Raw genomic sequence first — 288,358 nt, 5'->3', positions numbered from 1 at the left:
AATGTTAGCACTTGTACCAATTTTCGCTAATTTTCGTAAAATTAAAATTTATAAATGTGGGGGGCTGTTTTATTCCACCTTTAGAAATTTCTATTCGTCAACTTTCTCATTCATAACGTATCGTTTCATATAATCATACTCATTGTATATATCATTTTCAGAGATTTGATTCAGTCATAATTTTATTATCAAGTAATTGCAAAGAATCAGTTTAAACCTATACTTTTCGAAAACCCTGGACAATCCGGAACAAGAGCTCTAAATTTGGTATTCCTTCCCTTGCCTCACGTCGATTTATCTGTACAATTATGTTCTTATTTAAACTTTGCAATAATTCTATAGACTGTCCTCTTATTCTTAATCAACTATCTTTTAATGTTCCAAGGCTATCTACACGTTCACAATTATTTTTCAATTATCCTACTCCTAAATCTAATTCTATCTTAAATGCGCCTATTTTACTTATGTCATCTAACTTTAACTTAATTAATAATGAAATAGATATTCACAACACTTCACCTAATCAAATAATCTCCATCTGCACAAGTTAACCTTTTTATTTTTTTTTTCAAATATCTCATTATTTTATCTTATTCTGTTTTTAAATAATATTGTTACATTCTGCATTATATGTTATTTCATCTTAAGCATTTTATGTTACTAACTGTATATTGTAATTTTGTATATATTATAATTGTTATTCATTATGTAAAATAACTGTATTTTTGAGTCCTCCTGGAGAAATCTGTGGGCTATATATTCAAATAAATAAATAAAATAAATAAATAAATAAAACCGGGACAAATATTGCTTTTAGAAAAACCCGGGACACTCGGTGGAAATCCGGGACTGTCTCGACCAAACCGGAACGTATGGTCACCTTAACCCTCCGTCGGTCGGAGTGGTATGGCCAGACTGTTTTCGACTTTATTTAAAAAAAAAAAAACTTTTAGTAATCCTATCGACTTGAAATTTCTGGTTTTTTCCTAAAATTTCATTAGCTGTCGATCAATGAAAAAATCGGGTAAATAAATATCCGACCTACGGAGGGTTAAAGATGATGCAATCTTATGTTATTTAGGCATACGTGTCTGCATACACATACAAACACTAGCACATACACATGAAACGCTAACAGGTTCTAATTAGTATTCTTCTGAACAAAGTAAATAAATGTATTTTGCCAAGAATTTACAATATGTACAAATGATTATTTATTTATTTATTTATTATACAAATATTAATGATTAATTATAACGATTAATGATTATAAACATTAATGATATGTACAAGTAATTTTCGATAGTAGTAATTAAATTTATACCTAATGAAACCTTTTTTATTCTAGGCAACCGTATATCGAAGTGGATACAATAGATTTACTCCATATTGAATATAGTCTTTATATCTAATTGATAACCATGACATATGTAGTATGAGACGTAATGTAAAGTACAGAGACTTTTTGTCTTCAGTCATAAGATTAGGATTGAATAAAAATTTCCTAGTTTAAGATTAATTATGGTAAAGTCAAGAGTGAAATATATACATGATTTTTGCAAACTATATATATATATATATATATATATATATACATATATATATATATATATATATATATATGTATATATATATATATGTATATATATACATATGTATATGTATATATATATATATACATATACATATGTATATATATACATATATATATATATAATATACATATATATATATATATATATATATATATATGTATATATCTATGTACAGATATGTATATATATACATATACATATGTATATTTATACATATATATATATATATATATATATATATATATATATATGTATATATCTATGTATATATATGTATATATATACATATATATATATATATATATACACACACATATATATATATATATATATATATATATATATATATATACATATATATATATATATATATATATATACACATACACACACACACACACATATATATATATATATATATATATATATATATATATATTATATTATGGCAATCAAGATCTTCGATTCATTTACAAATATCTACATACAAATTTTCATGAAAGATTTCGAACTCAGCTGAAGAAAAACTATTGAATGTTAATACTACAACAAAGTTTAAATCTCCTATTAAAAATTAGTGATAGTATTTACACTTTATTTGATTTCAAATTAAATAGATTAATAGTACACATTAGGAAATTGACAAATAATGGAAAAACTGATGGTATTACGTAGGCTAAAAAGATATTTGTACAATTTTGTTGATGGAAAAATATTCAGACACTTTTCTTGTAAAACATTAGAATAGGTTATTATATATATATATATATATATATATATATATATATATGTATGTGTGTGTGTGTGTGTATGCTTCTTCTAGTATGTTTGTGGAATTGTATGCATGTACGTATTTATATGATTGTATATGCATATTTATGCATTTTTGTAGGCATATGTACAGATATCTGTTTCCGAGGAAGAACTAATGTGGTTGGCTGACAGAGAAAATTTTGACAAAATATAAATATAAATCAAATGAAAATAGAAATTGCTTGATTGTGATATAAAATTTTATACCAATCTTGAGAAAACACAAAAATATTGTAAATACAAAAATGATAAAAATCAAGTAATGCAACACGCGCTGAGCACAATGCAGTTTTGATTTTATCAAATTCTTAAAATTGCAACTAGTATTTGATTTCTTATATATTTTTTTCATGTAATTGGAAGTGATTTATATAAATGATATCTGTACATAATAATACATAAATGAAATACTCAAATATCAAAGCAATTTTCATGACAACTTTAGTTTTTTATGTTTATTCATGGAATTCTGCGACCAAACACTGTGGTAGAACGAAAAAGATTAGTAAATAGTAGTTGTGCTTTATGAGAAAATATAAGTAAATCATATCAAAGTAATAGGCCAAAACGTCTGTCTGGTATTTCAATCAACAAGAGTATGTATATTTTGCGAATTATGTGATACAGCACAAAATAAGTTATTCAGAAAAATATGGTGCTACGTCTAATTATTTTATAGTTAAATAGTACATATGAGCACAAAAATATATTACTCGAATTTACTTATAAACAAATGAGCATTGCGCTATAATTATTGTTTTTATTCACAAAATCCTGAAAAAAGTTGTGAGCTCGCGATGTATTTGAATTAAGACATAAATAATTTTCAATATGTAGTTATTTCATTATTTTTCTATGTGAATTATGAATATTATGAAATTTCTTAGTTTTAACAATTATAATTAAAATTGAATTATAATTGTTAAGTTTTAATTTTTCAAATGCTAAATATAGTTCATATCGGTAGTCATTGAAGAAGCCTTCTACGATTGTTTTTAATACTCATTTCAATTTGTTATTAAGCACAAAGTTACACATGATGTATCAAAATATATTAAATTGTAAGGAATATAAATACAAATGGTTGTCAATGGTTTGCTATGTGCGCACACTCACACACGCACACACACACACACACATATATATATATATATATATATATATATATATATGAAATATTGTAAATTAAATTTTTCTTGATGAATTCTGGCATACATTTAGTGGACAGTCAAATTGTAATGTAAAAATGTTAAAATTGATAATGTATCCAATTATTTTAAAATCAATAAACTGAAGATTTTTTATATAAAGAAGAATTTCTTGTTTGTATGTGTTAAATTACCAGAATGCATCAAGAAAGCATTTAATATTTTGTTTGCTTCGCAATTCTAAAAATCATTTGTATAATGTATGCATGCAAATATCCATTAGTTTTGTTATAACAGTTATTAAAGAGATTGTGATTCTTTTACAAATAACAGTTTAGTTGTCTAAGTTTTTATTTTAATTATTTTTTAATTTCAATTTTATTTGATTCATAGAATGGCAGCTTATTGTATTTCATCTTTTTTTATGTGAAATCATTATAATTATGAGTGTATATTTACTTATAAGTAGAATGGGAACAAATCTACTATATATTATAAGTTACTTACAAATTCTTTATTACAATGTTTTATTTCAATTCATTTAAAAATAAGGTAGTTATATAAAAATACTTGAATAAGCCAAAATTTACTTGTAGAAAATAAATATTCATGAATGTTGGTGTGCCCGAGCTAAATGTCATATTGTAAATGTTATATTGTATTTGAATGATGTTGCATCTAGATGTAATAATAGTATCACTTTGCTTATCTACATGTATTTGCATATGTCAGTGTGTATGAAGAGTAGTAGCACTTACATACACAAAATTAAATAATGCAATGTACATAGTACAATAGGGTTGTCCTTACTTGTATTCGTTACGAATGTTTTATTTATTATTATATATAATTTGAGTTTTTATATTGTAGTCGCATGAATCATTTAAACAAGTAAAGCGTCTTCCTGTTTCATATATTTCGATATCCATTAAAATTAGCGTACTTGAACTGAGTAGATTTTGTGTATTGTTAAAATTTTATTTAAAGTTGATGTGTGTTTTATCAAAATGTCAGAAGTCAACATTTGTTTCTATTGAAAGGACTATCCTGTTGGAGATGTGCGTATTTGAGGTTATATTTTATGGATTAATAATTTCTTCACCAATATTGATAATGGAATAAATTATGATTTTAGGCTAAACTATTATTTGGAACTGTGTTATTATGCCATAAGGGCATAAAACTTATACCAATGCATAAATTGCACACAAGAGAAAAACACAATCACCCATTATAAATTAGTATAATTAAGTAATAAAAGCTTTTGTACAACTTTATGTTATATAAGAATTGTTTAATCTGCTAAATAGCAGATAAAGTATGATGACATAGTCATTAATTAAGTTTTATAAATCAACATTTTCATTGCCAATATGCATATTTATTAAATTAAATAGAAAGTCATAAATTTGAATCTCAATTGTTAGTTCAAAATTGACAGTAAATGGTAATTTAATTATTATAATCTCAAAACAAAATATAATACTCAATCATAGTCAATATTGATGGATCATTCCAATTTTAACAATAAAAAATGAACAACCTTTTTGTTAAAATTAAAAATGATCTTTTGCATTTATGCAATTATTTGGTAATGCATATATTATGAATAAACATATTTCTAATAGTTTTACTTTTATTAATGCTTTTAGGTAAGCAATTATCTATATATATATATATATATATATATATATATATATATATATATATTGAATTGTATTTGGTTGGTGTGTGGACGACTTGATTAACCTAGGATACTTCGAGTTTTTATATTGGATATTGACAACACACTTCTTATTTATTAATATTTCTTTACTTTAACTCTTTGGGGACGGAGTACTGTTAGGCTACCTGTGAGACACAAGCTATTTTATATACAATGACTCAGTTTGCATCAAATCGAATAGATTACATATAGCAGTGATAAACAGTGTTGTATTTTGAAAATAATTATTAGTTATTTTAGAAGTATTTTTAGCCTTTTTATTTGCTATATAGTCTTTTTTGGAAAACAGAGGTGATTTTCAAAAATCTCAAACATTTCCATCTACATCGATCTCAGACAATACACTGACTAATCAGTGGCACGTTCTAAATGCGAGAGAAAGAAAAAGGGATTGTTTTGTCTGTTCTGACAGAAAAGCACCAGGAGGAAGGCGACGAACAACATTTTATTGTGAAACATGTCAAAATCAACCCACTATGCATGTTGGAAATTGTTTTAAATGTTATCACTCTTTATAAAATGATCAAAAATAATTTGATATTATGAAAGTATGTCCTTCAATGACCACAAATTCTTATCAAACAAATTGCATAGCATACACAATGAAATCAAGTTTACAGGCGTTACAGTAGATTGTTTTGGAATCTGTGCGGTCCCGTAAGGGTTAATAATAGTTTACAAGTTGTTTTCGGTATTCACAACCCAGAACTCCAGTCGACGACTGCACTAATAATAATAATGCTTTGTCGATGCGCATTACAGGGGTTTTATAATCGTGTACCCGTCAGGGTTACACAACGTGCTGCAATGCGCCAGGGGTATGTAACCGTTATTTTAATAATACAATATTATTATATTTTTATAAAATAAATGACAAGTTCATTACATAACACGCCCCTCCTAAAGCATCTGTCAGTCCCTTGACAGAAATAATAAAAAAAATATAGTAAATATGGGTGGTTGAGATTCTCCTCCTCCTTGAAAAAATATTATTGTCCTCAACAATTAAAAAAATATTGTGAACCTTATTCTTTCGATAATATTATGATACTAATTATAATTATGCACATTCTAATGTTACATGAAAAATTATAACGACATTTATTGATTTATGTAATTATATTAGTTATACTATAACATTTAATTTTAAAAATAGTATTGGCTATGCTGTATGAAAATTTGTTGTTTTACATATTTCAAAAAATAATATTGCAATAACAACGTTTGTTGTTTTACATATTTATAAGTAACAAAGCCTAAATCTTTGCAACATGCGCATTTGCATGTAAATTTCTAGGGCTTTCCTTTGAAATTAGCGAAACCATCCGTGTGCGAAATTGAAAAAAAAATCGGAGTATATTATGTGACTAAAATATGTAATAAATCAGGTTACAAAAAAAAAATTGCTTGTGAGAAATTGTGATATATACACAAAAACAAAGCCATTCTGTATTAATATTCTGTTGTGAATTTTTTTCAGATTATTATAAATAAGTACATATCATTTTACTCTTCTTTTCTATATTATTTCGTGTGGGCAGTTGATTACGTTTAATGCATTATTGATATTTGTAATTTCAAGCTGAAATATTTCCACATAATACTTAAAAAAAAAATAATTTTATTTAATATTCAATCAAAAGTTAAAACAATTATTCTTATGTAAAATTTCAAAATTATTTCTATGTAATATTTTATTACAAGTAAAAATTTATTCTCATGCAGTATTTATTAATATCGACATAATCAGCGAGCGTGTCTAGGCTCGAAAAAATAAAATACTAAAATATAAAAATCAGTTTTGCGAAGCAGTGCACATCGTTCAGTTATACCTGCGAATAATCCGGTTTTATACCTGTAGTGTTTACGTACCCTGTACGGGTACGTGAATTCAATAATCACACTATTGATAAGCCATTGTTATCAATAGAAGTTTTTTTTTTATTTTGGATATAATTTACATCTGTCCAATGGACATTAGGTAAATTTTATGGATAACAAAATAATAAAGAAGCTGTCTGCAAAATAAACTATTGAATGCTTGAGAGAGTGCACAGTTGCAATCTCTCCTAATTTAAGAAAAGATTATAATCTAGATTGACTTGGGATGCCAGTTAGGTCCAAGGGCGTTTTCCTTTTTAATCTTTTGGTGTAGTTTGCTGAGATGAGTGCTTTGGCGAGCCCGTTGGGATGGTTCTCCAGTCGGTGACTGTGTTTGATGGCGTATCTTGCAATTTCTTCTTCTACAGTATGCAGGCCCGCATCCTGGTGGAGCAGCCATACCGGTACATATTTTGGGGCGTTCAGGATGATCCTTAGTATCTTGTTTTGAAACTTTTGAATAATTTTTGTATTGCTCTTGAATGCTGTTCCCCGAAGTGCAATTCCGTAAGTCCATATGGGTTTTAGGATAACTTTGTAGATCAATAGTTTATTGTATGTCGATAGTTGAGATTTTCTTCCTAGTAGCCAATAAAGGCTCTTGAATTTTTCTTCTAGTTGTTTTCTTTTCTTCTGAATGAGTATTTTCCAATTAAGTTACCTATCCAGATGTATACCCAGGTATTTAACGGCAACTGCTTGTGGTATCTGTTCTCCATTAATAAATATCGGTGGGCAAGTATCTTTCCTCAGTGTGAAAGTGATGTGGACTGATTTTTGGTTGTTGATTCTTAATCTCCAGATTTTGTGCCAAGTTTCAATCATTTGAATGTGACGCTGCAGCAGTTTGGATGCTATTTTAGGGTCTTCATGCTTGGATAGGATGCATATGTCATCTGCAAACGTAGCAATTTCAGTGTCTGGGGAAGTTGGCATGTCGTAGGTAAATAGGAGGAATAAAACAGGACCTAGCACGCTACCTTGGGGAACGCCAGAGTTAATGTTTCTGAGGGATGAGGTTTGATTTGCCAGACTAATGTAGAATTTCCTCTCAGTAAGATAGGATTTTAATATTGAGAATAGTTGTGCAGGTAGGATATTCTTTAATTTATGAAGTAGTCCGGCGTGCCAGACTTTGTCAAAGGCTTGGGATATATCAAGGAAGCAGGCTGAGTAGTACCTCTTTTCATGTATTGTAGCATTTATCTGTTCCACAATTCTGTGGGTTTGTTCTGTGGTGGAATGTAGCTTTCTAAAACCAAATTGATAGTCCGGAATTATAGATTTGTCATGGAGTATTGTAAGGACTTTTTTGAGTAGAAGTTTTTCAAATATTTTAGAGAGAGTTGAAAGTAAACTTATTGGTCGGTATGACTTGAGAAGACAAGGATCCTTGTCTGTTTTGGGAATTAGAATTACTTTGGCTTTTTTCCACGCCTTAGGAAACACTTTTAGTCTTAGGAGAGAGTTGAACAGAATTGTTATGTACCTCAGAGTTTTTGGTGGGAGCTGTTTTAGGATTTGGATTGATATAAGATCATGGCCAGGAGATTTACCTGATCTTGAGACTGAAATTTCATGTTTGACTTCTGATGCCAGGAAGCGAATTTGAGTGCACTCTTGGTTCGAAAAGTTTTCAAACTGTATTTCTTCAGTGGTTTGCTCCTTCTGGAAGTAGTTTTGCGGAAATGGTTGAAATACGTTTTCGAAGAAATCTGCAAATAAATCGACCTTTTCTTGATGACTTTTTGCCCAGGAGTTATCATTTTTTCTAATAGGGATTACCGGGAGTATAGGTTGTTTGAAATGTTTAGTAGCTTTCCATATGGAGTAATTCGTGTCCTTAGTAGCCGTCAGGTCTTTGATTCTTTCTTCAAGTACGTTGTTGTTGTATCAATAGAAGTTATTCAATAGTGCAAGTGAAAACGTGAAAACCATCAAAACGATATCAACGAGTTGGAATCAATGTTGAAGACACTAGTAGATCGGATGAGCGTTATGCTCAATCTCCTAACAGCCGCTGCACAAAACCGATTTAATTAATGGATTCTCTACGCATAGGAATATGGAACGCAAACGGTCTTGTGCAGCATCGCCAAGAACTTCAATATTTTCTAAAGGAACAAAATATAGATGTAATGCTCATTTCAGAAACACACTTCACCTGTAGAAGTTTTCTGAAAATTTCAGGATATATTATTTATAATTCTAATCATCCAGATGGTTCAGCTCATGGGGGTAGCGCAATTCTAATTAAATCTTTAATAAAACACTATCCATCAACATTTATCTCTAAAGACTACATCCAAGCCACAAACATCGTAGTAGAAGAGTTTTGTAGTAAGATGACTATATCTGCAGTCTACTTGCCACCGCGGCACAAAATCACCTTTGATAATTTCAAAACATTCCTAAATGAATTAGGTGCCAAATTCATCTGTGGAGGCGATTTCAATGCCAAAAATGTTCAATGGGGTAACAGACTTAATAATCCAAGAGGCAATGAATTACTTAAGGCAATTCAGTCCAACAATTGCTCATGCATTTCGACTGGTGAGCCGACCTACTGCCCTAGCGATCTGAACAAGATTCCAGATGTATTAGATTTCTGTATTTTTAACCCTCCTTCGGGCGGATGGTCTGCTACACTTACTTGATGCGGATGGTGCCTGGCCAGACCCGCATAAACATACGTGTATTTGTATGGGTATATATGGTATTTTTCAACATATATATAATCCATTGGGATACATATTTTATAATTGTGATTTTTGTATTCGGTTATGGCATTCCATAAGCAACCTAAACAATGAAAACATAAAAAACAACAATCCAATCTAAAAAAAACTCATGTATATTATTTTACTTTATTTTGACCGTAAATGTTGCATTTAAAAGTATTTACAATGAGTTGTTTAAACAATTTATTGCTTTGGTAGTTGTGGAACACAATTGAAACATAGATAATTAATTTTTGAATGTTGTTGACATACCGAAAGAAAGCATTTTGAACAAAAAAATCTAGTTTTGCGGCGTAATTTCCCATAGGGTAAGTTATAGTAATCGCAAAAAAAAAATCGAAAATGAAATTTTTTATATATCTTTACGTTTTAGAAGTTTCTGAACATTTTTGCATACCTTAGAAAAAATGTATGTATGTGTGTGTATGTGCGAATACAAATTTTCATCGATGATTTCGGGAACACGGATCAACCGATTTGAATAATTTAAAAAACATTCGATTTGTATTGATAAGGAGACGTGCTGATTAGTTTTTGGCAAAGGCGGGTTCAGCCGTTTCAAAGATAGGGGACCAAAAGAGCCAAAATTTGTAATTCAGTTTTTGAGAGAACGGTGCGTCCGATTTGAATAATTCAAAAAACATTTTATTTGTATTGACCAAACAAAGAACTGTTTAAATTTTTGGAAAGGCAGGTCGTGCGGCTATAGACTCTAATTAAAATAAATTTAAAAAATGCCATTTGGCGGTCAAAAATATTCATTAGACATATGCACATCTAATTATCAAATATTTTATAGATATATGAATACATTTTTCGTCAGTTTTTTTGGATTCCGTACCAAGATTTTTAATTTTGAAGTTCACTTATATGAATGAAACAAATGTCCATGGTATATTCAATAGTATAGAATAACCGATTTGAATAATTGAAGAAACATTCAGTTTGCACTGACCGCGAGACGTTTTTGCGAAAAGCAGGTCTAGCGGGAGGTATCGAGCGCAAAGGGTGTAACGACGTACATGCAGTTTCTGAGAGAAATGATCACCTTTCCGATTTGAATAATTCAAAAAACATTTTGCTTGTGTAGGCGGTGTGAAAAAATGCTTTTACAAAAAAAATTGTAATTTTCAAAATTTTCAAAAAAAAAAAAAAAAAATATTCTTGCTTGTGCATGTATTTATAGCGCTAAGCTTCTGCATGTATTTATGGCGGCAAGCAATAAATAAGCCGAGTGATTCGATGAAATCATGCTATATTTCATGTATTTCCATACAAAATACACAGGGGTCTGGTCAGGCACCATCCGCATAAAGTAAGGTGTAATACTTTACTATTCTTTTTTCGTCCCGTTCAAGGACATTTATCAAAATGAAAATAGTACTATCCAATAGCCAATGAAATGGACTGGAAGTCATCAACTTTTTAAATTTTTTTTTTAATTTTTTTTTTAATTTTTTTCTTCAAAAAAAAGTAATTTTTTGTCCAATTTATAGTTTCTCAAAAATATTATTTTTTCAAAAATGTTAAACGTTTTTAAAAAAATAATAATTTTTGGTACGGGAAGTTCTAGCAATTTGCCTTAAGGCACGATGTCTTAATTGCCTTAAGACAGAATTCCACTTACAGCTAGTTTAATATTGCCTTAGCCTATAAGTGAATAGAAATGTTTGGCAAATGACAGTTTTTATTTGTTTTTAACGTCAAACAATGCCCCAAATATTTTCAATGTCAATCAATGATAAACGGTTTTTTGTAATTTTTTCCATTTATTTTTACAATCTAACTATATTTCTATGAATCAAAAAATCCTAGAAAAATCCCTTGATAAACTTCACGATGATTTATGAAAATCCGAATAATAGTTTAGGAGGAATAACTATTTATACCCCATTACAGTAGAATTTTATATATAAGATATATATATATATATATATATATATATATATATATATACTAGCTGACCCGACTGACTTCGTCCTGTCAAAAAAATCTACCAAATCGGTTCTGATTGCTCTGTTGATCTTTTAAGGTTCTGTCTAAACCATCAAAAGATTTTTTATGTGCCATCGTGCATTCATCCCAAACGATCAATTGATATATGTGTATCCTGGTACTGGTTTTCCTTGTTTCCGTCGTATAAATCTTCTTGATTCCAAGTAGAATATTTTAGTATTTCAGAATATAGCAGTGTTTGTGCAAAATTATCGTTTTGACATGTTTCAAAAAACTTGTTAATGTAGTAGATGGTGGCTGAACAGCTCTTTGACCTGCGTTCACTGCTGTAAAGTACACCCTTTGCCCATTTCCTAAATGCACAGCTAAGTGAATAACAGAATGGTGTCTCTCATGAATTGGGAAAGAAAATATTCGCCAAATTGCTTCATTACTACTAACATAGCGGCCCATTTGGTATTGAGTAACTTTTATGTTCATTTTGGTCGTTATGTTCTTATGCAGTACGATTAGATCGGTAATTAGCTTGGTTCGTAGCATTTCGTGTTTTTCTACTTAAATTGCCTCGTCTTATAGGAGGCAATATTAAAATATTGTGCCACATGCAATAACTTTTTATTCATAGGTAGATAACAAAACACTACGAACAAAATAATAATAAAAAAAACAAGTTAGTGTATATATAATAGTGCAAAATTATGTGCCTTGCGCTAGCTACTGATGTAAGACCATTTTTATATCCACTGATGATGACATAAAATACTATGTCGAAACGTTTGGAAAAATTAAAGATTAACTTCTAAATCTTTGCCTTTTATTTGATGTATGCCCTTGAAGAATTTACTCATATTTCTCAACATCAAAACTAACTTCTCTAACATATATATATATATATATATATATATATATATACTATTTTATGATAATTGTTCTTGGGCTGTTCTTAATATAACAAGTAATATGACAATTTTTTTTTAATAAATATTGTGTGTATGCTTAATAACTTATATATATATATATATATATATATATACATATATATATATATATATATATATATATATATATAATTATAAAATAACAAAAAGATTATTCAAGGATGCAATAAATAAATAAGGACGACTCTATTTGTTTTAAATCAGAATTACGAGCTTTTAGTGAGAATTTTGCTATTCGATCATGTTTTATATACTTACTCTTTTTTTACTTATGATTTTTCGATCCGTATGTTTTTTTTTTGCTTTTGAGCCTTGCATAAAATTCTGTTCAATTCTCTTTATAATTAACTTGAAAATGTTAGCACTTGTACCAATTTTCGCTAATTTTCGTAAAATTAAAATTTATAAATGTGAGGGGCTGTTTTATTCCACCTTTAGAAATTTCTATTCGTCAACTTTCTCATTCATAACGTATTGTTTCATATAATCATACTCATTGTATATATCATTTTCAGAGATTTGATTCAGTCATAATTTTATTATCAAGTAATTGCAAAGATTCAATTTAAACCTATACTTTTCGAAAACCCTGGACAATCCGGAACAAGAGCTCTAAATTTGGTATTCCTTCCCTTGCCTCACGTCGATTTATCTGTACAATTATGTTCTTATTTAAACTTTGCAATAATTCTATAGACTGTCCTCTTATTCTCAATCAACTATCTTTTAATGTTCCAAGGCTATCTACACGTTCACAATTATTTTTCAATTATCCTACTCCTAAATCTAATTCTCTCTTAAATGCGCCTATTTTACTTATGTCATCTAACTTTAACTTAATTAATAATGAAATAGATATTCACAACACTTCACCTAATCAAATAATCTCCATCTGCACAAGTTAACCTTTTTATTATTTTTTTCAAATATCTCATTATTTTATCTTATTCTGTTTTTAAATAATATTGTTACATTCTGCATTATATGTAATTTCATCTTAAGCATTTTATGTTACTAACTGTATATTGTAATTTTGTATATATTATAATTGTTATTCATTATGTAAAATAACTGTATTTTTAAGTCCTCCTGGAGAAATCTGTGGGCTATATATTCAAATAAATAAATAAATAAAACCGGGACAAATATTGCTTTTAGAAAAACCCGGGACACTCGGTGGAAATCCGGGACTGTCTCGACCAAACCGGAACGTATGGTCACCTTAACCCTCCGTCGGTCGGAGTGGTATGGCCAGACTGTTTTCGACTTTATTTAAAAAAAAAAAAACTTTTAGTAATCCTATCGACTTGAAATTTCTCTATTTTTCCTAAAATTTCATTAGCTGTCGATCAATGAAAAAATCGGGTAAATAAATATCCGACCTACGGAGGGTTAAAGATGATGCAATCTTACGTTATTTAGGCATACGTGTCTGCATACACATACAAACACTAGCACATACACATGAAACGCTAACAGGTTCTAATTAGTATTCTTCTGAACAAAGTAAATAAATGTATTTTGCCAAGAATTTACAATATGTACAAATGATTATTTATTTATTTATTTATTATACAAATATTAATGATTAATTATAACGATTAATGATTATAAACATTAATGATATGTACAAGTAATTTTCGATAGTAGTAATTAAATTTATACCTAATGAAACCTTTTTTATTCTAGGCAACCGTATATCGAAGTGGATACAATAGATTTACTCCATATTGAATATAGTCTTTATATCTAATTGATAACCATGACATATGTAGTATGAGACGTAATGTAAAGTACAGAGACTTTTTGTCTTCAGTCATAAGATTAGGATTGAATAAAGATTTCCTAGTTTAAGATTAATTATGGTAAAGTCAAGAGTGAAATATATACATGATTTTTGCAAACTATATATATATATATATGTATGTATATATATATATATATGTATATATATGTATATATATACATATACATATGTATATATATACATATATATATATATATACATATATATATATATATATATATATATATATATATATATGTATATATCTATGTACATATATGTATATATATACATATACATATGTATATTTATACATATATATATACATATATATATATATATGTATATATCTATGTATATATATGTATATATACATATATATATATACACACACACACACATATATATATATATATATACATATATATATATATATGTATACATACATATATATATACGCATACACACACACACATATATATATATATATATATATATTATATTATGGAAATCAAGATCTTCGATTCATTTACAAATATCTACATACAAATTTTCATGAAAGATTTCGAACTCAGCTGAAGAAAAACTATTGAATGTTAATACTACAACAAAGTTTAAATCTCCTATTAAAAATTAGTGATAGTATTTACACTTTATTTGATTTCAAATTAAATAGATTAATAGTACACATTAGGAAATTGACAAATAATGGAAAAACTGATGGTATTACGTAGGTTAAAAAGATATTTGTACAATTTTGTTGATGGAAAAATATTCAGACACTTTTCTTGTAAAACATTAGAATAGGTTATTATATATATATATATATATATATATATATATATATATATGTCTGTGTGTGTGTGTGTATGCTTCTTCTAGTATGTTTGTGGAATTGTATGCATGTACGTATTTATATGATTGTATATGCATATTTATGCATTTTTGTAGGCATATGTACAGATATCTGTTTCCGAGGAAGAACTAATGTGGTTGGCTGACAGAGAAAATTTTGACAAAATATAAATATAAATCAAATGAAAATACAAATTGCTTGATTGTGATATAAAATTTTATACCAATCTTGAGAAAACACAAAAATATTGTAAATACAAAAATGATAAAAATCAAGTAATGCAACACGCGCTGAGCACAATGCAGTTTTGATTTTATCAAATTCTTAAAATTGCAACTAGTATTTGATTTCTTATATATTTTTTTCATGTGATGGAAGTGATTTATATAAATGATATCTGTACATAATAATACATAAATGAAATACTCAAATATCAAAGCAATTTTCATGACAACTTTAGTTTTTTATATTTATTCATGGAATTCTGCGACCAAACACTGTGGTAGAACGAAAAAGATTAGTAAATAGTAGTTGTGCTTTATGAGAAAATATAAGTAAATCATATCAAAGTAATAGGCCAAAACGTCTGTCTGGTATTTCAATCAACAAGAGTATGTATATTTTGCGAATTATGTGATACAGCACAAAATAAGTTATTCAGAAAAATATGGTGCTACGTCTAATTATTTTATAGTTAAATAGTACATATGAGCACAAAAATATATTACTCGAATTTACTTGTAAACAAATGAGCATTGCGCTATAATTATTGTTATTATTCACAAAATCCTGAAAAAAGTTGTGAGCTCGCGATGTATTTGAATTAAGACATAAATAATTTTCAATATGTAGTTATTTCATTATTTTTCTATGTGAATTATGAATATTATGAAATTTCTTAGTTTTAACAATTATAATTAAAATTGAATTATAATTGTTAAGTTTTAATTTTTCAAATGCTAAATATAGTTTATATCGGTAGTCATTGAAGAAGCCTTCTACGATTGTTTTTAATACTCATTTCAATTTGTTATTAAGCACAAAGTTACACATGATGTATCAAAATATATAAATTGTAAGGAATATAAATACAAATGGTTGTCAATGGTTTGCTATGTGCGCACACTCACACACGCACACACACACACACACACACACATATATATATATATATATATATATATATGAAATATTGTAAATTAAATTTTTCTTGATGAATTCTGGCATACATTTAGTGGACAGTCAAATTGTAATGTAAAAATGTTAAAATTGATAATGTATCCAATTATTTTAAAATCAATAAACTGAAGATTTTTTATATAAATAAGAATTTCTTGTTTGTATGTGTTAAATTACCAGAATCCATCAAGAAAGAATTCAATATTTTGTTTGCTTCGCAATTCTAAAAATCATTTGTATAATGTATGCATGCAAATATCCATTAGTTTTGTTATAACAGTTATTAAAGAGATTGTGATTCTTTTACAAATAACAGTTTAGTTGTCTAAGTTTTTATTTTAATTATTTTTTAATTTCAATTTTATTTGATTCATAGAATGGCAGCTTATTGTATTTCATCTTTTTTTATGTGAAATCATTATAATTATGAGTGTATATTTACTTATAAGTAGAATGGGAACAAATCTACTATATATTATAAGTTACTTACAAATTCTTTATTACAATGTTTTATTTCAATTCATTTAAAAATAAGGTAGTTATATAAAAATACTTAAATAAGCCAAAATTTACTTGTAGAAAATAAATATTCATGAATGTTGGTGTGCCCGAGCTAAATGTCATATTGTAAATGTTATATTGTATTTGAATGATGTTGCATCTAGATGTAATAATAGTATCACTTTGCTTATCTACATGTATTTGCATATGTCAGTGTGTATGAAGAGTAGTAGCACTTACATACACAAAATTAAATAATGCAATGTACATAGTACAATAGGGTTGTCCTTACTTGTATTCGTTACGAATGTTTTATTTATTATTATATATAATTTAAGTTTTTATATTGTAGTCGCATGAATCATTCAAACAAGTAAACCGTCTTCCTGTTTCATATATTTCGATATCCATTAAAATTAGCGTACTTGAACTGAGTAGATTTTGTGTATTGTTAAAATTTTATTTAAAGTTGATGTGTGTTTTATCAAAATGTCAGAAGTCAACATTTGTTTCTATTGAAAGGACTATCCTGTTGGAGATGTGCGTATTTGAGGTTATATTTTATGGATTAATAATTTCTTCACCAATATTGATAATGAAATAAATTATGATTTAAGGCTAAACTATTATTTGGAACTGTGTTATTATGCCATAAGGGCATAAAACTTATACCAATGCATAAATTGCACACAAGAGAAAAACACAATCACCCATTATAAATTAGTATAATTAAGTAATAAAAGCTTTTGTACAATTTTATGTTATATAAGAATTGTTTAATCTGCTAAATAGCAGTTAGAGTATGATGACATAGTCATAAATTAAGTTTTATAAATCAACATTTTCATTGCCAATATGCATATTTATTAAATTAAATAGAAAGTCATAAATTTGAATCTCAATTGTTAGTTCAAAATTGACAGTAAATGGTAATTTAATTATTATAATCTCAAAACAAAATATAATACTCAATCATAGTCAATATTGATGGATCATTCCAATTTTAACAATAAAAAATGAACAACCTTTTTGTTAAAATTAAAAATGATCTTTTGCATTTATGCAATTATTTGGTAATGCATATATTATGAATAAACATATTTCTAATAGTTTTACTTTTATTAATGCTTTTAGGTAAGCAATTATCTATATATATATATATATATATATATATATATATATATATATATATCTGTTCTGAGGTCTGTTCAAAAAGTTTCCGGAATTTTCGTTTTTTCAAAAAAATATTTATTTATTCGTCTACATTAATGTGGTCCCCTTCAAAGTAGTCCCCCCCAGATATAATACACTTATGCCAGCGTTTTTTCCAATTTTCGAAGCACCCTTGATATTCACTTTTTGATATGTCCTTGAGCACTCTCAGCGATTTTCTTCAATCGAGGAAAACCGCCGTCCTTTCATGGGTCTCTTCAACTTTGGGAATAGGAAAAAGTCACACGGAGCCATATCTGGTGAATTTTTGCACTTTGCAACACTTTATTTCATTTTTTACGCAAAATTTAATACAAATTCTTTGACTTTTCAATTCTTCCATTGTAAAAATCGCCGAGCTCAGAAAAACACGTCGAACCTTAGCGACTACCACAGACAAAGTAAACAGTGAATATAGCTGAAAATTTCATCATACTTTAGGGGCATGTATACCAACACAATAAAAAAAAAATTTTGACAATCAGACACTCCAGACCCGCGAAATTTAATTATTAGTAATTCCGGGTATTTTTTGAACAGACCTCGTATATATATATATATTGAATTGTATTTGGTTGGTGTGTGGACAACTTGATTAACCTAGGATACTTCGAGTTTTTATATTGGATATTGACAACACACTTCTTGTTTATTAATATTTCTTTACTTTAACTCTTTGGGGACGGAGTACTGTTAGGCTACCTGTGAGACACAAGCTATTTTATATACAATGACTCAGTTTGCATCAAATCGAATAGATTACATATAGCAGTGATAAACAGTGTTGTATTTTGAAAATAATTATTAGTTATTTTAGAAGTATTTTTAGCTTTTTTATTTGCTATATAGTCTTTTTTGGAAAACAGAGGTGATTTTCAAAAATCTCAAACATTTCCATCTACATCGATCTCAGACAATACACTGACTAATCAGTGGCACGTTCTAAATGCGAGAGAAAGAAAAAGGGATTGTTTTGTCTGTTCTGACAGAAAAGCACCAGGAGGAAGGCGACGAACAACATTTTATTGTGAAACATGTCAAAATCAACCCGCTATGCATGTTGGAAATTGTTTTAAATGTTATCACTCTTTATAAAATGATCAAAAATAATTTGATATTATGAAAGTATGTCCTTCAATGACCACAAATTCTTATCAAACAAATTGCATAGCATACACAATGAAATCAAGTTTACAGGCGTTACAGTAGATTGTTTTGGAATCTGTGCGGTCCCGTAAGGGTTAATAATAGTTTACAAGTTGTTTTCGGTATTCACAACCCAGAACTCCAGTCGACGACTGCACTAATAATAATAATGCTTTGTCGATGCGCATTACAGGGGTTTTATAATCGTGTACCCGTCAGGGTTACACAACGTGCTGCAATGCGCCAGGGGTATGTAACCGTTATTTTAATAATACAATATTATTATATTTTTATAAAATAAATGACAAGTTCATTACATAACACGCCCCTCCTAAAGCATCTGTCAGTCCCTTGACAGAAATAATAAAAAAAATATAGTAAATATGGGTGGTTGAGATTCTCCTCCTCCTTGAAAAAATATTATTGTCCTCAACAATTAAAAAAATATTGTGAACCTTATTCTTTCAATAATATTATGATACTAATTATAATTATGCACATTCTAATGTTACATGCAAAATTATAACGACATTTATTGATTTATGTAATTATATTAGTTATACTATAACATTTAATTTTTACAAATTTTAAAAATAGTATTGGCTATGCTGTATGAAAATTTGTTGTTTTACATATTTCAAAAAATAATATTGCAATAACAACGTTTGTTGTTTTACATATTTATAAGTAACAAAGCCTAAATCTTTGCAACATGCGCATTTGCATGTAAATTTCTAGGGCTTTCCTTTGAAATTAGCGAAACCATCCGTGTGCGAAATTGAAAAAAAAATCGGAGTATATTATGTGACTAAAATATGTAATAAATCAGGTTACAAAAAAAAAATTGCTTGTGAGAAATTGTGATATATACACAAAAACAAAGCCATTCTGTATTAATATTCTGTTGTGAATTTTTTTCAGATTATTATAAATAAGTACATATCATTTTACTCTTCTTTTCTATATTATTTCGTGTGGGCAGTTGATTACGTTTAATGCATTATTGATATTTGTAATTTCAAGCTGAAATATTTCCACATAATACTTAAAAAATAAATTTATTTAATATTCAATCAAAAGTTAAAACAATTATTCTTATGTAAAATTTCAAAATTATTTCTATGTAATATTTTATTACAAGTAAAAATTTATTCTCATGCAGTATTTATTAATATCGACATAATCAGCGAGCGTGTCTAGACTCGAAAAAATAAAATACTAAAATATAAAAATCAGTTTTGCTTCAGCTGCGAAGCAGTGCACATCGTTCAGTTGTACCTGCGAATAATCCGGTTTTATACCTGTAGTGTTTACGTATCCTGTACGGGTACGTGAATTCAATAATCACACTATTGATAAGCCATTGTTTTCAATAGAAGTTTTTTTTTTATTTTGGATATAATTTACATCTGTCCAATGGACATTAGGTAAATTTTATGGATAACAAAATAATAAAGAAGCTGTCTGCAAAATAAACTATTGAATGCTTGAGAGAGTGCACAGTTGCAATCTCTCCTAATTTAAGAAAAGATTATAATCTAGATTGACTTGGGATGCCAGTTAGGTCCAAGGGCGTTTTTCTTTTTAATCTTTTGGTGTAGTTTGCTGAGATGAGTGCTTTGGCGAGCCCGTTGGGATGGTTCTCCAGTCGGTGACTGTGTTTGATGGCGTATCTTGCAATTTCTTCTTCTACAGTATGCAGGCCCGCGTCCTGGTGGAGCAGCCATACCGGTACATATTTTGGGGCGTTCAGGATGATCCTTAGTATCTTGTTTTGAAACTTTTGAATAATTTTTGTATTGCTCTTAAATGCTGTTCCCCGAAGTGCAATTCCGTAAGTCCATATGGGTTTTAGGATAACTTTGTAGATCAATAGTTTATTGTATGTCGATAGTTGAGATTTTCTTCCTAGTAACCAATAAAGGCTCTTGAATTTTTCTTCTAGTTGTTTTCTTTTCTTCTGAATGAGTATTTTCCAATTAAGTTTCCTATCCAGATGTATACCCAGGTATTTAACGGCAACTGCTTGTGGTATCTGTTCTCCATTAATAAATATCGGTGGGCAAGTATCTTTCCTCAGTGTGAAAGTGATGTGGACTGATTTTTGGTTGTTGATTCTTAATCTCCAGATTTTGTGCCAAGTTTCAATCATTTGAATGTGACGCTGCAGCAGTTTGGATGCTATTTTAGGGTTTTCATGCTTGGATAGGATGCATATGTCATCTGCAAACGTAGCAATTTCAGTGTCTGGAGAAGTTGGCATGTCGTAGGTAAATAGGAGGAATAAAACAGGACCTAGCACGCTACCTTGGGAAACGCCAGAGTTAATGTTTCTGAGGGATGAGGTTTGATTTGCCAGACTAATGTAGAATTTCCTCTCAGTAAGATAGGATTTTAATATTGAGAATAGTTGTGCAGGTAGGATATTCTTTAATTTATGAAGTAGTCCGGCGTGCCAGACTTTGTCAAAGGCTTGGGATATATCAAGGAAGCAGGCTGAGCAGTACCTCTTTTCATGTATTGTAGCATTTATCTGTTCCACAATTCTGTGGGTTTGTTCTGTGGTGGAATGTAGCTTTCTAAAACCAAATTGATAGTCCGGAATTATAGATTTGTCATGGAGTATTGTAAGGACTTTTTTGAGTAGAAGTTTTTCAAATATTTTAGAGAGAGTTGAAAGTAAACTTATTGGTCGGTATGACTTGAGAAGACAAGGATCCTTGTCTGTTTTGGGAATTAGAATTACTTTGGCTTTTTTCCACGCCTTAGGAAACACTTTTAGTCTTAGGAGAGAGTTGAACAGAATTGTTATGTACCTCAGAGTTTTTGGTGGGAGCTGTTTTAGGATTTGGATTGATATAAGATCATGGGCCAGGAGATTTACCTGATCTTGAGACTGAAATTTCATGTTTGACTTCTGATGCCAGGAAGCGAATTTTAGTGCACTCTTGGTTCGAAAAGTTTTCAAACTGTATTTCTTCAGTGGTTTGCTCCTCCTGGAAGTAGTTTTGCGGAAATGGTTGAAATACGTTTTCGAAGAAATCTGCAAATAAATCGACCTTTTCTTGATGACTTTTTGCCCAGGAGTTATCATTTTTTCTAATAGGGATTACCGGGAGTATAGGTTGTTTGAAATGTTTAGTAGCTTTCCATATGGAGTAATTCGTGTCCTTAGTAGCCGTCAGGTCTTTGATTCTTTCTTCAAGTACGTTGTTGTTGTATCAATAGAAGTTATTCAATAGTGCAAGTGAAAACAACAGTGTTTGAAGCATGACCCCGGCTGGGGTCAGCAATCATGAGTGCTCAAAAGTCGTTTACAAAGCGCTTGAAACCCTAAATAATGATAACGAAAGTAATTTTGACAGTATGGAGGAAAGCGACGAGTTTGTTGACGATCCTATTAATGATCCTATTAACTATCAACCAAGTACATCCAATGCCAATGTTGATTGGCAAGTTGTTAATCACAAGAAACGAGCAGCAACACCCACGGAGTCTTCTAGAAAACAAGCCAAGGTAAATGATACACCTCGTTACTGGTTAAGCAGTCCCGCAAAAACAAGCAATTTTTTCGATGTTTTACAAAATATACCTGAGCCTGCAAATGAGGTCAAAACAATTATTCATAAGCCACCACCTATTTTCGTACATAAGGTTGATGACATTAAACCTTACACGTTTACTTGATACGCACGCACCTAAACAATACACTTTTAAAATAATAAACAATAACTCGGTAAAAATACAAGTTGCTGATTCGCAAACGTACAACAAAGTTCTCAAACATTTGAAACTTAGAAATACGGAAATGCACTCGTTCCAGGACAGAAACGCAAGAACCTTCAAGGTAGTTATCAGAAATCTTCACCACAGTGTTGATATTAATGACCTCTAAGAACAGAGATTGAAACACATGGCCACACTGTAGCGCGTATTGAAAATATGATGCACAAAACCAAAAAAGTTCCACTTAATCTGTTTTTGGTTGAATTAGAACGAAAAAACAATAACAGCGAAATATACAAAATTGAATTCTTAAACCGAGCAAAAATCATCATCGAAGCTAAACACCGAAAAAAAGAAATACCGCAATGCAAAAGATGTCAAAGATATGGTCACACAAAATTTTATTGCTATAGACAGCCAAGGTGCGTAAAATGCGCAGGTGATAACATTTTGAAAGAATGCGAATGGAGAAATAAAATCAATGAAGGAGTAAAATGCGTACTTTGTAAAACTGGAAATCACCCAGCCAACTATAACGGGTGCAAAATATACCGAGAGGCCATAGCACGAAAGTTTCCACGCCTTCGAAAAAGAACAAATGAAAACAGAATAAATTATTCTACAGTCAAACCAGGTACATCCTGGTTTATGCTCAAGTGATTAATTCACAAGCCCGTAACACCGGTAACAACAACAACAATGAAAATATCGCAAACACATCAAACTCACCAAACAACCATCAAAACGATATCAACGAGTTGGAATCAATGTTGAAGACACTAGTAGATCGGATGAGCGTTATGCTCAATCTCCTAACAGCCGCTGCACAAAACCGATTTAATTAATGGATTCTCTACGCATAGGAATATGGAACGCAAACGGTCTTGTGCAGCATCGCCAAGAACTTCAATATTTTCTAAAGGAACAAAATATAGATGTAATGCTCATTTCAGAAACACACTTCACCTGTAGAAATTTTCTGAAAATTTCAGGATATATTATTTATAATTCTAATCATCCGGATGGTTCAGCTCATGGGGGTAGCGCAATTCTAATTAAATCTTTAATAAAACACTATCCATCAACATTTATCTCTAAAGACTACATCCAAGCCACAAACATCGTAGTAGAAGAGTTTTGTAGAAAGATGATTATATCTGCAGTCTACTTGCCACCGCGGCACAAAATCACCTTTGATAATTTCAAAACATTCCTAAATGAATTAGGTGCCAAATTCATCTGTGGAGGCGATTTCAATGCCAAAAATGTTCAATGGGGTAACAGACTTAATAATCCAAGAGGCAATGAATTACTTAAGGCAATTCAGTCCAACAATTGCTCATGCATTTCGACTGGTGAGCCGATCTACTGCCCTAGCGATCTGAACAAGATTCCAGATGTATTAGATTTCTGTATTTTTAAAGGCACTGGAAGTCATCAACTCAAAGCGGAATCTAGTCTAGATCTCATTTCGGACCATTCTCCAATTATTATTACTTATAATGGGCGACCAATGGAGTACAAACAACTTCAATGTTCATATAAATTTTTAAACTGGGATGAGTTTCAAAAGGGTGTCGATGAAGCCCTCATTTGTAATGTGCCACTTAAGAATGAAGCTGACTTGAATGAAGCCATTAATTATTTTACGATAACCATTAAAAACGTAGCTGATCAAATTTATACAGTACCTTTAATGAAAAATAGTGAGCAGTACCCGCGCAGTATTAGATTTCTTATAAACCAAAAAAGGAAAATAAGGAAAAAATGGCAGCTTAGCCGAGCTCCTTGCGATAAAACAGAACTTAACAGAGTTACAAAATATCTCAAGATAAAGCTATCGGAGTATAGAAATCGTTCTTTTCATGAATACATCACCAACCTATCAGTAACAGATCATTCGTTATGAAAAGCGACCCGAAGTATTAAGAGACCCATTGTCCATGTTCCACCACTAAGAAAAAGTGACAATTCATGGGCTAGAAGCAACATGGAAAAAGCTATCACCTTCTCCGAGTACTTTGAACAGGTCTTTATACCTAATTCACCAACAGTAACTCCATTAGAAGACGATAGAATCATTAATTTTCTGAATCAAAAGTTATCAAATGAAACTTGTTTTAAAAGGTTTAGAAAATCGGAGATCGAGATAGAAATACGGAAGTGTATTTCTGGAAAATCCCCTGGCTTCGACAATAATCCAAACATACTGCTAAAACATCTACCGGATAAGGGTTTCAGATTCCTAACAATAATTTATAACTCTATTATCAGAATACAAGTTTTTCCAACCGTTTGGAAAACAGCGAAAGTAATTCTGATACCAAAACCCGATAAAGACCTAAATCAAACTTCTAGTTATCGATCGATCAGCCTCCTGTCAACGATATCAAAAATTTTTGAAAAGCTACTATTGAAGAGAATGCGACCATACTTGCAAGACCTCAGAATCATCCCAAATCATCAATTTGGATTTCAGGAGAAACACTCAACGTTAGAACAAGTTCACCGAGTGACAGAGAAGATTATGGACTCATTCCAGACAAAGCTTTACTGTTCAGTGGTATTTCTCGACATAAGCCAAGCCTTTGACAAAGTTTGGCACCATGGCTTGCTATATAAATTAAAAAAAATATTTCCATCTGTTTTGTTTCAAATTTTAAAATCTTACTCAATGAACAGACACTTTGTAATAAGTATTAAGGATGTAACATCAGCAAAACGCCCTGTAAATTCGGGTGTCCCGCAAGGCAGCGTTTTAGGTCCATATCTATATTTAATTTATACAGCAGATATTCCTGTATCAGATAACACTACAATTGCAACTTACGCAGATGACACAGCCATACTATCACAGCACCATGATCCATTACAAGCATCCGCACAACTACAGACTCATCTATCGAAAGTTGAACATTGGCTCAAACTTTGGAGATTTCAAGTAAACAATTCGAAGTCTATACATGTCACATTTACCCTCAGGAAAAAATCATGTCCAACCGTTCAGCTCTTTAATCAAATGCTTCCGCAGGCAAATGTCGTTAAGTACCTGGGGCTGCACTTGGATTCTAAATTAACCTGGAAACACCATATACTGAAAAAGCGCCAACAACTCGAAACAACAAGAAGAAAATTTCATTGGTTACTGAATAGAAAATCGCGCTTAAGTACGTGGAATAAACTGCTGATATACAAAGTAGTTTTTAAACCCATATGGACTTATGGACTTCAACTCTGGGGAACAGCGCGTAAATCTAATATTGCAATTATACAAAGATTCCAAAACAAATTTTTGAAACAAATACTAAACGCCCCCAAATATACACCAAACTGGTTAGTCCATCAAGACCTAAACATAAACACTATTGATGAAGAAATTAAATTAATTAGTCAAAAATATAAGAGCAGAGTACAAAACCATCCTAATATTCTGGCCAAGAATTTATTGAAGTCGCGCGGCATTGAACGGCTAAAAAGAAAACGCCCCCTCGACGGATCCGACATATTGACCTCCACATAATATATAATATATTCATTCTAATTAGCAGTACTACTTATTTAGTTGTTTATTTATATGTTTATTTATTTTTATTATGTTTAGTTTATTAGTTATGTCTTTTTTTATTTGTTGTTATAATTCACAATTTATACTTATTTACCTCATAGATCATTTTATTTTTAAGTTCACTCTATATAATCACAATATTTAAATTCAATATAACAAAATTGAAAAGGTTTACTACTGGGTAACCTTTTAGATCTAAGGTTTAATATTTCATATATCATCGAAATTACTGAATGTCTTCCTTTTTGTAAAGACAGATTGTAATTCAATAAAGAGAAATATATATATATATATATATATATATATATATATATATATATATAAATTTTAAAAGGTTTTATTGACTCGTTAGTCATCAAAAATATGTTTGTTAGTTTTATTATTAAAATTTAATATTATGAGTGATTTTAATTCCCCTACAATTATTCTTTTGGGTTTTTCAACCCCAATGTTTGTGTTTTATTAATTTAAAATGTAAAATAAAACTATTTAAAATATAAAAAATTTGAAATAAGAGAACCTTTACGTCGCCTTTATTAAATTTGGCAGATTTCCTCCTAGACAATATTTGAATATGATGTAATCATATTGGACTGGATTTTCCAATGAGTTTACCGGTACTATTTGAAATGTGGAAGTCTGTAATAGGAGAACCATTAGGCACATTGATCATAGAAACGGCCAAATTTGAAGTTGTATTATCCTGAACTGCGATATCGTCTGTGTTGGCGTTAGACCGCTTGAAAGCCGGGTTACCAAATTTATCAATATACATAAAATGATTTGCCATCTTCATCGAGTCAATGTTAGTTGAATATGATTCCTTTACCCTTCGAATTTTTTCTAATGAAATTTTGCATCCATAAAATTTCTAATTATTTTCTCGCTCTTGATTGACAAATCTGCTTAAATATTTATCTATGCTGCCCGTTATTTTAGAATTATTAATCCAAGCTACCATTCTAATCAACTTAATAGACATGAAAAAATAATTGCACTTACAGGATTTTCATCTACAGAATTTCTATCTTATACAAAAAAAATCAAATCTTAGGTGAACTGGTTGTCATTCCTGGATGTGCTAATTTCTTGTCCAAAGAATAGAATGGTTTACTTTGGGGTGAGTTGCTGTCATAGATAAACCAGTATATAGTTGATGTCATCTTCTCGTAGTGTGATGACCGAAAAAGAAAATAAAGGGTATGGGCGTGTTTCCATACAGAATTAGGCCCCACCCTGGTATTTAAATTTCAAATATTGTTTTAATTAATGATGATGCACAATTGTTTAGTAGTTCAACAATTAATATGAATATTTATAGGAAGAGATATTTTATTCAATATATCTTTATGTGCTATTTAATTTAAAAATAACTTCAAGGCATTATTTAATATATTTATGACTAACTTAGTATACTTGCCATTCTATACATTGCTGTATCTTGCGATTAATCTATCTATATCTATTATCTATTATTGTCATGCGATTAATCCCACATACTATCATTATGTATATTTTTATCAACTATTTTTTATTAAATTAAAGTGGTGTGTGTGTTGTGCCAGAAGAGAAGAACCGTTCCTGCAAAGGTCAGATTGTATTGTTTAGTAGATATTCCGTCCGTTACTCAGTTAGTCCGTTAGTACGTAACTCCGAACACTCCGGTAATCCGTTAGTCCGGTTAATTAGTTTATAGATTGTGCATTAGAGTTTAGGCAGAGGCCATGACTGTACGCAGGTATAGGCATGCCCTCACGCTTGTAATCATTATTAAGTGAATCAAATAAGATGGTAATATAAGTACATACTGTTTCATTCGTATAGTCAGTTATATTAGTCTCCACAGGTATTTACAGGGTATTCATAGAAGTCGGGTTGAAGAGTTGGACTAACCCTTTCGTCGTAATGATGGGGGTGCAATGCTAAAATATAATATTTGGCAGTCGTTGCAACTGCCCCAGAAAGGGCTTTCAAGCTTCACTCGTCACAATGGTGAAAGCGCATTCGATCCCCTATAAACTCCCCTCACAAATTTTCAATATTTTAATAATTAATTATTTTTATTGAAAGCTAAGCGAGTGGCTCCCACTAGTTACGTATATAAGTTATGTGAATATTCAAGAAAGTTTTTTATTATTAAACCAAGTTTTTCGGTCAATTTATAAATCTAAAATTTGAATATCGCGTAAATGATAATGTGATAACATGATAATGTCGTAATTGTAATTGTATTTTTAATGTGTATTTGCGTTTATCTGTGACTTGTTTTCGGTAAAGCGGTATTTCTAAGTTAAGTAGTATTTTAATTTGTCGAAAATATAAGGATTTTTTTAAATAAGATTTGGATATGAAATTTTAATGTGATAATTAACTTCTCGAAGGAGAAGTTTGTTCTCATAAAAAAATCCGATTCGCTCATTTTATGTTTTCTCGACGTTTTAAGCCATTCTGAATCGAATTTGGAAAAAGTATGTGTGTGTGTGTGAACAGATTTTTTGCCGTAAATCGACGTTTTCTCAAAAACGGCTGGACCGATTTCAAAATTTTAAAAGCCATTCGCGATGAAGACTATCGTTTATCGCGATGAGCACTAGCGTTTATCAATTTTGCGCGACGATCAGCCAAGCCGTTTTTTGTAAATAGCAGAAAAGCGAAAAATTTTTCGTCCACGTTTTAGCCCGCAGCCGTTCCTTTGAAATTTGAAAAAAAGTGTTGAACTTTTCGTCCACATTTAAGCTCATACTACCGAGTCGATTTTAAAATATCAACAACTGTTCGAAAGATATTAGTTGGGAATAATACTGATTAGTTTTAGGTAAAAATCTACAAAGCCGTTTTCTTGTAATTCGTCGTTGAAAAAAAATTAAGCTGATTTTTATGAAACTTTTTTTGATGATCTTATACAACTTATTGAAATATTACGGCCTTACGACAAGTAGTTTAATTTTAAAAAAAACATCAAAGTTTGAGAAAATTAGTAGTTTTTTTGACGTTTGTTAAAATTAAAATTAGACAATTTACTTGGTATAATGATAGAGTACTTGGTCTTAATGAATATACTAAACCATTAAAGCTCTACAAGAACTGGTTCAATTATAAGGTTGGGAGTACCACAGGGTAGTGTACTAAGACTAGTTTTATACACAATATATACGCACAACCAGGGCCCGTCCTGGGTTCCACAGCGCTCGCATGCAAGATTTGTTCTAGCGCCCCCCGCCCAATAATTTTAACTGTTTTAACATTTATCATTAAAATTATATGAATATTTACGTAAATTCACACAAAGAATTAGAAATAATCTAAAAGCGTATAAAATACATTGATTTTAATTTTATTTAGAAAATCGAAGTGATTTGCGGGTTGATATATATTCAAGTATTATAAATTATATTATATAATTCAAGTATTATATTTTCAAGTATTTCAAACATATATGTAATATTAATATTTGGGTTTTGAAACATTTCACTTATTTCATTGAACTCATTTTTATTTTTAAATATAACATTCATTTTTCATGTTAGATTTTTTAAATTTCATTTTAATTTTGTTTCATTATTATTTATAATATACAAAATTGCATCAGTAACTTATTGATATCGTAAAGCCAAATTGTATTCATGTTTACTTTCTCATCTGATTCAGAATATCAGATTGTTGTTTTAAAGTTAAATTAAAAAATTTGAAAAGAAATTACATATTTTCTGAACTATATAATATATCGAAAACAAAACACAATTTTATTTGTATCTGTACTATTTCTGCTTAGTTTATAATTAAATTTAGTATGAACACCACTAGGTATAAAAAAAGCTTACGAGTTTTGTTTCTAAGTACATTTTGCTTCCATTTTTCATATTTGTCCGTTTCTATAAACCTAACCAAGCATGTCTTCAAAGTTCAAAGTTAATCAGATGCAAAACAAATACAAAAGTTACAATTAAGTTTCTCGGTCTTATAGTCATTTTCTAAGCACTGACTTCCCATTGTCCGTTTTTCTCTATTATAATTTGTATCTTTCTCTATTATAAACTAAATCACCTCGCAATTTTTCATCAATAATGCCCAGTAATTTAAACTTTCGTAGGTTTGCGCTCACGGTATTGAACACTAGATAATTTATTTTTCGATTCCACATTAACTACGATCGAAGAAAAATTTAATAAGTTCATTAAATAATAAGCAGAACAATAATTTACTAATTTGCATAAGTAATTAATTGTTTCTACAGATATTACATTGCAAAATGAATATGCTTTCTGTTTTTACGTATCCATAGTTAAGTTAGATTGTTTATTATAATCTATTAAGTATTCTAGATTTCATATTTAAAAAAAATACGAATAATCTATAATATAAAAATGAATCGCAAAATGTGTTGGTAAGCGCATAACTCAACAACGCCTGGACCAATTTGTCCAATTCTTTTTTTAAAATGTTCGTTGAAGTCCAATTATGGTTCTTACGGCGAGAAAAAATCGAATAATTGCCGGGAAATTGCCTTTTTCTTTTTCTCATACAAACGTTTTCTAACTAAAACGAAGAATCAATGTGAGCTTCAATTTTAATTTTTATAATGCGTAAATAAATAAGGTGAATTTGAGAATTTACAAAGGTAAACTGGTAGACAGGGAAATTGGAGGATATGTAAAATGGTAGAGAGGAGTACTGGTAGATAGACGAATATGTAGGCAATTAAACAGGTTGACAGGTTGGTAGACATGAATAACGGGATGACAAGTAAATTTATAGGCCGGTACAATGGTAGATCGATAAACAAGTTGATAGGTAAATTAGTAGACACATTGTTAAATAGGTAAATTGTTCAACATGTAAATTATTGAAAAGGTTAATTGGTAGATATTTAGAACGGGATGACAGGTAAATTGGAAAGCAGGTAAATTGATTGACAGGTAAAATGGTGTGTTGATAAACAGGTCAATAGGTAAATAGGTTGACAGGTAAATTGGTAAGCCGGTGAAAGATTGATTAAAAAGTTGATAGGTAAAGTAGGCAGATTGTTGAATAGATAATAGTAACGTTAAACTAAATGTAACAAATACACATGTTTGTCCAACTTTTAATTTAAACTAAATCACGGCAAAGCGTGAACGGGTACAGCTAGTATATTATAAAATTCATTTCCGAATCTTGTTTTGGCGCCCCTTAACGCGTGCGCCCGCATTTTTTGCATGCATTGCATGCATTGCATGCAAGGCAGGACCGGCCCTGCGCACAACTTACCAACACATAACAACACAATCACGGGTCATGATCATTATATCATTCGCGGATGATATAATGATCATGGCAATACATCAAGATCCAGTAATCGCATCTCTAAACTTACAAGAACATCTATTCGCACTTGAAAAATGGCTCAAAGAATGAAAAATAAGTATAAATGAAGACAAATTAAAACATATCACGTTTACAACGAGAACTTAAAACTGCGAGGCCGTTTTTACAAATAACATCGAAATTCCTTCTAGTATCAGCATTAATTATTTTGGACTATATCTAGACCGTAGACCCACATGGCGTCTCCATATCAAACAAAAGAGCAAACAAACGATGAAAAAATTTAAACAATTGTACTGGCTTATTGGCAGAAATCGAAAATGTCATACACAAACAAGACATTAATACACAAAACCGTACTAGCACTAATATGGAGCTACGAAATAGAATTATGGGGATGTGCTAGTACATCAAACATAAAAATTATACAGCGTACCCAGGATAAAATATTAAGGGCAATGGTAGATGTGCCTTGGTTCAAACAAGAAGACTCAAGAAGAAATGGCCAAAGGACCTGCAATATTAAATTATATACAGACTATATGTAGATTAATTCTAGCAGAGGATCTCTTCAATGGAGGAGACCTCTAAACGCCATATATAACATTATTACAAAGGCTTATAGAAACAATGTATTCTGATTGTCTATTGAATAATAATAAAAAAAAATTATAAAGTTATTGATTTTTGAAAATTTGCTTTTAGAAAATACTCCGAGTTCACGTATTCGTTCGTTTTCAATAATGTGTAATAAATCCACTGGGAAGACTTTTAATCACTCATAAATTAATTTATTTTTTATTGATTAAGTCGATTAATTACAAATATCGGGAAGTTCATGTATGTTTGTCTCAAGGCAAAATACCAATACCAACTAGTTTAGTTTAATTTCCAAATCTGTTGGTTTGGTAGCTGTTTGTGTTGATACGTCAGTTTTAATTATTACCTTATATTTGCTAAGATTAGTATATCTTAAAGTAAAAGTATATAAAATTATCGAATTTAATGTTATTTAACTTATTTAAAATTATTAAACTTATATTTATTTAACCTATTTAAGTTTATAATATTACAAAAAATGTTAGATGTATTAGTTTTATTTTAAAATCAAATTTAATTTAATTGTTGTGTCCGTTTCATTTTTTTTCTCTGGATATAAAAAAGCGGTCAAAAATTCATACCAGTTTCAATTTTGTAAAGTCATATATATATTGTCAAACAGTTTTGAGTGGTTTCAAGTATTTTGTTTTTTATATTCTAGTTCGTAAGATTTTAAATGCATTGCCCAGCAAAATATATCGCGTTTCTTTCGTAAAACTCAAATTTCGTACATTGACCCAATGCCACACACACATCGTTTTTTTCTGTTTTCGAAAACAGATATTAATAGCCAAATATTTTGTTTCACTAATCTCTAGTATTTTGGTCTATGGCATATTTATTCAAAGACTCTAAATATATTGCTTTGTGTCTTTTTTTTTCTGATAACACTCAAAAAGTTAGACCTGTGAAGAAATTAGGGTCGAAAAGTTACAGACACAACCCAAGCCACGAGGCGCCGGTCGCCAGTGAGGTGAAACAGCCCTCTAAATGTTTTTTTTTACACAACATCTGGCGGCATCGGATACTGGTTATATTTCATACGCAAAATCTTTTTGTATATATTTTTTTATAATAGATCATATGTTTATAACTAATAAGAGTGCAGATAACCGTAAATAGTTTTGATTTTTGTTTTATTTTTGATTTGTTTATCTTTTCTTTGATCTCGTTTGCGAAGTTTGATGAACCCTGTAATTACATAATTTTTTAAGATAATTTGCAAATGAGACAGAATTACTTAGATTAAAACATGATAGGTGTAGGATAGTTAGAATAATACATAAGTTATTCTGCCAGTAAAATTGATATTTTTTATTGTTGGTTTTGTTTGTATTTTCTTAATAAGCTAGAAAGATTTTAATATTTTTAGTTAAGATTTTATTAGGTATAGGATCAGGGGCGTAGCGTGCCATAGCAAGGCCCCGTATCATAGTTGGTTTGGGGGCCCCCTTAATTTTTTTTTTACAAAATATGAAAAATACATTAAATTAAAAGGATATTTATTTATCGTTCTAATTATTTATCTATCTATTTTTTTAAATTTCTAAATTTTTCACAAATGTTTCCAGATATGTATCTCTCTTTCTTTGCTTTTTTTGTAAAAACTTAACTATCAAGTGATCTTTAGATTTTCTAAAGTTCTGTCTTTAGGAACAATAGTCTGGTATGGTATTCGTTTCTGTCCCGAAGTTTTTACGTAATTTTTAATTAGTTTTAATTTTGAAAACAAAAATTTGGCAGTTGTGATAAAATATATACTGTTATTGCATGCATACTGTTATTACGTCGTGAAAACTGGAGGCCAAATATATCCATCATTGTGCATGAATATAAATTTCTGTATTTAAAACTATTTTAGAACCATCAATTGGTCACGATCACATAAGATATCTTTACAGTATTCAGTCGACAGTTTCCCAGAAACTATATTAATTCTCGATTTCAAAAAGACAAAAAAATCATTATTGTTCGTTTTGTGAAATTAATATATCCAAATTGCAATAGTATACATTAGAAAAAGATTTCGGGTCAAAAATTTTCTCATCTTGTAATAACGCTTCATTACCTTTTGCCTTTTGTTCTTTAAAATAATTATTATATTGCAAACCATGTTTTTGCTAAATATTTGGACTTATTTAGCAAACTAATTCAATAAATTTTCATATCTTAATTCGCACAGTCTACTCAAAAGATTACATAATGAAATACTTATTTTTGTAAGTCACTATTGGCTTGTTGTAAAGTATCAGAAATGGAACTAATAATTTGAAACCGTGAAGACAGAAATCTGACCAATACAACAGTCTAACGTTGTTAAATTTACTAAATTGTGCGACTTCGAATTTCACGAAGATTATATTTGAAATAAAATTTTTGTTATATTTTTATGTTCTTTTATATTTACTATTACTTCACTTGCTATGCGGGTTCAGACTAGACTACAATTTTAATGATACTAAATTAGAATTGTTAATTAATTAGTAAATTATATGATTAAATTTTTCGCAATACTTTGCTTGCATGGCTTAACTCCTGTTATACATAAAATTTCGTAACAGTTTGCATTTGTTTATTAAAAATATTTCATATTAAGTAAAGTTTTAAATTTTTATAAAAATATTTTGCAGCAGTAATAAATTATTTTAAAGCGTTTAATGTCTTGAAAAATTATTGTTTTGTTTTAGAGTTTTTATCAATTTCTGCTTGCGCTCGTTGGGGGCCCCCTCGGCTCGCAGGCCCCGTATTTTTGATACGGCTGATACGGTTACGCCCCTGGATAGGATTGTTATGATTAGTTTGTTTTATGTAATTTAAAAATTAGTTTTATAAACATTGGCATAAGTTTTTTTCATCATTGAAAGTCAAATTAAAGCCCGGTGCACACGACGCCAGATTTTATGCCGGACAGTTTGTTACCCTAGCAACGATATAATAAATCATAATTTACGATTTTGCCCGACATAATTTGCGATCTTGCCTGCCAGATTTCACGTTTCAGATCTCTATTCACAACGGCGGTATCCTCATCATAATTGCTGTGTAAAACCGTTGCCTTAGTAACGTCGGAATTTGATTTCATAACAACTTCTATCCATATACTCTTCTTTTATCTATGCTTCTATCCTCGGCGATAGATGAACTATCTTGTGGCCGATACCTTCAGTGTCCAATAGGAACGCTGTATTTTGTCACGTAAATATCAATGCATACTTGATTCGTGTACTTCGATTTTGGAAGCGTTTAGTTTTTATTTTGTAAATAGCTATTGTGTATATATAGCGGCGTGAATAAATGATTAGTTTAGGAAACGCAGTCAAGTAATTTTAAAATATTGAAATTTCCGAAAAAATTTAAATATGCATTTTTTTCAAATTTTCGTAATTTTATCTGAAATATCAAATAATTTCAAAATTTTCAAAAAATTAAAAAATCTAGTGGGGTGTATGGCATGGTGCCAAGGCAAATTGCTGGAACTTCCCGCACCGTAACGAAATGTTCGAGAAATATTGAATGTTTTCAAATAGATTATTATAAATATTGTAACATTGTCTAATATTTATAAGAATTATATTAACTGAATTGCAAAGTTGAAATTATTTGTTCGAAGTATATTAGAACTTTAGTCAGTCAAAAATAAAATCTGAATTATTTTCTATATACAAAAAAAAATTTTTTTTGAAATAAAAAATTGAAAAAAAAAGTTGAAACAAATTTTTTTTCCAAAATCAATTTTTTTGTTAAGACAAACAGAAAGTTTTTTGAATTATTTAAATCGGACGCTTAGTTCCCTCAAAAGCTGCCATTTTTTGCACATTTAGCTCCATATCTTCGAAATGGCTGGGCCTGCCTTTGCCCAAAACTAATCAGCACATCTCCCTATCAATATGAATCGAAAGTTTTTGAACCATTTAAATCGGTTGATACGTACGCCCGAAAACGTGAACAAAAAATGGGGAAACACAAAACACACACAGACACAAACATACACACACATACATTTTTTCTGAGATATGCCAAAATGTTCAGGAACCTTCAAAACGTCGTGAAATGCAAGAATTTTCAATTTCGAACTTTAGACGATTACAATAACTTACCCTACGGGAAGTTAAAAATCAAATCGTTTCATTTCAAAAATTTCGAAATTTGCAAAAATATTCAAAATTAAAAAAAGCGAACTTTTTTAATATTTTTATATCAGTATTAATTATCCGATAAAAATACTGATTTTCAAAATCAATATTTGTTATATTAAACTGAAGCATTTTATTATCTTTTAATTATTATTATTTCACTTAATGCTAATAAAATGCGATACATATATGTTTTTGTTTACAATTCTTACAATTCTCTGTTTGTACACTTATAAGCATTAGTGTATTTTAGACCTATAAAATATGAATTGTGAAATTCACAGTATATATTTATAATAATCTATTTGAATATGCACGAAATTACTATTAATCATAAAATAAGTGAAAATCTGGCGCAAAATTCTTGCTCGCCAGAAATCCTGTAACGACAGAAACCATGTTACAAGGAATACTGGCGTCGTGTGCACCGGGCTTAAATTTAGTATAGCTGAAAATTGACTAATTGTAAGCAAATATTTTTTAAAATAAAGTATGTTCTTTTGCATCTTTTTTTTACCTTCCCGTAGGGTAGTTATAGTAATAGGCCAAAAATCGAAAATGAAAATTTTTGCTTTTCTCGACGTTTTGAAGGTTTCTGAACATTTTGGCATACCTCAGAAAAAATGGATGTGTGTGTGTTTTGTGTGTCCGCATTTTTCCGTTCACGTTTTTGGGCGCATGGATCAACCGATTTGAATGGTTCAAAAAACATTCGATTCCTATTGATAGGGAGATGTGCTGATTAGTTTTTGGCAAAGGCAGGCCCAGCCATTTCAAAGATACAGAGCTAAATGTGCAAAAATGGCAGTTTTTGAGAGAACTAAGCGTCCGATTTAAATGATTCAAAGAACTTTCTGCTTGCTTAACAAAATAATTAATGTTAGAAAAAAAAATTATTTAAATTTTTTTTTCAATTTTTTTTTCAAGAAAACATTTTAATTTTAATTCTGACTAAAATTCTAATATACGAGGGTCATGTAAAAAGTAAGGTTCCCACATTTTTTTCAGGGTTGAGGCATTTTTTATTGCAATAAATGTGTATATCATCGGAAAGCTTGTATTTCAAACTACTTTTCTACATAGTCGCCAGATCTTTCAACGCATTTTTTCTGAGGAGTTTTCCACTTCTGAAAACCCGCTTCGAAGAACTCCGCCGCCACGCCCTTGCTCGGTCTTCTTCTCCGGCGAATTTGAATGGCTTTTTTGAGTTTTGTTAGTGTCTCGCAGTACTTGTCCGAATTTATAGTGGACCCTTCAAGCATTAACTCGGTAAGCAAGACACATTTTCGGTCCAAACACTCGATGGCCTCCCGCTCCTTTGCTCGTTGTGAACGTCGGTGCGTCCTGCGGAGAACTCTCAGCACGATTTGAGGACGTGCTGGACGTTGATGCAAGTTTTGCCATGAACTTCTTGCAACTGTCTATGAATTTCAGTAGGTGTAAGCTTCTTCACGTTTAAAACTCGATTGGCTGAAGGGATTTTACACCTGGCGGTGACGGCGATTGCGCGCTCCATCGCGGATGGCTGTTAGATTGGCACTAAGCTTTGCAGTGATCTTTCAGGTAGTTGGAATGGAGTGGCAAGGATCAACATTGAAAATGGTGTTGCCGGATTTCCCCTAGCATCTCGCGCGGCGAGTGTACAGCGTTGGGAACCTTATTTTTTACAAGCCCCTCGTACTTTAAACAAATAATTTCAACTTTGCAATTCAGTTTATATAATTCTTATAAATATTAGACAATGTTAAAATATTTATAATAATATATTTATAAACATTCAATGTTTATCGAACATTTCGTTACGGTACGGCAATTTGCCTTAAGGCACGATGCCATACACCCCACTAGTTGAGAGTAGTTATTTGTTTCTTACGGAGGGAATAGTATTTGGCATGTCTATTGTCTATGATTCGAAAATAAAGTGAATTTTTAAGGAAACGCGCGGTACCAAGAGGCAAAGGCCGCGTACGTAAAAATTGCGTAGAGAAAGCAATTAGAGTTTAAAAGTAGACTTTGAAAAAATTGTATATGCTAGGGCACATCGATGTGGATAGAATGCCGTTATTTGTTTGTCAATATCTTTCACAGTTGCGACAAAAAACGACTTTGAAGAAAGGGGCTACTTTCACACATTTTCAATGATATCTCGGCCAAATGATGAGCTACGGATTTGAAATTAGGTATATCGGATTTTTTCGAAAATACCTATAAATGGTATCATAATCATTAAATACCAGGGTGGGGCCAACTCTGTATGGAAACACGCCCGTACCCTTTTTAGTATGTTTGCAATATAATAATTAGTTAACAATTGTGATAAAATTGGTAAAAAAAACTTATTATGTAACCTTTTATTAATCTAATATTGTTGCAACATTTTGCTGCATATTGTGATCTTCAATAGTTCATTAAAATTATTTTGATTTAGTTTCAATAATTTGTTTAATTTCAAATGATGGATTTTGATAATACAGCAAAATATTACAAACAATAATTAGTTACATTATTAGGTCATTTTTATTTCATACAGTATGCAATTTAATACCATATAAATTCGCTCAAATTGCATAATTTGTGTGTCTGCTTTGTCAATATACGCAGCATTAAAATGATTAGGTAGGCAAAAAGCAAAGTTTTGACCTACTTGATTTATATTGTTTGTTTACACATCAATAAAACTTTTAAAAATTTATGTGATACAAATAATTATTTGATCCATTATCGCTATCATTAATTTTTTGTCATATATAAGGAAGTTCCTACTAGGATAGTAAAATGATAAAAACAACTTTTCTATTTGCATAAGAATATTCGCAAGGTGCAAGATCACATTTTTTACAAATTTATTATTATCAAGAGTTGTTTAGTTTTGTCTGATAACTTATTTATTTGATTCGAAATTTAATTAATGATTAAAATACTCCGCGTCAGATTCAGTTTAATGTTTTCAATATGATGTTCTAAAAGCGCGCGATTATTCCTAACTGAACCTGTATGAGAATCCGGTATCAATATTCAAAATTCTAAAAAAATTGCTTGCACACTTGTTGCTTTCTGATGCATTACATCTAGATAGAAATATATGAAAGATAGTGATAATTCGTCTTGTAATCTAATAATTGTGTGTTGTCACATACTTCTACATTAATAGATTCCTGGGCCCTCTTGATTTTATAACTTTTATTTTCAAATTCTATTTTAAACATTCGATTTGTATTATAAAAATATACAACATAAAAGGATCAATTTGAAATTATTTATACTGATTATAAATGAATGATGATTAATAAAATATGAGTGGCCATTGAACTTCGGAATCATTGATAAAAATTATTATTTGTTTAAAAATTTTGTTTCCACGTGAATTATTGATACTATGCATCAAAATTACCATAGATATATTTTTACTCTTCTTGTTATTGGTCTTATTGTTATATCGGCTTTGAACGCTTGAAATTCATAGTTAGTTATTATCAATAAAAAATGAAAAATACAACTATGAAAACATTAATATTTCAAATAAAACAAAAACAAAAATTATGGAAAATAATTTAAAATCAAAATTAAAATTTCAAATAAATGAAATGATTATTGAATTGAATAAAAATATGATAAAAATTATTATCTTTTTAAATGTTTAAAATAATAATCAAAATAAAGTTTTTGTAATAAACTTTAACATTCATAAAATTTACGAAGTTCATAAATCATAAGCAAATTTGAATTCCATGCTTTGTTAAAAGATCAAAATTTCAAACCAAATGTTTTTTTACATTAGTTATTGGCCTTATAAGCTTGTACATTAGCCATTTACGTAGATAAAATAACATAAGTCTATTTCCTTATGTATTTAATATACAAACATACATATGCCACACGCATACATTTTTATTTATATGCAATCCCATTGTATAAACTTTATATATTTAATTTGTTTGTTCTTATGAATGTAAAAAGTGCTCTGTACGTCCTAATATCCGTCAGCAATAACTTTAAATTTGTTGGTGGTGGTATTTTTAATTTTATTATTTCTTTCCAGAGAATTGTCCTGCCTCTATCCCATTTATTGCATTCCATAATTATATGGTTTGTGTCCTCCCTGGATACTTCTCCTAGACAATGGCAATTTGGATTGATATTAAAGCCAATTTTATTTAAATAGTAGGGTGAATATGAGTGATTGTATCTTAATCATCTACTCATAGTGGAATAAAATAGTCGATTATCTGTAAAGTTGTCAAACCACGGTTTGATGTGTACCGGTTCTTGAATTGATCCATAGCAGCGTCCTTTGTCCAGTTTCGATTCCTGATAATTTACTTGCCATTTCTTCCGTATCTTTGCTCTACAAAGGTTTTTAATATCTTTGTAGGAAATACCATTTTCCACGACGAAAAGTTATTGCCTCTTTGACGCCAACATCCGCTGCTTTGTTTCCAGTAATCTCTACATAGCTTTTGACCCATAATATGTAAATAACACCTTGTTTTGAGATTATATTATGAATTTGATTGCGTACTTTTAAAGTTAAAACAGCCGGGTTTACAACAACCCTATTAACGCTGACTTGCTATCACTAATAATGACAGATTTTTCTATGTTAAATACGTCAATATGATTTATGCATTCGATGATGGTATAACTCCGTCGTATATGCTGAGGCGTATTTGTCTAACTTATATTTGGTATAGGAATTTAAATTTTGGTAATAAATGCAAGCACCTACCCCATCTCGTACTTAGAGCCATCTGTGTAGAAAATCTCAAAATCTTTATAAGCTTCTTGAATCCTGTTTTGGATATCCTGCCTAAATTTACTAGTGTCAGCAGTAGAATGGGTATTGCTGAAATAAGTCAGAATAACTTCTTCAAGATTTGATGACGTGACTTCATAATTAAAGTTGAACTTAGTGGACGCTTCACGGTTATGTAGAGGTTTACATTTGGGTTCTACTTCCTGAAAAGCAGTTACCAGTATAGGTTTCTTTCTCGATCGCCAGTATCGACTGTTTATCTCGTTATTTTTTTATTTTTTTTTATTTTATTTTATTTTATTTGGCCTCTTATTTACAAACTAGCCATATACAGAGTTTCTTACATTTAAATTCTAATTTTACATTTAACCACAAAACTATATATAATTTTATAATATTCAATATATGACACTAAATTAAATAAATTAAATGTTTTGACTACACTTTTTATTCTATATAATTAATATAATAAATAATCCCTATTTTTTGAAATCTGCTACATGTTCAAATTATAAGTTGTAAGGATCCCACATCCTACTACTACACAAATTTGAAATTTATTTATATCTATATCTTCGATATCGATATTAACAATCTGGAAGTTTATATTTTTTTTTAATCATAATAGCCGCTCCACCTTTTCCGTCGACTCTGTCGGCTCTGATTAAATCATATTTTTTTATAAAATATCGACTGTTCCATTTAAACCAGGTTTCAGATAATAATATAATATCAATTTTATGTTGCTATATAAAAATTTGCAAACTTTCTTTAATTGCATTAAAAGATCCAATAATCCATTGTCAAAATTCATTTTAGAGATTTATTAAAGAGATTTATTATTTCATTTTTAAACTTTATTCGACTATTTAGATTTTTATTTTTTTTATTTTTATACTGATGTATTATTGCCAACTCCAACTGTATTTTTATGGGCAATGTTTTTACTAGATTCTTCAAAGTTTAACTTTTTGCAAAATAAATCAACACCATTTTTAGCTTCTACCAAAAGTTCATCTATATCATCACCTTCTTTAATCTTGAATCTTTCCCTCAATTTCTTCAATAATTCATCATAATGTATTTGTATTTTTTTAATTTCTTCCAATTCTGAATTTTTACCGAATTTCTCGTCACTATGTGTATTTTTCACTCCCAATGTTAGATTTAAATTCTTATTATGCATTTGATTATTAGATCTGACATTTACTGTTTGCCTTCTTTCAATTATTCGCCTAGGTTTATTCATTGCCATTAACCTATTTGGTTCTATATTTATTTCTTGCTCTTGAAGATGGCTTAGCAATTCGTACTTATTTTTATGTCTAAAATTATTTTCAAATTTAGCCGTTTCATTAACTCTAGTAAATGTATTTTTAAATTCCGGATTATAATGATTTATTTTAGCTGATTCTGCATATTTTTGATTGCAAAGGATAAATTTGGCCTCAGAATATGATATATTCTGAAAGGCCATTAATTCTTTAATTCTTTTATGATATTGAAACACTTTGTAAATTTTATCATTTGCTTCATGTTGTTTATGACACACCGCGCATTCAAAATCTTTTTCAATGAGGCATATATCCGTGCCATGTTCCCTAGCGCACTTGCGACATCTAGTTTTGCTTTTACATTGTACTCTGATATGACCATACCGCCAGCATTTGTGGCATTGAATAACATTTTGGATATATGGACTCACCTGCAATTTCACAGAATATATCGAAACTTTATCTGGCAAATAGTTTCCTTTAAACATAATTTTAACCATTTGCGATTTGTTAAAACTATGACTTGTATTTCTTTTTTTTATACACTTTACATCAATTATTACAATTTCTGATTTAATGACTTGTTTAATTTCTTCCTCATCCTTCTCGGAGTCAACATTAAATATTATACCTGTTCTACATAATTTATGTTTAGGAATATATACTTTTATTTTGTTTTTGTTCAAAAAATTTTCATTAATTATTTTATTTGCAAACTCAAAATTTTCTGAATGTTATTTTAATTTTGTTTTTGCCAATTTTTGTGAAATTTTCTATATTATTACTTAATGCTGGGGAATTTTTATAAATCATTCTTCCCAACGCAACGCTATGGTAGTTACCTAGATTTTGATTTTCTGATTCTGCATAAACTTCATAAGGCCCTTTATCTAATGCACTATAGAAATTCATTACGCTAGTTAACGTATTGAAATTCTTATTAAAATTTTCTTTAACTGCAATATTATTATGATTTTCCTCGAATTCTTTCACAGCTGTCAATTCTTTTTGATCTATATCGACTTCTTCTTCAACAACCATATCATTACTAATCTCATGAGATTTATTTACACTAACTGCCCCAAGAGTTTCTTCTTCAATTACCATATCAATCCAGTTTTTAACCGCTTCTTTAAAATTTTCACTTGCTTTGTCTTTATTAATATTTATCATTTCTTTTATTTGCTCTTCATTCAATTCCATTAAAATTTTTTTAATTACATCTTTATTTAACGTATTCCTTTCCGATTTCATTTTATTTATTTTTTCCATTTTTTTACCATCTTTTCTTATTTCTGACTTATTACTACTAACTACACCACTTTTTTTAATACTTTTACTATCACTATTTTTAACATTTAGATCCGATTTAACGCTATTTACTTTATTCGAATTAACTAATTTTCCAACATGATTATCACTTAGAATTTCATTTTTACTATGAACAATACCTTCGGAAATATCATATTCCGTATAATCCTTATTATTAATTAATTGCACTGCATTACTTATTTTAATGCCAGTTTCAACTTCTGTGCTCACTACACTATTGTTTCTGGATACCGGCAACCGCAAATCAGCAGGCCCGAGCCTGTGATTCATACCACGTTTATTATTTGTATCAGTTTCATCTCGATCTTTACCTGTCGAACGCTCGACCTAAACTGTAAGTTATAGTAAATATCTCGTTATTTATGTGTTGAATTTTATTAATCACCTTAATATTGTTATAGTCTAAGAGCCAGTGAACTATTTGACTAACCTGTTTTCTCAGAGCTAGAATTTTTTTTAATGATATTTTATTATCGATACATTAAAAAAGTGCCGCTCTGGCAAGCATCTCGCGATTGCGTCATCATCCCTCGAGTTTTTGAAAATGTAAAAAAAAATTTTTTTAACTTGCTTTCATAAGGCTCAAATTTTGAGGGTGTATTCTTTTAACTGTTCAGAAAGCATATGTAAATTGACAGACCATTTTGACGATTGCAAGGGTCTGCCAGACGAGTACATATTAGTCACGACGCGCAAGGGTGTGGGCGCATTGCCATACATAATCGAATAATACCCTTGTATTTGAATAATTTATACGCCATTTTGAAGGTCATTTTGAAAACATCCGATAAACCTAACTTCAACTTTGTATCTCACCTTATGGCCGAGATATCATTGAAAATATGCCAAAGTGGCCTCTTTTTCAAACTCAATTTTTGGCGTAACCATAAAAGATATCGAAGAAAAAAATTACGTGATTCTACTCATATTGGCTTAAACCACATAATGTATAGTAATATATGCTAAATAGTCCTTTATTATTAGCTAAAAAGGATAAAATAATTATTCAATTAATGTTTTCGGATAGTGCGTTTTGTTTAATTACTTTCTTATTAGCGTTATTCGAAAGTCTATTGTTTTCTTTTCTTTAGTACTGCAAAAATTGTTCAAATTAAATTTGTGGAACACATTGAAAAATTGAACAAACCAGAATCAGTACACCCGCGCGTAACGCTAATAGTAGCCCGTATAGAATTCGTTCGGTCGGAAAGCAGCGCGCGATGCGTTACGCGCGGGTATACACACTCTGGTTTCTTCAAGTTCAAATTAGTGATTCGTAAATATCTTTAAAGGAAAGCCATTGACTAGTGTCACCGTTAAACCTAGGTAGAGAAATTACTGGCAATTTTACATCTAACGTTGCTTCACTCTTTAGCTCTTTTTCAACTTTTACACAAACTTAATTATATGTTGTTTCACCGAAGCTATTAGTGATAAGCTAAAATATAAAATTTGTTATATCTATTTGTGAATTTTCCTGGACCTTCGAATGTCCTTCCAATACAACATATAATGTATCACGTTTTTCCATGCATTCATTTAACTTTGTTCTCCTTACACTAAATTCTGAAACATCAATTACATTACTTGCAACAGTCATAAATTTTGTTCTTATACTTTTCTTTACTCTTTTAATTCGATCATTGTTGCATTTTGATTTAGTAACTGCCTTTTCTACCCTATCTGGAATCGAATAACTAATTGGAACATAATTAAGACCATTACTTTTTTTTCCTGTTCATTCTTATATATAAGTTCTTCTTTAGATTTTTACCCTTTATATCTTTATTTTAAGAATCTAAGTCTCTATTCATATCCGTGTTGTTATCAGTAATAGTTGTCTTGTTGCAGGGCCCAAATTCTGATAGTTCAACTTTCAATGCACGGACGGAATTAGATTTGCGATTTTCATTTATTACTCCTATCCTTTAGGATTTTCTGAAATAGCGCTAGGAGAATTGCGTTTTTGTTCCATCAATTCTCTTGTAGTCTGGTCCGATGTCCTGCCGTTTTCTCCAATATTTTGATCTCTATTATTAATTTGCTGGTTAGCTTTTCTAGTCCAACTACGTTTATGCTTGAAATTTGATAGCGCAGTGCGTTTGTCATCACACAACGCAGCTGCTTGATCTTGGCCGTCAACCTTGCTGAGTATTGTTTTTGTAGAATCAGCATTTTGCGTCGCTTGATTTTTATTTGTGCAAAAATAAACAAAACTAGTGGTGTGTATGGCATCGTGCCTTAAGGCAAATTGCTGGAACTTACCGTACCGTAACGAAATGTTCAAAGAATATTATTTTTTTTCAAATAGATGATTATAAATAAATACTGTAACATTGTCTAATATTTATAAAAATTATATAAACTGAATTGCAAAGTTTAAATTATTTATTTAAAGTATTTATGTGAGCTTTAAAACTTTAGCAAGAATTAAAATTAAAATTTGAATTATTTTCTATATAGAAAAAAAAAATTTTGAAAATTTTTTTTTCCCAAAAGCAATTGTTTCGTCAACACAAGCAGAAAGCCCAGAAACTGCCATTTTTCGTACATTTAGCTCGGTATTTCCGAAACGGCTTTACTTGCCTTTGCCAAAAACTAATCAACACGTCTCCTTATCAATACGAATCAAAAGTTTTTTTAAATTATTCAAATCGAAAAGTCGAAGACATTTATTTGAACCATATACATGAAATTTAAAATAAAAAATCTAGGTACGGAACCAAAAAAAAATACATATAATGTGTACACATTATTAAAATCTCTATAAGATATCTGATAATTTGATGCACATATGTCCAATGAACATTTTTGACCGCCACATGTGTAATTTTTTTGGATTCCGTACCAAAATTTATAATTTTGAAGTTTATTTATATGGTTGAAACAAGTGTCCTCAACATTTTCGACAGTATGGAGTAACCGATTTATAAAATTGAAAATTTTTCAAAAGGCAATTTTGCCGTTTTGGAGGTTTGGAGCGCAAAGTGTGTAAAAACGGTTATGCAGTTTTTGAAAGAACGGATCATCCGATTAGATTAATTCAAAAAACAAAGGAGAACCCGCGCATTGCTCGTCTCGGATTTTGATGAAATTTGGCACAATGGTAGATTTTATGCCCAAACTGACCTTGGTAAAATATTAGAGTATTTTACTATAGAATATTTAGCGAAAAATATAAACTGATGTACAGCGCAGGCTGCTAAAATGCAAACTTTAATTAATTTTTATAATTAAACCGCTTCTCATAGGCCTCTAATATTTTACCACGGTCAGTTTGGGCATAAAATCTACCATTGTGCCAAATTTCATCAAAATCCGAGACGAGCAATGCGCGGGTTCTCCTTTTGAGAATATTTCAAAAATTTCCAAAAATAATCGAATATTTTCAAAATTTTCCAAATTCTCAAAATATTTGGAAGAAACGTTTTTTTGAATTCCAAAAAATTTCAAAATTTAAAAAAGTTTCAAAATTTTGAATTTTTTTTTAAATTATCAAAAAAATCAAATTTTAAAAAATGGACTCTTGTAAACGTACTCATAATTTGTTCATAAAATACGCTTGTTGCCCAATTTAAAAAGTACTTACATGTATAGAGTATGTATTTAGAATAATTAATCTATTTGAAATTATTCAAAACAATTATTGATTATTTTCATTCCTTGAATGTCTAATTACGGTAGAGGATGTTCCAGCAATTTGCCTTAAGGCACGATGCCATGCGCCCCACTAGTTTGTTTTTCATTCAGCAAACAAGAGAGTTTATTAATTTCCTGTAGGGTAAGTTAAAGTAATCGGAAAAAAAACGAAAATATTTTTTTTATATGTTTTTACGTTTGAAAGATTTCTGAACATTTTAGCATACCTCAGAAAAAATGGTTGTTTGTGTGTATGTGCGGATACCAATTTTCGTCGACGATTTCGGGAATGCGAATCAACCGATTTGAATAACTTAAATAACATTCGATTTGTATTGACAAGGAGACGTTCTGATTAGTTTTTGGCATAGCCGTTTTGAAGATACAGGGCAAAAAAAAACAAAAATGCAAATTCAGTTTTTGAAAGAACGAAGCGACCGATTTGAATAATTCAAAAAATATTTTACTTATATTGACTAAACGAAGAACTGTTAAAATTTTCAGTTTCAATTTTCAAAGGTAGGTTCAGCGGTTGTGGATTCTCAGTAAAAATAAGTTGAAAAAAATGCTATTTGGCGGCCAGAAATGTTCATTGGACATATGCACATCAAATTATAAGATATTTTATAGAGATATTAATAATGTGTAAAAATTTTGTGTCAATTTTTTGGGTTCCGTACCAAGATTTGTAATTTTAAAATTTACGTAGATGGCTCGAACAAATGGTCTCGACATTTGCGACGGTATGAAAGAACCGATTTGTATGATTGAAAAATCATCCGGTTCGTACTCGATCGCGAGGCGTTTTTGCCGTTTCGGAGGTATAGAGCGCAAAGAATGCTAGATGCCTGAGCGAATGACGAAGTTCGTTGTGAAAACGGCGTTTTTTTGAATATTATACTTTAAACGCATAGCTCAATCAATTCTTTGGGCGCTAGACGAACGTCTAGTGTTTCAAAATAGATTGTAGTAAACGCTTGCGTTAGTATTCAATATACTATGCACATTTTACTCAAATTGTGCGAATTTAAACATTCGCTTCATTGCGTTGTTTTAAGAAAATGAAAAATCAGCGAAAGCAGATTTTTCAATCTCACACACAATGAAATATTCATATTTCAATTTTGAAACGAGATATATAATAAATATAAAAAAAAATAAAAAAATAAAAAATAAAAAATCAAAAGAAATGCAAAAAAGAAAAAAAAGGGTGTAAAACGGTTGTGCAGAACGAATCATCCGATTAAATTATTTCACAAACCATTTTGCTTAAGGAGACAATGTGCAAAAAATGCTTTTACAGATAATTTTGCAATATTGAAAATTTTCAAAAAAAAATTTAAAATTTCCAAAAAAAATTTAAAAATTCTCAAAAAAATTTAAAATTTCAAACAATTCAAATTTCTGAAATTTTTCATCATTTTCAAAAGTATAAAATTTAAAGAAAACGATTTCTTTCAAAAATTTGAGAACAATTCAAAATTTCCAAAAAATCGAATATTTTCAAAAATTTCCAAATGCTCAAAAAGTTAAAAAATTTTTTTTTAGAAACTCCAAAAAAATTCAAACTTGGAAAACAATTTCAAAATTTGAAAAAAATTCTAAATTTTCAAAAATGATCAAATTTAAAAAAAGAACAAAGTTCTTATAAACGTACACAAAGTCACCAAATTTAAAAAGCTCGCTTTTCAAAATTTTGAAATTTTTGGAATTTAAAAAAAACGTTTTTTCTAAATATTATGAGAATTTGAAAATTTTTAAAAATATTCGATTTTTTTTTTAATTTTTGAAATATTCTCAGATTTTTGTAAGAAATCTTTTTTTAAAAATTTTCCAAAATTTAGTTTTCTTTGAAAATTATGAAAAATTTCCAAAATTTCATATCCAAAACTTTGAATTTTTGTTTTTTTTTTTAAATTTTTCAAAATTACTAAATTTTCTGTAAATGCATTTTTTGCACACCGTCTACTTAAGCAAAATGTTTTTTGAATTAATCTAATCGGATGATCCGTATTTTCAAAAACAGCATAACCGTTTTTACACCCTTTGCGCTCCAAACCTCCAAAACGGCAAAATTGCCTTTTGCAAAAACGCCTCGCGATTGAGTACGAAATTCTCTCTAAATGTATTTTTTGCACACCGTCTACTCAAGCAAAATGTTTTTTGAATTAATCTAATCGGATGATCCGTTCTCTCAGAAACTGCATAACCGTTTTTACACCCTTTGCGCTCCATACCTTCAAAACCTCAAAATTGCCTTTTGCAAAAACGCCTCGCGATCGAGTACGAACCGAAAGATTTTCAATTTTATAAATCGGTTATTCCATACTGTCGAAAATGTCAAGGACATTTGTTTGAACCGTTTTTGAATTGAATTTTTCAAATTCCAGAAATCCAAATTCCAAATTTGAATTCCAGAAAATTTCAAATCTTTAAAAAAATTTCTGAATTATCAAAAAAATAAAATTAAAAAAAGGACTCTTGTGAACGTACATATAAGTTGTTTGTAAAATACGCTCGTTGCCCAGTTTTAAAAGCATTAATAAGTTTACAGTATGTAATAAATAATCTATTTGAAATTATTAAAAACAATTATTGATTATTTTATTATTATAATAAAATAAATTTTATTAATTATAATTTCTCGAATGTTTAATTACGGTACGTAAAGTTTCAGAAATTTGCCTTAAGGCACGATGCCATGCGCCCCACTAGTTGGAGCGTTATTTATTAATTGATTTTATATTTAGTATATAATCAGCTGTAGAAACAGCCAGCTACAAAAGTGTTTAATAGTACTGAAATATATGTTAATTTATAAATTATTATAAAAAAGTGTGCGCGTAAGGTTCACACGCGATTGAAGTAAAACTTCTTTGCTACAGTTCAGATGGCATTTAAGCAAAAAATAAATACATCTTATAACAATTTTGAATAATGTTTATTAGTAATATGGAAACACTCGTGATGCACACTTTTATTAGTGTCAACCATCATACACATTTATATAATGATAAATTATAAATTATATATTTATAATGACATTAAAAATATGTATAATATTTAAAAACAATAATGTAATTAAAGTCATACTTCAAATATGACATGATCGGTTTGTCATTGTAATTAGCATTTAGAAATGAACCTTTATTAGAAAAATGAAGTAATTGCTGATTAATAAATTCTATAATATGCGTTCACACAGTGAATTATGTTAAACAACGCCTAAACAAATATTGTTTTCGCAACTTCACTCATCATGTAATTATGTTTGAAGAACTCCATGTAAATAAAATTAACATACATTCATTGACTGCTTGTATTTTTTTACGGTGGCGATATAATCTCATTCTTTGAACAGCTGTAATATCTGTCTTGCCTAAAAAATACTTTCCATTTTAATAACTCCAAAGATTCATAGGAACTACGAATAATATAGAAATAATTTCTAATCAATGAACTTACGTTTAGTACACGGCCCGAATGTTTAATTTGTTTTATTATTTTCAAGGAACAGGGTAAAATATTCTTCTGATTCAGATATTTTTCATTAAATCAAGATTTGTACTACGATGTAATTTTAAAATGTTTATTTATCTATGCCGATTTCCTTGTTGATATCGTTACGTATACAACGGTGATGCCGGTACGCATACAACATTGATGCCGGTACCCATACGACTGTGATGCCAATACGCATACAACGACTCTCTATTCACATACAAGACGACTAATCACAATCGATCCGTATAGAAATGATCTCATCAAGAGCGAATGACGACCAGTTCGGGCGCAACCGACTTCCGTTGCATTTGTACGGATTTACATCCTAGTCGCGCCTAAAGAAGTTTTACTTCATTAATGATTATTTATTTTCAGTCGTCTACAATTTATTTAGGTCGTCTTCATTAATTTATTTAGGTCGTCTTCAATGCAAATTCTGTTCATGTATTGTGATAATTCATTTATCACATAATCACTAAGAGACCACTCAAAAATCACATAATCTCAATTCAGTAATACATGGATATTATACATAGATGTGAGAAGTAAGATATATGTATGGTATTATACATTTTCATTCTTTTTAGTTCCATTAGTATCAGAACTATTCAGCAAAGAACAAATTGAAATAAGTTGGTTTTTAATTGTAGAAAGAATGACAGAGTGCCGTAAAAATGGATTTCAAACTAGGAAAATTTGTTCCAATCAAGAAGATAAATACAAAGTTAGATAAAATACTAGAACATATTAATTCTTTGTCACCAAATAAAAGAGCAAGGCTTGAAAACATGAAAGAAGAAAAACATAACTTTACACATTATATCGATTAAGTGTTGAAGAGAAAATGAATTGTTGAGTATTTCCTAAATGATTTCTTGCATAATTGGTATATTAATGTTCTACATAAAGAAAATTTTAACTAATTTGATTTAGTACTAATATTGTAATACTTTTAGTCATGTAATACTTTTAGGAAATTTATATCTTGAAAATTAAAAGAATGAAATTGTTGAAATACAAAATTATATCGAGTACGGACCTGATGAGGTTATCTAGCTAGGAGAGGGGGTATTCTAGCTTGGTATAAAAGAAAGAATCTTTTATACAATCATCTTATTTCGCTTCCTGCCCGAAGGAATAATCTACTCTATATTACTGTATAAATAGAATACTGTTATGTAAACATTATCAGAGAAATAAATATAATTTTACCGACAATATTGGTTATGGGCCTAGGTAGAAGCCCAGATAGAAGCCCAGCGTACTGAGTGAGTCCGAGAATCCAGCGACTGATAACGAGTAACTATTCGGGGGTGCAACGAGGCGAACAACTCTCATGAAAAAATGTGTAACATTAAAGATACACGAAGGCGACGATTTGGCAAAACATGTGACAGATTTTTGTGAAACTGCTGCTAAACTGTATGATATTGGCATTGAAGTCCCAGACGAAATACTGGTAACGTTACTTATGCACAGTCTTCCTGAATCATTCGCCATGTTTAATGGATCTATAGAAGCGCAGGAGAAGTTGCCAACACTGGAGGTTCTAAAGGTTAGATTATTTGACAGAATCCAAGGCAACAAATTAGATGAGAAAAATACACATTCACAGGGGATACTTTATTCGGAAAGTATAAATAAGGAGCCGCCAGATCATAAATCGAATGCTGCATATCGACGAAGTATATGCCATAAATGCAAGAAAGTCGGACATTTTGCGCGTGATTCCATAACCAAAGTTGAATCACGTCGGCAAATAAGGTGTCATAGATGCGAAGAAGAAGGACATTTTGCTCGAAACCGCCGATCGAGGTATCCAGTCGGTAAGCAGTCCACAACATATAGTAGTAAACAAAGCGTATTTGGCAAACAATCAACATTACCAGGTAATATTTGGTGCTTAGATAGCGGGTGTACAATCCATATGTGTCATCAAAAGGATAACTTTGAATACCTTAATCAATTAAATGCGGAATTGAAACTGGCTGATAACGATTGCATTGTTATTAAAGAAATTGGAAACATTTAGGCCACGTTTGAACAAAATGAAAATTAACACGTGAGATTATAAAATGTGGTATATGTTCCGGACTTGCGAATCAACTTGTTATCAGTATCTAAAGCCACTGATGATGGTGATTTTCACACGAAAGAGTGCATTGCTAACTAAAGAAGGCAAGATTGTATTGAAAGCACGTCGTCGAGGTGATTTATATTATATTAATCTAAAAGTGAATTCTGCAAAAAAGTGAGTGAAAATACGAAGAGTATTGATGTGTGGCACTAATAGTTAGAATGAACATGACTTGAATAAACATGACTTCAAAGCAACGATTAATAATAAAAGAGTGCACGGTTTAAATGTGAATATTAATAAAAAAATAACAAACTGTGAAATCTGTGTTAGTGAAAAACAAACGGGACTACCCTTTCCAAGATCGAGGGAGATTCGTACGAAGAATTTATTGGAAATTATACACAGTGATGTATGTGGGCCAATGAGAGCTCCGTCATACTCTGGTATGAATATTTTGTCACGTTTATTGATGATGCATTGCGTTGGTGTGAAATATATTTCATAAAGTATAAATCCGAGGTACTGAGTGCATTTAAGCAATATAAAATGTATGTAAAAAACAAAACTAGACACAAGATAAAAGCTTTGAAGACAGATAATGGCAGAGAATATTGTAATAATGAATTCAATATTTTTTTAAATGATAACGGTATAAAAAGACAGCTTACTTCACCGTATACACCGCAACAAAATGATGTAGCCGAAAGGAAGAACAGAACATTGATAGAAATGGCACGTTGCATGTCAAAGCAAGCGTGGGGCACCACAATGGGTTGGGGATGAGGCTGTTTGCAATGCCAATTACACAAGAAACAGATGTCCAACAATTGCACTAGATGGAGGTATACCATATACGGTATGGACTGGAAAAATTCCAAACTTTAAATTATTTACAAATATTTGGATCAAAAGCATATGCTTTGATTAAAAATGGAAATATCAAAGAACAAGTTGATTCAAGATCTAAACCTGGAATTTTTATTGCTTATTCGAATAATAAAGCTTATCGAATATATATATATATATATATATCTATATATATATATATATATATATATATATATACCGGAAAGCAATCAGATAATTGAGAGCAGAGACGTTAGATTCTTGAACTATTCTGGATTTAATAATGAATACAGTGAGATATTTAGTGAAAATGGTGATGATATATATTTAAAATTGGGAAATGTCGAGCAAAATACAAACCAGGAAAGACCAGCACAGAAGCAATCAAAACGTGGAAAAGGGCGTCCCAGGATTATTCGGACACGACATGCGGGAAGGCCGCGAAAAGAATATCAAATAAATAAAGAAATGATCGAAGATGCATTAGAAGAATCCTCTGGAGAAGGGGAGGTTGGTCAAGAAATTTCTAATGAAGAGATTCAAAACTCTAACGAAAATAATGTGATTAGTGAAGAATGTGAATTAATATTACGACTAGGGAACAAGCAGTCAGTTGATGCTGACGAATGGAGGAAAGCATTAGAAGACGAGTACCTTGTGCAATTCAAAAACATGTCGTGAGACACAGTTGAGCGACCCACACAAAAGAAAGTTATTGGAAACAGATTTGTTCTTACAACAAAATTAGATGGATAATCTAATAGTAAAAAAGTGCGGAACAAATGCCAGCTCACTAAAGTTTTTACTAGAAGTAAACACGAAGAGTGTCTGAGAAGAATTGGAATGGATGGAATGGACTGCCAAAAGAAGAATGAATATAATTTTGAGGGACAATCATCCTGCCCGAAAGGAATAATTTACTTTATAATAATGTATAAATATAATACTGTTATGTGAACATTATCAGAGAAATAAATATAATTTTACCGACTATTTTCATAAATTAGAAAAGGTATCAATGGATGATACTCTAAAAACATTATACCTAGGTTAAGTCTCAGATTAATTACTAAATATCTTTTAATTATAAGACAGCTTGTAATTTAAAAATGAATAAAAATTTTTTTTACCGACAATAGAAATTAATGCAAGAAAATTATCGAGTGTGTGTTCATCGAATAATTAGCTGTCATATGTTCTTGATATGATCGAAAGGACTATATAGTCATTAACTTCAAAATAATGAGTATGTTGAGAGGTAATGTTCATAAATAACTATTTTTTTTTATTAATGTTTACAATGTTTTCAATTCAAAATTTGTTTACCATGTTTGGTTTTATTTTAGATACAGTAACAGATGCAAGTAAGGATATGGTTTCAGATTGGCAAAAGAATATCTTCTAGAGAGTTAAACTTAATACATATTATGAATAACTAAATAATTATTTTTATAGTTAAAATTTTATGGTTTATCAAATTTTAATTTTCTAATGTTGTAATTACATAATATATAAATTTTGTCCATAGTAAACGGAATTATTTAATAAAACTATTAAATATCCGAAATAGATTCTATATTTGCAGAAATTAAATATTATGTTACACAAAAGACACCTTCACGCTTTTTATTCAACTAAGTTCCGTGGCAAAAATGCAATCTTATCGTATTAGCGTGCAACGTAACAGCCGTTACGTTCATGCCCGCAAATAGATACGTCTGTGTGCCTCTCAAGATACGTACCAGATCGTGCGAATCTGGCGTCGCTACGTAACTTCCATAGCTTTATTACGTTTTGTGGGCGATAATAGTTTCCAAAACTTGTCTGCCGCTAAAAGTATATCTATATTTCGCGTATTATTATATTCTGGATTAGCTAAAGAAATATTTGTCGGGTTATTAAAATTATTAACTATAGGGACTACTGGAACGGGTTCTGTTATTTATATTTTAAGCAATTTATATTTTATTTGAATGACGTATTTTTAGATTTAAAATTTTTATTTGTTAAAAATTGAATATTGGCTGCTATCTGCCTGACGCATATACATAGACATAAGTGTATAATTTGTTTTGTTTAATATAATATAATATAATGAAATTGCTTTGTGCCAAGCAATCTAAAAGACATCGACAATCAATAAAATTTCTGCTTGAGTTTTGAACTTTTATAATAGCTGATGCCAAAATAACTTGTAACAGTAATTTAGAATTAGTAGATTTTATTGAATAATTTGCTATCGTTAAATTTGCATTTGATGTGCTGCGATTTGCATCAATTTTATCATAATGAACCAATGTATTGTGTTTCACTTTACATATTTTGCATGGAAATGCTAAACAAGCCTCTACTTCATGCCCTATCTTTAAACAATTAATACATAAATGTAATCAACTTGCCGTAGGGCAGTTATAGTAATAGGCCAAAAATCAAAAATAAAATATTTTGCATTCAAAACGTGAAGGTTTGGTTTCTGAACATTTTGGCATACCTCGGAAAAAATTGATGTGTGTGTGTTTTGTACGTCCGCATTTTTTCGTCCACGTTTTCGGGCATACGGATCAACCGATTTGAATGTTTCAAAAAGCATTCGATTCTTATTGATAGGGAGATGTGCTGATTAGTTTCTGGCAAAGGCATGTCCAACTGTTTCGGAGATACGGAGCAAAGAGTGCAGAAAATACAAATCGAGTGTTTGAGAGAACGGAGTATCCGATTTGAATGCTCTAAACAACATTCAATTTGTAATGATTGGGAGAAAAGGTGGTTAGTTTTTGGCAAAGGCAGGTTTAGCCGTTTTGAAGATACGGAGCTAAATGTACAATAAATGGCTGGTATTAAGAAAACTAAGCATCGGATTTGAATGATTCAAAAATGTTTTTGCTTGTGTGGATGAAGCAATTGCTCTTGGAAAAAAAATTAACTTTTTTTCAGTTTTTTTGTATATCGAAAATAATTCAGATTTCAAATTTAATTCTTGCTAAAGTTCTAAAACTCACTTATATACTTTAAATAAATAATTTTAACTTGTCAATTCAGTTTATATAATTCTTATAAGTATTGGACAATGTTACAGCATTTATTTATAATAATCTATTTGAAAACATTTAATATTCCTCGAACATTTCGTCACAGTAAAGGATGTTCCAGCAATTTGCCTTAATGCACGATGCCATACACTACCAGTTCTTTTATTTTACTTATCCTATCCTTAATAGACAACGATTTGAATTGCTTGCAGTAATATAAAGCATGATTCTCTTCACAGAAATAACAAGTTTTTCCGCCACGTTGGCAAATAATTGCTTGATTAATTTTGATTATTATTTGTGCTTTTGACAATTTCAACGTCACTTAACATCATTAGAAAAATGGTACAAACTGTGGAGACTAGAGATCAATGGCCAGAAATCATCCCCATCACTTTTACACTCAAACAGGAGACATGTCCACCTGTAACTGTGAATGAAATAGAAGTCCCTCAGGTCGAACACGTAAAGTATCTGGGCATGCATCTTGACCGAAAACTGAATTGGAAAATTCACATGGAAAAGAAAAGGCAACAGCTTGAGGTTACATGAACTATATTGGTTAATGGGTAGGAGATCCCATCTTTCTGTACACAACAAACCACTGGTATACAAAGTTGTACTTAAGCTGATTTAGACATATGGCATAGCTCTTTGGGGCACTACATCTAAAAGCAATGCTAACATCATTCAAAGGTTTCAGAACAAAGTCCTTAGGATCCATGATGACACACATATGCGCACTGTAGCCGAGGAAGTTTAAAGATTTGCTGTTAACCACAAAGACAGATTGGAAGAACACTCAAATAAGTTGGCCAACGATTGCTATCCATAAACACAACACGAAGACTCAAAAGAAAAATATTTAGTGATTTAATTAGCTTGTGACTACTCGTGTCACATTATATCACTTCTTATAAAAGAAAAATCCAACTGTGTATTTTTCACTATTTATATATCGATGTCATTTTTTACATATAATTGCCAAAAGATTTACTTAATATCCATGTAAGACAGTTGTACATATATTGTGGAATAAAAAAAAATTGTGCTTTTGTATTATAATTATTGAGCCAAAGATTTATTATTATTATTCGAAAAAGGTTTACTATGTATATTAATTGATAACTTTTCTAGTATATCGCACTTTTGTTTCATAAAATTATTTAATGATATAAAAATTATTTAATAATATATCTGTCAACGTCGTTTTTTTACGACGGGTAAAGAATTCCCAATCCCTTAAATTGCGCGTATCGAATTTGTTCGTGAATATAAAATTATTTATTGTATTCCATTTATCTGTGGGTTCTCCTAATGTTTCTAGTGAGTGTAAATGCCTAGAAATTGTTTTAAATAAAGTTCTTAATTCTGAATGATATTCTCGACTACAAATAGGACTATCATAAACTGCCTTTATGTGACTATGTATAGTATGATTAACAGTTTATCTTCAAACCTATATTTTGAAATTTGCCATGCTATATTATAATTAGAATTGGATGCCTATATAGCTGCAATGCTATTTTTGGCATCTTTTTCTAATGATGATATTAAATAATAAACTTTTTGAATTTTGCTTAAATTCTTGTCGCTATGCACCAAAGCGTTAAATGAATCATAAAATTCTAACCATTTATTATAAGTTCCAACGAACGTGAGAAGTTTAATTGTTGGCAATTTAATATTTTTAATTATTGTGTACGAATCAATGATAGACGGCACTACTGTTTGCTAATCGTCTTTACATTTATCCGTGTCATTGAAATTTTGAATTATAAATTTTAATTTAACTATTGTTCTAAAATAATCATTTTCAAAAGGTTTTCTATCGCTTTCTTCACCCTCAATTAATTCCATCATATTGGACCGTTTCAAATTTATCTATAATTGGTAATATCTTCTCAAGTCTAGCATTTAATTCAATAATTATATTTTCATTTAGTATTGTCAAATCTAATAAATTTACAAAATTTTGCACTCACGTCAATTTAGATTTAATGAATCCTTGCTTCGCTTTAAGTTGAGTTAATTCTGCCATTTTTATACTATATTAAACACAACCGAGCAATATATGAAATCATTAGGATAATATAGAAGGATTGAAAACAGACTTTCTTGTGATATACGTGGTTATATGTTATACTTGTCCTCAGCCTTCGTTGTCCCTGCTTGTTTGCTGTAGTTTGCCCGCCATGTGGCTACAGAATTTTGCCGCTTTTGATAGTTTCTTTCTTCTTCACGAAACTTAATCAATATTGTGCTTTAAATAATAACTGCTTGTAATTCATGATGCGGTTTGATTGACCATAATGTCTGTGCGTCACGTAGATATGGAATTTTTTAAAACTCTCCTTCGATAACTCAGGTTGTTGGGTTATAATTTAACCCTTGTAGCTGTAGACTGTATTAAACACTTATTGGTTTTGTATTTGTATCTTTTTGTAGTTAGTCATCTATAATTACTCTATTGATTTGCCTCTAAGTTCTAATTAAACAAGATATATTTATTTATTATTTATTACACATGTTGTTACGCGGACTTTAGTTTTTGAAGTATTAGTCGCGTTAATTTTGAAGTGAACAATTAGTCGCATTAATTTCTTTGATACCCCCTCCACCAGGAGTAACAGTCATCTCGTATAAAAGCTCAATGCCATGAAGATTGCTGCTTCATGGCCAATATAATAAAATAAAAATACGTCCGAACAGACATGTTACTTTATTGTTTCGATCTTCAGTTTTTCAATAGTTTATTATAAATACTGTAGCTATCATTATTTGTGTGTTATAGACAAAGTATAACAGCTTATAAATTTGACAACATTTGATATTTGTTTACGTGAAAAGTAAATAAACAGAACTTAGTAAAGCCGAGTAAGAATAAAATACCTTATTTCACATCTTTAAGATTTATATAAAATGAATTGCAAAATTAAAGTTATTCATTTAAAGTATATAACTATAAGTGAGCTTTAGCACTTTAGTTAAAATTAAGATTAAAATCCAAATTATTTTCGATAACTCAAAAAAAATATTTTTTGGAAATTAAAAAATAATATTGAATTTTTTTTTTTCTTTCCCAAAAACAATCGTTTTATTAACACAAGCATGATCATTCAAATCGGATGCTTCGTTCTCTCAAAAACCGTCATTTATTGCACATTAGTTCCGTATCTTTAAAACAACTGGACATACCTTTGCCAAAAACTAATCATTTAAATCAGATGCTCCGTTCTCTCTAAAAACTCGATTTGTATTTTCTGCGGTCTTTGCTCCGTATCTTCGAAAAGGCTAGATCTGCCTTTGCCAAAATCTAATCAGAACATCTCCCTATCAATAGAAATGGAATGTTTTATTGAACCATTAAAATCTGTTGATCTTTGCGCCCGAAAATGTGGACCGAAAACGTGAAAATTATATCCATATATACGCGCGCACACACACATACATACATCCATCTTTTTCAAGGTATTCCAAAATGTCTAGGAACCTCTAAAATGCGAAAATATGCAAAAATTTTTGTTCTTACCCTACGGAAAGTTAATAATAGTAAACATACAAATTGTTTTTGAATTCAATTATTTATTTCAAAAAGTGAGTTACTATAAAAATTTCAAAGAAAAGCTATGTAAAACTTTTTAACCGATTACTGCTAAAACAAAAATTATTCTGGTCGAGTTTTTTATATATACAAACAAAATATAATTTTTCTAGTGATAGGAATGTATTGTTCTTTCTCTAGAAAAAAAACGTATCTTTGCAAAAAAATAAAAACTGAAGAAATTTTTTTACTAAAAAAATAAAAACAAAATTATTTTAAAACATAACATTTTTAGTTATTTCTTTTATTCATATGGCACTATGTTTCTAGGTAAAACACTAATTCTTACGCGAAATTGATACATCAATAAAAAAATCATCATAATTATCTAATTATAAGCTATAATAACAAAATTCATTACATAGATATAGGACAACTAGTTTGAAGCGTACTCAATAACTTCCAAGAGACGTTTTTAAGATCCTATTTATCTTTGATAATTATTAGTGATTTGCACGGTCAGAATACCTTGTGATATAATATTTAACCAATTAAATTTAAAGATATATAATAATATGCAAAAACTGTTGGAAAGGAAAACCTTGAAAATGAATATACTTGTCAGCCTTTCGTTAACGCTGTTCAAATAATATATACCAAAAATGCAAAATATATTTTTTATTTATAAACTCTTCTATTCGATTTTTTGAAGTGAACTGTTAGGCGATCTAACCTCCTTCGGTAACAGACCGAGTTAAATATTGTTACGGATCCTTTTGTTTATAACCAATTTGTTAGGAATCATTTTATTGCTGGTTGCGGCTTACTTCAATTCATTCAATTTTATTATTATTTATTACTTAAATTACTGTTACCTTTTATCTCGTACTGCTGAAAGAATTAATATTAGAACTACTACGAATGAGAGGCTTTTGTTCGTTACTTAACTAAACAATATTTTATATTCACATATTTACATGCTTATTCTAATATTAATCTGAACTATACAACTTAAATCTAAACCATCATTATCTATTGTGTCCATACTTCGGGATCCCGATTCACATCACACACTAGTCACATTTTAATTAATAGTTTACTTTCGGTTTGGGGACAGCTTCCGATGCGCTGTTCCCCATAACATTCCTTTAGCTTACATTTTCACAACATCAATTTTATGAAACACTTCGTGCACTACCTCGCGCTCATTCCTTCGATTTATATCCGACTCATGCTCTTGGGGTATTAGTACCACTACGAAAACAACTGTTCGAGGCCAACGCTTAATAAAAGAGTCTTCGAACTGTTACTCCTGAGGGCCTATATCTGACTCATTCCACTTGCGGACTCTCCCATACTCTTCATCAGGGATGGTTTACACATATATGGAAAGGGGTGGCTCTATGTAATTTACATATGTGTGTGGGTTTTTACCCACATATTCCTAACAAATCTCATAATTGCTAAAACTTAATCTCAACCCACCCGCCAAGGTGAAAAATAATAAATAAAAAATAATTTGAATTAGGATATGTAATATCCTATGTTATATGATTTAAAATAATTTTTTGTTTATTAAATTCGATAAAATACTAGCATGCACTTAATATGGTAACAGTTGCAAAATAGCTATTGTTCATTATATGAATTACTAAAAGTGTCATGTTTTCAAATAAATTTGTTTTCATTTTTACTAGAAAGTTATATAACTAGAAAAATTATATTTTGTTTAGATATATAAAAAACTCGACAAGAATAATTTTTGTTTGAACAGTAATCGGTTAAAATAAAAATATATATTAAGATTTATTGAAAAGTTTTACACAGATTTTCTTTGAATATTTTATAGTAACTCACGTTTTATAATAAATAATTGAATTCGAAAACAATTTGTATATTTATTAACTATTATAACTATTATAACTATTGTTAACTTCCCGTAGAGTAAGAACGGAAATTTTTGCATATCTTCGCGTTTTAGAGGTTTCTGTACGTTTTGGAATACCTTAAAAATCATGGATGTATGTGTGTGTGCGTATGTATGGATACAATTTTTTGTCCCCGCTTTCAGCGGATCACCCGATTTGAAAAATTCAAAAAACATTCGTTTCCTATTGATAGGGTGACGTACTAATTAGATTTTGGCAAAGACACGTCCAGCCGTTTCGGAGATACGGAGCATAGACTGCAGAAAATAGAAATTGAATTTTTGAGAGAAAGGAGCATCCGATTTGAATAGTAGAAGTAGTGATTAGTATTTGGTAAAGGTATGTCCAGCTGTTTTAAAGATACGGAGCTAAATGTGCAAAAAATGGTGGTTTTTGAGAGAACGAAGCATCCAATTTGAATGATCATGCTTCTATTGATAAAACGATTGTTTTTGGGAAAGAAAAAAAAATCAAATTTATTTTTAACTTCCCGAAGGAGAAGTTTATGTTTTCATAAAAAAATCCGAATCGCTAATTTTATGTTTTCTCGACGTTTCAAGCTATTCTGAATCGAATGAGATTTGGTAAAAGTATGTGTGTGTGCGTGTGTGCGTGTGCGTGTGTGCGTGTGCGTGTGTGCATGTGCGTGATCAGATTTTTTTGCTGTAAATTGACGTTTTCTCAAAAACAGCTGCACCGATTTCAAAAATTTAAAAGCCATTTGATGTATCTCGATGAGGACTAGCGTTTGTCAATTTTGTGCGACGATCGGCCTAACCGTTTCTTCTTAAATAGCAAAAAATGAAAAAAAAAATAGTTCACGTTTTTGCCCGCAATTCTAAATCAATTTTGAAATCCTGATTAGTTTTTGGTAAGGATCGGCCGGGCCGTTTTTTTTTGTAATAAAGTGTTAATTTTTTTTTGTGTGATAGACAGTGGCGGCGCTAGACCATGCGTGGGCGTCGGCGAAATTTGTTTGCGAGGTGGTGCATGGCATCGTGCCTTAAGGCAAATTGCTGAAAATTTCCGTGCCGTAATTTAAATTTTTTAAAAGCTTTGGAAAAATGTGAAAACTGAAAGAAATTTACTTTTTTTTTAATTTGAAATAATTTGTTGAAGATTTCGAACTTTTTTTCAAAGCGATCACGTTGCGTTAGCAGCTTAGAGACGAAATATCAAAGCGCGCAAACGTCGCGTTGCTGTCTAACGGTTATACTTTGGTATGGAACAAAGCATAGTAATGTAAACAAAATTTGTACTTATTAAATTCTTTATAAAATATCTGATAATTTGATGTGCATATGTCTAATGATCATTTTTATGCGCTTTTGGCTTTTTGGCTTTTTTCTACTTTTTTTTATTGGATCTCCAAAACCGCTAGCTGTGCCTTCCTAAAAATGTAATCAGTTAGGCACTTTTAACTCTGTATCTTTGAAACGGCTCGTCCTGTCTAAAAACTGATCAGCACATTTTCTTACCTTCAATACAAATCGAATGTTTTCTGAATTTTTCAATTTTTTCCTTCAAATGGTAAGGTACGCCAAAATGTTCAGAAATCTTTCAAACGTTGATATATAAAAAAATCATTTTCGATTTTTTGCGATTACTATAAAGGTAAATGAGATTTATTTTTAATCAGATAAATACACCAACTGAAATAGACAAAAATGATACAAGTTAAAATAAACAAACTCTTCGGCAAAAATGGTTTATTCTCCAACTATTATAAAAACACCAGAATTAATTAATTGTCCCGAAGAAGTTACTTTTTTCCCAAATCATTCGATTAGCAAATTTTATGTTTTTTCGACCGATCAAGTCATTCTGAATCAAAATGGTTGGAAACCACCGACTTCATCAATAGCTAATTAGACAAAATTTCGCAATCTGTTAGTGATTAATTAGATTAAAAAATCTATAATCACAATAATTTGAGTGCACAAATCCGCATATAGCAGATACACATGGCATGATCTAAAAGCTCGACCCATTATTCTAATATTTAATGAATTTTTATAATTAATCACTTACCGTAGTTCCATAAAATTTAGATGAGACTATAATTTTTATCTATATACAAAATTTTTTTTTGAAAAAAAATTTTTTTTACAATTAATTACAAAGAAACGGTGCGGCCGATCTTTACGAAAAACTATTCAGCACGATGGCCAACTGAAAACATTCGGACAGTTTTTGAATTTTCAAAATTGGATCAGAAATGTCAAAATATCGGATTTTTTAAGAATATATAATTTTTGTCGACGATATCAGAGCGGATCAATCGATTTAAATTATTTAAAAAACATTCGATTCGTGTTGATGAATTGTTGAAGGCAGGTTCAGCGGTTTTGGAGATTTTAAAAAAAGTATAAAACGATATTAATTTGGTGATGCAGTTTTTGAAAGAACTGATTATTCTAATAGAATGATTCACAAAATATATTGCTTCTGTTGACGGTGTGAAACAATGATTAGTTTCAAATTAATAATTTTTGTTATTATCTCATTGTTGTTTCTCAATGATCAATTTTTATTAATCATCGATTAATTTTATTCCTCGAATATTTAATTACTGTTTGGATACATTAAGATTACAACTCGTATGTATTCCCAAAAAGAACAATGATTTACATTGTGCTCACATAAGAAATACACAAATATAAACAACCAGAGAATCAGCTCGCGCGAAGTTGTTTAGATTTAATAATCTATACTGATAGAATAGAATAGATAGACTAGAAAGTATCGATACTTTTTTCGTGTCGCTATGTGTGTGTTGTATGTTGCATGTAGCGACACGAAAAAGGTATCGATACTTTGTCTTCGAAACCGTGTCCCTAACTAGATGTACTTGCAGTTTGTAATGCGCTGGTGCTCGGAATTGGGCTACTTGGAATACTAATTGTTTCATTTTCTTCGTATCACTTGAAAGAAGGTAAAGCCTTTAGAACTGCAATAAGAAACCTACACTTTACCGCAGACATCGACACTATCAAATCGGAATTAGCAAAGCAAGTTCACACAGTTAGGAACGTAACAAACATCAGGCATAGAATATCAAAACAACCTTTAAATATGTTCTTCGTCGACCTCGAGCCAGCAAACAACAACAAAAAAATCTATGACATTTATAAAATATAAAACAACATAATCCGAATTGAGCCTCCGAAAAAAAAATATCATACATTGCACACGCTGCAAATTATATAATCATACCCAGCGATATTGCAACAGACCATGTGCCTGTCTAGAGTGCGGAGATGACCACAATACTAAAATCTGCACCAAAGATCCCAAAACCCCAGCTAGCTGCTGTCTCTGCGGAGGGGCCCACACTGCTAATTATCACGGTTGCGCCTACTACAAAGAAATAAATGACCAAAGAAATAATTTCCTCAATAGTCAGTCAACCGAAAATACGAGATACAAAACAACACTTTATAACATAAACAAACAAGACAAATCTCATACATTTCCTCCAACAATCAAATCAAGAAATACGCAAACATAACAAGAAATTCTTTTACAAATTTCAATAATCTTATTACGGACTCAGAACTTTTATCTCTCCAACAATCCTATCAAAAAATTTTACCTCCAACAATCAAATCAAGAAATACGCAAACATAATAAGAAATTCTTTTACAAATTTCAATAATCTTATTACGGACTCAGAACTTTTATCTCTTTCCTCATTCCTTTAAGAATTCAAATCCTCATTTAACCAACTTATGCAGCAAAACAGTATGGTCCTCAATATGTTAGCTTCACTCATTAATAACTTGAACAATGGCAAAGGTAATTAAAATAGCACAATGGAATGCCAACGGCTTAATACCACATAAAAACGAATTAGAATGTTTTCTAAAATTAAACCATGTAGATATTATTTTAATTTCTGAATCACGGTTTACAGATAAAACATTTTTCAAAATTCACGAATATACAACTTATATTGCTAATCACCCAAGTGGAAGAACTCGAGGTGGCTCGGCGATTCTAGTAAAAAATAACTTAAACCACTATGCTCTTCCAAATATTGAATAAGAATTTATTCAAGCAACGCAAATTGCGATTGTAACCAATCTTCATGATCTTCATGTATCTGCAATGTACTGTCCATCAAAATTCAAAATTTCGTCTTCAGAGTATACATCATTTTTTCTCAATTCGGATCTAAATTTATTATTGGAGGAGATTTCAATTGTAAACATTCTGCATGGGGTTTACGTTTAACTACTGCTAAAGGCAAAGAACTTTATATAGCATTAGAACAAAACTACTTATCTTACATATCAACAGACAGTCCCTCATATTGGTCCTCAGATCCAAGTAAGTCCCCAGACCTCTTAGATTTTTTTATCTTTAAAAGCATTTCCAAATTTCAAATGAATATTGAACCAAGCTATGTCTTATCGTCAGACCATTCCTCAATCCTATTAACATTTAGTACGCTTCCTATTCCTGTCCATTCCATTCAATTTTTACATAATAAATTCTCTGACTGGGTCCATTACAAAAAAATTTTGAACTCTAGAACACTTCCAAACATAAGACCAAAGAACACCACCGATATAGAAACTCAACTACAATTTTTTACAAAAATCTTATGCATAACAACAGAACAAATTACTCCGACCCCAAAGGCAACTAAAGAAAAAATAACAATTCCTATTGAGATCAAAAATTTATTAATAGCAAAAAGAAAAGCGAGACACACTTGGCAACAGTCGCATAAGCCTTCAGATAAGACTTCTTTCAACCACCTCAATAATATCTTGAGGAAATAAATAAAGGAATGGAAAAATCTCTCATTCAAATCTTATCTGATGAAATTTAATAGATTCGACAACTTAATTGGCAACTTATTAAACGAAAGGGTAAACCACCTCAAATGAATTATCCTTTAAAAATACCACATCAAAACAGGGCGAAGAGTACAAAAGAAGAAGCGGAAGCATTTGCTGATCACCTGAGAATTACTTTCAGCGCTCATAAAATTTAGAAATAGAACAACTACTAAAATCAAATATCCAATCATCTTCAATAAGACACTTTTCACCCAATGATGTTTTTGAAGAAATTAAGAATTTAAAAAATAAGTCTGCTCCAGGATTAGATAAAATAACGCCATGAATGCTAAAAGAGTTGCCCATGAAATCAGTTTTATTATTAACTAATATCTATAATTCTATATTACAATTTAATTATTGGTCTACTGATTGGAAGACAGCCGAAATTATTATGATATCAAAATCAAACAAGGACCCTCACTTCACTTCTTCATATCGACCAATCAGCCTTCTGCCAATTCTTTTCAAACTAATGGAAAAACTTCTACATCGCAGATTGCTCGAAGATTATCCTCATACAAACTGGCTACCAAACCATCAGTTCGGCTTCAGAAAACATTCCACTACACAACAGTGCAACAGGATCGTGTCTTACAGCCTGGAAGCCTTAATTAAAAAGGATTTAAATTGTGGGACACTGTGTGTCTGTATTTTTAGATGTTAGCCAGGCGTTCGACAAGGTGTGACTTTTATACAAAATCTTTTTAACATTTCCTTCTTACTTCAAAATCCTAAAATCATTCCTACATAACAGAAAATTTCACGTAAAAATAAAAGGATAGACCTCTGCCACCAGAAATATAGAATGCGGTGTACCATAGGGCAGTGTGCTAAGCCCATTATTATACCTTCTGTATACGCATGATATGCCTACTGATGAGATAGTAACTATCACCACATTTGCTGATGACATAGCTTAAAGATATTTTATTAGCCAATTTACAAATCCAAAAATACTTACTAACACTTCAAGAATGGTTCGCAAAATGGAATATTACAATCAATACCGATAAATCCCAACATCTCATTATTTCCTTAAAACATCATAACAATCCAACTCTTTATTTAAATAACAAAATAATTTAATACGTCCGAACAGGCTGACTTTTGACGTCAAATAGATCGAATGCCAAGTTTCGACCGTTTGACGGTTTATATAAATAAAAAGTTTTTAAATAGTTTATTATAAATACTGTAGCTATCATTATTTGTGTGTTATAGACAAAGTATAACAGCTTATAAATTTGACGACATTTGATATTTGTTCACGTGAAACGTAAATAAACAGAACTTGGTAAAGCGGAGTAAGAATGAAATACCTTATCTCACATCTTCAAGATTTATATAAAATGAATTGCAAAATTCAAATTTTTCATTTAGAGTATATAAGTGAGCATTAGCACTTTAGCTAGAATTAAAATTAATATCCAAATTAATCAAAAACCGTCATTTTTTGCACATTCAGCTCCGTATCTTTAAAACAACTGGCCAAAAACTAATCACTTGTTCTACCTATTATTACAAATTGAATGTTTTTAAGATCATTCAAATCGGATGTTCCGTTCTCTCTAAAAACTCGATTTCGATTTTCCGCGGTATTTGCTCCGTATCTCCGAAAAGGCTGGATCTGCTTTTGCCAAAACCTAATCAGAACATCTCCCTATCAATACGAATGGAATGTTTTATTGAACCATTAAAATCTGTTGATCCTTGCGCCCAAAAACGTGGACAAAAAATTGTATCTATACATACACGCGCACACACACACATACATCCATCTTCCAGGAAACTCTAAAACGCGAAGATATGCAAATTTTTTTGTTATTACCCTACGGAAAGTTAATAATAGTAAACATACAAATTGTTTTTGAATACAATTATTTATTTCAAAAAGCGAGTTACTATAAAAATTTCAAAGAAAAGCTATGTAAATCTTTTCAATAAATCTTAATATATATTTTTATTTTAACCGATTACTGTTAAAACAAAAATTATTCTGGTCGAGTTTTTTATATATACAAACAAAATATAATTTTTCTAGTTATAGGAATGTATTGTTCTTTCTCTAGAAAAAAATGTATCTTTGCAAAAAAATAAAAACTGAAGAAATTTTTTTACTAAAAAAATAAAAACAAAATTATTAACTTCCCGAAGGAGAAGTTTATGTTTTCATAAAAAAATCCGATTTGCTGATTTTATGTTTTCTCGACGTTTCAAGCCATCCTGAATCGAATGAGACCAAATTTGGAAAAAGTATGTGTGTGTGTGTGCGTGTGCACCAACAGATTTTTTGCCGTAAATCGCCGTTTTCTCAAAAACGGCTGGACCGATTTCAAAAATTTAAAAGCCATTCGATGTATCGGCCAAGCCGTTTCTTTGTAAATAGCAGAGAAGTGAAAAGTTTTTCGTCCACGTTTTATCCCGCAATTCTGAATCGATTTTGAAAATTCAAAAATCGTTCGAAAGATATTGGTTGGGAATCGACCTGATTAGTTTTTGGTAGAGATCGGCCGGGCCGTTTCCTTGTAATAAAATTTAAAAAAAAAAAAAATATTACGGCCCTACGACAACTGGTTCAGATTTAAAAATTCGTCAAAGTTTGCAAAAATTGGTATCGTTTTTTTGGCATTTGTCAAAATTAGACCTTTGATCGACGTTTTTTTCAAAAACGCCTGAACCGATTTTAGAAATTTAAAAGCCATTTGATGTATTTCGGTGAGGACTATCGTTTGTCAGTTTTGTGTGACGATCTGTCAAGCCGTTTCTTTGTAATTTGAAAAAAAGTGTTAAACTTTTCGTCCACATTTAAACTCATCCTACCGAACCGATTTTAAAAAATCAAAAACTGTTCGAAAGATATTGGTTGGGAATGGTACTGATTAGGTTTAGGTGAAAATCTACCGAGCCGTTTTCTTGTAATTAAATGTTGAAAAAAAAATTAAACCGATTTTTATGGATTTTTTTTAGCGATATATACCATGATCTTATAAAACTTACTGAAATATTACGGCCTTACGACAAATAGTTTGATTTTAAAAATTCATCAAAATTTGAGAAAATGTGTAGTATTTTTGACATTTGTTAAAATTAAAATTAGACTATTTACTTGGTTTAATGAGAGAGTACTTGGTCTTGAACATAATAAACCATTGAAATCTTGGAAACTGGTTCAATTATAAAAGTTATTGATTTTTGAAAATTTGCTTTTAGAAAATACTCCGAGTAAAAGTGCTCGTTCGTTTTCAATTATGTGTAATAAATCCACTCGGAATACTTTTAATCACTCATAAATTAATTTATTTTTTATTGACTAAGTCGATTATTTAAACATATCGGGAAGTTCATGTAACTTGCCTCAAGGCTAAACCAACTAGTTTTAAAACATAACATTTTTAGTTATTTCTTCTATTCATATGGCACTAGGTTTCTAAGTAAAACACTGATTCTTACCCAAAATTGCTACATCAATAAAAAAAAAATTGTCTAATTATAAGCTATAATAACAAAATTCATTACATAGATATAGGACAACTAGTTTGGTAAAATTATCATAACAGTTTGAAGCGTACTCATTGATTTCCAAGAGACGTTTTTTAGATCCTATTTATCTTTGATAATTATTAGTGATCAAAAAACAAGAGTTCTGCTTCAGCTGCGAAGCAGTGCACATCGTTCAGTTATACCTGCGAATAATCCGGTTTTATACCTGTAGTGTTTACGTACCCTGTACGGGTACGTGAATTCAATAATAAGCCATATATTGATAAGCCATTGTTATCAATAGAAGTTATTCAATAGTGCAAGTGAGAACAACAGTGTTTGAAGCATGATCCCGGCTGGGGTCAGCAATCATGAGTGCTCAAAAGTCGTTTACAAAGCGCTTGAAACCCTAAATAATGATAACAAAAGTGATTTTGACAGTATGAAGGAAAGCGACGAGTTTGTTGACGATGCTATTAATGATCCTATTAATGATCCTATTAACTATCAACCAAGTACATGCAATGCCAATGTTGATTGGCAAGTTGTTAATCACAAGAAACGAGCAGCAACACCCACAGAGTCTTCTAGAAAACAAGCCAAGGTAAATGATACACCACATTACTGGTTAAGCAGTTCCGCAAAAACAAGCAATTTTTTCGATGTTTTACAAAATATACCTGAGCCTGCAAATGAGGTCAAAACAATTATTCATAAGCCACCACCTATTTTCGTACATAAGGTTGATGACATTAAACCTTTAACACGATTACTTGATACGCACGCACCTAAACAATACACTTTTAAAATAATAAACAATAACTCGGTAAAAATACAAGTTGCTGATTCGCAAACGTACAACAAAGTTCTCAAACATTTGAAACTTAGAAATACGGAAATGCACTCGTTCCAGGACAGAAACGCAAGAACCTTCAAGGTAGTTATCAGAAATCTTCACCACAGTGTTGATATTAATGACCTAAGAACAGAGATTGAAACACATGGCCACACTGTAGCGCGTATTGAAAATATGATGCACAAAACCAAAAAAGTTCCACTTAATTTGTTTTTGGTTGAATTAGAACGAAAAAACAATAACAGCGAAATATACAAAATTGAATTCCTAAACCGAACAAAAATCATCATCGAAGCTAAACACCGAAAAAAAGAAATACCGCAATGCAAAAGATGTCAAAGATATGGTCACACAAAATTTTATTGCTATAGACAGCCAAGGTGCGTAACATGCGCAGGTGATAACATTTTGAAAGAATGCGAATGGAGAAATAAAATCAATGAAGGAGTAAAATGCGTACTTTGTAAAACTGGAAATCACCCAGCCAACTATAAAGGGTGCAAAATATACCGAGAGGCCATAGCACGAAAGTTTCCACGCCTTCGAAAAAGAATAAATGAAAACAGAATAATTTATTCTACAGTCAAACCAGGTACATCCTGGTTTATGCCCAAGTGATTAATTCACAAGCCCGTAATACCGGTAACAACAACAACAATGAAAATATCGCAAACACATCAAACTCACCAAACAACCATCAAAACGATATCAACGAGTTGGAATCAATGTTGAAGACACTAGTAGATCGGATGAGCGTTATGCTCAATCTCCTAACAGCCGCTGCACAAAACCGATTTAATTAATGGATTCTCTACGCATAGGAATATGGAACGCAAACGGTCTTGTGCAGCATCGCCAAGAACTTCAATATTTTCTAAAGGAACAAAATATAGATGTAATGCTCATTTCAGAAACACACTTCACCTGTAGAAGTTTTCTGAAAATTTCAGGATATATTAATTATAATTCTAATCATCCAGATGGTTCAGCTCATGGGGGTAGCGCAATTTTAATTAAATCTTCAATAAAACACTATCCATCAACATTTATCTCAAAAAACTACATCCAAGCCACAAACATCGTAGTAGAAGAGTTTTGTAGTAAGATGACTATATCTGCAGTCTCCTTGTCACCGCGGCACAAAATTACCTTTGATAATTTCAAAACATTCCTAAATGAATTAGGTGCCAAATTCATCTGTGGAGGCGATTTCAATGCCAAAAATGTTCAATGGGGTAGCAGACTTAATAATCCAAGAGGCAATGAATTACAAGGCAATTCAGTCCAACAATTGCTCATGCATTTCGACTGGTGAGCCACCCTACTGGCCTAGCGATCTGAACAAGATTCCAGATGTATTAGATTTCTGTATTTTTAAAGGCACTGGAAGTCATCAACTCAAAGCGGAATCTAGTCTAGATCTCAGTTCGGACCATTCTCCAATTATTATTACTTATAATGGGCGACCAATGGAGTACAAACAACTTCAATGTTCATATAAATTTTTAAACTGGGATGAGTTTCAAAAAGGTGTCGATGAAGCCCTCAATTGTAATGTGCCACTTAAGAATGAAGCTGACTTGAATGAAGCCATTAATTATTTTACGACAACCATTAAAAACGTAGCTGATCAAATTTATACCGTACCTTTAATGAAAAATAGTGAGCAGTACCCGCGCAGTATTAGATTTCTTATAAACCAAAAAAGGAAAATAAGAAAAAAAATGGCAGCTTAGCCGAGCTCCTTGCGATAAAACAAGATAAAGCTAGCGGAGTATAGAAATCGTTCTTTTCATGACTACATCACCAACCTATCAGTAACAGATCATTCGTTATGGAAAGCGGCCCGAGGTATCAAGAGACCCATTGTCTATGTTCCACCCCTAAGAAAAAGTGACAATTCATGGGCTAGAAGCAACATGGAAAAAGCTATCACCTTCTCCGAGTACTTTGAACAAGTCTTTACACCTAATTCACCAACAGTAAATCCATTAGAAGACGATAGAATCATTAATTTTCTGAATCAAAAGTTATCAAATGAAACTTGTTTCAAAAGGTTTAGAAAATCGGAGATCGAGATAGAAATACGGAAGTGTATTTCTGGAAAATCCCCTGGCTTCGACAATATTCCAAACATACTGCTAAAACATCTACCGGATAAGGGTTTCAAATTCCTAACAATAATTTATAACTCTATTATCAGAATACAAGTTTTTCCAACCGTTTGGAAAACAGCGAAAGTAATTCTGATACCAAAACCCGATAAAGACCTAAATCAAACTTCTAGTTATCGACCGATCAGCCTCCTGTCAACCATATCAAAATTTTTTTGAAAAGCTACTATTGAAGAGAATGCAACCATACTTGCAAGACCTCAGAATCTTCCCAAATCATCAATTTGGATTTCAGGAGAAACACTCAACCTTAGAACAAGTTCACCGAGTGACAGAGAAGATTATGGACTCATTCCAGTAAAAACTTTACTGTTCAGCGGTATTTCTCGACATAAGCCAAGCCTTTGACAAAGTTTGGCACCATGGCTTGCTATATAAATTAAAAAAAATATTTCCATCAATTTTGTTTCAAATTTTAAAATCTTACTTAATGAACAGACACTTTGTAATAAGTATTAAGGATGTAACATCAGCAAAACGCCCTGTAAATTCGGGTGTCCCGCAAGGCAGCGTTTTAGGTCCATATCTATATTTAATTTATACAGCAGATATTCCTGTATCAGTTAACACTACAATTGCAACTTACGCAGATGACACAGCCATACTATCACAGCACCAAGATCCATTACAAGCATCCGCACAACTGCAGACTCACCTTTCGGAAGTTGAACATTGGCTCAAACTTTGGAGATTTCAAGTAAACAATTTGAAGTCTATACATGTCACATTTACCCTCAGGAAAAAATCATGTCCAACCGTTCAGCTCTTTAATCAAATGCTTCCGCAGGCAAATGTCGTTAAGTACCTGGGGCTGCACTTGGATTCTAAATTAACGTGGAAACACCATATACTGAAAAAGCGCCAACAACTCGAAACAACAAGAAAAAAATTTTATTGGTTACTGAATAGAAAATCGCGCTTAAGTACGTAGAATAAACTGCTGATATACAAAGTAATTTTTAAACCCATATGGACTTATGGACTTCAACTCTGCGGAACAGCGCGTAAATCTGATATTACAATTATACAAAGATTCCAAATCAAATTTTTGAAACAAATACTAAACGCCCCCAAATACACACCAAACTGGTTAGTCCATCAAGACCTAAACATAAACACTATTGATGAAGAAATTAAATTAATTAGTCAAAAATATAAGAGCAGAGTACAAAACCATCCTAATATTCTGGCCAAGAATTTATTGAAGTCGCACGGCATTGAACGGCTAAAAAGAAAACGCTCCCTCGACGGATCCGACATATTGACCTCCACATAATATATAATATATTCATTCTAATTAGCAGTACTACTTATTTAGTTGTTTATTTATTTTTATTATGTTTAGTTTATTAGTTATGTTTTTTTTATTTGTTGTTATAATTCACAATTTATACTCATTTACCTCATAGATCATTTTATTTTTAAGTTCACTCTATATAATTACAATATTTAAATTCAATATATCAAAATTGAAAAGGTTTACTACTGGGTAACCTCTTAGATCTAAGGTTTAATATTTCATATATCATCGAAATTACTGAATGTCTTCCTTTTTGTAAAGACAGATTGTAATTCAATAAAGAGAAATAAAAAAAAAAAATTAGTGATTTGCACAGAATACCTTGTGATATAATATTTAACCAATTAAATTTAAAGATATATAATAATATGCAAAAACTGTTGGAAAGGAAAACCTTTAAAATGAATATACTTGTCAGCCTTTCGTTAACGCTGTTCAAATAATATATACCAAAAATGCAAAATATATTTTTTATTTATAAACTCTTGTATTCGATTTCTTGATGTGAACTCTTAGGCGATCTAACCTCCTTCGGTAACAGACCGAGGTAAATATTGTTACGGATTCTTTTGTTTATGACCAATTTATTAGGAATCATTTTATTGCTGGTTGCGGGTTACTTCAATTCATTCAATTATTTTATTATTAACTTCCCGTAGGGTAAGTTATAGTAATCGCAAAAAATCGAAAATGAAAGTTTTTGCATTTCTCGACGTTTCAAAGGTGTCTGAATATTTTGGCATACCTTAGAAAAAATGGATGTATGTGTGTGTGTGTGCGTGTGTGTGTGTTCGGATACAAATTTTCGTTGACGATTTCGAGAACACCGATCAACCGATTTAAATAATTTAAAGAACATTCGATTTGTACTAATAAGGAGACGTGCTGATTAGTTTTTGGTGGAGGCAGGTCTAGCTGTTCCGACGTTACGGGGCAAAAAGTGCCAAAAACGGTAACACGGTTTTTAAGAAAATGGAGCGTCCGATTTTAAAAATTTGAAAAACATTTTACTTGTATTGGCAAGATGAAGAATTGATCAAATTTTTATGAAGGCAAGTCTAGCGGTTTCAGAGATCTAATAAAAAAAGTAAAACAAAAAGCCATTTGGCGGTCAGAAATGATCATTAGACATATGCACATCAAATTATCAGATATTTTATAGAGATTTTTACAATAAGTATGAATTTTGTTTACATTCCTATCAGTTCCGTGCCAATGTTTATCCGTTAGACGGCGACGCGGCGTACGCGCTTTGACATTTCGTTTCTATGCTCTAAAACTTTTTTTTTCAAACAATTTTTTTTGTTTCTCAAAAATCTAATTTTTTTGAAGTAAATTTTTTTCAAAAATGTTAATCGCTTTTAAAAAAAATAATTTCTGGTACGGGAAAATCCAGCAATTTGGCACGATGCCTTAATTGCCTTAAGACAGAATTCCACTTACAGCTAGTTTATTACTTAAATTACTGTTATCTTTTATCCCGTACTGCTGAAAGACTTAATATTAGAACTACTACGAATGATAGGCTTTTGTTCGTGACTTAACTAAACAATATTTTATATTCACATATTTACATGCTTGTTCTAATATTAATTTGAACTATACAATTTAAATCTAAACCTATCTGTAACCATCATTATCTATTGTGTACTTCGGGATCCCGATTCACATCACACACTAGTCACATTTTAATTAATAGTTTACTTTCGGTTTGGGTACAGCTTCCGATGCGCTGTTCCCCATAACATTCTTTTAGCTTACATTTTCACAACATCAATTCTATGAAACACTTCGTGCACTACTTCGCGCTCATCCCTTCGACTCATATCCGACTCATGCTTTTGGGCTATTAGTTCCACTACGAAAACAACTGTTCGAGGCCAAGGCTTAAGAAAAGAGTCTTCTGACTGTTACTCCTGAGGGCCTATATCTGACTCATTCCACTTGCGGACTCTCCCAAACTCTTCATCAGGTATGGTTTACACATATATGGAAAGGAGTGGCTCTATGTAATTTACATATGTGTGTAGGTTTTTACCCACACATTTCTAACAAATCTCATAATTGTTAAAGCTTAATCTCAACCCACCCGCTAAGGTGAAAAATAATAAATAAAAACTAATTTCAATTAGGATTTTATATGATTTAAAATAATTTTTAGTTTAATAAATTCGATAAAACATTAACCTGCACTTAATATGGTAACAGTTTCGAAATAGCTATTGTTTATTATATGAATGGAAGAAACCTAAAAGTGTCATGTTTCCAAATAAATTTGTTTTTATTTTTACTAGAAAGTTATATAACTAGAAAAATTATATTTTGTTTAGATATATAAAAAACTCGACCAGAATAATTTTTGTTTGGACAGTAATCGGTTAAAATATGAAGATATATTAAGATTTATTGAAACGTTTTACAAAGCTTTTCTTTGAATATTTTATAGTAATTCACGTTTTATAATAAATAATTGAATTCGAAAACAATTTGTATGTTTACTAACTATTATAACTATTATAACTATTGTTAACTTCCCGTAGAGTAATAACGGAAATTTTTGCATATCTTCGCGTTTTAGAGGTTTCTGAACGTTTTGGAATACCATAAAAATTATGGATGTTTGTGTGTGTGTGTGGGTATGTACGGATACAATTTTTTGTCCACGCTTTCGGTGCACGGATCAACCGATTTGAGAAATTCAAAAAACATTCGTTTCCTATTGATAGGGAGACGTGCTAATTAGTTTTTGGCAAAGACACGTCCAGCCGTTTCGGAGATACGGAGTAAAGACTGCAGAAAATAGAAATCGAATTTTTGATAGAAAGGAGTTCAATTAGTCATAATTGGTAGAAGTAGTGATTCGTATTTGGCAAAGGTATGTCCAGCTGTTTCTAAGATACGGAACTAAATGTGCAAAAAATTGCGGTTTTTGAGAGAACGAAGCATCCAATTTGAATGATCGTGCTTCTGTTGATAAAGCGATTGTTTTTGGGAAAGAAAAAAAAATGTTTCAAATTTATTTTTAACTCCCCGAAGGAGAAGTTTATGTTTTCATCAAAAAATCCGAATCGCTAATTTTATGTTTTCTCGACGTTTCAAGCCATTCTGAATCGAATGAGAACAAATTTGGAAAAAGTATGAGTGTGTGTGCGTGTGCGTGATCAGATTTTTTGCTGTAAATTGACGTTTTCTCAAAAACGGCTGCACCGATTTAAAAAATTTAAAAGCCATTTGATGTGTCTCGATGAGGACTTAGCGTACATAAATCTAATTTTGTGCGACGATCGGCCTAACCGTTTCTTCGTAAATAGCAAAAAAGTGAAAAAAATTTCGTTCACGTTTTAGCCCGCAATTCTAAATCGATTTTCGAAGTCGATTGGGAATCGACCTGATTAGTATTTGGTAAGTATCGACAGGCCGTTTTCTTGTAATAAAGTGTTAAAAATTTTTTTTCGACGATTTTCATGATTTTTTTTGGTGATAGATATCATTGTCTAGCTCAAGGGCGAGCAACCTTTTTAACCCAAGGGCCAATTTGGTTTTCAAAATTTTATGGCGGGCCGCACGTAATTTATATATATATATATATATATATATATATATATATATACTAGCTGAAATGACAAACTTTTAGCCATAGGAAATATTGTTAGAAAATCATTAGTATTAGAAATGACTAACTAATTTTGAATGTATAAATATGTGATATATAAATAAAAGGAGCACAAATTACATTGATAATTTACCCACTACAACGCTAAAATACTAACATACATATTTGAATTAGGTTATGCTATGCATAGCGAAACGAGTGAGATTGATTTCAATAACTCTGAAAAAAATTCAGTATAATATAATTTACAATTTACAATTATAATATTAAATTTCTAATTTTTTTGGTAGAATTGCTCTTTCTGCAAGACATTCAAAAACTATGTACTTCTAATATGCACATCGGGAAATATATGTAGGGTAGGTTTAGCCTGCAAATCAGCCTCCAATATCTAAGAATTGTTTTTAAAATATTGCAGGGAATGAAACGGACAAATTTAAGCTTTTTTATAAGCTCAGAAAAATCTTGATAATTAAAAACGTTCACAAAAAAGGCGATAATAGTTAATTGATGGATTACCGAGCTAAATAAAAAATGATTGGACTACTAAAATGATTATTATAAAATAATGAAAATTTGGAGTTGTATGTAGTTTTCCATTCCGCATTAAGAAAATTAAAATAAAGAACAAAGTTTAAAAAAAATGTTACGTTCGTACAACCCATGATAAAAATAAATTGTTTTTTCTTTTAAAATAAAACGTCTGAACTAAAATTAAGTCAAAAGATTTATTGACTGAGCGCGGAAATAATGTAAATGCAACAAAATTAAAAATTGACACAAGAATCACACCTACAAACTGGCATTTTTTAGCATTTTTTCTGAATGAATGAATTATTATCCAGCGACTTTTCTTTTGTGGGCCTGTGTAATTGTTTGCACACATACGTACTTCCAAAAATATAATTTATCATAAGTTTTTTTTGTTTTTTTTTTTCAAAAGCAAAAATTTCTTAGGGCTGACATGAGATTCATAAAAAAATTGTATTATTTTGCATGGTAAATGGCAAAGAAAACATTTACATGAGAACAGCTGTTTTGTTAGCTTCGAACATTTGGAATCACAATTAAAATTTGTTCACATTTTCGTTTTCTGAAAATGAAATATGAAACACAAGATACTGCAAAAGATATTCTTTATTACCATTCAGTCTTCGGACACGATACTGAATACCGATAGCATCGGAGCAAAGCCAAACATTTGATTATTAAAGTGAATTCAATCAATATTTATCTAAAATAATTTTGTGACAAAGTGTAAATAAAACCTTTTATAACGTATAAGTTTCAGTGGAATGTCCCCCGTCGGTGGGGACCGAGAGACCAACGGCCTAATAGTGCAAACATTTAGTGTTCTCAACAACATGGATACGTTAGAAGAAAATGAAACAATAAATACTCCAAGTAGCCCAATTCCGAGCATCAGCGCATTACAAACTGAAAGTACATCTAGTATTAATTATTCTCAACATAACAATGCAGCAAAAATGAACACAAGCGGCGTTTCTTGGCAGGTAATTAGCAACAAAAAACGTAAAATAACATCGAAACCAAATTCAATTACCATAACTCAAAACCGATTCACGGCTTTAACATCTATCAATATGGACAATGACGGTCCAGTTCAACCGATTGTAAGTAAACCTCTACCTATTTTTGTTAATGGCGTCGATAAAATAAACGACATGAAAGAAGTAATCAACAAGATCATTCCCGCGAACAATATTTTCTAAGAAGTCTGGCAAACAATAACTTCAAAATTTTTTGCAGAACAATTAATAAATTCCGAAACTTGTCTAATTATTTAAAAATTGCAAACGTTGTGTTTCATACGTATCTTTTGGAAGAAGAAAAAGCATATAGAATTGCAATAAGAAACCTACACTTTACCACAGACATCAACACTATCAAATCGGAATTAGCAAAGCAAGGTCACACAGTTAGGAACGTAACAAATATCAGGCATAGAATATCAAAACTACCTTTAAATATGTTCTTCATCGACCTCGAGCCAGCAAACAACAACAAAAAAATCTATGACATTTATAACATATCATTCATTGTTTGGACGTTGAAGTGAACGCATCGTCAGCAGTAGAATTGAAGTGTAAGTGTTACATAATCTCATAATATTATCTTGATAAAACGGAGTGCATTCAAATTATATGTGCCTAGATAAATAAGCAAAAATAGATCGCTATCTCGGGCGATTTGACGTTACACTCATTTTAATTTACGAATAGATCACAACATGGCAGCACATGTACATACAGTATGTAAATTAACCCCTGGCATTACTTCTACATTTGTACATATAATCAATATAGCCAAAAAATCTGAAAAAAATTAATATTTGAAATAAGAACAAAACATACGAAATACAAATTATATTTTCAAATTTATCACAGACATATTTTTGAAGAATTATAAACTAAACAGAAATAACTGACTACTATTAATTAAAGTATATTACAGACATATTTTTAAAGTACTACAAATTAAAGAGAAATAACTTATTCATATTAATTATTTAATGACTAATAATATATTAAAAACTTTAAAACTAAGAAGTGAAAAGCGCAGGAGTATTGACGATGGAATAAAAAATTTAGAAGGAATGACAAGTAATGCAATAATTTAAAAGGATAAAAAGAACAGCACATTTTTAAAAGAGAACGAGTACTTCCGAAACAAAATAATCCTAAAAACAAAAAATATATATATTGATATCCAAATTGAGATAAAACTAAATTCTTAGGATTAAAATTTATTTACGAGACATTCTTCTTTATTATCTCTCCATTTAATAGTTATTTTGCTATCTAATCAATCATTAATAAACTTACATTTGACGAAATCTTTGAATAGTTTCTGTATAAGTGTTTTTTTAAACGTAAGTAACCAAAACCTTGAACTACTTTTAATTTATACCAATTGTAGCTCAAACCTATCTATCGTTTTAATCCAGTTTTTATTGCAAGGAGGTTTAGTTAAAACTATAACTAAACCCTTGCTTTTTATAAACTGCATGGTCTTTGAGTATACTCTCTTAATTGAGACAATAACAAAATTCTTGCCCTTACATTTTACGTTTCCGGAATATTTGAAAACTTCTCAGAACATTGTATACTCTGTTGGAATTTATCCTTTAAATTATTTCATTGTTTGTTAATCCTTTTTAATCCCGGAACAAAATTTGATGTATCATACATCTTCTGGGTGTTAAGGCACTCCTACGCCTTATCATTGCATTCTGCGGCAATTTGCAGCTACCATCAAGGACTTCTATTGAATATATTGTTATATCATATTAATTGAAGATATTGAAATTATCATATTAAATATTTTTGCTGCAATTAGTATGAAAAAATACCTTTTCGGAAAACTGATGTCAGAATAGGTGACTTTTAACCTGCACTTGACAATCTTAGGGCTGCTGCAAAAATCTTTTTCAAGGTGTTTAAGCTTCCATCTTCTAAGAACATAAGATTCATTTATTAATATTTTTTGCAAATGTTATTGAAGTATTTAGAGTTATAATTACTTGGCTTTGTTCTTGGAGTTGCAGTTTGTTCTTCTGGTTCTGTATCAGAGCATTCTCCAGTGACTTAAAAACTATTCTGTTATTGCCGTAAAGGAGACACTTCTATTTGGTTTCGATTTCAAATGATCGTTGATTTGTGCCACAAACCGAAGATCCATTAAAAGATTATTCGCCGTCTGCATCCAAATTGAAAGCATCTTTTTACACACAAATATATATAATATATATTTACACAAATATATGTATATATATATATATATATATATACATATATATATATATAACATTTTAATAGCATTTTCATGATACATATTCATTATATGCATAATACATCATTATATACATACCTGATAATTAGATGCCGGAAAGACATGCATTTTTTATTATATTTGGAGTTATAACAATTTGGCACATTACACTTTATCATTTTAACTTAATAATAAATGAAAAAAGTATTCACCAAAACATAATTATACATAAACAATCACAGAAAAACAAATATAACACATCTCAACTGCAATACGCGATGACAACTTGACAACTTATAGAAAATGGCCGATCAAATCAATGTAAATCAAGCTTATATTTAGAGTTATAACAATTTGGCACATTACACTTTATCATTTCAACTTAATAATAAATGAAAAAAGTATTCACCAAAACATAATTATACATAAACAATCACAGAAAAACAAATATAACACATCTCAACTGCAATACGCGATGACAACTTGACAACTTATAGAAAATGGCCGATCAAATCAATGTAGATCAAGCTAGCTGGTAGATCAATGGATCCTTCGAACTACTCAAATACCAATCCATTTCAAAACACGGTAATCTACATTTGTTTGGAGATTACCGGCCATTATATGTGTATTGTTGACATTCTAAATGTGCACATTCCCCTTGCGGGATATGCTCGGATTATAAATAAACTACGTCTATCAAAAGTGTTAAATTCATATTATATATATTGAATATAATAATATTCATATAGTGCAAAATATTAATCAGTGTTTAAGTGTATGTGTTCTTCATCAAATATGAATACGAACGACCCTTCAGAGTGTCCATCAACATCATCGTTGCCAATAATGGAAGTCAACAAGGTTTTGCAAGACAATACCCGTAATAATACCGAATTAGTTATTCAGCAAATGAGAGAATTCCATGAATTTTTGCAACGAACAAAAAAAAACAAACAACGACAGCAATGCAATTGTAAATACATCTGAAATGGACACCAGCGATATCATTCGACAAGACACCAGTACCGATCAAGTCAGGGATGTACAACTTGCGTCATCCAATTAAGAACAGGGCTGGACAACAGTTATGCATAAAAAAGACATCAATTTGATAATATCAATGATACCAATATAGCTAAATTAGTTGAAAAATCAAGCAGGAATGTACAAATGAATGAAAACGATACAAATAATTCTACAAGTTCCGTCTATTGGCTCAACCCAACGTAGGGGTCAACTACTTGATACTGAAGCCAAAAATCTACATAAAATTAAAATAATAAATGCGACACAAGTGGAATTAACTTTAGAAAATGCAGAAACTTATAACAAGATCTTAAAACTACTAAAAATCAGAAATACCCAAATGCATTCTTTCCAAAACCGAACTAAAAGGCCACTGAAAGTCGTTGTTAAAAACTTGCACCATAGCACAGATACGGAAATGTTAAAAACTGAAATTGAGAAACTAGGACATACGGTAATAAATATCTCAAATATAAAAAGTAGGTACACAAAATACCCGCTTAATATGTTATCAGTAGATTTAGAGCAGAAGCCAAACAATACAGACTTTTATAAAATTAATTTCCTCTACAATACCAGTGTTGAGATTGAGCCAAGACACTTAGCCCGAGAAACACTACAATGTTCAAACTGTCAACGTCTAGGACATTCCAAAAACTATTGTTTTAGATTGTCTAGATGTGTAATGTGTGCAGGAAATCATTTAACCAAAGATTGCTCCTGGGAAGATAAAATAAATAAAAATGTTAAATGTGTTTTATGCACAGACGGAAATCATCCAGCCAATTATAAAGGATGCAGAGTCTACCAAGAACAACTTGAAAGAAAATTTTCAATTCTTTGTCACAAAATTTCACGAAGGCAAGAAAATAATTTTAATTTAGTGCAACCAGGAAAGAGTTTTGCTTACGCAACTCGCCAAGATACGAATACAAATCAAACTTCAACGGATAACGCCAATGTAACGAACAACAATACCAACAACAACAACAATAACAACGACATTTCAGAACTGAAACAAATGATCAAATCATTAACAGAACACATAAGTACGATCCTCAATCTATTAACAACCATCCTTTCAAAAAATAAGTAATGGCTACATCACTGAAAATTTGTTTATGGTACGCCAATGGCTTGTATCAACACATACAAGAACTTAAATATTTTCAATCACACAATTCAATCGACGTGCTACTAATATCAAAAACTCATTTAAAAGAAAAATGTCATTTAAGAATACCTAACTTTACTATCTATAGCTCTGAACACCCAGCACACGGTGGATCGGCAATAATAATAAGATCTAATATTCGTCATTATGAGCTAGAACCAATCTGTGAGAATTATTTGCAAGCAACATGTGTTAGCATTGACTTAATATTGTGCGCAGTCACTGTTTCAGCTCTCTACTGTCCTCCGAAGCATATTATTTCAAAAATCAATTTTCAGACTTTTTCAGTAAATTGGGTAATAAATTTATAGCAGGAGGTGATTACAATGCCAAACACACTTCTTGGGGCTCGAGGTTAATTACGCCACGTAGTCGTGAACTTTTAAAATCAATCGACTCAAATAACTATAATTCTGTTTCAACTGGGGAACCGACATATTGGCCAAGTGATTTGAGTAAATTACCAGACCTTTTAGACTTTTTTGTAGTTAAAAATATTAATGAAGATTTACTGAGGATTGAATCATGTCTGGATTTAACTTCTGATTACTCCCCAGTAATATTGAATTATTCAACAGTTTTAAAGTCTGGCTTGAGTGATCACCATCTAACAAATTATTTGACAAACTGGAATGCTTTTAGAAATGTAATTGAAAGCAAAGTGAACTGTAACATTACCCTCAAACATAAACATGATATCAACAATGCAATAAACAATCTAACCAATATATTTCAAGATGCGGCTAAAAGTTCTACTCCCAAGTTCGCAGGCAATCGAAAATCATTGTGTCCTATAAATATTAAACAAAATATTGCAATTAAAAGAAAATTGCGTAAAGGTTGGCAATTAACCCGCTCATCGCAAGATAAAAAAAGGTATAATAATGCTTGCAGAGACCTAAAGGCACTAATTTTTCAACACAAAAATGAATCATTCGATAATTACTTAAACAATCATACTCCAAATCAGGATACCAATTACTCATTATGGAAGGCGACTAGAAGAATCAAAAATCCAATAAGACAAATTCCACCCATAAGGATCAATCCTGGGCTAGAAACCCAATAAATAAATCCCAAATATTTGCGAATCATCTATTTAATTCTTTTCATCCAGCTCCTCAAAGTTGTACAGACGATGCTGAATATTTTATCCACCAGTATCTACAGAATGAACCTTGAAACAAAGATTCAATTATAAAAATTTCATTATCAGAAGTTAAACGTCAAATCAACAAAGCCAAAACTGGTAAATCTCCTGGCCATGACAAAGTATTGATAAAAATGCTAAAAGAATCGCCCGTCATTAATTCAGATTCATTACCATCGTCTTTAATGCAATCCTGAGTATTTGCGAATTTCCTACAGCATGGAAAATTGCAAAAATCATACTAACACTGAAGCCTGGAAAAGACCAACACCTAACACTATCATATCGACCTATCTGTTTATTGCCGATTATATCAAAAATTTTTGAAAAATTACTTTTGAGTCGAATAAATGATTATATAATTTTCAATGATATAATTCCAAATTATCAATTTGGTTTTTGGGCAAAGCATTCGACCTTACAGCAAGTTCATCGAGTTGTTAACATCATCAATGCTGCCTTACACTGTAAGGAGTACTGTTCTGCAGTATTTCTTGGCGTGTCTCAGGCGTTTGATAAAGTCTGGCACAAAGGTCTTTTGTATAAAATTAAAATAAATCTACCTTATTCAACTTACTCACTACTACAATCATATCTTTGCGAAAGAAAGTTTTATGTTGATATAAGTGGCACGCAGTCAGAATTAAGAGAAGTGAACGCGGGAGTCCCACGAGGAAGTGTCCTAGGCCCTATGTTGTTTTTACTATACACTGCTGATTTTTCTCAATTCACCAATACTAATCTGGCTTTATTCGCAGATGACACATTCATTATAACCCGGAATCAAAATCCTCTTACGGTTTCAAAGCAGCTGCAGTCACACCTTGATATAATTGAAAAATGGTTTACTTTATGGAGATTCACAATTAATAATTCAAAATATGTTCCCATTACGTTTACTCTTAGGAAAGATACATGCCCACCTGTCGCAATTTATAAAGAACAAATTCCAAGCCGAGATCACGTAAGGTATTTCGGTATGTATCTGGACAAGAAATTGAACTGAAAAATCCATATTCAAAAAAAGCGTGAACATCTAGAACACCTTCGAAGGTCGATGTATTGGCTCCTCAGTAGCAGATCAAAACTGTCGATGTACAATAAAATTTTATTATACAAAGTTATTCTCAAACTAGTTTGGATGTATGGCATCCATCTGTGGGGTGCTGCTAAAGTCAGTAACTTACAAATAATGCAACAATTTCAAAATAAAATACTCAAGCAATATCCGCGCCAAGGTATGTACCGATATGGCTAATTCACCAAGGCACGGATACACTGACAATCAGTGAAGAAATTAAAAAGAGTGCCCATAATCTCAAGACTAAAATTGACCACCATCCAAACGAACTGATTGCAAGTCTTTACAACACCACACACAATATAAGATTAAAAAGAATACAATTAATAGATCTAACATATTGATCAGTAATAAGCTGTTCTACAATATTATTTAAAATAGGTGTGTGTATGTATGTGTATATGTAGTCTGTGTAATGTACTTTGCTTATAATTGTATGTATATTTGAGTTTCTTTTTTTTTCTTTATTATACCAAAATTATAATATGATTTAGTACACTAATAAAAGGTGAACCACTGGGTTTTCCTTTTAAAATTTAATATGTTATTTATCAAACTAGTTACTCAATGTCTTTTTATTTAGACAGATTGTAATTTATAAGAAAAAAAAAATTATAACATATCAAACAACATAATCCGAATTGAGCTTCCGAAAAATAATAATATCATACAGTGCGCACGCTGCAAATTATATAATCATACCCAGCGATATTGCAACAGACCATATGTCTGTCTAAAGTGCGGAGATGGCCACAATACTAAAATCTGCACCAAAGATTCCATAACCCCAGCGAGCTGCTGTCTCTGCGGAGGGGCCCACACTGCTAATTATCGCGGTAGCGACTACTACAAAGAAATAAATGACTAAAGAAATAATTTCCTCAATAGTAAGTCAACCGAAAATACAAGATACAAAACAACATTTCATAACATAAACAAACAAGACAAACCTCGTACATTTCCTCCAACAATCAAATCAAGAAACCCCGACTTATCATACGCAAACATAACAAGAAATTCTTTTACAAATTTCAATAATCCTATTACGGACTCAGAACCTTTATCTCTTTCCTCATTCCTTCAAGAATTCAAATCTTTATTCAATCAACTTATGCAACAAAACAGTATGGTCCTCAATATGTTAGCTTCACTCAATAATAACTTGAACAATGGCAAAGGTAACTAAAATAGCACAATGGAATGCCAACGGCTTAATACTACATAAAAACGAATTAGAATGTTTTCTAAAATTAAACCATGTACATATTATTTTAATAAATCACACTTTACAGATAAAACATTTTTCAAAATTCACGAATATACAACTTATAATGGTAATCACCCAAGTGGAAGAGCTCGAGGTGACTCGGCGATTCTAGTAAAAAATAACTTAAACCACTATGCTCTTCCAAATATTGAAGAAGAATTTATTCAAGCAACGCAAACTGCGATTGTAACCAATATTTATCATCTTCATGTAACTGCAATATACTGTCCACCAAAATTCAAAATTTCGTCTTTGGAGTATACCAGGTTTGTTCAAAAAGTATCGCGAAAACAACTTAAAGTGCGCGGACGCATTCAGAATGTTGACTATTGCATACGGCGAAGCTACTTTGGACAAAAGCAACGTTTATCGGTGGTACAAAATGTTCTCAGAGGGCCGAGAAGATGTGAGCGACGAAGAGCGTTCTAAACGCCCGAGCACGTCAACAACAGACGAAAACATTGATGAAGTAAAGAAACTAGTATTGGTCAATCGTCAAATCACCGTCAGAGAAGTTGCTGAGGACCTAAATATATCGATTGGGTCGTGCCATTCGATTATTACCTATAATTTGGGCATGTGTGGATTCGCCGTGGCGAAGATCGTTAACGCGTTGACTTTGTATGGACAGGGTGGCGCGTTCGAATCCCCGCTATGGCAATCTGACATCGGGCAGCGCGATGTCCATTTTAAATTGAAAATATAGATAAAAATATGTGTTCAATTGAAAATAAGCTCATCTCGGGCACTGCGGTGTGAAATGGCAATGGGAAACCTCTCACACTATTCTTCCCTAAATCGAGTTGGTTAACTCAGCTCACGGAACTGCCTTAGGGCAGCACTGCCCATTAATTTGGGCATGAGACGGGTCGCCGCGAAATTCGTACCAAAATTGCTCAATTTCGGCCAAAAACAGCATCGCATTAACATTGCTCAAGAGCTGTTGGATTCCGTCCGTGACGACCCAAATCCCCAGACCTGGCTCCCTGTGACTTTTTTTTGTTCCCGAAACTGAAGAGGCCCATGAAAGGACGACGCTACGCAACGATTGAGGAGATAAAGACGGCATCGAAGGAGGAGTTGAACAAGATCACATTTTTTTTTTTTTTTTTTTTTTTTTTTTTTTTAATTTCAATAATTATTACAAGTGCTAAATTATTAACATCAAGTAATATTGACAAATAATAATATAAATTTAAATAAATAAAAGTGCAAAGGATAAAATTAACATGAAAATAATATCCGTAATATGATTTGATATAAAATATAAGCAAATAATAATAAAAATAAAATTAATAAATAATATAAATAAAATTTCTGAATGATAAAATAATACTAGAAAAATAATAAAATATAACAAAATAACAATAATAGAAATAGTGAGATAATAATAATAATAATAATAATAATAGTAATAATAATAGTAATAATAATAATAATAATAATAATAATAATAATAATAATAATAATAATAATTTAGAAATTTATGAGATCGTTTGGAATTTTTCTTTTTAGCCTTGTTGGGCGCGCTTCTGAGTATACTTTGTGTGCCAAGTAGTTTGGGTGTTCGTCTATTCTTTTTTTGTAGTTGCTTGTTTTTTGTTGAATTTCTTCATTTACTGTCATTATGTTGCTGTCCTGGTGAAACAACCAGTTGGGAACGTACCTAGATGCGTTCAGTGCCTACCTTATGATCTTGTTCTGCACTCGCTGGATAATCTGTAGATCACAAAAAATGATTTTTCAAAATGCTTCGAGGATTGGAAAAAACGTTATCACAAGTGTATATGTCTGATGGGGATTACTTTAAAGAGGACAAAATAAATATTCATGAATAAATAAATAATTCTTAAAAAAAACATGAAATTCGCGATACTTTTTGAACAAACCTCTTACATCATTTTTTTCTCATTTCGGATCTAAATGTATTATTGGAGGGTATTTCAATTGTAAACATTCTGCATGGGGTTCACGTTAAACTACTGCTAAAGGCAAAGAACTTTATACAGAATTAGAACTAAACTACTTATCTTACATATCAACAGACAGTCCCACATATTGGCCCTCAGATCCAAGTAAATTCTCAGATCTCTTAGATTTTTTTTATCTTTAAAGGCATTTCCAAATTTCAAATGAATATTGAACCAAGCTATGACTTATTGTCAGACCATTCTCCAATCCAATTAACATTTAGTACGCTACCGATTCCTGTCCATTCCATTCAATTTTTACATAATAAATTCTCTGACTGGGTCCATTACAAAAAAATTCTGAACTCTAAAACACTTTCAAATATAAGGCCAAAGAACACGACCGATATAAAAACTCAACCACAATTTTTTGCACAACAACAGAACAAATTACTCCGACCCCAAAGGCAACAAAAGAAAAAATAACAATTCCCATTGAGATCAAAAATTTATTAATAGCAAAAAGAAAATCGAGACACACTTTAAAACGAGATTGCATAAGCCTTCAGTTAAGACCTCTTTCAACCACCTCAATAATATCTTGAGGAAAAAAATAAAGGAATGAAAAAATCTCTCATTCAAATCCTATCTGATGGAACTTAATAGATTAGACAACTCAATTTGGCAACCTATTAAACGAAAGGGTAAACCACCTCAAATAAATTATCCTTCAAAAATACCACACCAAAACAGCTTTAAATGGGCGAAGAGTATAAAAGAAAAAGCGGAAGCATTTGCTGATCACCTGAGAATTACTTTTAGCGCCCAAAACATAACTCCAACTTTAGAAATAGAACAACTACTATAATCAAATATCGAATCATCCTCAATAAGACACTTTTCACCCAAAGATGTTTTTGAAGAAATTAAGAATTTATTAGATAAAATAACGCCAAGAATGCTAAAAGAGTTGCCCATGAAATCAGTTTTATTTTTAACTAATATCTATAATTCTATATTACAATTTAACTATTGGCCTATCTATAATTCTATATTACAATTTAATTATTGGCCTACTGCTTGGAAGACAGCCGAATATATTATGATAGCAAAATCAAACAAGGACCCTCACTTCACTTCTTCATATCGACCAATCAGTCTTTTGCCAATTCTTTCTAAACTAATGGAAAAACTTCTACATCGCAGATTGCTCGAAGATTATCCTCATACAAACTGGCTACCAAACCATCAGTTCGGCTTTAGAAAAGAACATTCCACTATACAATAGTGCAACAGGATTGTGTCTTACAGCCTGGAAGCCTTAAATAAAAAGGAACACTGTGTGGCTATATTTTTAGATGTTAGCAAGGCGTTTGACAAGGTGTGGCATTCCGGACTTTTATACAAAATCTTTATAACATTTCCTTTTTACTTCAAAATCCTAAAATCATTCTTTTATAATAATCATAACAAAAAATTTCATGTAAAAATAAAAGGAGAGACCTCTGCCATCAGAAATATAGAATGCGGTGTACTATAGGGCAGTGTACTAAGCCCATTATTATACCTTCTGTATACGCATGATATGTCTACTGATGAGTTAGTAACTATCAGGACATTTGCTGATGACATAGCTTTAATATCAAAACATAAAGATATTTTATTAGCCAATTTACATATTCAACAATGGAATATTACAATCAATACCGATAAATCCCAACATCTCATTATTTCCTTAAAACATCAGAACAATCCAACTCTTCATTTAATTAACAAAATAATTCCTTCCTCCAATAGTGTGAAATACCTCGGACTACAAATTGACTCAAAACTAAATTGGAAAACCCACATTGAATATAAGAAAAAAACTAATTCAAATAAAAATCAAGGAGTATTGGCTTATAGGAAGAAAATCTGATCTTTCTCTCGAGAACAATGCGCTCGTTTACAAAACCATAATTATTCCAATTTGGACTTACGGTATAGAACTGCGGGTTTGCGCATGCATTTCGAACATCAAAATTATACAAACATGCCCAAATAAAAGTTTGAGAATTCTCACTGATGCACCGTGATATATATATAACTACTGCCTCCACAAAGACCTGAATATTCCAACCGTGGTCCTTGGTCTAGATCAGTGATTCCCAAACTTATTTCAACTACCGCCCCCTTTCCAAAAAAATATTACTCAGCGGCCTGCAATCTTTTTTTCATTTCAATAGCAATTAATAAGATATATAAAAATTATCGTATCTGTAAAAGATAAATTGACGAATAATAAACCAATTTTGATAAAGTACGCTGTTTTAATAAATCATAAAACATTCGGAAAAAATTGCACCATCAGTGAATTTCAAATTTTCTAGGCCCTCAGGCCACTGTATTGAATTTTTCAGATATATTACGGATATATTTGTAATGAAATGCAATTGCAATTGGTACATCACTGCTGACGGAAAGATTTTGCAAAACATTTGATGATTTATTTATTAAAATAATGGACGTTGTCAAAATTAATCTTTTAATTTTTCAAAATAAGGTTGTAAAATAACATCAAAGTTTGAAATTATAAAACTATATTCAGAATAAAGATATAATCATTATAATTTTAATGTGAGCGATGAATCTGGTGTGTTGCTACCAATTTAGCAATTTTCGGTTCTATCTTCGTCAAAATCTTAAATCACCACAATCGACTATAAGTAATCAGTTTATTTATTTTTATTAAAGTTACAGCGCTAAATCCACATTCCACAAATGATATATGTAAGATGACGAAAATGCAATCAGAAATTTTTCAATGACCGACTAAATTTGTGGGTAAGCCATCGAGATCTCATTTTGCAGCCAGAAAGCAAGCAATAATCATGTATCCGTCACAGAATCTGTTAACGCCTCATTCCCAACCCTGGTCTAATCATTATATTCTATTACATTCATACAGGATAGCGATAATAAACCCTCATCCCTTATTATATAATTTAAAACGATAAAATAATCCCTTTCATTTTCACGAAGCCTGTCCCAAAATCTGTCATCATATCAGTAATCCATTCTTCTGAGAATATTAATCACCTGTCCCTAACTATATCATCCTGCAATCAATATATTTCTAAGAAACTTGCATTACCTGTACCTAGTTTTAATTCTACGTATCATGCAATCACCGACCAATACCTGATTGGTTGATGAACGCAATAGCCACTGGTTGGTTCCAAAATTGTAATGGGGTGTCGTTAATTCCACAAAAAATATATAAAATTGTAAAATCTAAAATGAACATTCAAACCAATAACATCTAACATCTATAAGTCTTAATATTTCAAATACACAATAATTAAACATTTATTCATCATCTTTTATTAATATTATCTTTATTCGGTCCGATATAGCCATCATCTAAGTATATCTGGTCCTTCGACAAAGTGCAAGTGGTTTAATTGAGTTCGGCAGCATCTCGGTAGTTCACGAACTTCTATACACTTTTAATCTATCTTAGCTATATACTTTTTGATCCATTCGAACCAAATGGTCAATTTAGTAAACAGAATCTCTTACAGAATTTGGTAAAGTTACACGCGTTAAAAATTTACACAAATTGTCGACTCACAGAGGAAGTATGAACCATCGAAAAAATTCTGATAAAATATTAAAATATTTTAAATCAACTTTCTGTAATTATGGTACGCACCATTTCCTGCACATACACGTTTAAACATTTAACTTTTGACAATGATCATAACTTTTGTTTGGCGGCAGATACATTGCGCAATTGGACTATGCCAATTTTTTAAATTTGAAGTAGTAAATACTAAAAAAAATTAAAAAGTTTCAGTTTTAATAATAATTGCAAACATATAGAGTTATTGCAAATTACGTAATGTATTTTTATGATTGCAACATTGTTCGCGAAACGAGATAAACGGATAGAAGTCGAAGTCGCAATATTAAAATCGGTTTTACAAGCTTTTATGCAACAAACAGATCACTCGCGTTATTTATGAAGATGCTTCAGATCCTTTTAACCTACCACGTAGCCGATTTTTAATTATACGACGCGTTAACTGATTTATGAGTAATCTTTAACTGGCTTGCTAATTGTGTTATCACTAAGAATAATGATAGATTTTCAATTTTGATTTAAGTCAGCATTAAATTATGATTCAGGACCGACAGTGACAAAGTCGGCATCTAAAGAAATTAAAAATTTTTTTTTTACTAAAATGGGATTTGTAGTTTTGTTAACTAATGTATTATAAAATTGTTTATATCATATATGTTTCGATAATTTTGACCAAAATATATCTTTATATATTTCAGTGTCATTGTTAATCATTTATTCATATATATGATCAATAAATAATAAATAATAAATCAATAAATGATAAATAATAAATAAATACAACTAAGCATCGCCCCCTAAATGCTCCAAAGCCCATCACTGCTCCTCTGGATCGCCGCAGCGCCCACTTTGGGAACCACTGGTCTAGATCATACTAAAATAATAAAGCCCTACGACAAGTCGTTTAATTTTGAAAATTCGTCAAAGTTTGCAAAAATTAGTATCGTTCTTTTGGCATTTGTCAAAATTAGACCTTTTATCGACGATTGCTCAAAAACGCCTGAACCGATTTCAGAAATTTAAAAGCCATTTCATGTATCTCGATGAGGATTACCGCTTGTCAGTTTCGTGCGACGATCTGCCGAGCCGTTTCTTTGTAATTTGGAAAAAAATGTTAAACTTTTCGTCAACATTTAAACTCATACTACCGAATCGATTTTAAAAAATCAAAAACTGTTCGAAAAATATTATTTGGGAATGATACTGATTAGTTTTAGGTGAAAATCTACCGAGCTGTTTTCTTGTAATTAACTGTTGAAAAAAAAATTTAAGCCGATTTTTATGGAACTTTTTTGGCTATATATATCATGGTCTTATAGAACTTACTGAAATATTAATGCCTTACGAAAAGTAGTTTAATTTTAAAAATTCATCAAAGTTTAAGAAAATGAGTAGTTTTTTTGACGTTTGTTAAAATTGAAATTAGACTATTTACTTGGTATAATGATGAGTACTTGGTCTTAATGAACATACTAAACCATTGAAGTCCTACGGAAACTGGTTCAATTATAAAAAGTATTGATTTGTGAAAATTTGCTTTTAGAAAATACTCCGATTTAACGTGTTCGTTCGTTTTCAATTATGTGCAATTAATCCACTCGAAATACTTTTAATCACTCATAAACTAATTTTTTTTTTTGATTAAGTCGATTATTTGCACATATCGGGGAGTTCATGTAACTTGCCTCAAGGCAAAATACCGTGAATACTAGTTTATTTTAATTTCCAATAATTTTTTTTTTTTTGAGTATTGAAAATAACTCAGCTTTTAATGTCAATTTCAGCTAAAGTGCTAAAGCTCTCTTATATACTTCAAATGATTAATTTTAACTTTGCAATTCAATTTATATAAATCTTTAAAATGTGAGATAAAATCCTTCATTCTTACTCCGCGTTAGTAAGTTCTGTTTAGTTACTTTTCATGTAAACATATATCAAATGTCGTGAAATTTAAAATCTGTTATATTTGTCTATGGACTAGCGGTGGCTATATGGGTTAGAACGTGATCTAGAACCAGCTGGTCCCGGGTTTGCTGGTTCGATTCCCGCTACCGGAAAGCATGACATAAGGCAACTTTGGTGTCAAATTTCCGCTTGAGGTTATAGATCTCAAATATAGCCTCAAGTGAAAATCGCGTATATAATAAAAATGTCAGCAAATACTTCGAGTAGAGATGAATAGTTGTAACTGGACTGGACAACAGCTGGCTTACCGTCCATTCAAGATTCATATAATAAGAAAAGTCAAAACAATTACTGAATGTCCTATGTGTGATAGATTGTAATTAACCCCTTAACGCACAGTTTTTTTTAAAAAAACCCGGCCAAAAAAAAACATTTTTTTAATGTAAAAAACAAACATTAGAACATTGTTTTGGCAAAAAAATAAAAAAAAAAAAATAATCAAAATTTTTAGTTCAATTTTGGCCTTTGATCAATATTGCAGAAAAGAGTCGAATATTGTCGAATGTTGCACGTCTATCGATTTTTTTATTTTTTGTTTCGAATTACTGTTTCGTCAAAAACATCTTTATCAGTTAAAATATTTATTTAAACTTTCACAACAAAAATAATACTAATATTTATTTCCAGCATCAAATATGTACAGCACCGCTCGAATTATCTCGAGTGTGCAAAGTTTGGCCGGTTTAACGCGCTCGAATTAACTCGAGCGTGCAAGTTAAGGGGTTAAAATAAAAAAAAAAACAAAAAAAAATATTTTGTCTATAACACACTAATAATGAAAGCTACTGTATTTATAATTATCTATTTAAAAACATTTAATATTTGTCGTATATTCTAACACGGTACGGGAAGTTCCACCAATTTGCCATAAGGCACGATGCCATGCACAACTAGTTAAAATTTTTGTTCAACTGAAAGTTATTAATGATAATAATGTTAATAATATTTTTGATTGTATTGACAATAACTATTTTTAATAATGATAATAGATATTATAATGTTAATAATGCTACTAATAATGATTATAATAAAAACAATGATAATAAAAATAATGATAAAAATAATAAGATGATAATAATAATAAAAATAATAATAATAATAATAATAATGGTAATCATAGCAGTATTGATAATAATAATAATGATAATTGTGATAATAATGATGATAATGGTATAAATGATAGTATTGATATTAATTTTAATACTAATGGAAGTAATAATAATAATGACAACATTAATAGTAACGATAATGATGATAACCACGGTACTAAACTTACTTTTTTTTTCTTACTTTTATTGAATTACAACAAATCCATAATTCTTATTCTAACGTAGGCGGCATTGAATCATTTATGTAGGCGGCATTGAAGTGGCATCGCAGTCATGCGCGCGCATCTGTTACGTTCGAAGCAGATTTGATTCAAACTGGAATATATTTTACAATTAGTATTAGTTTCAATTCAGTTTCCAAACAAGACTCGTTCTGAGTTCGAGCGAACCGCTGCGTGTTCAAAGTTATTCAATCTGTTTCAGTGTTTGTGGACAAGTTTACACATCGACAAATAACGAACATGGCTCTCGGTAAGTAATTATTGCTCTAATAACTAACTGTGCTTGATGTTTTGTCGTTTTATAATTATTGCTATAATAATTAACTGTGTTTGATCTTTTGTCGTTTCATAATTTTCTTTGAAAGTGTCGTTCGGCGTTTTATTGAGTTATGTATATATGCTATTTATAAAATGTTGATGTTTTGTATTAGTGTTCGTAAGGCGTGGCAACGATTGAGGGATACATGCCGATAGTTACGCAATTTTTTTTTCGATTTTATTTTCAACTTAATACGTATTTCTGATCTATTTTTTTAAGTGAAACCATATATCACTACTGCATGACGCCAAGTTGTTTTAAACGCTTATATGGTCTTTGCGAAGCTACACACGCGCGCACACACACACACACACACACACATATATATATATATATATATATATATATATATATATCAAGAAATAAAATCTAAATTATTTTAAATTAAAATGCTAATGTCACATTTGTTCTATGCTAGTTTAAATAACACAGTTCTTATGAGTCATCGCTATATTCGTCATGTATTTGTCATGAACTTTTTTGTCAGGAGTGATCTAAACAAATTGCGTAATCCGATGACGGCTGCGGTGTTAGAAAACCGTTGAATATTCCGTTTTATTGCTTTCTTTTGAAAGGATTAAATAAAGGAATTGCTTTCTTGTTTGAGCATAGTGTAAAAATTAAATACTTAATACATTAAAATAAGTGCTTTGAACATATTGTTTGCGCATGCTGATTGTTGAAAAACCTAATTGATCATAATTATTGCTAATTCATAACACGCGAAGAATCTCATATGTAGAACATTATACGTAACTTTCAAAACGCCGAAATTTATGTAAATTTAACGCAAATTCTAAGAGACGTTTTTCAGATCCTATTTATCTTTTATAATTATTAGTGATTTGCACGGTCCGAATACCTTGTGATATAGTATTTAACTAATTAAATTTATTGATATATAATAATATGCAAAAACTGTTGGAAAGGAAAACCTTTAAAATAATGTAATTATGGAAACCGTGCTATGAAAAACTCAGAATTAGTATACATTTTAACTTTTTTTCGTGTTATGTGAAGACCAGGAATACAATTAGGAGTAAGAAAAATACGAACGAAATGACATGAAATGAATTTTCTTAATTCTTGAAGGAATGAGGAAAGAGATATAGGTTCTGAGCCCGTAATAAGATTATTGAAATTTGTAAAAGAATTCTTTGTTATGTTTGCGTATGATAAGTCTGGGTTTCTTGTTTTGATTGTTGTAAGAAATGTATGGGGTTTGTCTTGTTTGTTTATGTTATGAAGTGTTGTTTTGAATCTCGTATATTCGGTTGATTTACTATTGATGAAATTATTTCTTGGGTCATTTATTGCTTTGTAGTAGTCGCAACCGCGATAATTAGCGGTGTGGATCCTCCGCAGAGACAGCAGCACGCTGGGGTATTGGGATCTTTGGTGCAAATTTTTGTATTGTGGTCATCTCCGCACTTTAACCCTCCGTCGGCCAAATATTTATTTACCTTCGAACGGTCGGAGTGGTCTAGCTGGACCGCCATTCATTTTACATGCATTTATTTTTTCTTTTTCTTACCGTCTTTTGCATGTGTTGAGCTTGCCTCTAATAAAAATATTTCAAATCATAAAATATAAAAAAAAATCGTTGCTTGTTTTAAATTGTTCTGTTTTATATCAATGAAAAACAATATTTATTCTTTTTCGGCGCTTTTGAAATGAACGTGAAATTGAAATGAAAACGAAATGAAGTGCGTCGCCTTTTTCATGAGCTATAAAACTCAAAGTTAAAATATAATTTCAATTGATTTGCATACTTACGGCTACAGGTTTGCCACAAAATGGTTCGAACGCAGTACGGGTAGAAAAATTGTTGATAATGTGCGCATTATTTATCCGATTTTCAATGTTTGCGATAACCAATAAGTTTGATAGGTTTTCAAGGCATTTTTATAGGTGTGCGTGTAAAATTCATATTACAACACATAGCAAAGAATATATAAAAAGCAGTTTGAATAGAAAATATCTGAAAAAAAGACAAAAGACTGATCAAAACGCGTCATATTTCATGCAAAATATATGAGTGACCACTCCGACCGTTCGAAGTATAAAAAAGTTAATTTTTTCATTGATCGACAACTAATGAAATTTTAAGAAGTCAAGAAATTTCAAGTCGATAGGATTACTAGGATTATTTTATTACTTCGACCGACGGAGGGTTGAACAGGCATGTGGTCTGTTGTAATATCTTTGAGTATGATTATATAATAGCGCATGCACTGTATGATATTTTTTTTCGGAAGCTCAATTCGGATTATGTTGTTTGATACTTTATAAATGTCATAGATGTTTTGTTGTTGTTTACTGGCTCGAAGTTTACGAAGAACATATTCAAAGGTTGTTTTGATATTCTATGCCTGATGTTTATTACAGTCCTAACTGTGTGAACTTGATTTGCTAATTCCGATTTGATAGTTTCGATGTCTGTGGTAAAGTGTAGGATTATTATTACAATTCTATAGGCTTTGCCTTCTTTTAATTGATACGTATAGAAGACAACGTTTGCAATTTTTAAATAATTAGATAAGTTTCGAAATTGATCAATTGTGTCGCAAAAAATTTGAAGTTATTATTTGCCAAACTTTTTAGAAAATATCTTTCGCGTGGAATGATCTTGTTGATTGCTTCTGTCATGTCGTTTATTTTATCGACGCCATAGACGAAAATCAGTGGAGGTTTACTTCACTTTAAGCCGTCAATCGGTTTTGAGTTATGGTATTTGAATTTAATGGTTTCGGTGTTATTTGACGTCTTTTGTTGCTGCCAACAAACGCCACTTGTGTTCGTTTCTGCTGCATTGTTTTGATGAATATAATTAACGCTAGATGTACTTGCAGTTTGTAATGCGGTGGTGCTCAGAATTGGGCTACTTGGAGTATTAAGTGTTACATTTTCTTTAGACGTATCCATGTTATTAACCCTCCGTCGGTCGGATATTTTTTCACCTTCGAACGGTCGGAAAGGTCTGGCTGAACCACCATTCATTTTACATGCGTTATATGGGATAAATGAGTTTTTGATGTCTTATGCATTAACGATTATATAAAAAAATCAAGAAATATAAAAAAAATCGTTGCTTTTTTGTTAATTTTTCTTTTTTAAATCAATGAAACAATATTTATTTTTTTTCGGCGCCTTTGAAATGAATGTGTGCATTACTCATCCGATTTTCAGTGTTTGCGATTACCAATAAGTTTGGTTGGTTTTCAAGGAACTCTCGTCATGAAAATACTAACATTCTTGTTAGAACACATAGCAAAGAATATAAACAACGCAGTTTGAATAGAAAATACTAGGAAAAAAGACAAAATACTGGTTTACATAAATCAAAAAGCGTATATTTCATACAAAACGACAGACCTTTTCGACCGTTCGAAGTATAAAAAAGTTAATATCCTTATAATTATCCTTCTGTACATTTTTTCGTCCTGATTTTCTCATTGATCGACAGCTAATGAAATTTTAGGAAAAGTCAAGAAATTTCAAGTCGATAGAATTACTAGAAGTATTTTTTTTTAATTGAAGTCGAAAAAAGTCTGGCCAGACCACGCCGACCGACGGAGGGTTAAGAACATCAAATGATTGCACTATTAGACCGTTGGTCTCTCGGTTCCCACCGACAGGGGACATTTCACTGAAACTTATACCTGATGGAAGGTTTTATTTACACTTTCACACAAAATTATTTCAGATGAAAATTGATATAATTAACTTCCCGTAAGGTGAGTTATAGTAATCGCAAAAAAATCAAAAATGAAAATTTTTATATATCTTTACGTTTCAAAGGTTTCTGAATATTTTGGCATACCTTAGAAAAAATGGATATGTATGTGTGTGTGTGCGGATAAACATTGGTACGAAACCTATAGGAATGTAAACAAAATTCGATAATTTGATGTGCATATGTCTAATGTTCATTTTTGACCGCCAAATGGCTCATTTTTTTTACTTTTTCCTCCATATCTCCGAAGTCGTTGTACCTACCTTTCCAATAATCATTTTGTGCGACGCACCTCATTTTGTTTTCATTTGAATTTCACATTCATTTCAAAGGCGCCGAAAAAGAATAAATATTATTTTTCATTGATTTAAAACAGAAAAATTAACAAAAAAAGTAACGATTTTTTTTATATTTCTTGATTTTTTTATATAATCGTTAATATATAAGACACCAAAAACTCATTTATCCCATATAAATGCATGTAAAATGAATGGTGGTCCAGTCAGACCTTTCCGACCGTTCGAAGGTGAAAAAAATATCCGACCGACGGAGGGTTAATAGAAAATTTATCTAATTTCTTAGCAAATATGTCGATTCAAAATATTCCCAAATTTGATAATGCATTAAAGGTTAAAGAAATAAAGAATAGGTACTACGATAATGCATACAAAATGAAATTATTAGAAGCGCAGTTCTTTCAAAACTTTATGATAGAGCAAAAATGGTAATTGGAATTGCCAACGCGAGAGAAATTGATAACATTATTGGTGTATTAATTTCTAAATTTTCGGACCGAATATACGATATATCTTTAATTTTCGACCTCCACAGCTTGCGACAAAATCCAATTGAAATGGTTTATCAATTCTATACTCAATATTTGTGCAAAAATTTTCAAAAAAGTACTCTAGTAGTTTTCATCGCGCACGTAAAACAACTATTGTTTGCTTCTAAGAGTAGAGGAGTTTCATCATTAGATGAGGGCCATAGATATAACTGAAAAAGATGACAATATTATAAGAAACGATACAGATAACTTTATGCAGAATAATAAAAAAAAAATCAGTTCTTCAGAAAAATAAAAACAACTTTGTATTTCCAAGAAATTTAAATTCAATAAATTCAAATTATGAGATAGCATCATTTCCAACCTAATTTTAACAATCCACAAATATCCCAACCCGTACTTCCAATCCAATAACTTCCAACCAAATAGTTTCCAGACTAATCAAAGTTACGGACAAAATTTATAATATCAAAATCAGACAAACCAAGTAACAAAAAGACAAGCTTGGACACCAATAAGTGTTGTATCGACTATAAATAACGGGAACAGCAAACACACTAACAGACCACAAAACAGACTTAATAATCTAACTAGTGGGGCGCATGGCATCGTGCCTTAAGGCAAATTGCTCGAACTTCTCGTACCAAAAATTATTTTTTAAAAACAATTAACATTTTTGAAAAAAATTTACTTCGAAAAATTTTGATTTTTGAGAAACTATAAACTTGACAAAAAATTACTTTTTTTTGAAAAAAAATTTTTTTTTGAAAAAAAAAAAATGTTTTCTTTATTCTGACATATATTGGAAATTCTGAACTTTCTTTCAAAGCAATCGTACTGCTTTAACTGCATAGAGACGAAAGCTCAAAGCGCGTAAGCGCCGCGTCGTTGTCTAACGGATAAACATTGTTACGGAACCCATAGGAACACACACACACACATACATCCATTTTTTCTAAGGCATGCCAAAATGTTCAGGAGGTTTTGAAACGTAAAAATACATAAAAAATTTCATTTTTGATTTTTTTGCGATTATTATAACTTGCCCTACGGGAAGTTAAAAATAATGAAGCCATAGTTGAAATTCACAACTTGACAGAAAATGAAATTAACTTGATATTAACAAAACCTTTAGAAGCAGAACTTACTATCGAAATAAAGTTTTATAATTTTTGTACAGACAAATCTGATTCAAATGTAGATTTTTTAGATATAGAAAATTTAATACGGACATGAATTTTGAAAAAAAAACATGCTATTTTAAAACTGTGTAAATTATATAAAGATACTTTTCACAAACCAACTTACAAACTGACCTTTACGAACCAAATCAAACATAATATACGCACAACTGACGAAATTCCTGTCTCACCAAATCCTATAGATATCCAATAATCCATAGAAAAGAAGTTCAACGTCAAATTGATGAAATGTTTGACCACCAGATAATCAGGCACAGCAATTCACTTTGGTCCTCTTCCATTTGGGTTGTTCTAAAAAAAAACTTGACTGACGCATGGCAAAAACGTAAATGGAGAATAGTTGTCGATTACCGCAAGGTTAATGACAAGACAATAGATGATAAATACCCTCTTCTAAGTTTTATTTCTATTCTATTTAATTTTAAAGTAATAAAAGGAGCTATTAAAAGTACATATATGGTTAAGAAAAATCCTTCGTTGCGGAGCAACAAGTTGATTGGGATGAATTTCTAACTTGTGATAGTGATTTGTTGATCTTGTTTTTAATAGGTCTTTAATGAATAGAACATTGACATCTTTGTGGAGTGTTTTATTGCTCAGCAAACAAATTTCGTCAGCAAACGTAGCAGTAATCGTAATCAGAGTCGTTGGGAAATCCGAGGTATATTAATTGTATAAAAATGGTCCCAGTACACTACCTTGTGGCACTCCTGAGTTAATTGGTCATAAATTTACTATTATTATGTATGATCATAAATTACTTGAGTCATAAATTTCCTATTATTATGTATATCAGAATTTGATGATAATCTGATGAAAAAAGCATGGAAATTTTTGCAGTAAGGCCTTTGCGCCACACTTTGTCAAAGGCTTGTTTGACGTATAGGAAAACAGCACAGTAATATTGCCTTGATTCGAAAGCTTTATTGATTTGGTTGACAATTCTGTGGCATTGTTGAGTGGTCGAATGCTGTTTTCTAAGGTCAATTTGACTTGGAAATAAGTCAAATGCAAAGAAAATATCATGAAGCGGAAGGATTTTTGATAATATAGGAGGTAGACTTTACAATTCTTTGGTATCATCTTTATAATGGGCATTTTGTTTCGGCAGTATTTTGTTCTTAAAATAGCAATAAAGATATAGGTGATAAGAATTAATCCTTTTTTGGCAGTTTCTTAGGCATCTTGGGAGTAATTAAATCGCATCCTGGAGACTTTCTGTTTTTAATTTTCTTGATCTCATTTGATATATTTTTGAGAGTAAAAAACTTGTTTCTGCATTCTGAGTAGTCGATGTTCAAATTGAAAACAGAATCTTCAGTGTTGTGATCAGGTTCGTTTGATTGAAGTACAGAGATCAAGTGAAGTCCAAAAAGATCACATTTTTTATCAAGCCGGTAAGGAGGGTTTTTAATACAAGACTTAAGTTTATTCTTAATCGGCTTCCATATTGAGTTGTCATATCGATTAAGATAAGACACATAATCTTTATAGTTGTTGTCATTTGATTCTCATAACTTGGCCTTTAATTTATTTATTAAATTTTTAAAAATATTTTTATCAGATGGTAAATGAGTGCGTTGCCACCAAGCTTTTATTTTTGCTGAAATCAATTTTTTAATTTCTGTAGTTACGGGTTGACTGAATGGCCTCATAATGGTGGAAGTAACGGATTTAGCAGCGTCCTGTAATACTGTATTATCGAGTTAATTGCTGACTCGATTTCTTCTGGCTGCTTCAAGTTGACTTTAAGATTTATTCTGTCTTCGATGTGGTTTCGATAGGTGGAACCAATTTGTCTTGCAGTTATGTAGACTTGTAGGCTGTGGATTAAGTACAAAACTTGAACAATAACCTGCAATTATAGGTGAATGGTCTGAGGAAAGGCCATAGTTAGGCCATTTATAATGATCCTGCAAGTCGGGTTGTTTTGTACAATCGCTTCGCGTATATATGGAGTGCCAGTGGAGATTACATCATAATTCTTGCGTCGAAGACAGTCGTATAGTTGCCTGCCCTTCGGATTTATCAAACGGGAACCCTAGCTTGAGTGTTTACTATTGAAGTCTCCTCCAACAACAAACTTTGCGTCCAATGATTTAAAAAATTCTTCGAATTGATGAGTGGCAATATTGTGCCGAGGAGGACAATACACTTCAACGAAGTTCAACAATTACTGTTGTTGCCTGAAGAAAATCAGTTTCATATTTGACTGACTCATAGTGACGAATACTGTTTTTAATTATGATTGCAGTGCCCCCCTGTGGTCTTTCACTATGATGTGCAGTAAAATAAAATTTGTAATCAGGAAAATAAATGTTAGAATACATAGTGCGGTGACTCACTCACTAGTAAGATGTCAAGATTATTGAATTTTCAAAATACGTCGAAAGAATACGTTCAAAATTTTTACAATATTAGCCATTACTTACTTAATTTTATTAACTAACGTTGAAAGCTTGTTTATTATCATTGGTTGCATCAATTAAGCGAACATATTTTTGAATTCAGTTAGAAAATTATTAAGAAGATTATTGTTTACTTGACCGGAAATTGAATTGTTTACTGGTTGCGTTTTGATAGCTTGGGCGTACGACGATGTGTTGAGAATTAACTTATCTATTTGTCTGATATTTAGTTTTTTTTTTCTTTTTTATTTATAACTAGCTGACCCGGCAAACGTTGTTTTGCTAAGTAAGGTATATTCAAAACAATTTCTGTAGAATCAGAAAAATTAATACTTTTAGTGTATAAGGATGTGTTTGAATTCTATATGCAATGAGGTATTATAAAAGCAATAAACTTCATTAGTTTGTCTATAATTTGTCAGTACAATGAAACTGGGAGTTTTATACACTTTCTATAGAAAATATGGTACAATCCAAACCAAGTCTTTTTTGGTCTTTCGACTTATTGATTACGTTTCAAGTTTTTCAGATTCTTTTTGGATTCTGGATTTTGTGTATAATTGTAAATAATACTACTGAGCTTATAAAAATTTCAAATTTCTGCGATAAGAGATAAAAAATGAATTAAGTATTTCTTCTTTGATCTGCTTTTTGAAAAATTTCAAGTAACAGTCGATGAATGTTATTGATTAACATAAACAATAAACTATATTGTGAAAACCATAACAATTATATCACAACAAATGACACATTTCAAACGAACAATTATATTACTACGTTCAGTAAAACTGCCAGCTACTTCATCATTGTAGAAATGTGCTTTTTTGATGTCCTTCAAAAATTTGTTATCTACATCTTTTTACCCTATAGGCAGGGTAACTTGGAACGGCCAACAGGTTTAATGTCATTTTCATTTTAAATGTTATTTTTCAAAATAATAACATTTTTAACAAATGCTAAAAAACTACCAACGGAAGAAAATGCTTTTATTATGGATTTTGAATAGTTTCTACGTTATTTAGAAATAATATCTCATCTTTCCGACAACCTACTGATTAGCACGAATTTTTCAAGACTAAGACTGACCAAATCGATTTAACCGTTTTCGAGTTTTAGCGGATCATTTGATCGAGAGCTCCATTTTTCATACATATCCAATAAGGCAGTGATTCCCAAAGTGGTCCACATAGACCCCCAGGGGTCCATGGCAACTTTCAAGGGGTCCACGGTGGCAAAAACAAAATTTGGGGGTCCACGAAATGAAAATGGGGGTCCACGGCAGTGGATTACAATACATTATGGTAAAATCTATTTATTTACGTTAAACGATAATATAATATATAGATTTACAATAAATCTTTTAATATAGTTGGCAATATTCAGAAATGATTCAAAAAGTAAAGAAAAACATTACATAATTATATAAAGTGTGTAAGTAGGCATTCGAGTTGTGGTTAAACTATACGCTGGCTGTTGAAATGCTTAATTTTGGTAAGATTTTTGCCCTTAGAATTTATAAATGCCAAATATAGAGGTTTTATAGAGGTTTAAATGCCAATTTAACGAAGTGTAATATAGATACCACTTATTTGGATTCAATAAACAAAATTTTATTTGAATTTTAGTCCCTTTAGCAGCGAATTTGGACTCAAATGATTTGAACTAAACATTTAGACATTTAAATTACACAGGTAAATTTGTGCTTTGGTGGACAGTAAATTACAGATATAGTTTGTCTGGGTTGGTTATTGAAGAAAGTTGCTTATATGAAATGTTTACTGACAAATGTTATAGGTTTTTGATAGTGCTTAATGATGTTTCTGATTATTATAGCAGTTCTATCGTCAGTTGTTCCACGTGTATTAATGTTGTAACTGGTTGCATGGCAGCATCGTGCCTTAAGGCAAATTGCTGGAACTTCCCGTACCGTGAATTAAATTTTTTAAAAAACCTTTAAATATTTTTGAAAACGTTAAAAAAAATTTTTTGAGAATATTAAAATTTCTGAAAAAATTTGACCTTTTTGAAAAATTTGATTTTTAAATTTTTTGATATGTACTTTTAATTTCTCTGAAAATTTTGAACTTTTTTTGAAAGCAATCGTGCTGCGTGGCTGTTTTAGAGAAAAATATCGAAGCGCGCTCGGATCAACATTGATACGGAACCCGGAGAAAGGCCAACAAAATTCATACTTATTATTGAAATCTCTATAAAATATCTGATAATTTTATATGCATTTGTCTAATGATCATTTTTGACCGCCAAGTGGCATTTTTGTACTTTTTTCTCTCGATCTCTGAAACCGCTAGACCTGCCTTCGCAAAAATTATGATACTATATATAAAAATGTTCATTTTCGATTTTTTGCGATTACCATAATTTACCCTACGGGGAGTTAAAAATCAAATTTGCCTAATTTAATAAAGTCTAAGTTAGTAAAGCGTATTTTCGAAAATAACATGATCAATTTGATGATGTATTAAAAATAATTATAAAGCCGCTATTTATTACTTAAGTTTTGAAACTAAACTCATCAATATATTTATCTCAGCGAAGTCCATTTTAAATTCATTTTGTTGCTCGATATATTAAGTTGAGCATAGGACGATCTGTTAATAGTATCACAAATAACAAATATATGTTACGTAGTAAAAAGATACCATTTAAAAATACAATAAAAAACAGTTTGTTCAAAAATATTTTTTTCAAATTACAATTGCGGACTTTTAGTAAGATTTTTAACTCGATTATATGTTACAATCATCTTTTACCATGCTTTTATATTATATCTTATATTTTTTATCTTTTGTATATGTTTTTTCGCATTTGAGACTTCTATAAAACTCTGTTCAATTTTCTTCATAATTAACTTGAAAAAATTACTATCGGCTTGTTTGTTCTTTTTTTTAGTTTTATGAAATTAAATTCGCCTTTGGAATTTTGTATTCATCAGTTTTCTCATTCATAACGTTTTACAAGAGATAAAAAACACATTGATTCACATAATTATTTTGATAAGTAGTTGTAATTTAATTTTAATTTAAAAAAAAAAGAATTTTTTTTATGAAGAAAATTTTAATTAAGATTTAAACCTATACTTTTCAAAAATCCGAGACAGATATTGATTTTGAAAAAACCCGGATCAAAAGATGGAAACCCGGAACTGTCCCGGATAAACCGACCATAGGGGGTCCATGACAGAACGAAAAATATCGCAAGGGGTTCACGGCACAAACAAGTTTGGGAATGTGTGACGTATACACAAAATAACTAGCTGTAAGTGGAATTCTGTCTTAAGGCAATTACGGCATCGTCCCTTAAGGCAAATTGCTGGAACTTTCCGTACCAAAAATTATTATTTTTTTAAAAACGATTAACATTTTTGAAAAAAAAATACTTCGAAAAAATAAGATTTTTGAGAAACTATAAATTTGACAAAAAATTACTTTTTTTTGAAAAAAAAAATTGAAAAAAAAATTTAAAAAAAAATTTAAAAAAAAATTGTTTTTTTAAATCTTTTTTTTTTGAAAAAAAAATGTTTTCTTTATTTTGACGTATGTTGGAAGATCTGAACTTTTTTTCAAAGCAATATTGCTTTAATTGCATAGAAACAAAATATAAAGCGCGTAAGCGCCGCGTCGCTGTCTAACGGGTAAACATTGGTACGGAACCCATAGGAATGTAAACAAAATTTATACTTATTGTTAAAATCTCTATAAAATATCTGATAATTTGATGTGCATATGTCTAATGATTATTTTTGACCGCCAAATGGAATTTTTTTTACTTTTTTCATTAGATCTCCAAATCCGCTAGACCTGCTCTTATGAAAATTTGATCAAAATTTCATCTTGTTAATACAAGTAAAATGCTCTTTGAATTATTAAAATCGGACGCTCCGTTCTCTTAAAAACTGAGGTACCGTTTTTGGCACTTTTTGCCCCATATCTTCGGAACGTTTAGATCTTCCTCCCATAGATTAACAAGTATAAATAAATCGCTATGTCTGGCGGTTTGACGTTACCTCGATTGAAGTACAAATTTTTAAAAATAGATGGCAGCACATGTGCAGTTTCGCGACTGGATCTAGACTATGTCAATATGCCTGCAGGTACCTAGAGGGCGACTTTTATTGCCGATCTTGGGTCGCAAATGTCCATGCATCGTTGGAAGATGCAATTCTTTCACTGCTAAAATTAATGCGACGTTGTCACGTCTATTTTGGCGTAAACATACTCCCGCCCTCGAAATAATATAGTGTATATGATTTCAAAATTAAAATTATAGTTTAGCACTCAAAGTTATTTATAGTCTGTTGTTTGGATTATATTGTCTATGACTTTTGTAATACACCAATTTGATTAAATGCACGTTTAACTACACCAATTTCAGTCTTGTTACCACGTGCATAAGTTGATCATCTCCTGGGTGTGTTTAACAAAATTTCATCTTGTTAATACAAGTAAAATGCTCTTTGAATTATTAAAATCGGACGCTCCGTTCTCTTAAAAACTGAGGTACCGTTTTTGGCACTTTTTGCCCCATATCTTCGGAACGTTTAGACCTTCCTCCCATAGATTAACAAGTATAAATAAATCGCTATGTCTGGCGGTTTGACGTTACCTCGATTGAAGTACAAATTTTTAAAAATAGATGGCAGCACATGTGCAGTATTTAAATTAACCCCTGGTATTACTTCTACATTTGTACGTATCGTATACAGCCCAAAAAACCTGAATAATTTTTAATATTGGATATAAGAACAAATCATACGGAATACAAAATATATATTTTCAAATATATTACATATGTTTAAAGAACAATTACTATTATGTTTATATTAACAATTATAATTACAGTTATAAAATGTTTGAAAATATAATAATTATTATACATAATTATAAGTATTATAATTCCATAATTATGCATAAATAATATCTCAAAAACTAAAGATCTAAGTGGAGAAAACCACAGAATTATTTAACTAAACTAAGCAGAAATAACTGACTAATATTAATTACTTAATGACTAATATTATTATATTAGAAACTTAAAAACTAAGAAGAAACTAAAAGCACAGGAGCATAAGATGAAATGTCAAATTTAGAAGGAATGACAAGTAATACAAAAATTTAAAAGGTTAAAAAGAACAGATAATTTGTTAAAAAGTTCACAAACAAAAAAGTCCTAAAAATATAAAATTATCAAAATTGAGAGAAATCCAAATTCCTAGGATTAAAACTCATTTACGAGACATAGTCCATTATTATTTCTGCATGTAATAGTTATTTTGCTATCTAATGAATTAATAGTAAAGTAGCAGTTAACGAAACCTTTGAATAGTTTCTGTAGGAGTGTTTTATAACATTACATTTAACCATGTTTCATCATGAATTATCATTCAAATTGCCATAAAAGATCAACAAAGTGTTTACAATGAACAGAATAATGTTTTATGCACATACAATTCTTTATGAATTGAAAGATAAAAGCAATATTTTTGACTCCCAAGGTCGGCAACAAATATATCTTGAATTTAAACATTATGTTGGGATGTTGCTCAACTTTTATTTGAAAAATATTATAACACAAAATATTATGTATGGTATAGACTCGCTTTATAAGTGTTTACATTTGCTAATGTAATAGATAATCTTATTAAATATAACAATGAACTTACGTTCATGAACCAATTTAAACCAATACTAAATAACTGTTTTGCAAGATCAACAATATGAGATTCAATCCAATCATCTAACAATTCTGAAGATAATAATATTTCATCAAATTAACATCAAACACAGTATCTGCTACTAATACTTTTTAAGAGAAATAGCTGAACCTAATGTTTTAAATAGACACTCATTAATACCGCTATACAATTGTATCTCTGAATGCAACTTCCTCGATGTTGGAGGACATGGCTAAGTAAATATTTGTCTTCAAAAGTAGTAGCCTTTTGGAGACTATATGTACGACTTATTCCTTAAATTATTGCATTGTTGATGAATCCTTCTTGTCATTACATTTTGCATTCCTTCGTTGTCAAACTCCTGCGCTTTGTTCGTACATTTTGCAGCAATTTGCAGGTACCCCCAAGACACCTATTCAATACAATAACATGTACAATTATCATATTTGACTATATATAATTATTGCTGCAATTATTATAAAAAAAAAAAACTTTTGCGGGAACTGGTATTGGAATAGCTGAATTTTTAACCCGCACTTAACACTTTTTTCGGTACTATAAAAACATTGCCATATTAAATTTCAATGATCAAAATGAAAGAATTTGATTGGCTACTGCGTAAAAAGTCGAAGCTCTCTGTCGAAAATCAGTTGCTGCTATATAAATCGATTATTAAACCAATCTGGACCTACGGAATTGAGCTCTGGGGATGTGCTTACAAATCTAATGTAGCTATAATGCAGAGAACTCAATCAAAAATTTTACGTACAATTTTTAATTCTCCGTGGTACGTGACAAATGAAACCATTCACAGCGACCTCAACATGAAAACGGTGCAATTAACGTTTAAAGAAGTTAAGGAAAAATATAAGCGCAAACTGGACTCACATTTGAACCCTTCTATAGTTGACATTACTCAACCTTTTGGCATTAGGAGGTTGAAACGACAATGGCCCTTAGACTTAGTCTTAGATTAGGTTTAATATATCAGATTAATTGTAAAACTGAGAAGTTCTCATTGGAGTTCTTCTTAGGCATCACTCATAAATATTGTCATTTTAGCTCATAGGAATCTTTATGTATTTCTGATTGCTAAATAAAACTGAGCTAAAAAAAAAAAAAAAAAAAAAAAAAAAAAAAAAATTATTTAAATGTTCACTTAAACACAATTAATTAACGAGAAACAACACGAGTTCACAAACCTAGGTTATTCGAACAGCGATCAAATACTTGACAGCCACTTGCACGAACCAGAAACAATTTAATGGCACACATGAGCCATCTGTTTTTAAAAATTGGCACTACTCAAGAACAAAACAGTGCAACGCGCGTTTGTTTGGAGATAACACCCCATGCTACCTCCGCCAAAAACTAATCAGCACGTCTCCTTATCAATACGGATCGAATGTTATTTAAATTATTCAAATTGCTTCATCCATGTTCCCGAAATCGTCGACGAAAATTTGTATCCGCACACACATACATACACGCACACACACACACACATACATCCATTTTTTCTAAGGTATGCCAAAATATTCAGAAACCTCTGAAACGTAAAGACATATAAAAATTTTCATTTTCGATTTTTTTGCGATTACTATAACTTACCCTACGGGAAGTTAAAAATTAAAGTAATTAAAATAAACAAATTGTTTTTTGTTGAAGTTGTAAGCTCAAGGACCAGATAAAATTAGTGGCTCTATCGACCGTTTAAAATGTAAATATTGATTGATAACAAGTAGATTTACACTTATTTATTTGTAGAATATAATTTACACTGTTTGTATGATATAGTTTTTGTATTGATATAATATTGGAATATTTGAATGTGGATAGCTTGGCGACCGGGTTAAGACTATGTTAATAGTTTCGCGACTGGATCTAGACTATGTCAATATGCCTGCAGGTACCTAGAGGGCGACTTTTATTGCCGATCTTGGGTCGCAAATGTCCATGCATCGTTGGAAGATGCAATTCTTTCACTGCTAAAATTAATGCGACGTTGTCACGTCTATTTTGGCGTAAACATACTCCCGCCCTTGAAATAATATAGTGTATATGATTTCAAAATTAAAATTATAGTTTAGCACTCAAAGTTATTTATAGTCTGTTGTTTGAATTATATTGTCTATGACTTTTGTAATACACCAATTTGATTAAATGCACGTTTAACTACACCAATTTCAGTCTTGTTACCACGTGCATAAGTTGATCATCTCCTGGGTGTGTGTCTAGAAATCGCTCCAATCGCCAATGTAGTGAAGGTAAATTGTCCTTTCTGACCACTACCAAATTCCCTATTTCAGCTGTTTACGATGGTTGTACTTGCCATTTTGTCGTAGTCTGCAACCCTGGCGCATTTCTTGTACTCTTGTTGCACAAGGTTTCTTTGAAGTTCCTGGTGTTGAGCAATGGTATTTCCAAGAATATCAAACATTGATGGATAGGGAGCTGAGATTGAGGATTTTAAATATGGAAGTAATTAGGAATTAATAGATCATAATCTTGCGGATTGGAGCTTAAGAGATTGGTTTCGAGTTCAATATTGTTCTCATATGTGTTTGAACCATATAGAATTACCGTAAAGTATTAGAATTAGGAAAGAATTTCGAAAATTTACAAAATTTCTTTAGATGAGCTTATATGAAAATTTGATGGTATATGATATAAATTTGACGATATAGTCCATTTGACTATATTATTTATAATCTTATTTTAGTTTATTTATTTTGTAAACTTTATAAGGTTTATACGACTAGTTTCCTTATATAAATATAATTTACAAGATTTATGCGTTGCGTCAAAATTGTGTTAAAATTGCTATCAAACCATTTACCGTTAAACCAGATTAGTTCGATTACAAATGTATTTTGTATTTTTGCAAAGTTCGATTAGAAATGTATTTTGTATTTAATAGATATGCGAAAATATAAGTCATAAAGAAGCCTTCATTTTTTATACACTCTTGTTTATTGATATTCTTTTGTAACTAAGAATTCGCATGTAAAGAAAGATTAATGCGGGATAGTACAAATGTAGCTAAATTGCCCATTAATGATGAATATATGTGTGTTGCATTTGGAAACATGTACATATTTAAGTAAGCCTTTAGTTCCTATAGGCTAATAGATATTTGTGCAAAGTGGTGTTATGATTTTTAAATGTTCATGTTTAGGTATGGAAATTGATAGACGAGTGGAATTTTGGACAGCGCTATGGGGTGACATTTGTTTAGATTAAATTCAAGTATTTGGTTTGAACCCCAACGTGCGAATTTCCATTTTCATCTAATAATAGTATACATGTATTTAGTTTTGGTTATTTGTATGATGCGTACGCAAGTTTTTGCTCGTAAGTATGTCTTGCTTGACTATCATCTTTTGTGATAATTGATCTCGTGAATTATTAATAGAGCATGCAATGTCCTATTCTTTGTTGATTTAATATTATTTTTTACACGTTCAAGTTTAATTGAAATTTAAGTGTATTATTTTTTACACTTTTAGGTTTGATGAAAGAAAACCTCATGGAAAAGTTCATTATTATCAATCTCTGTACAAGCCAAACTTGTAATTTAATTACTATGTCAGTCGCAGAAATTGTAACAATTTTAATCGCGCGTTGCAGCTATATGTAAATATGGACCTTGCCACTAAAGATGATTTTAATAGATTTTGTATAGCACTTGCGTGAAATGGAGTTCGCTGGTCTGTCTTATGATTCGACATGCAACCAATAGTTTGCGTATGTTTTATTGTAGTTAATGTACACAATTATTCCTATTCACATACTGCACATTCTAGTCTTATTTTTAAGGAAGTGATATTATAAATAAGAAATATTATTGCATTTCATATTTGATCTCTGAGCTTAGCACAATTTTACACTAATTTTAAACTTTACTACTGTGCTGTTATATACAAATGAGTATATGAAGAATAAAAAGTATTAACAAGTTATTAATTGTTTCGGTTTGAATAAAGAATTTTATTGGGAAAAAGAGTTTTGTATTTGTAAAATAGAGATTTTATTCCCATAAGGATGATACTAAAACCGCTCCAATATTATTTTTTATCAAACGCAATATTTAATGCATATTTCATTTTTTGTGCAAGAGCTGCTAGTAATTGTGCCATATTTAGCTTGACGTATATAAGTGCGATATTTTTTAATAGAGTTATTCTAGATCTTGCTACCATTAAGTTTATTTTATAGCTAGAATTTGACTTGATATAAAACACATTTATACGCGGAATATATGTGTAGCCATTTGATTTCATGCTTAGGCGATTATCGAAAAATATAAGTAATATATTTATTTTATTGTTTAAGTGTTTATTAGTTTTGATTTCATTACATTTCAATGTGTTTTCTAGCACATTTGTGGAAAACTGTTTTAATGCATTTTGAGATTCTGAGGGAATTTCCTCGTGACGTGGTAAGTTCGACCGCCATAGAATTTGCATTATTAGTTTAATTACGTTGTTGATTGGATATAAAAAATCACTTGTATTATATGTTTGAACAGTAGCTGATAAATTAGATCTTTTATTCGCTATTTGATTTATTGATTTAATCTTATAGTTAAATTTAAAACAATATAAAAATAAATTCGACGATGTATGTCGAGATTTTGTAATATGTTCGCCGATATTTATAGTATGAATTAAAAGTTTTGAATAGTTAGAATTCAATTGATAAGGATTTAATTGAGTTTGTTTTAAAAGGTTAGTAAGATTGTTGTTAATGAATAATAATTTCATTATTGTATCACCTCTAGTTAATAAACTATCAACGTAAGGATAATTTTTTAGGATTTCAAATATTTCAAGCTGTTTAGTAATGTTTTGTTTAGATGATTGTATTGACAAAAACGTATTTATTTGATTAATATTTATTTTGTCATTAGAAGTTTTGTTCCAAACTGTTTGGTGCATATTTCTGTCGTTAGTCTGAACTGAAACTTGTTTTATCATTTTCTTTATATCGACCGTAAGTACTAACGTATTAATTTTAAATTTTGGTTAATGGAAAAGATTTTATTTTGGATAGTCGGTAAAACAAGTTGTAGCTCAGTTAACGACAGATTTGTATTGAATTTAAAAGATTCTTCGAAAAATACGCAAAAATTCATTATTAAATTGTTCGACTTTAACACGCTGTGATGGGGTATATAGAAACATATTTTAGGTGTACATGCGTTTATGAATTCAGTGAATAGATTTTTGTATTCAAATGAAATATAACGTTTTAATGTTATTTGTTTACTGCGTTTTATGTTTTTGATATTTTTTGTAAAATTGATTTTAGTCCCAAAACTTCCGTTAACTGCCATAATTTTAGGCGTAGCCTTAGCATTAGAAACAAAATATTTTTTGCAATGTTCAGTGACGTGTTGTATATCGTTGTATGGTTTGTGTATTTCCGTATATGTGTGTATTTGAGCTTCTAAGTTTGATTTATGATTAGATAGCGTTAATGATTTAGAAACATTTAGTTGAGATAAATAAAATTGAGGCTGTTTTATGTTACCTGCATTGTTTGTCGTGGTATAATTTAATTTACTTTCCGAACTAGTATCTGATGTATTCAATGAAACTTGACTAAGTTTTAATAATGTTGCCAAGCATTTGTTGTATTTGTCATAAAACTCATCTAATTCGTTTTCAATTAAATTATCAATTTGCTCTTCGTCATCTAGTAATGTTGCTATTTCGATAATCGTATCTTCATATGTTTTTAAAAAAGGTTATACATATTCGATAAAGCGGTTTATATCTAAAATATTTAATTCACAAACAGGTATGCTTGACCATTGCTTGCAAATCTTTTCGATAGATGCTAATCGCGATTTAATTACGAGTTGCTTGATTTTTAGTGACTTTAATGTTTTTGATGATTCCATTTTGACACATATTATATTGAACTCTAATTAATAAATATGGAGAGACAGATAGGAAGGGAATGTTTGACTAACCTGATTCACTCGCTGTTTGCTTCGCTCGTTCGTTGGTGTAGCGCCAAAGTTAGAACTTCCTGTCTTGTTTAAAACTTCCACTTTATTTAATTTTTGATTTTAGTTCGAATGTTTTAGTTATTTCCTTTGCACTGGTAATCAAATTCGGATCGTTTGGACCATAGGTTCCCAAACTTGTTTGTGCCGTGGACCCCTTGCGATATTTTTCGTTTTGTCGTGGACCCCCAATATTATGGTTTATCCGGGACAGTTCCGGGTTTCATCTTTTGATCCGGGTTTTTTCAAAATCAATATTTGTCCCGGATTTTTGAAAAGTATAGGTTTAAATATTAATTAAAATTTTCTTAATTAAATTTTTTTTCTTAATTAAAATTGAATTACAACTACTTATCAAATTATAATTATAATTATGTGAATCAATGTGTTTTTTATCTCTCGTAAAACGTTATGAATGAGAAAATTGCTGAATACAAAATTCCAAAGGCGAATTTAATTTCATAAAATTAAAAAAAAAAGAAAACAAACAAGCCAATAGTAATTTTTTCAAGTTAATTATGAAGAAAATTTAACAAACTTTCATAGAAGTCTCAAATGCGAAAAAACATATAGAATAAAAAATATAAGATATAACATAAAAGCTAGAAACAGAGCTTTCTAGCTTGTAAAAGATGAGTGTAACAAATAATCGAGTAATCAATTTTTTACTAAAAGTCCTCAATTGTAATTTGAAAAAAATATTTATTAACAAAACTGTTTATTATTGTATTTTTAAATAGTATCTTTTTACTACGTAACATATATTTGTTATCTGTGATACTATTAACAGATCGTCCTATGCTTATCCTAATATATCGAGCAACAAAATGAATTTAAAATGGACTTCGCTGAGATAAATATATTAATGAGTTTAGTTTTAAAACTTAAGGATATAAATAGCGGCTTTATAATTATTTTTAATACATCATCAAATTGATCATATGCTATTTTCGAAAATACGCTTTACTAACTTAGACTTTTTTAAATTAAGCAAATTTGATTTTTAACTTCCCGTAGGGTAAATTATAGTAATCGTAAAAAAATCGAAAATGAACATTTAAAGGTTTTTTAAAAAAAATTAATTCACGGTATGGGAAATTCTAGCAATTTGCCTTAAGGCACGGTGCCATGCAAACAGTTACAACATTAATCCACGTGAAACAACTAACGGTAGAACTGCTATAATAATCAGAAACATCATGAAGCACTACCAAACCTATAACATTTGTCAGTAATCATTTCATATAAGCAACTTTCTTTAATAACCAACTCAGAAGTAAACTATATCTATAATTTACTGTCCACCAAAGCACAAAAATAGTAATTTAAATGTCTAAAAGTTTAGTCCAAATCACTTGAGTCCAAATTCGTTGCTGAGGAGACTAAAATTCAAAGAAAATTTTGTTTATCGAATCCAAATAAGTGGTATCTATATCACACTTCGTTAAATTGGCATTTAAACCTCAATATTTGGTATTTATAAATTCTAAGGGCAAAAATCTTACCAAAATTAAGCTTTTCAACGGCCAGCGTATAGTTTAACCACAACTCGAATGCCTACATGCTACAACTCACACACTTTATATAAATCTGTAATGTTTTTCTTTACTTTGTGAATCATTTCTAAATATTGCCAATTATATTAAAAGATTCATTGTAAATCTATATATTATATTATCGTTTAACGTAAATAAATAGATTTTAACATGATGTATTGTAATCCACTGCCGTGGACCCCCTTTTTTATTTCGTGGACCCCCAAATTTTGTTTTTGCCGCCGTGGACCCCTTGAATATTGCCATGGACCCCTGGGGGTCCATGTGGACCACTTTGGGAATCACTGGTTTGGACCAATGTTTTTTGTTGAAGTTGTAAGCTCAAGGACCAGATAGAATTAGTGGCTCTATCGACCGTTTAAAATGTAAATATTGATTGATAACAAGTAGATTTACACTTATTTATTTGTAGAATATAATTTACACTGTTTGTATGATATAGTTTTTGTATTTATATAATATTGGAATATTTGAATGTGGATAGCTTGGCGACCGGATTAAGACTATGTTAATAGTTTCGCGACTGGATCTAGACTATGTCAATATGCCTGCAGGTACCTAGAGGGCAACTTTTATTGCCGATCTTGGGTCGCAAATGTCCATGCATCGTTGGAAGATGCAATTCTTTCACTGCTAAAATTAATGCGACGTTGTCACGTCTATTTTGGCGTAAACACAAATAATAAAGATACAAAATCAAAGATTATTAATAAAAACAAATAATATAATTATAAGCAAATTAGGAAAAATAAGTATGTTAGGATGCCTCCATTAAGTTATTCCTAAATGAAGGAAGTCGGGCAGAAATTACATGGTCAGGTCAGCAGGCCATTTTCTTTTGAGTATTTGGCTTATATTTCCATTCACAAGTGGTTTTAGTAGTTTATTAGTATGTGTTGCGATTTTGTTAAGATGCGTGCAGACCTTTTCCTTGGTGACGTCTTTTATATATGGTATTTTTAGGTCCTGATGCATCATATGATTACTCACAAACCATGGAGCGTCGACTAAAGTTCTGAGAATTTTATTCTGCAGATTCTGCATCTTGGCTATATGTGATTTGCAAGCGCATTCTCACAGCTCTATGCCGTAGGCCCACACCGGTTTCAGCACTGCATTATAGATTAAAACTTTGTTATATAGTGGAAGTTTTGATTTTAATTGTTGCATTTTTAGTTTTATTTACTGTATTTTATTGTTTATATGGAATCTCCAGGTGAGCTTGAAATCTAAGTGCAGGCCTAGGTACTTAATAACGTTGTTTTCGGGAATTTCGTCGCCGCCAAGCGTTACTTTTGGACAGCTTTGTTTCCCGAGCTTGAATGTTATGTGTTGTGATTTTGTTTGATTCACTTTTATTTTCTAGTTTTTGGACCATTACTTTATTTTATCAAGATGATTTTGGAGTTTAAAAGATGCATCGGTTGGATCTTGCGCAACTGCTAGAACAGCAATATCGTTTGCAAACGTGCAGCAGGTGGTGTTTGTGGGAAAGTCATTAGTATAAATAAACTAAAGGAATGGCTCCAAAACACTGCCAGGATTCCTGCTTTCATTACTTCCGGTTCAGTTGTAGTATAGCCAACCTCGTCTTAGAATTTTCTCCGAGTAAGATAGGACTCGAAAAACATCTTGTATGCTGGCAATAAATTTCCGATTTTGTAGAAAAGGCCTTCATGCCAAACTTTATCAAATGCTTGGCTCACGTCTAAGAAAGCAGCATATCAGTATTTGCTGCCTTCAAAAACTTTATTAATAGTGTTCACTATTCGATGGCACTGTTGCGTAGTTGTGTGTCCGCTGCGAAAGCCAAATTGGTGGTCAGGAATTAAGTTAGTAGTCCTTGCGATGTTTGCTAGCAGAAGTCTTTCGAATATTTTAGATATTATTGGTCTGTATGAATTGACTTTGTTCGGATCTTTCCCTACCTTTGAGATCATTTTGACCGTAGATGTTTTGAATAATATCGGCCAATAATTGAGTTTAAGAATTGCGTTAAAGATGCAGGTGAGTAAAATAAATCCTGGGGAGTTCATTGAGCATTATGCTTGAAATTGAATCTATACCTACAGCTTTTTTGTTTTTAAGACGTTTAAATTCATTATAATCTAGTTTTGTTATGGTATCAGGCTGTGTTTTCAGAATTAGAAATATTGATATTTGACTTGAAATCGTTAACCGAAAAGACAGATGATAGATAACTGGCAAACAGATTTGCTTTTTCTGAGTCACTTCTTGCCCAAGAATCAGAATCGTATTTTGTTGCAGGTCTTCTTCTGTTTAATAGTGGCTTCCATAAGGTATTATCAAATCTATTCAATCTGGACACATAGTTAGTAAAATTAGTATTGTTCCTTTCACTAATTTTAGTTCTCAATAAGATATTCATTCTATTTAGTAGAGTCTTATCCTGTGGCGAGTGAGTGGTATGCCACATTTTCCTAATCCTACGTTTTTCAGCTGTTAGTTTCCTAATCTCTAGTGTTATGTAGGGTCCCTCACTGGTGACAAAGTTTTGCAGAGTACACTGCAAACGTATGTCGCGTACAATAACACGAAAAGGGGTGATATTTGTATGTAGTCACTTTTGATCTACTTTTTGGTGTGTTTTTGACTAACACACCGGTCGGGTGTGATACTATGAAACCGCCCCGACGGGTGTGTTATCATGAGAACGCGACGTCGTGGGGTGTTAACCATATGCTTATTTGAAGAATGTTTAATATTAATAATTACAATCTACGCTTTGTAGTACCACAAAGACTATATTTTATTGAAATAAAAAGACATTATAAAATAATAAGGTTATATGTATTAATATATTCCAATTCAAAATCACAATTTTACGAAAATTACAATATCGTTACTATTTATGTTACAATAATTTTGATAAATTATTTTTGAAATTGAAAAAGGTGATAATATTAATTATAGGTAATTGATAATTGAACCATTTTAACATGAAATGTAATTAATAACAAAAATCACAGAAAAGAATTAGCTAAATGTCTTTAAAATGGTTAATCTGCCTTTTTTTGTACGGCGTGCACAAATTTCATCAATGTTAAAATTTTATTATTTGTTACTGTTCCCAATATTTCAAATTCAATATAATGATAATTAATAGTAGTTTGGCCGAAAACAGGTCCATCGTATGAGAGCACAACAAATCAATGATTTCCTTTTGCTCCTCTGTTTATTATTTTCATTACAGTTTTATCAACACTAATCATTTTTTATTCACTTTTATGAATTTTTCTTTAAAAATTTCTTCAATTTCATTTGAAAAAGCATGGAGATAAGATCTGTGCCATACAAAGTAGCATCCAAAATCTATTATCCGATTATCAATTACCATCTTAATTTTGTCATCCGTTACAATGATAGCTCGAGATATAATATCATGTGTAGTGTAAACCATCACCATCCAAAAAAAATGCATTACTCAAAATTGCATATGCATTACTCTTTTAATAATTAACTTTCTTATTGTCAAATTTGGAGTTGTTTTCTTCAATGAAATGAAATAAGAGCTATTTTCGTATTCTTACTCTCTATAGAGAATACATTCGTGAGGTTTTTAATCATGTCATATTGTATTTATCAAAAGATTTCCATCTAAACTTTTTGAATATAAAACCTCTAAAACACCTAAAATGAAATAAAATAAAATATAGCACAACACTAGAAAAACTATTGTCATTTCACTATATTCGAGTGAAGGAAATTTATTTATTATACAAATTATTCGTTGAACCTCATTTTTCATCTAGGGCCTTCGATCACTCAGTAAATTCTGAATAAATTTTTTACTTGTGATACATTCCTGCCTTTAATGTATTTAATGAATTTATGTAAATCTTTCATTTTAATTTGATTGTTTCATCTGTTTTCTTCATATCTGAAAATATGATGATAAATTAATTAAGACATATCGTACAAATTGAGAATTACATTTTCAACCTCAAACTAACCTCAAAACTAAAAACCTTTGCATCTGAAGAGAAATTAAATTTTCAAGTTACAGTTCTCAGAAGCAATTTCAATGGAATCATTTCATCCATCTGTAATTAATTTTACAATAAAAATATTGAATAATTGAGGTCATTAATAAATTCTAAAACTGATACTTACCATTTCATTTTTTCATTTTGTACAGCATTCTATAAATTTCTTCGAAAATTCCACACTCATGTATTCATTAAAAGCCGAACCAAATTGTTTATTACAAATAAATTATTTGGTTATATTATTTAATGCGCTCTATTTTAATTGATAATAACATTCACAAATTCCGCACTTAAACATCTGTCATCAACAAATTTAAAAGTAGGGTTAGTTCATATGGAACTGCGTAAGTGCGTACATTCATTGCATATGATTCGACTTGGCGCATTTGTTTACACGCCGTATGGATATATCTCTACACGCCTGGACCGATAATTTAAACGATCGCCGTATTAAAAAACATCCTTTATGTAATACCACTCCCTTATGTGTATAATGACGCGATTTTTTATGGTTTTTAATATGTTTTTGTGTTTTGATTCACACAACAACATTTGCAGTGTACAAACTATGCTGCATTCTGCAAAATTTGTTGAAAGTCGTTCAATGCGCTGTCTATATCGCTTGGGCATTTTAGAGGCGTTTCTAAGTATATTTGGTTCTTAATAATATTTTCGTATAACACCCAGTCCGTTTTGTGATTATGAAGTTGGCAACTTGGTAGTGTTTGATTTAAATTTGAACTCACAGATGCAATGACTGGAAAGTGGTCCGAGCTTAGGTCGTAATTTGACTGAACTTCGATGCATTTATTATCAATGCCGCCCAAAATGGAAAAATCGAGTAAGTTAGGTATTCTCGCCGGATCATTAGGCCAATAGGAAGGAGTCCCTGTGGATATTGTAACAAAGTTCTATGTAGAGTTACAAAATTAAGTTAGTTTCCTTGTGGGTTAGAAATACGAGATCCTCAATTTGGGTGTTCACTATTAATGTCGCCTCTAGCTAAAAAAAATTTTGACCCCAATGAGTTAAAGAATTCTTGAAACTGCTCCCTCTTGACATTATATCTTGGAGGACAACATACAGCGGAGATATTTTACCTCATATGGCAATGATTGATAATCCCGTAGGGCAAGTTATAGTAATAGCAAAAAAATCGAAAATGACAATTTTTATATATTTTTCGTTTCAAAGGTTTCTGAATATTTTGGCATAACTTAGAAAAAATGAATGATGTGTATGTGTTTTTTTATATAGAGGTGCAAAAAAAATCTTAATAAGACGCCGCCATTGTTGATACTCCGCTGTCCATCCTACAGCAGAAAACGATGGACGGTAGTGTGGAGAATTTTACCCACTAAAAAAACACTCCTCTCCCCTCTACCCGCAGATGGTACGGACAGGACTATATTGGAACCGCGTTAGCATTACATCAATCCGGTCCGAGCTGCACCTTGCGACGCCTGCTTCCGACTACTGGTCCTTTTCTATGGTTTTATCCTTCAAAAGGTACTGTGCATGAGCTGCTACAGCTAACCAGTTTTCTTCTTGTTTCATCATGTAGGTCACAAGACTTGAGGGGGTGAGCCTGGTGCCTATAATGTCCTCGGCGTTGCTACCATAGTCCTTCCACCTTGCACATTCAAAGAACGTGTGCTCAGCGTCGTTGATTTTATCTGGACAGTATTTGCACATTGGCGTGCTATATAAGCCCATCTTAAAAATATAAGTATTAAACTGTCCATGTCCTGTTAGTAGCTGGGTCGGAAAGAAATCTGTGTTCCCGTATTGTCCAGAGAGCCAGACGCTAATGACCGGAATCAGGCGCGCCGTCTGCTCTTCTCTCTTGATGCCCACCGATTTTGCCACGCTTCTAACGTTTTCTTTTTTATTATCGACCTTGTGTCTTTGAAGTTGTCGCCACCTATTTCAGCAGAGTTTTACTCTCTCGAATGCTAGTAAGTCTATTGGTGTAGCTCCTGCTATTACCAATACAGCTGCTTCTGAGACCGTGCGATAGGCCCAGGTAACTCTAACAGCTCCGCGCCGTATAGCAGTACAGAATGAAATACCTTAAGCAGGACTCGTCGTTTTCAGGTTCGTGGTCCCGTGCAGTTAGCCATAATCCTTGACAAGTTGGATATCGAGTTGCTAGATTTTATGCATGCACTATCGAGGTGTTCCCGGAAAGATAGCTTCTTATCTATCATTACTTTCTGGTACCGCAAGATCCTTGTTGACGTCAAAGTTGTCTCTCCTATGTCACCAGTGAATGGTTTTGGAAACCATTTTTGTCGGGTCAAGACAACCATCTCCGTTTTCTGTTTGGCGAGTTTTAGGTGGTATTTCTCATGCCAGGTCTCTATGGTATCGGTGGTCTCTCGAACGAGTAGTTCAGCCTCCTCAGTGCTGTCCACTACGACGTCGTCCGCAAAGCTCGTGAGTTTCACTTGCTTCGGAAAAGGGATATCCAAGGGCTCCTAAGATTGAGCTTTGAGGTACGCCATGTGTAACCTCATGTTCTTGATGACCTTCCGTCGTTTCCACTATCAACTTTCTCTCATCGAGGTAGTCATCTATTAGTCCTAGATTCTCTGGCTTCACGTCAAATTTATGCTCTAGGGCGTTTAAAATATTCTCCCAATTCGCACTGTTAAAGGCGTTTTTAACGTCGAATGTAAGGAGGAAACACACTTTACGAGCTTTGAGACTACCACGCCATGCTTCTCTTGATCATACTTTTTGAAATCCGTGTTCGTTATTGGCAAAGCTTCCAGCGCATTCATTGTCGTCGCGCAATTTGCATTGAATGAGTTTCTCAAGCAATTTTCCGGCAATGTCAAACATGCAGAGTGGTCTAACCGACGATGGTGTTACAGTCACACTTACCTTTGTCTATTAGGACTAATCTTTGCCGATTTCAGACCGTAGGAAAGGTGCCAGTTGCCAGGCAGGCATTGTAGGCGTTCAGAGAAATATCTGGAAATTCCAGGGCTACAGTTTTGATCACTGAGGCTGGGATTCCATCAGGGTCTAGTCCTTTTTCTGCCTTTATAGTTTTTGCCGCATCTTGTGGTTCCTTGAAAATGAAGGGTGTAGTTTCATTGTTTTCCGCGTATTGTCTCTTTTTCCGTGGCGGGTGTTTAGGGAATAGTTCCGCTACGGTGCAATTCATTAGATTAGGAGATTTCTGTGCTTCTAGTAAAGCTCTACCAAGTCGTTTTGTAACAATTTGACAAACTTTGCCCAGAGATTTTTATCAAGATCATTGCAAATCGCCTTCTACAATCCGGCTTCAGCTCATTTTATGGCTTTATTTAGGGTTTTTTAGCCAGTTTGTACTCGTTTGTATACAAATCTTGGTAGGAGGAACGTTAACGCGGCGAAATGCTACATGTTGATGATAACTGCCACTATAGTCTTCAGATACAGTCCAGTCTCCAATCATGTTTGCTGTCCTTGGAGTGACCCACGTAATCACGGAATGTCCAGGATAGATTCCTGATATCCTGGTCTTTTAAAAGTTGTAATACTCCCAGTATTTAGCACAGTAATGTCCAATCTTGCAGCAAAGTCTGCCACGTCATTTCCTCTGGTGTCCGAGTATTCGGCGCTCCATTCAGCCGATTTCGCCTTGAAATCACCAGCTACAATGACTTCTCCGTCGAACTTGCCGTGAGTGTCTTCTATGCTTGCCATTTTCTGGCGAAATAAGCTAATCCCTTCATTTGGTGAAAGGTAGACGCACACACAGTAGTTCGTGGGAGTCTTGATCCAGGCGAAACCCTCTCCGCTTCTGTTGTCAATGACGGTGATCTCCTTTGAGTTTATGATCCATATTGGTGCCGTCCCAGATTCATCGGCGAAAAATGATTTATCCTGAATGTTCATATATTGCACGCAGATGAGGCAGATATCGATCTTATCTTCAAAGATACGTTGGCGCAGTAAATTCTGCGCCCAGGCACATTTATTCAGATTATCTTGTAAAAATTGCGTCATTTCTGCTTTTTCGTGGCTACGGCGAGTGCCACACGGAATGCCTTACAGGTCTCGGATCCTGCGACATGGCTCCTGCTGTTCCGGTCTTCATTGTCTACTGTGCATAGGAAGCATTTTGGCTTTTCCGTGCAGTCTACAAACTTGTGATTTTCCCCGCCGCATTTGTGCGTTTGGTGTCCAAAACCGAGGCATCTAAAACAGCGGGCCACTTTAACAACTGGGCGAATGCAACAGTTAACCCACCCAATTCTTATGCGGGCCCTATTTAGAGCTTTGATTGCATTGGCCTCATCTATCTCACAAAAGGCCGCTCGTTGTCCTCTTGATGTGACTTTGGTCAAGTTCACTCGTCGAATTTGTTTCTGTGTAGTTTGTACTGTCATTGCGACAGCTTTTGGGGCTGTTGTATGTTCTTTCAATGTCATGCTATATGCTGTATCAACCGACCTGATTAACTCCTTTATTCTGCTGTGGACATTGTTCTTATCTTTGACATACTCCACTAGCTCGTCAAATTTTAAGCCTCCATCGGCGTTTGACGACATCTAGTCGATGGTGCAGAGTTTACTTTGTCTCGGTGAAGATTACCGGAAACCTTCTTGCCTCCTTTTACTATAGCGGCTTTGGCCGCATCCTGCTCGACGTCCATAAATACGTCACCTCTCTTGTTTTTTGGGGTTTTCATAGTTATCCATGCTATTTAAATAGTCCTCCAGAGCAAAAGGTCGTCTTCGAACGCGGTGCCTCGGTAAGTGGAGGGGTGATCACCCTTACAGCTACCACCATTGCTTGTGACCATTGGAGCGCAAAAAAAACACCCGCTCCGGCCGTGCACCTTTATTGGCATCCTCTTGCTCCCGTGGGTGCGGCACGTTGATGCCGGGAGTTTCCACGCACGGTGCGCTATATGGATCATCCCATAGATAAACAAGTATAAATAGATAGCAAACAGGACCGCTTTTCGATTATTTTAATTTTAATTTTCCGCTCCTGCTATTGAGGCGCGACGAGTGTAGCGTGAAAATTTACCCCTTGGTTCAATTCTAGATAAATCCCAATCCATAGATTTAAGTCTAAGATAAATTTATATATATTTTTACAATAAATCTGAAATTTTAATATGACCAATAATAACAAAACATACTCATAAAACTATATTTTCATATACATTAAAAACATTTTCAAAAATGAAATAAAATTAATATTTAAGCAATAATTAAATATAAATAATAAAACATATCAATAAAACATATTTAAAGAATTTAAATAAAATACAATTATTAATAAATAGACAAGATTTTCTAAATTTCGCAGAAAAATATACGTGTTTTTTCTGCCTCAGTCGAGTTTTATTGGCCTTGAGACTTTTCTTGTATTTTTCGAGAGCTACTTTTTATGGGGTCCTGTTCATTTTCATTCTTATATTTTCCTGAGAGACATCGTTTCACAGTATTGCACCAGTTATTAACAACAAACAATATAAATAATTTAGAAAATTGAACATCTCCGATCCTTATTATTCCAAAAAAATGTGCAATAGATTTTGATCAAAATTTCTGGTGTAATCACTTTTTTTTGTTTCAAATATGTCTCAAATCCTCTATAGCTTTTCAGCCCAGTTTCTTAACGCATGCGGCTTTTGTAAGAATTTTTTATCTTTATGAACTGTATTTAATTCAATACTTTTTTGACACTGTGGTACGTGACACTTCGCCATATTGAAAATTATTATTAATTCTTTTGTTTTTCTGAAGTATTCGTCCGTAATCGGTCGTCATCGAGTGGTACCGTACAATAGGCCTGCGGGTTTGATAATACGATATGACAAAAAGGTCATTTGTTCTATGTTTGCTTTCTATCATCTACACATCTCTTTCAAGCAGTGTCCCCTCATCCGCTTCCGTACGTGACCCTAGGTCAGATGGTGTGACCAACCTTTCTAGCCAAAAGGGAAGTTTTTGATTTTTTCCGCGATGCACGGACGGTGGCTGTTACTCCTCAGCTCCGATGCCAAATTTGGTACGCGAGTGCTATTTTATTTCGCCCCAATCCGCCGATCTTACGATCGGTTAGGAACTCCCTATCCGCCACCTGGGGACGCGCCCGGTAGGAGTTTGGCTTTTCCCGACGGGGTGTGTATGTGTGTGTGTGTGTGCGTTTGTGTGTGCGAATACAAATTTTCGTCAATGATTTTGGGAACCCCGATCAACCGATTTGAATAATTCAAAAAACATTCCATACGTATTTATAAGGAGACGTGCTTATTAGTTTTTGGCGAAGGCAGGTCTATCCGTTCCAAAGATACGAGACAAAAAGTGCCAAACATGGTAACTCAGTTTTTAAGAGAGCGGAGCGTCCGATTTTAATAATTCAAAAAACATTTTACTTGTATTGACGAAATGAACAATTGGTAAAATTTTGGGGAAAGCAGGTCTAGCGGTTATGAACTCTCGATAGAAATAAGTTAAAAAAGTGTCATTTGGCGGTCAAAAATGTTTATTGGACATATGGGTCATTCTTTTACAAACCGGACACTAATTAACCTTGACATTTTAGAATTGTCTGAAAATTTGTTTACAGATACTATTGATAAAATCATTTGACACGTATTTCAGATTTTGCTGAAAAAAATTTTTTTACGTAAATATTTACGATTGAAATATGGATTTTTTGCTCAATTTCTATGAACATCATCTGCGGTAAATTAATTATCTCCAGATGTGCTGATCCGATCAGTATTATTTTTTTTTATTACACTCATATTGAAGTGAACTTTGTAATGACTAAAAAATTTTTTTTTTGTTTTTGCAATTTTCTTAACAATAATAACCCTTAAATATTTACAAAGGTTTTACTCGGCCTTTACCCGAATTGAATCGATCCAAAAAAAACATATATTTTCTTTTTTTCTCTGCAACAAAATTCTTTTTACAATTTGTTGGAGGTTTTGTTACATCGAAAGATATTAAATATTTTCAAGCGCGAGCCGCGCTTTTCTCGTCGTGGACCTCAAAGACTTGTACTCATTTGTCACTTTGACAATGAATGACAATTTTATTGTTTTTCGGTTGAAAAATATTTTATAATTTCGCTTCTGGCGAAAAATGAACATATAGTCGAAAAAAAACATTAGGGGAGAGCGGAGCTTAAAAGTTTTTAACAACAATATTTGAATGTAGACGGATTGTTCAGTTAGATTTTTCTAATAATATAAAAATGTTTTTCAGCCACTTTTTTTAAATTCGTCATTTTCCGTCTTTACTCCATAGCCTGGATAAAAAGGGATCGACTTATTTTTAATTTTAATAGAATTTTTCGTAATAATAGCTAAATTATATAGCCAATGTAAAATAAAAATTTCATTCGTATATTTTTATAAAAAAAATACCAGATATACCTTTGATCTGATGCTTTGTCAGAAATATTTATCAGCAGAGTTAATTTACTATTAATTTATATATATACGATATATATATATATATATATATATATATTGTAAAATAGCTTTTTTCTAACTTAATTTAATTTTTTATTTACTATTTCCTTATTATTTACACCTAGGCCAGTATGAAGGTGTGGTTGACTCTGTTTACCCCACCCACATGTAAGCTTTAGTAGAGATTATATCAGAAAGGGTTGAAGCCAACTTAAATATTCCTCTACATTCAATTCTACAATTCAAATAAATGTTGTTAAAAATTTCTAACTTCACTTGTTTTTGAGATATTGGCAGTGGATCTTTTTACCCACGAACTTTTAAGCTCCGCTCTCCCCTAATGTTTTTTTCGACTATATGTTCATTTTTCGCCAGAAGCGAAATTATAAAATATTTTTCAACCAAAAAACAATAAAATTGTCATTCGAAAGTGGCAAATGAGTACAAGTCTTTGAGGTCCCCGACGTGAAAAGCGCGGCTCGCGCTTGAAAATATTTAATATCTTTCGATGTAACAAAACCTCCAACAAATTGTAAAAAGAATTTTGTTGAAGAGAAAAAAAGAAAATATATGTTATTTTTAGGAACTCCCTATCCGCCACCTGGGGACGCGCCCGGTAGGAGTTTGGCTTTACCCGACGGGGTGTGTATGTGTGTGTGTGTGCGTTTGTGTGTGCGAATACAAATTTTCGTCAATGATTTTGGGAACACCGATCAACCGATTTGAATAATTCAAAAAACATTCCATACGTATTTATAAGGAGACGTGCTTATTAGTTTTTGGCGAAGGCAGGTCTATCCGTTCCAAAGATACGAGACAAAAAGTGCCAAACATGGTAACTCAGTTTTTAAGAGAGCGGAGCGTCCGATTTTAATAATTCAAAAAACATTTTACTTGTATTGACGAAATGAACAATTGGTAAAATTTTGGGGAAAGCAGGTCTAGCGGTTATGAACTCTCGATAGAAATAAGTTAAAAAAGTGTCATTTGGCGGTCAAAAATGTTTATTGGACATATGGGTCATTCTTTTACAAACCGGACACTAATTAACCTTGACATTTTAGAATTGTCTGAAAATTTGTTTACAGATACTATTGATAAAATCATTTGACACGTATTTCAGATTTTGCTGAAAAAAATTTTTTTACGTAAATATTTACGATTGAAATATGGATTTTTTGCTCAATTTCTATGAACATCATCTGCGGTAAATTAATTATCTCCGGATGTGCTGATCCGATCAGTATTATTTTTTTTATTACACTCATATTGAAGTGAACTTTGTAATGACTAAAAAATTTTTTTTTTTGTTTTTGCAATTTTCTTAACAATAACAACCCTTAAATATTTACAAAGGTTTTACTCGGCCTTTACCCGAATTGAATCGATCAAAAAAAAAACATATATTTTCTTTTTTTCTCTGCAACAAAATTCTTTTTACAATTTGTTGGAGGTTTTGTTACATCGAAAGATATTAAATATTTTCAAGCGCGAGCCGCGCTTTTCTCGTCGTGGACCTCAAAGACTTGTACTCATTTGTCACTTTGACAATGAATGACAATTTTATTGTTTTTCGGTTGAAAAATATTTTATAATTTCGCTTCTGGCGAAAAATGAACATATAGTCGAAAAAAAACATTAGGGGAGAGCGGAGCTTAAAAGTTTTTAACAACAATATTTGAATGTAGACGGATTGTTCAGTTAGATTTTTCTAATAATATAAAAATGTTTTTCAGCCGCTTTTTTTAAATTCGTCATTTTCCGTCTTTACTCCATAGCCTGGATAAAAAGGGATCGACTTATTTTTAATTTTAATAGAATTTTTCGTAATAATAGCTAAATTATATAGCCAATGTAAAATAAAAATTTCATTCGTATATTTTTATAAAAAAAATACCAGATATACCTTTGATCTGATGCTTTGTCAGAAATATTTATCAGCAGAGTTAATTTACTATTAATTTATATATATATATATATATATATATATATATATATTGTAAAATAGCTTTTTTCTAACTTAATTTAATTTTTTATTTACTATTTCCTTATTATTTACACCTAAGCCAGTATGAAGGTGTGGTTGACTCTGTTTACCCCACCCACATGTAAGCTTTAGTAGAGATTATATCAGAAAGGGTTGAAGCCAACTTAAATATTCCTCTACATTCAATTCTACAATTCAAATAAATGTTGTTAAAAATTTCTAACTTCACTTGTTTTTGAGATATTGGCAGTGGATCTTTTTACCCACGAACTTTTAAGCTCCGCTCTCCCCTAATGTTTTTTTCGACTATATGTTCATTTTTCGCCAGAAGCGAAATTATAAAATATTTTTCAACCGAAAAACAATAAAATTGTCATTCGAAAGTGGCAAATGAGTACAAGTCTTTGAGGTCCCCGACGTGAAAAGCGCGGTTCGCGCTTGAAAATATTTAATATCTTTCGATGTAACAAAACCTCCAACAAATTGTAAAAAGAATTTTGTTGCAGAGAAAAAAAGAAAATATGTTTTTTTTTTGGATCGATTCAATTCGGGTAAAGGCCGAGTAAAACCTTTGTAAACATTTAAGGGTACACATATATGTACATCAAATTATCAGATATTTTATAGAGATTTTAATATTGTGATTATTTTTTTAAATTTTGGAAATATTCTCAAATTTTTGTAAGAAACCAATTTTTCTTAATTTTTCAAAATTTAGTTTTTTTTTTGAAAATGATGATAAATTTCGCAAACTTGATTTTTTTGAAAATTGGATTTTTTTTTAGAAAATTTTGATTTTTTTTTTGAAATTTTTTAAAATTACTAAATTTTCTGTAAATGCATTTTTTGCACACCATCTACTCAAGCAAAATGTTTTTTGAATTAATCTTATCGAATAATCCGTTATTTCAAAAACTGCTTAACCGTTTTCACAACCTTTGCTTTCCATACCTCCGAAACGGCAAAATTGCCTTTTGCTAAAACGCCTCGCTATAGAGTACGAACCGAATGATTTTTCAATCATATAAATCGATTATTCCGTACTGTCGAAAATGTCTAGGACATTTGTTTGAGCCATATACGTGAATTTTAAAATTAAAAATCTTGGTACAGAACCCAAAAAAATTGACACAAAATGTGTACACATTATTAAAATCTCTATAAAAAAATATCTGATAATTTGATGTCCCTATGTCTAGTGGACATTTTTATCGCGAAATTACATTTAAAAAATTATTAAGAGTCCATAACCGTTGGATCTGCCTTTCCAATAATTTACACCCACCATTTTTCCGAAAGGGTAAAATTGTCTTTGGCAAAACCGCTTCGCGATCGAGTACGAATCGAATGTTTTATTAACTTCCAGTAGGGCAAGTTATAGTAATCGCAAAAAAATCGAAAATGAAAATTTTTATATATATTTACGTTTCAAAGATTTCTGAAAATTTTGGCATGCCTTAGAAAAAATGGATGTATATGTGTGTGTGTGTGTGTGTATGTACGTGTGTATGTATGTGCGGATACAAATTTTCGTCGACGATTTTGGGAACACGGATCAACCGATTTTAATAATTTAAAAAACATTCGATTCGTATTGATAAGGAGACGTGCTGATTAGTTTTTGGCGCAGGGAGGTCTAGCCGTTCCGAAGATACGGGGCAAAAAGTGCCGAAAACGGTAACTCAGTTTGTAAGAGAACGGAGCGTCCGATTTTAATAATTCAAAAAACATTTTACTTATATTGACAAGGTGAAGAACCGATCAAATTTTCATAAAGGCAGGTCTAGCGGTTTCGGAGATCTAATGAAAAAAGTAAAAAAAATGCCATTTGGCGGTCAAAAATGATCATTAGACTTATGCACATCAAATTATCAGATATTTTATAGAGATTTTAACAATAAGTATGAATTTGGTTTACAGTCCTATGGGTTCCGTACCAATGTTTACGCGTTAGACGGCGACGCGGCGCTTACACGCTTTGATATTTTCTCTTTATGCAGTTAAAGCAGTACGATTGCTTTGAAAAAAAGTTTAGATCTTCCAAAATATGTCAAAATAAAGAAAACATTTTTTTTTCAAAAAAAAAAAAATAAATTTTTTTTTTTAATTTTTTTTTTCAAAAAAAAAGTAATTTTTGGTCCAATTTATAGTTTCTCAAAAATCTTATTTTAATCGTTTAAAAAAAAAAATAATAATTTTGGTACGGGAAGTTCCAGCAATTTGCCTTAAGGCACGATGCCTTAATTACCTTAAGACAGAATTCCACTTACAGCTAGTCAATTATTTGAATCGGTTATTCCACACTGTCGAAAATGTCGAGGACATTTGTTTGAGCCATATACGTGAATTTTAAAATTAAAAATCTTGGTACAGAACCCAAAAAAATGACACAAAATGTGTACAAATTATTAAAATCTCTATAAAATATCTGATAATTTGATGTCTAGTGGACATTTTTACCGCCAAATTACATTTAAAAAAATATTGAGAGTCCATAACCGTTGTATCTGCCTTTCCAATAATTTCAACTGTTCTTCGTTAATCAATACAAATAAAATGCTTTTTGGATTATTCAAATTGGACTCTCTCGCTCTCTCAAAAACTGAATTATAATTTTTGTTTTTTTTTTGCCCCGTATCTTCGAAACGGCTTGACCTGTCTATGCCAAAAACTAATCAACACGTCTCCTTAACAATACGAATCAAAAGTTTTTTAAATTATTTAAATCGGTTATTCCATACTGTCGAAAATGTCAAGGACATTTATTAGAACAATATACGTGAAATTTAAAATTAAAAATCTAGGTACGAAACTCAAAAAAAAAAATACACAAAATGTGTACATATTATTAAAATCTCTATAAAATATCTGATAATTTAATGTACATAAGTCCAATGAACATTTTTGACCGCCAAGTGGCATTTTTAACTTCCCGAAGGAGAAGTTTATGTTTTCATAAAAAAATCCGATTCGCTAATTTTATGTTTTCTCGACGTTTCAAGCCATTCTGAATCGAATGAGACCAAATTTGGAAAAAGTAAGTGTGTGTGTATGTGTGTGTGTGTGTGTGTGTGTGCGTGTATGTGAACAGATTTTTTGCCATAAATAGACAGTTTTCTCAAAAACTGTTGGACCGATTTCAAAAATTTAAAAGCCATTCAATGTATTTCGATGAGGACTAGCGTTTCTGAGTTTTGTGTGACGATCGGCCGAGCCGTTTCGTTGTAAATTGCAGAAAAGTGAAAAATTTTTCGTCCACGTTTTAGCCCGCAATTCTTAATCGATTTTGAAAATTCAAAAACCGTTCGAAAGATATTGGTTGGGAATCGTGCTGATTAGTTTTTGGTAAAGATCGGCCGGGCCGTTTTCTTGTAACAAAGTTTTTTAAAAAAAATTTCGACGATTTTCATTATTATTTTTTTGATGGTAAATACCATAGTATTGTAGATCATACTAAAATATTACAGCCCTACGACAACTCGTTCAGCTTTAAAAATTCATCAAAGTTTGCAAAAATTAGTATCGTTCTTTTGGCATTTGTCAAAATTAGACTTTTGATCGACGTTTTCTCAAAAACGCCTGAACCGATTTCAGAAATTTAAAAGTCATTTGATGTATCTCAATGAGGACTATCGTTTATCAGTTATGTGAGACGATCTGCCGAACCCTTTCTTTGTAATTTGAAAAAAAGTGTTAAACTCTTCGTCCACATTCAAGCTCAAACTACCGAATCGATTTTAAAAAATCAAAAACTGTTCGAAAGATATTAGTTGGCAATGATACTGATTAGTTCTAGGTGAAAATCTGCCGAGCCGTTTTCTTGTAATTAACTGTTCGAAAAAATTTAAGCCGATTTTTATGGAACTTTTTTTGGCGATATATATCACGATCTTATACAACTTATTGAAATATTACGCCCTTACGACAAGTAGTTTAATTTTAAAAATTCACCAAATTTTAAGAACATGAGTAGTTTTTTGACGTTTGTTAAAATTGAAATTAGACGAATTACTCGGTATAACGATAGAGTACTTGGTCTTAATGAACACAATAAACCATTAAAGTCCTAAGGAAACTGGTTTAATTATAAAAATTACTAATCTTTGAAAATTTGCTTTTAGAAAATACTCCGAGTTAACGTGTTGGTTCGTTTTCAATTATGTGTAATAAATCCCCTCGGAATACTTTTAATGGATTATAAGTTAATTTATTTTTTATTGATTAAGTCGATTATTTAATCATATCGGGAAGTTCATGTAACTTGCCTCAAGGCAAAATACCAAACCATTTTTTAACATATTTTTATTGAGAGTCCATAACCGCTAGACCTGCCTTACAAAAATTTAAACAGTACTTCATCTTGTCAATACAAGTAAAATGTTTTTTGAATTATTAAAATCGGATGCTCCGTTCTCTTAAAAACTGTTACCGTTTTTGCGGCTAGACTTGTCTCCGCCAAAAACTAATCAGCACGTCTCTTTATCAATACGAATCGAATGTTTTTTAAATTATTTAAATCGGTTGATCGGTGTTACCGAAATCGTCGACGAAAATTTGTATCCGCACACGCGCACACACACACGCATAAATTTGGAACGTAAAAATATATCAAAAATTTCATTTTCGATTTTTTTGCGATTACTATAACTTACCCTACGGGAAGTTAATAATAATAACATTAATAATAATAATAATAAATATAACAATTATTAATAAACAATAGTTACAGAAATATTAACAAATATAACTATATAATAGAAAACTGTTCAATATTTTCATCATATTAAGCAGTTTTCGAACACTTATAGAATGATTGTATAAATACTTACATTTACAAATTATACTCGTAATTACTATTCTGCAGCCCCTATAATAATTCTCTGTACGTATTTATAATCAATCTAGAAATAACTACAGAAGATGCACTGGAATACCAATACAACCCTGTAACTGGTGGCTCCATAAACTTTAAAGTACGTGCATCAAATGATGCACACATTGCCCTTACAACTGGGAGTGCCGAATCTGAGCCTATGTATGAGGTAAGTTGTATCAACTTCTAACATTAAACTATTGCTAATACATATTAATATTCTGATTTAATTTCGTTTCGCTAATTAGACGTATTTAATTAAAAATCAACGCTCTAATTCAATGATTATTTTATTAGACATCGGTATTTTTGAACAACCTTTTATTTTATGTATATAAAATCATGACACACTTAATCTAAATTGTAGTTAATTTGCTCCATACTGCGGCAACGTTAACTTAAATTCCTCGAAGAATAAACTATTTACTTATTGAATAGCAACAAAAACAATTCACATAATTGGTATAGTATATAAACTATTGGGCCCCGCCCCACCTTGAAGTTTCTAAAAACAATTTTTATTTTGCCTGAAAAAATGTGAATTATAATTTTCAAGATAAAATCATTAATACATTGTTATCAAACATCATAAAATTTCGGAATAAGACAAAAAAAACGGAAATTTTCAATTAATTTTATGATTGTTTTTTCGAAATTGATTTAATGCAATACTTAAGCTTGGTGCATGCTGCACAAAGATTTTATATTAGGTTCTAACTTACTGAGCTTTAAACTCAAGTCTCCATGTTATGTTATTTCAAGTCTATTTTTTTATCAATAAATTATAGCAAATTTTTGTGTATATGGTTACATATGGGCATTTGGTTTCAGTTTCTTCATAAAGCCATTTTTTAACGAGTCTACTTAGCTGGTAGACATTTTCTTAACTCAGAAAGAAATTATATCTAATTTTTATATATCTTTTTTTGTTAAATCTTTTTTTTATTTTAAAATAGGAACGGAGATTTGTAGTTATTATGTTAGCAACTGAGTAAGTGCGCATTTTTGTTCGAAATTTGTAGTTATCAGGTTGACATCTAAATAAGTGTACATTATTGTTAGAAAATCAAAACTAATTTTTGCGTGGAATTAAATAACCTTGTGCTGTCATGTATTGACCATTTTGATCGGTGATCTTTTGTTATCTTCCAAGAAGCATCATCGTCCCACGATAATAAAAACTTTCAGTTTTTATTAGAAAACTGAATTAGGCACAATTTGACATCATAATTTTTTTAATTCAAGGGTTTTAATCAAATGGTTCATGGTCGCGACTATTTGTTGAATGTGGAGAAACATTCCAACCAAGCCCCAATAATTTTTAAACATAGCCGAGTTGATTCTATTAGCCGAATCGATTATTGCTTTAATTAAGTTGTCCACAACTTTAACTGGACAATCAGAGCAACATTGAGTGAAATATCACCAGGATGAAATTTTCCAAACCAACTTTGACATATTTTAAGGCTTCGACACCATAAACAGCATCTGACTTTAGGAAAATGCAAAATATGACAAAAATGTTTGTTTTGATTTTCTATCTTTCAACGAACACTAAACGAAAACTACGAAACCGATCAAAAAAGTATTTTCTACTAATTGACAATTGAATTTCTTACTATACAATAAAAAAATGTTTTACATGTAGACTACCTCAGCAAACATAAGGATTTATTTGAAGCAATTTAAGAGTAACTAGTTGGTTTGGTATTTAGCCTTAGGGCAAGTTACATGAACTTCCCGATATGTTTAAATAATCGACTTAATCAATAAAAAATAAATTAATTTATGAGTGATTAAAAGTATTCCGAGTGGATTTATTACACATAATTAAAAACGAACGAACACTTTGACTCGGAGTATTTTCTAAAAGCAAATTTAAAAAAATCAATAATTTTTATAATTTAACCAGTTTCCAGGACTATAATGGTTTATTATGTTCAAGACCAAGTACTGTATCATTATGCCAAGTAAATAGTCTAATTTTAATTTTAACAAATGTCAAAAGAACTACTCATTTACTCATTTTTGATGAATTTTTAGAATCAAACTCTTTGTCGTAAGGCCGTAATTTCTGTAAGTTTTATAAGACCATGGTATATATCGCTAAAAAGAAATCCATAAAAATCGGCTTAAATTTTTTTTTCAACAGTTAGTTACAAGAAAACGGCTCGGTAGATTTTCACCTAAAATTAATCAGTACCATTCCCAACTAATATCTTTCGAATAGTTTTTGATTTTTTAAAATCGGTTCGGTAGGATGACCTTAAATGTGCACGAAAAAATTAACATTTTTTTTAACAGTTAATTACAAGAAAACGGCTCCGTAGATTTTCACCTAAATTTAATCAGTACCATTCCCAACTAATATCTTTCGAACAGTTTTTGTTTTTTTTTAAATCGGTTCGGTAGGATGAGCTTAAATGTGGACGAAAAGTTTAACACTTTTTTTAACAGTTAATTACAAGAAAACGGCCTTCCCAACTAATATCTTTCGAACAGTTTTTGATTTTTTAAAATCGGTTCGGTAGGATGAGCTTAAATGTGGACGAAAAGTTTAAAACTTTTTGTCAAATTGCAAAGAAACGGCTTGGCAGATCGTCACACAAAACTGACAAACGATAGTCCTCGCCGAAATACATCAAATGGCTTTTAAATTTCTAAAATCGGTTCATGCGTTTTTGAGAAAACGTCGATCAAAGGTCTAATTTTGACAAATGCCAAAAAAACGATACCAATTTTTACAAACTTTGACGAATTTTTAAAGTTGAACCAGTTATCGTAGGGCCGTAATATTTTAGTATGATCTAGAAGACTATGGTATGTATCTTCAAAAAATCATAAAAATCGTCGAAATATTTTTTTAATTTTATTACAAGAAAACGGCCCGGCCGATCTTTACCAAAAACTAATCAGCGCGATTCCCAATCAATATCTATCGAATGGTTTTTGAATTTTGAAAATCGATTCAGAATTGCAGGCTAAAACGTGGACGAAATTTTTTTCACTTTTCTGCAATTTACAAAGAAACGGCCCGGCCGATGGTCGCACGGAACTCAGAAACGCTAGTCCTCATCGAATTACATCGAATGGCTTTTAAATTTTTGAAATCAGTCCATCCGTTTTGGAGAAAACGTCGATTTATGTCAAAAAATCTGTTCACACACACACACACATACTTTTTCAAAATTTGGTCTCATTTGATTCAGAATGGCTTGAAAGCCAATGGCTTCGGGAAGTTAAAAATGAAATAAAATACACATTTATTAGCTGCTGGTAAATCTGCTTTGAGACTAGATCGATTCTATGTTGACTCAATAGTTTCCAAACAAGTAATAGCATGGTAACACTATGCCGGTAGCGTTCTCGGATCACATGGCAGTCATATTGAAAATCAAAACATCAATACAGGTAATCCTGTACACCTGTAATCGGTAAAGGATTTTGGAAAATGAACTGCCAAATTCTCCAGAACCAAGAATTTGATAATAAATTCCAAGTGAAATGGAAAAAAATTAAAGGATCGTTCAAAAATATGAATATAATAGAATGGTGTCAAAAACATGCCATGAAAAAAATTAAATACTTAGCAAGAGATTAACCAATACAAGAAATATTTGAATTTAAAAATACAATTTTAACAATTTTATATGATATAAAAAATGATGAAATTAAAATAAGATCAAAAACTCAAACTATAACAGAAGAAGAGCGATTAACAACGTATTGAATACCAAAGAAAAAAAGAAACGGAGAAAACAAATTTATTAAAAACTAGCCGACCCGACAGACTTTGTCCTGTCAAAAAAATTTGTAATGTGGCGGTGTTTTGTTCCTACCTTTTTACTATTCTTTGCAAAAAATTATTCCGAACACAACCGTCACCCTGGTAATAATTCGGTGTGAATTAAAAATAATTAAATAAAACACTATAAGCATTTAAAAGTAAGTAATTTTAATCATGCAAATCATAATTCAAAATTCAGTTCAATTTTCATTGTAGTGCTTTGTGATAAACAATGTTTTTTGTTTGATTACCTGGCGCATAGACAAACAAATCTGATGGTTTTCCAATACGGGAACAGACAACATACATTTTTCCATGTGAGAAACATGGATTTTCCAAATTAATACCACAAATACTTAACGATACCATAAACGCACTGGAAACTGTAGTCGTTTAATCTCAAATAGTATATCAGTCGGAAACATTGGAATGCAAGGTGCGAGAACATCTACTGCTTTATACTATTCTTTCAATATAGTAGCTTCCATCACGTTGTTTGGTAGTTTTTTTATCGCTAACCTTCGAATTTGCAACGGTTGCAAATGCGCGGTTGGTCGATATTTTGCAACATTATAATTGCCGATCCAACCTTTAATTGAAGATTGTGAGGTGACAATCCTAGCAAATCCAGCGAGTTTAAAAACTCCGGTGGATCGTCTTGGTTAGTTGCCAAATCAACCGATTCGCCTCAAATTTGTTCTTGAAATATAGCTCGTTAATTAATAGAAAGATATTTACATGTTTATATAAATATAATAAAAATTAGATTATCAAAAACTACACAAAATGTCATAACATAGATCATTGTTTTTTCTACAAATTTCGTTGCCTACTCGATTAAAAAGGAAAAGGGCTGTTTTTAGGGTTTTCCCGGCAATTATTCGATTTTTTCTCGCCGTAAGAACCATCCTTGGACATGAACGAACATTTTAAAAGAATAATTGGGCAAATTGGTCCAGGCGTTGTTGAGCTATGCGCTTACCAACACATTTTGCGATCCATTTTTATATATAAGATATCCTGAATTCTTTACACATTAATTAATAAAACTACTGAAATAATCAATGAAATAGAAAATTCATACTCAAATATATTTAATAAAAACAGGAAGTTAATGTAAATGTAATAAATAACGGTCTCGAAAATTATAAAAACATAAATCTCATTTTTAATGAAAAACTAAGACAGGATAGGATAAACAGAAGAAGAAGTCATACAAGTCATAAAAAATTCTAGCAAACATAGGACCCCAGGAATCGACGTATACCTGAATTTGAATTTGAAACATGAATTTTATAAAAAAAATATTGTGAGGAGATAGCACCGATTTTGGTGAAAAATTTCAACGATTTTTTAAAAAAAACAGAAAAAATTAATCGAGAATTTATGGAACGAGTTACAATACTCATACCAAAAGTCAAAAATGCTAAGAAAACAGAAGATTTTAGACCGATACCACTATTGACACGAAGTTATTGTGCAAAATAATTGCAAATAGATAAAAAGATAGTGTACAAGATATTTTAAACGAAGAACAGGCATATGCTGTTGTTGATGAAAGAAACATAACGGACAATTTTGTAACTGTAAGAAACTTAATTATGTACTATAATAATAAAAAACAAATGAAAGTGCGGCTTTGATGAATATAGACTTTCAGAAAGCCTTTGACATGTTATCTCATGAATATCTATTTATAGTAATAAAAAATATCTGTTTCGGAAAAATTACTAAATTTATTAAACATTTATGTAAAAATGCATATTCAAAAGTTTTAATTAATGGTTTCTTATCAAATGGAATATAAATTAATAGATCAGCACAACAAGGGTGTCCACTATCGATGATATTGTTTATAGCCTTGGATTTATTGCTTGTGAATTTATCTAAAGAACTGCAAGGAATACAAATAATCAGGGAAAAGAATAAAGTATTAGCATACGCAGACGATGTGACTGCAATAATTAAAAATAATGAAGAAGAAATAAAAGCAGTTAAGTTTGTAGAAAATTTCTGTGCAATTTCGGGCTCCACAATTAACAAAAAAATCAACATATCATACAGTTGATACATAGTGTTCAATAATGTAATAGTAAAGGTGAAATTAATTAAGTATTTAGTCATGATAGTAACAAATAATTTAATAAAATGATCAAAAAAAAACTATGACTTATTAATAAATAAAATAAGAATTACTTTAAACTTGAAGTTATCCAGAAGATTAAATTTAATTCAGAGGATTTAGCATGTGAATCAGTTTGCACTCTCAAAACTGTGGTATATAGCGCGAGTACTGCCTATGAGAACAATTGATTCACGAAAGTAGAATACAAAAAGTAGAATCATTAATATGACACTACATATGAAACGGACATAAAATAAGAATAAATAGAAAGCAGTTGAGACTAAATGAATCAAAAGGAGGACAAAATTTAATAGCAGTTAAAGGAAAAATAGAAGCGTTACTCCTAAGACAGATAACAAAATAATTTAAAAAATAATAATATTAATAGTGAGTTTTTTTAAATTATGGTTTAACAAATAATTCACCATATGTGATTAAAAAAAGACTGGAAGTAATAGGGAATAACCTTGAATGGCTCGAATGAGAAATTACCACAAAAAAAAATTTATACAAAATTAATTGCAGAATACATACCAAAAATAATCAAATAAAATTGGGTAAATATTTTGAAAAATGTTAGAAATAAAAATATTTCAACGGACTGGCAAAGTTCAAATTATAAAATTGTCAATGAATGTTTTTATAAAAAAAACAAACTATATAAAATCAAAATGTCTGACTCAACAATGTGTATGAAATGTTTTAAAGAGGATAATATTAAACACAACATAACTGAATGTGGGAAAAAAGTGGCATTGGCTAAGAAACAAATTGGCAAAGATCAGCAATGGACAATTAGAAAATGACAAGGGCTCGCCCGTAGGTAAGCGGTTAAGAGCGACGGCACATGTTTCAGAGGTCCCGGGTTGATACCCACTTCGAACAGCCTGTTGTCAGGCAACATTGACAACGATTTTCACTTGGAAATATAATTAGCAATATGTTTCCAAGTGAAAATAAACCTCACCCTGCATTGTTGCACCATACTTGCCCTATTACAGAGATTGTAATAAAAATTTATCATACAGAGATCTGACAACTGATTGGGTTGCCATTTGTGAAACAGACTAGTATTATGTCAAAATCAGCACAACAGCTTATAGGACTATTAGGTTCTGATTGCTGTTCAGAAAATTAAAAAAAAAAGAAAATGACAATAAATTATTAGATAAAATAGTAATCAATGTACATTTGAATCAATAAAATAAGTTGAAAAAAAATCACGTACGCACCACGTTTTTTTAGTTATATAAACCACTTTGGGAATCACTTTGTAAACCCTTTGAATTTTTTACTTTGGTACTCTGATTCCATCGTATGGTCCTGTGTAGTCAAATCCTATTTTTCGAATAGCTTTTTTACTGGATTAAGGGTTTTTTTTACATATGAAAAAATGAAATATTATAATTTTTTTTTATTCAAAAGATACATATTTAATGAACATTTTATAAAATATCCAAAAAAAGATCAGAATGGCGGTTATTACGACGCCATTTCCGGCAGTCCCTCGGAAAACGGTGCCTGCGCGTTGTCAGCAGAACTTCTTCAGGATCAGGCGAAAGAAAAACTAGTGGGGCACATGGCATCGTGCCTCAAGGCAAATTGCTGGAACTTTCCATACCGTAATTAAACATTCGAGTAATGAAAATAATTAATAATTGTTTAGAATAATTTAAAATTGATTATTACATACTGTAAACTTATAAGTGCTTTTTAAATTGGGCGACGAGCGTATTTTATGAACAACTTATGTGTACGTTTACAAGAGTCCATTTTTTTTTAATTTGATTTTTTTTGATAATTTCAAATTTTTTTCAAAATTTTGACATTTTTTGCATATAAAACAACGTTTTTTCTAAATATTGAGAATTTGGAAATTTTTGAAAATATTCGATTTTTTCGAATATTTTCAAAATTATCAAAAATATCAAGTTCCAAGTTATCGAAATATTCTCAAATTTTTGTAAGAAACCATTTATTTTTAAGTTTTTCAAAATTTAGTTGTTTTCTTTAAAAATGATGAAAAATTTCAAAAATTGGAATTTCTTAATCTTATTAAAATTTTTCAAATTTTTAAATTTTCTGTAAATGCATTTTTCGCACACCGTCTACTCAAGCAAAATGTTTTTTGTAATTAAACTAATTGGATGATCCGTTCTCTCAAAAACTGCACAACCGTTTTTACACACTTTGCGCTCCACATCTCGAAACGGCAAAATTGCGTTTTGCAAAAACGCCTCGCGATCGAGTACGAACCGAATGATTTTTAAATTTTCTAAATCGGTTATTCCATACTGTCGTAAATGTCGAGGACATTTGTTTGAACCATATAAATAAGCTTCAATATTAAAAATCATGGTACGGAACATAAAAAAATTACACAAAATGTGTACACAATATTGAAATCTCTATAAAATATCTGATAATTTGATGTATTTGTCTGTATAAACATTTTTGACCACCAAATGACACTTTTTTAACTTATTTTTATTGAGAGTCCATAACTGCTGGACAGGCTTTCCCAAAAATTTCCCAGTTGTTCATTTCGTCAATACAAGTAAAATGTTTTTTGAATTATTAAAATCGGATGCTCCGTTCTCTTAAAAACTGAGTTACCGTTTTTGGCACTTTTTGCCCAATATCTTCAGAACGGCTAGACCTGCCTCCGCCAAAATCTATTCAGCACGTCTCCTTATCAATACGAATCGAATGTTTTCTAAATTATTTAAATTGATTATTCCAGACTGTCGCAAATGTCGAAATTAGTTTGAACCATATACGTGAATTTTAAAATTAAAAATCTTGGTACGGAGCCCAAAAAAGGTTTACACAAAATGGGTACACATTATTAAAATCTCTATAAAGTATCTTGGTGCAGTAAACGGAGAGGAAAAAAGGGTATAACCTCTGATTTTTTTTTACTGTGCTCCGAATTGCATGAAATTTTGGAATTAGGTTCATCTTAACCTCAAGTTCAAAAGTGAAAACATTTCGGGTTCCGCCACCACCCCCCGGGGTGGTTGCGACCCGTGAATAAATACGTGGACATTGAGCTGTTTTATCGATAGAAAACCTTTACCTTGCAATAAAATCATTTTCAACCCCGTGGAAACCCTAAAACCCTTCAAACAATCTCTAAATTGAAACAAAAAACTCTTAAAAATAAATTTCGGTATGATATAATAAGAATTACATATAAAGTAAATAATATTTTATGTTTTCTATCTTGATTATCAAATTTTTAACCCTTTTTAGACCCTTAAAAACAACCCCTTGATGACAAATTGTTTGAAAAATTATTTTGAAATTGAAAGAAAATTAAGAAATTCAAAGTGATATAAGTGTTATTTCAATTCTCGGAAATAGTCATATCTATAATTTGTTCAGTTCTTAAAACTACCCTTGAATAAAAACAGTTAATATAGCACTAGTACCCAGTATAATTTTGTCTAAACTTGTATATTTGTGGTTCTTGTTACTGCAATTATAAAACTTTCATTTGACTATAGTGATACTATATAAATTTATTTAACACGTGGACCTTTCATCCATAAGATATTTTACTATAAGAATAAATCGCCTGCCAAAGTTCTGTATCATGAAGATAGATACATTTCATGATCAACATAATAAAATTTTGTGGTTGGCCTCCCGAGATATACGCTAAACCAATTAATTCATATATATTTCTAAATATACGTTTTTGTTATAAATACACATAAGCATAAATATATATATATATATATATATATATATATATATATATGTCAATAGTTTTGAGCACCAAATACTGCTCACTTATACATTGCTCGAAATATGGACACAATTGAAACGGCGAACGGTTAAAGGGCTCGAGAGAGACTCTGATTGCGCGGCCGCGCACTCTTTAAACATTAATAACTCTGTCAATTTTTGTGTGAAAGAAAAATAATAGGCCAGAAAGAGATCTTTGATTTTTATCTATATGCTTTTATACGTATCTTTTATTCTTTTTGAGATATAATGAAAATAAGTTCGATTTTTAAAAAATGGAAAAAAAAGTTTTTATAAAATCGTGAGTTTTCTGAAAATAGTTTGTACTAAAGTAGTGAATCTGCTAGAATCCATCAAGATGTCTATAATGAAGTGAATTCTCGATGGTATGTGAATTACTTTAATTCTGGTGGAAATGGCGCTCATTAAACCATATGATATAAAAGAAAAAAAAACATTGTATATGCTTCTTATTTGCATGATAGCTCGCCCATTTTACACGCAAAAAGCATGTAACAGCTCTCATTTTAAAGCTTATGTTGAGCACTATAAAACCCAATTTTACCGAAATGCATAAAATGTAAAACCTCGACACTAGATGGCTTTAAATACAACAATTAACCCTTTCGATTCGGATGCCGCCGCTCCGGCGGCATGGTCATTTTACCGTTGCGCTCGGATGCCGCCGCTCCGGCGGCAAATCGTGCCGTCGCAAACTAAACATGTGATTTTTTGTCCTATTTCTGAAATTTCTGAAATCACTGTTAAGTTCATTTCAAAATCCGATACAAAAAAAATTCCGAGTTGAGAGATGTGTATAGCACTATAATATACCGAGCGCAGCGCACCGTCGAGCAGTCGGACTCCCGAGTGGAAAGTGTTAAATCTTGAACGAAATAAAAAACGACTTTGCTTTTTCAAATTGCTTGCTTGCTTAATATTATTCCTAAAACACTTTCTAGAACACCGATTTATTAACATTTTTATTGACATTATTTTGTTAATTACATGATTTTCGTTAATAATAATAATTATTAATAATTTCGATAATTTTTAATTTTAAAATTCATGCATATGGTTCAAACAAATGTCCTCGACATTTTCGACAGTATGTCATAAGCGATTCGAATAATTTAAAACACATTTTATTCGTATTGATAAGGAGACGTGCTGATTAGTTTTTGGCGACGGCAGGTCTAGCACTTCCAAAGATACGGGGCAAAAAGTGCTAGAAACGGTAACTCAGTTTTTAAGAGAACGGAGCGTCCGATTTTAATAATTCAAAAAAACATTTTACTTGTATTGACGAAATGAATAACCGATTAAATTTTTGGGAAGACAGGTCTAGCGGTTATGGACTTTCAATGAAAATAAGTTTAAAAAAATGCCATTTGGCGGTCAAAAATGTTTATTGGACATACGTACATCAAATTATCAGATATTTTATAGAGATTTTAATGTTGTGTACACATTTTGTGTAAATTTTTTTGAGTTCCGTACCAAGATTTTTAATTTTGAAGTTTTTTTATATAATTCAAACAAATGTTGTCGACATTTTCGACAGTATAGAATAACCGGTTTATATGATTAAAAAATCACTCGGTCTGTACTCGATCGCGAAGCGTTTTTGCAAAAGGCAATTTTGTCATTTCGGAGGTATGGAGCATAAAGGGTGTAAAAAGGGTTATGTAGTTTTTGAGGGAACGGATCACCCGATTAGATCATCCGAATTCAAAAAAATATTTTGCTTGAGTAGACAGTATGCAGAAAATGTAATAATTTTGAAAATTCTCAAAAAAAAATCAAAATTTTCAAAAAAAATGAAAGTTTCAAAAAATTCAAATTTTCGAAATTTTTCATCTTCAAAAAAAAAAAAAATTTTTTTTTTGAAAAATTAAAAAAAAATTGATTTCTTACAGACATTTGAGAATATTTCGGAAATTAATAAAAAAATGAATATTTTCAAAAATTTCCAAATTTTCAAAATACTTAAAAAAACGTTTTTTTTAAAATTCCAAAAAATTTTAAACTTCTAAAAAAATTTCAAAATTTTGAAAAAATTTCTAAATTATCAAAAGAATCATATTTAAAAAAAAAGGACTTTTATAAACGTATGCATAAGTTGTTCATAAATAGCTCGTCGGTCAATTTAAAAAGCACTGATCAGTTTACAGTATGTAATAATCTGTATGAAATTATTCAAAACAATTATTGATTATTTTCATTCCTCGAATGTTTAATTCCGGTACGGGAAGTTCCAGCAATTTGCCATAAGGCACGGTGCCATGCTCCCCACTAGTTTTTTTTTTAACTGAACGGGAAATATTAGTTTAGGATATTACAAAAACGTAGATGTGTGTACACGACAATGTCCGTCGGGTGATCTAGTATATACATGTATATATATATATATATATATATATATATACACATATATATATATATATATATATATATATATATATTGTATATATTGGTATATATTGGTATATATATATACATAGCTGGGCATTAACTCGTTAATCCGTTAATCGTTAATTAACGAAGTTAACATTTTGATTAACGGATTAACTTTTAAGTTAACTTTTGAAAATGTTAACGGACACGTTAACTTCCGTTAAAATGCCAGAAGTCCGTTAATCGTTAATCCAATGCCCAGGACCGTGCCTGGCCAGCGTGCAGTGCGTGCACCGCACGCAGGCGGCCGCCTTTTGAGCCAAATGAAAAAAAGAACAAATTCAAAGACGGCCATAACAAAAAATGGTCGAAATAAATAGCTGTTGCATTAAAAGTCTACTGAATTAAAAGGCGGCCAAGTTAAAAGACTGTTGGATTAAGAGGCGGCCAAGCTCAAAGTCCGCTGAACTCATTCGCTGCCGTAAAGTCCGCTGTATATATCTAAAAGACCAAAAATACCGTAGTAAAAATCAGCCAAAGGCGGCCCTATTGAATGCGACTCTGTTTCTAAATAATTTATAAGTTATAAACTTGGTGTAAGTGGCAACTTTGCCTAAATCAAGTTGCATGAAGTATCCAAAATGTGTTAATAATCGACTTAACGATGAAAATATATTAATTCATGAGTACATTGCAATGTGAAAAACTATCGCAGATTATTCAATTTTGTACAAATTTTTTAAAAATATTAGTTATGTTTTATAAATAGTTTAAAAATTACATATTATTGAACAAGAAACAAACTGTAGTAAATTAAAAACAAGACCCAAATTTCCAAAGCAATTTGTTAATCAATAACTGAAAAACGACTCGTCGATTATTGACAAAATTTAATCAGCAAGATTCTCAAATGGAAAACGTTTGTAATGGTTTTTGAATTTTTAAAATCAATTCACTAATTAAAAATTTGAGACTTTTTTGAAAATTCTAAAGGCAAAACTAAGCAGCACGAGTGCTTATCGAATTTACGAATTTTGACGATTTTTCAAATGGGATTGTGCATTTTTGAGAAAATGTCGACTAAAGATGAAATTTTGACTCACGTAAAAAAGCGCCGCTCATTTTTGCAATCTTTGATAGTACATATTTTAAAAATTAAAATGACTTAATGTGGGTCGAAATATTTAGTTATCTCAGAGACCATGATCACTATCGCCAAAAAAGTTTTATAAATATCATCGTAAAGTAATATTCACCAATTAAACACGAAGAAACGAACCGACCGATCTGTTAGAACTAATCAGCACGATTCCTAAATGATATCTTTCAAACAGTTCCTGAATTTTTAAAATCGATGCAGAATTTTTGGCTAAAACGTGTACAATAAATTTTATATTTTTCTGTTGATTAGAAACAGCTTGGCCGATCGTCGCACAAAACTGACAGGCGCTAGTCATTATCTAGTTACATTAAATGACTTTTAAACTTTTGAATTGGATTTAACCGTTTTTGAGAAAACGTTGCCGAAAATTCAAAAATCGGCTTTCAAACGATTCAGAATGACTTAAAATGTCGAGAAAACTTGAAAATTACAAGACGATTTTTTTCGTGAGAACATATTGGATATTTTCCTATTATGCTATTTTTAAGGGCGGCCATTTATATGCTCGCACGCAGGCGGCCACATACCCAGGCACGGCCCTGCCAATTATTACTATTTACCGCACGGCACAGCTTTAGCCAATGCCTTATTAAATGACATAGAGAAAAGATTTGGACCACTCGTGAATGATGAACAGTGCCAACATATTCAAAAGACTTGTTCAACGATGCTGCATTCGTCTGGGATAACAGATATTCATAAATCTATTTATTAAATACAATACTGCTATACCCTCAAGCGCTGCAGTTGAACGTTTGTTTTCCACGGGTAAAGACATTTTGACACCAAAACGAGCCTCGCTTTCAGACGAAAACTTCAACATGTTAATGTTCATGAAGGGGAATATGCACCTTATGCCCGACGCTTAACCCGTCGCGCGTTTCCTATTTTTCGCAAAAAAACTCTTTCCCTTTATTTAGAAAAAAGTTCTTGTAAAAACAATATGCAATCATAAAAACAGAAAGTTGACCAATAGCGTTATTATCACGGTGTGTGCATAAAGCGCGTCGCGCCATTAAGGGGTTGAATTACACATTTGAATTATACAAGTATTTTGTTTTATTCATAACCTGTTAACTTCCAGAACCTAAACCAATAAGTTTTTTAAGTTCACTAACGCAACAATATAAAAATGTAATTTTATACATATTAACGGATTAACGATTAACGTTAACTTGCGTTAATTATTCCGAAATGTAACGCTTTAACGTTTAACGAAGCTAACTTTTTTGTAGCGGATTAACGATTAACGAAGTTAACTTTTTGATTAACGGTGCCCAGCTATGTATATATATATATATATATATATATATATATACTTAAAAAATTTTGAATTTGATGTTGATATAATATATTTTATTTGAGTTTAAAGGTCAGGCGTTACATCAATAAAAATAGTATGATAAATCTATTTAAAATCCATACGTTACGGATAGCATCTTAGCCTTCATTCAGGGGCAATCAATATAACTATGAAAATAAAAATAAAATGTATCCTAATATAATATATGAAAACATTATTACTCCATAGTATGAGTATGTGCACAATGGTCTTTTTTAACGTCACAAATGGTAAAACACACATATAAACATGAATAACTTATATATATATATATATATATATATATATATATATATATATATATATATATATATATATTGTTGAGAATTGTGTTCTTTATAATTATAAATGTTAGTCATAAGTAAATTCATTTGAACGATGTATAATCGATGTATAATCTTGTACATCTGCAAGACAACCCTTAATAAAAGTTCATGATAGTCCATGTACCCTCGGCGAACTATCATAAAACTAGAAATATTGGAAATATTTTTAAAAATGTAAAAATATAAGTCAGTTAGTCCTGAACTATTGAAGAAGTAACAACTAAAAATATTATAATAAAGCGCTAAATAAATTTTTGTATCTAAATAAATTCTTTGATTTCACACACTTCCAGAAGAGCTACAAATGTTCCAATTCTCGTCGTTAAGTATTCCAAATAAAACTCTAATCTACTCAAGAAGTTATTAAAAATTGGTTACATTTAATAAATTAATTAGTAAATTCATTACTAAGGTCTCTTCAATATATATATATATATATATATATATATATATATATATATATATATATATATATATATTGAATGGTAGAGTTTTGGATTTGTGTATATTTTGTAGAGTTTCGAACAAAATCCAAAAATAATACAAAATAAAAAACAAGAAAAGTTTTTAAAAAACAATTTCTTTATTTAATTATTTGTTTATTGTCAACGTTTCGGAACTAGGTACGTTCCATCTTCAGGACATCTGTCAAGATTGACTGATCAAACATACAGGTAATTAATTCAATTTTATCATTAAGCCTTTCTTAAAAAAAATTTCCATAACTTTCAAAAAAAATTCTATCATTTTTAATATCCTGTTCTGATAATCCACTCATTTATTTTTATCATTTTCTTTTTGATCATATTATCATATTTCTGTACATTATTACTTGTTACAATTAATTTATTATTTAAGAAAAATCTATTTTCTATTCCTAAACATATTGTTTGCTTAAATCTCATCAAGATCATGTTTCTTGACAGATGTCCTGAAGATGGAACGTACCTAGTTCCGAAACGTTGACAATAAACAAATAATTAAATAAAGAAATTGTTTTTTAAAAACTTTTCTTGTTTTTTATTTTGTATTATTTTTGGATTCTTGTTCGAAACTCTACAATATATATATATATATATATATATATATATATATATATATATATGTATATTAATTGTTTAATATGAACAAAACAGCACTCAGATTTGTTTAACACAACTTTATTTTATGATTACAGACGTTTCGAGACCATGGTGTGTCTCATCTTCAGTGTAATTTCAAAAACAGTTACTTATATACTACACATTCTTTAATAATTTATTTAAATTTCATTTAATTTTTGATATACAAAAAACACCAACTATTCCTTGCAATGCTTGACACAGTACTAAAGAAACATATAACACTTACAGAAATATTCTAAACAAATTTGAAGTACTTATCTAGATGGAGACAGGATGGGTATCATTATAATGTAAACAAAAGGAGTGCTATCGCATACAAAAATCGATAAAAATGAAAAAATAAATTAATTTATTGAAAAGAATAAGATAAATGAAAATTTTTTTATAAATTATTAATGATGTTTATATAAGTGTCATGTAAAATATTTGTGTCGGTTCTTAGATTTATGCTATTGTTAGTCCGAACTATTAACATTGATTCTGCCATGCTCCGTTTAAATAAGTCTTTCTCATGGAATAAAATTTGGGGATTGTCAAAATCAAACTTATGGTTGTTGATATTAGCATGATCCACAAGTGTACTTTTAAATTTTTTGTTATCTATTTTTTCACATTGTAATTCATGTTGCCTGAGTCTCTTTTCTAAGTTCTGGCAGGTCTGGCCAATATAAGAGCAATTACAATCCAAACAATTTACTTTATAAACTATATCTTTCTTTTTTGTTAATGGAGTTTCATCTTTAATTTTGGAATATAAAAATTTTAATTGTTTTAATGGAGAAAAAGTAATACGAATATTGTGTTTTTTGAAAAGTCTTTTTGATAATTGGTTAAAATTATTGTCAAGATATGGAAAATTAATGAAAAAAGTTTTTTCAGGAACACTTGTTTTGCCAGGCTCTTCCGGTTTCTTATCAAAAGGTTCTAGTAATTTTGCGACTCTAGTTTTAATAATTGGACAAATTAACTTATATGGAAAATTATTGCCAAGTAGGATCGTTTTAACTAATTTTATGTTTGTATCATAAAACAGGGGATCAGATAATAAAATAGCGTGATCTACAAGATTTAGAATGGTAGAAATTTTTATATTGACTCATTATTATAAAACTCATTAATAGAGGCGGTGTATGTTATACAGACTGGTACAGAAAAGATAGTTGGTCCGGGAGATACATTAATTTTAATTCGCATGTTCCTCTCAATATAAAAATTTCTACTATTCTAAATCTTGTAGATCACGCTATTTTATTATCTGATCCCCTGTTTTATGATACAAACATAAAATTAGTTAAAACGATCCTACTTGGCAATAATTTTCCATATAAGTTAATTTGTCCAATTATTAAAAATAGAGTCGCAAAATTACTTGAACCTTTTGATAAGAAACCGGAAGAGCCTGGCAAAACAAGTGTTCCTGAAAAAACTTTTTTCATTAATTTTCCATATCTTGACAATAATTTTAACCAATTATCAAAAAGACTTTTCAAAAAACACAATATTCGTATTACTTTTTCTTCATTAAAACAATTAAAATTTTTATATTCCAAAATTAAAGATGAAACTCCATTAACAAAAAAGAAAGATATAGTTTATAAAGTAAATTGTTTGGATTGTAATTGCTCTTATATTGGCCAGACCTGCCAGAACTTAGAAAAGAGACTCAGGCAACATGAATTACAATGTGAAAAAATAGATAACAAAAAATTTAAAAGTACACTTGTGGATCATGCTAATATCAACAACCATAAGTTTGATTTTGACAATCCCCAAATTTTATTCCATGAGAAAGACTTATTTAAACGGAGCATGGCAGAATCAATGTTAATAGTTCGGACTAACAATAGCATAAATCTAAGAACCGACACAAATATTTTACATGACACTCATATAAACATCATTAATAATTTATAAAAAATTTTCATTTATCTTATTCTTTTCAATAAATTAATTTGTTTTTTCATTTTTATCGATTTTTGTATGCGATAGCACTCCTTTTGTTTACATTATAATAATACCCATCCTGTCTCCATCTAGATAAGTACTTCAAATTTGTTTAGAATATTTCTGTAAGTGTTATATGTTTCTTTAGTACTGTGTCAAGCATTGCAAGGAATAGTTGGTGTTTTTTGTATATCAAAAATTAAATGAAATTTAAATAAATTATTAAAGAATGTGTAGTATATAAGTAACTGTTTTTGAAATTACACTGAAGATGAGACACACCATGGTCTAGAAACGTCTGTAATCATAAAATAAAGTTGTGTTAAACAAATCTGAGTGCTGTTTTGTTCATATTAAACAATTAATATTCGTTCCACTCATATCATAAAATTATATATATATATATATATATATATATATATATATATATATATATATATATCGGTTATAGATCCACTGATGATATCAAATTGTTTGTCGAAACGTTTGGAATTAAAGACTAATTTGTAAATCTTAGTTTTGTAAGACGTCGTAAAGCGACGTCTGCAGGTGGCAAAGTTTCGGGAAAAAAAGTGATTTACAGAACAATAAATCTAGTAAATATGGTGGTTATACTACGATATTCACGGCCACGGCCCGCTATGCATTTTGTAATTTAATTCAAATTTACCATACCGTAAAAAATATCAAAAATAAATTATGTTTTCATATTGACATATTTTATTACCATTCCTTACTTGATTTTTAAAATATACCGTATAATTTCACGTTAACAGGATATACGTTTTTTTTAAAGTTAGCATCAAGTTGCTGGTAGGTAACGCCGAAGCCTGCGAATGAACATGCAGGATAATTAGAATAGTCTTATATGTTAGTCATCAAAATAATTTGATTAATATTTTATTATATATCAGGTCTTCATTGGGGGCTGGGGAAACACTAAATCTGTAATCCGTCGTAATAGAACTAAACCAGAAGTTGCAGAAACAGACACACCTGACATCCTAAATGCAGGAGAATTTCGAGGATTTTGGATTCGTTGGCAGAGTGGCGTAGTGACCGTAGGGCGCGAAGGTGAGGCCGCTGCTTTTTTAACTTACGAGGATCCTGAACCATTTAATATTACCCATTATGGAGTCTGTACCGGTTGGGGAGCCACTGGATCCTGGAAGATAGAAGGTAATTTTATATTTTTTTACCGCTGTAAAACAGGCTTCAATTTAAATTGTTATCATTAATTTCTTTTAATTCTGTCGATATTTTACAAATAAACTAATAATAATTTCTAACGATTATAAAGGTGTGTAGCATATTTTTTCTTGTTTAATTTTGCCAGATGATTGACCCTAAAAAACATATTTACTACACTGTATTAACTTCCCGTAGGGTTTTTATTGTAATCGTTTAAAAATCGAAAATGAAAATGTTTGCATACCTTCACGTTTTAGAGGTTTCTGGACATTTTAGCATACCACAGAAAAAATGGATGTGCATGTGTGTGTGTGCATATGTAAGGATTCAACTTTTTGTCCACATCTTTGTAAACACAGAACAACCGATTTGCAATATTCAAAAAGCAATAGATTTCATTGATTATTATCTATTCTTATTATTATCTATTCTTATTATTATATCTGTTCTTATTATTATCTATTATATAATCAGCAAGACGTGTTGATTAGTTTTTGGCAAAGGCAGATCATCCATCCGTTTCGGAAAAACGGAGCAAAGAGTGCACAAAATAGAAATCGTGTTTTTGAGAGTACCTATCATCCGATTTCAATGATTCAAAAAAATAAAATCGTAATGATGGAGAAAAGTGGCGATTTGTTTTTGGTAAAGACAGACTCGGCCGTTTCAAAGATAAGGAACTAAATGTGTAAAATGGCAGTTTTTGAGAGAACTAAGCATTTGATTTGAATGATTCAAAACACTTTCTGCTTGTGTCGACGAAAAAATTGCATTTTGAACAAAAAATATTACCAAATTTTTTTTTTTTTTTTATTTTTTTATATTGTAATTAATTTTAATTTGAATTTTAATTCTGGCTACAATTCTAAAGCGCGATGTCCTTCATTTTAAATCTGGATGATTAAGTTTTGTTTGTTTACTTTTTTGTAAACATATATAATCGTCGTCGTCCAATTCATAAGTTCTTATATTTTGTCTATAAAATAATCATATTGAAAGTTAAGGTATTTATAATAATCAATTTGAAAGCATTTAATATTCTTCGAGTATTCCATTACAGAACTAAAGTTTCAGCAATTTGCCTTAAGTCACGACCCCACTAGTTTTTATAAAATATTCTATATTCACGCAATTATCAAATGATATGATTTTTATCTTATGTATAATAATAAAATTTGATGGCGTCGTTTGTCAGAAACAAGTTGAACTTTTGATTTGTCCACTCTGGTTGTAGTAAAATTTCAAGAAATTTGCGATGGCCAGTTTTTATAAAATATTCTACATTCACGCGGTTATCAAATGATATGATTTTTATCTTATGAATAATAATAAAATTCGATGACGTTGTTTGTCAGAAACAAGTTGAACTTTTGATTTGTCCACTCTGGTAATAGTAAAATTTCAGGAAATTTGCGATCTGTTATAATAAAAATTCATATTAATATATATTAATGTTCATCAATATGTTTACTTTTTATTGACGTCCCACAGGGTAAGTATAGTAATTGTCGAGAATATTTTTTTTTTCATAACTTTAGAATAAATGTATGTGAGATTGTGTGTGCGTATATATGTATGTTTGGATACTATAATTGTTGGATACGATAATTCTTTGTCAACGATTTCGGGTGCACGGATCAACGCATTTTAATAATTCAAAACCATTCGATTCCTATTGACATGAAGACGTGCTGATCAGTATTAGGGAAAGGCAGGTCCATTCGTTTTGAAGGTACGGGGCACAAAGTGTTAAAAATAGCAACTAAGTTTTTGAGAAAACTGAGTGTCCGATTGGAGTGATTCAAAAAGTATTTCACTTTCATTGACGGAGTAAAACATTTGCTACAATTTTGGGGACACAGGTTTTATTATTTAGCGGTTTCGAAGATACAGATGGAAAAAGTTCCAAACATATGCATTTGAAGTTATGTAAGCCCAGGGGTTACATAACTTTTTAAGGGTTCGGTACTAATACGAAAAAAATGAAATTTACTTGAAAATTTCGAAAAATTAGATTTTTTTCTAATATTCGAGGTTTTATAAAATTTCGTTTTTTCAAAAATTAAAAAAAATATTTTTAAAATTTAAATAAGAAAATATTTTTTTATAAAACAACTTTGTTTTTGTAAGTACTGTAATTTTATCTTGCTTGAAATTTGAGATTTAGAATTAATATTCAGCTACATTTTTATCTGACTAAGCTTTTGTGTTCAATTTAAAAAAAAGGACTAGCTTTTCTCGAATAACACAATAATAATCGTAAATTTTTAATCATTATTTTAAAGTAAGACCCACTTGGAAGTTTTCAATGAACTACAGATTTGCAAAAAAAAAATTATTAGTAAATTCTGGTTGACACCTATATATTTGTAACAAATATTCTAGTCTCAATATTCATATCGTTTCTGAAAATGAGATTTATTTAAACCTAGAATATTTCTCACATCTCTAATGAAGAAGCAGCAAATTGATCATGTTTATTACTTAGGCATGTTGATTTTCTTACAATCTAGTACATTATCGTAAGTAATAATTTTGCATCCTCTAAAAGAGTCTACAGCGAAAAAGTAAATTTATATATTGTTCATAAATTCGATCATTTTTGTCGTCTTTAAATTAGACCACATTTAATTGATACACATATGCCAACAATTAATTCAATTGTCAAACTACTATATAAACACTATTGAAGGTTTGCTTTCTGGCTCTTCTACAAAGAGTATGGGCGTGTTTCCATACAGAATTGGCTCCACCCTGGTATTTAAATGATTTGATGCCATTTTATAGGTATTTTCGAGAATATCCGATACACCAAATTTCAAATTCGTAGCTCATTATCGCCGAGATATCGGTGAAAATATGTGAAAGTGGCCCCTTTCTTCAAAGTCGTTTTTTGACGCAACTGCAAAAGATATCGACAAACAAATTACGCAATTCTATTCACATCGGTGTGTACTACATTATTAATAACAAAAATTATTTTTTAATGCATGAAAAAGTGAAAATGATTTTTTGTTCTGAATTTTCGGGTAGTGCGGTTGTTTGGACTAATTTTTAATTAGCTTAATTTTATTAGAAAGGCTGTTCAATTTTCTTTTACTGTCCAAAATTTTGTTTTATTTCATGTGGTAGTACGCATTCAAAATAGAAAAAACATAAGCCAGTACACGCTCGCGCTCATATAACACCCGTGTAAGTCGTCTGGAACATTTCTTTGTAATGCATTATTAATAAAACACAAGACAAAGGTATACATTTATATTTTGAATAATTATATATCTATATGTATGTGTATAATAATGATTATTTATATATGATTAAATATATATTATTTATATATTGCACAAGTATATTATATGATTGACTACATCGGTATATGATTTTTATTCATGCTACAGCAAGGTGTAGGAATGCAAGTATACTAAGTTAGTCAGAAAATATATTAAATAACTAGCTGACCCGACAGACTTCGTCTTGTCAAAAATCTACCAAATCGGTTCTGATTGCTCTGTTGATCCTTTGAGGTTCTGTCTAAAGCATCAAAAGATTTTGTATGTGCCATCGTGCATTCATCCCAAACGATCAATTGATATTGATGCAAATTCTTAGCCATTGCAGAGTTCTTCGAAATGTTGCAAGTTGGAGTTTCATCGCTTTGCATATTTAATGGCAATTTTAGTGCTGAATGGGCTGTTCGACCACCTTCGAGTAAAGTTACTGCGATTCCCGATGAAGCGAGTGCAAGTGCAATTATGTTTTGTGAGCGAATTGTTGCTAATATTAATAAAATCAAAAAAGTTTTTCCTGTACCACCAGGCGTATCTAAGAAGTAAATCCCTCCAGTTCCATCATTTGTTTCTTTTATAAGAATATCAAATACATACCTCTGTTGGTCATTCAATAGTGGAAGATTTGTTTCGATTAATTCTTTCAAATTGTTGAGATCACAGTTTTTCTCGATGAAACTCTTGGTTAAAAGCATCATGCATTGGACGATTGGGTGCGGCCATACTTAAGTGAAATAAAACTTTGTTTGACATCATCAAGCACATGTCTTCAATTGAAATCAATGCTTCGTTGTAAATTTCTTTACTGATTTGCATATTTGGATTTCCCATTCTATTCCGTATTTGACACAAAATATCATCACACACATAATCTTTGTACTTATCTACAAATCAATTGGGTTTGATGGAAAGCATGTGGATATGATTATAGAAAACAATGTTCGTATTTGATGAGCGTGTGAAGATATTACAGCATCGCTGAGAGTTTGATCCCAATGAGCGTCATTTTGTAGCAATTGTAAACGTTCACGGGCTTCTCTGTAGGATCCACACAATTCTCCATCAACAGTTCGTAAATGTTGGAATGATGTTGGGCCTCCTACATTGACTAATAGCAGTCGTAAATAAAAACATTCACCATGGCTTGGATGTACTGAATAAATTCGATCAATCGCATCGGTGGAATATACATCTGCGTATCCTGGTACTGGTTTTCCTTGTTTCCATCGTTTAAATCTTCCTGATTCCAAGTATAATAATTTTGGAATTTTAGAATATAGCAGTGTTTGTGCAAAATTATCGTTTTGACATGTCTCAAAAAAATTGTTAATGTAATAGATGGTGGCTGAGCAGCTCTTTGACCTGCGTTTACTGCTCTAAAGTACACCCTTTGCCCATTTCCTAAATGCACAGCTAAGTGAATAACAGAATAGTGACTCTCATGAATTGGGAAAGAAAATATTCGCCAAATTGCTTCATTACTACTAACATAGCGGCCCATGTGGTATTGAGTAACTTGTATGTTCATTTCGGTCGTCATGTTCTTGTGCAGTACGATTAGATCGGTAATTAGCTTGGTTTATAGCATTTCGTGTTCTTCTACTTAAATTGCCTAGTCTTATAGGAGGCAATATTAAAATATTGTGTCACATGCAATAACTTTTTATTCATAGGTAGATAACAAAACACTACAAACAAAAGCACACACAGCAGAGTATAACAGAAAATGCAAAAAAAAACACCACCGGCAAGAGCGGCAAATGGACATTGACATTGATTTTTTCAATCTTATATGACTTGAAGTCAAATTCTTTAACGCCATACCAATTTTATCGCCTGCCGAAAGTAAAACAAAAGAAATAATATCGAGAAGCCGACTACGATTATTTGTATTAGTTAGAAAAGGGGTGTTTTTAGGGTTTTCCCGACGATCATTTGAATTTTTCTCACCGTAAGAACCATTCTTGGACATCAACTAACATTTTAAAAAAAGAATTGGCCAAATTGGTTCAGGCGTTGTTGAGTTATGCGCTTACCAACACATTTTGCGATCCATTTTTATATATAAGGTTATCTTGAGTTTTTTTTTAATTAAATTATATATGAAAATATATTGAATCGAATATCTCTACCTATAAATACTCATAATAATTGTCATGAACTACTATACTATTGTCCATAATCTTTAATTAAAACATTTTGCTTGAGTTGACGGTGCGCAAAAAATGCATTTACAGCAAATTTACAGTAATTTTGAAAATTTCAAAAAAAAAATCAAAATTTTCTAAAAAAAATTTAAGTTTCAAAAAGTTCAAATTTTCGAAATTTTTCATCATTTTCAAAAAAAAAACTAAATTTTGAAAAATAAAACAAAAATTTGAGAATATTTCGAAAATTTCAAAAAAAAACGAATATTTTCAAAAAGTTTCAAATTCTCAATATATTTAGGAAAAACTTTTTTTTTAATTCCCAAAAATTGAAACTTCTAAAAATATTTCAAAATTAAGAAAAAAATTCTGATTTATCAAGAAAAATCGAAATTATCAAAAAAATCTATTTTAAAAAAAAGGACTCTTGTAAACGTACTTATAAGTTGTTAATAAAATACGCTCGTCGTCCAAGTTAAAAAACACTTATAAGTTTATAGTATGTGATAAATAATCTGTTCGAAATTATTCAAAACAATTATTGATTATTTACATTCCTCGAATGTTTTGATTACGGTACGGGAAGTTGAAGCAATTTGCCAAAAGGCACGATACCATGCGCACCACTAGTTTTAGATTTTTTCTTGTGAAAACTATTATATCTATCGATACAAAAATTGAGGGTCATGTTACGGTCTACGTTCTATACAATATAGTACTGAATCATACTGAATACTATCAAAATGTCATGTATTTGCTGTGGATTCAGCCGATTTACATATAAACTGCAACGTCACTCGTATGTAAAGCCGAGTCTGAAAAACCAAGTTATCTAACATCGCTTTTTTGACATTTATGCAGTTGCTAAGTTAGGTCTTCTATCTGGCATCTTGAGAAATACGCCTGACTGCACAGCAACCTCACGGTTTTAGTCAATATTTAGACCGAATTTGTATGGAAAGGTCTTTATAATATAGCCTTGCCCTAACATTAGTCTGTTATGCGGCAGAATCAGTCCCTTATACACACGTGAAGGCATTTTTTAACTATATTTTAAAAATAATTACAGGTAAAAATATTTATTAAAAAAAAGTTACAGCAGATCTGCGGTAGCACCTCTCGAAAATCACGTTTTGTGATGACCACTCTATCTCTGAAGTAAATCATCTGAAATTAAAAAATCAAAAAGATTTCATTAAAGAAATGATAAATCTAGTAATTAATCGAAGAAATGAGCAAAATGATGACCTTAAATTGTTCATAAAAACCAAAATATTTATCGGATAGGAAAAATCTTTGATTAATCACAAAAAATATATTTCAGAAGATACTGTTAAAATTTGAGACTAATCAGATTAGCCGTTTTCGAGTTATGTTGGTCACCGATTTTGAAAACACAATTTCGAGAAAAATGGTTTAAAGTTTGGAAAGCAAATTATATGGGATATTTTGTTTTTTCTTCATCTTATGTGGAGTCATCTACTCTAGGGTCATATAAGAGACCCTTCACCGATTCGGAAACTTCAAATAACTCGAGCTGATGTTGTCTGCGAGCCATTTTTTCATCTTGAGTGCAGTCTCGCATCGATCTGAGATGATCTCGCGCTGCTAATCTTCTTTTTCTGCATTTGAATGTATATTGATCCCAAATTGTAATTTATATTGCATTCATATAATTCAATACTGATTCCATTCCTTCATTAAATATGGCGGTGGCTATGTATGCAGCGTTTTTCACAGTTTTCGAACCGGTCGGAAAAAAATTTTCACATTTCACTTATTCAGAAATTGATTTAAAGACTGCTATAATATTCAGAATGCAATACTACACAGTTGAATCACATATAACTAGGTTCACCTATTGTTTTTTCGCCGGATAACTAACTACTTTCTTCCGTCTCAGTTTCAGTAGTGTTTTTCTTTTAAAATTTGCGTGCAACTTCGAAAATATTATTTATATGAAATTTTGTGTGTGCATTCTTAAATATATGTAGAGTGAAGTGGACAGACGTGGGCCACAGGTTGGAATAACTCTAAGACTAGTGACATATATGTCGAACCGCGCACATATTTATCATATTTTGATACTTGCTCAATTTTAAAATGAATTTTGTGGTTGTAAACCAACTCTCGCACTGTACAGAGAAACGCGCTAAGAATTTCGTTGAGAAAGTTTTTAGCGTCGTACGCTCTTACGTGATTTGTCATCGAATTTTTACGAGAAAAATACTAGTAAATATGCAATATATTATATAGACGTATAATCTTTGAAATGCAAAATAATTTTTGCCGATTGTTTACATTTTTTTACAAGAAAATGCGTTTGTAAATAGAAGTGGGCCACTATTTGTGGACAGACATGGGCCACTTGCGCAATGCCGTTGTTTGCACAGTAAAATATTTTTATTAAAAAATCGAACGTCTTATTTACTTATTTTTATCTCTTCAGTCATAATGCCCCCTCCAAACTCCGAAAAAGTGGTGATTTTTGAACAGTTGATTATTGCTTTGAAGGAAGTGAAAATAACTAACAGATCGGAGAGTGTTGCTTCTGCTGTTATCAACGTTAGCAGATTGTTTTTTCAACGCCTTAATACATTCCCTAAAAACAGTGGTCGTCGAGGCAGAAGCAGCACAGGGTCAAAAATTCGAAGTACCAGCGAAAGTATCCAAGAAGGCCAATACTTCATAATCAGCTGTGAAAAAGGCAAAGAATAAAATTCTTCGATTTCTTCAAGTGAAGACAACGATTTTGGCATGATTTGCAATAGATTGATGTTGGCATATCTGTTGAAAAAGTCCTTGGAATGCGATAACTACGACTGACCCTTCCACTTGAAGCGAGTGTATATGACCAACTTGACGTGCACCAATTACGCCTAGAATCTGTGCTTGATTGTTGCAAAATGTTTTTTTTAACAATCTTATCATTCCAACTTTATTACTTCTTTTCAGACATTAAATGAACATTTTTACTGAAGTCACTGTTTTTTCAATTTCTACCCGTCATATCGAGTCAACGATTTTGAATTTTGTCAATTTGACAACAGATTCGTAATCAGCATATTTGAAAATTTTCAGAGTAAGAATTTGAAGCATTTAGCAGCATTTTTTCAGATAAAAATTTGGGTGGCCCCACTGCTCCCTACATTTTCGAAAAACACGTTAAATACACTTTTTTGCTATTTAAAAAAGAGATACTTCCAAACATAATTGCAAGCATCTGCTATGATAAAAAGTTGCATTTTGGAGTACCCTTACAACTACAAAAAAAAATTAAGAAAATATTTTCATTTTTAACCATTTTACAATCAAAAATAAAAACGTGACCCACTTCTGTCCATTTTACTATACGTTCAGAAAATGAAATAATTTTTAAAAAATCCTAATTGTATATAACCTCTAAAGGCAAATTTCTGGAACTTTCCATACCGAAATGAAATATACGAAGAATGTTCAAGTGGAAGGGTCTGTCGTAGTTATCGCACTCCAAGGACTTTTTCTTGATAGCTATGCCAACATCAATCTATTGCAAATCATGCCAAAATCGTTGTCTTCACTTGAAGAAATCGAAGAATTTTATTTTTTGCCTTTTTCACAGCTGATTATGAAGTATTGGCCTTCTTGAAAACTTTTGCTGGTACTTGGAATTTTTGACCCTGTGCTGCTTCTGCCGCGATCACTGTTTTTAGGGAATGTGTTAAGGCGTTGAAAAAACAATCTGCTAACGTTGGTAAAGGTAGAAGCAACTCTCTCCGATCTGTTATTTATTTTCACTTCCTTCAAAGCAATAATCAACTGATCAAAATTCACCACTTTTTCGGAGTTTGGAGGGGGCATTTTGACTGATGAGATAAAAATAATAAGACGTTCGATTTTTTGTAAATGGGTTATTATAAATAAAGAAATTTTCATCTTATATTCAAAATATAAGAGCTTATGAATTGTACGATGACGATTATATGTGTTTACATAAAGAGAACATAACCAAAAACATAATATAGTGGAGTTAGAATTGAAGGATCTTATCTCATATTTTTAAGAATTATATAAACTGAATTGCAAAGTTAAAATTATTCATTTCAAGTATATATTTGTGCTTTTGAATTTTAACCAAAATTAAAATTAAAATCTGAATCTTTTCCCATATTTAAAATTTATTAACTTTCCGTAAGATAAGTTATTGTAATCATCCAAAAATCGAAATTGATTTTTTTTACATTTCTTCACGTTTTGAAGGTTTCTGAACATTTTGGCATACCTCAGAAAAATTGATGTATGTGTATGTATGTATGGATTCAAATGTTCACGTTTTCGGGCGCATGGATCAACCGATTTGAATGGTTCAAAAAACATTGGAATCCTATTGATAGGGGGATATGCTGAATAGTTTCTGGCAAAGACAGGTCTAGCCGTTTCGGAGATTTGGTGCAAAGTGTGCCGAAAATAGAAATCGAGATTTTGACAGAACGAAGCATTTGAATGATCTAAAAACAACATGCTGTCCGTGATGAAGGGGAGAAGTGATGATTAGTTTTTGGCAAAGGCAGGTCCAACCGTTTCGAAGATACTGAGCTAACTGTGCAAAAAATGTCATTTTGAGAGATCTAAGCGTCCGTTTTGAATGGTTCAAAGAACTTTCTGCTTGTTTCAACAAAATTGCTTTTGAAAAAAAAAATGTTTAAAATTTTTATTTTTGTTTTTAGTTTTGTTTGTAAAATTTTGTATCGAAAATAATTTAGATTTTAATTTTAATTATGACTAAAATTCTAATATACTTTAAGCAAATAATTTTAACTTTGCAATTCAATTCAGTAATATAATAATCTATTTGAAAACATTTAATATTCCTCGAACATTTCGTTACGGTACGGGAAGATCCAGTAATTTGCCTTAAGACACGATGCCATACACCACCAGTTATTTTTGAAATTGTAAAAACATACAAGCAAAAATTTTTTTTTATCTTCCCGCAGGGTAATTATAATATTGGGCCGAAAATCGAAAATGAAATTTTTTGCTTTTTTCTACGTTTTGAAGGTTTCTGAACATTTTGGCATACCTCAGAAAAAACGGATGTGTGTGTGTGTTTTGTGTGTCCGCAATTTTCCGTTCACGTTTTCGAGCGTACAGATCAACCGATTTGAATGTTTCAAAAAACATTCTATTTCTATTGATAGAGAGATGACTAGTTTTTGGCAAAAGCAGGTCCAGCCGTTACGGAGATACGAAGCAAAGAGTGCAGAAAATGGAAATCGAGTTTTTGATAGTACGGAACATCCGATTTGAATGATTTAAAAAATCATTCAATTTGTAATGATGAGGAGAAGTGAGGATTAGATTTTGGTAAAGGCAGGTCCAGTTGTTTCGGCTATACCGAGAAAAATGTGCGAAAAGTTGCAGTTTTTGAGAGAATTAGAATGATTCAAAAAACTTTCTACGTGTGTTGACAAAACGATTGCTTATGCCAAAAAAATTTTTTTTGAATATCAAAAATAATTTGGATTTTAATTAAAATTCTGGCTAAATTTCTAATGCTCTCTTACATACATAAAATAAATAATTTCAACATTGTAATACAGTTTATATAATTTAATAAATATTAGATAATGTCCTGCATATCGAAATTGATTGATTGAGTTTTATTTATTTACTTTTCTGTAAACATATATAAATTACAGTATTCATAATAATCTATTTGAAAATATTTAATTTTCCTCGAATATTCCATAATGGTATTAGAAGTTTCAGCAATTTGCTTTATGGTGCGATACCATACACCACGAGTTCATCATTCTAATCAGATGATCTGTTCTCTCAATACAAATGCTCAATCCAACGGTTGGATCCGTTTTTGCAAACCCTGATGTTTTTTTTAAGTCATTTAATTCTGGTGCAAAAAGCAGCGGAGCAACAAGTGGATTGGGATGGCTTTCTAATTCGTGATAGCGATTGATCGATCTTGTTTTTAGAAGGTTTTCAATGTAAAGCACATTAAGATTATCGTGGAGAGTTTTATTGCTCACGTACCATGGTGCGCCTGTCATCATTTTAAGTATTTTGGATCGAGTTCTCTGTACCAATGCTACAGTTGACTTGCTAGAGCATCACCAAAGCTTTATGCCGTATGACCAAATAGCAATAATTATTGTTTCATAAACCAGTATATTATTTTCAAGTGCTAGTTTTGAATTATGCCATTAGCCAATATAGTTCCCTCACTCTGGATTTGATAGATTTAATATTTGTTGTGATATGATGTTTCCAAGTAAGTCGTCGATCAAGATGTATTCTAAGATATTTCACTACATTTGATGTTGTTTAAGTGAACTACAGGGCAACTTTATTCATTTTCTATAATATAAAAATAAATCGCAAAGTGTGTTGTTAAGCGCATAACTCAACAACGCCTAAACCAATTTGGCCAATTATTTTTTTTAATTGTTTGTTGAAGTCCAAGGATGGTTCGTACGGCGAGAAAAAATCGAATAATTGCCGGGAAAACCCAAAAAACAGCCCTTTTCTTTTTTACATACAAACGTTTTGTAACTAAAACGTAGAATTAATTTGGGCTTTAATTTTTTTTACAATGCGTAAACAAATAAGGTGAATTACAGAATTTATAAACGTAAACTGGTGGTCAGGTAAATTCGAGGATATGTAAAATGGTAGAGAGGAGAATTGGTAGAATGACGAATATGTAGGCAAATAAACAGATTGACAGGTTAATTGGTAGACATGTAGAACGGGATGACAGGTAAATTTGTAGGTCGATAATAAACAGGTTGATAAATAGATATATATATATATATATATATATATATATATATAAACTATAATAGATAATAGATAAATTAGTAGACGAATTGTTAAACAATTAAAATTATAAATTGTTCAACAGGTTAATTGGTACACATTTAGAACGGGATGACAGGTAAATTGGAAATCAGATAATTTGGTTGACAGGTAAAATGGTGTTTTGATAAACAGGTCGATAGGTAAATTGATAGGCAGGTGAATTGGTAGGCAAGTAAATTTGTGAAAAAGTAATTTGTTGGATAGTTGGTGGTCAGGTAAATTGGAGGATATGTAAATTGGTAAACAGGACAATTGGTAGATAGACAAATAACAAGACGGGTAAACAGGTTGACAGGTAAATTGGTAGACATGTGAAACGGGTTGATAGGTAAATAGATTGACAGGTAAATTGGTAAGCCGGTAAAATGGTAGATTGATCAACAAGTCGATAGGTAAATTCGTAGACAAATTGTTGAATAGGTAAATTGTTGAACAGATAGTAGTAATGTTGAACTAAATGTAACAAATACACATCTTTGTTCAACTTTTTAATTTAAACTAAATCACAGCAAAGCGTGAACGGGTACAGCTAGTTAAAATAAAAGTAATATGCAGTGATTTGCTTTCATTAATGCTGATGCGCCATTTATTTGTCCATTCATGAATTAAGTTAAGATCTTGTTGTAACTTATTAGAGCAATGTGTTGGAATTTGTCACAGGATATAATAAAAATGTCGTTGTTAATTGGTAGTATTTCAGAATTGTTGCGATTTACTTGAGTCATAAATTTCCTATTATTTAGGTATGATAGGTAATTTGTTGATGAAGGGAGGAAGAAGCATGGAGATTTTTGAATAAGGCCTTTGTGCCACACTTTTCCTTGTGTGACGTCTAGGAAAATAGCAAAGCAATATTCCTTTAATTCAAAAGTTTTATTGATTTTGTTGACAATTCTGTGGCATTTTTGAGTGGCCGAATGATGCTTTCTAACGCAATTCGGGCATGGCCCGGTATGGTGGACTCAAATATTACAAAACATTATTCATACAAAATTATAAAACACAAAATTACATTCAACGTCGAGCGTTCGACGAGTAAACATCTAGGTGCATAAAATACTCAATCTAAATAATAGAGAAGCAACAAAGTGTTATGAGTCACAGGCAACTCGGACGTTCAGTTACCGGTTTATAGAAATAACGCAGTGAGTACAGAGGTCGAAATAGGTATAACAATTAGTAATGCAGTGCATTTAATTAATAATAGTGATTGTATGGAAAATGACAGTGATGGTAGAAGTGAACATAGTAATAGTAATTTAATGAGTGAGAATAATGATGATAAAAAAGATAATTCGAATACGGCAAATAGTGTTAAAAATACTGATATAAAATGTTGTAATAAAAGTGTCATGATTAGTACTAACAATTCAGAAACAAAAAGAGAATACAAAAAAATTGATAAGTTAAATTGATCAAAAATGATTCCAAAAAATAGCATAAATGAAAAAGTAATTAAAAAAAAATGGTACTAGGAATAGAAGAAAATCAGCCAAGGGAAACATAAAATATCAATAAAAATAATTCAAGTAAAAATAATAATGAACCAGAGCAGAATTGGAATGATATGGTTATAGAAGAAGAATTAAGTAGTAGATCTAACAATATAGCCGTTTAAAATAAACTAATAAGAATAAAAATAATATAGAAATTGAAGAGGAAATTGATAGCAATCGCGATGTTATAGAAGCGGAAAAACAAATTGGAAGGAATCACAACGACATGGTAGTTGATGAAAATTCTAACAAGAGTCATAGTGAAATAAAATTAAATATTAAGAAAAATTACTATAGTGCATTAGATGAAGGTCCATATGTAGTTTAAGCTGAATAAGTGAATCAAAATCTGGGAAATTACCATAATGTGGCATTGGGTAGAATAATATATAAATTTTCTCCAATAATAAGTAGGAATATTGAGAATTTTATAAAAATAGGTAAAAATAAAATTAAAATTGTTTTTAAAAATTATGAATATGCAATTAAAATAATTAGAGAAGACCTTTTGAACAAAAATAAAATAAAAGTATACATCCCTAGACATAAACTATTTAGGGCGGAAATAATTTTCAATGTAGATCTAGAAAAAGATGAGACAGAAATTAAGGTACTTATAAAATCCGATATAAAAATAATTGATGTAAAATGTATTAAAAAAAGAAACAAGGATACAAACCTTATTAAATCGCAAATGGTTAAAATTTTATTCAAAGGTAATTATTTTCCAGAAAAGGTATCAATATATTCAGTAAAACTTCAAGTGAGTCGTTTGTACAGAATGTTATACATTGTCACAATTGTTAGCGCTATGGACATTTTCGTCTCCAATGTAAAGCCAACAAAGGATGCCGAAAATGTTCTAGAGAGCACAACACTGTTTTGCGTCACATAGAAAAAGACTTCGAATGTGCTGGTTGTCAATTTAATAAAAATATACAAGAGTTAATGACTTTACAGAATATTTCTTAATTGGAGGCCAAATTTATTCTTCGGAAACAAAATTATGCAGAAGTAACAAAAATAAATCACTTCAATTCATACTTCAAAAAGACATTTTCTAGAATTATAGAATCAGTTAATTATGGAATAAATACGATAAATAAAAATAGGTATGAAGTACTGAGTAATTGTCAGTACAATGATAATTACGGTATGAATTTAATGGAAACAATAGATGAGTGTAATTTATTTGTATTAAATAATGATTAACTCTGGTGTTTAAAAACACTAAAACTGTAGTTGATGTTACTGTGTGCTCTGGTGAAATATTCCATTTGATAACATGAAAAGTAATAGAGGGAAACTTAGGCTCCGATCATTATTCTATTTATTTTTATTTGGATATAGTGAGTGGTAACAGGATATTAATTCTCAATCGAAAATGGAATTGTGGTAGAGTTGATTGGCAAAGATATAAAATACCATTTGAAGATGAACTCTTATCACTGGTCAATAATATAAATGGTGCTATGTACAATAAATTTACAGAAATTCCGAACAAAACTGCTGATAAATGTGCACAGAAAAATAAAAAATTATCAACACCACAAATGAGGAAACCAGTTTGGTGGAATCACGAATGTATTAAACTTATAGAAGAACGTAAAATGGCAGAAACAAAATTTCAGAAGAAACTCGAGAAATTTTTTTAGACAAAATTAGATTTTTTAGTAACAAAATTAAAGCGAAAGTTAGAAAAGAATTAAAAATGAAGAAAGGAGAAAGCTGGGAAAAATTTGTTACAAATTTGAATCCGAATACTCCTTCTAAAGTTATTTTCAAGATGAAAAATTATATTTCACCTGATGATAAGAATTCAGAGTTTATTGATGAAAAAATAGTGGAAAAGGTAACTGATAATATAACACCAATGGGAGTGATGATATAAATAATTATATTAAAGGAAATAAAACAACAGGTATAGAAGAAGAATCATTAGTTAAACCATGGACAATATGGGAATTAGAAAAAAATTTGACACTAAAAAAAGACACTGCACCAGGATTAGATAACATACATTATTCCATGTTAAAAAAAACCTTCCACTGTCCGGAAAAGAAATTTTACTAAAATCATCAATGAATATTGGTTGACACCTAATAAAATTCATGATTGGAATAGGTATAAAATTCTTTTGACTAAAAAGAAAAAAAATAATTCTGAGGATATTAACTCGTATAGGCCAATAACCTTAGCGTCATGTATTGCAAAATCAAAAGACAGAATAATAAAAAGAAGGATGTAGTGGTGGACGGAAAAAAACAGATACTTCCCAAAAGCCAGTACGGTTTTAAAAGATGTCTAGGAACGCAAGATAGTTTAAGTATATTCGCCACTGGCATTTATCTCGCGTTTTCGAGAAACAATTACGTTGTTGCATTGTTTTGCACATGAAACGTGCATATGACAATGTAGTTTCGGGAAAATTGACAGAAAATTTACTACATACTGGCCTGCCAGAAAACCTAATCAATGATATGATATATTCGACATTTCATAGAGAAGTTGAAGTACATCTAAATGAAAATGTCAGAATAAATAAACAGTTCTTCGAATGGGCTTAGCTCAGGGGGCTATCCTTAGTCCCTTATTGTATGCATTATACGTGAGGGATATAGAACGAATATGGGTAGAGGGTACTAAGATTTTACAATATGCAGATGATTTGGTGATTTATATAAAAAAGGATAATTTAAAGGAGGCCGTTGAAATAATGTCTAGAAATATGGAATTGTTGCATATTTGGCGAAATGAAAAAGGTTTAGAATTATCAGAATATAAAAGTTCTTTAGGAGTTTTTACAAGACACTCTAGCAAAAAATTCCCTGACAGCATTTGGAGTCTATTTAATACCATTAAAATTCAAAATAATAATAAATTTTTAGGAATATACTTTGATCAAAAAATGTCTTAACTTTCACATAAACTATATTAAGGAAAGAATCGAAAAAAGATTAATTTAATGAAACTAATAAATAGTACTTGGTGGGGCTCTCATCCGGTCACATTCCTAAATTTATACAAGACTTCAATCAGACCTATACTAGAATATGACAGTATTATTTTCAGGCAGTAAAACAATATAGTAACTGAGTTGTAAAAAATTCAAAATAAATGTTTAAGATTGTGTTCAGGGATGATGAGATCGACGCTACTAAATGTATTGTTATTAGAGAATGGAAAAATATCTATAGAAATTAGATATCAATGGTTGAGCGACAAGTATATATTAAAAAAAATACAACTTAATTTATCTGAAATATATAATAGAATAGGTGAGTTAAGCAATATATGTGAGTATAATAATTGTTGGCATAATAAAGAAATCCCTATCATCATACATAGTTTTAGAGAAATAATTAAATATAAAGTAAAAGCACTTTCGACATTCACCCGTATTATAATAATTTATATTTTGATAGTGATAAATTTGAAAATATCATAAATTTAGATATATTAAAATATATTAATAAATAAATCAAATATTGAATTTATATTTACGGATGGATCTAAGGATGCTGACAATGCAGGTTTCGCCATATATGAGAAAAACGAGCAAGCACATAAATGTTTTAAATTACCAGGTTTTGTATCTATTTATACATTGGAGTTATTAGCCATGAAGGAAACTATAAGAGTGGCGAAAGAAAAGAACTACAAAAAAAACATAATAATTACTAATAGCATGAGCTGTAAGAAATTACAATGGTTTCTCAGAGAACTAAGTCTAGAAGACAACATTTATTTTGATATTTTACAAAATTTGGGAAGCATTAAAGAAAACGGAAAGAATATAAGAATAGGATGTGCAAAAGGACACTCAGCAATAGCAGGGAACGAAAAAGCAGATGAATTAGCTGAATTCAATACAACTAAGTGCTAAATAAGATATAGTTAAAAACATGAAAAACACAGCTGTGGATAGATGGCGAAAGGATTGGCAACTATCATCAATGTTGTTAAAAAAGAACCGTGGTATTATAAATTCCAGAATGAAAGTAGAGATTTTATAACAACAATGAATAGATTAAGATGTAACCATGGATGTTTTCCAGAACATCTTATCTTATATATAAAAATGGATCGCAAAATGTGTTGGTAAGCGCATAACTCAACAACGCCTGGACCAATTTGGCCAATTCTTTTTTCAAAATGTTCGCTGATGTCCAAAGATAGTTCTTACGGCGAGAAAAAATCGAGTAATTGCCGGGAAAACTCTAAAAACAGCCCTTTTCTTTTTCACATACAAACATTTTCTAACTAAAACGCAGAATCAATTTGAGCTTCATTGCTATAATATAAAGTTCATATTAAATTACAAACACTCACTGTAATCTCAAGCAGGTCCTGCCGTTTCGAAGATACGGAGCAAAAAGTGCCAAAAATGCCAATTCAGTTTTTGAAGTAACGGAGCGCCCGAATTGAATGATTTAATTTTAATTGACGGAAAGAATAATTGATAAATTTTTTAAAAAAGCTGCTTTAGCGCTCTGAAACCGCACATAAAAGAATGTAAAAAAATGATATTTAGCAGTCTGAAATGAACATTAGACATATGCCTATTAAATTATCAAATATTTTATAGAGATTTTAAACATGTGAACTACTTTTGTTACAATTTTTTGTGTTCCGTATCAAGATTTTTAATTTCCAAAGTTCACTTATACGGTTCAAACAAATTTCAAAATTTGCAGAATTTTTTTTATCAAAATTTTTAAAAATATACAAAATTGTATATATGTTTACATACATATTTAGACAGATGAAAAGGTAGACGGGTAAATTGGTAGATATGGGTAAAATGGTGGACAGGTAAATTCGAAGATAAATAAAATGGACGATATGATAACTGGTAGATAGACTAATTGATAGACAGGTAAATTGTTGAACAGGTTATTGGTAGACTGATAAAAAGGTGGACAGGACTAGATATAACAAATATGCATTTTGTTTCAAATTTTTAATTGAAAGTAAATCACGGCGAAGCGTGAATGGGTACAACTAGTTTAAAATAAAGATGATGGGACCTTGGAGCATATAATCTTAGTATGTTCCAGATTTCAAAAAAATAGAAGCCATTTCTTGAATTAATTATAAAGAGAAAAAAAATTGTTAAACCTTTTAATTTATTTAATTTAGTTTCAAATGTTGAATATTATAAAATTATATACAATTTTTTAGTCATATGTAAAATTACAATTTAAAATTTTGTAAAACTTGGCTAGTTTGTAAAAATGAGGCCAAATAAATTAAAAAAAAAACACACAAAATTATTTTTATTTTTGTGGTGAACCGTACACTATGATGGAAAATAGTCACAAACGCCGCGCCAGCTTGAACAACCTTGGGCCGATATTTTCGAATCTAAATCGTAAGTTAAGGGGTTAAGCATCTTGGGAGCAATTGAATCGCACCCTGGAGACATTTTGTTTTTAATTTTTTTAATCTCATTCGATATACTTTTGAGGGTGAAAAACTTGCTTCTGCATTCTGAGCAGTCGATGTTCAAATTAAAAAAAACATCTTCAGTGTTATGATCAGGATCGTTTGATTAAAATACAGAGATAATGTGTAGTTCAAAGAAGTCACATTTTTCTTTATCACTCTTAACCCAATCTGATTGATAGTCAGGCTTCAATGGAGGGGTTTTAATACAAGGTTTAAGTTTATTCTTAATCAGCTTGCAAATTGAGATGTCATATCGATTAAGATTAGACACGTAATTTTTAAAGTTGTTGCCGTTTGATTTTCTGAATTTGGCTTCTAATTTATTAATAAAATTATTAAGAATGTTTTTGTCAGATGGTAAATGAGTATGCTGCCACCTACACCTAGCTTTTTTTGCTGAAATCAATTTTTAATTTTTTGTAGTTACGAGTTGATTGAATGTCCTCATAATGGTGTATGTAGCATATTTAGCAGCATCCTGTAAAACTGTATTAAAAGAGTTAATTACCGAGTCGATTTATTCTGGCTGTTTCAAGTTGACTTCAAGATTTATTCTGTTTTCGATGTCGTTTTGATAGTGAAACCAATTTGCTTTGCAGTTATGTAGACTTTTAGACTGTGGATTGAGTACAAAATTAGAGAATCCTGCAATTATTGGTGAATGGTCTGAGGAAAGGTCATAGTTCGGACGTACTTCAAATGTCAAGGAGTTTAGGCCATTTATAATGAAAAACTCCAGCAAGTCGGGTTGTTTTGTACAACCGCTTGGCCAATATGTTGGAGTGCCACTGAAGATTACTTCATATTTGTTGCGACGAAGACAGACACAGTTTATTTATTTACTTTATTTATCAATTATATACACTCAAGTTATAAATTCATTCTAAATTATAACTAAAACAGAATCATAATTATATATCACATTTTCTAGTGTTATAGCATTTTCTTGAATTATCTTTTGTAAATAGATGACAAATGTATTTCTGCATTTTGTAATTTGTTCCTTCCTTCTGTTTCTTAAATTTCTACCTATCATCAATATTTCTTAGTTGCCTTGAAGCATGTTATGTTCCTTTTCTTTCGGTTTTATCATTATGTCTTTACAGAAGATGACAACTTTATTAATTTGTCATTTTCGATGAGTCCAACTTTTAATTCATTTAGTTTTTTTTCTACCCAATTTTATACATATTTTTTCGACCACATTTAGTTAAGTGATGCATGATATTTTAGTACATTTTGTACATATTTGAGTGTGACTCAATTTAATTTTACATAATTTTTCATTTTTATTTATGGATTCATTTACTATTAAGTATAATGAAGATTTTCAATCTGATGGAATGTTTCAGTTTCCTAAATTAACTCAAATATTTTTCATATTATACTAATTTTTTTTCTATTATTTTGGGAGTGTAGTGCTACAATACTATTTAACTTCCCGTAGGGTAAGTTATAGTAATCGCAAAATAATCTAAAATGAAAATTTTTGCATATCTTCACGTTTTGAAGGTTTCTGAACATTTTGGCATACTTTAGAAAAAATTGATGTATGTGTGTTTGGATACAATATTTCTATTTGAATGGTACAAAAAACATTCGATTCCTATTGAAGAATAGACGTATTGATAAGTTTTTGGTGAAGTTAGTCCCAGCCTTTTCGTAGATACGGGGCAAAAGTGCCAAAAATGGTAATTTAGTTTTTGAGAGAACGGAGTACCCGATTTGAATGATTCAAAAAACATTTTACTTATGCTGACAAAATGAAGATTGATAAAATTTTTGGTAAGACAGGTCTAGCGGTTCCGGAGATACAGAGGAAAAAGTAAAAAAAAAATAGATACTTGGCCGTCAAAAGTTATCATTAGACAAATCCACATCAAATAATTATATATTTGATAAAATTTTAAAAAATGCGAACTGATTTTGTTGGATTCCGTACCAAAATGATTAATTTTCACCAAAAGTTTAATTATACGGTTCAAGCAAATTTAAAAATTTTCAGCAAACTTTTTTTTTAAATTTTCAATATACAAAGTTTTATGCTTCAAATATGGATTTTAAATTTACAATTTTGTTTCAAAATGTATATATTTCAAATGTGTTATTCTAATCGTAAGAAAATATCCTCAGGTCGGTTTATTCGGCACATCCTGCTATTGTAAACTTTCTCAAGTGTTTTGAGCGATAAAATCGTCGCTGTATATTTTATGAACAATAAAATATATAGTGATTATAATTTTCTATTTGAAAATGTTTAAAACAATTGTTATTAGCCATTGATCAATATTTAATGATTACTGATATTTTTTCTCAAATATTTATTTCTGGTATAGGAAGTTCCAGCAATTTTCCTTAAGGCACGTCTTGAGTATTTTGGACGATTTTTTTCTTTTCTTTCAATATTGCTATAAATATTCCATTGATGTCGTTTTTCATTATTTGACTTGTTATATTTTGCATAAATAAAGCATCACATTTTTCTTTAGTTGCTAGGAGGTTGAGTCCTCCTTTTATATATTCTAATCGAAGCTCTTTTGAGTTTATTTTTATCCAGTGTCCATTCTACATAAAATATCCAATTAGTGATTCTGCTTTTTGTGCATCTTTTATTTTCACTAGTAAAATTTGCGCAATATACCAAATTTTTGCCAGTGCAAACTGGTTAATAGGCCAAGACGTATAAGACTTAATCTTCTTGATAATTCTATATTTAAAGTAGCCCTAATCTTATTTATTATAATTTTCCAATTCTTATATATATATATATATATATATATATATATATATATATACAGTAAATCCTCGCTTTACGCGGCAAGTGCGTACCGTGCAGTATAGGAACCGTGCTATAAGAAACTCGTATTTAACATACAATTCAGGCTAATTCGTAGTGCGTTCTATGGAACCTTACATAGTGCAGTATGGGAACCGTGCTATGAGAGACTCAGAGTTGGTACAAATCGCACCATTTTTATCGCGTTGTATGGAGACCAAGAAATACAACTTGAAGTAGGAGAAATACGGGCGAAATGACATGTAGGACATTGACACCTTATTCAAAATTTGGCGCGACGCAGTAGTCAGCTCAAACGTGTTCTTAGGCGACTATTATACAATCAGGCATGTCTAAAAGATAAAAGTCGATAACAAAATTTACATCAATACCCTTTTGCACAACGAACTTATGGGCTGTTGACCAAATACCGTGTAATAAGAAGTCCGTGTAGTCGGAGGGATGTCGGATTTTTGCTCCGTGTAGTATGGGAACCGTGTACCCAGAGTGCCGTGTAAAGCGAAGGCCTACTGTATATATATTTATACTTATACTTTACAACTTATACTTTATACCTTTTTTATTTCGACGAATGGGCTGCTAGTTACTTTGATATATATATATATATATATATATATATATATATATATTAGAGATGGTAACTCACTCCGGAGTTATCACTCCGATACAACTCCTCCCTCAGAGTGAATCCGAGTGGAGTTGTTTCACAGGATTTGTCATATCCGACATTCTTAAAATTGTATTAAATCTGTACACATAAACTTACACATATATACGAGGTGTGTTCAAAAAGTACCCGGAATTACTAATAATTAAATTTCGCGGGTCTGGAGTGTCTGATTGTCAAAAAATTTTTTTTATTGTGTTGGTATACATGCCCCTAAAGTATGATGAAATTTTCAGCTATATTCACTGTTTACTTTGTCTGTGGTAGTCGCTAAGGTTCGACGTGTTTTTCTGAGCTCGGCGATTTTTACAATGGAAGAATTAAAAAGTCAAAGAATTTGTATTAAATTTTGCGTAAAAAATGAAATAAAGTGTTGCAAAGTGCAAAAATTCACCAGATATGGCTCCGTGTGACTTTTTCCTATTCCCAAAGTTGAAGAGACCCATGAAAGGACGGCGGTTTTCCTCGATTGAAGAAAATCGCTGAGAGTGCTCAAGGACATATCAAAAAGTGAATATCAAGGGTGCTTCGAAAATTGGAAAAAACGCTGGCATAAGTGTATTATATCTGGGGGGGACTACTTTGAAGGGGACCACATTAATGTAGACGAATAAATATTTTTTTGAAAAAACGAAAATTCCGGGTAATTTTTGAAAAACTATAACAATGTATAACAAATCTTATAAACAAATCATCTCATCATAGAATATTTTTTCTCCTAACGACATCTATTTTTCAACTGGACCCTAATCCTTTCTTTCCTATCTGATTGAGTGACTTTACAATTTCAAGTGGTTTTCAAGTGGGAGAGAATACGAATACCGAAGACCGTTGGTATTAAAAGAGCAGCGTGCAGTGAACGACTTGTAATGAAAAACACAAAATGCTAATTTAGATTTCCATATTTTAATTTTTTTTTAATTATAACACACTGATGATGAGACAAACCTAGTCTCGAAACATTTGTGAAAATTATTATTTAATAAATTAGTGCAAGAAGAGTGTTGTTTGTTCATATTTCCAAATTGATATATATATATATATATATATATATATATATCGTTCAAATTGTTTGTGATTATCATTGCCAGATATTTTAGTTTTGTTACAGTAGGTATTAATCTATCTGGGTTTATATCCTAGACTTCACTATAAAATAAAAATGTTAATTTCTTTATCTCTATTATGCCTCCAGAATTTTTGCAGTATATTTCTAATACATCGATACATCATCTGCCTAAGCGAGTAATTTTATATCTTTATTTCAAATTTTTTGACCCGTTAATTCATCTACAAATAATTCTAATAAAGAATCAAGTTTAATTGTAAATAAAACCATCGATAAAGGGCATCCTTGTTTTACCGAACGTTAAATTTTAAATCTATGTGATATATGTCCATTAATTAATAATTTTGATGAAGCATTCTTATATAAATTTTTTATGACGTCTATTATTTTGTATGGAATTGAAATTCTCCGGAGCACATTAAATAAGTATTCGTGGGACATCACATCAAAGGCCTTCTGAAAATCGATGTTGAACAATGCTGCTAATAAATTTTTTTCTAAGTTGTAATATGTTGTTAAGTTCCTGACAATTCTTAAGCTATTTGTTATATTTTTTATTCCATGCAGCACGATTTATCTTCATTAATTATATTCTGAATTCATCATTGATCTTCATTAATTCTATTCTGAATTCATTATTGATCTTCATTAATTATTAATCCTGTTAGCTATTATTTCACAGAACAGTTTAGCAGAGTAATAGGTCTATTGTCTTCTGCATATTTTGCATGTTGCGATTTAGGAATCAGGATTATAAGGCCTTCTGTGTAGTTTGTTTATCAGATCTGGTTTCGCCAAGAATTCATTAAACAATCTAACAAGAATGGGTGTCAAAATGTCAATATATTTTTGATGAAACCCATATGAAATTCCATCAATTCCGGGAGTACTGTGTTTTCTTGCCGATTTAATTACATCCATAATTTCTTTTTTAGTTATTTGTTTTCTTAGATCTTCATTTTCAGATATATTTATATTTTATATGTTTCTGAATTATTAAGTTCATATTTTCCTTGTCAATTTCTTATTAGTTGTATGTTAATTTAAATATTTTATCAAATTCCTCAATAATTTGCTTATAGCCCGGTCAATTTAAACCTAAAATCAGGGTGAAAGTTACTATAATTCATAATGGGCTGTGACTTAGCAAAATTGTTCAAAATACAATTATTAAAGAAGTCTCAAAAGTCCTAATCGATCCGATGCGAGCTTAAAAAAATGGCACAAGGTCAAAGGCAAAAATTTTTACATTTTGCGATTTTTAGCTAAATGGTCAGTTTTATTGCAAAATTACCTGAGACATTATTGTAGAGCATAAAATTATCTACAAAAAATGCATCAATACCTCTTTTCTCAGAGACAACGTTTTAAATTCACTTTGAAAAGTACGTTTAAACGCCATCTACGAGGTGGTGTGCTTTGCTCGTCTTTATTACGTGGTTTCCTCAGTAGGCCCATTTCACGGGTCTGTTGTGTCTGTTTGTTTGATTCGGAACACTTGAAAAAAAAATATTTGTGAAGTTGGGTTGGTAAAAATAAAGGCGGTAAATAAAAACATCTACTTCGTATCCTTTTTCTTGATCTTCTCCTTCTTTTTTATCTTCTTTTTTTCTTCTTCTTCTTCACTTTGAGTGTAAGCTTTTCCTTGTTTAAAAAAATGAATAGTTTGTTTAGTTGGAGTTCGAGCAGTGTGTAAGACAAGTAAATCAATATCTTTACCAACAACAATAGTACTATTTGTAACATTAAATTACACTATCGATGTTTCAATAACTACTACATCAGCATCATTATTAGCATGTTTAACTGATATATTTTCAGCAGTAAATTCAGTTTTTAACATTGAAATGAACCGTAATTTGTTGTGACTATTTGCAAGGAACTGCTCGAACTCCAACTGAACAAATATATTTGCATTTGTATGTATTTCATTTATTTTTTTAAACCAGGACCAGTTTATATTCTAAAATATGTTGAGACATTTGAAAACTAGTGAGGTGCATGGCATCGTGCCTTAAGGAAAATTGCTGGAACCTCTCGCACCGTAACTAAACATTGGAGAAATAACAATAATTAATAATTCTTTTGAATATTTTCAAACAGATTATTTATTATAAAAACCATACATACTGTAAATTTATAAGTGCTTATTAAATTGGCGACGAGCGTATTTTATAAACAACTTATGTGTATGTTTACAAGAAAGTTCGTTTATTTTATTTTGATTTTTTTAATATTTTAGATTTTTTTCAAAATTTTGAAATTTTTTTAAAAGTTTGAATTTTTTTGAAATTTAAAAAAAAAACGTTTTTTCTAAATTTTTTGAGGATTTGGTAATTTTTGAAAATATTCAATTTTTTTGAAAATTTCAAAATATTCTCAAATGTTTGTAAGAAATTGATTTTTTTAATTTTGATATTTTTGAAGTTTTTCAAAATTTAGTTTTTTTTTTGAAAATGATAAAAAATTTCTAAAATTTGAATTTTTTGAAACATTGATATTTTTTTAAAAAAATTCTAAATTACTAAATTTTCTGTAAATGCATATTTTGCACACCGTCTACTCAAGCTAATTTTTTTTTGCATTAATCTAATCGGATAATCCGTTCGGATTCGGATTCACGCTTCATTCTTTCAAAAGGTCTTTTGCAACCTCCTCGCTATCGAGTACGAACCGAATATTTTATTCGAATCGGTTATTCCATACTGTCGAAAGTTTCGAGGACATTTATTTGAACAATATACGTGAAATTTAAAATTAAAAATTTAGGTATAAAACCCAAAAATAAATTACACAAAGTGTGTACATATTATTAAAATTTCTATAAAATATCTGATAATTTGATGTAGATATGTCCAATGAACATTTTTGACCGCCAAATGGCATTTTTTAACTTCTTATAGTAATCGCAAAAAAATCGAAAATGAAAATTTTTATATATTTTTACGTTTCAAAGGTTTCTGAATATTTTGACATACCTTAGAAAAAATGAATATATGTGTGTGTATGTATGTATTTTTTTGTATAGCGAAGGAAATGCGTTTATGCATCCCAGATGTTTTTGGCACTTTTTGCCCCGTATCTTTGGAACGGCTAGACCTGCCTCCGCCAAAAACTAATCAGGACGTTGCATTATCAATTCGAATCGAATGTTTTTTGAAATATTTAAATCGGTTGATCGGGGTTCCCGAAATCGTCGACAAAAATTTGTATCCGCACCACATGCACACACACACATATACACGCACACATACATCCATTTTTTCTGAGGTATGCCAAAATATTCAGAAACCTTTGAAACGTAAAGATATATAAAAAATTTAATTTTTGATTTTTTTTGCAATTACTAAAACTTACCCTACGCGAATTTAATTATAACTTCTATGAATAAATTTAGTTGCTTTGTATTATACAAATGAGTTCTTTCAGAGCACCGAGTTTGACAAAGATATTATTTACAAAATAGTGTGCTATAACGCAAAAAATGGCGTTTTCATATTAACGTTTTAAAAAAGTTGATACTTGATTTTGTTTTTTTTTTGCTATTACTATATCGGGAAGTTTAAAATAAAGACGGTAACTATAAAAAAGCAACTAAATTTATTATACTCTTTGGTATTTATGAAACATTTTTTAGATTATATTTAAAGGGCGATATTTTGTCGAATAACTTATTCCCAGTTATAACAGGCAACAAATTAAATAAAAAGATTCGGTTGGTAATATATAGCTTGGGAACACATACCTGTAAAAATGACAATGCACAAAATTACAAATTCTCTGGAATTAAATATTTTGAAAATTGATTATAAAACTAGTATTCTATTAAAAGTATCAACAATTCCAGTATTAGAATGAGTTTCAGAAAATTGATTTACTATGTTTATATTTTTAATGCTTGAGAAATGTCCTACAATTTGGAAGGAATTGCTTCGAAACGATATGTAAAAACTATGCAGTTTAGATACAGTCAGGCATCGATAATGTTTCATTAAACTATTCTACTAATTGAAAATTATGAAAAACTTCAGCACTGGAATTTTGTATTAAATCAAACCATTTGATTATGCAATGTGAAATATAATTCATTAATGATTATTTTCCACTAATTTTGAAGAATAACCTGACAAAATTTGCCATGAATTTATCGAGGAATGGATAGTAATATTTGATGATTCGGGTTAATAAGGTCCACCGCCGATATCTAAAAAAGCAGTAAAGTTAAGAAACGTTCAACAACAATATTTAAAAGGATATGCTATAAAAACCGAACATTATCCCTGGCAAGGTGTAAAAAATAAAAATAGCAAATAAAAAGTAAGTTAAGTTAAATAAAGCAATTTTACAAAATATAAATTATATGAATAGTTTTTCAACTCTGCTGATGCATATTTCTGACAAAATATTAGATAAAGGTTATTTACAGTGCTATATGTGTAAAATATGCACCAGTGGAACTTATATTTTGCATTAGTTAAATAATGTAATAATTTTTAAAATACCTTTAAAATAAAATTAAGACATTTCTATGTTGGGCGCCGATTAGCTCTTATTATATAGTCTTTTCATTTAGTTTAAGGTACTTCCCTTAATTTTTAATATGATCAGTAGTTTCTTTATATTCGTGAGTGCAAGTCAAGTTCTTTGCCGTTCATAGTTCATGGGACTTACTGCGATGTGTGATTACAATGTAGCGACTATTCTTATTGTGAATGCAATACAATTGAGAATATGATTCATTGCGTGGTATGTTCCTAATATAATAGTTATTAATATCAACTAATTAAGCGTTGGGTCACAACACCTCAACCGCCGAAAATACGCGCGTCCTCGTGCGTCCATTTTAGAAAAAAAAAGAAAAGCTTCTTGCTAATGTTTCCGGTAACGATTTGCACTCATACATTTACATAGTGTATAGAATTGATTTTTGAAGAATATTTTACTTATTATTGGGCTTGAATTCTTAAGATTATTTTTATACAGTTACATGGTAAAATACATTTTTTTATTTCATGAAATTTTAAATATTCTCAAAAAAATTTCTTTCAATTATAGTATATTAATGTCATTAGTTTTCGTTTGTGCATAATTTTGTTTCAAAGTCTAGGATTTCTCTTTTCAAAATTTTATGATTATAACTTTTTCATATATTTCATTGATAATATATCAAAATAGAAAGTTTGATTCCCTAGTAGAAACGAATCGTGGCGCAATATTGTACTTTATATGGGCTCTCTATAGTTTACCAATATTGCTATAATATTATTCTGTTAATATTTTTCCATATAAAGCCAATATTGAGATCAATATAGGCTCCATATAAAACCAATATTGATAAACAATATTAAAATCCAATTCAAAACCAATATAAGATTAATATAAATAAACAATATTTACCCTACATAAAAAGTCAATATAAGCTCAATATAAATAATCAATATTTACCCCAAATTCAAAATTATTATTTAACCCACATTTAAAAATATTATTTATTTGATATAGAAAAACAGTATTTAACTCATTGATAATAAGTTTATTTATTCTAAATGAATACATACATTTTTAAATAGTTTATGTATTGAATCTTGATACCTTTATTAACAATTTACATATTATTTTATGATAACAAGATATACAACAATCAAAATATTTTCAGTTATTATAATAATTTAGAGGATTTTAATGGTAAATCATAATCATAATTTTTGTTAATCCTATCGCCGTAATTGTACAAAGACCAAGTCATTCAAACAATTTGCAGACTTAATTATTATTTCGATGTATTTTTATTTTCACACATGTTTTAACATTTTCTTGAATTCGATCATGACTACACCTGAAATAAGATAAAATGTATTAATATTTTATAGCAATATTTCCGAAATAAACAATATTTACAATTTATAAAATCATAAATTCAATTACTTAGCTTTTAGCAAAAAAAAAACATTTCAGGCATTATTTGGCTGCATTTTCATTAATTGCAGTTTATCTAAAACTCATATTTTCTAGAACTCGATCACAGTCAAATCTGAAATAATTAAAAATACAGTAAATAGAAAATTTTAACATAAATTTAAAACAGTACAATTATAGTTTTAAATTAAAACAAAAAAAAAACTATTGTTGGAAATACGAATACCAAATATTCAAAAGCGATAATAAATTATTGAAAAGTCTTCATTTAATAAGTTTATTAATATTTTAGAGTTGGTACAAATCGCACCATTTTTATCGTGCTGTATGGAAACCAAGAAATACAAATTGAAGTAGGAGTAATACGGACGAAATGACATGTATGACATAGCTCAAACGTATTCTTAGGCAGCTATTATATAATCAGGCATGTCTAAAAGATAAAGTCGATAACAAAACTTACATTAATACCCTTTTAGTATCAAGTTCCTATAATAACTCATAGGTTGCGCATGGAACTTACGGGCTGTTGAACAAACACCGTGTAATAGGAAGTCCGTGTTGTCGGAGGGATGTCGGATATTTATCTCCGCGTAGTATGGGAACCGTGTACCCAGAGTGCCGTGTAAAGCGAGGGTCTACTGTACTCCGAAATACACAAAATGTCTGCAGGTACTTTAAGCCTCCAAAGGGTCGTGGATATTGCTTTGAAATGCACATACATTTATACAAAAAAAAGGTTATTGTAGTGGTGTGCGTGCATTCGCGCGTTCGTACGGAGAAACTTTTTAAAGAGAGAGGGCTTTATACAAATATCGGTTAGAGGGATGGAAAAAGAAAAAATTTGGGGTAGTTATTCATAATCATGTATATGTGTATAAATATGTGTTTTATTCCAGAATATTTTTAAATTATATGAATAAATATAAAACGTTTAAATTTATGTATAAATATAAATTGATTTTTAAAAAATTTAATGCAGACAATTGTTGGAAATTTTATTGTACGGTTTTTGATACATTGCACGTTCCGATATCTGTTATAACTTCCAAGTTATTTGTAAAAAAAGAAGTTATCAATTTTACTTTACGCTATATTTCTGCAGGTTCATTTTTTGTTTTATTTTTATTTTATTAATTATAACAATCAGAGTCAGAATGACTCTATGAGTTACAGAACTGATGTAATTAAAATAATATATAATAAATCAAAATAAAAAGTAAATAAAAAATAATAATAATTACAACTCATAACATAATTGAAACTAAAGGTAAAATTATAATATAAACTAAATAATCCGTGAAACTGTTCCAATGAACAGCTCACTATGTTATGTCAAGTCCAAAGGAATTTTTCTCTTCAACCTTCTAGTAGACGGAGTCATAAGTAGAGGTGCTATAAGATGATTTGGATGGTTTTCTAGCTTGGAATGATGGATTGAACTTCTGCTGCTAATTACATCCTTAATAAAAGAAATATTGAGGTCTTCATGGATGATTTTATTACTTACATACCACGGTGCGTCGGTGATCTGCCTCAAGATTTTGGATTGCATCCGTTGCATTAATACAATGTTGGACATGCTGGCGCAACCCCAAAGCTCTATACCGTATGTCCAAATGGGCTTTATTACAGATTTGTATATCAATAGCTTGTTGTCAAGCGATAGGATTGATTTGCGCCTCATTAGCCAATTCAGGTCTGCAATCTTCTGTTTGATATGTTTTATTTTAGCCAAAATGTGGGTTTTCCATGTCAGTTTTCGATCCAAGTATATTCCCAGATATTTAACATTTTCAGCTGTTGAAATTTTCTGGCAGTTAAAGTATACTTCAGGGCATGTTAGTTCATTTAAAGAAAATGTAATATGGCAAGATTTGCTCTCGTTAATAACAATGCGCCATTTTTTCGTTCATCGCTCGACAGCATATGGATGTAACTGGAGCTTGATAGATGCAACGATAGGGTTGATATCAAAGGAAAGTATTGCAATGTCATCAGCAAATGTAGCAATTGATGTAGTTGGCAATGAAGGAAGGAAAATTGCTCGTAAATTCCACACTTCCTTGTGGAACGCCGGCACTTATCGGAAAAGAAGTAGAAGTTTCACAGTTAACCCTGACTTTGAATGTCCTGTCTGTAAGGTATGACTTAAGAATTTCATAGTAGGATGACGGAAGGTTTTATTTTATTTTTAAAAGTAATCCCTCATGCCACATTTTGTCAAATGCCTGCTTTACATCCAGAAACACGGCTGAACAGTATTCCTTGGCTTCGAAGGCGTTATAATATTATTAACAAGTCTGTGACACTGTTTTGTTGTCGAGTGTTGCTTACGAAAGCCAAATTGATGGTCTGGAATATTATTTGATTCTGATGATATATCTTGAAGTAAAAGTTTTTCGAAAATTTTTTAGGTAATAGGTAGAAGGCTTATAGGCCTATAAGATGAAACCAAATATGGATCCTTTCCAGTCTTTGGAATCATTTTAACTATAGAGGTTTTAAAAGATTTAGGCCAAAATTCCAGTCTTAATATAGCATTATATATATATATATATATATATATATATGTTAGACAAATAATACCTTTTTTAGGCAATTCTTTCAACATCCTCGACGAAATTAAGTCGATTCCTGAAGATTTTTTGTTTTTAAGCTTGGAAATTTTCCTGACAACCCTTCTCAGAGAGAAGAATTTTTTATTATTTCTAACAGGAATCGTTCGAAAAACCATGTCACAATCAGGAATTTGATTATCAGAAGGTAAATTAGGCTGAAACACATAGGATAAATACTTGGAAAAAACTTCAGTTTTATCCTTATCACTTCGTGACCAAGTCTAGTCGTTATCAGCATCCCAACGAATTGGCGGGTTTCGCACACATGGTTTGAGTCGGTTTTTTACTGTTTTTCAAATAGAATTATCGAAGCGGTTAAGGCTGGCTACATAGTTGGTGAAATTAATATTGCTCATTTCTTTCAATCTATTCTTCAGCTTATTACTGATATTGTTAAAGTAGGTTTTATCTGAGGGTAAATGGCTGTTATGCCATTTTCTTCTTGCTCTCCGTTTTTCAGCGATAAGCTCTTTGATTTCTAGGGAAGTAGATTGTCGATTGGATTGGACAGGTTTAGGCGTAGAGGATGAAGCAGCTTCAGTCAAAATGTTGTTGAAGTTTTCGATAGCTGTATTAACGTCAGTTTGCGTTTTCAATCTCATTTGCAAATTGATTTTGTCCTCAACTTTTTTGCGATACGTATCCCAACTTGTTTTCGCAGTGTGAAGGCATGGTGCTCGAGAAATATTAATTATAGATGAGCAGATACTGGCAATAACAGGAGTATGGTCGGTTGAAAGGTCAACATTAGTTTCAATTTTAGTATAATTTGTATTTATGCCATGAGAAATAAAGAAATCCAGTAGATCTGGTTTCTCTTTGGGATCTGAGGGCCAGTAAGTTGGAGTACCCGTCGACAGCGTTTCATAGTTATATTGGGAAATTACACTGTATAATTGTCTGCCCTTGGGATTAGTCAATCTTAAGTCCCAGAGAGGGTGCTTGCTATTGAAATCACCTCCCACTATGAACCTGGGTCCTAAAGAAGAGAAGAAATCATAGAATTGAGAGCTGGTAATCGCATGACGTGGAGGGATATACCGCAGATAGCATGTAGCGAGTTTGACTTGGATTGAAGTAGCTTGTAAGAAATCCTTGCTATATTTAGGAACCTCATAGTGAGATAAGTTGTATTTAATAAGTATAGCTGAACCCCCATGAGCAGCGCCATCTGGATGCGGAGTGTGATAAATGTTGTAGTAGGGAATGTACATATTGGTAAAGTGGGTATGTAATTAGTAAAGTGGGTTTCACTTACTAACACGTCACTTTTGTTTTCTTCCAGAAAAATAATTAGTTCGTTCCTATGTTGTAGAAGGCCATTTGCATTCATATTCTAATCAAGATCATATTCTAATAAATCTAGCCATTGATACTAGTTTCTTTTATTGATTAGTGTTGATAGCATGTTAATTATCATACTATTCTGTTGCATTAGATGGTTGAACATTGCTTTAAATTCCACTAAAAATTGAGAGATAACTGAATTTTGATTTTCTGAATTATTGACTGGGTTATGTGATTTTATAGCTTGCGCATACGATAAGTGCTCGGTATTGGTGAGTCTGCCGAAGCGAGACTTGTCTGCAAAGCTTTGCGAAGCGGTAGGCTTGTTTTGATTGACAGAAAATTTACTGTTAATTCTATTTTTAGAATTAACTATCTGTTGATAAATGACGCAATCTTTGTAATTAGCTGGACGAGATTGAAAACAGTTTGCACAGACTGCTGGAGATTTGCGCGACTTGGAACAAATTGAATGGGATGATCATCACCGCATTTTACACAAATAAACGGTCTATTACAATAGGATTTTGTATGGCCGAATAATTGGCATCGACTGCATTGGGAAATTCCTGAATTATTAATCGGTGGATGAAAATGAATTATTTGATTCAATATCTTGTTTATTTTGAAAATTTCAGTATTTTTATCAGGTTCCAAGTCAATGTAAAACATATCGAGTGGGTTTTTATTTCTGTGATGCAACACATTAGTGATATTTCTAACTCTATGACCCTTGGATTCAATTTCCTGCTTTAATTCGTTGATATCGCTTTTATAGTGGATGTACTTTAGTACAACACGATATGCCCTTTCCGATTTGATTTGGTATGTATGGAATACGATATCTCGAGTTCGAAGAAATTTAACAAAATTACGGTAATCTTGAGCAGATTGAAAGTTAAATCTAGTAACTTTATCTGGCAAAGTTTTAATCGTAAAATTATTTTTTTGTTAACACAGATTTCAGATCATCTAACATTCCTTTAAAATCGTTAACTCCGTAAATAAAAACGGGAGGCGGCAATGCTTTTTTAACTGAAGCAGAGGTTTCAGTAACAAGTACTGGTTCTTTATTAGTAAGGACACTAAATCGATTACCTAATGTTTTCGAATTATCAGTTTGAATATTCAAACGTCGCCTTTTAACGCCGGCAATCGGAACAATTTGCCATTTGTTTTTAATAGAATTGTTAGTATCCGTTTCAACTTCCATAACGCTAGTTGACGATATGGGAGCATTAGTTGTTATGTTTGTTGACGGTAAGGAAGCATTAGTTATCATCTGTTGATGAACAAGTTGAATTTGCAGACTGATTACGTAGATGTTCTCTAATAAATTCTGAACTGGTATGTGAATCGTCGGCAATTACATTTGCCGACTCCACAATTAAGTTATTCATTGCGAACCCCAAAGGGGTCCACAATTAAATTGTTATACAATGTGACACTCTTTGTATTAAACACTATTTAGTATTTGTTCAATAAATATTATAATCACTTTATTATAAAAGTCCGTATGAACAATGTGTTTACATCAATTTTAATACACTGAAATGTACCCTTGCGGGTACATTTGATTGTTTTGATTTATAACACTTCGGTATTATGATTCAACTGATAACAATACCTTTTACAATAACGCACGAATTATACCTGAACCTGATAAGGTACGAAGTGCACTGCACGGTAGCTCGAAGCGAACTGTTGCAGGTTCATTAAATTATTATATGATTTTTATATGCAATTTTTTTTTTATTTGTTAATATTAACCACTAAAATAGTTTTCTCAACTAAACATATAAATATAAACTTTAGATTTTTTATCGACAATAACATATATCTTTGAAATGTTTATTTGTAACAAAATAGTCAAAATAAAAAGCAATAATTAATTTAGCTATTTATTTCGACACAATGCACATCCAACAAGTTAATACATTTTAAAATATATATAAAATTTTATAAAATTACAAGATTACTAGTAGATATAACAAATTTATTCAAAATTTTATTTTTCTTCAATAAACATTTTGTTTCAATTTATTTTTTTCTTGGTATGATATGTATTGACATTGTTTGAATTTATTATCTTCTAGAAATGTTGTAATGTTGCATAACTTTTTAACTTCCCGTAGGGCAAGTTATAGTAATCGCAAAAAAATCGAAAATTAAAATTTTTATATATCTTTACGTTTCAGAGGTTTCTGAACATTTTGGCATACCTTAGAAAAAATGGATGTATGTGTGTGTGTGTATGTGTATGTGTGTGTGTGTGTGTATGTATGTATGTATGTATGTATGTATGTACGTGTGTGTATGTATGTGCGGATACAAATTTTCGTCGACGATTTCGGGAACACGGATCAACCGATTTGAATAATCCAAAAAACATTCGATTCGTATTGATAAGGAGACGTGCTGATTAGTTTTTGGCGAAGGCAGGTCGAGCCGTTCCAAAGATACGAGGCAAAAAGTGCCGAAAACGGTAACTCAGTTTTTAAGAGAACGGAGCGTCCGATTTTAATAATTCACTTGACACTGTCAAGCATTGATTGAAACAATTGTCACTTGCCAATGCAAGGAATAGTTGATGTTTTATATTAAAAAGTCTAAATTTAGTTTTAAATAAAATATTAAGAAGAATGTTTAGTAATAAATAACTGTTATTGAAATTACACTGATGATGAGGCACACCTTAGTCTCGAAACGTTTGTAATAATAAAATAAAGTTGTGATAAAAAAAAAAAAAAAAAAATCTGAGTGCTGTTTTGTTCATATTAAACAATTAATATATATATATATATATATATATATATATATATATATATATATATATATATATATAGATCCAAGAACTAATCTTCTATCACTATATTTAACATAAGGTAGTCAAATAATTTCAATTAGACCTTTTTATTGCCCAATCAAATCACATTTGCTGATAATATATATGCCAATTAGTTGTAAACACCTGAAACATTTTATAAGATATGTGTTAGGAAATTATATATTAACAACAATTAATTTATTAGTATTTACATTTATTACAAATTTTGAGGTTATGTTAAGAAACTATACTTCAAAATTATTTTTTTATTAATTTGTTGATGATTATATTTGTTGCAGATATATGGAATACAAACACTTCAAATACTCTATTTAAATACGTATAAACAAATATACATGAACACCTAAGTGCAGTAGAACCTCGATTATCCGGACCTCGGTTATACGGATTCGCGATTATCCGGACATAATCACGTCGGAACTTGCATATTCCGCCCGCGCCGCTGTTTTGCTGTCCCGCGCGGCATTATCGGTTTATGTAGTTTATTTGCAATTTTACTAGTGTGTTCTGACGTGCATATATACATTTTTAAATGGTGTTGTTATCCCTTAAAGATAAAATAAATATTATAGAATCATTAAAAAAGGCGAAAGCGGCCATAAATTAGCTGATAGGTATGGTGTAGGTACATCCACTATAAGCGATATTAAAAAGAATGCCGATTCAATTTTGTCGTACACTTCCAAGTTAGATAGTAAAGAGGGGACTGAAAATCGGAAAATGATGAACAGACCGAAAATTTAACTCTTAGAAGAAGCTCTATATTGTTGGTTTTTACTAAAACGATCAACAAATTATTTGTAAGCAACTTTTTTTCTTCATTGATACTGTACCACCTGAATATTTTACCTCATGATTAATATAATATGTATAATGTAATCTAATTGTGAGAAAATATGTAAGTGTTAATTTTCTAATAAACATCGTTTTTTGTTGATATCTATGTATGTATTTGTTATTTTTGATAAACAAAACATTATTCTTTATCATTTGGATTATCCGGATTTTCGATTATCCGGATGCCTATCGACAACAATTAGTCCGGATAATCGAGGTTCTACTGTATATAAATAATTACATTCCCATTTTCAAGAAATAAATTTTATCCATCGTCCATCTGGCATCGCTTGCTATTATTAAGAATTAATTTATTTGTCACTTCGTAATAATTTTCCGTGGTGATTAAAAAATTTATATTATTTACGTAATAATTTTTCAAAAATGGTGATTAAAAATTTATATTTTAGGTGATTAATAAATTTATATACAAAACAAAACAAAAACGGTTGACAGTTGACAGTTGAAAGTAATTGTCGTAGATAAAATATGAATAATAGATTGAATAAAGTAAATTGATAGTTTATAATTAATTAATTTTGAATTTGAATGAAAAACGGGATAAAACGTATCGTATGCCCTTCTCTTTGCTCTAAACTACCTATTTTCAGCTAAATTGGTTCAGCCGTTCGTGAGTTATAAGTTTTCTAACTAATACGATTCTCTTTTATATATACAGGGGCGTAACTACCGCCGTATCAGCTGTATCAAAAATACGGGGCCCCCGATCAAAGGGGGCCTCCAACGAGCGTAAGCAGAAATTGATAACAACTTTAAACAAAACAATGATTTTTCAAAAAAATTAAACGCTTTAAGAGAATTTATTTCTGCTGCAAAATAATTAAAAAAAATTTAAAACTTTGTGTGTACTTTTCGAATGCGATATCCATAATATTTTTCAAAATAATTATACCTTTGTTTTCAAACTTAGATGATAATAAGACCCAAACTCTAAAGTAATTATTATAGACGATGACTTTATTATTAATTACTGCTGCAAATAATTCAATTAGTAAAGCTTTTGCACATCCAATAAGTTAATAATATTGTGGATTGTAGATATGAACAAATCTGTAAAACTACTAGTTTATACATTCAACAAAAATTTGAATTTGGAATTTTTATAGTTCTATTTATAACATTTCAATTTAAAATTTGTTTTTGTTACTACTTGAATTGTCTGCATGCCGTGTAAGTTTAATAGTTTAATAATCATCATCATCCTGAAATTCTGAATAACTGACCAGTCTGTAATGATTGTCAGGTCTTTAAACAATTCCGATGAATTTTCATTCCAATTATTAGCTGTGTCATATTACTGTTAATTTTTTAAAGTTATGATTTGAAATTTCGTCGCCTTTTTTTAGATTCTTAAGTTGTGCCATTTTAATTGCTTTTAAAACTTAATATGATTTATTTCATATGAAATATTTTTGATAAACAAGTGCAATCCGTTACAGTCTTATGTATAATGGGAGCTAAGCCATGCAAGCGGAGTAATGCGGGACAGTCATTTGTTTTTCAGTGAAGTGTCAATAGAATTTTGTGAAATAAGTTTTAAGTCCGGAATTGATTCTAAATCTTGCCTTTTTAAAGGCACCGGGCTTAATACTTACAAGTTGGATATATATTATTATATCTATCAAAATTTTAAAGGTGAACGTGCCTTTTGCATACTTCTCTTCCCAAACCCCGGATTAGGGTTGCTAATGGGGAGGAAGTAAGCACCCATTAGCAAGTGTTTTTTCTTTTTCAAAATTGTGAAGTCTTTTTATATCATTTTTAATAAATTTTAAAATCAGTGCGCAAAACCCTTCAGGAAACAGAATAATTCCCGGGCAGAGGCCTGGGAAAAAATTCAAGATGTCGAACATAAATCAGAAGATGGACGTGCAGACAAGTACTGCACTAAAAAATAAATATGATGCGCTCACGGACCGTACAGATATGGATACAGATAGGGAGAGTGAGGACTACAGGAAGGTAACACGCCGAAAGAGGGCGAAAAAGAACAAGGAACCTGAGAAAACCACTACTAGGTCGGAACCATCTACCTCAGGCGTCCAAACCGTGTCACCCAAGAACACCACCACGAAAGAGGCAAAAATCCCACCGATAATCATAAAAGGTCAAATAGATTTAAAAACAATTAAATATCTAAGAGAAACATCTAAAATTAATTTTAAATATCAATACCGCCATAATAATCTACACAAAATTTTCACTGACACCGCTAAAGAACACGAGAAAATCAAAGAAATGTTAAGGGACTGCAATTATCAATTTTATACCTACACAATCAAAGAGGAAATGCCGGAGAAAATAACCATAACAGGTCTACATCCATCAATTTCAGAAACGGAGGTTCATGAAGATCTCCTGTCAAAAGGGATTAAAGCCAGGCTAGTAGTGCAGATAAAGAGGAAAACCTCAGATGGTGGGCAACACAAATTACCTATATACATTGTTCTCCTCGATAAAGACCAGAATATGTCGGATCTAAGGTCGATAACCAACATTGGCGGACACATCTTCTCCTGGGTAGCCTATAAACCGCAGAACAGAGCGCTGCAATGCCACAAATGTTTAAACTTTGGTCACACATCGTACACCTGTGACCTAAAGTACAGGTGTATAAAGTGCCTCAATGTGCACGCGCTAGGAGTGAGCCAGAAACTACCACATGAGGCACCGATGTGTGTCAATTGTAAGAGCGAACACCCGACAAATTATTCCAAATGCAGCGCTCTTATAAACTACAAGGAAAAGAAGGAAAGCGACGCTCTCAGGAGAAGACAAGCGTATAGACCAGCACCAACACCAGTGCCACTGACGAGGAGCTTCTCGTCAGCTGTAAACTCTACCAACAGTGGTCCCAACGTCAGAACTGAATATCCTCAACTCCCTATCCCATCGTCACCATACAGATCAATGGTCCAGTCCTCACGAACAATAGTCCAGCCTGCACCATCATCATCACAGATCCGGCCTGCACTATCGCAATCACCAATCCGGCCTGCCTGCAGCCAGCCCGATCCAGATTTCAATACGCCAGAGGGACTTTTTGCTGCTATGGGCGAGATCAGGATGCTGTTTGCTGATCCCCAGGTAAAATAAATTTTCAGTGAGCTATACAAACTGACAAAAACACTAAACACAAACATGACTCATAACGATAAATACACAACAATTTTGAACTTTCTCACATCATCACCACAAATCAATCACAAGACTTACAAATAATGCATTTCAATTCAAATGGACTTAAAAGCAACGTTGACGAACTGAGACAGACGATAATAAAATACGATCTGGACATAGTACTGATTAACGAGACACATTTAAAACCTACGGACAGACTCTATATCAACAATTACAAAGTTTACAGAAACAACAGACAGACGGACGCACGCGGATGGGGCGGCACTGCGATTTTGATTAAGTCTAACATCAGGCACGAGCAAGTGCCAAACCTGACAGCGGGCGGTTCTGAAATAACAGCTATTAATATATACAAGAGAGGTTAAAAAGTAACCATAATATCGATTTACATCCCGGCAAGCAGACTAGAACATACGGACTTACAAAGACTACTGGACTCGAATAGATTTGTTCTTATGGCAGGAGACTTTAACGCACAACACACAACTTGGAACTGTAACTTCAACAACGCGAACGGAAACAGACTTTACGAATACCTGACCGAACACAACACCACAGACGCACAACTACACTTTCCTGACACGCCGACCAGATATGCCACCGTACAGACACACCATCACAGCACAATCGATTTGGCATTGACAAAAAATCTACACGTAACATCCGAACCCATAACAAAAACACTTTTTAACTCTGACCATAATCCAGTTTTCATGACCATTTCAGACAGACTAGACGTCGACCAGACTCCCAAACGCAAATTTCTAGATTACACCAGAGCCAACTGGCCATTTTTCAGAGACATCATCACAGACAACACACGACACACAATGCCAATCGATACCAACACTGACATTGAGGAGGCTGTAACACACCTTACACTGACAATCACAGACGCCGTACAACAGACTATACCGACACTAAACTCAAGAACAACACCAGCCAACGACTTGCCAGAACATGTTTTATTGAAAATAAAACTTAAAAATCACACGAAGAAAGTGTGGCAACGTACCGGTGACAGACTACTCAAAGAACATGTGAACAGACTGACAAAAATTATTTCCAATGATATACGTGACCACCGAAACAACACTTGGACCAAAAGACTCGAGAACATTAATACTGACCCACACAAAATTTGGCAGACAGCAAAAAGACTGGCGCAGAAACCAACATCCATACCTCCACTCAAAGTAACTGACAACAATTACGCAACGACACCAGCAGACAAGGCGGAAATATTGGCAAAAAACTTTGAGAATATACATAAAAAAATGCCAATATGTCAAACGCAGATCTGAAACAAGACGTACACGATATAATTCAAGACTTCACTCACCTCCACAGGGACAAAGACTTACGAATAGACCCTGCCACAGTTTCCGAAATAAAGACAATAGTTAAAAAATTACCGAACAGGAAAGCACCAGGACCGGACGGACTACAAAACATAATACTTAAACAACTGCCGACAAACGCCTACATTTTACTTACGCGCATAATAAATAGATTAATGACAAAAGGCTGCTTTCCCGCTTCTTGGAAAACCTCCACCATATTTCCAATAGTGAAGCCAAGGAAACAGCCAGACATACCACAGAACTACAGACCGATCAGCCTCCTCAACACAATGAGTAAGGTAGCCGAAAAGGTACTGCTCAAAAGACTGAACAAACACATAAGACACAACAAAATCATACCTGACACACAATACGGTTTTAAAGAACGACACTCCACACTACACCCACTGACAAAACTCATAGAAAATACAGTTCTCAATTTTAACAGACGAAACCATACCGGATTGGTGTTACTCGACTTTGAGAAGGCGTTTGACACCATCTGGATGGACGGACTTATACATAAACTTATACAACTGAACTTTCCACCATACATTACAAGAACATTACACTCATACCTCTCAGGCCGTAACTTTACCGTACAAGTAGACAACGGACTTTCGACTGTTAAACAAGTGACGGCGGGAGTACCGCAGGGCTCGATCCTGGGACCGTCACTGTTTAACGTCTACATTCACGACATACCCACTGACGTCGACACAACGTTACTGACGTTTGCTGACGACACTGCCATATACAAATCATCACGATCACCGACGCTACTGACTACAAAGACACAGACACACATAGACAAGCTGACCGAATATACTGACAAATGGCAGATCAGAATCAATCCGCAGAAGACGGAGGCAATTTTATTTACAAAGAGCCGAAATGCCACGACTAGACTGACTGACTTGGACAAAATTAAAGTATTAGACTTTGAAATTGAGTGGTCTAAGGATGTCAAATATCTTGGTGTGACCCTGGACCATAGACTCAGCTTCACAAAACATATTAATACGAAAATTGGATAGGCTTACGGGATGTCAAATCTACTGAGACCTCTCTTGAACCACAACAGCCCGCTAAGCGTGAAGAACAAGCGTACACTTTACTTGACACGTTACTTGACCAATAAGACCGTTACTGACATACGCCGCTCCGGCATGGAACGCGACAACTAAGACTAACTTACGGAAACTACAGACATTACAAAATAAGACACTAAGACTAGTACTTGACAAAATAAGGGACCCACTGACTAGACATTACTACTCTTCAAAATACATACACAAACAGACTGACGTACCGACATTACTCGACTATATAAAAAAGCTCACTGAGAATTTTTATCTAAAATGTGGGGATCATCCTAATATTAACATTGCGGGAAAAATTTAAATTAAAATTTACTAATTAATTAACAATTATAATCTAGTATCATTAAAATTGGAGTCTAGTCCAAACACGTATAGAAAAAAGACGTTTTTAACAATAAATAAAATTCAACATAAAAATATAACAAAAACTGTCAACTGGAAAGATATCTTATGTGATCATGACCAATTGATAGTTCTAGAGGCAGTTTTAAATACAAAAATCTAGAGAATTAAAGCACAATAATCGATGAAATCGGCTTGCATCCAGTTTTCAGGGCGTAATAACGGTATGCATTTTATTCTTGGCCCTTCTCGTTATGATCACAACTGCCAAATTTTTTTTTTCAAAATTAAAACTAATTAAAAATTACGTAAAAACTTCAGGACAGAAATGTCTACCAGACCAGACTATTGTTCCTAGAGTCAAACTTTAAAAATTCTAAAGATCACTTAATAATTAGGTTTTTCGAAAAAATGCAAGGAAATAGAGATATATCTGAAATGTCTTGAATCATTTGTGAAAAATTCATAAAATTAAAGAAAATTGGATTGAAAAATAATTAGAATGATAAACAAATATTCTTTTAATTTCATGTATTTTTTATATATATTTTTCTTCTTAAGAGGGTCCTCAAATAAATTTTGATACGGGGCCCCGCCAAAGCACGCTACGCCTCTGTTTATATATATATATATATATATATATATATATATATATATATATATACTCATTGGTATTTATAAAACATTTTTTAGAATATTTTTTTTATATTTATGTGATTTAAAATCGGAACTTAAATTTGGAATCGATCAAAGGGACATTTTGTGGAATAACTTATTTGCACTTATGATTTCTCAGAATTTATCGAGGAATGGATAGTAATATATGAAGGTCCGGGGTTAAAAGTTTTTCCACCGAAGTGTCACAAACCAGTAAAGCTAAGCATTGTTTAACAACATTAGTTGAAAGTAAAGGGAAAAAGATGTACAACCAGCTATAACCTTGATTCTTATGACTTTGCTATTGGGAGATAAATGGTAATCTTTGAAAATCCATAGTAAAAGTATTGTCTTCCGTTGGTAGGTTTTTAGCATTAGTTAAAAATATAATTATGTTGTAAAATACTTTTAAAATTATAATACGACATTGAACCTGATTGCCATCTGGCCGTTTCAAGTTAGCCCGCCTAAAAAAAGGTCTAGACAAAATTTTTTTGAAAGACAGCAAAAAAGCACATTTCTACAATGATGAAGTAGCTGACAGATTTACTGAACGTAGTCAATTATCGTAGATAATTGTTCGTTTTAAATGTGTTATTTGTTGTGATATAACTGGTTTGATTTTTATAATATAATTAATATTCGCTCAAAGTCAAATTTTACTTTTGTGTCTCGCCCAGCTCTACATATATACTTTTTATTCAATTTACTTTAATTCATATTATGTTACTTGAAACTTTTGAAAAAGCTGGTCAAAGAAGAGAAATTTGAAAATTTTGTATAAGCTCAGTAAATATTATTATATTATTTACAATTATACACAAACTACAGAATCCAAAAAAAATCTGAAAAACTTGAAACGCAATCAATATTCGATTAAATGGAATTTGTAATGACTATATAAGTCGAAAGACCTAAAAAGACTGGGATTGGATTATGCCATGTTTTCTATAGAAAGTGTATAAAACTTCCAGTTTGATTGTATTAATAAAATATAGACAAACTAATGGGGTTTATTGTTTTTATAATACCTTATTGTATATAGCAATCAAACAATACATCCTTATACACTAAACGTATTTATTTTTTTGATTCTCTAGAAATTGTTTTGAATATACCTTACATAGCAAAACAACGTTTGTCGGGTCAGCTAGTATATATATACACACATATGTATATATATATATATATATATATATATATTAATTGTTTAATATGAACAAAACAGCACTTAGATTTGTTTAACACAACTTTATTTTATGATTACAGACGTTTCGAGACCATGGTGTGTCTCATCTTCAGTGTAATTTCAAAAACAGTTACTTATATACTACACATTCTTTAATAATTTATTTAAATTTCATTTAATTTTTGATATACAAAAAACACCAACTATTCCTTGCAATGCTTGACACAGTACTAAAGAAACATATAACACTTACAGAAATATTCTAAACAAATTTGAAGTACTTATCTAGATGGAGACAGAATGGGTATCATTATAATGTAAACAAAAGGAGTGCTATCGCATACAAAAATCGATAAAAATGAAAAAACAAATTAATTTATTGAAAAGAATAAGATAAATGAAAAAAATTATAAATTATTAATGATGTTTATATAAGTGTCATGTAAGATATTTGTGTCGGTTCTTAGATTTATGCTATTGTTAGTCCGAACTATTAACATTGATTCTGCCATGCTCCGTTTAAATAAGTCTTTCTCATGGAATAAAATTTGGGGATTGTCAAAATCAAACTTATGGTTGTTGATATTAGCATGATCCACAAGTGTACTTTTAAATTTTTTGTTATCTATTTTTTCACATTGTAATTCATGTTGCCTGAGTCTCTTTTCTAAGTTCTGGCAGGTCTGGCCAGAACTTAGAAAAGAGCAATTACAATCCAAACAATTTACTTTATAAACTATATCTTTCTTTTTTGTTAATGGAGTTTCATCTTTAATTTTGGAATATAAAAATTTTAATTGTTTTAATGAAGAAAAAGTAATACGAATATTGTGTTTTTTGAAAAGTCTTTTTGATAATTGGTTAAAATTATTGTCAAGATATGGAAAAATAATGAAAAAAGTTTTTTCAGGAACACTTGTTTTGCCAGGCTCTTCCGGTTTCTTATCAAAAGGTTCAAGTAATTTAGCGACTCTATTTGGACAAATTAAATTGGACAAATTAACTTATATGGAAAATTATTGCCAAGTAGGATCGTTTTAACTAATTTTATGTTTGTATCATAAAACAGAGGATCAGATAATAAAATAGCGTGATCTACAAGATTTAGAATGGTAGAAATTTTTATATTGAGAGGAACATGCGAATTAAAATTAATGTATCTCCCGGACCAACTATCTTTTCTGTACCAGTCTGTATAACATACACCGCCTCTATTAATGAGTTTTACGTCAAGAAAATGTAACGTCGAATCATTTTCAAGTTCCTGAGTGAATTGTAAAAAAGAATTGTACTCATTGAATTTGTTGAAAACATTATCTATATCTTTTTTATTAAGTAATATTAATGTGTCATCGACATATCTGAAATAAACCATAGGTTTGGAAGGTAAAGAATTTAAGACATGATTTTCCAAATCTTGTAATACTAAATCCGCCAAAACAGGACTTAATGGGCTGCCCATTGGACAACCTCTCTTCATCGTATAATATTTTTTATTAAAAGTGAAATATGATGCTTTTAAAAGTAATTCTATTCCTGAAATAAAAATTTCCATCGGTAAACATGTGAATTCAACTATTTGCATCTATCTTTTCTTTATAGCTGTAATAATTAGATAATGCGGAAGATTATTAAATAAATTAATGACGTCCAGAGTCATAAAGGAACAATCAGGAGGACTTACTTTATGTTTTATATGTTCTATTAACTGGATAGAGTTATTTAAACGGTATGGAGAATCTATGGTGACATTCTTTAAAATATCTGAAAAATATTTTGCTAAAAAGTAGTATGGCGAATCAATGTAGGAAACAATTGGTCTAAATGGGCAATTAGGTTTATGGGTCTTTGGAAGGCAATAGAATTTTGGGGTTAAAGGATGTTGTACTTTTAACTTTAATGATATGGTATTATTGATATGTCCCTTTTTCTCTAATAAATCTATAAATTTAAAAACTTGTCTATGGTGATAGTTGTTCGGATCCGATGCCAATTCTTCATATAGAGATTCATCACTGAGAATTTTTTTTGCTTCTTTATCATATTCCTCTTTTAACAAAACCACTGAAATGTTTCCTTTATCTGCCTTACACAGACTGATACAGAAAAGATAGTTGGTCCGGGAGATACATTAATTTTAATTCGCATGTTCCTCTCAATATAAAAATTTCTACCATTCTAAATCTTGTAGATCACGCTATTTTATTATCTGATCCTCTGTTTTATGATACAAACATAAAATTAGTTAAAACGATCCTACTTGGCAATAATTTTCCATATAAGTTAATTTGTCCAATTATTAAAAATAGAGTCGCAAAATTACTTAAACCTTTTGATAAGAAACCGGAAGAGCCTGGCAAAACAAGTGTTCCTGAAAAAACTTTTTTCATTAATTTTCCATATCTTGACAATAATTTTAACCAATTATCAAAAAGACTTTTCAAAAAACACAATATTCGTATTACTTTTTCTTCATTAAAACAATTAAAATTTTTATATTCCAAAATTAAAGATGAAACTCCATTAACAAAAAAGAAAGATATAGTTTATAAAGTAAATTGTTTGGATTGTAATTGCTCTTATATTGGCCAGACCTGCCAGAACTTAGAAAAGAGACTCAGGCAACATGAATTACAATGTGAAAAAAATAGATAACAAAAAATTTAAAAGTACACTTGTGGATCATGCTAATATCAACAACCATAAGTTTGATTTTGACAATCCCCAAATTTTATTCCATGAGAAAGACTTATTTAAACGGAGCATGGCAGAATCAATGTTAATAGTTCGGACTAACAATAGCATAAATCTAAGAACCGACACAAATATTTTACATGACACTTATATAAACATCATTAATAATTTATAAATTTTTTCATTTATCTTATTCTTTTCAATAAATTAATTTGTTTTTTCATTTTTATCGATTTTTGTATGCGATAGCACTCCTTTTGTTTACATTATAATGATACCCATTCTGTCTCCATCTAGATAAGTACTTCAAATTTGTTTAGAATATTTCTGTAAGTGTTATATGTTTCTTTAGTACTGTGTCAAGCATTGCAAGGAATAGTTGGTGTTTTTTGTATATCAAAAATTAAATGAAATTTAAATAAATTATTAAAGAATGTGTAGTATATAAGTAACTGTTTTTGAAATTACACTGAAGATGAGACGCACCATGGTCTCGAAACGTCTGTAATCATAAAATAAAGTTGTGTTAAACAAATCTGAGTGCTGTTTTGTTCATATTAAACAATTAATATTCGTTCCACTCATATCATAAAATTCTATATATATATATATATATATATATATATATATATATATATATATATATATATATATATATATATATACTCAATAACTCATTGCATATATTTTGTAAGCAAGCATTGTTTTATATAAGTACAACATATCTTATACAAGTGCATACATACATTATTCTATGTGATTCTCCTTGTAACTGAGAGCGGCTACGTGTTAGAATTCAGATTTTTTTCATAAAGCTAAGTAACTTTGTTCTTGTCCATTTTGATCAGTGAGATTTTCTCATCTTTCAAACATCATCATCCATTTTTTTTCAAAAAACTTACGACATTCATATGCGAAAAACTGAATCAGGTAAAATTTGACACTGTCATAATCATTGAATTGTTTACCATTGGAAGAGTTTCGTAAAGATGTATACAAATAGTAAATAAATGTTGAGAAGTCATGTGAGAGAACTAAGCGTCAGATTTGAATGATTCCAAAAACTTTCTGCTTGTTTTAATAAAATAATTGATTTTGGCAAAAAAAAAATTACTTCAAATTTTTTTTAAAAATTTTTTCCAAAAAAATTTTTTTTGTATATCGAAAAAAATTCAGATTTTATTTTAATTCTGTTCTAATATACTTTAAACAAATAATTTCAACTTTCCAATTTAGTTTATATAATTCTTCTAAATATTAGACAATGTTAAAATATTTATAATTATCTATTTTAAAACATTTAATATTCCTCGATCATTTCGTTACGGTACGGGAAGTCCCAGCAATTTACCTTAAGGCACGATGCCATACACCCCATATAAGGAGAATATTACTTCCCGTAGGGTAAGTTATAGTAACTGTTCAAAAATCGAAAATAAAAAAATGGCATATCTTCTCGTTTCAGAGGTTTCTGAACAATTTTGTGTGTTTGCATGTATGGATACAATTTTTCGTGCACCTTTTCGAAAACACGTATAAACATTCGATTCCTATTGATAAGGAGACGTGCTGTGTTGTTTTTGGCAACGAATTTTTGCAAAGAAACATGTAATAGGTACGGTGTTCGAATCTTATATGAATACATGTGGGTTAAAAATTTGTAAGGGCCATATTGAGGAGAAGCAAACCGATTTTTTTTTACAATGAGAGTTGCTTTGTGTATGGGGGGTGGGGGGTTTATGACCGTATTGAACTGTGTAAAGTTAAGTGAAATTCATATAATGAGATTTAGTTTTACTCAGGTTGACTCATCTGGGATTTTGATGAAACTTCGCATGGTGATAGAGTTGTTAGTCAAACCGAACCTTGTAAAATATTTTACAAGATAATTATTTTTCTTTTTCAACTTATTTTTAACTTCCCGTAGGGTAAGTTATTGTAATGGGCCGAAAATCGAAATTGAAATTTTTTACATTTCTCGACGTTTTGAAGGTTTCTGAACATTTTGGCATACCTAAGAAAAAAAGGATGTGTATGTGTGTGAGTGTGTATGTATGTATGGATACAATTTTTCGTCCACGTTTTCGGGCGCAGCGATCAACCGATTTGAATGGTTTAAAAAACATTCGATTCCTATTGATAGGGCGATGTGCTGATTAGTTTTTGGCAAAGGCAGGTCCAGCCGATTAGATACGGAGCAAAGAGTGCAGAAAATAGAAATTGAGTTTTTGAGAGATCGGAGCATCCGATTTGAATGATTCCAAAAACATTCAATTCGTAATGATGGGGAGAAGGGGTGATTAGTTTTTCGCAAAGGCAGGTCCAGCGGTTTCGGAGATACAGAGCTAAATGTGCAAAACATTGCAGTTGAGAGAACTAAGCGTCCGATTTGAATGATTCCAAAAACTTTCTGCTTGTTTTAACAAAATAATTGATTTTGGAAAAAAATACTACTTCAATTTTTTTTTTTAATTTTTTTTTCCAAAAAAAATTTTTTTTGTATATCGAAAAAAATTCAGATTTTTATTTTAATTCTGTTCTAATATATTTAAACAAATAATTTCAACTTTCCAATTTAGTTTATATAATTCTTATAAATATTAGACAATGTTAAAATATTTATAATTATCTATTTTAAAACATTTAATATTCCTCGATCATTTCGTTACGGTACGGGAAGTCCCAGCAATTTGCCTTAAGGCACGATGCCATACACCCCACTAGTTATGTTTTAAATGATAAATATCGCAGGAATAATAATAATAATAATAATGAGTGCTCTGCCCTAGGGCAGGTCCGTGAGCTGAGTTAAACTCCAACTCGATTCAGGGAAGAAGTAGTGTGAGAGTTTTTCCCTTTTTCATTTCACACTGCAGGAATATTTATATTTATTTATTTCACATAATTTGCGAACAAAATTTGAGTTACATGTTTACATTGGATAATAACAATTTCTCATACGAGATTAAATTCATAATTTGGAAAGCGAATTTGCTGAACGTTCAAAAATGTTATTTTATACTATTTTTTCTGTTTCTGCTCTCTAATAAAATCGCAAACCACATTTATTTTTTTTTTTGAAAAATGCGAATAGGGGATAATACATTGCCAAAGGTATTTTTGCGTGGGTTTTCTTTGATAAATTTCTTAAATGTTTGCTTAATTTGGTAGGAATTATGAATTTTTGTGACGTCATATTTTTTGACAAGTACAGATAATCATGCGTACAATACCAAATAAACATGTAGAGAGGCAAAAATGGAGTAGTATTTTTACTGAATTTATAATAAATTTGATTTTTAAATAATATTTTATGTTATAAATAAAAATATTTTATTGTTATTATCCAATGTAAATATGTATAATATGTGTATTTATAGATTTGTTACGAATAACTCAATTTTTGTTCGCAAATTATATCGACAATTTATTACGCGGTCTATTTTTTGCAACTTTAATTAATTTTTATGATTAATCCACTTCTCATAGGCCTATAATATTTTACAAGGTTCGGTTTGACTATCAACTCTATCATCATGCGAAGTTTTATCAAAATCCCAGAAAAGAAATTTCTTTTGTTAATACTGTTTTTATCTATGGTAATGAAGCAAAATTCTGCAAAGCATCTTTGAATAGTGTTCCGTTTGTGGTGGAGATATTGGAGACATTATACAAGTTGGACGTGTGTTTGAAATTTTTAACACACGTTCAACTTTTATAATGCCCGTATTCTTCACCACAAACGGAAAAAGTTATCTAGTTTTATTGTATATATTTTTTTTCAATTTCTTATTTTCACTAATGTACAAATATTTCCCGATGTTGATAAATGGTCTGCAAAACGGACAATTTTTGCAAAGGAATAGAAATTGAATGTTAAAATCTAAAAATACAACAGTTTTTAATAAGGAACTATAGTTGCCATACAAATCTGACAAAGTAGAAAATTTTTCCAATATGTCAATGGCATCCTTCGCATTTTGTTTTTGTACAAATATTTCCCGATGTTGATAAATGTACAGCATAAGTACATAAATGATAAATGGTCTGCAAAAAGGACAATTTTTGCAAAGGAATAGAAATTAAATGTGAAAATCTGAAAATACAACAGTTTTTAATAGGGAACTATAGTTGCCATACAAATCTGACAAAGCAGAAAATGTTTCCAATATCTCAATTTTTTCAATCTCAGTCAATTCGATGAGCACGCAACATAAAAATAAAATTAAAAAATGAATTATTCGATATTGATTCGTAATTAGAAGATTACTGATTTAATAAAAAGCACGGTATTAATGTGCCTTTGTTGTTTGTTTATATATATATATATATATATATATATATATATATATATATATATAAACGCAAAATGTGTTGGTAAGCGCATAACTCAACAACGCCTGGACCAATTTGGCATACAAACGTACAAACGTTTTCTAACTAAAACGTAGAATCAATTTGAGCTTTATTGCTATTATATCAAAATCCAAATATTAATTAATGATAATAATTTTATTAATAAACTGTTAAAACAGGTAAAATAATAGGGGGCGGCGGGGCGCTAGAAAAAAAATAGCATGCGGGCGCTGAGGACCCCAGGAGCGTCCTTGGTAATAATGTATATTAAATTACTATTAAGAAAAACGTAATTTAGATATCATAATTACTAAGAATACCAGTTGAAATATGATACTAGATTATCAAAATGGATGGAAAAATCCAAGGTGATATTGTACCTTTACCGCGAATACTATATATTATTTTTTCTGAATTTGTTATATCGGCGTTTAATAGACTACAAATTCCAATTTAGTCCGAGAATTGAGACTCTTCATTTTATTTAAGGCAGTTCTACTTTTAATATCGCTCATATTGATGTATATGCATTTTGGTTTGAGGAGTAATTTCAAAAACAATAATTATTATTTTAGGTAAACGGTGAATATGACCTCATTAACTACTAAGTTCGTGCAAAATATATTGTATTTCACAAATACTTTGCTATGCTTTTTTCATCAAAATACAAAAAAACAAGTTAGTTTATAATGATAGTGCAAAATTATGTGCCTTGAGCAAGTTACTGATGTAAGACCATATTTATATCCACTGATGATGATATCCACTGATAAAATCCGATGTCTCATATATATATATATATAGATATATATATATATATATCTATATATATATATATATATATATATATATAGATTAACTTCTAAATCGTTGCCTTTTATTTGATGTATTGCCCTTAAAGAACTTACTCTATATATATATATATATATATATATATATATATATATATATATATATATATATATATATATATATATATATATTGTAGAGTTTCGAACAAGAATCCAAAAATAATACAAAATAAAAAACAAGAAAAGTTTTTAAAAAACAATTTCTTTATTTAATTATTTGTTTATTGTCAACGTTTCGGAACTAGGTACGTTCCATTTTCAGGACATCTGTCAAGAAACATGATCTTGATGAGATTTAAGCAAACAATATGTTTAGGAATAGAAAATAGATTTTTCTTAAATAATAAATTAATTGTAATAAGTAATAATGTACAGAAATATGATAATATGATCAAAAAGAAAATGATAAAAATAAATGAGTGGATTATCAGAACAGGATATTAAAATGATAGAAATTTTTTGAAAGTTATGGAAATTTTTTTTAAGAAAGGCTTAATGATAAAATTGAATTAATTACCTGTATGTTTGAATATATGTTAGCACTTTTTCACTAAACAAGAATTTTTGACAAAAAATGAATTTGTGAGTTATTTTGCCGCCGAATAGTTAACTTTTGTAAATCAAACTTACTAAAAGTGTTGTCTTTTTTTAATTTTATTATTTGAAAACAAATAATTTGTATTCGATGTTGTATATGGCTTTCGGAAGGAACTAAATTGTATTTGCTTGTTCATATGTAACACGTGTAACACTTGAAACGAGAACTGTGAGATTGTATGTGTGTGTTTTTTCATGTTAGGGTGTAAATACTTAAATCGAATACAATATTATTTGTTTTCAAATAATAAAATTAAAAAAAGACAACACTTTTAGTAAGTTTGATTTACAAAAGTTAACTATTCGGCGGAAAAATAACTCACAAATTCATTTTTGTCAAAATTCTTGTTTAGTGAAAAGTGCTAACATAATTTCAAACATACAGGTAATTAATTCAATTTTATCATTAAGCCTTTCTTACAAAAAAATTCCATAACTTTCAAAAAAATTCTATCATTTTTAATATCCTGTTCTGATAATCCACTCATTTATTTTTATCATTTTCTTTTTGATCAATTATCATTTTATTTTGTACATTATTACTTATTAATAATTAATTTATTATTTAAGAAAAATCTATTTCTATTCCTAAACATATGTTTGCTTAAATCTCATCAAGATCATGTTTCTTGACAGATGTCCTGAGATGGAACGTACCTAGTTCGAAACGTTGACAATAAACAAATAATTAAAAAAGAAATTGTTTTTTAAAAACTTTCTTGTTTTTTATTTTGTATTATTTTGGATTCTTGTTCGAAACTCTACAAAAATATACACAAATCCAAGACTCTACCTTTCAATATATATATATAATAATATATATATATATATATATAATATATATATAATATATATATATGTTTAATTCTGGACGGCGTAACATCAAGTAAAAAAAAATATACATAAGTAAAGATTTTTTAAAACATCTTTATTTTTCCATACGTTTAGACATAAAATTCTACGTCATCATCAATGGTTCTACAAATTTGAAAAAAAAAACAGAAAGTAACGTTAAAAACTAAATATACATAAGCAAAAATAAAAAAAAAAGATTTAACTAAAGAAACAGACTAATTATATCTAAACCTTAAATTAAAATAATGCATAAAACATTACTTACTTGAATTTCTTAGATTATCACTGACACATATTAATACAGCTTGTAAAAAATTAATAATTGGAAACAAGCACCAAATGTCAGTAATTTCTTTTTTATAAAGAATAAAAAATAATTAATAAATAGAACATTATACGTAAGCATGTATCCGAGGTTAAGGGAAACAAGAATACAGTTTTTGTAAAAATCCGAGATGCGAAGTCAAAATTTTGAGAAAAAAAAAACACATGTGGTCGTAACTAACCATCAATATGACGAGCTGTGCAAGTGTGTGTGATAGCTTTGTGCAAACCGTGGTGTTAGGTACTCGATATAAATTGAGAAACATTCTTTAGAAGATATTGGTAATTTTCGCAGATGAAGCTGGTGTCTGTTCGTTTGTTTAAAAAATTTTTGTTCGGAAAAATATAGGCCGATTCTGAAAAGCATCTTTGTGAGACTTTTGACTCATGATAAAGAACCTTTGCATCATAAAAATTTAACGTATGGTTATTTAGTTTTTAATGTTCTGTGATCATTGTTTGCCCTTCATTTTTGTTTTTTGAGTTATTATTATTTGAGTTGTTTTAAACGTTTGATAAGGTTCTGTCCTGTTTCGCCAATATATGTGGAATCACAGCCATTGCAAGATATTTTATAGACCACATTGGATACTCGTTCCAAACTAGTGCGTGGCTTTAAATTTGAGAAGAGGGAATTGAGCGTTAAATCGATGTTGCATTCTAAACGGAGATTTGCGTTATAAAAAGTTTTTTTTACATCGGATAAAGTTCCTTGATGTAAGGCAGGTAAATGGTATCTTCAAAACTAGTATCTTTTGTGGAAATTGAATTCAGGTTGGAGTCAATTAATTTGTTTTTCAAAGTAGTGATTCTATTGTTTGTGACGGATTTTATAAGATATGGGGGATAGAAATTTTGTGTGAGAGTTTTGAAAATTAAATCTAAGTTTGAGGTCCAAAATTGTTTGTCAGAAAGGAGTATATATGCCTAGTCTAGTATATATATATATATATATATATATACTAGATAACCCGACAAACGTTGTTCTGTACCCATGTCTACAATTCAGATGTTTCAATGTTTTTTAATAACCTATACTGATATTTACCAATTACTTAAAAATTATTATGTGTTTTACTCTACACTTTTTACCGAAATGTATATACATTCATATGGATTATCTTTAATGTACAACTGCTTTAAATGAAATGATGAGTCTCAACAAACCCCACACTTAACTCTTTAATTATATTGTGAAATTCAAGTAAAACCAACAAATAAACAAATATTGAATTATGTTTGATAAAATGGTCTAATAGAAATATACACTACAATTGATTGAACAAATTTATTTCCAATAGCTCAATTTATTTTAGTGCCAAAGGCTATTCAATGTTTCTAGTCATACCTGTAGATGTAGATGTATAAATAAATGGTGTTTTGTTTATTCACGACTAAAACATCGACTTTCCAAATGTATCACACAAAAATTCATCCTCTGCCTTTGTGATTCATAGCATAAACTAGTGGGGCGTATAGCATCGTGCCTTAAGGCAATTTGCTTGAACTTCCCGTACCGTAATTTTGTAAACATTCGAGGAATGAAAATAATCAATAATTGTTTTGAAGATTTTCAAATAGATTATTTATTATAAATGCATACTGTAAATTTATAAGTGCTTTTTAAATTGGACGATGAGCATATTTTATAAACAACTTATGTGTATGTTTACAAGAGTCCATTAGATTTTTTTGATAATTTAGATCTTTTTTAAACATTTTGGAATTTTTTCAAATTTTTGAATTTTGTTTCGAAGTATATTTTTTTTGGAATTAAAAAAAACGTTTGTTTTAAATATTTTGAGAATTTGAAATTTTCGAAATATTCTCAAATTTTTGTAAGAAATCAATTTTATTTAATTTTTAAAAATTTAGTTTTTTTTGAAAATGATGAAAAATTTCAAAAATTTGAGTTTTTTGAAACTAATAAAATAAATAATAATAAATGAATATATTTAAGTAAATATAGATATGTACATAATATTTCTTATTTCGTTCGGATTTTTACCCGTAGCTATATTATCCATTATACCTAAGGTATTGTTTTACCTTAATTTGAGTTAATATTTTTTTATTTATTTATTGGCCTTGCTAACTTGAGCATTTAGCCACCTACTACATTACATTATATTTTATACAATAATTAAATAAATACACTTATAAACCAATGTTGCATTCTTTCACGAAATCACATAGAAACCTATAACATTTTATGTTCTGTAATACAGTATATAAATTAAAAAGTTTAACACACTTATTTAACTTAAATAACTTATCAAACATTATCTTCCTTTGCACTACATATCTACTGCACTCCATTACGATATGCTCACAGGTTCCGACTGCACCACCGCAGGCACATTGGTCTGATTCCACAAGTTTCAACCGAAACATATGAGCTGGAAAAAGCCCATGATTTAATCTTAGTCTTGTAATTGTTACTAAGGGGGCGTCCATTAATCACGTGAGCGAGTCCATTAATCACCAATCATCACGTGTATTTTTAGTTACGTGATAAAACTGTAATTTTTTTTATTTTTCTTGAAGAAATCAGTTAAAAAAATAAATGTACGTGATACTTACTATACCACTCCCTCCCCCACGTGATATTTTGTGATTGTTTGTCAAATTCCCCCTCCCCCTAAAAACCTCACATCCTGATTAATGGACGCATCCTAACACCCTTTTGGTTTCCTCTTTAAATTGCTCCTGCCATAGTTTTTTTATCGACTACCGGTTTCATTCTTCTATAATACTGGCCACGTGACTGCGATGAAACATTCCAATCATTTTGCCATTCTATGCTAGCCCTTTGCGACACTTTATTTAAAAAATCTTTATATATGGCAACCTTTAGCTCTGGCCCAAGCTCTGCAACCCTTTTTGCTAATTTATCTGCTGCTTCATTCCCTACAATCCCAGAGTGTGCCTTGGCCCATAATAATTTCACATTATGGTCCCCTTCCACTAGACTAGCAATATTGTTCCAAATTTCATAATACTCTGCATCAAGTAATTTTGTTGTACGGAATAAGTTTTGCAATTTTGCAATGCAGCTTTTATTGTATGTAAATATAATCGCTTTCTGAAAATTATATCTTTTTATTAATCACAGCGCATTTTAATTGCTATTAATTCAGTCGTAAATACTGAAGCAAAACCAGGAAATTCATAGCCTAATTTTATATTTAAATTTTTGAATTTAGAGCCATCTGTAAAAATAAACTTAAATTCATTTGAATTATCATCATAAACCTTGAATATCTTATCCATAATCAAAATACTGTCTAGATGGAGAATATTATAATAAGGATGCTTCTTGTACTTGGCCGTACCTGCACTAATCTTTGATACATACCTATAACTGTTAACTAAACTCACTATAAACAATAAACACTATCGTATCTATAGCAACCTTATCTATTTTATCTATGTATTTTGTACTAATAGCCTCTTTATTATAAATTTGTCGCTCAGGAATTGTCTTCTGAGGTTTAACGACATTTCACCCCTTTCCACGAGTAAAGCATTGGTAGGCGTGGATGTCATTGCTCCAAGGCATATTCTTGAACTTTTATACTGCGCTTTGCCTAATTTTTTACAGTGCGTATTGCGGCCTAATTAGTGCTTTGTATAATTTAAGGGCAGTAATAGGATAAGCGCCCCACCGTATACCATACCATCCTCAATAAATTAATATTTTTTTCGACTTTTTTAACTACATAATTAATATGCGTTTTGAATGAGAGTTTTTGATCAAAAAATATCCCTGGGAATTTATGGTTTCAACTTTGATGGAGTGGTTGCAACTATTAACACTTTTAGGGAAATTTTTATCTCTATGCCTTGTGAAAATACCTATCGAACTCTTGTCATCAGACATCTCGAGACCTTTTTCTGAAAACCAAAAGCCAAACATGAAAGTGTTCAATATTCCGAGACATTGCATCTATAGCTTCCTGGAGGCTCTTTTTCTCCACGTACACTACAACATCGTCTGCATATTGCAGAATTTTAGTAACAGGTTCCCAAATATATTCTATATCCCTTACATACAAGGCATATAGAATTGGACTTGAAATACCGCCTTGCGGAGGTCCCTTATACATTTTTCTTGGTCCTATGATACTATCATTTATTTTAAAGTAAACATTTCTCTCAAAAACTGAAGCAGTATTAGCTCTAGAGAATTTATGTGGAAGTCCTATATCATTCATGACTTCGCTTAAAATTTCATAACATTATCGTATGCTCTTTTGATGTCGCTAAACAATGCCACGACATGGTTATTTTTCGCATTGGATAAATATAAATCAGCAGTGAAAATACGAATCCGTATTGACTTGTCAGCAAAATATTATTTTTTTCTATCCACCATTCTAAACGCCTTTTTATCATCCTGTCTTTGACTTTAGCGACACATGAAGCTAGTGATATGGTTCTGTATGACGACATTACGCTTGGATTTTTAATGAAAATTAATACATAATCATTCCATTCTCGTATTTTATCAGGTGTTAACCATACATTGTTGATAATTTCAATAAATCTTTTCTTGGCCGAAATTGGTAGATTACTAATCATAGAATAAAATATAAGATCCTTCCCCGAAGCTGTATCCGTATTTTTCCCAAAAACTAAATTTAACTCCCAAAATGAAAACGGATTTAACAGCATATGTTCATTAAATAACGAACTGCTTTTGAAACAATTTTCACTACAAGATTCAACCCCTGCAGGGGCATAATAATCGATTAATCTTTCTCTTATTTCATGCGGTATATTTTCATTCGAATTAATAGGCTCCACAAAATTTTTGACACGTTTGACCATTGCAAAACCTCCCTCGGTGGAGTATTCGGTTTTAAGTTGTCCGTAAACTGATATCAACTATGTTTTTTACTTTTCTTAAAAAAATCTTCTAATGTGACTATTAATAGTATTACATTCAACAAAGTTTACATAACTAGACTTTTGTCTATAATTTTTTTCCGCATGCCTACGCTCTCTGATTAATTTGTCACACTCCTCATCCCACCATACTGGTTTAGAGCATTTAGTATTCAGAACCCTATTTGTCATCGGAATACTTTTTCCGGCTGCTGAATTAATAGCATTTATGAAAAGATTATACTCACCAACCGGGTCGTTGCTATTCAAACTCTTTTTTCAAATTCAATTTTTTTCCATCTCTGTCTGCTATTTTGCTCTTGCTCTTGTTCCAAGTGCTCTTGGAACACCTCTCAACGTCAACAAAATTGGATAATGGTCCGAGTCTAATGAATTATCACATACATTCCAGTCTATTTTGTGCACAAAGTTCTGCGAACACAAAGAGATGTCAACTACTGGCATACGAGGTGTGTTCAAAAAGTACCCGGAATTTTTAAATTTCGCGGGTCTGGAGTGTCTGATTGTCAAAATTTTTTTTTATTGTGTTGGTATACATGCCCCTAAAGTATGATGAAATTTTCAGCTATATTCACTGTTTGCTTTGTCTGTGGTAGTCGCTAAGGTTCGACGTGTTTTTCTGAGCTCGGCGATTTTTACAATGGAAGAATTGAAAAGTCAAAGAATTTGTATTAAATTTTGCGTAAAAAATGAAATAAAGTGTAACAAAGTGTGTGAAATGTTACAAAAAGCCTATGGTGAGTCTGCTATGAAAAAAACAAGTGTTTACGAGTGGTATAAGCGTTTCCAAGATGGCCGCGAAGACGTTGAAGATGACGAACGCTCCGGTCGACCCAGCACGTCAACAAACGATGAAAATTTGAAGGAAGTGGAAAAAATGGTTATGAATGATCGCCGAATCACAATTAGAGAAGTTGCTGATGAAGTTGGCATATCAATTGGCTCATGTCATAACATTTTTTCAAATGTTTTGGGCATGAAACGAGTGGCAGCAAAATTCATTCCAAAACTGCTAAATTTTGACCAAAAAAGCAATCGCATGAACATCGCTCAAGAGCTGTTAAATGACGTCAACAACGATCCAAGTTTGCTTGAAAGGGTCAACTGGTGATGAAACATGGGTGTACGGTTATGATGTCGAAACCAAAGCCCAATCGTCCCAATGGAAGAGCCCAGGTGAGCCAAGACCGAAAAAAGCACGTCAAGTTCGATCGAATGTCAAGGTTTTGCTTACTGTTTTCTTTGATTATAACGGCATAGTGCATCAAGAGTTCTTACCACAAGGTCGTACGGTTAATAAGGAGTATTACCTTGAAGTGATGCGACGTTTGCGTGAAGCAATCCGAAAAAAACGCTCCGATTTATGGAAAAACAATTCATGGCTGTTGCACCACGATAACGCACCTGCTCACTCGTCGTTGCTTGTTCGTAATTTTTTGGCCAAAAACAATACCGTAGTCATGCCCCAACCTCCATATTCACCAGATATGGCTCCGTGTGACTTTTTCCTATTCCCAAAGTTGAAGAGACCCATGAAAGGACGGCGGTTTTCCTCGATTGAAGAAATAAAGGCCGAATCGCTGAGAGTGCTCAAGGACATATCAAAAAGTGAATATCAAGGGTGCTTCGAAAATTGGAAAAAACGCTGGCATAAGTGTATTATATCTGGGGGGGACTACTTTGAAGGGGACCACATTAATGTAGACGAATAAATAAATATTTTTTGGAAAAACGAAAATTCCGGGTACTTTTTGAACAGACCTCGTATTACTTTTAAACTTCAAGGTAGGTTTTCAATTATTGAGAATGTATAATTTAATGTTTTCAATAGCCTCCAACAAATTATTACCATATCTGTCGCTGAAATTACTACCCCACGAAAAGTGGCGTGCATTGAAATCTCCACATAAAATAACGGGTTTGGGCAATCGCAAAAGAAAATCATTCCATTCATTTACTGGGATATAATAAGTAGGTGCAACATAAATAGAAATAACGTATTATACAATTTAAGATTTTCTACCGTTAGCTAAATTCCACAATTTTGGCATCTTTTTGGATCCAAAGAGCCTAAATTAATTGCTACCATATTTTATGGCTGATTGCGACGCACAAAAATAGCCGCACCTCCTTTTCCATCATCTCTGTCCTGTCTCACTATATTATAATTTGAAAATAAGTTTTCTCTTTTTGAAACCAGGTTTCAGGAATTGCCTATATTGGTATATTTTGACATGACAAAAAATATTCTAGACTACACCTATTACTTATAAATGACCTTGAGTTCCACTGAAGAATTTTTACATCCATTACAGCGTATTAGTGATATATATATATATATATATATATATATATATATATATATACATATATATACATATATATTATTGTCTATATTCTCTATAATTAATTATTTGTCAGGAATCTATAACTTAAAATAACAACACGGTGCAGTAACCTTTATTCAATATTCTCACTAGTCCGTCTCTACACTTTCACTCTATTCAACTCCCTGTTTCCGACTTCCTTCTGGACTACATTCACTCTGTTCGTACTGTCAATATTGCCAACTGCACACATACTCTCAAGTCTTACCAACTGCACGGGACTGTCATGATCCGCGCCATATTCAAACATGCATTCAAACATTCACACAATATATTTCGCTAACAGTTCGGTCAAACCTGACCCCACAATCGCCCTCGATTGACTAACAAAAATCTACTTAGCGAAATATACAAATTCACATCATATTACATTATTACAAGTTATTACCTTACCATATTACATTATTACAACAATATAATATTTCTTTTTTTTTATTAATGTCCTCACACTTACTGTCTTTAATTCACTTATTGTCCTTACTGTCTTTAATTCGCTTATTGTCCTTACGCACTCATAGTCATACTGCACTATTCATTAACCGTTACTATTCACTTTCACAAATTGTCATTATTCACTTTCACAAATCATCATCAACACTCGCTCCAACGCTTCACCTAAATTTCTTAAAGTTTCTTTCTACGCTTACTAAAATAACTGATTAATCCTAAAAATAATCGTAACAGTCTAAATGTCCTTGGAACTGGATAACTCATCACTACACTAACATTAGTGTCACTATGTCTAATGCCATCCTTACCAACATAACACCTTAAATAAACCGTGTGTCTATAAACAAAACTACACCTTTCAATTTTCAACTTTAATTTGTTCACACTCAATGTCTTCATATGCTTAATTAGCTCCTTGCTTGATGTACTTTGGCAAGCAAATAACTTCACAAACTTCGACTCTCGCGATAACATTCTGGCCGTCACCCCACTGAACCAGTAACTTGTCTTTAATACATTTATTGTACGATCTACTCCAGCATGCCCCAACTGCTCATCTTCATTCCTAATTACATTATTTAAGAGGTCATCTCCTTGCTTTCGATATACAGGGCCATCTCTCAACTCATAAAATTTACTCTCCCTTACCTCTAGCTCACACCTTACGGCTTTTATCCTCTCGTCTTGGTTTTGCTCCAGAGCCAACACTCGCTCAAATGAGTTTTCTTCCACTACCAAACTGTTTACTATATCAATTTCAACCTCCTTATCACTATCTTTGTCACTAATGTCAATCACCAATACATTGTTATCATTCTCTTTTCGCTCACTAGTCACCTTTTTACCTATGTCAATATTTAAATCTTCATGATTGAGCAACACCGTCGTACTGTCGGGCACCTGTTGCGCAGGCTGCACCAATTGCTCCTCTCTACTATTATTTCGCCAACAATCTTTCTGCGCGTGGCCTAGCTTTCCGCATGTATAACACACGCCTTGCGGTTCCATCCTAGGAAACCCTGCTGACTGTATTCTTTCCGGCTGCACCAAACCAACGGCCCGTTCCGCTGGCGTTAGCTCGTTCATAACGCTCAATAGCGTACCCAAATCCTGGAAACGATTCATTTTTGCCTGGGCCTGAAGTAGCGGGTTGTCAAACCCATCGATCATGTATGCCAACATATCATTTTCGGTAACATCCGCCCTGTTGCCCAGCGCCATCTTCTCCTGGAAGTAGGAGCTAAAGGGTTCCTGCCTCCGTCATCTCCGGGCCTCGAACTTTCTCATCCTCGTCATGCGATCTTCGCTGTTCTGAAACAAAGCTGTCATCGCCCTCTTAATTTCGTCGTAGGTATAAGTGGCGTACTCTGCCTTGCTAAAAAACCACGACTTAGCACCTCCTGTCAATTTAGAAATCATTAATACCGCCATCTTCCTTTTAGTCACGTCGTACGTATCGCGTATGGCTTCAATACGCTTGAACCATGAGTTCACACATTGTTCCGCCGAACCTTCAAATTCTGGCAGCATCGCCAACAACTCACTACTAGTTATATCCTCCACTTTATCACTATTTGTAGATCTGATTAAATTTATAAGATCTGTCAATGAAAGCAGTCTCAGAGCTTGCGACGCCATGCTTTCTTTAATAACTCCTGTAGCCATTTTTTTTAAATCTTTAAATTTCTCCACAATCCTGCATTTCTCCACACAACTGTTACTTCACCTTAACTAAATAATATCGCTAGCACGCCTTGCTTGCCATATTTTTACTATACTGTTCACCTTAGTCAGCCACGTGCTAACCTAACTTTTATACTTTTCGCCGAAACAAACACAAAACACCACAAAGAAAAACACCACACTTGGTCTGATAGCGTCGCACACCTGCTTACTATCACAACCCTCGTAATTATTAATCCACCTGATTAATAATACACGCACGTGTAATTATTTATTGTTGTTATATTCCAATAACAACCTTAACTAAAAATCACACACTTGGTCTGATAGCGTCGCACACCTGCTTATTATCACAACTCTCGTAATTATTAATCCACCTGATTAATAATACACGCACTTGTAAATATTGGAATCACCTATTCCAATAACAACTTTAACTAAAAATCACACACTAATTATCTCAGTAATTATCGGTAATTATCCCTGTAATTATCTCGGTAAATATCCCACTTCTGAAACTATTGTCTATATTCTCTATAATTAATTATTTGTCAGGAATCTATAACTTAAAATAACAACACGGTGCAGTACTCTTCATAACCTTTATTCTATATTCTCACTAGTCCGTCTCTACACTTTCACTCTATTCAACTCTCTGTTTCCGACTTCCTTCTTGCCTACATTCACTCTGTTCGCACTGTCAATATTGCCAACTGCACACATACTCTCAAGTCTTACCAACTGCACGGGACTGTCATGATCCGCGCCATATTCAAACATGCATTCAAACATTCACACAATATATTTCGCTAACAATATATATATATATATATATATATATATATATATATATATATATATAAACTAGCAAACCAGACGAACTCCGTTTCGCCACCGGATGCTTTCGTGAGAAAGATGAAGGAATTTTTTGTTTGTTTTATATTTGAAAAGGAAAAATTTGATTTTATTACACAACAGTAATGTATTTATTTCAATTACAAAAATCTTGCGGAGCCCGAGACCTTTGCAACGAATGCAAAATTGTCGAAATCGGTTCGGGCAATCTGGAGTTATATTGTCAGGAAGGAAAACCCGACTTATATATATATATATATATATATATATATATATATATATATATATATATACTAGATGACCCGACAGACGTTATCCTGTACCCACATCTACGTTTTTTTAATATCCTATACTGATATTTATACCGTTCAGTTAAAAATAATCATTATTGGTTTTCGAATTACTATTTACACCAATAAATGAGTGATGTGGTATGTAGAACTGCTTCAAATAAAATGATTATTCTGTTCAATAAAATTGTATATTAAAAATTATACACTGCGATTTATAGAACAAATTTATTTCCAATAGCTCAATTTATTTTAATGCATTTAAGTGTTATCCAATGTTTTTAGTCATACCTGTAAATGTATAATTGAATGATTTTTTGTACACGTGTTATAGATACACGCGTTGAGAATTGAAATTTTCTAAAAAGTATAACAAATTCAGAAAAAATTAATCTATAGCATGCGCGGTAAAGGTACAATATCACCTTGGATTTTTCTACCCAAAATATTTGCTTCAATAATGTGGCCTATAATTTTTATAATTTCGTACCATATTTTAACTGGCTTTTAATATTTTAATATCTAAATTACATTTTTCTCACTAATAATTCAATATATATTGTTGTATTGTGATTCAACATACGATCAACAAAATTATTGCAGTAAATGGAGAGAAAACCTATGCGCTGTGAATTTATTTACAGTGCTCCAATTTGCTTAATATTTTGGGAATATGCTAATCTTAATCTTAAGTTTAGAAGTGAAAACAATTTGCACTCCGTCAGCACCCTCCCCCCCCCCCGCATTAATTGGATTATAACTTTTTTAATTCTGATTTTATCAGAACTTGTAATATAATATTTTCAAGGTGATTAAATGAACTACAACTTTCTCTATCATAAATTTCACCGTTAACTTCTCTTATTGTGAAACGGCGAAGGGTTAAAGGGCTCGAAAGACCTCTGGTTGGACAGCCACGCACTCCTTAAACAATCATATCTCTGTCAATATTTGTGTAACAGAAAAATATTAAAAAGCAATAATTACTCAGAAAAATACCTTGAATTTTTATATTTTTACTTATATACATATTCTTTCAGAGATATTATAATGAGAAATTGGTTATTTTCTTAAATCGATTTTTTTTCATGAAATCATGATTTTTTTTAAAATCGTTTGTACTAAAGTTGTGGTATTTTCTAGAATCCATCAAGATCTCTTAAACCAAGTTAATTCTAGATGGATAACAATTATTTTTAATTTTGGTGAAAATTGCACTCACAAAACTGTTTGATTTAAATGAAAAAAAAGCATTGTATGCGTCTTTTATTTGCATGATAGATCACTCATTTTACACGCAGAAGTACTCATTTTAAAGCTTATTTTGAGCGCTATAAAAACCCATATTCATATCTAGCTTAATATTGTTAAAATGTATATTTTTGAAGATATTAGCAAAAAACGTTGAAAAACGCAAAAAAGAAACTAATTTTGAGTAGCCAGTAACTTGATAAGTAATTGCATTTTTGAAAAATATTATTAAACATTTTTCTCTTCTAAATAGTTCTTCTATCAATATCCGACGTTATTTTGAAAGAGATACAATTGCACCACTGAAAAAGAATGTCATACCCCCGGAAAGTGGCAAAGGAGTCCAAATTAATTTCACTTTTAAACTTGATAGTAAGATGAACCTAATTCCAAAATTTCATGCAAATTGGAGCACATTAAAAATATTCCGACCCAAAACGCTCCATTGACTTGAGTAAATATTCCGTATCCAATGCCAAACATTTGAATTTTTGACACAATGAAACTTCTAAATAATTTTTTGAATAAGTAAATTATTTTTGTATTGTGATTTAGTAAAGTAGGGCAAAGCACGACTGCATTTAAAAGTTAAAAAATAATAATCTGTCAAATTGAATTGTAGGCTAAGTTTGATGTGCGATCACTGACAGACGCATTTGCAGACTGCATCACCTGCTAGATGCATATTGACTGTAAATCTGATATTGTTCTAATTTTTGGCACATCTCAGAGGCTTTTCGGCAATAATTATGTAGACATTGCATTTTCCTTATTTATAATCATGAATTTATTATATTTCAATATTGACTTAGCCTATTAGCGAATAGAAATGTTTGGCAAATGACGGTCATCATTTGTTTTTAATTTAATGTTCAATGTCAAACCATGTCTCAAATATTTTCAAGGTCAAACAATGATAAGCGGTTTTTTGTAATTTTTTCCATCTATTTCTACAATCTAACTATATTTCTATGAATCTAAAAATTCTAGAAAATTTCCCGAACAAACTTCAAGTAGATTCATGAAAATCCGAATTATAGTTTAGGAGGATTAACCATTCATATAAACTTACAGAAGAATTTTATATATAAGATATGAAGATGTAGATAATCTATTTGAAATTATTTAAAACAATTATTGATTACTTTCATTACTCGAATTTTTTATTACGGTGCGTGAAGTTCCAGCAATTTGCATTAAAGCACGATGCCATGCAATTTTCTTAGCTATAAACCTTGCGGAGCCCGAGACATTTCCAACGAATGCAAAATTGTCGAAATCGGTTCGTGCGTTCTGGAGTTATATCGTCAGGAAGTAAAACCCGACTTATTTTTATATATATGTAGATAAATAAATAGACTTTTTTCACAATTGTATTAATTCATTACTACCTCCAGTATTTTTAATGCTTAACAATTTACGTAATAATTCAGTCAACAGCTTGTCAAAATGTGGTTTGCTCGGATTGTATATGTTTCTTAATTGACTAATAAAATATTCAAAAACTCTCTTGGTTCTGAGTGCTCGCCTTTAATACTATAATGATAGTCATTATCGGACTCCGATTCAGATTTATTTTTTAATCTTTTCCTTCTATTAATTAAATTTTGCTTCTGAGTCCCATTATGACTAGGTATTTGATCGAATTTATACATGGTACTTCCCTCTTTTTTCTTCTTATTAATTGCAGCTGGAATATAAGATCTTCTGGGTTTCTTGAAAAGATTTTTGCTGTCATTTTCATAGTGAATATCTTCTTCTTCTAAATCTGATAGTGCTATAAATCTATTATTGACAGAAGGTAAATTTAAATTTTTTATTGCATTATTTATAGCTGAAAATTCTTTTTCCATCTTTTATTCAGCTTTATCATTTTCTATAATCGATTTTGCTTCGTGAAATGAAAAGTTTTGCAAAACTATTAATTCCTGAATATTCCTATGTTTTATGAAAACAGGGCACTCCTTACTATTTTCCACATGCTCATTCTTACAAAGACAGCATATAAAATCCGAATTATTTGTGCACGAATTAGTATTGTGTGGACCTGCACATTTTGGGCACCGTTCCTCCCCGCGGCATTGGGTCCTAATATGGCCGAAGCGCCAGCATTTTAGGAATTGCGTAACCTTTTTTACATACGGTCTAACTGGACCTTTGACTGAGTGTATCGCTGAATTCTTATCTAGAATTCTGGATCCTCTGAAAGTAAGTATAGCGCATTGCGATTTAAATCTACGTGTATTAGAATTTTTTGGTGTAGAACATTTGACATCGATTATTGTACTTTCCGATACAATGTCCTCTGTGAGTTCGATATCTACATAAAAAATAATTCATTTTCTAATTAATAAATAGTTTGGTATATATGCTATTAAGTTGCTTTTATTGAAAAATTCCCCATCAAGCAGCCTATTTGCCACCTTGCCGTTACTCAAAAGCATTCTTACTTCATTATTTCCGAACATTAATATGTCTAACAGATCCGACTTAAGATTTGGCAGAGACTTGTGAATCATTTTTCCAATCGCCATTGGATGTAACCGTCCGATGTTTTTATTTCTTGATTCAATGTAGATATAGTACGGCCCTGTGTCGCAACTTTCAAATTGCAGTTGCGTATCGACCTTTCTCTGATTGGTAGATTTGTTAACCGCTGTTGTATCCATCGAATCCGTAGCATAATTTTCCATTGTTATGATCTCATTATTGTTAGGGCTGCAATTTGCGTTATTTTCTATTAATTTCGTTTCGTCATTATGTATTGTTATATTATTATGTTCGTTGCATTTAGTAATTTGTTCACCACTCATTTGCATCGTATTTAACTTTTCCATAGTTACCTCTTTAATTCTTCTGTTTATTCCACTATCACCTTCGCCGTCATTCTTGACACGCCTTTGCACGCCACTTTCCAGATTTATTTCTTGATTTTTCACTACTTACTTCTTTACTCCTAGATTTAAAACTAATATTTTTTTGTTTTCACAATCACCTTCACTAATTGGTACATTATTTTCTTTTGATAATTCATAAAAATTTTCAATAGCCTCAGTTACTGTTACACCTACTTCGGCGCATGACGGTACATTGTTATCAAGCGGGCGACCCGATACCTGCCCGTCCTCATACTCCATAAACGATCACTATTCCTCATTATTGTCTTCAATGTTGCACCTTTCGAAGTCAACTACCGACTGTAGTTAATATTTAAAAAGTTGTGACTTAATTGTGTGACAAAAAAAGAGGAAAGGAAAATTTTCCTTCCAAAAAAATCACATATCAATATTTATAATAAAAGATAATAATAAAAAAAAAGATTTATCCGTTCTGAAGGATAATTTGTAACGAGCCAAGTATCATCCGCTCCTATGGGTCGATCAGTATGTCGTGATTGCCATACCAAACTACACCTAAGTCTGTTTTTTCACGGTCTTTTTGTACACGGTTTTGATATAACACGGTTTGAAAATTGAATATTTTAAATTTTTTTACACGATTTTATTCCATTTAGCACGATTTGAAATTTTATGTACTTAAATTTTTTTGTCAAATTTAATTTTTTTTAATTCAAGTATGTTCATATCACAAAAAAGTATTTATGAAAGAAAAAAGTCTGAAACCATCGATAGTATCGATAGTTTGCGAACACTAGCTTAAAGATTTAAGTGAATTTCCCTTTAGCGCGTTTTAATTTAATAATTATAATAATAATAATAATTTAATTTAATTATAATTATAATAATAATAATTTAATTTAATTTTAATAGGTTTTAGAGGTTAGGACAAATCACCCATTTTTGTATAAGATCAATGTCTTTTTTTACACGTTTTTTTTACACGGCTTCTTCTGGAACCAATCTACCGTGTAAAAACAGAGTTAGGTGTACATTCCTAGTAAACTGCCCGAGACCCGTGATGTTGATATTAGGGTGATTTTCACATATAGCTTTTGAGCTTTTTTATATGATCGAGTATTGTCGGTACGTCAGTCTGTTCATGTATGTATTTTGTAGAGTAGTAATGTATAGTCATTGGGTCCCTTATTTTGTTAAGTACTAGTCATAGTGTCTTATTTTGTAATGTCTGTAGTTTCCGTAAGTTGGTCTTTTAGTCGTCGCGTTCCATGCTGGAGCGGCGTATGTCAGTAACGGTCTTATAAGTGTCAAGTAGAGTGTCCGCTTGTTCTTTACGCTTAGCGGGCAGTTGTGGTTCAAGAAAGGTCTCAGTAGATTTAACATCCCGCAAGCTTGTTCAATTTTCGTATTAATATGTTTCGTGAAGCTGAGTCTATGGTCCAGTGTCACAACAAGGTATTTGACATCCTTGGACCACTCAACTTCATGGCTCATTACTTTCAGTTTTTCAAAGTCAGTCAGTCTAGTTATGGCATTTTGGCTTTTTGTAGATAAAATTGCCTCCGTCTTATTTGAAACTTTGAATTTTTTTTGAAAATTTTGATTTTTTTTTAATTTTCAAAATTACTAAATTTTCTGTAAAAGCATTTTTTGCACACCATCTACTCAAGCAAAATGTTTTTTGAATTAATCTAATTGGATAATATGTTCTCTAAAACTGCATAACCGTTTTTACACCCTTCACGCTCCGTACCTCCAAAACGGCAAAATTGCCTTTTGCAAAAACGCCTCGCGATCGAGTACGAACGTAATGATTTTTTAATCATACAAATCGGTTATTCCATACATTAGAAAATGTCGAAGACATTTGTTTGAAATTCAAAATTAAAAATCTTGGTATGGAACCCAAAAAAATTTACACAAAATATGTACACAATATTGAAATCTTTATAAAATATCTGATAATTTGATGTACATATGTCCAATAAACATTTTTGACCGCCAAATAACATGTTTTTGACTTATTTTTATTGAGAGAACACAACCGCAGGACCTGCCTTCCCAAAAATTTTACCAGTTGTTCATTTCGTCAATACAAGTTAAATGTTTTTTGAATTATTAAAATCGGATGCTCCGTTCTCTTAAAAACTGAGTTACCGTTTTTGGCACTTTTGGCCCCGTATCTTCGGAACGGCTAGACCTGCCTTTTTTAAATAATAATTCGATATACATTATTACTTATTTGCATGATATTTTGGAATCTCTCGAACCAAGTTCATTCTAGATGAAATACGATTAATTTTAATTTTGGTCGAAATAGCACTCATAAAACAATTTGATGTAAGGGGCACACCTAGTGTGACAACTTAAAAAAAATTCAGCTTTGGGAATTAAAATTAAAAAAAACAGTGAATCCCTTTATTTAAAATTTTGAAGGTACATTTATACATGTTTTGAGAAAACACAGTAAAAATTTTTGAAATAAAATATTAAATGCTTTTGAAATGACACGCGATCTCCGGCGGCGTCACAAAAAAGGTCCTCCACTGCAGGAGTGAATGAAGCCTTCTCCGTTGATAAAACATTAAAAACAAATTTCGTTAAACTAAAACATATTGTCTGTACGATGAACCCTGGGCGAACAAAAACATCAAACATTGATAAAATGGCGGCATGTTGAAGAAAAAAGTTAGATTTCCCAAAATTTTGGTCGTTTGTGGCCTGCCAAAGTTCGATTTTTAATCAGATCAAAAAACTAGAGGCTCATCGTATGGAGAACTATATAGAGGAGATACAAAAAAAAATTTGGTAGCGATCGGATCATTTGTCTCCGAGTAATCACTCTAGCAAATTCGAAAAATGCCGTTTCGAGAAAAACGCGTCCAAAGATGAAATGATCATTATACTACGAGTATATACTTATATTCTCTTTTAAATGGCTGTAACTCAAAAACTATTTATTAGTAGTAATTATTATTTATTAGTATGTTACTTTTAAAGGTATAATATACCGAAATATGAAAAAATTCAAAATTTGATATTTTGAAAATTTCACACTAGGTAGCTAAATGGCTTTAAATACAACAAATAAATCTCGAGCGAAATTAAATACGCTTTTTCATATCTAGCTTGATATTGTTCCTGGGACTGGGAATTGATATAATTTTGTTTATTACATAATTTTCGTTAAAATGTATATTTTTGCAGATATTTGCAAAAAAAAACGACGAAAAACGTCGGAAAAAACGAAGTATTTTCTTTTTGAAATTCATTATAAAACATTTTTCTCTTATTATTAGTTTTTTTTATTGATATCCGAAAAATTACACTACTGAGAAGGAATGTCATCCACCCGGGAAGCGGCAAAGGAGTCTAAATTATTTTCACTTTTGAACTTGAGAGTGAGATGAATCTAATTCCAAAAATTCATAGTAATTGGAGCACAGTAAAAAAAATCAGACTCAAGATGCTCCATTGACTTAAGTAAATATTCCTTATCCAGTGCCAAACATATGAATTTTTGACACAATGAAACTTCTAAATAATTTTTTGAAAAAGTTTTTTTTTTATATTGTGATTTAGTAAAGTAAGGCAAAATACGAATGCACGAGTTAAAAATTTATAATCTGTCAAATTGAATTTTATAGGTAGGGTATGCAATCACTGAGAGTCCACAACCGTCAGACGCATGCGCAGGCTGTTCATTTGCCAAATATATAATGTCTCTTATATTATTTAAATTTTTGGCACATCTCGGCTTTTTTTCGGTAATAATAATGACAATGAATAATAATAGACATTAGATTTTTCTTATTCATAATCATTACAATATTTGGCAAATGACATGTCTTCATTTGTTTTCAATGCAAAACAACGCCTCAAATATTTTCAATGTCAAACAATGTTGAGCAGTTTTTTTGTAATTTTCTCCATTCATTTCTACAATCTAACTATATTTCTATAATTCAAAAAATCCTAAAAAAATCTCTTAATAAACTTCAAAAAGATTTATCAAAGTCCGAATAACCGTTTAGGAGGTTTATCCTTTCATACGCCATATTTGTTGAAGGTGTTCAAATTTGATGTTGAAATGTATGATTAATTTCTTGCAGGGCGTAACATCAAGTAAAAAATATAAATAAAGTAAAGATTTTTAAAACATTTTTATTTTTCCATAATGCCATCCTATGCTCGACACTATCACACACACTTGCACAGCGTGTTGTACTGTGTTTATTACAAAAACACTTGTTTTCCAAAAAATTTTACCCCTCAATTTAGAATTTTTACAGAGATTTATATTCTCGGATGAGCATCGGATGAGCGGGTGCTTATGATAATATATTATTCACTAATTATTCTTTATTCTTTATAAAAAAGTAATTACTGACATTTAGTGCTTGTTTCCAATTATTATTTATTCACAAGTTGGTGTTAATAATTTAAGATTTAGATATAATTAGTCCGTCTTTTTAGTTAAATCTCTTTCTTACTTATTCTTGCTTTTATTTTTAAAAATTCTAGAACCACTGACGATGACGTAGAATTCTACGTAGAAACGTACGGAAAAATAAACATGTTTTAAAAATCTTTACTTTATTTATATTTTTTACTTGATGTTACGCTCTCCAAGAAATTAATCATATATATATGTATATGTATATATATATATATATATATATATATATATATAACAAATGTATTCTGAGTGGATAATAGATATTAATTTGGAAATATGAACAAACAACACTCTTTTTGCACTTATTTAATAAATAATAATTTTCACAAACGTTTCGAAACTAGGTTTGTCTCATCATCAGTGTCATATATACAAATGTATACCCAAAGTACAAAACATCTATATACAAATACCTATAAACCCACAACATACACATACATATATAAATACACACATATATACATACACATATATTCACATATATATTATACACACACATATATATATACATATATATATATATATATATATATATATATACATACAGACACACATATATGCATACATACGCATACACATATACACATCACACAGACACACACCTACATATATATATATATAAACACTCACAATACTCACATACATACAACCATATTACATATATACTTATACATATATACATACACATATATATACATACATACATAAGTACACAAAAAGCTACAAAGTATTAATAAGATTCAGATATGTATCATGTAATATATTGGTATCTGTCCGTAAATTTACTGTATTACTTGTATGGGCTATTAACATCGATTCTGCAATACTTCTTTTAGATAAATTTTGTTCATAATATAATATGTGCGGATTATTGAAATCGAAACTATGGCTGTTAGAGATAGCGTGGTCGACGAGTGTACTTTTTTGTTGTATGTTATTATTTTTACTTTGTTTACTTTGTAATTCGTATTGTCTTAATCTTTTTCCTAAATTTTGACATGTTTGCCCAATATAAGATGAATCGCAGTTCAAACAGTTTATTTGGTACACCACATCTTTTCTTTTTTTGGTAGGTATATTGTCTTTAATGTTTGTGTATATGTCTTGCAGTTGTAGTAAGGGTGACACGGATATGTTAATATTGTGTTTATTAAAAAGCTTTTTGGATAAAAGGTGTAAATCTTTGTCTATATATGGAAAATTCACAAAACATTTATTTTCTGATACAGACAAGTTATTCGAGCAATGTGTGGTTATTATTTGTTTGTCCAATAAAAATTTAATTCTATTTTTAATTATTGCACTGATTATTTTGTAAGGAAAACTATTCATGAGTAATGTGTTAATGACTAATTTGATATTGTGATTGTGAAATTTTGGGTTAGCTAAAAGAATTGCACGGTCTACTAAACTGAGAACTGTAAATATCTTTATATTGAGAGGTGTAAAAGAATTAATATTAATGTACCTGCCTGACCAGCTATCTTTCCTGAACCAATTGGTAATGCAAATACCGTCGTCGTTAATGAGCTGAACATCAAGAAAATGTATAGAGTTATCTTTTTCTAATTCTTGTGTAAATTGTAAATGAGAATTTTAATTATTAAATTTTTGAAAAATGTTCTCTGTCATTTTTGTTAATTAATAAAAGCGTGTCATCAACATATCGAAAATATAGTAGTGGTTTACAAATTGTAGAATTCAACACACTTTTCTCTAAATCTTGTAGCACTAAGTCTGCTAAAACGGGACTCAAAGGACTTCCCATAGGACACCCTCTTATCATAGTATAAAATTTATTATTGAATTGAAAATATGAGGCCTTCAGTAGTAAATCTATTCCAGAAATAAATGTTTCGAGAGGTAGTGAAGTGTATTCAACAATTTGCAACCATCTACTTCTAATGGCGGTAATAACTAATTTATGTGGAATGTTGCTGAAAAGATTAATAACATCAAAACTAACGAAGGAAAAATTATGAGGGATCTTGAAATCCTTTACGCGATCTACTAAACGGTATGACTTGTTCAAAAAATATGGTGAATTAACCGTAACATTTTTTAAAATTTTGGAAAAGAATTTAGATAAATTATAATAAGGTGAATCAATGTATGAAACTATAGGTCTGAAAGGGCAGTTAGGTTTATGTACTTTGGGAAGGCAATAGAATTTAGGTACTAGAGGGTGTTGCATTTTTAACTTTAGGGCAATAGAATTGTTGATGTAACCTTTTTTTCCAAAAGATTGATGTATTTAAAAGCTTGTCTATGGTGGTAATTGTTCAGATCACTCGGTAACTCCTCATACATTGTTTCGTCTTCTAGGATGTTCATTGCTTCTTTTTCATAATTATCTCTTAACAGAATTACTGAAATATTTCCTTTGTCTACTTTACATAAAATTAATTGGCTATTCTCTATTAGGAAAGTTTTTGCAGCTTTTATGTCCCGATGAATGTATGCTAAATTATTTATTGAATTGATGTTTTGTTTATTATTCTTCAAAATCTTCAATAATTTTTGTATGAAAGTGACTCTGATGAAATTTATATCCTTTTCCGTTGGATTCTTAATCATCTTAAGTCCAGCTTCCAGACTGCTTATGATTTTTATAATGTCGTTGTATTTTAAATGTTTTTTATGAATAGCAAATTTTGGTCCTAAGGATGGTAGAATATATTTTATGTTATCAGGTATAATTGTCTCTGTTTTACTAATGAGCCATTTGTTCCAATCTAATCCTACGTTTAATATTGGATGTAATTTGGCTCTATTTTCTATTAATTTCAATAATTTTTTTTGATGTTTGAATTTAAATGATTGAATTTTTTATTATATATTTTCAGTTCGAGCTTAAAGAATTTTTCATACTCATGTAATGCTAATATTTCTTGAATATCATGTTTAAGATTAACCATTGTTTTGTTCAACGAAATGATGTCTTTTTCACTGGTCGGAATTTCAAACTTCAATATTTTGTTACGTACTATTTGTAAGCTATTTTGTAATTTGTGTTTGTTTCATAAGATGTATTTTTGAACGAACAAGTGTTGGAGATGAAATTTGGTAACACATTTTCATGCTTACATTTAATGAGAAAATTCCGCTTGTTAATAGTCTTAGCTAAGGTGAGATGCTTTGTCGATAGATGTTTATCGATTTGCGGCTTCTGCTCCATATTTTGTGCGCACTAATTTGAAATAAGATTGATCCATTTTGAAGTTCACGGAATAATATAACAAATGTATTCTGAGTGGATAATAGATATTAATTTGGAAATATGAACAAACAACACTCTTTTTGCACTAATTTATTAAATAATAATTTTCACAAACGTTTCGAGACTAGGTTTGTCTCATCATCTGTGTGTTATAATTTAAAATTTAAAATATGGAAATCTAAATTAGCATTTTGTGTTATCCATCACAAGTCGTTCGATACACTGTTCTCTGCCATACCAACGGTCGTCGGTGTCCGCATTCTCTCTCACTTGAAAACCACTTGAAATTGAATCGCCACGCAATCAGATAGGAAAGGTAGGATTAGGGTCCAGTTGAAAAATAGAGCTCGTTAGGAGAAAAAATATTCTATGAATGAGATGGTTTGTTTATAAGATTTGATTTAAATTGTTATAATTAAAAATATATGTACGTATATATACATACTCATATATACAAATGTATATACAAAGTACACAACATCACATATACAAATACCTATAAACCCACAACATACACATACATATATAAATACACACATATATACATACACATATATTCACATATATATTATACACACACACATATATACATATATATATATATATATATATATATATATATATATATATATATATACATACAGACACACACAGGATATTTGTAAATGTTTTGACTTAACAAGACTATGTATATATAACACACTGTTATATATAACAGTGTGTTATAGTCTTGTGAAGTCAAAACATTTACAAATATCCTCGGAAAAAATCGAGTGTTTTTAACAAAAAATATTAGTGATATGAATATATAAATTATTACAGAATAAATCTGATGATGGAACGTATCTAGTTTCGAAACGTCGTTATTAAACATCTTCAAAAAACAAATTGTTTTTTATTATTGGATTTACTGTTCGGAAAAGAAACAATCAATATATTGAAAAAATCCAGGACTTATCTATTGAATATATATATATATATATATATATATATATATATATATTGTATTCAAATATTTATTCTATTACAAAATATAATTCATGTAGATAAGCTGAAAATAAGTTTCAATTAAATTATGTTTTTTTATAATATTTACTATGCAATATCAATAACCAGGTGCTCCAGCTGGTGGCTGGGTTACACCATCAGCTGGTGGTTCAGCATGCTGGGTGGATGCCAGTAATGGAGAGGTTCCACCTAATGCTTTAAGTGGCGGTAAAGACGGCGATGAAGAACTCTTTGTGGGACGTGCAAGACACGAAGGTGCGCTTTTGCCTGGTAAAATTGTACCATCTCATGGCGTTTGCTACGTTGCATGGGGAGGTGGTGAACACGGTGTTCAAGAATATCAGGTAATCAAAATTCAAATGCGATTTTATTTTTTGTCCATAGTATCATAAATGGATAAAATATTATCTTCAGAAATTGAAATGAGATAAGTTTCTTGCACTATTTTATTGAATGAGCGTTTTCAGGTTTTATGCAGCTGTGATGGAACCTGGGTAGCGACTCAAGGTGCCAATATACCAGATGGTGCTCTCCCAGCTGGCGAGACAGAGGATGGTGAACCATTATTTGTTGGACGTGCTGAGCACGAAGGTACCGTGACGGTCGGCAAAGTTCAAGTTTCACACGGCGTTTGTTACATCCCATATGCAGGTCAAGAAATGGGATTCGATACGTACGAGGTCCTTGTATTCAAACAGTAAAATTAAATATTGAAAGATATTAATCATATGATGCATGAGCAAAAAGCCTGCTCGTACATTTTTTGCCTAAATCTATTTAGATTGATTGTTACTATATAGAAATTTCTGTGTATTGAACATTATTTTCGACAGTAGTGTAAGTGTACTAACTTTAATATATATTTATTAAATCAGTGTTTTTCATTCCAATTGTTTACGATCTGCTATTAAGTGTTCAACGTGTTTCAATATAATATAGATTAATTATCTGAAAGTGCGAATAAAAATGTACACTTTTCGCTAGTTTTTGTATAGATTTTTTCGACTTTAATCTTAATGCTGCTTTATTATCTTTAATAAATGATTCAAACACTGTATTCTGTGCGTTATTTTATCTAATAAGCCATTCTAATAAATTGCTTAAAATTACATAAATTCCAATTCTAATATGATGATAGTTTTGTCGACGTCGATACATATTTGAATATTTTTTTGCAGCCCAATCCTCGAATTAAGAAAAGAGATTAAATAGATTTTTTTTATTCTATTGAACGTTTCGACACTTGATGTGTGTCAAATACAAAATTTGATAATAAATATAAATATATAAAAAGGAGAAAATTATATACATAACAAACCAGGAAAAACAATTAAAAAAATTTATTAAGTAAAATGTATGGAACACTAAAATAGTGTAAAATAATATTATACCAATATATCTGGTTGGGCTGGCTAGCATCAGTAATTAACATTAAAGCGGGCTGTAAGTAAATAATTGTTATCTGACGATAACCGTTCCAAATTTGATTTTTACTGAATAAAAACACTGTGATTGGTATAAAACCTATATAATATCTTCAAACTATTACAAATACATCGGTGATTGAATATACTTGTTAACTGCTCCGCTGCATTGTCTAGACCATAGTTTCCCAAACTTGTTTGTGCCGTGGACCCCTTGCGATATTTTTCATTTTGTCATGGACCCCCTATATTATGGTTTATCCGGGACAGTTCCGGGTTTCCATCTTTTGATTCGGGTTTTTTCAAAATCAATATTTGTCCCGGATTTTTGAAATGTATAGGTTTAAATCTTAATTTAAATATTCTCAATTAAAATTTGTTTTTTCTTAATTAAAATTAAATTACAACTACTTATGAAATTAATTATGTGAAAAAATGTGTTTTTTATCTCTTGTAAAACGTTACGAATGAGAAAATTGCTAAATACAAAATTTCAAAGGCGAATTTAATTTCATAAAATTAAAAAAAGAAAACAAACAAGCCAATAGTAATTTTTTCAAGTTAATTATAAAGAAAATTGAACAGAGTTTTATAGAAGTCTCAAATGCAAAAAAACATATAGATTACAAAATATAAGATATAATATAAAAGCGTGGTAAAAGATGATTGTAACATATAATCGAATATATATATATATATATATAAATCTTACTAAAAGCCCGCAATTGCAATTTGAAAAAAATATTTTTGAACTAACTGTATTTTATTGTATTTTTAAATGATATCTTTTTACTACGTAACATTTGTTATTTCTATAACAGATGTATAACAGATCGTCCTATGCTCAACCTAATATATCGAGCAACGAAATGAATTTAAAATGGACTTCGTTGCGATAAATATATTAATGAGTTTAGTTTCAAAACTGAAGTAATGAATAGCGGCTTTATAATTATTTTTAATACATCATTAAATTGATCATATATTATTTTCGAAAATACGCTTTACTGACTTAGACTTTTTTAAATTAAGCAAATTTGATTTTTAACACCCGGTAGGGTAAGTTATAGTAATCGCAAAAAAATCGAAAATGAACATTTTTATATATATATAGTATAATAATTTTTGCGAAGGCAGGTCTAGCGGTTTCAGAGATCGAGTGAAAAAAGTAAAAAAATGCCATTTGGCGGTCAAAAATGATCATTAGACAAATGCATATCAAATTATCAGATGTTTTATAGAGATTTTAATAATAAGTATGAAATATGAATTTTGTTGGCATTTCTATGGTGCTTTCGCGCTTCCATATTTTTTCTCTAAAACTCAGCACGATTGCTTTCAAAAAAAGTTCAAAATTTTCAGAAAAATTAAAAGTACATATAAAAAAATTTCGAAATATAAAAAAAAATCAAATTCTTCAAAAAAGTCAAAATTTTTCAGAAATTTTGAATTCTCAAAAATCTTTTTTTAAGGTTTTCAAAAAAATTTAAAAGTTCTTTAAAAAATTTAATTCACGGTACGGGAAGTTCCAGCAATTTGCCTTATGGCACGCTGTCATGCAACCAGTTACAACATTAATCCACGTGGAAAAACTGACGGTAGGACTGCTATAATAATCAGAAACATCATTAAGCACTACCAAACCTTTAACATTTGTCAGTAAATATTTGATATGGGCAACTTTCTTCAATAATCAACCCAGAAATAAACTATATCTGTAATTTACTGTCCACCAAAGCACAAAATTACCTGTGCAATTTAAATGTCTAAAACTTTAGTTCAAAACACTTGAGTCCAAATTCTTTGCTGAAGGGACTAAAATTCAAAAAAATTTTTGTTTATCGAATCCAAATAGGTGGTATCTATATCACACTTCGTTAAATTGCCATTTAAACCTCTATATTTGGTATTTATAAATCTAAGGGCAAAAATCTTACCAAAATTAAGCTTTTCTACAGCCAGCATATAGTTTACCCATGTAGAAATTAATATGGTCTGAATCTACAAGCAATATAAAATCTACATTGGTCAAATTTGAAACCAATATCGGCTGGTCATAAAAATTGAACATTTTTTATATTGAGGCCATATAGGTAAACCAACATTGGTCTATATTGGTCTATATTTGGAAATTTGGAACCAATGTTGCCTACAAATTGTTGAATGTTGGTAAGGTAATATACAATTAGACAGAGAGCTGGTAAACATTTAGAATTATTAATTATTGAATTATTCTGAAACTTATAACTGATGTTGAAATAAAACACAAATATTTGAAGATTTGAAGTTGAAATAATATAACGCATAAATCAATGTCATTTATTTAACAATAAAACACCTGAAATTTATTTATTTATTTATTTATTTATTTATTTCTGAAATGAACATATACGTAAATTTATTAAGAATGTTTTTGTGGAAATTCATTTATTAAATATAAACAATGATACAAATATATAACTGCATTAAAAATATGATTATTTATAAAACACAAAAGTGTCATAAATATTGATTATTTTTTTAATAGATATTTATTAATACATATCAAGTAAACTTTTTTTATAACAATAACAAAAGCAAATAAACTTTCCTATTTATAACATCATCACTCGATAAAACATTTCACAGCATCTGAACATATTTTATTTGTTGTTAATATATTTATTATCCATTATGAAATATTTATTTCATCGTCTAGAACAGTCATTGGAAAACCTACCTTACATTTGATATATATCAAGTAAATTATAATCGAATAATTATTCGATTATAATTTACGTGATATATATCAAATGTAAGGTAGGTAAAGTAATAAAAGTAATAAAAGCAAATTAACTTAACTATTTATAACATCATCACTCGATAAAACATTTTACAGCATCTGAACATATCTTATTTGTTGTTAATATATTTATTATCCATTATGAAATATTTATTTCATCGTCTAGAACAGTCATTGGAAAACCTACCTTACATTTGATATATATCAAGTAAATTATAATCGAATAATTATTCGATTATAATTTACGTAATATATATCAAATGTAAGGTAGGTAAAGTAATAAAAGTAATAAAAGCAAATTAACTTAACTATTTATAACATCATCACTCGATAAAACATTTCACAGCATCTGAACATATTTCATTTGTTGTTAATATATTTATTATCCATTATGAAATATTTATTTCATCGTCTAGAACAGTGACTAGGAAACTTTTTCAATCATAACCCCAAAATATTTTTGTCCAAGTTTGTATTGTCATCTGAAACCTCGTATTCCTTGTTAATAAATTTATAATATATCATTATATATTATCAATATGAATAATTTATGAAAGCGTTAAAATGAGATTGTAAAATGCACTCGACTCTACTTTTACCTTAAAAAATAATGACTTCATATCATAGTCTAGAATCTTGCTATGCAAATGTACAGATTTATTGACATTCCACATTGCATTTATTATAATCAAACATTATGACTATTCTGTCAAAATTTATATCTTTCCTTTCTATAATTTATTTAGTTACAAACTTTTGATGAAAAACTTTTCGATAACATTTTACTACTAAGCAAACCAGTTTCTCTATTTTCTGCGCTTACAACAATATTACCTGAAAATAAATAAGAATATGTTTTAAATGCAGAGACATATAATTATATTATAACAAGTATTGTCTTACCTTTTATAAATATGAAAGTGCAGTATGTCTTCACTCAAAAAGATTAGGTTATGTTATATTTTATTATATTTCACGTAATATGTACAACTGATTTCTCAATGTGTTTAAACTCCTGATCAATATAAAAATCCTTAGTGAGAAAAATAAAATTATCTTGCATTTCTTAATATTTTTATTGAAAACTTGCAAATTTTGACATTTCGAATAGCTAGTTTCCGATTATTTATTAGAGATACTAATAATAATGTAGTTAGCAGTAATTATTCTAAAAATAAATAGCTATTAGTTACGATGCATAAACGCATAATTAAGTATTATACTCACCAATAGTAAAAAGAATTCGTCTATTAAAACTAAGGTTATGTTAGATATACATAACTTATTACTTAATCTATCCATCCCAAATCAAATCAGATGACGTAAAATTAAGTTGAACTTTCAAACCTTTGTATTTTAATCCAAAGTAACAACAAAGAAATGAAATATTGTATATTTTTCAGAGACAATGCTTACTAAACAATTGTTTACCAAACTTGTTTGTGGTATATATTTCGCACCAATGCACATTACACACATTAGAAAACAATGTACACTATAACACTATTACACATTACACATAACTGAAAATATTATTCGATTATTTCCAGCAAAACTAGTATCTTAAAACATACTATAATTAACAATTTTGCATTAAAGGCTAAGGACGCCGTGTGACGCGCGGCGCTTCTTGTGGCATGCGTCATGCATAGAAGTTCATAGAAAGTTCTAGAATCCTATACCTGCAATACAAGACAGTGAGTTGCTACAATACCATTGTATATCTTCGTGGTGTAATGGTTAACGTCAGAGCGTTTTAATTTTGATTTTGGGGTTTAAATCCCAGTCCCGTTATTATTATTTTTTTATTTTATAATTGCATGAGTAAATACAATTAAAGTTTTCAATTAGTTTTATATATATCGGACAGTATTTAAAATAAATTACCCTGTAACATTTATAACTTTTTTATAATGAAAGGAAAACTGAATTTTTATACTATTCTCAACATTTGAGATTTTCATAAAGAAACCGTATAAAGTATTATACATCGTTAGAATCGTCTCAAAATTCTTAGTTTTTCTTCCACATATCACAACTTGGTATTTTAAACGGTTTGGCCTATAGGCGAGTTGCAGTGCCAAAATTCTAAAAAAATTGGAAAATTTCAAGAAAATTATATGAATACACATGTCGAATTATATATCATTTTATTCGTAATTTTATTCTGCATTTTTTGTCTGAATAAACCTTTTAAGTATCCTTTACTGCTTAGATTGTAGCATAGGATATATGTGAATATATAGATCTTTGATCTCATTCCACTTCGACAAAATATTTAATTAGCAAATCAGATTTTTTCACAAAACAAACTTCTTTTTCGAGAAGTTAATTAAATAATAATACTTACAATATTGATGATAAAAAATATTACATCATATTTATTTTTCTAGAGAAGGACAATATTTATTAGCCGATGATAAAAAAATATTGCATCAATATTTATATTTTAGTTTGAGAACAATATTTATCAGCCGATGATAAGAAATATTGCATTAATATTTATATTTTAGTTTGAGGACAATATTTATCAGCAGATGATAAAAAATATTGCATCAATATTTATATTTTAGTTTGAGGACAATATTTATCAGCCCATGATAAAAAAATATTGCATCAATATTTCTATTTTAGTTTGAGGACAATATTTATCAGCCTATGATAAAAAAATATTGCATCAATATTTCTATTTTAGTTAGAGGACAATATTTATCAGTCGATGATAAAAAAATATTGCATCAATATTTATTCTTCTATTTGAGGACAATATTTATTAGCCGATGATAAAAAATATTGCATCAATATTTCTATTTTAGTTTGAGACCAATATTGGACAAGGCCATTTATAGAGATTATTGCCTCAATATCGGCTGACGTTGGCCTGGTCGATTAGTTGACATCATCACAGAACCGACGTTCGCCGATATTTTTGCAATATAGGCAATCACGGCCACAGAAAACCGATATTGGTAATATATTGTACCGATATTAATTTCTACATGGGTAACCACAACTCGAATGCCTACATGCTACAACTTACACACTTTATATAAATATGTGATGTTTTTCTTTACTTTTTGAATCATTTCTAAATATTGCCAACTATATTGAAAGATTTATTGTAAATCCATATATTATATTATCGTTTAACGTAAATAAATAGATTTAAACATGATGTATTGTAATCCAACGCCGTGGACCCCCAAGACTCTAGACTGATTTAAAATATTACAACTGGCGGATATACGGTATTTAGGTATAAAAAAATGAGTCCTTGTGTGAATGACACAGGTCAGAGGGGAGTTAAAGGAGCACATATTTTCCTCCTATATTGTACGTGTTCAATCGCAGTGCATCATGCAAACTGATCAAGGTTACGCAGCACGTGCAGTAGAGTGAGAAATAAAAGAGGAGTGAGAAACAGAGAAGGAATATAACGAAAGATTCTAACAATGTAAAAAATTACTTTTTATAAAATTTATAATGACTTTGTAACTGTCATGATGAGAGGAATTACGTTTGTTGACACGAGAAGTATTAAGGGATATAAGTAAAGACTCAACTATCTTTCTAAGGTCAAAATTTTTTTCAATGTATAGGGTGGTAGGATTTGAAATTTTAAAAGTGTGGTTCAAGTTAATCATATGTTCTGAAAGCATAGTTTTGATTTGGGTTTCTATAATTATATAAATGTTGATTAACCCACTTGTGTATATATTGGGAACTTTCCCCAATATAACAACTATTGCAATCATTGCAGTCTAACCTGTAAACCGAATCAGTAACCCTATCAGCGGGAGTTTTTTATTTAAGAGCAGAAAATATGCAACTAAACGTGTTGTCAAAATTGAAAGCTAAAAGAAAATCTTCAGCAGCAAATAACTTTTTTAAATAATGAGAAAAATTGTTTAAGAAAGGTAAGCAAATAACACCTTTATATTTATCTAAAGAGGAAGAATTTGATTTTGAAAAAGAATTGTTAAGACAGGAAAAACTGTTGTTTTCAAAAAGAATTGTTTTGTATTGTAATAGTAATGTACCGTAAACAGTGCCAAACAAATTAATTTTTGACACAATGAAGTATCTAAATAATGTTTCGAAAAAGTATTTGTTTTCGTATTGTGATTTAGTAAGGTAAGGCAGAACTTCTCACTATTGAACTTGAGACTAAGATAAACCTAATTGACTGTGTAAAGTTAGGTAAGGTTTATATGAACGGTTTTAGTTTTATTTAACGGATGTAAATTTAGAAACATTGTTAACTATACCTTGGTAATTTTCGCAGAGTAAGGAGTTATTATAATATTTCTCTTGTTTTTACTATTTCTATCTAAAGATAATGAAACAAGATTCTGCAAAGCGTCTCTGAATTGTGTTTCGTTCGTGATAGAGAATACGGACATTATAATAGATCTTTTATCATGGTTTGGTTTTGGTTGGGGGTTTTAGAATTATTGTCATGTTGTTTAATTCTTTTTATCAGATTTTGTTCAGTTTTGCCCACATAAGTCGAAAGGCAATTATTGCAATTTATTTTGTAGATAATATTGGACGTTTATTCTAAGCTAGTGGGCGATTTGAGATTTGAATAAGGAGAAATGAGAGTTAAAGGGTATGGGCGTGTTTCCATACAGAATTGGCCCCACCCTGGTATTTAAATAATTTTGATGTCATTTTATAGGTATTTTCGGGAAAATACGACATACCAAATTTCAAATCCGTAGCTCATCATTTGGCCGAGATATCAGTGAAAACATGTGAAAGTGGCCCCTTTTTTCAAACTCACTTTTTGTCGGAAATATGAAAGATATCGAAAAAATGTTAACGTCATTCTATTTATACTGATCTTGTCTATATTGTTCATAACAAATAATGTGAAAAAAATATTTGTTAGTGTGAGAAAAAGTGAAAATAATTTTTTGTTTTGAATTTTCGGGTAGTGCGGTTGTTTGGACTAATTTAAATTTTTAAATATTATGTATATTTTTATCAATCTATATTTTATTTACTTAGTGGTCTTAGTAATTAATATTAATAATTAATAAATTAATAATGATGATTAAATCATATAATATACTTGTGCAATATATAAATAATATATATTTAATTATATAAAAATATAGTTATTATACATATACATATAAATATATAATTATTCAAAATATAAATGTATATATCTTGAGTTTTAAAAAATGTTTTAATTTATCAAGACGCGCGGCGAGCAATGCTGTTGCTAGTCGTTGCGAATGAGAGACGACTTACACGGGCGCTATATGAGCGCGAGCATGTACTTGCTCAGGTTTTTTCTAATTTTGAATGTGTTCTACCACATGAAATAAAACAAAATTTTGCACACCAAAAGAAAATGCAATAGCCCTTCTAATGATGCTAATTAAAAATTAGTCCAAACAACCGCACTACCCGAAAATTCAAAACAAAAAATTATTTTCACTTTTTCTCACACTAACAAATAATTTTTTCACATTATTTGTTATGAACAACATAGACAAGATCAGTATAAATAGAATGACGTTAACATTTTTTCGATATCTCTCATATTTCCGACAAAAAGTGAGTTTGAAAAAAGGGGCCACTTTCACATGTTTTCACTGATATCTCGGCCAAATGATGAGCTACGGATTTGAAATTTGGTATGTCGTATTTTCTCGAAAATACCTATAAAATGACATCAAAATTATTTAAATACCAGGGTGGGGCCAATTCTGTATGGAAACACGCCCATACCCTTTATATTACATGTTAACCTAATGTCTACCGCATGAAAAAGTTTCTTTCACACTGGGAATAGTTCTTTTATGTATGGTAGACAAACGTTACCGATACAATTATTATCTTTAGAAAATTTAATAGGGGAAGAAGAAGAATTCGTACAATTGAATAATTTGGTAGTGGCGGAGTTAATGAGATGCGGAGAATTTGAGTTAATTAAAGTCATGCGAATGAGGAATAAATTGGAAGTCCAAAATTGTTTGGCTGATAGTAGGATGGCATGGTCGACTAAATTAATAATAATACCTATATTTATGCTAGAAGGGTGGTATGAATAATAGCTTAAATATTTACCCGACCAAGTAGGTTTTCGGTGCCAATTAGTAATTCGATTGTCTATGGTTTTTATATTTTTTACGTCTAAAAAGCTGATAGAATTGTCTTGTTTTTCAAACGTAAAGGAAAGGTACTCGTTAAGGGGGTTGTTCTTTTTTTGTTACAAAAAATGCAAGATATTTGTTTTTGTTTTTCTCGAACTGTATTTATCATAGAGACATGCGGTTTTTTTTAAACAAAAATTACAAAGTCATAGAATATTACGTGATTTTCTTCTTTTTTTGTGCGCCGTCATTTTTTGACCAGGGGGCGCCAAAGTCGGTCTTGCAAAATCGATTTCTTTTGCGGTGCCACAGATAAATCTGTGGCGCATCGCCCGAAACAAAAAAAAAAGAAACTACGTTGAAGAAGAAGTTTGAATCCAGTCCCCCTACCAAAATGAAAGAAAAAAAAGCAAGAAGGAAAAAAATGGCAGCTATTTAAAAAAAAAATGTCAAAAAAGACCTTTTTTGGGGCGAGAAGCTTCGCAAAATTTTTTTGCGTAATGTTATCAAGTTGTTTAAGGTAGGGGGACTAGGTATTGGAGTGGTGAACAAATTAAAAAAAATGCAAGTCGATCCGACTTGTAGTTTTTTTTTTAATTTGTGGCACCGCACTGAAAAAAGTCAATTTGAGAAAAACGTATTTAAAGTTTTTAATATAATGTACTAAATACACCATTTAATTTAATGTACTAAATACACCATGGTGTTCAAAGATGCTGAGACATTAAAAAGGTCATGTGCATGAGATATTATAATGAGAAAGAGGCAGCTGGCATACAATAGCTCGCGGAGCGATAAAAAAACGCTTTCAGAGGATCATACATATAGAGATAAATATATCTATAACTTCGTCAAAAAAATAGATATTGAGATGATTTTTTTTTTTAAATAATTCTAAGGTTTTTAGCTTTCATAATATCAAAAAATCTCAAAACTGAAACAAAGAAAAATAAAAAAGAACAACCCCCTTAAACGAGTTGAAACTGTGGAGTAAAAGTTCGAAATTTTTAACAGAAACACAAGTGAGAATGTCATCAACGTACCTGTAATGAAAATGAAGATCTAAATTGCAGGAATTACAAACTTTCAACTCTAAGTGTTGTACAGCAATTTCTGCGAGTGCTGGAAATATGGGAGAGCCCATAGGTGACCAAAGATTTGAAGGTAAAATTGGTCGTTGAATTCGAAATAATAGGTATTAGAAACTATGAATTTTATTGACTCGAGAAACCAATGCAGTAATAACATTGTTCGGCATGAGATTTTGTCCCATATAGCAATGATGGCATCTAAAACTAATTGTAAGGGAACGTTGGTGAACAAGGATACTACGTCTAGAATAACTAAAAAGGAATTATCAGGAATAACGGAATCGCGGGGATTGTTGGCAAGTTCAAAGGAGTTCTTTGTAAAAAAAGGAGACTTGACAGTGGCTGAAGAGAGTATATTGCTGAGACATTTAAAGAAGAAGAAAGCGGAAAGTTTAGGTCAGCAATGGTAGGTCTGAGAAGAACGTTATGTTTATGTATTTTGGGGAGTCCGTAGAGTTTGGGGTTGTGGAGGTGAATATTTTAAATTATTAGTGAGATTTGTGGGGTAATTTGTTTGTTGGAAGCTAAGTTGTTCACAAATTTATGAAAAGTACGGTTAATTCGATCGGTGGGATCAGAGTTAATGGGGGAATATGTTTTTTGTCTAAAATTAACTCAGAGACTTTGTCTAGGTTCGTAGTTTTATCTAAAGTAACTGTAATGTTCCCTTTGTCGGCCCTCGTAATTAATTTTTTTTAATTTTTTTAATAAAAAGTTTGCAAACTTTAATGTCTCTAAGAATGTTTATATTGTCATTTGTTATTAAAACTAAAGTTATGATAATTGTTTGGAATGGCAAAATTTGGGCCGAGCGCAAAAATATAGAGTACTCTTTCTGGAATATGAATTTTAGATAGATTTTTTAATCATATATTGACAAGAGTTTCGTTTAAGATGATTTTTGACGAGTTAATTTTAGATTCGTAAAGTTTGTAGAATTTTTTAATATACGAGGTTTTCGATTTGTTATAGTTCTTTTTAATACGAATAGATTCAAATTCAGAGAAGCTCTCCAGGATCTCAGTTTTAACTGAATTTATATAAAATAATAAATTTATATAAAATTTATTATATATTATTTATTATATAATATATTTATTATATATTATTTATTTATATACAATTTTATATAAAACCTTTTTTAGTTAATTCTTATTACTCTTTACCCCGGTACATAATCCATTCCTTTATAAAAAAATTTTTCTAATTAATCTGTATCTGTATCATTAATTAATGTTAATCAATATTTTGAAAAAAACATTGTATTTGACAGAATAAACCTGATGATGGAACGTACCTAGTTTCGAAACGTCGTTATTAAACATCTTCAAAAAACAAATTGTTTTTTATTATTGGATTTACTGTTCGGAAAAGAAACAATCAATATATTGAAAAAATCCAGGACTTATCTATTATATATATATATATATATATATATATATATATATATATATATATATAAATCTTTGGCAGATTTAACTTTACAGTTACTTGAAAATTTTGTTCTACCCAAACTTCCTGTTCAACCTTTCTTTTACTTTAGATATGTTGATGACGTTCTCTTGTGTTTAGAAAACAATTCCATCTCCTCCACTCTTGACCCCTTTAACACTTTTAACAATCATTTAAAGTTTACTTGTGAGTTTGAAGATGACAATTCCATTAGTTTTTTAGACATTAAGCTTATTAGACACCAAACCAATTATATTTTAACTCATTGGTTTCAGAAACCAACTTCTTCTGGTAGATATATTAATTACTTATCGTTTCATTCTCGTTCTGTAAAAATTTCCATCATCATTTCTTTTATTGATAGAGCTATTTTTTTAAGCAATAAAACTTTTTAGAATAAAAACTTGGATTTAGTCCGCTCCATTCTCACAAATAACTCTTATCCTTTACATTTAATAAATAATATAATTAAAAATAGGTTAGAATTTTTAAACTATACCAATATCGATAACAATAATGTCACATCCGTTGTTTAAAAATATTTTACTGCTGATTCAAATTCTTCTTCTTCTTTATTTAGTAAATATAAAGGCATTATTTGTTTACCTTATTTGGGTAGCTTTTCTTATTTTTAAAAAAAAACTTTTTTTGTTGAAGGTTTTCTTTTAGTTTTTACTTTTGATAACACACTCAGTTCCCTCTTTTCTACTTTAAAATCAAAATCTCCGTCTGACAGAATAACCGATTCCGTTTATAAAATTAATTGTTAAGATTGTGACAGTTGTTATATCGGTGAAAGTTCCTAATACATCAGCAAGAGAATGAATCAACATATTTATAATTCAAAAAACCCTAGACAATTTAAAACAATGTTTTCTGAGTACATTATTAATTTCAAACACTCTTTAAATACTGACCATCCTATAATTTTATATAGAGAAAAAATATGGATCTTAAATGATTTTCCGAATCAGGTTTTATCTTTTTAAATTCAAATTGTGTGATCAAACGCAGTTCTTCTTACTTACTTTCAAAAAGTTATCAAAATATAATTAATTTCTGTAAATCTGACTCCCTACTACGCCCCTGATATCCCTTCTCCATGCTTTGCGTGTTGGTTGCACAGAGCACTACGTGTCGCTCGACGGCTAACTGTGTTTGTGCTATCTTGTTAGAAACATATAATTATGTGTTTTATACATTTTTACATTTACCTTTTTCGGTGTTTTCTTAAAATATTTTTGTTTTCCTACAGTAGTATCATGTGATTGTTGTGTTGTAAAATGTGATAGTAAAGTGTGTTTTTTCCTGATATGGTGTATATAATTTGTTTTTTTTTTCAATTAGTTTTCCAATGTATAAATTTATTTTTTAAAACTTTTTCTTTATAATGTAAATTTCTTTTAGCTGAATGATGAGACACATCTAGTCTCGAAACGTATAAAAATTTATATTGGCTGTTTTATTCATTTCAATATATATATATATATATATATATATATATATATATGTATGTATATAAATATATATATATAATATATATATATATATATATATATATATATATATATTAGGGTGGTCCTTAAAATGGTCATTTTCGAATTTCCTTGCTCCCAGGGGCTCAAATGGTTCCAAATTGATAAAAAACAATTCTCTGAAAGTTTTAGTTCTTAATATTAACGTTTAGATAGAGCGCAATTCAATCAAAGTTTGTATGGAAAGAGCATGGAAAAATTTTTGAAAATTAAAAAAAAATGTTTTAGGTGTAACTTAGTGACAAATGAATGAGTTTTATTCATTCATTTGTTCGCTAAATTACATTTAAAAAACATTTTTAAAATTTTTGAAAAATTTTCCATGCTCTTTCCATACAAAACTTTGATTGAATTGCGCTCTATCTAAACGTTAATATTAAGAGCTAAAATTTTCAGAGAATTGTTTTTTATCTATTTGGAACCATTTGCGCCCCTGGGAGCAAGGAAATTCGAAAATGACTATTTTAAGGACCACCCTAATATATATATATATATAACTTGTTGTGACCCAACGCTTAATTAGTTAATATCAATAAATATTATATTAGGAACTACTACGCAATGAATCATATTCTCAATTATATTGCAATCACCAGAATAGTCGATACATTGTAATAATCGTTTATGCTATATTGTAATAATCGTTTATCGACAACCGGCATACAACGCAGTAATTCCCATCAAGTTTGAACGGAAAAGAACTTGACTTGCACTCATCATTATAAAGAAACTACTGATCATATTCAAAATCAAGGGAAGCCCCTCAAATTAAATGAAAAGGCTATATAAAGCCGAAATGCAATTTTAAGTTGTTCAGTTGTGTAATTTTCGTGTAAATGACAATATCTCAGAGTATTAATGAGCGCGAAAATAAATGTTTACATGAAGAATGTTGTGTTTAATTTGAACTTATTATGATATTACTATAAGATTTAACGTAATTGGTTGATGAAGAGAAGAGCTAATCGGTGCCCAACACATTTTGGTAGCAGCGGTGGGATCCGAATTTTTATTTTGAAAAAAAAACAATTAATTTTGCCACTACCATTTTGGTGGCAGCGGTTTTCAAACTTTTTTTAAAAAAATTGTAAAAAAAGTTTTTTTTTAAGTAGGAGCGTACTCTTAATAATGCGTTAATAATATTTGGTGACATTCATTACCTGGTACGACACTATTTTGGTATCTCAATACTAAAATTTTAATCACGGTTTCTCAAAACCCAAAGGTCAAAAACGGGGATTTTCTATTTTGAAGTGGAGCGATTGTATCCAAAATTTTAACTGCGCATCTCAAAACCTGGTAGTCAACAGGGGGTGGTGTCAAGATATTTCCACGTCAAATTACGCAGAAGTCCAGAGAAAGAAATCTGCATCCGAAGATTGCCTTACCGCATCACAGTACGATTAGTGAATTTTCAATCCAACCACGCAACTCAGCCACACACACACGGAAACGAGCAGAAAAAATAAACCTGAATTGCAGCCGGACCAGGATAACGCACATACGGAAACGAGCAGAAAAAGACGAAAAGGAGAAAAATAAACCTAAATTTCAACAGGATTACGATAATACAAGTTAGTAAAACATTACATTTAAGATTTTCATTTATTTTGAATATTGTATTTTTTTCGCTTTTCTTATACCAATTTTTCGTGTGTATTAAAAATAAATATAAAAATAAATGATTATAACGAAACGACGCCTATCGACGAAACTAACAGTGATGGATCAAACTAAAATAAATAACGATAATAAATTAAATGTTCAAATCGCGCTTACATTAATACCTAATTTTAACGGAGATTTGAAAACTTTGCTAGCTTTTATTTTAGCATGTAATACTTTAGCAGAAGATTTGACGGAAAGCGAAGCGAAAAAATTACTTAACATGGTTAGATTAAAATTATCACCAAAGTTATTAGCTTAAATACAATTTGTAAAATTTGATTCTTGGAACGATTTAAAATATTACTTAATGCAACAATATGCAACTAAAAGAGCAATACCTAGCTTAATCACAGAATTGAATTGTTTGAGATAGAGACATAACGAGTCGGTATAAAAATTCGGTGATAAAATAGAAGAAATTTTAAGACAGATTTACTTTTGTATCATAATTATGATAGGACAAGAAGTACACACAAATTGAAATAAAAGTTTTTGAAAACGGATTAAAAGAACCACTTAAAAACCTAATTAAATGTTGAAGATTTAATGATATTACAGATGCTATAAATTTCGCGGTTGAAGAAGAAACGACTAATTAAACTTTCTCAAAAATTAATTTTTCTGGAAATAGGCCGACATACTCAAATTACAACCAAAACACATTTTCACAAAATTTTACACCAACATTTTTTATATGTAAAAAACCGGGACTTAAAACTTTAACGTGTTATTACTGAAACAATGAACAAAATTTTACTAGACAAAATTATAATCACAGGAATGAAAAATTTTGTAATTTTGTAAACAATATGGCCACTTGATAACTGAGTGTAATGATCCGAATTGTAGAGTATCTAAAACTAATTTTTCAAATTCTCGTAATACTAACATGACGCAACCACAAGAAACATGTAATTATTCTAGCATACATAAAGATCATACTACAAACTTAATGAACGCACATACACAAAGCAGGATAAACACACACTTTGACAATAATGAATAAATTACTTATTCACAATCCCAAATTCCAATACTTCAACATCAACAAAAAACGATCCCGTTACAGTACAAAAGCTAAATTCAAAAATTATGAGTTCATTTTTAATCAACGAAACTGATAATCATGAAATAATTCAACTAATGACAACAAATACAAAAAATGATTTTTCAAAATTTTTAATAGACACGGGAAGTGACATTTTATTAATACAACTTGATCAACTAAATTTAGATTCATTGATATATCAACATTTGCAAAAAGAAATTTCGGGAGTCACAAATGATAAAATCAAAACTTTAGGCGCAGTTTATTTTGAATTCATTATAAATGATAATAAAATAACATTCCCATTTCAAGTAGTTAGAAACTTACCGACAAAAGACATAGGAATAATAGGCAAAGATTTTTTGACACATTTTGATGCACAGATAAATTTCAAAACTAAAAATGTTACGTTATGTATTGAAAATAATATCTTTTGTATAATAATATCTTTTTGTACTACCGCATGACAATAGAAGACTGGAACGGATATGGCCTGTAGATAAACAAATGTTGATAATAATAATATATATTTATTCTTATTATTTACACTACATGTAATACAAGCGATAATCGGAGAGTGAGTGAGAATTATTCGATGATAGGTCTGGGTTTTATACCCAAACCTTAACCACGTGGATGTCTGCTATTGGCCATGGTATCAGTGGTTCCTAAGATGGTCAATTGGAGGGTCGCTACACCAGCCCCCTACTGAGACCGCAGGTCGGTATCCTGAATTTTACCTTTCGTCCATACCTCGTCTTGTATTGCAAAGAATCAGGCTGTTCAGGATCCTTCAGGAAGTAAGCGGGCTTCACTCGATCTGTGGAAACCGTCTCTCTTCGGCCGCTGAAATCTAAAGTGCTTGTTTTATTTTTTTTACCAAGGACTTTATACGGACCGGTGTACGGCTGTTAACATCACAAATTCTGCGGTGCCTAAGTAATTGAAAATATATGGTGTGTCCTTTCTGTGGTGAGCTGTTGGTTTTGGTCAAAGTTTAGTTATAATTTTTCGGAGATTTAATATTCGAGCTGTCGACTGTATTTTCTGTAATCGATGTCAAAAATTCGCCAGGCAAACGCAAAGGTTTGCCATATACAAACTCTGCACTTCATGTTTGTATATCTTTCTTCCACGCGGATCGGATTCCTAATAGAACTAATGGTGAAGCGTCTGTCCAATTACTGCCGTAGTGACACATTATCGCTGCTTTCAAATTTCTGTGGAATCTCTCTACTAAACCATTTGTGCATGGATGGTATGCTGTCGTCCTTGTTTGTTTGAAACCTATCATTTTTGAAAGATTTTTGAACAAAAAAGATTCAAACTGTCTTCCACGGTCGGTTGTAACTTGACATGGAACTCCAAATCGTGCAATCCATCCATAAATGAATGAATGAAAGTTGCGACTGTTTTAGCATAAGTATGAGGCTATACTTATGAGAGACTTATGTCTCGCATAAGTATAGCCTCTGGCCAACGAGAGTACCTGTCGATTGCGGTTAAGCAATATCTATAGCCGATGATGGTGGTAGTGGACCGATTATGTCAATGTGGACTTCCGAAAATCTTGTTTTTGGTAGTGGAAATTTACCAGTAGACGTTTTCATATGACGTGTAACTTTTGATTTCTGACACTCTATACAGGTTCGTGACCATTCACGACAATCTATGCGGACAGCTGGCCATATAAATCGATCTGTAACCATTTTTATTGAAGTTGCCGCGCCTGGGTGCGATAAACCATGGATGTTATCAAAAATCTGTCTTCTGAAAGGTGTTGTTAAAAATGGTCGTGGAACTTCGGTAGAGACATCACAGTACACGTTGGTTTTTGTTCCCGGAATATTGACCTTCTGTAGTTTGAGTACTGTATCTCTGCTCTCCAATAAATCCAATAATTCTTGATCATTTTCCTGTGACTTTGATAATTGTGTATAGTCTACAGGTGAAAAAATAGCTTCTGTTCTTGATAAAGTATCGGCTGTTATATTTTCTTTGCCAGTTATATGACGTATATCTGTTGTGAACTGACTGATGAAATCAAGCCATTTGAATTGTCTCGGAGAACAATTGTCATTACGTTGTCTGAAAGCATAAATTAATGGTTTATGATTCGTGAATATGATTCAGTGTCATCCCTCTAGTAAAAAGCGAAAGTGTTTTATGGATTGGTAGACAGCATAAAGTTTACGATCATAAGGAGACCACGCTGATTTGTTTTCAGTCAACTTTTTGAAAAGAATGCCAGTGGTTGCCATGACTTTGATAATTTTTATTGCACAACAGCACATATTTTCCTGTCCGAAGCATCTGAAAATATTGCTAAAGTTGCATTCGGATCAGGATATGCGAAGAGTGCGGCATTTGCTAAAGCTTCTTTCATATTACAAATTGCTTTAATACATATATCCGGTAAACTTACAGGTTTGTTTCCCTTGAGAGCGTGTAGTGATAAGAAGTCATCAAGTGGGGCTTGGATTAATGCTGCATTAGGTATGTAATCTCTGTAAAAATTACACATACCTAAAAATCGTCGTATTTTGTTGTGCTGTATTAGGTGTAGGAAATTCTTTTACTGCAGCTACTTTTTCCGGTAGTGGAGTTGAACCTGTTGTCTATATTTTGTGGCCTAGAAAGTTGATAGTTAATGTTCCAAATCTAGATTTTTCCACGTTGATTACGATGCCATTGTTATCTAGACGTTGAAATATAGTTTTCAAATGATGTTTATGTTCCTCTGATGAACATGAGAAAACCAAAATATCATCTGTATGACATACGCAAAATTTTAAACCTTTAAGAACTTGATCCATGAACCTTTGAAAAGTTTGTGCGGCGTTTCTTAAGCCGTATATCATGAAATTGTACTCAAAAAGTACAAAGGGTGTTGTGATGGCTGTTTTCGGAATATCTTCTGGTGCCATTGGTATTTGAGTATAAGCTTGAATTAGATCGATGACAGAGAAGATGGAACAAACAAATGAATTATATGAAATATCTTTGATGTTTTTTACTGGATAGCGTTCGGGAATAGTTCGTGCATTCAAAGCTCTGGGGCCAGGAACCATTTTTCTTGGGCATCATGTGCAATGATGAGCTCCAGGGACTCTTGGAACGTCTTGCAATACCAGCGTCTAACAAAGCATTGAACTCGGTTTTTGCTCTTGCATATTGAACAGGACCAAGTCTGCGAGGTCGGCAAGCAACTGGTGGTCCTGTTGTGGTTAATATATGATGAGGAGTATTGTGTTTAATTTCTCTTAGTGTGCCACTAGGTTTTATAATATTTGGAAATTGTTTAATTAAATTGCCATATTCAAATTCGTCAGTGATTGTAGTAATGTTGTCCACTAGACTTTTAAGGCGAATGTCCACTAATAGATTGTAAAAATGAAGAAAATCTTAGCCAATGATAGGATAATTTGTCACATCTGCTATTACAAAGCGTCATCGGAATTTCCTTCTCAAATCCAAAGCTAGTTGTATATGTATGTCACCGTAGGTTTTAATATTGGTTGTATTTGCTGTATAAAGTTTAAAATTTGTTGCTTGGTAGTGCCCTCGTAATAATTTTCGTGGCCAAACACACAAATCTGATCCTGTGTCGACTAAAATTTGCAGCTTTGAATTTTTATCGGTAACAAACAGGCGCTGCGACGTCTTGAGGCAATCACTTGCCGCCATTAGCGACTGCCCTTGATGTTTTTTGAATGCTGAAATGAGCAAGGTTTAGTTCATTTTAATGCTTTGTTCTGCCAGCGATGGTGATACCAACACATGTCATATTTTTCGATTGTCTGTTAAAATATTGACTACTACTCCTTGTCGCTTGGCTTTGTTTTGGGCAAGTAATTTACTTACTTGCTTTCGTAAGTCCTTCACTGATTTTGCAAGTTCTGTAATATTACCATTTGTAGCAGATATTGCAGTACTTTCAATTCTTGATGCTGGTGGTATTACATTGATAATATAATCAGCTAACTTCGCCACTGCTTCTAAAGACATATCTTTCCTAGAGGCAATGATTGCTTGTATCTGGCTAGGTAGTCGATCACTCCAAATTGTTCGTAAAAGGAAATATGAACTACGGGTTGCAGGCTTCTCAGATGTCGCAAAAATTGCGTAGGTTTACGATCACCCAATTCTTCTTGTTCGAGTAGTTGTTTAAGTTTTTGTTCACGGGATTTTGATGAACGCTTTATTAATTCTTCTTTCACCTTCTCGTACTTCCTCGTGTCTGTAGGATTCAAGATTATGTCTTAGAGTTCGACTGCGTGTTGCGTATTAAGTTGTGAAATTGCAATATAAAACTTCGTTGCGTCGGCTGAAACATTTCCTAGCAAAAATTGGCTTTCTAGCTACGCGAACCATAATTCGGGTTTCTCTGCCCAGAAAGGCGGAATTTTCACTCCAATTTTTTCTAAGTTCGGTGATATTGGCACGCTGCCTTGATCCTTAATATTTTTGTCGCCGTTTCTTATTGTAGTGTACACAATAATATATTTAATTTGAAATAAATTAATATTTATTCTTATTAACACAACACAAAATATTTTCACAAAAAAGTAAATACTCCACTAGTAAACTTTTAAATATTGGCACACTATTAAATATACACAACACAATGAATTTAAAATTTTGTCGTACTTGCTTGCTATTGTTTTGATGATGACCAAGATCCTATTGTTCCTCCGATTCACTGCGGTCGAGTGCTCTGTCGGGGCTGTTATCAGGTCTTCTGTCGAGGTCGATATTACATAGGATTCCTCGTCGTCGTCGGGTCACCAATTATGTAGGTAAACAAATGTTGATAATAATAATATATATTTATTCTTATTATTTACACTACATGTAATACAAGCGATAAGCGGAGAGTGAGTGAGAATTATTCGATGATAGGTCTGGGTTTTATACCCAAACCTTAACCACGTGGATGTCTGCTATTGGCCATGGTATCAGTGGTTCCTAAGGTGGTCAATTGGAGGGTCGCTACAGGCCATTCGATTTTATGTAAACTAAGTAAGATATATTGTTACAAATGTGTGGGTGAGTACCTACACATAGATGTTAAATAACACATAACTGCCCCTACCGCTATATGCGTAAAAGAACCATCTCTCAGTGTGACCGAAGGCCCGCGTGGTTGGCAGTCTAGTGGTAGTCGTGGTCGAGGTTGCGAGTTGTCTGCATGGCATCAGAGAGAGAGAGTGAACGTGCGCTCCAGCGCACGAAAGTTAATTAAAATGTTTATAATGTGAGTCTAGAGAACGTTATGGAGGGCAGCGTTTTGGGAGCTGTCCGCAAATTGAAAGTAGAGTTTGTATAATTTGTATAGTTTATAGGAGTGAAGTAAATGTTAACTATTTGTGAGTGAAGTGAATCGGGCCCGATGTATGGACAGGTATAGGACACTGGTTGCGCCGTGGGTTAGAGATAAAATATCGTTGGTTTAACGATCAAATGATTAAAAAGTATTAATTTGTTTTTGCAATCATTTGATCCACCATCGACGGCATTATTACGATTTCGGTAATTGCGGTATTTTTTTATTGTTAGTTCATTCGCGGTTAAATTATTTATATAATATTACAGTTTCGTCGTTTTATTTTCTTTTCATTTTGTTATCCATTAATTTCGGGTTTTGATTTTTCGCGGAGATTTGGTATTTCTTGATTACGCGAATATTAAATTGGTATTTATGAAATGATTCGTGGAACTCTTGGTTATCATAGTTGAGTGTACAGAAGATTGTTGGAACACTTAAAATTATGAAAATATAGAGCAATTTGAAATAATGTTTAGCGGTATATATAAATTGAGATGTTGTTGTGATCAAAGGGTTTTTTATGTATTTTGGGGCTATTGTAAATGTAAATTGCGAAATTGGTTGGCGCGAAAATGAATAATCAATTAGTTCAAGTAATTGTTAGAATGTTGATTTGTTGATTTGAAAATGTATTTAATTTGTGAAATTTAAAGGTTGTTTCATAATAATTTTGAATTGCTAAATCTATTTGTTGTATTTGTATTTTTGTTCGTTAACGTGTTTTGTTCAGTCGCGCGTGTTTTTTGTTGATTTCGGTTTTCGAGAAAGGCTTTTGTTCGTGTATAATTAAATAAGTTTTTAATAGGTTTTTTAGGTTTTTTTAATAGGTATTTTCTCTTCAAATTCGATTTCAAATCACAGACAGTTAAGTAACGCAGCGGGATAATATTTAATGCTTTTTTTGTAAACATTTTATCCCTACGTTTTTAAGACGCCACAACGTCGACAAAATCTCGACGTGTGGCGAGTATGTGTGAAATTGAGAATGTCCAGACATCAGACAGTCGAATGCTCTCGTGTTGCAAACTGCTGGTCTCTATATGTCAACGCAAGGCTAAAAGCTTTTTTTTAAGTGTCAGTTTTTTGAGTTGCGTAGATAGCTTTAAGTGTAACGTAATAAATATTTTAAAATTAGGGAAGATGTCTTGTTAAATATATATTTGTTTTTTTTTTTGGTTGAGTCAGGGGTTTACAATCATTTTCGAATACATGTGGCTTTTAGTAAATTACGAGCGAATTTCTTTTTCGTTTTAGTTTTGTTTGCGCTATTGCGTTAGAGTATTTTTATTATATTTTTTTTATAATAAATTAAAATAAACTTAAACTTATTAACTAAATTTGAAAAACTAAAGTTTTAAATTGAATTGAATATTTATCATTAATTTTTATTATATTGAAAATTTATTTTATCTCAAAATTTAGAGCAGTTTTGAGAATTGCGGAATTATTCGCCTCCGTGCATATGAGGTACCAAATTTTATTTGGGAATGCGTCGGGAACAACTGCTTACAGGGATTTGAATTGTGGCAAATTTTTGCTATATAGATCACCACCGCCTGGATAGCTTGTATATAATTCAGTGCGAAAGCTCTTGGTGACACCGATTTTCGATATGAATTTGAATTGATCGGGGTGTCTTTGGTGATTTTCAATTAGAGCGGACTTAGTCACCCCGATCTAATTGTAATCAGTCGAGCCCACTGACATCAAGGTTGATACGGCTCATACTGCCAATAGTGAAATGGGATTAGAAATTTAATTTTTATATTTGATAGTTTTTATGGTTGCACTTTTAAGAAAAATATATTGATGCTGTTTTTATTATTATTATTTTTTTTAATTATTGTTAGAATGTTTGTTCATCGTACGTAATGATTGATAGTTAGTTTTCGCGGTAGAAAAGATAGTTAAAGAAAACGTCAAATAAATTTTATTGTCAGTTTAAAAATCATAGGTTTCCCGTCCCATTCATTCAACCGGTTATGTTATTTTGCAATTATTCCATTAGCGCAACAAGACGGCAGTCACGTTTTTATTCAAATATAGATAAGGTAGATAGGAATAAGGAATTAAGGATATAATAATGTGGTAGGATTATATTAATTATAAGTTACTCTCGCGTGTTGAATTTACCAAGAATAAAATTAAAATTTTGATTATTAGAAATAGATAAATAAATAGTTAAAGCATAGAAAAAAAGAGTTATATTCTATAGTTTAAGTAAAAAAAAGTTAAATTTTATAGCTTAAGTTAAAAAAAAGATATGAATTATATTCTATAGTTAAGTCTACAAAGAAAAAGTTACATTCTAGACAGTTTAAAAAACATGTTATTAAAATTACTTGTAACCAATAAAAATATTTTAAGTTGAGTGAGAAAACTATTATACATGAAAACTATATGAAATAAGAAAAAAAAGTATTATTAATTAACGACTAACATTATATAAATATCTGTAGCATTATTGTTAAACTAATCGAACTTTCTATTTTGAGATATTATGAATGAAATATATGAAAATAAACCTGTAATCATGGAATTTTAAAAAGAAAAATGCTAGAATTTGAAACGAAATTGAAACTAATGAAAACTAATGACATTAATCTACTATAAGGTAAACGTACCATATTACGGGATGTTGAGGAACGTTTGACTTTAAGGACGATTTTAGAGAAAATAGGAAAGTGGACGAACTAAATATGTTATATTTTATTAATTAGACCTTTAAGATTATTATAAAACAAGATTTTTTATCGTAGAACGTCACTTATAGTAATAATCGGCATTTTTCTGAACCACGCGTTTGTCCCTAATTCCGTGAAAAATTTCGGCTCGTGAACATAATGCCGGGAGTCGTTGTACGTTATTCCGTGATAGCGCTCGAAGCATACATTTTTCATCGTATTGCCTTGATAGTTGAATAGGTTATATAGGTTGAATAGGTTATAAAAAATACGATTAATTATAAAATAATACTTTGATATGATTTTAAACATTTATTTAGTTTTATAAAAGTCATAAAATATATATATATATATATATATATATATATATATATATATATATGTCATACATTTTTCATCGTATTGCCTTGATAGTTGAATAGGTTATATAGTTTGAATAGGTTATAAAAAATACGATTAATTATAAAATAATACTTTGATATGATTTTAAACATTTATTTAGTTTTATAAAAGTCATAAAATTATAAGAAATTGAAAAACTTCTAAAATACAAATAAAATAAAAGCTGGTATTATTATAGTAATAGCAGTATAATGATCATTATCAATACTGTTTCGGTAAATCAATTAAATGAAACAATAAAGGAATAATTTTAACGGCAATTAAAAAAAATATAAACTTAAAATGAATATAAAATTTAAACTCAAAATAAAAAAATTAGACTTGACCGATTTAAAATCATACCCAAATAAATTTACTGACTTTGAATATGATTTTAATAATATTTAATAAACTATATTAGACTATTAGAAAGTTATTGCATTCAAGAGTAGCCTCGGCAATACATTACTCCACTTCAATTTTTTAACAGTCATTAATTTTCTTGACTTATCACTTAACTAATAACATATATTTTAATACAAAAACAAGATCAAACATAGTTAATTAACCTATCAAATTCAACAAACATTCGATCTTATCAACTATAAAAATTTTGAAAAATAATAAAGGTAAGTACATAAAACATCAAAACACTCAGAAAATTAACATTAACCTATCTATACTTAACACTATCATTTATATCAAACAAAAAAAAACATAACACTATCTCATAATATTCTCATATTAACGGCTTTTTAATCGATTCTAACAATGGCAACATTAACAACACGTAAAGACAACGACATTATAACTACAACAAATATACATTTAACATAAATATTTGACTTGTGTAAAACATAAACGCATTTGTTTCTTAATCAACCTAAACCTAGTTACTTACTTATTACCAACAATTTACTTAACAATGTAAAAACAGAAAATACACAACAAAACAAAAGCATTGCAAGAGTAAGACTAAGAGCGAGAATAAGAACAATAAAACTAAAATTGAACACAAGTAATTAAAATACTCTACATATTATTTTAAAATTCGGGAATTGCTGACTGTTTTGAATTCGGCGGTCCCAACTCTATTAAACGCAAACATAAACCTAATTTTACTTTTATCTTAGTCTAACTATTCCTTTTACTATTAAACGGTGTACAGCAAGTGCGCTTCTCAATATAAAACCAAGAAGTGAGGCGTCGGAATGCGTGTTTCCCTGGTGTTCCTAGGCTCCAAACGGTGCTAGATGCCCATAGCACCTTGCCTATCCAATAAAAGACCTGAAGCAGCATCGCGCCCGCTTATAATTTCAGAAGGAAATTACCATCAGCAATAAAAACCAAACAATACACAACGTCGCGCGACGCTTACTGATGGCGGAAGTTGTTGAGCGGGTATCGGGAGCGGATATCTGCTCAAAAACCTCACATTAGCGGCAGTATAATGTGGTAAAAAAAAGTACCGGCTCTAGCGTGAAATTCACAAAATTTTGAACATACATATAACATAACATAAACAACCAAAGCTTCCAAATGGATAGCGTAATAGCAATCAGCTTGTATGTGATGTATCACGCTTCAACGGTCTCACTCAGAGCACCAGAACCCTCGCTGGGGGTGCTCCCACAGCCCAAATCCATACCCCCATGCTGTGAGAACAAAACACTAGCCCGGGCGATCTTTCCCCAAAACCGTAAAACCCCAAATTTTCCCAAAACTCGCGAAACCCAATTCTGTCCTCATTTTACTTTTTCTAAACGCCCCGAGTATAACCCACATACATTATATCAAACACAAAACAACAATCAAATAAAATTTACAGTTCATTCAAATCTTGCATCAAAACCTTAAAACATTTTCATTTAAAACTAGGGAAAAATCAAAATACATATTATCTCTTATACTTTGCTGGCCAGCTAACATTCATAAAAATATGCATACTCACACAATTTTTCAATTCCCGACTGAACTAAACAACCCCTACCACAATCAAATCAAAATATTCATCTCTTTTCGCGTCGTATTCCTTTATACGCGAATTATTTCCCTGAATCCCTCACAACGACATATTATTCTCAACATATTTTTCCCCAACATCTTTTTATCCCAATATCTTTTTCTCAACGGTTATAAAGTATCGCCCAGTGCTCCCTGAGTGATGAAAAAGAAACACCAAAGTACAAACCAACGTCTCTGCACTTGCTGTCAAATCTAACCTATATACTATCCCTATACCTAGCATTCCCCTAATTATTCATCCTGCATATTTATCTCTATCATTTATCCTATGTAATTATCTACCTATATGTTCTATTCCTGTCCTATTGTAGGTAATCTGGGCGTTCGACGTAGTGCTTCATTCTTTCGACGTGTATAGTCTCAAATTTCGGTCGCCCCCGCACCGCTTTTTTAATCTGAAAATTGACCTCCGATAGTTTTCGCATTATTTTGTACGGGCCGTGCCAGCAGTGTTGGAGTTTATTTGCTTGCCCCTTTCTTCCCACGGGCGTATATACTAATACCAATTGTCCCTCCTCATAGGTGGGCACCCTACGGTTTTGGTCAAAAATTTGTTTCTGTCGTTTTTGTTCCGCTTCTATTTTTACCTTCACGTCCGACCTGACTCTATTAATTTTCTCGACGAAATCTTCGCTCTGTATATCGTTTGAATCGATCATTAGTGACGCGTCGATCGGTAACTTAGCGTCGCGCCCATATACCAAATAAAACGGGATGTGTTTGGTAGTCTCTTGTACCGAAGTGTTATACGCAAACGTTACTAAAGGTACGTACGAGCACCAGTCCTTTTGATTGGTGGCTACGTACATTGATAACATTTGGGCTAGTAGTCCGTTAAAATGTTCAACCAGGCCGTTAGAACGCGGATTATATGCTGTTGTAGTTTTATTGTTTATTCCTAGTCTATTCATCAAAGACACTATCAATTCTGAACAAAATGATGCCCCCCTATCTGTAAGAAAAGCATCCGGGCATCCGTGCCTACAGATGATTTGGTTAATAATGAACTCCGCCGCCACGTCTACTGATTGATTTGATATCGCTTTTGCTTCCACCCATTTCGTGAGGTAATCAATAGCGACTATTATGTACCTATTTCTTTTAAAACTTAACAGAAAAGGCCCTAAAAATCCATCTCTATTAAATTGAACGGGTTTCCCACTGGTATTGGATTTAGTAATCCGGCGGGAGCTTGCTTTGGAGATTTCTTTGTTTGACAATGAATACATGATCTTATGTAATTGATAGTGTCTTTCTTTATATTATCCCAAAAATATTTCTTATGTAATCTACCGTATGTTTTTGCTATTCCTAGATGAGCGCCTGATAGCGGATTATCGTGATACGCGTGTAGAAGTTCTTTCTGTTAAGCTTTCGGGATAACCGGCAGTTTATTCGGAGTATTGGCACCCAAATCTTTACGATATAATGTGTTATCTACAATAACAAAACTTCGATTTAAGGAATCTCGGCCGTTTTACGCAACATTGTGTAGATTAAGACTGAATCATTCTTACGCTCCGTTCGGCCTAAGCAGAATTGGGATCGATATCGATCCTAGTTGCTACTGTTTGGGCGAAGCGACTAGGGCGGATGCAGAGCACATCATCATGGAGTGTAAACGTTGGGAAAAGGGCAGACAAAAACTATGGGAGGAAATAATCAAACAAAAAATCTCACTTCCAATTAATTTTATAACAGTGCTGACAGATACAAGATTATATGGAGCTCTTTATATTTACATCAAATCAAATAATATAAAATTATAAATGCAATATACATAAAACAATGATATATATGTAAGAGATAGTGTAGATATTATGTAATTTAGTATATGGCTAATGTACCAGTTTATAAAGCCAATAAAATAATAAAAAAAAAATAACAAAACTTCGAGATTTTCTTTTGAATTCTACCGAAACCGCTTCCGGGTTTTCTAACGCCTGGAATATACGGTTAAGCACCGGATCTTTTAATTGCAAAGCACCCAACGTTTCTGAAAACTGTAGCTGGAATAAGCGGGGATTTGCTTGGTCGCTTATTGGATACCTAGATAGGACGTCGGCGTCGGTATGTAATCTACCATTTTTATGTTTTATGTCGTAGTCAAATTCTTGCAATTTTATTGCCCAACGCGCCAGTTTACCCGCGGGGTCTTTATTTTTCTGTAAAGCGCGTGATGGTCCGTAATTATTGTAAAGTGCTTCTGCCAAATGAAAGGTCTAAAGTGCTTAATGGCCCAAACTATCGCGAGGCATTCTTTTTGGGACGTGTTATATTTTCTTTCCCTTTCTAGTAACTTTCGTGAAGCGTATGCTATGGGATTCTCGCCTCTCTCTGTGCATTGAACGAGTACAGCTCCTAAGCCTATGTCGCATGCGTCCACATGTAAATGAATTTTAGCCGAATCATTAAAGTGTTCTAAAACCGGTTATAAGGTTAAAATCTGTTTCAGTTTATTAAAGGCTGTATCTACGCTTTCGTTCCATTCGAACTTCGTATCCTTTCGAGTTAGGTTTATCAAAGGTTCAGCAATCTTCGCGAAATCTCTTATAAACTTTCGATAAAAATTAGCTAATCCTATGAATGTCCTTTACGCGTTTCGGTGTTGGAAAATCTACTACTGCCTGGATTTTATCGGGGTCAGGCGAGATGCCCGTTTGTGCTACCACGTGATCTAAGATTTTGATTACCGAAAGCCCTATCGTACATTTCTCCGGTTTTAGTTTAAGTCCCGCGTCGCGAATTCTGTTTAACACCGCCTTTAATCGCTCGTTATGCACTGACAGATTAGGCGCCTTAATAATAATGTCATCTAAATATACTAAGCAACTACTCCACTTTAAATCTGCCAACACCCGATCCATGTACCTCTGAAACGTTGCCGGACTATTACTCAGCCCGAATGGCATAACGTTAAAATCCCAGAGTCAGTCGCCCGTTATAAAAGCCGTTTTCTCGCAATCTCCTTCCCGCACCGGTATCTGCCAATATCCGCTTTTCAAATCTTATGTTGAGAAGTACTCCAACCCGTTTAATGATGTCAAAATGTCGTCGATTAGCGGTAAGCGATATTTATCTTGCTTTGTCACCTTGTTCAATTCTCGATAATCTACGCAAAAACGCCACTCCCCTGTCTTTTTCTTAACTAACACTACCGGACTGGCCCACGGGCTTTTAGACTCGCGAATTACCTTCGCTTTCAACATTGCGTCTACCTGTCTCTGTATCTCCGCCCTTTCCCTAAAGCTATTTCTATACGGCGGTTGGTTGATCGGCTGAGAAGTAGTTTCAATTGTGTGACAGGTATGTTGCGTTCGGGTCATTTGTTTATCGTCCCAACTGAATACATCGGAATTATTCTGTACGATTTTTACTAACGTCTCGCACTCCTTCGAGTTTAAGTTCGGGTTAATTTTAATTTGTCCTATATTCGAACGTTCGTCCGGTTTAGTCTCGTTTACTCGACCGTCTTTATTGAAAACGTCGTCCTGGCCGCTAACTACCCCTAACACGTCATATTTATAGATTGAGATTGATTTTTCGGACGTATTTATGACAGGCACCTCGATAACACTCCCGTGCGAAACAAAACCTAGGCTCGGTATAAAGATGTCTTTGTGAACGTTCGTAACGTATGGTTCAAAAACGTACTCGAAGTGCGGATTCGACGCTTTACATGATATTTTGCAAGGTATTCGCGTTGATGTCTTTCCTGGTATAATGATATTTTCCGAACTAGTGACTTTGTATTCGCGATCCATATCGATTTGGAAAATATTATTCTCTTCGTCCAGTCCCGCAATTGTCCGTTTGTCTATGAAAGGTTTTACGATTGTATGTGATCGTACTGAGAACGTGATCCGTCTGTTTTTAAAGCTTATTTCCGCGTTGGTCAATCGTTTAAAATCATTTCCTAAAATAATGGCTGAATTTGGGGTATCGATTACAAAAAGTTTGAAATTTAAATACGCGTTCTCATTGAAATTTATTAATATTATTGTGGTGCCTAAAATTCGAACAGGATTGTTGATTCCGAAACTCACGGCCCTACTCGCTTCTAATGGTTTGATAAATTTCTTGTTAATGAATTGTGATCCCGCGACAGATGCCATAGCCCCCGAGTCGATCAGGACTTCTGTTTGTATTTTATTGACCTCTAGTATAATGTACGTTGCTTCTAAAACAGCCAGTTCAGCCTTATTCGGGGACCATCGCGGTATTTGTACTTCCGCTAATAGCGGCGTATTTGCGGCTGACGTGCCCGAAAATTCTGAGAATCGGTTCTGGCACCCTGCGTGTTATTAAATAATTCAGGACAGAATCTTTGATAGTGCCCCATTCGATTACAATTATGGCAGACAATTCGACCCGTCATCGTCCTACCGTTTCGAAATTGTCCCCCATTCGGTCTATCGCGATTTGTTCTGAAATGCGTAGGGTCTCCGAATCTGTGCGAGCTTTGGTTGACTTGTAACGATTTAATCGTATCCGATAAAGATTCTATGGTATGGCGTAAAGCGCCTAATTCTTGCTCGCCCTTATCTAAATCATACACACACCTATATGCATCGGCCCGCAATAGCGACGATGTGAATAGCTGTAACGACTCGTGTGAAAACTGCGCGGCTTGTATAATTAACGATCGCGGACGTAACCCTCTAGTTATATACCTTATAATGCTCATTTCGCTCATGTTATGATCTACTCTATCGCACAAATCAGTCATTTCCAGGATATAGCTTTGCAAATCCTCCCCGTCCTGCCTAACCCGTGATTCTAATAACAGTTGCGCCCTTTCCTGACTCCCATGCCCCGGAAATGCTAGTTTGAGATCTAATTTGCATGACTCCCAATCGCGCAATGCATTCTTTCTTAATTGCTTTACATACCACGTGCGCGGCGCGCCCTCAAGGAGTTGTAATAAAAAGTCGACTCTATCCCTATCTGACCATCTATTTATTTTCGCCGCGTGTTCATATTCTATTAAAAATTCTGAAACTGCACCCTTACCCCCAAACTTTTCACAATGAAAGACCGGGTATCTAGCAACCCCGACGTGACTCGACGCGTTACTCGCGCCCACGGAAATTTCGACCCCCGTGTCGCTCGTTCCTATATCGGCTCGCGGTTGGTTTCCGTCGCTGTTCGAATCTTCGTCGCTATTACGTGCAGCTTGACGAGTTACAACACGATTGTTCATGTTGCTGGTAGACGGCATACTTCTATATAAACTAACTCTATTTGCTTTCTTACACTTTATAACTTCAAAATGAAATAAACCGAGAGCAACCCCCAAAATCACAAAAATATCTCAAAAGACGAAAAACGATAAAAAAAAGCATCCAATTGTACAGGACCAAAATGGTACGATGGATTGCTTTGCTTAAACTTTTGCGGTATTTATATCAGTAATATCAAAGGTTCTATAATATTATCACTTACCCTAGTCTTAATTTATAATCCTCTTATTTTAATAATTTTTATTCCTTATTTACTAACTTCTAACTTATTTAATATACGATACGTTAAACTTAAATGTACCTAATCACGTGTTCATGGGCACCACTAAACTTAGCACTATTAGCACTTGAATATTCTAGTTTATAACCGGGTCTTAAACTTAACGGTGCCTGGCTATTATTTGCTTACTTTTAATTTAAGTCAACTGTGCGCGCACACTAAATTGTATTTACCGCGTGCTCTTGAACACCACTGTTTTTTTTCTAAAAAAAAAACACAAAAAAAATCACATAAACACTCTGATTTATTATTTCAATATTTATTGACCGACGTCGGAATGTTTTTAATTTCCGCTTTATTTGATGAAAAAAAAAATGTAATAAAACCCCACACGCATCTGCTAGCACCAAACTCCACACGCGATTCACCCAAATTTCTATAAAACTGTATTTAATTTTATTATTGGCATTTAATGATTTTTTTTTGCTATTATTATATGTTATTATCCTATTTTGTTTAATCTTATATTAATCTACTTATTTTCGGATCACTACCGTACATATGTAATTATTTCTCTATTTGCTCGCGCGTGAACTTCGACTAATATGTTTATATCCTACATTAAACTTTCTTTTCCAGTTCATCCCCCTCTGTCCGTTTCTTTTCTATTTCTTTCCCTGTCGCGTCTTACGCCTAATCGTTCCTATTTGTGTATTGGTCGCTTCGGTATTTGCTATGCGTCTATCCCTTGTACACGCCCCTTTTGCCTAATAATAGTTCCGTCTCACATAGACCGTACGCGCTCGCAAATTTATCTAACTAAATATTACTACGTATCTATTAATTATCTCATATTTTGCGATTATGATCTTACTAAATTATTATTATCCTTAATCCTTTATTCCTATCTACCTTATCTATATTTGACTAAACATGTGACTGCCGTCTTGTTGCGCTAATGGAATAATTGCAAAATAACATAACCGGTTGAATGAAAGGGACGAGAAACCTATGATTTTTAAACTGAAAATAAAATTTATTCGACGTTTCCTTTAACCATCTTTTCCACCGCGAAAACTAAATATCAATCATTAAGCACTACACACAAACAGTCCAACAATAATTAAAAAAAAATAATAATAATAATAAAAACAGCATCAAAATTTTTTTTTAACAGTCACAACCATAAAAAAAACTATCAAATATAAAAATCCCATTTCACTATTGGCAGTATGAGCCGTATCGACCTTGATGTCAGTGGGCCCGACTGATTACAATTAGATCGGGGTGCTAAGTCGGCTCTAATTGAAAATCACCAAAAACACCCTGATCAATTCAAATGCATATCGAAAATCGGTGTCACCAAGAGCTTTCGCACTGAATTATATACAAGCTATCCAGGCGGTGGTGATCGACCTGAGAGAAATTTGCCACAATTCAAATCCTTGTAAGCCGTTGTTTTCGACGCCTTCCCAAATAAATATTCGGCACCTCATATTCACGGAGGCGAATAACTCCGCCATTCTCAAAACTGCTCTAAATTTTGAGATTCAACTAAATAATAAAAAAAAATACTGTAACGCAATAGCGCAAACAAAACTAAACTGAAAAAGAAATTCGCTCGTAATTTACAAACAGCCACATGTATTCGAAAATGATTGTAAACCCCTGGCCGAGACAAAAAAAAACGGATTCCTACAAATTTTAAAATCTATCATCTTACAACTATTCTAAAGTATAACTTTCTAAAACACAAAAAAACTTTTAAATTATTGCATCACGAGTGCATACCGCCCGCGATGCGGCTAATGTCGCCATTCTCGGATTGTGACCCTACGAACGGACGGGACCGTCTCGAATTCAGTTCCGCGTTTCCTATTTTTTTGACTAAAGCGTTCTCGCCACACGTCTTTTCAAAAAATACTCAAAAACCTAGAGTCAAATCAATCAAATTTCTCTCTCGCAGTTTCTGTCCGTTAAAATTTCTAAAACCCAGGAAATGAAAATAAATACGAGGGTTTACGTACTCTTGCAATACGATATTTTACAAAAACTTCGAAGAATTTACCAAAATCTCAAAATAACAAAAAAAAAAAACTCACAAGGCGATAACTCCGTAAAAACATATTTTTAACTAAATCTATAATTTCTAAAAAAAAAAATATCTTGAACAATTAGTAAAAATTGTTTGTGAAACAAATTTATTTCTGTCAAACTTTACACCAAAATGAAATCAAATAAAATCTACAAAGTAAATGAATTTTTTTTCAACATTATAAGAATAATCAATATTTTTTCTAACAAAGGAATCTCACAAGCGTTTACGAAAATATAACTAAAACTAAAATGTATAATTCAACATAAATATGTAATCAGGTTTCACTAATTCTAACTTAAAATCTTCGTAATTATACTTAAAAAACCTATCTAATTTGTACGAACAAAAGCCTTTACTGAAAATCGAAATAAAACAAACCCGCGCGACTGAACAAAAAAACGTTAACGAACAAAAATACAAATACAGCAAATAGATTCAGCATTTCAAAATTATTATAAAACAATCTTTAAATTTTACCAACTAAATACATTTTCAAAATCCACAAATCAAAATTCTAACAATTACTTGAACTACTTGATTATTCATTTTTGCGCCAACCAATTTCGCAACTTACGTTTACAATAGCCCCAAAATACATAGAAAAACCCTTTGATTACATAACAACCTTTCAATTTATATATACCGCTAAACATTATTTCAAATTGCACTATATTTTCATAATTTTAAATGTTCCAACAATCTTTTGTACACTCAACTATGACAACCAAGAGTTCAACAAATCATTTCATGAATACCAATTTAATACTAACGCGTAATCAAGAAATGCCAAATCTTCGCGAAAAAACAAATCGAACCCCGAAATCAATCAATAACAAAATAAAAAAAAATAAAACGAGGAAACTGTAAACTTACACGCAAGAAAGAATAACCGCGAAAGAACCAATAATAAAATTGTTTTACCGAGATCGTAATAATGCCATCGATGGTGGATCAAATGATTGCCAAAACAAATTAATTCTTTTGAATCATTTGATCGTTAAACCAACGAAAAGCATACCCGGCACTTCCACTATTTGTTACGAATTCCTTTTAATTCTTTCATTTATAATCCTTATATTATTGTTAGTTAGTTAAACTCACTGTTACCTTTTATCGCGTACGGCTGAAAGACTATTTAAATTTACAACTACTTGTAATGAGAGGCGTTTGTTCGTAACTTAACTAAACAATATTCTATATTTATATATTTACATACTTATTCTCTACTTAATTAATCTGAACTCTACAACTTAAATCTAAACTTATCTCTGTACCCACGGCGCAACCAGTGTCCAACACCTCTCCATACATCGGACCCGATTCACTTCTCACACAAATCACATCTTATAATTACACAAAGTCTATATTCGGTTTGGGGCAGCTTCCGATACGCTGCCCCCCATGACATTATTTCAACTTACATTATCACCAACATTAATTTGATAAAACATTGCGCGCACTGCACCGCGCTCATCCCTTCGACTTATATTAAAGAACGAAATCTTTCGACCCGACACCCCTGAGGGCCTACATTCGACTCATTCCACTTGCGGACTCTCCCATACTCTTCATCAGGGATGGTTGTCACATAGAGGGGTGGCTCTATGTAATTTACATGTGTGTGGGTACTCACTCACACATTCGTAACAATATATAAATTTAGTGTCACAGCCGTTGTCCGCGATGAACGCCTAAAATACTGAACAGTTTTAAAATCTCAATTAATAGCCGAAATTTTATATTATTTGATAAAAAAATATTTTGACGTTTTACCATAGTTTGAGTTCTAACGAGAGTCTAGAACTCTAGACCAAAGACTATAGAGCAACGAATGCAACGAACGATTCGATGCAGAAGTTAACGCATTACGATGCGTTTCTATGAGCTACAGTGACGGTTGGTAACATTTGAAAATTAATACATTAATGTTATGTATTTTTATGTTGCCAATTGTGATTTGGTGTTGATAAATAAGCGTAGGCGAAATATATTTGTGAGGTTAGGTTATTATATGTCAAATGCTTATTGAAAGCGGAGTTTTAGCAGAGAATATTATGATCCATGGTATGTTTATTAATATATTGAACACCGTTATATTATTACACGATACAAATCAGGCATTATAACAAAATTTATCATTTTCCTAACAGCAACTAAATCTGATAATTCATCATCTATTAATGATGAACGTAGGCAACAAACCTGCTGTACATTGGCACGAGCATTCTTTGTTCGTCTTGCTTTTAATTATTAACTATTTTGCTCATTGTGATGATTGTGCGATACCATTCAAGAGGTTACAATTTCTGATACGATTGGCATTTGCGATGAATATTGGATTTAATTTAGATGCTCACGTGTGAGATCGCCGGAAAATTTATTGTTGGCCAAAGAGGATTTGGTCAAAAATATCTTGTATCAATTAGTTTCAAACTAGATTTATAAAAGCATTTATTATTGAATAATAAGAATTGAATGGGAATATATGATCCAGCTATATGGAATGTTAGATGTTGAAACGTGTAAATAATTGAAATTTGAATAATGTATGTAATGTAATAAATTATTTACAATGTATATATTGTTTGTATACTGTGATATTTAATTTCAGGATAATATTATGCAGTTAATTGTATGTTTGCATAATGGTGTTTATGAAATATATCTATGTTGAAAGTAATATGGGTGGTGTTTTAATTAGTTTAATAGCAAATTTGCATTTTGAATATTATATTATAATTATTCGTAATTATGACAATAATTATCTAACGGTGTGTTTTGAATAATTAAATGTATATATATATATATATATATATATATATGCTTTCTTATATATATATATATATATATATATATATATATATATATATATAATAATTAATCTATTTGGTGTTTATATTAGTTAATAAAATTTTGAAATTGTTGTAGTTGCTGAATGATGACACGCATCTTGTGTCGAAACGTATAAATAAAAGTTTTTAATACTTTTTACCTTTTTTATTTTGACGAGTGGGCTGCTAGCTACTTTGAAATATATATATATATATATATATATATATATATATATATATATTAAATTTTTTTATATAATTTTGATGTTGAAATATGTGAGATTCAGTTCATATATATATATATATATATATATATATATATATATATATATATAATATGTCACATTTAGTCTGCAGCCGTGCATCGGAACACAGAATAGCGGGATGTACTTTACAATTTCATAAAAAACTCATTCGAAAATTTATATATTGTTCAATTTAAACTGGCAAGAATTGGTTTTTTGGTTCATTGTGAACATTTATAATTAGGATTAATTCAATTACATAGTCCACTGAAAATGACACAAAACAATGTGTCGAAACGTATGGAAAAAATAAAAATGTTTTAAAGTCATACAAATTTTTTAATTGATATATTGTCCTGAAAACTGAATCTCATATATATATATATCATATATATATACTCGTATATATATATATATATGTCTTTTTTGTCTTTCGATTTATTGATTGCGTTTCAAGTTTTTCAGATTCTTTTTGGATATATACATATGATTTAAATATCGCTGGTTAGGTATTGAAAAATAATGATACTAATAAAAAACCTTCACAGTCAACTTAAATCATCAAATGATTACTTTACAAATTTTATAAATTTATTCTAAATTTTAATTTATTGTTCTTTTTATTTTTTAATTTTAAATACATTTTAATCAATAGTATTGATTAATAAAAACCACTGTAAAGCAGCAAAATAATTTTGATGGCAAAACAACGTTTGCCGGGTCAGCTAGTATATATACAGGGCCGCTCCTACCTTGAATGCAATGCATGCGAAAAATGCGAGCGCACGCCTTAAGGAGCGTCAAAACGAGATTCGGAAATGAAATTTATAATATAATATTTATATTTTTTTTCAAAATATGAAGTTTAGAATACTTAATAGATTATAAGAAACAATTGTATATATATATATATATACTAGCTGACCCGGCAAACGTTGTTTTGCTAAGTAAGGTATATTCTAAGCAATTTCTAGAAAATCAAAAATATTAATACTTTAAGTTTATAAGGATGTGTTGTTTGAATGCTGTATACAATGAGGTATTATAAAAACAATAAACCCCATTAGTTTGTCTGTATTTTGTCAATACAATCAAATTGGAAATTTTATACACTTTCCATATAAAACATGGTATAATTCAATCCAAGTCTTTTTTGTCTTTCGACTTATTGATTACGTTTCAAGTTTTTCAGATTCTTTTTGGATTCTGGATTTTGTACATAATTGTAAAAAATACTACTGAGCTTATACAAAATTTTCAAATTTCTGCGAGGGGAGATGGAAAATGAAATAAGTATTCCTTCTTTGACCTGCTTTTTGAAAAGTTTCAAGTAACATTAATAAAAAGTATATATGTAGAGCAGGGCCAGGCACAAAGGTTCAATTTGACTCTGAGCAAATATTAATTATATTATAAAAATCAAACTAATTATATCACAACAAATAACACATTTCAAACAAACAATTATCTGACTACGTTCCATAAAACTGCCAGCTACTTCATCATTGTAGAAATGTGCTTTTTTGCTGTCTTTCAAAAATTTGTTATTTAGACCTTTCTACCTTATAGACGTAGTAACTTAGAACGGTCAGATGGCAAACAGGTTTAAGGTCTTATTATAATTTTAAAGGTATTTTACAAAATAATTACATTTTTAACTAATGCTAAAAAACTACCGACGGAAGAAAATACTTGTATTATGGATTTTCAAAGATTGCCGTTTATCTCCCGATAGCAGGGTCACGAGCATCTAGGTTATAGCTGGTTATACATCTTTTTCGATAAATTCTGGGAAATTATAACTGGCAAAATGTTATTCGACAAAATGTCCCACCGTTGACGTGTTTGACGTATTAGCCACCGTCCATTGTTTTATTTAAATTACGCTTCGACAAATATTTTCAAATTAAAAATGTAAAGTTTCTACGCGATTTTGAAATAATATTTCACCTTTCCGACAACCTACTTATTGGCACGAATTTCAAGACTAATGGCTACAATATATATTTATATATATACATAATATTAGTTCTATTACAAAAATATAATTCATGTAGATAAGATGAAAATAAGTTCCAATTAAATTATATTTTTTATCAATGTTCACTATGCAATATCAATAACCAGGTTCTCCAGCTGGTGGCTGGGTTACACCATCAGTTACTTATACCTAAACCTGAAAAAGATCCTCATTTATTGTCTTCCTATAGACCAATAAGCCTACTTCCTTGTATTTCAAAGATATTTGAAAAATTATTACTCCAACGCATCAAGTCAGAATTGTTGAATCAAAACCTAATTCCAAATCCCCAATTCGGCTTTAGAGAACAACACTCAACCATAGAACAGGTTCATCGCCTAGTAAATATAATTAACAAATCGCTCCATGCAAAAAAATATTGTTCGGCTGTATTTTTAGACGTTGCGCGAGCATTTGACAAGGTATGGCACACTGGTTTGTTGTACAAACTAAAACTCTGTTTATCAAAACCGATATTTTCAATAATAAAATAGTTCCTTGAAAATAGAGAATTTTTCGTCAGCATTAACAACGAGGAGTCGACCAAAAAAAGATCCTCTTTGGGGTGCCCCAGGGAAGCGTCCTTTCTCCAACTCTATTTCTTATATTCACAGCGGATTTTCCTTTATACTCTAGAACAAGCGTGTCGACATTTGCTGACGATACATCTACCATTGCCTTCAATAAAGATCCCGCAATAGCTTCGCAACAATTACAAGAACATCTAGATATTGCTACAAAATGGCTTTCTTTATGGAGAATTATGACAAACGGCTCAAAATCTACGCATATCACTTTCACGCTGCGTACTGGTATATGCCCTACAATTAAGTTAAATGAACTGGAAATCCCAGTAAAAGATAGCGTAAAATATCTCGGAATACACCTAGACACAAAATTGAACTGGTGTTCACATTAACAAGAAAAAACAGCAGATTGATGAACTATTCAAAAATATTACTGGCTGCTGAATAAACGTTCCGAACTGTCGACGAATAACAAACTAATTATTTATAAATGTATTTTTAAACCAGTGTGGTCTTATGAGATTCAACTATGGGGCACCGCCAAAAAAAACAATCTACAGATTGTCCAGCGAGTGCAGAACAAGATCATAAGGCAGGCACTGAACGCACCTAGGTACGTTCCCAACTGGTTGATTCACCAGGACAGCAACATAATGACTAGTTGTAATATTTTAAATCAGTCAAAATAATGCAGCGGAGCAGTTAATAAGTATATTCAATCACCGCTGTATTTGTAATAGTTTGAAAATATTATATAGGTTGTATACCAATCACAGTGTTTTTATTCAGTAATAATCAAATTTGGAACGGTTATCGTCAGATAACAATAATTTATTTACAGTCCGCTTTAATGTTAATTACTGATGCTAGCCAGCCCAACCAGATATATTGGTATAATATTATTTTACACAATTTTAGTGTTCAATACATTTTACAATTAATTTTTTCTATTGTTTTTCCTGATTTGGTATGTATATAATTTTCTCCTTTTTATATATTTATATTTATTATCAAATTTTGTATTTATGAAATATGTTTTTTAGATTACTGTATGATAACATACATCAAGTGTCGAAACATTTAATGAAATAAAGATTTATACAAAAACTAGCAAAATGTGTACATTTTTATTCGCACTTTCAGATAATTAATCTATATTATATTGAAACACGTTGAACACTTAATAGCAGATTCTAAACAATTGGAATGGAAAACACTGGAAATGGAAATGCAAAGATTTAGGCAAAAAATGTAAAAGCAGGTTTTTTGCTCATGTATAATATGATTAATATCTTTCAATATTTAATTTTACTGATTGGATACATGGACCTCGTACGTATCGAATCCCATTTCTTGACCTGCATATGGGATATAACAAAGGCCGTGTGAAACTTGAACATTGCCGACCGTCACGGTACCTTCGTGCTCAGCACGTCGAAGAAATAAGGGTTGGCACCTTGAGTGGTTACCCAGGTTCCATCTGCATAAAACCTGAAAACGCTCATTTTTTAAAAGTAGCGCAAAAACGTAGCTCATTTCAATTTCTGAAGATAATATTGTATCCACTTATGATAATATGAAAAAAAATAAAATCGCATTTGAATGATTACCTGATATTCTTGAACAACGTGTTTACCGCCTCACCATGCAACGTAGCAAACGCCATAAGATGCTACAATTTTACCAGGCAAAAGCGCACCTTTGTGTCTTGCACGCCCCACAAAGAGTTCTTCATTCCGTCTTTCCCGTCACTCAAAGCATTAGTTGGAACCTCTCCATTAATGGCCACCAACTGATGGTGTAACCCAGCCACCAGCTGGAGAACCTGGTTATTGATATTGCATAGTGAACATTGATAAAAAATATAATTTAATTGGAACTTATTTTCATCTTATCTACATGAATTATATTTTTGTAATAGAACTAATATTATGTATATATATAAATATATATTGTAGCCAGTCTTGAAATTCGTGCCAATAAGTAGGTTGTCGGAAAGGTGAAATATTATTTCAAAATCGCGTAGAAACTTTACATTTTTAATTTGAAAATATTTGTCGAAGCGTAATTTAAATAAAACAATGGACGGTGGCTAATACGTCAAACACGTCAACGGTGGGATATTTTGTCGAATAACATTTTTCCAGTTATAATTTCCCAGAATTTATCGAAAAAGATGTATAACCAGCTATAACCTAGATGCTCGTGACCCTGCTATCGGGAGATAAACGGCAATCTTTGAAAATCCATGATAAAAGTATTTTCTTCCGTCGGTAGTTTTTTAGCATTAGTTAAAAATGTAATTATTTTGTAAAATACCTTTAAAATTATAATAAGACCTTAAACCTGTTTGCCATCTGACCGTTCTAAGTTACTACGTCTATAAGGTAGAAAGGTCTAAATAACAAATTTTTGAAAGACAGCAAAAAAGCACATTTCTACAATGATGAAGTAGCTGGCAGTTTTATGGAACGTAGTCAGATAATTGTTTGTTTGAAATGTGTTATTTGTTGTGATATAATTAGTTTGATTTTTATAATATAATTAATATTTGCTCAGAGTCAAATTGAACCTTTGTGCCTGGCCCTGCTCTACATATATACTTTTTATTAATGTTACTTGAAACTTTTCAAAAAGCAGGTCAAAGAAGGAATACTTATTTCATTTTCCATCTCCCCTCGCAGAAATTTGAAAATTTTGTATAAGCTCAGTAGTATTTTTTACAATTATGTACAAAATCCAGAATCCAAAAAGAATCTGAAAAACTTGAAACGTAATCAATAAGTCGAAAGACAAAAAAGACTTGGATTGAATTGTACCATGTTTTATATGGAAAGTGTATAAAACTTCCAATTTGATTGTATTGACAAAATACAGACAAACTAATGGGGTTTATTGTTTTTATAATACCTCATTGTATACAGCATTCAAACAACACATCCTTATAAACTTAAAGTATTAATATTTTTGATTTTCTAGAAATTGCTTAGAATATACCTTACTTAGCAAAACAACGTTTGCCGGGTCAGCTAGTATATATATATATATGTATATATATATATATATATATACAATTGTTTCTTATAATCTATTAAGTATTCTAAACTTCATATTTTGAAAAAAATATAAATATTATATTATAAATTTCATTTCCGAATCTCGTTTTGACGCTCCCTAAGGCGTGCGCTCGCATTTTTCGTATGCATTGCATTCAAGGTAGGAGCGGCCCTGTATATATACTAGCTGACCCGGCAAACGTTGTTTTGCCATCAAAATTATTTTGCTGCTTTACAGTGGTTTTTATTAATCAATACTATTGATTAAAATTTATTTAAAATTAAAAAATAAAAAGAACAATAAATTAAAATTTAGAATAAATTTATAAAATTTGTAAAGTAATCATTTGATGATTTAAGTTGACTGTGAAGGTTTTTTATTAGTATCATTATTTTTCAATACCTAACCAGCGATATTTAAATCATATGTATATATCCAAAAAGAATCTGAAAAACTTGAAACGCAATCAATAAATCGAAAGACAAAAAAAGACACATATATATATATATATATATATATATATATATATATATGAGAAAGCATATATATATATATATGAGATTCAGTTTTCAGGACAATACATCAATTAAAAAATTTGTATGACTTTAAAACATTTTTATTTTTTCCATACGTTTCGACACATTGTTTTGTGTCATTTTCAGTGGACTATGTAATTGAATTAATCCTAATTATTTCCTAATTATAAATGTTCACAATGAACCAAAAAACCAATCCTTGCCAGTTTAAATTGAACAATATATAAATTTTCGAATGAGTTTTTTATGAAATTGTAAAGTACATCCCGCTATTCTGTGTTCCGATGCATGGCTGCAGACTAAATGTGACATATTTCAACATCAAAATTATATAAAAAATTTAATATATATATATATATATATATATATATATATATATATATATATATATATATATATATATATGAACTGAATCTCACATATTTCAACATCAAAATTATTTAAAAAAATTTAATATATATATACTCGTATATATATATATATATATATATTTCAAAGTAGCTAGAGGCCCACTCGTCAAAATAAAAAAGGTAAAAAGTATTAAAAACTTTCATTTATACGTTTCGACACAAGATGCGTGTCATCATTCAGCAACTACAACAATTTGAAAATTTTATTAACTAATATAAACACCAAATAGATTAATTATTATATATATATATATATATATATATATATATATATATATAAGAAAGCATATATATATATATATATATATATATTTAATTATTCAAAACACACCGTTAGATAATTATTGTCATAATTACGAATAATTATAATATAATTTTCTAAGCAAATTTGCTATTAAACTAATTAAAACACCACCCATATTACTTTCAACATAGATATATTTCATAAACACCATTATGCAAACATACAATTAACTGCATAATATTATCCTGAAATTAAATATCACAGTATACAAACAATATATACATTGTAAATAATTTATTACATTACATACATTATTCAAATTTCAATTATTTACACGTTTCAACATCTAACATTCCATATAGCTGGATCATATATTCCCATTCAATTCTTATTATTCAATAATAAATGCTTTTATAAATCTAGTTTGAAACTAATTGATACAAGATATTTTTGACCAAATCCTCTTTGGCCAACAATAAATTTTCCGGCGATCTCACACGTGAGCATCTAAATTAAATCCAATATTCATCGCAAATGCCAATCGTATCAGAAATTGTAACCTCTTGAATGGTATCGCACAATCATCACAATGAGCAAAATAGTTAATAATTAAAAGCAAGACGAACAAAGAATGCTCGTGCCAATGTACAGCAGGTTTGTTGCCTACGTTCATCATTAATAGATGATGAATTATCAGATTTAGTTGCTGTTAGGAAAATGATAAATTTTGTTATAATGCCTGATTTGTATCGTGTAATAATATAACGGTGTTCATAATATCATAATATTCTCTGCTAAAACTCCGCTTTCAATAAGCATTTGACATATAATAACCTAACCTCACAAATATATTTCGCCTATGCTTATTTATCAACACCAAATCACAATTGGCAACATAAAAATACATAACATTAATGTATTAATTTTCAAATGTTACCAACCGTCACTGTAGCTCATAGAAACGCATCGTAATGCGTTAACTTCTGCATCGAATCGTTCGTTGCATTCGTTGCTCTATAGTCTTTGGTCTAGAGTTCTAGACTCTCGTTAGAACTCAAACTATGGTAAAACGTCAAAATATTTTTTTATCAAATAATATAAAATTTCGGCTATTAATTGAGATTTTAAAACTGTTCAGTATTTTAGGCGTTCATCGCGGACAACGGCTGTGACACTAAATTTATATATTGTTACGAATGTGTGAGTGAGTACCCACACACATGTAAATTACATAGAGCCACCCCTCTATGTGACAACCATCCCTGATGAAGAGTATAAGAGAGTCCGCAAGTGGAATGAGTCGAATGTAGGCCCTCAGGGGTGTCGGGTCGAAAGATTCCGTTCTTTAATATAAGTCGAAGGGATGAGCGCGGTGCAGTGCGCGCAATGTTTTATCAAATTAATGTTGGTGATAATGTAAGTTAAAATAATGTCATGGGGGGCAGCGTATCGGAAGCTGCCCCAAACCGAATATAGACTTTGTGTAATTATAAGATGTGATTTGTGTGAGAAGTGAATCGGGCCCTATGTATGGAGAGGTGTTGGACACTGGTTGCGCCGTGGGTACAGAGATAAGTTTAGATTTAAGTTGTAGAGTTCAGATTAATTAAGTAGAGAATAAGTATGTAAATATATAAATATAGAATATTGTTTAGTTAAGTTACGAACAAACGCCTCTCATTACAAGTAGTTGTAAATTTAAATAGTCTTTCAGCCGTACGCGATAAAAGGTAACAGTGAGTTTAACTAACTAACAATAATATAAGGATTATAAATGAAAGAATTAAAAGGAATTCGTAACAAATGGTGGAAGTGCCGGGTATGCTTTTCGTTGGTTTAACGATCAAATGATTCAAAAGGATTAATTTGTTTTGGCAATCATTTGATCCACCATCGATGGCATTATTACGATCTCGGTAAAACAATTTTATTATTGGTTCTTTCGCGGTTATTCTTCCTTGCGTGTAAGTTTACAGTTTCCTCGTTTTATTTTTTTTTATTTTGTTATTGATTGATTTCGGGGTTCGATTTGTTTTTTCGCGGAGATTTGGCATTTCTTGATTACGCGTTAGTATTAAATTGGTATTCATGAAATGATTTGTTGAACTCTTGGTTGTCATAGTTGAGTGTACAAAAGATTGTTGGAACATTTAAAATTATGAAAATATAGTGCAATTTGAAATAATGTTTAGCGGTATATATAAATTGAAAGGTTGTTATGTGATCAAAGGGTTTTTCTATGTATTTTGGGGCTATTGTAAACGTAAGTTGCGAAATTGGTTGGCGCAAAAATGAATAATCAAGTAGTTCAAGTAATTGTTAGAATTTTGATTTGTGGATTTTGAAAATGTATTTAGTTGGTAAAATTTAAAGATTGTTTTATAATAATTTTGAAATGCTGAATCTATTTGCTGTATTTGTATTTTTGTTCGTTAACGTTTTTTTGTTCAGTCGCGCGGGTTTGTTTTATTTCGATTTTCAGTAAAGGCTTTTGTTCGTACAAATTAGATAGGTTTTTTAAGTATAATTACGAAGATTTTAAGTTAGAATTAGTGAAACCTGATTACATATTTATGTTGAATTATACATTTTAGTTTTAGTTATATTTTCGTAAACGCTTGTGAGATTCCTTTGTTAGAAAAAATATTGATTATTCTTATAATGTTGAAAAAAAATTCATTTACTTTGTAGATTTTATTTGATTTCATTTTGGTGTAAAGTTTGACAGAAATTAATTTGTTTCACAAACAATTTTTACTAATTGTTCAAGATATTTTTTTTTTTTAGAAATTATAGATTTAGTTAAAAATATGTTTTTACGGAGTTATCGCCTTGTGAGTTTTTTTTTTTGTTATTTTGAGATTTTGGTAAATTCTTCGAAGTTTTTGTAAAATATCGTATTGCAAGAGTACGTAAACCCTCGTATTTATTTTCATTTCCTGGGTTTTAGAAATTTTAACGGACAGAAACTGCGAGAGAGAAATTTGATTGATTTGACTCTAGGTTTTTGAGTATTTTTTGAAAAGACGTGTGGCGAGAACGCTTTAGTCAAAAAAATAGGAAACGCGGAACTGAATTCGAGACGGTCCCGTCCGTTCGTAGGGTCACAATCCGAGAATGGCGACATTAGCCGCATCGCGGGCGGTATGCACTCGTGATGCAATAATTTAAAAGTTTTTTTGTGTTTTAGAAAGTTATACTTTAGAATAGTTGTAAGATGATAGATTTTAAAATTTGTAGGAATCCGTTTTTTTTTGTCTCGGCCAGGGGTTTACAATCATTTTCGAATACATGTGGCTGTTTGTAAATTACGAGCGAATTTCTTTTTCAGTTTAGTTTTGTTTGCGCTATTGCGTTACAGTATTTTTTTTTATTATTTAGTTGAATCTCAAAATTTAGAGCAGTTTTGAGAATGGCGGAGTTATTCGCCTCCGTGAATATGAGGTGCCGAATATTTATTTGGGAAGGCGTCGAAAACAACGGCTTACAAGGATTTGAATTGTGGCAAATTTCTCTCAGGTCGATCACCACCGCCTGGATAGCTTGTATATAATTCAGTGCGAAAGCTCTTGGTGACACCGATTTTCGATATGCATTTGAATTGATCAGGGTGTTTTTGGTGATTTTCAATTAGAGCCGACTTAGCACCCCGATCTAATTGTAATCAGTCGGGCCCACTGACATCAAGGTCGATACGGCTCATACTGCCAATAGTGAAATGGGATTTTTATATTTGATAGTTTTTTTTATGGTTGTGACTGTTAAAAAAATATTTTGATGCTGTTTTTATTATTATTATTATTTTTTTTTAATTATTGTTGGACTGTTTGTGTGTAGTGCTTAATGATTGATATTTAGTTTTCGCGGTGGAAAAGATGGTTAAAGGAAACGTCGAATGAATTTTATTTTCAGTTTAAAAATCATAGGTTTCTCGTCCCTTTCATTCAACCGGTTATGTTATTTTGCAATTATTCCATTAGCGCAACAAGACGGCAGTCACATGTTTAGTCAAATATAGATAAGGTAGATAGGAATAAAGGATTAAGGATAATAATAATTTAGTAAGATCATAATCGCAAAATATGAGATAATTAATAGATACGTAGTAATATTTAGTTAGATAAATTTGCGAGCGCGTACGGTTTATGTGAGACGGAACTATTATTCGGCAAAAGGGGCGTGTACAAGGGATAGACGCATAGCAAATACCGAAGCGATCAATACACAAATAGGAACGATTAGGCGTAAGACGCGACAGGGAAAGAAATAGAAAAGAAACGGACAGAGGGGGATGAACTGGAAAAGAAAGTTTAATGTAGGATATAAACATATTAGTCGAAGTTCACGCGCGAGCAAATAGAGAAATAATTACATATGTACGGTGGTGATCCGAAAATAAGTAGATTAATATAAGATTAAACAAAATAGGATAATAACATATAATAATAGCAAAAAAAAAAATCATTAAATGCCAATAATAAAATTAAATACAGTATTATAGAAATTTGGGTGAATCGCGTGTGGAGTTTGGTGCTAGCAGATGCGTGTGGGGTTTTATTACATTTTTTTTTTCATCAAATAAAGCGGAAATTAAAAACATTCCGACGTCGGTCAATAAATATTGAAATAATAAATCAGAGTGTTTATGTGATTTTTTTTGTGTTTTTTTTTTTAGAAAAAAAAAAACAGTGGTGTTCAAGAGTACGCGGTAAATACAATTTAGTGTGCGCGCACAGTTGACTTAAATTAAAAGTAAGCAAATAATAGCCAAACACCGTTAAGTTTAAGACCCGGTTATAAACTAGAATATTCAAGTGCTAATAGTGCTAAGTTTAGTGGTGCCCATGAACACGTGATTGGGTACATTTAAGTTTAACGTATCGTATATTAAATAAGTTAGAAGTTAGTAAATAAGGAATAAAAATTATTAAAATAAGAGGATTATAAATTAAGACTAGGGTAAGTGATAATATTATAGAACCTTTGATATTACTGATATCAATACCGCAAAAGTTTAAGCAAAGCAATCCATCGTACCATTTTGGTCCTGTACAATTGGATGCCTTTTTTTATCGTTTTTCGTCTTTTGAGATATTTTTGTGATTTTGGGGGTTGCTCTCGGTTTATTTCATTTTGAAGTTATAAAGTGTAAGAAAGCAAATAGAGTTAGTTTATATAGAAGTATGCCGTCTACCAGCAACATGAACAATCGTGTTGTAACTCGTCAAGCTGCACGTAATAGCGACGAAGATTCGAAAAGCGACGGAAACCAACCGCGAGCCGATATAGGAACGAGCGACACGGGGGTCGAAATTTCCGTGGGCGCGAGTAACGCGTCGAGTCACGTCGGGGTTGCTAGATACCCGGTCTTTCATTGTGGAAAGTTTGGGGGTAAGGGTGCAGTTTCAGAATTTTTAATAGAATATGAACACGCGGCGAAAATAAATAGATGGTCAGATAGGGATAGAGTCGACTTTTTATTACAACTCCTTGAGGGCGCGCCGCGCACGTGGTATGTAAAGCAATTAAGAAAGAATGCATTGCGCGATTGGGAGTCATGCAAATTAGATCTCAAACTAGCATTTCCGGGGCATGGGAGTCAGGAAAGGGCGCAACTGTTATTAGAATCACGGGTTAGGCAGGACGGGGAGGATTTGCAAAGCTATATCCTGGAAATGACTGATTTGTGCGATAGAGTAGATCATAACATGAGCGAAATGAGCATTATAAGGTATATAACTAGAGGGTTACGTCCGCGATCGTTAATTATACAAGCCGCGCAGTTTTCACACGAGTCGTTACAGCTATTCACATCGTCGCTATTGCGGGCCGATGCATATAGGTGTGTGTATGATTTAGATAAGGTCGAGCAAGAATTAGGCGCTTTACGCCATACCATAGAATCTTTATCGGATACGATTAAATCGTTACAAGTCAACCAAAGCTCGCACAGATTCGGAGACCCTACGCATTTCAGAACAAATCGCGATAGACCGAATGGGGGACAATTTCGAAACGGTAGGACGATGACGGGTCGAATTGTCTGCCATAACTGTAATCGAATGGGGCACTATCAAAGATTCTGTCCTGAATTATTTAATAACACGCAGGGTGCCAGAACCGATTCTCAGAATTTTCGGGCACGTCAGCCGCAAATACGCCGCTATTAGCGGAAGTACAAATACCGCGATAGTCCCCGAATAAGGCTGAACTGGCTGTTTTAGAAGCAACGTACATTATACTAGAGGTCAATAAAATACAAACAGAAGTCCTGATCGACTCGGGGGCTATGACATCTGTCGCGGGATCACAATTCATTAACAAGAAATTTATCAAACCATTAGAAGCGGGCCGTGAGTTTCGGATTCAACAATCCTGTTCGAATTTTAGGCACCACAATAATATTAATAAATTTCAATGAGAACGCGTATTTAAATTTCAAACTTTTTGTAATCGATACCCCAAATTCAGCCATTATTTTAGGAAATGATTTTAAACGATTGACCAACGCGGAAATAAGCTTTAAAAACAGACGGATCACGTTCTCAGTACGATCACATACAATCGTAAAACCTTTCATAGACAAACGGACAATTGCGGGACTGGACGAAGAGAATAATATTTTCCAAATCGATATGGATCGCGAATACAAAGTCACTAGTTCGGAAAATATCATTATACCAGGAAAGACATCAACGCGAATACCTTGCAAAATATCATGTAAAGCGTCGAATCCGCACTTCGAGTACGTTTTTGAACCAAACGTTACGAACGTTCACAAAGACATCTTTATACCGAGCCTAGGTTTTGTTTCGCACGGGAGTGTTATCGAGGTGCCTGCCATAAATACGTCCGAAAAATCAATCTCAATCTATAAATATGACGTGTTAGGGGTAGTTAGCGGCCAGGACGACGTTTTCAATAAAGACGGTCGAGTAAACGAGACTAAACCGGACGAACGTTCGAATATAGGACAAATTAAAATTAACCCGAACTTAAACTCGAAGAAGTGCGAGACGTTAGTAAAAATCGTACAGAATAATTCCGATGTATTCAGTTGGGACGATAAACAAATGACCCGAACGCAACATACCTGTCACACAATTGAAACTACTTCTCAGCCGATCAACCAACCGCCGTATAGAAATAGCTTTAGGGAAAGGGCGGAGATACAGAGACAGGTAGACGCAATGTTGAAAGCGAAGGTAATTCGCGAGTCTAAAAGCCCGTGGGCCAGTCCGGTAGTGTTAGTTAAGAAAAAGACAGGGGAGTGGCGTTCTTGCGTAGATTATCGAGAATTGAACAAGGTGACAAAGCAAGATAAATATCGCTTACCGCTAATCGACAACATTTTGACATCATTAAACGGGTTGGAGTACTTCTCAACATTAGATTTGAAAAGCGGATATTGGCAGATACCGGTGCGGGAAGGCGATCGCGAGAAAACGGCTTTTATAACGGGCGACTGACTCTGGGATTTTAACGTTATGCCATTCGGGCTGAGTAATAGTCTGGCAACGTTTCAGAGGTACATGGATCGGGTGTTGGCAGATTTAAAGTGGAGTAGTTGCTTAGTATATTTAGATGACATTATTATTAAGGCGCCTAATCTGTCAGCGCATAACGAGCGATTAAAGGCGGTGTTAAACAGAATTCGCGACGCGGGACTTAAACTAAAACCGGAGAAATGTACGATAGGGCTTTCGGTAATCAAAATCTTAGGTCACGTGGTAGCACAAACGGGCATCTCGCCTGACCCCGATAAAATCCAGGCAGTAGTAGATTTTCCAATACCGAAACGCGTAAAGCACATTCATAGGATTAGCTAATTTTTATCGGAAGTTTATAAGAGATTTCGCGAAGATTGCTGAACCTTTGATAAACCTAACTCGAAAGGATACGAAGTTCGAATGGAACGAAAGCGTAGATACAGCCTTTAATAAACTGAAACAGATTTTAACCTTATAACCGGTTTTAGAACACTTTAATGATTCGGCTAAAATTCATTTACATGTGGACGCATGCGACATAGGCTTAGGAGCTGTACTCGTTCAATGCACAGAGAGAGGCGAGAATCCCATAGCATACGCTTCACGAAAGTTACTAGAAAGAGAAAGAAAATATAACACGTCCCAAAAAGAATGCCTCGCGATAGTTTGGGCCATTAAGCACTTTAGACCTTTCATTTGGCGGAAGCACTTTACAATAATTACGGACCATCACGCGCTTTACAGAAAAATAAAGACCCCGCGGGTAAACTGGCGCGTTGGGCAATAAAATTGCAAGAATTTGACTACGACATAAAAAATAAAAATGGTAGATTACATACCGACGCCGACATGCTATCTAGGTATCCAATAAGCGACCAAGCAAATCCCCGCTTATTCCAGCTACAGTTTTCAGAAACGTTGGGTGCTTTGCAATTAAAAGATCCGGTGCTTAACCGTATATTCCAGGCGTTAGAAAACCCGGAAGCGGTTTCGGTAGAATTCAAAAGAAAATCTCGAAGTTTTGTTATTGTAGATAACACATTATATCGTAAAGATTTGGGTGCCAATACTCCGAATAAACTGCCGGTTATCCCGAAAGCTTAACAGAAAGAACTTCTACACGCGTATCACGATGATCCGCTATCAGGCGCTTATCTAGGAATAGCAAAAACATACGGTAGATTACATAAGAAATATTTTTGGGATAATATGAAGAAAGACACTATCAATTACATAAGATCATGTATTCATTGTCAAACAAAGAAATCTCCAA

General features: G+C 31.1%; 2 protein-coding genes across 3 annotated transcripts in view; both read left to right on the top strand.

The window, feature by feature from the left end:
* The window catches only part of LOC113377334 (RNA binding protein fox-1 homolog 2), a 312,484-nt gene extending 310,962 nt beyond the window's left edge, over positions 1–1,522 (top strand). Inside the window, exon 11 of the mRNA XM_026617617.1 lies at positions 1,349–1,522. Within this exon, the coding sequence (XP_026473402.1) occupies positions 1,349–1,393 (45 nt within the window). The 3' untranslated portion in view covers positions 1,394–1,522. The remainder of the gene's footprint in view (positions 1–1,348) is intronic.
* Positions 1,523–97,460: 95,938 nt separating this feature from the next.
* On the top strand, positions 97,461–235,500 carry LOC113378634. Of its 2 annotated transcripts, XM_026619191.1 has the most exons (6): positions 97,461–97,584; positions 137,391–137,527; positions 156,233–156,497; positions 160,337–160,351; positions 234,744–234,979; positions 235,103–235,500. In XM_026619191.1, the coding sequence occupies exons 1-6, from the start codon at positions 97,575–97,577 to the stop codon at positions 235,334–235,336; spliced, it is 897 nt and encodes a 298-aa protein (XP_026474976.1). In that variant the 5' UTR covers positions 97,461–97,574; the 3' UTR covers positions 235,337–235,500. The 2 variants fall into 2 exon arrangements, with proteins under 2 accessions (XP_026474976.1, XP_026474975.1); XM_026619190.1 differs by lacking the exon at positions 160,337–160,351 and having other exon boundaries at positions 235,103–235,499.
* Positions 235,501–288,358: the final 52,858 nt, after the last annotated feature.

This window comes from Ctenocephalides felis, unplaced genomic scaffold (genome assembly GCF_003426905.1).
Source record: "Ctenocephalides felis isolate EL2017-DRISC unplaced genomic scaffold, ASM342690v1 CF-g0.4_SCAFFOLD_01886, whole genome shotgun sequence".
NCBI classification, from domain to species: domain Eukaryota; kingdom Metazoa; phylum Arthropoda; class Insecta; order Siphonaptera; family Pulicidae; genus Ctenocephalides; species Ctenocephalides felis.
This window is presented reverse-complemented; position numbering and strand designations above follow the sequence as displayed.

Bases quoted from the DNA above. Each gene is read 5' to 3' on its own strand.
- LOC113378634 (XM_026619191.1), top strand. The intron at 137,528-156,232 runs GTAAGTTGTATC...ATTATATATCAG, and splicing joins AATCTGAGCCTATGTATGAG to GTCTTCATTGGGGGCTGGGG. The intron at 234,980-235,102 runs GTAATCAAAATT...GAGCGTTTTCAG, and splicing joins ACGGTGTTCAAGAATATCAG to GTTTTATGCAGCTGTGATGG.